Below are 238711 nucleotides of genomic sequence, written 5' to 3'. Positions count from 1 at the left end.
GGATCTGGCTTTCCTTCCATGCCAAAGGTAAGCCACGCACATTGCAAACATTTGACAACCCAGAATGCACTCCCCCGACCCCCCCCCCAAAAAAAAAGGAACTGAAAAATCCCGTGACTGCTGCTGTTTTTAGCAGTTTGGAGTGTATTCACCCAGACTTTCACGAATGTGGTGTTTGTGTTTGGGAATGAACATGCTGGTGCACAATGTTCAACAAGATTTAGTTCCACTAAATCGAGCCATGTGTATGGTCTACATTACTCTGCAAAGGTTTTTTTTTTGGTGAGGAAGATTGGCCCCGAGCTACCATCTGTGCCAATCTTCCTCTATTTTATGTGGGATGCTGCCACAGCGTGGCTGATGAGTGGAGTAGGTCCACGCCCAGGATCTGAACCTATGAACCCCAGGCTGCTGAAGCAGGGGCATACCAACTTAACCACTACGCCACCAGGCTGGCCCCTCAGCAAGGATCTTTGAAGGTGGATTTGTGAGGACTTGATGCTGGTGGGAATGCGATGTTATTATTCTGACCCTGACCTCAAGGGGGCACTTGAGCCAGGGAGACGCAGGTGGCCAAGCCACACCCTCTTAACATTCTAGGGTTTGGGACCAAAGTTGCATATTGCCTTAAATCGTGCGTTCTTAACATTTTCTAAGCCCTGGACCCTTGGTGAAGTGATGACTTCTTCTCGGAATAATTGTTTTTGGCAACTCTTTATTTTGATATTATTTCACACCACAAGGGAAGTGGCAAGAAGAGTAAAAGCAACTCCTGCAGACCCTTCACCCAGGTTCACTGTTTGGTGCGTTTGCCTGCGTGCATTCGTATGCTCCTGCTGTATGCATGTGTGCGTGGTGGGGGCTACCAATCAGAGCTTTCCAGAGAAACAGAAGCAACCCGACAGAGAGTTGTTTCAAAGAATTGGGGTGGGGAGGTCAGGAAGTTAACGCGGGAGGTCCGTGTCTATATCTAGATCTGTAGATCTATTTACATTTTTCCCGGAATCGTTTGAGAGCACAGCGGAACCACCACCCCTGTTTGCCCTGAAATCCTTCAGCACGTATCTCTCAAGGACGAGGGTGCCCTCTGTCACAACCGCAGTGCAGGTATTGAAATAGGAAGTGTAACACTGACACAACACCGTTATGTAATCTGCAGGCTTGGCTCAGATTTTGTTCCAAAATGTGCTTTATCACTATTTTCTTTTCAGAATAAAGTTTTTATAAACACATGGAAAAACACCTTGTTTCCTTTTAACAGCCTCATGAATCCCTGGTTAGCGTGACACCTGTGGTCACTTCCCCACTGGTGGAATTTTCGGTGGTTTCCAATTTTTTTTTTTTTTTTTTGGAGGAAGATTAGCCCCAAGCTAACATCGGCTGCCAATCCTCCTCTTTTTGCTGAGGAAGACTGGCCCTGAGCTAACATCTGTGCCCATCTTCCTCCACTTATATGTGGGACGCCTGCCGCAGCATGGCTTGCCAAGCGGCGCCATGTCCGCACCCAGGATGTGAACCGGCGAACCCTGGGCCGCCGAGAATCGGAACATGCGCACTTAACCGCTGTGCCACGGGCCCAGCCCCGGATATTTTTATTCACACCACAGTGAACAGACTCCTCTGTACCTCCTGGTGTGTGTGTCCAAGCGTTTATTGAAGATAACGCTCTAGAATGGACTTGCGTGCTAGAGGGGTGGACACCATTCTCAATGTCTGTAACCTTTATGCTGGTGTCTCTTCGTCCTCTTTCTCAAGACTCAGACCTGCGCTGTCCAGGACAGCAGCCACCGGCGCATGTGGCTGCTGAGCAATGGAAATGTGGGGAGTCCAAACTGAGATGGGCCGTGAGTGTAACACACACCGTATTTCAAAGACTTTCGGCAAAAAAAAAAAAATCGTTGGAGCCAGGCTGGTGGCGCAGCGGTTAAGTGCGCACGTTCCAATTCGGCGGCCCAGGGTTGGCCGGTTCGGATCCCGGGTGTGGACATGGCACCGCTTGGCAAGCCATGCTGTGGTAGGCGTCCTACATATAAAGTAGAGGAAGATGAGCACGATGTTAGCTCAGGGCCAGTCTTCCTCAGCAAAAAGAGGAGGATTGGCAGCAGATGTTAGCTCAGGGCTAATCTTCCTCAAAAAAAAAAAGTGTAAAAGATATCAATAACTTTTTTATTGTATTATAGGTGAAAATAATATTTTGGATAAATTGGCTTAAACAAAATATATTATTAATTATATTATTGTTATCATTACATATCAAAGATCATTATATGTAACAATATAATACACATATCATTATTATGACTATAATATATTGGTATACATTGATATTCATCTAACATATAATAATTATATTATTAAGTATGTTACTAATATCATTTCATCTGTTTCTTTTTACTTTTTTTTTTTTCTGAAGAAGATTGGCCCTGAGCTAACATCTGTGCCCATCTTCTTCCTCCCCATATGTGGGACGCCTGCCACAGCATGGCTTGATGAGCGGTGTGTAGGTCCACACCCAGCATCCAAACCAGCGAACCCCAGGCCGCCAGAGAGGAGCGCATGAACCCCACCACTGCACCACCGGGCTGGCCCCTGTTTCTTTTTACTTTTGTAACGCAGCTACTAGAAAATTTAAAATTACCTCTCAGGCTTGTGTTTGTGGCTCACATTAGATTTTCACGGGACAGCACTGCTCTGGAGCCCCCTCAGCCCAGGCAGAGCCCGTGCGTGCGTTACAAAGAGGTGCCCTGTCCAGGCAGTGAGAGCCCCGTGCCAGGGCACACGCACGATTTGACAAGGACAGCCATTTCTGATTGTGACCCTTCGGTTTGTTTTTCTCTCTCACACCACGTGCAACTCACGGCTTCCACTTTGGGCTCTAAGGCGGCTGGTTGAGCTCTCACCACGTCCCAACGGGAAGGGAAAAAGGAGTCAGGCGGGCAGATGCCCATCCTTTGAAGGGTGGGACTCTGAAGTGGCACCCTTGGCTTCCCGCTCGCAGCCCACGGCTGGGACGGAGTCACTGGCCTCACCTGCCTGCAGGGGAGGCTGAGAAATCTAGTCCCGAGCTGCGTGTTCCGGTGTCCCATTAAACCTCTATTCCAGTGGACAGATGGGGAAATACGTATAGAGGGTGATCAGAAGCCAGTCACAAACAGCATGGGGAAGGACGGTTTTAATCTAAATGAGGCCATCTTCTGTATTATCGCTTACGTAAGAAATCGAGCAGAGAAGAATGTGCGAGAGAAGAAGGATGGACTAACGATTTTCTCTGGTTTACTAAAGGAAATTCACTCATATTTACAGGTTCCGGGGAAGAGAGATGTCAATTCCAATAATCCTACAAGGGCTGTACGTGATGAAGTCAGACAACTGTGAGATGTAGGAACAGCCCACACGGCAGCCCTCACTTCTGGAACCAACTGCAGAATTTGGGGGGCACCAAGACCACCCTGGATCTGACACCGAGTGCAAGTTTGAGGGTCCCCAACCCTCCTCAGGTTTGAGCATTTGCTAGAAGGACTTTCAGCACTCTCTGAAAGCTGTTGTGCTCACGGTTACACTTTATCATATCGAAGGATGGAGATTAAAGTCGGCCAAGGGGGCCGGCCCCGTGGCCGAGTGGTTAAGTTCCCGCACTCCGATTCAGCGGCCCAGGGTTTCATCGGTTCGGATCCTGGGTGCGGATGTGGCGCCGCTCATCAAGCCACACTGAGGTGGCGTCCCACATGCCACAGCTAGAAGGACCCACAACTAAAATATATACAACTATGTACTGGGGGGCTTTGGGGAGAAGACAAAGGACTTAAAAAAAAAGATTGGCAACAGTTATTAGCTCAGGTGCCAATCTTAAAAAAAAAAAAAAAGCTATTTACATAGGATGTAATAACCTAACAACAAAATCTAAAGTTTGGATGTCTTATAAGATTTCTTTGTTAGAAATAATATTTACAGGGGCTTTTTTTTTTTTTTTTTGTGAGGAAGATGAGCCCTGAGCTAACATCTGCTGCCAATCCTCCTCTTTTTGCTGAGGAAGACTGGCCCTGAGCTAACGTCCGTGCCCATCTTCCTCTACTTTATCTGTGGGATGCCTACCACAGCATGGCTTGCCAAGTGGTGCCATGTCCGCGCTCGGGATCCGAACCGGCAAACTCCGGGCCGCCGAGAAGTGGACTGTGCACGCTTAACTGCTCCGCCACCGGGCCGGCCTGCAGAGGCATTTTTATGATGCGGAGTCATGCCTGCTTTTCCAAAATTATGGAGGAAGAAGGAAAAGCTTGTCTTCTTATCTTGCAAAGATTTGTTTTCACCGGTAGTTAGAAAGACCTACAGTTCCCAAAGCTCTGGGATTCTTTCCATTAGCACTGAGAGAAAAACGGTGGGTAGGCCTGAAAACCCACAGGGTGGGAGGAGCTGCATTACATCCTCCAGCAGAGGACCTGGACCTAGACTCTGAAAAATTCTTAAAATTATTAGAGAAAGACAACAGAAAAATGGGCTAAAGTCTCGGTGAGGCATTTCATGAACAAGGATATCGAAATAGCCAATAAACACGTGGAAAGGCATTGGTGACCTTCTTGGTCCACAGGGAAACACAAATTAACCATAATGTGGTTCTGCTACACGTCAGCCAGAAAGGCTAAGATGAAAAAGAGAGAAGGGGCCGGCCGGGTGGTGCAGCAGTTAAGTTCACACGTTCCGCTTCTCAGCGGCCCGGGCTTTGCTGGTTCAGATCCTGGGTGCAGACATGGCACCACTTGGCAAGCCATGCTGTGGCAGGCATCCCACATATAAAGTAGAGGAAGATGGTTATGGATGTTAGGTCAGGGCCAGTCTTCCTCAGCAAAAAGAGGAGGACTGGCAGTAGTTAGCTCAGGGCTAATCTCCCTGAAAAAAAAAAAAAAAGAGAGAGAGAGAGAGAAAATATCAAGTGCTGATGACGACGTGGAGGAACCAGAACTGTCATACACGGGTGGAGGAAATGCAAGATGGCGTGACCACTTTAGGGCACTGGTGGTTGGTGTCTACTAAATGCACAGCTAACCTATGACTCAGCAATCCCCCTCCTTTTGCATTCAGCGGAAGAATGTGCTAGAATGTTCATAGCTTTATTCATAATACAGGGACACCTTGGAGATATTGCAGGCTTGGCTCCAGAGCACTTGTAATAAAGCAAATATCACAATAAAGCAAATTGCACCAATTTTCTGGCTCCCCAGAGCATATAAAAGTTACATTTGTAATATATAATAGATAATATTGTAGTCCGTTGAGGGTGCAATAGGATTATGTCTAACAAAAAAAACAACGGACATACCTTAATTCAAAAATACCTTGTTGCTAAAAAATGCTGACCATCCTCTGAGCCTCCAGGAGTGGTCATCTTTTTGCTGGGGGAGGGGCTGGCCTCCACGTCGACGGCTGCGGACTGAGCAGGTGGTGGCTGCTGCAGGCTGGGGTGGCTGTGGCAGTTTCCTAAAATAAGACAACCATGAAGTTTGCTGCCTTGACCGACTCTTCCTTTCATGAACGATTTCTCTATCGCACGCGATGCTGTTTGACAGCATTTCACCCACAGGAGAACTTTCAAAATTGCCGTCGGTCCTCTCAAACCCTGCCGCTGCTTTATCAACTGAGTTTATGTCGTGTTCCAAATCCTCTGCTGTCATTTCAACCATCTTCACAGCATCGTCACCAGCAGCAGATTCCAGCTCAAGAAGCCACGTTGTTTGCTCAACCACAAGAAGCAACTCCTAATCCACTAGAGTTTGATCCGGAGATGGCAGCCATTCAGTCACCTCTTCAGCCTCCACTTTGATTCCAGTTCTCTCACTGTTTCCACATCTGCAGTGACTTCCTCCGCTGAAGTCTTGAACCCCTCAAAGTCATCCAGGAGGGCCGGAATCAACTTCTTCCAAATTCCTGTTAATGCTGATATTTTGGCCTCTTCCCGTGAATCACGAATGTTCTCAATGGCTTAAAATGTTCAGTAAGCCATCTTGTGAACAGTTGTGCTGGCGTCCAGGCTTTGTTCTCCCATTTATAGAGCTCACGCAAAGTGGATTTAGCAGCATTCTTCAGGGCCCTGGGACTGTGGGATGGCACTGGCTCCTCACCACCAACTGTCCGTCCACAGCTGCATTAGCCCCTAACAAGAACCAGCCTGTCCTTTGAAGCTTCGAAGCCAGGCGCTGACTTCTCCTCTTCAGCTATGAGAATCCTAGGTGGCACCTTCTGATAGAAGGCTGTCTCATCCCCACCGAGAATCTGTTGTTCCGTGCAGCCCCTTCATTATGATCTCAGCTGGATCTAGAGAGCTCGCTGCGTCCCCTGCACTTTCACATTATGGAGACAGCTTCTTTCCTTAAACCTCGCGGATCAACCTCTGCCGGCTTCAAATTTCTCTGCAGCTTCCTCCCTACTCTCAGCCTTCACAGACTGGAAGAGAGTGAGGGCCTTGCTGTGGATCAGGCTTTGGCTAAGGGAGTGTTGAGGCTGGCGTGATCTTCCATCCAGACCACTACAACTTTCTCCGTATCGGCAACAGGCTGTTTCTCTTTCTTCTCGTTCCCGTGTTCACGGAGGAGCACCTTTATTCCTTCAGGAACTTCTCCTTTGCGTGCACAACTTGGCTCACCGTCGGGCACAAGAGGCCCAGCTTTCAGCCTATCTCAGCTTTCGACGTGCCTTCCTCACTGAGCTTAATCATTTCCAGCTTTTGATTGAAAGTGAGAGATGTGCGACTCTTCCATTCACTTGAACACTCAGAGGCCACTGGAGGGTTATTAACTGGCCCAATTTCAATCTTACTGGGTCTCAGGGAGGAGAGAGAGAGATGGGGGAACAGGCCGGTCGGTGGGGCAGTCAAGACACACACAACATTCATGGATTAAGTTTGCCGTCTTACATAGGCCCGGTTCATGGTCCTCAAAACAATTACAATAGTAGCATCAGATTGCTGGTCACAGATCACCATAGCAAATACAATAGCAATGAAAAAGTTTGAAATATTGCGAGAATTACCAAACTGTGACACAGTAACGTGAAGTAAGAGATGGTGTTGGAAAAATGCCACCGATAGACTTGCTCGATGCTGGGTGGCCACAAACCTTCAAGTTGTAAAAAAACACAAAATCCGTGAAGTGCAATAAAATGATGCACAATAAATTGAGGTATGCCTGCAACCAACCAAAAGTCCATCAGTAGAATGAGTAAATAAAGTGTACATCCATACAATGGAATACTATATAGCAGTAAAGAAGGATGCAAAAAATAATAGTAAAAAATCTAATACATGCTACAAACAACATGGCTGAATCTCAAAGCCAGTCTAAGGACGAAGGCAGACCCCAAAGCATATTTACTGTATAATTCTGTTTTTGTGACATTCAAGAGCAGACAAAACCAGGCTTTGGTGTTACAAACCTGGATAGAGGTTATTTTTGAGGAATAGAAACTGTCAGGGGCTCTGGGACAGACAGGAGTCTAGGAACCAGAAACATTCTTTTTCCTGATCTGGTTGTCAGTTACAAAGGGACGTTCAGCTGTGAAAATTCCTTAAGCTGTCCCTTTATGATCTGTGAACTTTTCTGTCTGTATCTTGTACTTCCATAAACGTGTTTCTTTTAAATAGGCCCCAGAGGCTTAAAGTTTCCACAGTGGAAAGGAAAGGAGCAGAAACGGATTATGATCTAGCGGCCTACGGGCTCGTGTTGTTTGGTTTCCACACTCCCCAGCATCACGCAAAGCCTGACCCCATCTCAAGGAGCGGGTGTGGCCAGCAGCCACCGGAAGCCCAGAGCCAGACAGACAATTGGCCATCTCTGCTGAGGCTCCCAGCTGTGGGCGCAGTGGCTTCTGAGGCAGTATGTGGTGGGCCCATCAGTAACAGCACTAGGACCCACACAATCTTCCAACCCCGGCCAACTGGCTTACCAGAACTTCCGGCCCCAGCTGAACCCAAGAACCTGGAGGTGGTGGTCAGCACCAGAGCACACGGGGAGGTAGAAGCTGGAGGACGCATCAGGCAGAGACCCTCTTGAAGGCTGATGGCAAACAACAACCCCGGCAATAATAATAACAGCTGACGCACGCTGAGTGATTGCCCGATGCTGGGCGCTGTTGCACGCACTTCACAACCACCAAAGCGAGTCAAGATGAGAAGTGCTGACCCTGACGGAATTCAGAATGGGAGCTTCTATTCTCATCGCTCTGAAAATCCTACAAGTTTCCACTTCTGAAGAGTATGAGGAGTATGAGCCTCTCTGATTCGAAAACGTCGGCTCTAAGATTCTCTCATTTTCCAAAAATGTTTATTAATTTGCTTTTAACTTACATGCAACAAGATCCACTCTTGGCTGTACAGCTCTAGGAGCCTCGACAGAGGCATCGAGTGGTGTAACCACCACCCCCGACATGCAGAAATTTCCATCGCTGCAGAAAATTCCCCGGCTGCCTCCTTGTCCTCAGCCCCTCCCCCACCGTAACCCGGGGCAACCACGGATCTTTCCCCATCACCTGGTGGTGTCTTTTCCTGAACGTCCTATAAATGGAATCATACCATGTGCAGCTTTCACATCTGACTTCTCCCACTTAGCATAATACGTTTCAAATTAAAGCGTGTGGTTGTCTACACTACAAGCTCCTTGTAGTGGCTCAGTAGGGTTCAACTGCCCGGATGTATCACGGCCTGTTTATCCATCCATCAGCTGAAGAACATTCGATTCGGTTTTCGTTGTCCAGGGTAAACACCCAGGGGTAGGATGGCTGGGTCATAGGTGTGTGTTTAGTTTTATAAGAAACCGACTGCGTTCATTTCCTGTAGCTGACGTAAAAAATGACCGCAAGCTGAGGGGCTTGAAACAAGGGTGATCTATTCTCTCCCAGGTCTGGAGGCCAGAAGGCTGAAATCGAAGGGTGGGCAGGGCTGTGCTCCCGCTGCGAGCTGTGGGAGGGGATCCATCCTGGCCTCTTCCAGCTTCTGGGGGCTCCAGGCGCTCTTTGTGGCTGCATCGCTCTGTCTTCACATGATCTTCTCTTCTGTGTCTGTGTCTCGTGTTCTCTTATAATAACACTTGTCATTGGGTCGAGGGCCCATCTGGATAAATCAGGATGATCTCATCTTGAGATCCGTAACTTAATTACATCGGCAAAGACCATTTTTCCAAATGAGGTCACATTCACAGGTTTCGGGGGGGACACCACTCAACTTTTACGGTGACAAACAGTTTTCCAAAGTGCCTTCACCATTTTGCATTCCCACCAGCAGATTCTTTTATTTTAAAGATCTTAAACTGAGCTGGGGTTGGGGGGGAGGGGCGTGGGGGAACCGGGGAATGGCTCAGTTAGGGCAGAGGGGTAGCTCCTCCAGTTATCTATCTTTAAGGCCACCTGTAAGCCCCTCACGCCTCAAAGTGCATCTTCAGTCCCCAGGATCAATGTTTCCTGGGTGGGTTAGCCCAACCCCCACCCTGCTGAATTAGAACCTGCATTTTTTTTTTTTAAGATTTTTTTTTTATTTTTTCCTTTTTCTCCCCAAAGCCCCCCAGTACATAGTTGTATATTCTTCGTTGTGGGTCCTTCTAGTTGTAGCATGTGGGATGCTGCCTCAGCGTGGTTTGATGAGCAGTGCCATGTCCGCGCCCAGGATTCGAACCAACGAAACACTGGGCCGCCTGCAGCGGAGTGCACGGACTTAACCACTCGGCCACGGGGCCAGCCCCCTAGAACCTGCATTTTAACAAGTGGCCCTGGTGGTTCCTGGGCACCTTGATGGCTCAGAAGCACTGGACTGGAGCATCACTGGGAGAAACTGGTCAAGTTTCCCGTCCTGCCCTCGCTACGTAGATGCTGTCCCCCTGTGTGATGGTTTAAACCCTCTCCTTTCTAGCACCGGTCTCTCTCTATTGCTGTTCTTGGCCGTGGATGCATACATTTGCCATCAGCTGGGAACCTGACGTGAAGGCAGAGATGTTTTCTTGGAAATAAGCAATTAATATTATTCTCTAATTTTAAACTGTTCGATACGCCCCCCCCCAAGAAAAGACGAAATCCAAAAAGAATGCGAGAAAAATGGAACAGAATGAGATCTAGAGAGGAGCGGCAGTTTTGCTAGAGTTTCCTCAAAAGCTGACTCTGTGACAATGACTCAGGTGACGGTATTTTATTTGGGAAAGACGAAATCCAAAAAGAATGCGAGAAAAATGGAACAGAATGAGATCTAGAGAGGAGCGGCAGTTTTGCTAGAGTTTCCTCAAAAGCTGACTCTGTGACAATGACTCAGGTGACGGTATTTTATTTGGGAGGTGATCTCACGAAGCAGGAGCAAAGACGTAGAGAAGTGAGTCAGAGAAGGGAGAGAAGCCAGTGAAGGGTGTGCTAACCCGGGGGGCACAGCTGTGGGCCACGGGGCTCAATCCTGATGGGACCTGCCAGCTTAAAAAGCAAATTCACTCATTATTTTATCCTCAGAATGAGTTTATTCAGGAATAGCCAAAAGAATTGCAATTTGGGACTGCATAATATGGCAAACCACAGGCAAATCCAGCAAACAAAGGCACGAAGCTGCTTTTATAGAGAAAAATGGGTCTGGAGGGGCTGCTCGAAAGGAAAGTCCATTGCAGGAAAGTATCAGTTCAGGGAGGCAATGGCTTCTCATTGGCTGAGCTGCAGCGTTTCTCATTGGCTGAGCTGTGGCGTTTCTCATTGGCTGAGCTGTGGTGTTTCTCATTGGCTGAGCTGTGGCGTTTCTCATTGGCTGAGCTGCAGTGCTTCTCATTGGCTGAGCTGTGGCGTTTCTCATTGGCTGAGCTGCAGTGCTTCTCATTGGCTGAGCTGTGGTGTTTCTCATTGGCTGAACTGTTGCTGGGTGGGGAGAGAAATCTTCCTTCAGTAGTAAAGTAGTTGAACTTCTTGTTCGAGGTACAAGCTCTGTGTCTTCCTGTTTGGTGTAACTGACCATGTGTGCTAGGGCTTGAGAGCTCCCCCTACAGGACTTCCTGACTCCAATTTAGTTAGGGTTTCCTATATTAATTTCCGCAGGACCCTTGGAGGAACCAGGCAGAACATGCCTCAGGATCTTTGCACTGAAGGCTGGGGAGGCTGGAGCATTGATGGAGTCACTCTATCCCCCTTTGGGTACTGGTTGCCCCAGGGGACATTAAATTCCCCCCCACTTTTTGGATTGTGCCTGGAGTCCAATCAGTTGAGTGATGCCAAAGAAAACCATGCCGAGTGACAGGGGTGCTGAGTTGAGAGGCTGTCCATGTGCTGGAAACCCCCAGCTGCAGGTGACCTTAGGTGGGTCAAAGGGAGGTGGAGAGGAGCACCCACAGCGTCTGCTACACATAGATGACCCTTGACAATTTTTTTTTTACCATAAAATTATTTCTTGTCTGGCCAGAGACAGTAATTCTCTTTCTGCCCATATTTTTTTGATGAATAGAAATCAGTTGCTCTACTTCATCTCTGAATCAATGCTCAAAGAAAAATAATGTAAAACTATCAGGTTTAGGGAGCACTGAATTGTTACCTTTTCTGAAGGGTAAAATTGTCAGCAGGCCCAGGAGGCTCAGATATCTCAGTGAGGCTGGGAAGAAACTATACTCAATGAGGTGGAGCGAATAAGGTGCGTAAAACAAGCATAATAAATATCCTTAGAGAAATAAGGGAGGATATTGAAACTCTGGAGCAAGAAGAGGATGTCATGAAGTAGAGCTTAACTGGACATAAGGGGTATGAGTGATGTAATTATTGAAATAAAGAATTCAATTGGTGTGTTAAATGGCAGAATAGATACAGCTAAAGAATAAATGAATGAGATGGAAATATTATCCCAAAAGGTACTCGTAAGGGACGGAGAAAGAGAGAGAAACTCTAAGAAAAAATGGAGATATGTGGATGGTATAAATAAAAGTTCTAACTTCTATCATATAGAATCTCTCCAAAGAAGAGAAAAAAAAGAGTGGCTAGGACACACCATGAGAAAAAATATTAACTAGGAATATTATAGCTAATATTGTTATTAGAAATAATAACTAAGACCATTAGCCAAGAGCTAAAGACACACTAGTTCCTGCTGAAATGTTTACTGCATGACGAGCAAGATCGATGCAAGGGGGAAAATAACAAACCCGATAAATATTAGCGAAATATTAAAATATCAAAGAGCTGGAGAAAATCACAAAAGTCTCCACAAGGAAAAAAAAAAGAGATTACTTATAAAAGACTAAGAACCAAATTGGCGCCCAACTTCTCCCCAGCAAATCGGGAGGCAGAGATCACGGAATGACATCGTGCTGATGAACCGCACGTCTGCACGTAGAATGTTGTAACCAGATGAAGGGTTATTTAACTGGAGGGGGATATTCAAAACCTCAGGACATTTGCCTCCTCTAGACGCTCTTTGGAAGAACTCAGGACAAAGAAGAAGAGGAATTAGTGCAAGAGGAAGGGACGAGTTGTTAGAAAGAAGGTGAGAAAAAGAAATAAGTAGTGACCACAAAGAGACATGCTTGTCCATACAAGTTTGGGTATAAAACTCAAGGGGATGTCAAAATGGGAGTTGCAGGATGTAGGCAGAGGGTGGGAGACGGACGAGGAAGCCGGGCTTGGGTTCTGGTCCAGTTTGGAGGGAGGATGTACATATTGACGTGACTCAAACCCAGATAGGAAAAAACTAAGTGTTAGCATTGCCCTTTGATAAGTTAAGAGAATCACCAAAAGGACTATATGGAAACTTTGAAAGCAGTAGCAGAACGATAGCTTATATACTCAGTGGAGGTGAGCGTAAAGAATTAAAAGAAAACAGTGAAAGAGCGTGGTATTGACGTCACAAGCAAAGGCAACAAAAGCAAAAGTAAACAAGTGGGACGACATCAAACTTGAGGCTTCCGCACAGAAGAGAAAACCATCAACCAAATGAAGAGGCGACCTACTGCCTGGGAGAAAATATTTGCAAGTCATATATCTCAGAAGGGGCTAATATTCAAAATTCGTAAAGAACTCATACAACTGAATCCAAAGCAACAATCTGATTTACAAACAGGCAGAGGATCTGAATAGACATTTTTCCAAAGAAGATACACAGATCGCCAACAGGGACATGAAAAGGTGTCAACATCACTGATCATCGGGGAAATGCAAGTCAAAACCACAGTGAGCTATCCCCTCATGCCTGTTAGAATGGCCGTTATCAAAAAGATGAGAAATAACAAGTGTTGGAGAGGATGTGGAGAAAAGGGAGCCCTTGTGCACTGTTGGTGGGAGTGTAAATTGGTGCGGCCACTGTGAAGAACAGTATGGAGGGTCCTCAAAAAGTAAAAATAGAACTACCATATGACCCAGCTATTCCACTTCTGAGTATTTATCTGAAGAAAACAAAAACACTAATTCAAAAAGATGTCTGCGCCCCCACCTTCATTGCAGCGTTATTCACAATAGCCAAGACATGGAAGCAACCTGTGCCCACCGATGCATGACTGGATGGAGAAAATGTGGTATATGTATGCAGTGGAATATTATTTAGCCATAAAAAAGGAGGAAATCTTGCCATTTGTGACAACATGGATGGACCATGAGGGCATTGTGCTAAGTGAAAGAAGTCAGACAAAGAGAGACAAATACTGTATAATCTCACTTACACGTGGAATCTAAAAAAAACAAAAAACAAAAAAGCCAAGCTCATAGATCCAGAGAACAGAGTGGTGGTTGCCAGAGGCAAGGGGTGGGGGTGGACAAAATGGGTGGAGGGGGTTGAAAGATACAGACTGCCACTTATAAAATGAATAAGTCCTGGGGCTGTAACCCACAGCACGGTGACTATAGTTAATAATACTGTACTGCATATTTGAAAGTCGTTAGAAGAGTAAATCTTCAAAGTCCTCGTCACAAGAAAAAAAATTTGTAACCATGTGTGGTGATCGACATTACACTTACTGTGGTGATCATTTCACAATATATACAAGTGTCAAATCATTATGTTGTACAGCTGAAACTAACATAACGTTATATGTCAATGATATCTCAATATTTTAAAAAATTGAGAGGGGGCTGGCCCAGTGGCGTAGTGGTTGAGTTCGCACGCTCCACTTCGGCGGCCCCGGGTTCGCCGGTTCGGATCCTGGACATGGACCTAGCACCGCTCATCAAGCCATGCTGAGGTGGCATCCCACATATAAAGTAGAGGAAGATGGGCAGAGATGTGAGCTCAGGGCCAGTCTTCCTCAGCAAAAAAGAGGAGGATTGGCAGCAGATGTTGGCTCAGAGCTAATCTTCCTGAAAAAAAAAAAAAGAAAGAGACCCCAGGGAGCTCTCTCGCTCTTTCCACCACGTGACGACACAGCAAGAAGATGGCCGTCTGTGAACCAGGAAGCAGGTCCTCACCAGACATGGAACGTGCCGACATCTTGGTCTTGGACTTCCCAGCTTCCAGAGCTAGGAGAAATGAATATTTGTTGTTTAAGCTGCCTGCTCTGTGGTAATTTGTTACAGCAGCCTGAATGGACTCAGACAGCCATGTAACAAACGTCCCCGAACATTAACGACTTGTTGCTCATGAGTCTCCAGGTTGCCTGGATGCACGCTCTCACCCTCCAGCACGTCAGCCCAGGCGAGTCCCACGGCAGCGGACGCTTTGCAAGCGAGCCAGCAGGAGACACAAGGGCGCTGGACACCCAGACTCAGAACCGAGCCGTCGCTTCTGCCACATGCCACTGGTCAAGGCCGGCCCGGCTCAAGGGGTGGGGAAGCTGACTCCACTCCTCGCGAGGAGGAACGAGAGAGTCACACCACGAAGGGCAGAGGTGGGGGGGCTCGTGGAAACATTTGTTTTACTCGTGTCACTAATGGACAGCTAGGATCCTGTCCTCTTGTATAAACGTAAAGAGAAAGCAAGCCCGATTTCTGGTGGAAAAGGATGTCTTTCACAAGAGATCTGCAGAGTGTGTGGCTCGTGCTTCAGAGCAAGAAACAACCCATTTGGGATGGTCAGAGGGATGTTCTCAAACGGCCTTCCGGGCTCGTGGGAGGGTCACACGCCCTGGCCTAGCTGAAGTTTGGTGGGGCTGTGTGCCTTGCCCCACAAAACGTGAGAAGAAGATTATGGGTCCCTTCAGCTGGAAATTTTAAAGAGCTAGTACACGCTTGACCATATTTTGAATTTCCCCTTGGCCACGGTGACGAGGCAGTAGCTGCTTCATCAGCCTGGGTCCCAGAGTGAAGACAACGTGCAAAACGTGGCGTCGAGCTCCCAGCTGACCCGTGTTGGACGTGGTCCAGGAGTGAGAAACAAACCCTTATTTCAAGCGGCTGAGAACGGGGGGTGTGGGGCTACTGCAGCCTGACCCAGCTTATATTGACTCGTACGCCACTCTAGGTATTTTAAGCATAAAGAGACCTAAAACAGGGAATTCAGTGACTTGGAAAGTCATTGGGCACAGCCACTATGGAAAATGGCTGGCGGTTCCTCAAAAAGTCAAGCATAGAATTACCACATGACCCAGCAATTCCAGTCCTACATATGTACCCCCAAAATTGAAAACAGGGACTCAAACAGATACCCGCGTGCCAGTGTTCATTGCAGCATTATTCGCAACAGCCAAAAGGTGGGAAGAACCCATGTGCCCTTCTACAGATGAATGAAGAAACGAGACAAGTCTATGCATACAGTAGAATATTATTTGGCCATAAAAAAGGAATGGAGTTCTGATACTTGCTACGACATAGATGAACCTTGAAGACATTATGCTAAGTGAAATGAGCCAGACACAAGAGGACAAATACCAGATGATTCTACTTATATGAATTATCCAGAATAGGCAAATTCAAGGATGGAAAGTAGATTAAAGATGACCAGGATCTGGGAGGAGGGGAAATGGGTAATTACTGCTTAACTGGTACAGAGTTTCTGTATGGGGTGAATCCATTTATGAGGGTTCCACCCTCATGACCTCCCAAAGGCCCCACCTCCTCCTACACACCACCTTGGAGGTTAGGTTCCAATAGATGATTTGGGGGCAGGATACAAACATTCAGTCTATAGCAATCACCATGACCATGACATCATCACCATCGTGTTCATCACCATTATCCACATTACTATCCCCATCATCAACATCCTCATCTTCCTCTTCATCCTCATCATCATCGTGGCTGTCTTGGCTTGAGTTTCCTCAGAAGCAGACTCTGAGCCAAGAACTTGAATCCAGGTAGTTTATTTAGGAGGTGATTCCAGAAACCACAAGAGAGAAAGGTGAAGTAGGAAAGGGAAGAAATCTAATAAAGGGTGTGTTCATGAGTAGATCGCTGTTGGGGTCAAACAGGGTTGAATCCCACAGGGACCACCCAGGAACCCAAGAGGAATATGCCTCAGAATTGTGTCCTCGTAGGATGGAGAAGCTGAGCATTTGTCCGTCCACACCCACCATCCACAGGCGGAGGATTCCCCCCGGGAACATGGCTTCACTTACATGTTGCTGCAGAACCAGCCTCAACCAAAGTAGATTTAAAAACATTTGTATTCCCACTCATGGTTCTGTGGATGGACTGCTGGGCGGTTCTCATTCGGTCACACTCAGACGTTGGCTGGGCTACACTCATTCAAAGGCTCGACCAGGCTGGATGGCCCAGGTGGCTGGCTCCCAGGCCCGGCCGTTGATTCCGGCTGCCAAGTGGGAGCAGAGCTGGGATTGTCAACCGGAGGCCTCCACGTGGCCTCGCCACATGGTTTGGGCTGAGAAGCAAGATGAGCAGTGAAATGGGAACAGCTGAGAGTCCGACTGCCTGGGTTTTCATCCCCCCACCCACTCAGGTTTGAGCACAATGTCCAGGTCCTCCCATCCCCACCCCTTTTGGTGGCTTAGGCTGGGACACAACCCCCCCGTGGCAGATTAGATTACTCTTCAGAAGTCTTCACTCCATCTGCCGTATCTCCTTGGTGGAACGTGCTTTCTGCCCCTTTATACTGGGCTTGGCCATGCGATTTGCTTGGCCAATAGAATGATGGCACAGAGAACACAAATAGAGGCTTGAAATGTACCTGTGCAGCTGAGCTCACACCTCACCATCACCATTGGAAGAACATTCCTGAGATAGCCCGCTGGTCCCAAGTGTTGGGCGCACCTGCCAAGGCAGCCAAAATCGGCAAGCCACTCAGCCACGCCCAGCCCCAGTCAGTCAAGTCGGAGATGACCTCAGACATACGGGACAGCCCAGCCAAGATCAGGAGAGTCGTCCAGCCACAATCAGCCCACCCTCAGCCAAACCCCAGATGCATGTGCTAAATAAATGCCCATACGTGTGTGTCACACACAGACTTTGGTTGTTTGTTGCCTAATGACGGTTAACCGATGCATTACCAGCGGTATATCCACAAACTCATCATCGTTACACACTTGCAACGTGACTGTATGACCGCCAGATTATTTTTCCTTTGCTTATGATCCATGGACCACATAGCAAGATGGTGCTGGCCAAAATGGCCAGAAATTGTACTCAGAACCAGATGTTAAAAGCAGGTGACTGGAAAGCTAAAGGCGATTTTGCTACATAAGTTTCAGGGCGATGTGGTTGGTGGGTCAACAGGCCTGAAAAGCTTGTGCTCAGGACTTCCCATGAGTCGGCTGGACTTCACCGAGATTTTTCCAAAGACGACTTGTGATATTGCAACAGATTAAATGCAGAAGTAGCTGTGAGAATCTGGTTGTCTTCCACAAAGCCGGACATTAAATATTCTCAAAAATGTAAAATAATGCCACTCTTCTCATTAAATTTTTTATTTTGGAAAATACAGGACTTCTCATTTAAGAGGTTATTTATGCTCAAACGCAATGAGTTTCCAAGTGGCCATCGACAGATGCATGGATAAACCAAATGTGATGTCTGTGTGCAATGGAACATGACTCAGCCTGGAAAAGGAATGAAATTCTGATCCTCGTTAGAACAGGGATGGGGGCTGGCCCTGTGGCCGAGTGGTTGAGTTTGCACGCTCTGCTTCTGCGGCCGAAGGTTTCACTGGTTGGGATCCTGGGCGCGGACATGGCACCGCTCATCAAGCCGTGCTGTGGCAGCATCCCACATGCCACAACTAGAAGGACCCACAACTAAAATACACAACTGTGTACTGGGGGGATTGGGAGAGAAAAGGCAGGAAAAAAAAAAGAGGAAGAAGATTGTCAAGAGTTGTGTGCTCAGGTGCCAATCTTTGGCAAAAAAAAAAAAAAGAATATGGATGAACCTTGAAAATATTATGCTGAGTGAAATGAGCCAGACGTAAAAGGACAAATACGGGATGATTCCAGGCACGTGGACTAGGCAAGTTCATAGAGACAGAAAGTAGAATAGGCCTTACTGAGTTAGGCAGGCAGGGGGAATGGGGAGTCTGTTTAATGAGGACAGAGTTTCAGTTTGGGAAGATGGAAAAGTTTTGAAGACGAATGGTGGTGATGGTTGCACCACAATGTGAATTTACATAATGCCCTTAAAACTAGTTAAAATGGTAAATTTCATGTTATGTGTATTTTACCACAATAAAATAATTTCCCAAAATGCGATCGATTTATAATGATTATTTTTAAGTGAATTAATATTTTTTTTAACTCAGTCAATTTTATTACTTAATATTGATGGATATAAGCCACAGAAACAAACTCTTTGGGGTGCTCAGTGGTTTTTAAGAGTGTGAAAAAATCCTGCGATCAACAAGTGTGAGAACGTCTGCTCAATGCACACCCTGGGTGCTTCTCTGCAAGGACCTGAAACTCCCGGGAATTAAAAGCAAAAATGTACATAGTTGCATTTTCTTCGGGCCAAAGTGGGGAGGCGACCTCTAGTGGAAGGACAAGGAATTGCTTGACAGCGCAAAATTTCTCTGCTGAGCGATTTCGCAAGAGTCCGCTGAAATTCGAAAAACGAGGCAGAGACGGCGGCCTGCAATGAGGCGCAGACACGATCAAAGACACGCTCACGCTTACCCACAGTCTCTCACACAAACCCACCTAGGAACACACACAGAGATTCTGACACACGCACCCAGAGAGACACAGCTTCCCACGTGGACACACGCTCATACAGTCAACACTCACACGGGCACACTTCCACAAACACAGACACACACACAACATGAACGATACGGTATTATTCACAAAGAAAACTTCGTGAATGAACGTCATTCTCTATTTTTTAAAAAAAAAATCAGCATGGAAAATGAGTTTCTTCCCAGAGCCATTAAATAAATGTTGAACAAATAATTAAGAAGGATCTAGGTTTGGCAGCGTGCCCAACTAGAGGTCCACAGTCCCTTAGCTGAAGTCTTTGGGGACAGTGGCGTTTCCGAACTCAGAATTGTTCCAATTTTAGAAGGGTAATTCTGAGCCGATGCCACATATTATGTAACACTCCTGGGGGGGGGGGCGAAGTAGTCCCCTGCCCATCAGACATATTCATATATTTGCAGTCAAATGTGTGAAAATTCACACCAAAGGAAATAAATGAAGAGTGTAAATAACTGATATTACTTGATTTGCCACCACGTGAGAGCGGGCCAAAATCATCCCCCAAAGAAACACCTTTTGCCTGTCAGAGCTTTCTGGAATTGGGAATGTCGGATGGGGGATACAGGATTCTGGGAGCAGGCCCCTCGCACGTGCCTCTGCATATATTCCCGCCCTGATGGTAAATCTTCCATCCCGGGGTGGGCGTGCGGGGGGGGCGGCGGGATCCAGAAGGACGGCGGCTCTTCGGCGCCCCCTCCTGGCGGGCCCGGCCCTTGCAGGTGGGCTGCAGGGTTGGGATGGCTACCTGCTTTCCACTCGCACGGGCATTGGGTCCCGGGCTGTCACGTGACCGCGTCACTGATCCAATTAGATTGAAGGACAGCTCTGGCTCACCCGGAGGGACCAGGCCTCCCCATCGCCCAGGGATGGGGATGCGGAGCTCACGGGCGCCCGGTCCGTGCGCCGCTTGGGGATGAGGCCGACCCTGGGCACAGAAAGAACTAGAAATGGCTTGGGTCCCTCTGGTGGCCACCGAAGGGGGCTGCTGATCTCCCTTTAAGAGACCCTGCTGCTGAGGGCACAGCTGTCTGACAGATGCACCGCGTTGGTGCCAAGGCTGTGCCTCCCTTGGGCAGCTCCCAATGACAGACACAGCGGGTATTAGTGCCAGCCTATCGCCCCTGGCCCAGGACTCCTCTGATGGGCGACCTTTGCTCCAGGGCCCCCATAACACCCGCCCCCGCCTTTCTCAGAGCTGTGTTCCAGCCTGAGGCTCCTCTGAGCCCGTGCCCCCTTTCCCCTCCCCTTTCCCAGTTCTCGGACCCCCGGATGCCTCAGGGCCTTTGCACTTGCTGTTCCTGCTTCCTGGAGCACTATCCCCCTAGATCTGTATGCCCTGCCCTCACTCCTTTCAGCTTCTATCCAGGAACCAGCAACTCCCTCACTCCCCGTCACCTTTACTCTGATTATTTTCCTCCTTTGTGCTTATTATCACCTGAAATAACACATATTTAAGTTTTTCTCATCCTATTTCTCTTCTGTCTCCCCTAACATGTCAGCTCCATTGAGAGCAGGAATTGTTGCCTCCTTTGTTCACTGCTGTGTCCCCAGTGCTTAAAATAAGGCCTGGCACATAGTAAATGCCCCAAAAATATTTGTTTTAATGAAAGGTTGAGAGCGTGCGACCAAAACAGAGACTGAGAGGAACAGGAAGAGAGACAAAGAAAGGATAGGAGACAAGGGAGCCGGGGAGGCTGAACTAGGGGAGGAGGGGGGAAGGGGGGGCAGGAGGGGAGCCAGTGGGGGGTGTCTGGGCAAGATGCGGGGGGAGAGGTGGAGAAGGGAGATGGAAGAGAGAGCGAGCTGGGCCGGCGAGCGACAGAGCTGAGAGCGAGTCAGAGAGAGGAGAGGGAGGGACAGGGACAATGCTGAGAGACAGAGACACAAACACAGAGAGACGGAGACCCAGAGAGCAGAAGAGCAACCAGGAGGTCAGGACAACCGGGGCTGGGAGAGGAGAGGAGGAAACTGGAGAGAGGGGGGCCCCGCGGGAACGGAGATGGACTCCCTCCCCCCGTCTCACCACGCGCCGCTGTCCGGGGCTCCAGGCTCACTTGACATCTAGCCCTCGGGATCCCAGCTGTGGTTTTTAAAGCCCCGAGAGATAGAGGAGATATGCGACGCTGCTCTAAGGATGTTAGGTCCCTAGTTGCTTAAATCCTCAGAGAAATTCCGAGATAAATACTATTATGTTCATTTTATAGGACCAGTGAGGTTGAATAACCGGCCCAGAGTCACAGAGCTACTGAGAGGAAGAGCTGAGATTTGAATCTGAGCATCCTGGCCCTGAAATCAGCGCCCCTAACCACCACTGATGCTATCTGTGAAGGGGGGCTGGCTTCCTGAGTTCCCCTTCGGTCTGGGGTCACCCTCTGGGAAGTGGTGCTAGAGGAGTAGAGAGGAAGAGGGCCGACAAAGAGAGGGACGGACATTCCCAGCCCAGTCCATACCCGCAGATGCCCGAAGGCGGAGGCTCAGCTTCCCCTCCTGGGAAACTCCAGTTCAAGGGAGGAGGCTGGGCAGGACAACAGCTTCCTGCCTGTAAGGTCCAGCCAGGCCTCAGTATTCAGGGCGGGAAAACGGACTCCACGACCTCTACCTCCTTCAGCAGGACCTGAGTTCCTCTGCCTCAGTTTACCAGCAGCATTGCAGCCTTCAAAGGCAGCGCAGAGCCTTGATAACTTCCTCTGTGATTTCCAGGGAGGCAGAGAAACCGCCCCCCCAAACCCCAGGAAGGAGGCCTCGTTCCCCTCCCCGCAGCATCCTGACATCTCAGCCGCACAGCCTCCCCCCCACACTGTGATCCAGCTAATCACAATTCCCAGAAGCCCCGTTCCTGCCCCAAATCGCCCCACCTCTGCTCTCGGCTCCTGTGCTGTGACAAGACACTGAACCCTGTTCCTCTCCAGAGACACTTGTCCTCTGCCCCACGCATGCAAAAAACTGGGAAGTCCTTCACAGTCTGACCACCTACCTCAGCTACAAATAGAAATCCCCCCTCCCCAATCTACAGAACGTCCATAGAAAAACGAAAAAGAGCCACCTAGGGAAGCGGAGAACTCACACAGACCACCCAGAGGAAGACAAAGATCAGACGCCAGGAAGGACGTCCCCTCACAATCTCGAGGGGGCCCCTCTGCAGACAACACGACAGACACAACGCGAGGCAGCTGGAGCCGGAGTTTATTGCAGGTGGACATACGGATACAGAGATTCCGAGGAGGGCGGGCTGCGGGCTCCTGCTCAGAATCCTACGGAGGGAGGGTCAGGAGGCAGATGTCGGACGAGGTCTGCCAGGTGGTGGAGGACCCGGCCTGACGGCGGCGGAGCTGCGAAGGGCGAGGCCCCCAGCCGGCTCCCCATCGACCCCATTCTTCAGGATGACGGCTCCGGAGGATGCTGGGCGATGTCACGAAGCAGCAGCCCGGGCCCAGCGGGAGCGGCGCATCCGCGGTGGGGGCGCCGGGCTCCCCAGGGCCGGCGGTCCAGCTTGAGTGGGAGAGAGGATTACCCGGGTCCTCGCCCCCCCGCGGCCTCCGGCGTCTCTCCCGGCATCCGGCGGCTCGGGCGGCGGCTGGGGTCGCTGCGGCGGCGGCGGCGGCTGCGCGGCAGCTCGAGCTGGGGTCGGGGCCCGCCGGGGGCGCCCAAGAGGCAGGAGACCGAGGCGGCGGCGGGCGGCGGGGCGGGCGGCGCGCCCGGGCGGGCGGCGCACGGAGGCAAGGGCGCGCTAGGCGGCGGGCCGGCGGGGGCGGCGGCGGCGGGCCGCGCGGGAACCCAGATGAGGCCGTAGTAGACGGCGAGCAGCACGGCGGCCAACGAGACGCAGAGGAAGTAGGCGCAGACCGGGGCCAGGCGCAGCCAGCGGCCCCGCGGGGCCTCGCTCAGCCCCGCGCCGCCCGGGCTCTCGCCGCCGCCGCCCACGCAGCTCGGGCCCCGCATCCCCTCAGCCCACTCGCCCCGCGCTGCGGCCCGCGCAGGCCCCGCCCCAGCGCCCTGGGCCCGCCCCTCCAAGGCCACGCCCCCGCGCCCTAAGTCTCCCTGCCCAGCCCCGCCCCCTCCGGCAGGGCCACGCCCCCGAGCCCTGGGCCCGCCCCCTCGAGGGCCGCCTCCGCGCTCTAAACCACCCTCGCCCAGCCACGCCCCCGCCAGGGTGGCCACGCTCCCGCCCAGGCCCGCCCCCTCGGAGCACCACTCCCCGCTCTAAATCTCCCCGCCCAGCCCAGCCCCGCCCCCGCCAGCATGGCCACGCCCCCGCGCCCCAAGCCCGCCCCCTCCTCAGCATCCGGCCAACCACAATCAAGCTAAGGCTTAACCACACCCCCCCGACCCCGGCCCAACTGGGCTCCGGCCCCGCCCCCGGGCTGCAACACTTGGCTTTTCCTCAAGCGCAGGTCTCGGCCCAGCCGCCTCCTGCCAGGCCACGCCTCTTAAATGCAAGCCCGCCCCAGCGTGAAGCCCCACGATCCTCTTTTTCTGGTCTTCTTCCCGCGCCCTAACCCCATCCCTTTCGGGACTCAGATTTCCTCCAGGCATCTAGCCCCACCTCCTAGCCCCGCCCCTCGCTAGGCTCAGGCCTCGAAAGCCCCGCCCCCAGCCGCAGCCCCGCCCCATCCTAATTTGCCTCTCTACTCCAGACTCTACTCCAGCTCTCGATCCCGCCCTCCTCTCCCTCTGGCCTCACCCCTCTCTAGTCTAGGACCCACCCGTCTCCTCCTCCTCACCCCAGAAGTTCCAGCACCGCATCCTAGCCACGCCCTCTGCCGGTGGCTGTGCGCCACACCAGCCTTAGGAACGCCCCTCTAAACCGGTCCCGTGGCCCCACCCGCATCCTAACGCTGTCCCGTCCTAACTCCGCCCACCAGGGTGCTGGCTCCGCCCAGGCACTGACCACGCCCCTCGCGGGACCTGCCTCCTCCTCTATGCTGGCTGTCCCAAGGTCCAAACTCAAGCCCCGGAGCACCAGCTCCGCCCCACACCGCAATCACGCCCCTCCCCCAGCCCCCTCAATTTCTGCGTCTCCCTAGAGCCATGGGGGTCCGGAGTGGGCTCCTGGGAGAAGAGAGCACAGCCTGGAGCTGCAGACTAACCCCCTCCTGCCGCCCCCTCCCCAGCAAGGCGGGGAGGCTTCAGTCCCCTCCCGGCAGCGTCTTCAGGAATTCGGAGAGGCCTGCGGGAGGGGGGAGGGAAGACGGATCAGCGGGGCGGAGGAGGGCAGACCCCTTCCTCCCGCCTCTTCCGCCACCGACAAGCCCGCCAAGCGCAGCAGTCCGGCCTGGCCCCGCGGAATCACAGTTCAAGGGGTAGCGGAAGCGCCGCGTTTAATAGAGGCGGGCCGGTGGCTGACTAACGCGAGTCCTTCGGGAGAGTCACCCGCTATCTGCCATGGCCCAGGTGTAAGCTCCTGGAGGCGGGAAACTCGGCCCGGGGGCTGGCACCGGGCCAGGCACTCGGGGGCGTCTCACCCATCCCGGGGCCACGGCGCCCCCCACTTGCGAAACTGGGCTATTGCCCTGGCCCCACCCCGGTCCCTGTCCCTGGCTCCTCCCCCCTTACATGTAACCCTCTCCCGGCTGGAGTGTGGCGGAAGCGGAGGACAGAGGAGTGAGGCGGCGCGAGTTAGTGCAGAGCGCGGAGGCCGCGGGCGGCGGGCGCGGTCAGCGGGCGGCCCCCGGTGGCGGAGCGGCCGCCACCACCTTGCAGAAACGCACCCTCTGGAAGTCGGTGATCTCCGCCGTCTCCTGGCCCTCGGGGCCCGCCTCTGGGGAAAGAAGGGGCGGTCAGTGGAGGGCAACCAGGCCCCCTTTCCCCCCAGCACCCGGGACAGCCCTGTCCAGCCCGGCCCCTCATCCCAGTGAGCCTGGCTACAGCCGGCCCGCGCTCAGTGGCTTCGGGGTCTCGGAGTCCTTTCCTCCCCGCAGCAGACCAAAGGAGCATGCACCCCAGCAGAACCCTGTTCACACTCGAGGAAACAATCTGGGACAGCGAGATCCCGGTCACTTGACCAACACGCGGCCCAAAGACAACGCGCCTGGGCGCCCCGGCCTCGCCCACCATCCCCCCACTGCCCTCCCCGCCCCCACCTCACGGGCCCTAAAGCAAACCTCCCTCATGCCCTCCTAGGCCCCCCCGAGTTCTAACCAGACCTTCCTCTGCCCCCGAATCCTAACCCCACTCCTCGGCGGAGGTCCCTGGTACACAAGCGGGCTCCCACCGGTGGGCCGGAGAGAGATGGGGCTTGGGCCTCTCGCTCCTGAGTCTGCTAGCCCGACATTCTAACTGGGTCTGCATTTTTATTCTTATTTACCGCACTGGGTTACACCCCAAAACTCTAATCCCGCCCACAGCTAAAGCCACTACTGCCCCCCACTCCCCGTTCTTACTTTTGATTCCTTTAAATCTCATCCTGCCCTTGGCCCCACCCCTTGAACCAACCCCTTGATTTTACAGGACTTTCCAAATCCCCTGGCCCCGCCCCCTCACCCTCAGGCCCGGGCCACGCTCAGCTCCCAGCCACGCCCCCCGCCAAGTCCGCACCTTGGCCCCACCCCCTCGGCCTGCGCTCCGTTCCCACGGACTCCCGGCATTCTCACCTGGCCCCAGGTCCACTCCAGCCCACACCCCCAGGCGGAGCCCCAGCTCCACCCCATCCTACTGCCCCCAAGCCCTCCTCCCCTCAGCCCCAGAGGAAGAGGGCGAGGAAGGAAGCAAGCCCCGCCCGCCGGCCTGTCCACTCCCCCACCTGGAGCTGCCTCAGACCCCTCCTCTTCAGCTTGCTGGGTTCCTGGGAGGCTGGGCCCGCTCTCCAGGCAGGCAGGGGCTGGCTGGTCACCTCCTGGGGAAGGGGGAGGCCCAGTCAAGCCCCTCCCCCTCCAAACATCCCCCCACCCCAAGACAGAAGGCCCTGGGGAGGGAGGGGGGCTCAAGGACACACTTGGGGAATGTCATTTGAGGATGTGAACTCTTTATTGGGGAGGGGCTCTGAATGGCCCAGCGCAGGGGCAGGATCTGGGGCTGGGCATTCCCTAGCCCGCGGGGCGGTGGGGCACACGGGGTCCCGGGGCCCAGCCCCCAGGGGCCCGCCTGCCCGTGCTCCCCTCCAGCACACACACAAGCAGCCAGCTTCATGCATTTCCGAAAGGCCAGGCCTCACCCGGAGAGAGGGCGTCAGCCGGGTGGGCGGTCCGGGGAGAATTCAGCTCCATCTCTTCGCCCCAGTCGGACACGGGCTGGTGGCCTCCGGGGGGCGAGAAGGGGCTGGAAGGCGTGGCGGGGGCCGGGGGAGGAGGCAGGGGTTCCTCGGGCCCAGACGGCTCTTGGTGGGCCTGCTCCCTGGTGGGGCTCCTGGGGGCCTCCGCCTCGGGGGGGCGGTGGTCGGGGGCTGGTTCCTCTTCCTCCTCGTCAGCCTCCTCTTCCTCCTCGATCTCCTCCTCGTCCTCACTCACGTCTTCCCATTCCTCGTCCTCCCCCTCATCCTCCTCCCCCGCATGCTCCTCCCCCTCGTCCTCCGGAGGCCGGTGGGCAGGGGCTGGGGTCTCAGGCGGCTGTGGGGGACACCAGGCAGGTCAGGGAGAGGGTGTGGGCCCTGGGCACCCCCACGCCCCCTGCACGGAGACCACAGCCCGCCTTACCTGCACAGGCGTCTCCTCGAGGGAAGTGGGCTGTGGGGCCTCAGGGGCGGGGCACTCAGCCTCCTTCGTCTCCCAGCGGTCATCGTGGTCACTGGCGGGGACAGAGGAGAGGGTTGAGCTCGGCAGGACAGGAGGAAGGGGGTGCCCACCTCCAGCTCCTCCCCCAAGAAGAGGTGTCAAATTCAGCTTTGGGGGAGAGAGTGCCTGCGGGGTTTCCAGGTGAGGATCCGGTGGGCTGGGGCACAGAGGACACGGCGGGCTGTGTCCCCAGGTGTCAGGGACAGAGATGGAAGGGGGGCAAGTGGCAGAAGAGATGCGTGGAAGGAGAGGAGGGGACAGATGAGGATAAAGCGGAGCCAGGCCCCACCCCTCAACCAAGTGCCTGACCCACAGAGACAAGGGCCAAAGCCGAGACAGGACAGACAGACGTCCCACGCATACACAGTCCGAGAGCCACCAGGGAGAGAGCCACACGGCCCCGCTGGTGCGGTGCACACGCCAGGGGCAGGGGCGCCCCCACCTGTAGGCACGGGGGGCTGCCTTGGCCTGGGGTCGGCTGCTCTTCCTCTTCCTGCGGCTGACCTCGGCTTTGTGCTGAGACAGGAACTCCCTGAACGTGGGGGGCTTGGGAGGCCGGGCCCAGGCCTGGTCATCTGCGAGAGAACCCAGGAGGAATTTGGGCCCGGGTGCAGCCAAACCACTGGCCACACCTGCCCCAGCCAGCTGCCTCTCCCCACCGGAGGCCGCCCACTCACCGTAGCGGTGGGGTGGGTCCGCGGCAGCGGCTGGGCCATCCTTGAACCTGGGAAAGAGAAGGGAGAAGGGGTGAGCCGCGAGAGCAGCGGGAGCGAGAGTGGGAAGAGGAGGGGGAGGCGGGGGCCCGGGAGAGATGAAGATGACAGAAGGAGAGGTGGCCCACCAGAGGGGGTCCCTGATCCGAGGGGGACGGGACCAGGTGATGGACAGGGGGCAAATCTGACAGCGCTGTGACAAATTCAGAAAGAAAAGATGAGTGTGGGACCCTCCAGAACAAACATTCGGAAAGTACGTGATCCCCAGTGATGAAAAGAAGTTTCCGCATATTGAGGTATGTGGGGAAGCCGTTCTGGTTTAAATCTGATTCGCCTCAAAGTCGTTTTTCCCAGAGCAGCCTGACCCACGGCCCGCCACACAGGCACTGTCCGTCTGCTTCACACACGTCCCCATGCAAAGCACGCGCTCAGGACAGGGATGACTGCCTCCCTCTCTCCGACGGTAAGCTTTTCTTCCCAGACAACCTGTGGACCTGCTAAATGGGAGCAAAACATCCCCTTGTGACTTTGGGGAAAAAAGTTGTATTCCCGTCATGCTTGATGTGTGTTCTTTGTTCTGAAATGGGATATAACCACACTGTAAACCACGCTTCTCCAGAGGGCTTTCTCCCCTGGGAAGAAAACACTTCCAGGCTAGTCCTCACGTTAGGCTCAATAAATAACACTCTATCTTTTTCTCTACAGATTGGTTATTGATTATTTGCATCAACACCAGCTTCCTGTCTGGCCTCATTTCCTATTACTCTTTCTCACCTCCCCAGCTAAGAAGGTTCTCCTACCACACAGAGCTTCTGCCTCAGGGCCTTGGCACCTGCTGTTCCTGGGACATTCTTCCCCAGATCTTTCAGTGGCCGGCTCCCTCATCTCCTTCAGACCTCAGCTCAGAGGTCTTCCTGAACCCTCATCTAACATAATCATATATTCTTAGATATATTACCTAAGTCTAAAACAATAGCCTCATCTCTCTCCATACTCTGCTTTGTTATTCTTTGTGACCTGATGTCAGATCTATTCATTGCCTATCTTTCCCACTAGACTCAAAGTTCCGTAAAGGCAGAAGTATTTTCTTCACTGCTGTATCCTCACCACCTAGAACCTTCCATGACACACAGGAAGGACTCAATAAATATTTGCTGATGAAATCAGTGCACACGTGCATTAATGAGACTGACTGCTGACTGCTTTGGGGACACGAGAAAACAATTACTTTCTCACTTTTAACCCTGAGAACATCTCCCCAAAAGCCTGGCCGCAGACACCTTAGAAAGATCAGCTACGCTATATGCACGAAATCTCTCTCATGCTTGCACAAGCTTAGCTCACAATCCAAAAATAAATGCTCGACCACCGGGCACACAGACAAGATCCTCTGTCTTTGGCAGGCGCCAACAACAAAAGCTAGAGGCGTGAAAACTTCCAACGCAGAAAAGGATAGAGGGTGGTGGGAAAAAACCAACGCTGCCAATTTAAGACTGTGGTTTGTCGGCATCTCTGGTGTGGAAATTGGTCCTTCTGTCAAGGACGCAACAATGCCTTCGCTTTAAGTTTGACTGACTGGCTGTTTCCTGGGACCCAGAAGGGGACAGAGTCAGACTCGAGGACAACAACGCCACTAGGATAAGGTGTTTGGGTGGGCGGGGGACGGGCTGGAGGGATGAAGGGAAGAGGCAGACGTCTGATCACTGTGAGCAATTCTTCATGCCCTCCCGCCATCAGAATTCACATCCTCGCCCTTCGCGATGCAGCCACGACACAGTATCATCCATTAGCGTGGGCAGAGTCGCAGTGCCCGCCCCGGCGAGGCTGGGTCTGTCGGCCAAGACGATGGCAAAGTGTGTCCACTCTCCCTCTCGCACATCTGCCAATGCTATGACCAGCGCTTCCCCAGGCAGCTGCCCCCGCAGCCCGCACCCCAGAACCAACACAAGCGGCACAGAATGCACGGCCAGAACCTGTGTCGAGGAGCCACGCCCGGCTGGACCCACAGCTTCCCATCCAGCCTGGATCAGCCGAACCCAGCTGACCCGTGAACACACGAGAAGGCAACGCTTTCATACGCCACAGAGACTTGGCAGCGGTTACGCAGCATTACCGTGGCCACCGCTAACGGATACGCAGGACAAGAAACGAGAGAGTGAAGGGAGCGAGAAGTCGCGGCCACGGCTGGAGGAGACTCACATGCCATCGGTCTTCTCGGCATCCCACTCGCGCCGCCACTGGCCGGTGGGCTTGCGGTGTCTCTGCAGCCGCTCCTGGTCGATCTTCTCCCGCTCCTGCTTCCAGCGCAGGTACTCCGACCGCTCCCGGCCCGTCATGGAGAGCGTCATGTCCCCAGCACCGCCCAGGCCGGCCCGGCGGCCCTGCCCCCAGCGGACAGGCAGTCAGGCCCTGTTCCACCACCCGCCCCTCCCGTCCCCCAGGCCCTCTCAGATGACACACGGTCACACACAGAGAGGGAGACAGGGCGGACATGAGAACCGGGTCTGCTCGCGTGCACCTGCTCGGAGAGGCCACCCCAGATCTCTCTGTCCTCCACCCCCTCACCCAGCTGGAATTTTCTTCACAGCATTTGGCACTAGCTGACATCTTATTACATACTCGTTTATTTAGTTCCCACCAGAATAAACCACGTTAGGGAGGGGCTTTGCCTTGTTAACGACTCAGCCAGCACCTAACACAGCGCCTGGGTGCTGGCAGGTGCCTGGTAAACATCACTCACGTTAGGGACGAGAGGACATCACCAAAATGACAAGTAATTTAGGGGTCAAAGGCTAAGCCCAGGGATGCCACGCTGTCCCCTGCTCCGCCTCGCTCCCCGCTGTGCCCGGCCCACACCCGGTGATCAGATGCCACCGAGGCGAGAGGCCGGCTGCAGGACGGGACAGGCCAGGGTGCACCCACCTGCCGCTCCTGCTCGAGGCCACAGCGCACCCGCTCGAAGTCAGGGCCCCCCCAGTTGCGCCCGTGCCGGCGGCTGCCCTCCCGCCGGTCCCGCTCCGGCTCCTCCAGGGGCCCGTTGCGGCGCCGCGGGTCATCCAGAAAGTTCCGCACGGGGTTGGGCTCCAGCACGCCTTCCTGCGGGCACGGGGAGTGGGGCGTTGGTGGGCTCCCCGGGGCCCGGGCGGCTCGGCCCCACCGTGGGGACGCCCGCGGCACTGACCCGCTGGTTCCGCTCGTACTCCGCGATCTTCTCCATCTCCTCATTCATCTTCTCAATGTTCTGCCGGCGCCGCTCCTCCCACTCCTGGGGCACAGAGACAGGGACATGGGTGTCAGGAACAACCCCTCACCCCGAGCGTGTGGCCCCATCTGCGCAGGAGAGTCAGCACCGCCGGCCTGGGCCCCTCTCCTGAGACAGGCCAGCTTCCAAGGCCGGCCCTTGGCTGGCGCCTGAGCATGTGGCTTTCCGTCTGTTCCCGTCAACAGGTAAAGGATACGGGGGGAGCCAGCCCTGATGGCCCGGCAGTTAAAGTGGGGGGGCGCTCCACTTTGGGAGCCCAGGTTCGGTTCCCGGTCATGGAACCACACCACCCTTCTGTCAGGTGCCATGCTGTGGGGGCAGCTCACATAAAAGAACCAGAACGACTTGCAGCTAGGATATACAACCACGCCCTGGGGCCTCGGGAAGGAAAAGTGAAAAATCAAGGATAAGGGGGGCTCACTGTGCTTTGCTTGTGTAAGCAATACGGCGTCTGCTGGATGCCCACTTTCCTCATGGGCTCTGGCATTGGGGTAGTACTAGGCAGAGGGGACCCACGTGCTCAGCCCCCAATAAACACCCTGAGTGCTAGGTCCCTAAGGAGGCCCTGGTAGACAATCCTTCACACGTTAGCGTGATTGAGTGCCAGAGGAATTAAGCACAGCCTGTGGGAGTCCACTGGGTGAAATTCCTCCAGACCTCAGCCCACGCACCTTTTCCCTTTGCTGAATTGGCTTTCTGTCTTTCCCTGTAACACGTCTTTGCTGTGAATCTTTCCAGCAAAACAAGGAACCGGGGAGAGGAGTTGGGGACCCCCACACAGCACGGCTGCCACAGTAATGATGACAGTAATGACTAGGCAGATGGCTCGGTGGCCCGCCATTCTCCCTTCCTCCACGGTAACAGAATTTTAGGCGAGCTCACGGCCAAGCAGCTGAGGACGGTTCCATTCCCAGGGTTCAGCACACGAGAGAGAAGGAAACTTCCACTTGATTTAAACCACGGTATTTTGGGGTCTTTGTGATAGCAACTTAGCATGGGCAAATAATCAATATCTATAAGTAACACTGGTGCTGACTCCGAGGGCTTCAATGCCTGATGTCGCAGAATGCGCGTAACACCCTCTAAATCTGATTATTATTCCGGTTTAAGAGTGAGAAGCCAGAAGCTCCCAGATGGGAGGCGAGCTGCCCGAGGACAGGGAACTGACAGAGCCAGGGTGACCCCAGGCCACGGCGGGCTCTAAGCCACAGGGCCAGGTAGCCACCCACCCTGCCGACCTGCGGGGCGGTGGGAGCGGCTACAACAGGAATCTCACCGCTCCCCGCAAATATATCCAGGGTGGGAGACCGACAGAGCGAGCGGGCACGTGCACTGGACAGAGTCCGCCAGACAGACAGACAGACAGACAGCGCGAGAGAGAGAGGAGCAAGAACTGGACGAGCAGGGAGGGCGGGCCAGCACACAGCAGACGGAGCGACAAAAGGGGAGACAGAGAGAGAACACACAGCGCTGGTCCAGGGAGGAGGGAGGGGAGAGGGGAAGAGGATGGAGGGGCTGAAAGAGAGACAGAGATGCAAACAGACGGATGAACGGGAAGACAGTCCACTGAGAGGAGGAACAGAGAGGGACAAGACAGCGCAGAGCCGCAGGCAGAGGACGCCAGCCCCTCCCCGGCCCCTACCTTGGATTTGCGGTCAGCAGCTGAGGCATCTCCGGCTCCGGAGAGATGAGAGGACCCCCTGCCCCGGCCCCTCCGGCCACGGCCCCCAGCTCCTCCTCGAGGCTGCTCCCCTGGACTGTCCTCCCAGCTGCGGGAGGCCCGGCCCATGCCTGCCCGGCCCCCCTGCTGGGGAGGCGTCCGGCCTCCCTTGCTGGCCCCTGGGGGCCGCGGGGTCCCAGGAGACCTCCGGGAGGGCCCCAGGTTCTTCTCCTGGAAGTGGGGAGAGAGGAAATGTAGGGTCACTGGGACAAGGAGACTGGGACACCCCAGGCCCAGAGGGCAGTGCCAGGATGGAGGCCCACAGGTCTGGGGCCACTGGGATGGTTCTCAGGCCTTGGGTCTCAAGTCTCCCGCCACTGGTCCCCACCCCAGTGTGGAGCTCACCACCTCAACTGCCACATTCTCCTTCTCCACTGAGCGGCCCTTCCGGGGGGCTGTCACCGCGACGCCCTCGAGTTCAGCTTTCTTACGGTCCTCCTCAATCTCCTAGGGGCAAACAATAGACATACGGGAGTGTCAGGGGTCCCGTGTGCCAGCTGGATTCCCACAGCCTCCTGAACTCTCCCAAGTCTGCCCCCAGCTCAGGCCTCGCCCCTGAGCTCTCAACAAGAAAGCTGGTCCCTTCAGCATCTTCCCCGAGACCACACCATGCTGTTCACCTGCTCAGCACCCTCCTGTGGTGCCCATCTCTGAGCAAAAGCCGAAGGCTTCCCATAGCCTGTGGGGCCCTACAGGGCCTGGCCTCATTACCACCCTGACCTCAACCCCCACTCTATACCCCTCACTCACTCTGCCCTCCTCACTGTTCCTAGAACACACCAGGCTCAGACCTGCCTCAGGGCCTTTGCACCTGCTGCTCCCTCTGCCAGGAACACTCTTGCCCCAGAGATCCTTCAGTCCTTCACCTCCTTCAGGGGTGTCCTTGAACGTGTCCCCTTCTCAGGGAGGCCTTCCCTGACCAGCTTACAGAAACCAGCTTCCTTGCCATTCTCTCCCCCACCCCTCATCCCCTCCCTGGCATTATGTGTATTTTGCTTATTGTCTGCCTTCCCTCTGCAGCAGAACCTGCCCGAGGACAGGAGAGCGGTCTGCTCTGTTCACTGACGTATACCCTGGGCCGCCAAGGCCGCCTGGCACACAACAGAAACTAGATATGCTTTTTTTTTAATGAATGAATGCATGAAGAATGAAGAAATGAAACCCACTCCTTGCCCCATCTCAGGGACAGCCCCACACCTACTCTGTCACCTGTGACAGAGACCTGGCCCTCGTCCTGGAGCCTCCCTCGTTCTCCCCACCTCCCACCCCTGCCTGTCAGTCCTGGAGGTCCTCCCGACAGCCCTGCCCGAGGCCAGGCACCCCCTCCCCCGACGAGGTCCCTGCCTCGGCCTCGTCCTTGGTCTGCGGTCTCCAGTATCGCCTCCTCCCATCCACCACCAGCCAGCAGCCAGGGAAGCCCTCCTAAAAACCTCTATTGACCTGTCCCACTCCTGGTCAAAGCCCTCCATGGCTTCCCAGTGCCCTCAAGAGACAGTCCCAACTCTCAGCCTAGCCCCTGCTGACCCCTCTAGGTCAACCTCCCACAACTGATCCTCCTACTTTAAGCTCCAAGTTTTTACACAAACTGTTTCCTCTGCTGGAAACATCTTCCGCTCTCCTCTACAACCGGCTAAGGTCGACTCACCCTTCAAGCCTCAGAATCAATCCCTTCCTCCAGGAAGCCCTCCCGAACAACCCACAGGCTGGGTGAAGAGCCCCCTCGGGGCTCCCACAGACCCCTGAGCACCCCCATCCCAGCCTTGCCCACTCTGGGTCATCACTGTGTGAAGACAGATCTGTGGCTCCACTGGACTGTGAGTCCCAAAAGGGCAGGCCCGGGGCTGTCATGGTCACAGCTGCATCCCCAGCACCACTGAGCACATGCCCAGCTACAGGGAAGACCCTGATGAATGTGTGAAAATGAATGAATGAACAATGGAATGAAGGAAGGCAGGCCAGGCTAAGGCCTTCCGCTTTTATCCAGAAAGCGATGGGGAGCCATGAAAACGTTTGAAGGAAGGGAGAGGTGAGAAAAACTCACTGCGGGGAAGAGGGGATGGGGTCTCCCAGGGCGGGGCTAGGGCACCTGGTAGCGCCGGATGAGGGCCTCGTTCTTTCTCCGAAGAGCCTCGATCCTCTTGTCCAGCTCAGCATCCTTCTCCTCCTTTGACTTCAGATCCAGCGTGGCTGACTGAGAGCGGGAGACAGTTGAGAGAGGGTAGGAAAAACCTACACCCACCCCTGGGCCCTTCAATCCAGGGTCTGAGTCTGGCCCCGGGGGCAGTTCCTCCCAAGCCCCTTGCCCCACAGCTCAGATCCCAGAGACCCCAGTTTTCATCTCACCATTCTGCTGGCTGGATGGGGCCGGGGACCCACCAAACCTCTCCTGCAGAATCTGGACACAGCACTGGGGGTTCCTGAGGGCAGAGGGAAGAGGAGGACTAAGGCCAATGCCTCCCTAGTCTGCTTCCTCGGGCGAAAGTTGTGGCCCAGGCCCTGCTTAGGGAAACGTCCAGCATTGCTCCCTTCCAAACGAAGATTCTAGTCCAGCCTCCACAGCCCTGTGCTGAGAGCTTTAACTCCGACCTCTGTCAAGAGAGCTTCAGATATAGCCGCTCCCCCTAACCTGTACCAGAAAGTTCTAGGCCCACCTCCCCGTGCCCATTCTGGTGCCGCTCACATCCCCGTGCACAGCCTAGGTCCGCTTCTTTCCCAGGAAAGTTTCAGAAACGTCCTATAACCCCACATTCAAAAACAGCTCGAACTCCACGCCTATTGGCTGCCCAGATCCCCAGAGAACATTCTAAGCCAGGCCTCCCTCGGGGGTTTCCAAGACCCGCTTCCAGCATCCTGAGAAAAGTGATGCTGCCGCCCCGAACCCTTGCAAAAATTTCGAAAATGGGCCGGTACCCACTGGCTAGACCTCCCTAATGGATACTCTCCCCGGCCTGCCCGCGGCTTTCCGGGAAAGAGCTCCGGCCTCGACCCGGTCGGGAACGCCCCGGGCTGCGGGGCCGGGACAAACTCTCCGGCCCCGCCTTTCCCGCCAGATTCCCCGGCCCCGCCCACACGCCGGCGTGATTAATCGGGCCCCGCTGCCGACTTTCCCAGCCAGCGCTCTGGCCCCGCCCCCTGGATCCCCGGGCAACAGTCTGAGCCCGCCCCCTCCGTCTCGCGTTATTACAACGGCCACGCCCCCAGCTAGCCAGCCCACGCTCTGGCCCCGCCCCGATCTGCCCAGCCAAGCTTCTGGTCACGCCCCCTGGCTCCCGCCCCAGGCGCCCCCTCGGTTCTGGATCTGCTGCCGGCTGCCCCGCCAACGCTCTGGACGTGCCCCTGGCGCCCACAAAACTTTCTGGCTCCACCCCCAGCACGCCCCGCCAGCCCCTGGCCCCGCCTCCTGGGTCCCCTGCAACCTCTTGGCCCCGCCCCTGAATTCCCGGCCAACGATCTGGACCCACTTCCAACTCCGGCAAAACTTTCTGGCCCCGGCCCCACCGCCCAGCTCTCGGGGCGACACTCTGGCCCTGCCCCCAGCCCGGGCACAACTTTTGGCCCCGCCCCCAGCGATGTCCGCCAGCCCCGGCCCCGCCCCCTGGCTCTCAGGGCGACACTCTGGCCGCGACCCCAGCGTTGTCCGCCGGCCCCGGCCCCCGCCCCGCCGCCCAGCTCTCGGGACGACCGACACTCTGGCCCCGCCCCCAGGGTGGTCGGCCACCACCCAAGCCCCGCCCCCTGGCTCTCCGGCCCACACTCTGGCCCCGCCCCCAGCCCGGGCACAACTTTTTGCCCCGCCCCCAGCGTTGTCCGCCAGCCCCGGCCCCGCCCCCTGGCTCTCCGGCCCACACTCTGGCCCCGCCCCCAGCCCGGGCACAACTTTCGGCCCCGCCCCAGAGGAATCCGCCAGCCCCGGCCCCGCCCCCTAGATCAGGGCAACACTCTGGCCCCGCCCCCAGCCCGGGCACAACTTTCGGCCCCGCCCCCAGCTGCCCACCCACGCTGGGGCCGGCACGCCCGGCGCCCGCCCCCCGCCCCGCCAGCGCCCCCGAGCTCCCCAAGTGGGCGTCCCGTCCCCGCCCCCCGCGGGGCGCTCCGACCCCGCCCCCGCGGGGGCTCGCTCCCTCGCCCGCGCCCGCCCCCACGTAGGGCGCCAGGCCCCGCCCGTGCGGGCGCGCTCCCGGTCCCCTCCCCCGGTCACCTGTCCCGGAGACCCCGCGGCGTCCGCGACTCCGGCTCCGTCGGCCTCGGCGTCCGCAGCTCCCGGGCCGCGCGCGTCACTTCCCGCCCGCACCACGTGAAGAGGGGAAATAAAGAGGGTCACTTCCGCTCCTGCCGGCCCGCTTCCGGGAGCCTTAAAGGCGCCGCGTCCCCGCGGGTGGAGGGGCCCCGGAGGCCCGTCCCGCTTCCTTCGGCCTGGGTTACCTCCCTCCGGGAAGGCGACAGCGTCCTCTGTGGCCTCTGCCTGCTTCCTCTCTTATCCTGGGTCCAATACATAGGTGCCAGGCATGGGGCGCTGCCTCCCGGAAGCCTACCGGTGGGGCTGGTGCCGGGACGGGGGTCGCCCACCCTCCTGCCAGTGCAGTGTTCGAGTCTGTGTAGAAGCTTAACGTTTTCAGCCCAGAGACGCGCTCCTTCAGTCTCGAAGTCAGTATGGCGCGCCAGGCTCTGTGCCAGGGGAGATGGGGTAGGAGGGAGGCCAAGGGGATGGACCAGGCAGACCCCTCATGAGGGAAGGGGCAAGGAAAGGAGAAATAACAGCAAACAGAAATGTGGGAGATGCCTTGCCAGAGAGGGAGGAGGAGAGGCCTGAGGGTGAGAGGGGTTGGCTGTCCAGGCAGAGGACTCACAGCATGTGCAAAGGCCCTGTGGTGAGTGAGCTTGGTGCATTCGGGGAGCTGGAAGAAGCTCAGAGAAGAGTTCAGCAGGATTTGACTACAGAGTCCAGGAGGCTATATGCATCAACCAGAAGTGAGATGTAGTGAACCTATTATTGCAACTGATGATAAATGCTATGGGGTACTCTTACCGGAGGCGATGACAGTTATAAGTGGGCGGAGCAGATTCCCTTGGCCTTTCAGAGGCCTTCTCTGCACATACAGCTTAGTGCTCTCGTATGTAATTCCCCAGGCGCCTGCCAAGCTCTCGGCATCATTTGCTCCAGCTCTTTATTCAAATGTCACCTCCTTTTAGGGGACTTCTTGTAACCACTCATTTGAAAATTGCAAAACCTCCCATCCCTTTTCCTCTTCCAACTTTATTTTTCCATTTTCTTGCTCACCCTCTAAACTAATGTATGTTTTACCTACTTATCTTGTCCACTGTCTGTCCCCTCCACTACATTGTCTGTTTTCTTTTTTTGTTTTTTGCTGGGAAAGATTGGCCCTGAGCTAACATCTGTTGTCAGTCTTCCTCCATTTTGTATGTGGGACACCTCCACAGCGTGGCCTGATGAGCAGTGTGTAGGTCTGCACCCGGGATCTGAACCTGCGAACTCTGGGCCACCAAAGCAGAGTGCATGAACTTAACCACTGGCCACCGGGCCGGCCCCTATGTTGTCTGTTTTCTACCCGGCTATGTCCCAGTGCTTCCAACGGTGTCTCGTACCCAGCAGGCTCTCAAAAGATATTTGTTTAATAAAGGAGTGAATCTTTAGTACTACTATTTTCTTTCCTTTTTATAAGACAAATAGTATATCTACTGCGCTGAAATTCTGTACCTTTAACTTAGCAACAGATGGTTGACGACCTTTTAAGCTGCTGTGTGATCTTCCGTCCTAGAGATGGGCCGTAACCTGCCCCCAGTCTCACGGCTGTTTGAGTTGTTTCCGATTTGGGGAGACTGCCAACAGTGATGCATTGAGCGCTCTAGGCCCACATATTGCGAGTCCGTGATCTGTGACCTTGCTTTAAAAAGACTCATACGGGCCGGCCCGGTGGCTCAGCGGTTAAGTTCGCGCACTCTGCTTTGGCACCCCGGGATTCGCCAGTTCGGATCCTGGGTGCAGACGTAGTACTGCTCGTCAAGCCATGCTGTGGCAGCGTCCCCCATACAGGAACTAGAAGGAGGTACACTAGGATATGCAACTATGTACGGGGCTTTGGGAAGAGAAACAAAAGAGGGGAAGATTGACAACAGAGGTTAGCTCAGGGCCAATCTTCTTCACCAAAAAAAAAAAAAAAAAAAAAAGGACTCATAATGTCACAGTTAAGACCGTGGACTCTGACGCCAGAAGGCCTGGGTTGGAATCCTGGCACTGTCACTTACCAACCGTGTGACCTTGGGCAACATAAGAAACTTCGGGTTTCAGCTCTTCATCTGTAAAATACGTCTCGTAACACCTCCCTAGTAGGTACGTTGTGCAGAATTCAACGGGCTCATGAATTAATACACATAACATGCTTGACAAGGCCAGAAATATTTTGCGTTCTCGATACATGGAGACCATTATTATGGCTTCTCAGGAGACAAACTGAGGGGTCAGAGGTTAATTCATGTTTTTACTTTCCAGGGAAAATGAACAGAGAAGGTGGTACAAAGTTGGAAGCGCTCTGGAAGAAAGAGAGCGAATACGGGAGCCCGAGGCTGCCAGGACGGCTCCCACCATGCCGGACAGACCGGTGGAGACGAGGGACCCGGGGCTACGTGGCAACCGCCTCACGGGAGAGCCAGCTCGGAGGGTGGCAGCTCAGCCCGGACACTGTGCCCGCGTCCGCTGCCCGCACGGGACAGGAGCGGCTCAGCCACCGCCTTGCCCCGCCACGCTTCACCACTGTCTCATTTTCGCGCATCTGACGCCCAAAGGGCGGTGTCTCAATCTGGTTGGAGTTGCCTCTCCCTGATGTAAAAGTGAGACTGAGCGCTTCTCTGCGTGTCTGTTGGGGACCAGGAGAGAAGTTCGAGAGTGAGCTGGACCCTGAGGCCCCGCCTTGGGGCAGCGTGTCCACCAGGACTTGCTGAGCAACAAGGCAGCATCGTCGCGATCCCCGCTTCGCAGACGAGGACACGGACGCCCAGCGGGAAGAATCCGAAGGTCAGCCGAGCTCGCACGCACTGTCCGTCTGCCTGGAGCGAGGCCACCAGCACAAGCCCCGGAGTCCTGATCTTGCCCCTCCCTGTCGCCCAATGACTCAGCGGCCGATGTGGAATTTGAACCCAGGGCCTCCTGACCCTGCAGAGACAGTGGGAAGAGCAGGTGAGATTGTGGACTGGGAGGCCAGGCTGCCTGGGTTCAAATCCCAGCTCTGCCTCCAGAGCTGTGGGACCCTGGGGAACTTCCTTAACTTCTCTGAGCCTTAGTGTCCTTGTCTGTAAAATGTTGGTAAGGATAGTGCCCACTCCACTGGGCTGTTGGGGGAGGCGGGGAGGATGAATAATGGCTCCCAAAGATGTCCATGCCCTGGTCCCTGGAAACTGCGAATGTCAATTTATACGGCAAAAGGGACTTTGCCGATGTGGGTAAGAATCTTGCGATGGGGAGGTGCTCCTGGACTGTCCAGGGGGCCCGTGCAATCGTCTTGATAAGAGGGAAGCAGAGGGAGCCTTGACACAGAAGAAGGCTGTGTGACACAGGAGCAAGATGCTACACTGCTGGCCCTGAGGATGGAGGAAGGGCCCACCAGCCGAGGAATGCAAAGACCACAGCTGGAAAAGCAGCTGGAAAAGGTTAGTACGGGGCCGGCCCCACGGCCGAGTGGTTAAGTTCACTCACTCTGCTTCGGCGGCCCGGGATTTGTCAGTTTGGCTCCTGGGCATGGACCTAGCACAGCTCATCAAGCCATGCTGAGGTGACATCCCATATAAAATAGAGGAAGATGGACACAGATGTTTGCTCAGGGCCAATCTTCCTCACCAAAAAAAAAGAGCAACAAAAACAAAACAAACAGCCCAAGTTTATTCTCTCGCAGTCCTGGAGCCCCAAAGTCTGAAATCAAGTTGTGTGCAGGGTCGGTTCCTTCCGGAGGCTCTGATAAGGGAGCTGTTGCAGGCCGCTCTCCTCGCTTCCGGCGGCTTCCGGGGTACTCCGCATTCCTTGGCTTGGAGACGCCTCACTGCAGGCTCCGCCTCGGTCGTCCCGGGGCCTTCGTCTCCGTGTCTCTGTGTCTGCTCCTTTTCTGTCTCTTGCAAGGACACCTGCCGTGGGGTTGAGGGCCCGCCCTAACCCACGATGACCTCCTCTCCAGACCCCTTACTTTGACTACATCCACAGAGACCCCAATTCCAAATCAGGTCGTGTTCTGAGGTGCCGGGGGGACACACCTTGGGGGCCATAATTCCCCACTACGGTGGCAGGGCCAGAATGGGAGCCGCGTGCCCGGGACTCCAGCCTCCTGTGGCCGGTGCCCCGTGGAGCCCTTCAGACAGGCGGAGGCCGCCCCAGGCGCCCTGGGTGCGGCTGACTCGGTCCAGCCAGCCCTCCGCAGACCCTCCCGGCCACGTCCTTCCCTTTCTCGGGTCCTCGCGCTCCGTATTCTCACCCAGCGGTTCTCAACAGTGGCAGTTTCGCCCCCCGGGGGACATTGGCCATGTCTGGAGACGTTTTTGATTGTCACAGCTGAGGAGAGGGTCCTACTGGCATCTCGTGGGGCGAGGCCGGGGAGCTGCTAAAGCTCCTACTGTGCACAGAACGGCCCTCACAGCAGAGATTTATCCAGCCCAATGTCGATGGGGCCGAGGCCGGGAGCCTACTCCAGCCGCACTGAACAGCGTTCTCAGTTCCTTGAAAACAGCATGTCTGGGCTGTGGCAGAGGCTGTTCCTCCTGCTTGGAACACCCTTCCTGGCGTCTTCTTCTCGTTAAGTTCTCCTCATCCTCCATGGCTCAGCTTGGGTGTCACCTCCTCCAGGAAGCCCTCCTTGACCCCAGGCAAGACCAGATGCCTCCGAGGCTGTCCGGTCCCCCTGGATTCCCACATTCCAGCCCTGCCCATTCAGGGTCCTCCCTGTCCACGGGTGGGTCTGTGTCCCCCACTGGACGCTGAGCCCTGTGGGGGCAGGGCCGGGATTGTCTGTCACTGCTGTGTCCCCAGCACTGTCCACCACAGGGCCATGCACACAGTAGGTCTCAACACGTATTGAACGACTAAAGCAACCCAGTTCTCATGGAGCCTTCAGTCTCCCCAACCCACTGGACCAGCAGGTCCCAATGCATCGCATCCCAAACGCCCTTTACGACAGAACTATTTTCGTAACACCCCTTGTCCCGTCCTGGGAGGAAACACATAGATCACACATCCTGCCTACATCCATTGTTTGTAAAAATCAGTATAATAACCTAACTGTAACAGAAAGGAGAAAGGAAAGGAATTTGTATGAAAGCAACAAATGTAAAAATGCATTAGTACATTTTCAGTGGGAAACATAAAGAATGAGTCGGACACTTTCGCCTACTTACATCAAATGTGACTGAGCAGGAGAGAATCTGAACGCTCGCCAGTGGAATGTTGTCAACAGCCTTTGGTTAGATTTTGAGATTTTGAGAAAGGGCTAAGAGTGTGTGTGTGTACCTGTGTGCATAGGTAGGTAGGTAGGTAGATAGATAGATAGATAGATAAAGGATGGATGGATATAAATATAGATATAGATATATGATAGCTGGATGGATAGACAGATGGGTGGAAGATGGATAGAGAGATGAAGAGAGAGATGATGGATGGATGGATGGATAGATGGGTGGGTGGATAGATAGATTATGGATGATGGATGGATAAATGATGATAAAAGATAAATGAAGAGATAAATGATGGATAGTTAGCTTGGTGGACAGATGGATAGATAGATGAAGAGAGATGATGGATGGATAGAGAGAGAGATTATGGATGGGTAGATGGATAGATAGGTGACGGATGGATAGATAGATTGGTGGACAGATGGATAGATAGATGAAGAGACAGATGATGGATGGATGGATAGATTATGGATGGGTAGATGGATAGATAGATGACAGATGGATAGAAGGATGGATGGATAGCTGATGGATGGATAGACGGATGGATGGATAGATGGATAGGTGATGGATGGATAGAAGGATGAGTGGATGGATAGATAGGTAGACAGCTGGATAGATAGATGAAGAGATAGATGTTGGATGGACAGATAGATAGACAGATTCAGCTTGAACGCAGCAGCTGGGACAGCCGACTACACAGGACGTTGTGGGGAGACACTTTGATGTGACTTTGATTCCAGAAGCGGGGTTGCGGTGGTGACGTGATTATCAGAAACGGTGCCTGGCCCTGGTCAATTTCTGAACAGAGCACAGTACAATTTCAGATTCAGGCTGTACTGAAACCATGCAACTAATCCTCTGTGTTTCCCAACCACAGAGTGGCTCAAATTCAAGGGCCCGACAATATCAAGTGCTGACGAGGACGTGGAGCAGCCGGGACTGTCACGCACTGCTGGGGGGATGTCAGATGCTCCGACTGCTGTGCGGCGAGTCCTACGTACGTGCCCCACGAGCCAGCAAGTCCACACGGACGGCTTTACCCAACGGTAAAATTCGTGTATTGAAGTCCTAACGCCCATGACCTCAGAACGTGACCTTGTTTAGACATAGGCCCTTTACAGAGGCAATTAAGGTTAAGTGAGGTCATTAGGGTCAGGGCCCTAACCCGATGTGACTGGTGTCCTTATGAGAAGAGGAGATTAGCACACGGACATGCACAGCAGGAAGACCATGCGAGGACAAACGGAGAAGGCAGCCACCTACAAGCCAGGAGAGGGGCCTCAGAAGAAGCCAGCCCCACCGACACCTTGATCCCAGACTTGCAGCCTCCAGAAGTGTGAGGAAATGGATTTCTGTTGTTTAAGCTCGTGGGGGTGGAGCGCTATAGAAATCCCATGGAAGGGACACTATACAAAACCGCAAATGGACAGTCTGCCCCGTGCGCCGCAACGCGGAGTGACAAAAGCCAGACGGACGCCAAGGAGGGCAGACTGCGTGGCTCTATCTACACGGAGTTCTAGGACAGGCGAAACCCACATCTACTGTTCGAACTCAAGAGGGGGATCATCCAGGGGGCTATGACTGGAATGGGGCGTGAGGGAAGGTCCCAGGGGCTTGCAATGTTCTGTTTCTTCCCCCCGGGGGCTGATTACATGGAACTTTACACTTGGGATTTGTGGGGTTTACAGAAACATCTCAGTTATGGCTCAGTTTGAAGGATTTCATGAGGCTGGCTGGGTAGCATAGTGGTTAAGTTCGTGCACTCTGCTTGGGCAGCCCAGGGTTCGCAGGTTCAGATCCTGGACACGGACACACTCCCCCGCTCATCAGGCCGTGCTGTCGCCGGGTCCCACATACAAAATAGAGGAAGATGGGTACAGATGTTAGCTCAGGGCCAATCTTCCTCACCCAAAAAAATAATAATAATAAAATGTTTTAAAGAATTTTGGAAATAAAATGTGCAAGTTCAAAAAACAATCATCAAAAATACTTTGCGTTTATAGGTGGAAGGGATCTCAGTTCTAGCGTTGGTACAGCACCATCAGGCTGCGTGACGATCTGCGGGGAAACGCGATGGTCATCCGGGCTGACTTTTGCCGTGCGAGTCTCCCGCTCGCCACCAGGGGGCGGTGTGGCGCGCTCCCTGCCGCTTTAGAAGCCCGACAAGCATTCATTCAACAAACAGTCCTGGAACCGTGAAAACCTATTTTGTGCGGGGCCTCGTTCTCGTTTTTCGATCTGTAAGATAGGGATTCGAATGTACAGCGGTGCTGGAGGCATGTCTTCCGCCGCCATGGAGCTCACTTTCTCCAAAAGGAGACAGATAATAAATAGCTAAACAAATGAATAAGGAATAGGAGCGCTCTGGAGCAAAAAAAGGCAGGGTGAGGGGCCAGAGATGGTCTTGGAAGGCTTCTCTGAGGAGGTGACATTTGAGCAGAGACCAGAGTGCAACGCGGGCCAAGCTAAGTGAATATGGGGGCGTCCCGGGTGGAGGAAGGGAATACGGTGGCTTCATTCACCAGCTGTAAGGTGGAAAGGGAGACTGAGGCTGGCCCAGCCCGGCCTGATGGGAGGCAAAGGGTGTCACATTCTCTGGCACACGCAGCACAGGCCGAGGGACAGACAAGCTAAGCTTCTGCAGAGCCTGGGAAGAGGCAGGGAGGCAATCAGGGGGGCCTGCCTGGAGGAGGCTGCGCACGACTCAAAGCGTGCAGGCCCCTTGAAGGGATGTTTGTTTTCTCCTGATTGCTTTAAGGCCCTCCTTGGCTTGTCTAGCGCTGGGTCCCCAGCCCTTAGAGAGTCTGCACTCACACCGAGAGAGCATTTTCTGCATCTCGGGCGCCCTTAGTTACGGCAGGGCGTCACCTCATCCACTCGTCCCAGAAGCCCCGAGCCGCCGGTACTCTCATCCTCTCCATTTGATGGAGCCCAACAGCGAAGCCCAGAGATGTTGTGAGCTGCCCGAGGTCACATGCCCCGCCGGGGATTTGAACCCAGAGGGCTCTTCCTGACTGCCGGAGCCGATAGCACGTCTATAATAAACTGATATATGATTTTCAGTGGTATCGTGCGGAGGCCAGCTACGCAAGCTTTCTGTGCCTCAGTTTCCCCCCGTGTAAAATGGGGCCACTGATAGCGTGTCGTGAGGATTAAAAAAGATAATATGATCGAGGTGCCGGGAACAGTGGCAGCCACACACTATGTGTGTTTGCTATCGAGGCTGTCAGCCGGGGAACCCACAGCCAGCCACGGAGCCCGTCATGCGGACCCTGCTTTCTAAATAAATCCAGAACCCTCTCCGTCTCCCACCTCCGCCCCCCACCCTCAGGATGGCCATGAGGATTTAACGAGGCCGGGCGCAGGGTAGGTGCACAGAATGTGAGAACTATTTATTTATTTATTATTATTATTCTCTCGGCTTCTTCATCCCTCCAGCTGTTCAGGCCAAAACCTCCCTCTTTCCTCACATCCTCACCAATCCCGTCGGCTCCACCTTCCATCTGACCCCGCAGCCTCCTCTCTGGGCCCGTGGTCCTGTCCCCTTATCCCCGTCGCCTCCTCGCTGGGCTCCCTGGTCCCACTTGGCCACCAGAGGGCGCCCGTTAGAACGAAGTCCGCTCACGTGCCTCTCCGCTCACACCCGCCCGGGGCCCCCTCCTCACTCAGTCAAAGCTCTCAAGTCCTCACCGCCGTCTAACCCGCTCCGGGACCTCACCTCCCAGCCCTGTCCGCTGGCTCACCCCCTTCCAGCCCTTCCAAACGCACAGTAGCTCCTCACGCTCCGGGACACGCCCGCTCGGGCCTCAGGACCTTTGCACCTGCTTCTCCCTCTGTCTGGGGCTCTCTTTGCTCCCTCGCATCCTTTGGGCCTTTTCTCAACTATCCGTTCCTCAGGAAGACCTTCCCTGGTCACGCTAGCGAATAAGACCACCGTGCACACTCTCGAGCCCCCTTCCCTGCTTCCTTTTCCTACTTCCACACCCACTTCCTGTTGTGACGCATGTCCTTCCTTGTCCGTCTCCCCCAGACCAGGGTATCGGCCCCACGAGGGCAGGGATTCGGGGGCGTTGGAGTCACTCCTGCATCCCCAGTACCTCCAGCTGCGCCTGGCCCGGAGGAGGCCCTCGGGACATCTTTGCTGAATGAATGAATCAATGAATGAATGAATGCAAGAATCAGTGACCCCAGACATCACAGTCTGCGGCCGAGCATCCCGAAGGGCTGCGTGACCTCAGGCGGCCGACTCAATTCTCTGCCCTCAGTTTCCCCGTCGTGCACGGGATTTACAACAGCCTCCACCTCGAGGATTAAGTGGGCTCGTCTTTGCGGCCTTGGGGACCCGGTGACATCGCGAGCGGCGAAGAGGCCTTTCTCGGGGCGCCCGCGCTTCCGGCCTTCGCCGCTCGGGGGCAGCAGGCGCCCGGCGATCGGCCCTCCGCGCGCGGGATGCGGCCGGGGCGAGCCCGGCGCGGGCGGCTGATGAAACCCGAGCCAACGCGCGCTGAGCTCATCCCGCCCGGGCGCCTCCGGAAGCCGCGGGGCCGCCCGGCCTCCGCCTGGCCCCCGGCGATAAAGCGGGGGCGCTGGACCCGGGTGGGAAGTCCTTCCTGAAGTCTGCCCTGCGTGGGGCCCGCGGCCAGAAGCCCGGGCCTGCGGGGAGGGGGGCGAAGAGGAAGTCGCCAAGGGTCCCCTGGCTGTCCGCGCAGAGTGGAAAGTGAATTCTGAGCAGGGTCGTGGGAGTAAGGGGAGGGAGAGAGAGACAGAGATAAGAGGGAGGGGAGACAAAGATGGGGAAACTGAGGCAGGGGAGGGGGAGATGGAGACAGAGAGAAGAGGAAAGTCAGAGGGAGGGAGAGAGATGGAGACAGGAGAGAGAGATGGAGGAGACAGAGATGGGGAGAGACGCAGGTGGCATGTAGGGCACAGAGACAAAAATGGAGACACAGGGGGAGAGAGACCTGGGAGCGGCGGAGATGGGGAAGTAGAGGCAGAGATGGGGAAGCACAGCGGAGGGGGCCGAGCGGTGGGGAGGCGGGGAGGGGCCGCCGGGGTCGCGGGCGGGGCGGGGCTGCGGGCCGAGGGCGGGGCGGGCGGCGGCCGGGCCCCCGAGTTACCGAGTTACCGCAGGATTCGGGCGCTGCTCACTGGCGAGGCCGCAGCCAATCAGAGCGCGGCGCCGCTGTTCTCGGGCAGGAGGGCTGCAGACGCGCGCCTCCTCCCCCGGCCCCCAGCGAGGCCGGCGACACCCAGTCACCGCGGCTCACGCACACCCACCGTCCCAGGGACGCGCGGCGTCGCCCCCCCTCCAAGCCCACACACACCCCACCCCCCAGCACAGTGACCTCCGCACACAGCATCCCACACACACACACACCATCTCAGGGACACAGACACAGACACAGTCCCAGGACACACGGCACGGCCCAGACCCGCAATCACAATGACACACAGCGTGACCCTAACACACAACCACACTGACACCCAGCATCGCCCAGGCGCATGCAGTCTCCACGACTTAGTCCCTAGAACCCACAATATCAGTGACACACACGATCACAGTGACACCCTCATAATCCCACAACCAGTTGGTCCTGACATCCACACTGTCACAGGGACACACACAATCACAGTGACACATATTGCACAGAGACACAACCTCATGAACATATATACAATGTCATGAACACACAACATCACGCTGACAAACGCACCACAGTGATACACACTTACAATGACACACAGCATGGCACGGAGGCACCTACGCTCAATAACACACAGTCCCACAGACACACAACATTTCAGACACAATGACAGTGTTACACACACAATTCCACTATACACTGCCTTGTCCAGACACACACAATAACAGTGACATGCATGCGCATCTTCCCCCTGACACCCAGCCAAGCACATGCGCACACACTCTCACAGTGACACACAACACACCCATTACACACAATACAACACAATTCCACTGACATACACAGCAGCACATACAACCCCATGGACATGCAGCAGTGTGCACACACTCACAACCATCACGGCATACACACATAATCCCACTGACACACAGATTGCACCGACACCATCATAGTGACACAGCCAGCTTGACACACAGCATTACACTGATACATACAACCACATGAACACAACAGCACAATGACACAGCACGTTCACAAGTTTCTGCTAACACGCATCATCCCAACACCGTGTCACAGAAACACACTCACATGGACACACCATCCCACCCACGCATACCACATTGCACAACCGACACAAACAACACATAGATACACCATCACACTCACAGCGGCACACCCGAACATCATACAGTAGCACACTGACACACACACACACACACACAGCACACCACCACCCTCATATGCCACCCCCTGACACACGGCACACTGCCGGGGCAGACGGACAGAGCACCCCACACCCCCCCATCCCTGCCCTGGCCCCAATAACTTGTAGGCATGTGGGATGCTGGGGGAGGGGGGTGCTGAGTGCGTTTGTGTATCTGTGTGTTGTGTGTGTGTGTGTGTGTGTGTGTGCTTATGCCTCCCCCTCCTGGCCCTTCCCGGGGGGCGGGGCTGTGCAGCCGCGCTGTTACCGGGTAAACTTCCCCGCCCCCCCCAGCGCGGCCATTAGTCAGCCCCCCCCAGGATGATGTCATCCTCTCATTCTGGAGGCTGAGTAATCCTCGACTCCGCCCCCCCCACCCCCGCCCAGGTACCGGGGTTAGGGCAGCGGCACCTGGGCTCACCAGGGTCTGGAGCTGGGGGCTGCGCTGCCTGGGTCCCCCTGGGGTGGGGACTGAGGAATCTGAGCGTCTCTGGAGTGGCCTGGGGCTCACATCACGGTCCCTGGAGACTGGAGGCTCCCGGTCCTGGATCTTTGGTGGCCGACCAAAGGCACTGAGAGGCTAGATGTTCCAGAACTGCGGTCCTGGGCATTCCCGGGGCCCCGGGACAGGGAAGGGGCCCCGTGCACCCCTGACAGGGGCTGGGTCACTTCGCCAGGGGTCTGGAGGGCGGGGTCTGAGAGACTTGGGGCTTAGACTCCGGGATCCTTGGCACTGTGAGGCCTGGGACCCTGGTGGGGGGGGGGGAGGGGGTGGGTGCCAAAGAGTAGAGGGAGCGACCCAGGTCAAGTGCCTGAGTCCTGGGAGATCCACAAGCGGGACCCTGGGGAGAAAGGCTCAGAGGGGAGGGGAGCCAGCAGGTCTGCACCCTGGGCCTGGGCAGGTGGTCATCTGGATGGATTAGACACCTGAGGGTCTGGTGACTGTTGCGGGGGAGGCATCTCAGGGTCTGGGGGTCCAAAGGCCTGAGTCCCCATTTCCTGGGGGGGGGGGGTGGTAATGCTCAATACTAACTTTCACAGGATCCCACGTGGCTGGGTCCCCTTCTGGGGGCACCCTCAGCCCTTGTTTCCTGGAGCTGGGAAACTAGCGTCCCTTGGGGGGAGGGGGCACATATCCTCCTTGTCACAGGACGGGGCATGCCCGGGTCCTTTGGGGAGGGGCAGGGGCACCCCTATTTTTATGGGGTCAGGACGCCTGGGTCTTTTTCGGGGGGGGTGGACTCTCAGCCCCTATTTTCAAGAGCCACGATGCCCGAATCCCATTTGGGGAGAACAACCAGCCCCTGTCTTCATGGGGTCAGGACGCCCAGGTCTCCTTCTGGGAGGGGAACGCTTAGTCCCCGTTTTCACACGGCCAACTCCAGCGTGCCTTCCTGGGGGGAGGGCCGGCCCGCGCAGCCCCGGTTTCCAGCCCATCTCAAGTGCCCATCCTCTTCCGAGAGCGCGGGGCGGGGCGCACGGGGGGTGGGGGGGGGACGGTGGCCAGCCCCGGACCTCACCCCAGCCGGCCGCAGGCTTGCAGGCCGTGCGCCCGGCAGCTCCCCGGGGCCCGACTCCCCGCCCCCCGCGCCGAGGGCTCCCCCAGATCCGGGCGGGCGGGCGCGGCGGCGGCCAATGAGCGCGCTCGCCGTCTCCGGGAGCCGGGCCGGCTCTGCCCGCCTGGCATTGGGCACGCGGTGGGCAGTGGCGGGCGGGGCCTGGGGGTCCTCGCGCCTGGTTGGGCCAGGCTTGTTGCTGGGTAACGGGGCGGCGAGTTTCCCCTGGCAACGGCGGCGGGTACCGCTCACTGGCTGGCCGGGAAGGAGGGGGGGCGCGGGCGCAGGCAGGCCCCGCAGACCCCAGCAACAGCGCGCGGCCCCCGCCCCGCCGGGGAGCGGTAACCTTCACACGCGCCGGCCGCTCGGACCCCGCGGACGCCCGCGCCCCCGCCCAGCCCCCACCCGGCTCCGGTCCAGCCCCCCCCCCCCCCCCCCGGGGCCTGCGGGCCGGCCGCACCGAGGGGACCCGGGAGGCCCCCCTCCCCTTCCCGGACTCGGGGCCTGCGGTGAAAAGTTAATAACTCCCTCTCCTCGTGCTGAGAACCCGACTTCCCCAGAACGGCACACACACGTTGGCGAAGGCTGTGCATCTGCGGGAAACGAGCTGGGACGTTTCTGTTCTCTAAGCAGCGCTTCCCAGGGAGGCCCCCCTCCTGCCTGCCGGGCCCTGTTCGAAGTGCGTTACCAATAGGAACTCGTTTCATCTTCACAAGAGTTTGGGTCCTAGGGTGATGTCCTTCGAACAGAGGAGGAAACTGAGGCACGGAGAGGGGAAGCCGCTCGCTCAAGGTCATCATTTGAACCCAGGTGGCCTGGCTCCCGAGTCTGAGAGCTTCACTGTGCTGAGTGTCCCTTTGGGAAGAATTAATATTCAAAAGGAGAAGGAAAGCACATCGGTGGCTGGTCCACGGGCCGCCAGTTTGAGACCCCCTGCTTCCACCTGAGGGTCTTAGCTTGAAGTCCTTGTCTGGATTCTGGGAGAGTCCACAGATGCCCACACTGGGGGTCGTAAGGATGGTAACCCCCACGAGGCCCCAGAGCTTTGTTTTACTGACTTTCTTACTCTGCACAATTCTATGAGGAAGGGACCTGCGCTGTCCCAACTCGCAGAGGAAGAAACCGAGGCTCAGAGACATCATGACTTGCCCAAGGTCACACAGCCAGTAAGCGGCAGAGCTGGGGATTCTAACTCAGGCCATCTAGACCCAGAGCCCATGCTCTTCAGTGAGCTCGGCACGCAGGCTTTGGGGACACGGGCCGCAGCTGTGGGGACCCGGACTGATTTCTCGCAGCTGGTGTCCTCAACTGGAGGTGACTTTGCCTCCCCCAGGGCAATGTCTGGAGACATTTTTGATTGTGACCAAGGGAGGGGGTGCTCCTGGCACCCTACAAAACACAAGACAGCCCCCACAACAAGGAGTCGTCCGGCCCCAAATGCCAACAGAGAGGAGGTTAGGAAACCCTGGACTCTCCCCGTCTGGTCTGTCCCTGGTCTCTTTCTGACTCGCTCCACTCCCCTGTCTGAGTCATCTCGTCTCTCTCTGTCTCTATCTCAGTTTACCTCCATCTCTCACCCTCTCTCAGAGATGTCTGTGACCCGCAAAGCTTCAGGGCCCCTAGTGCCCTCTCCAGGGGAGCAGGGACCAGAGGCAGGGTCCGAGGGAGGCCCAGATGCTCCTCCAGGAACTTAGAGGAGGGAGTCCCTCGGTCCCTCAGGAGACCGGCTGTGTGTGGAGGGGGGAGACGGAGTCTGGAAGATGGAGGTTGGGCCTTCTCCCTCCACGTGCCCCTGGGCGGGGGCCTCAAAAAGGCAGCCCTTGAGGGGCTGGCCCTGTGGCCAAGTGGTTAAGTTCGTGCACTCCTCTTCAGTGGCCCAAGGTTCGCCAGTTCGGATCCAGGGAGTGGACCTACATGCCGTTGGTCAAGCCTTGCTGAGGCAGCATCCCACATAAGAGAACTAGAAGGACTTACAACTAAGATATGCAATGATGTACTGGGGCTTTGTGGAGGGGGGAAAAAAAAAAGGCAGCCATTGAGTCAGCCACAAACTTTCTTTTTCTTTGCCCACAGTTTTTAACTTTTACTTGTATGCCTCTAGAAGGAACATGCTTTCTCCAGTTAGCCACAGTCCCCACCACTCCCTGTTGTCTTACACTGGACTCCTTTCTCTCATTTATTTACTGATGGTTCTTGAGTTTGGAGACCCCTGGTCTGGAGCAATAGGATGCGAGAATCTGGAACAGGATCTGAACTAGCTTGTGGGGAGGATCGTGACTGGTGACAACACTCATGGCCTGGTAGACTCTTGGCCCTCTCCCCCTCTCTCCCAACCCTACCCACCAACCCAGATTCCTACTGTCCCTCATCACACTCATATTCTTCTCAGAAGAACATTCCAGCACATCTGGCCTCCTGGGGTCCAGTCGTAGATTGGGCAGCTTGAGGGCATGGACTGGTGAGTAAGGGTGGACCATGAGCTAGCCCAGGGCCGGGGCCTGCCTCTCTCCCACTTCATCTCTGTCGGACACTGAGCACCCAGTGACAATAATTAGTTATACTAGTGACAATAACTAACATCTACTTGGTGCTTACACACTGTCACACACAGCTCTCAGTGACTTCCATGCATGCTGTCATTTAATAAATGTCCAAAGTGGCATTTCTCAAACGCCTTTACATTCCATACAGCCAGAAATACACTTTGTGGCCTGATACGTCCTCGCCATAAACAAAATTTTCACAAAACCGTATTTTCCTTTGACTTTGTCATTTTTTTAAAGGATATCCTATTTTGTATTTTTTTAAAAGTCTGGTCAGGAGCCCCTAAAGTTGCAGGTAGAAGGGACTGACTATAAAGAGACACAGGGGAGGTATTTGGGGCAATAGGAATGTTCTGGATCTTGACTGTGCTGGTGTGCCATAAGGTACCTTTGTCACAGCTCACCAAACTATCCACCTAAAAAGAGAGCATTCTATTGCATACAAATATATCTCAATAAACTAGAATAAAAACAATAAGATCCACAAGGGCCCTTTCACAATGCGTGGTTGGCTCCTGACCGGCAGTTTGAAAAACACTGGAAGGAAGAAAGGAAGGAAGGAAGGGGGAATGAAGGAAGGAAGGAAGGGAAGGAGGGAGGGAGTCTGAATTAGTTCCCGATATTTAAAATCAAGATCTCACGTGAGATCTGCGTTTCCTGATTCTCTCGGGAAACTGAAGGATCTGGCCCCTGAGGGAGCTGAGTGTGAGAACCCGGACAAGCCCACCTCTGCTCGGGTCTGGCGGCCCTTCTCTGCCAGCCCAGCGCTGGGCACTCAGAGGCCACTCACACTCTGGTGACATGGTTTGGTTTGAGGTTTGACAACAGAGGAAATGGAAGGTGCTGGGTAGACAGAGCCCCAGGGCCCTGGGGGAGAAAAGGACACCAGGCCACCACATGAGAGAGGGGGAGTGACAATGGGAAACCGAGAAAGGAAAGGGAACTGAGAGCCAGCGAGGGGGTGAGAGTCAGCGCAGGGGCTGCCCGGGCATGTCTGTGCCAGGCGCCTGGGGCTTCCTTCTCGCCCTGGGTCCCCCAGCAGACTCGTGGCAAGTGTGGCCAGGTGTGCACGCTCCGGAGTGTGTCCCGTCAGTGGGCCAGTTAGCAGGAACCTGTCACAGGTCTGACTTTGTGACTGTGTCAAGGGTCAGTTTCTTCTGTGTCTGACTTGATCTATGTCTGTGAGGGTCAATTTCTGACAGTTGTCGTGTGTCAGCTGTGAGCTGGCGTGGGTGTGTTTGTGTGTCCCCGTGGGGTGTCATCTATATCAGGCTGTGTGTCCAGGTGTCCCTGTGACAGGCGTCTGTGTTTGTGTCTGCACCTCTCAGGAAGTTCGTATTTCCAGAGATGCCGTCCGCCTGTGTAGGTGTGAGTCCATCACCATGTGTGTTGTGGCTGCCTGCTCAGTGGCAATGTTGGCGACCACTTTGGGGGTCCAAGTGTGATCATCGCGGTGGGGGTTTGAGCACCCCCGTGTGTCCCTGTCCGAGTGTCAGCGACCCTGCCAGCGAGCCCGTCTCTGCATTTGTGTCCGCGCGTGTGAGTTTGTGTGTCCACGCCCCTGTCCAGGGCGCGCGTGTGTGCGGCCGCGGCCGTGCGTCCCCGTGGCCTCGGCAGCACTTGATTTTGTGTACCCTGGAGCGCCAGTCGGGCAGTGTGCGCTCGCGTCGCCGGGGGCGTGTGCCTGCGGGGCCCAGTCAGTGTGTCAGTGTGTCAGCGCGCGTGTCCGCCTGTCCCGCCGTCCGGGCGCCCCCCGCCCCCCGCGGCCCGCCGGGCCCGCCCCGCCCCGGCTGCAGGGAAAGCCCCCGCGCGGAGGTAGGGGGCGCGGCGCGAGCCTGCAAGTCCCGACTTGTCCGCGGCGGGCGGGCGGCGGGCGGGGCGGCGGCGTCACGGGGGCGGGGCGTGGGACCGCCGGGCGGGGGCGGGGGCGGGGGCGGGGCGGCGGGCCGGGGCGGGGCGGCCGCCGAGCGGGCCCGGGATCCGCCGGGCGGCCTGAGACGCGGCGCGAGCCACATGCGAGCGGGCGCCTGGCGGCGGCGGCAGCGAGATCGGCAGCGGCGGCGGCCACGACGCGGACGCGCCTGCGGCCCGAGCGGCGGCGGCGACAGCGACAGCGACAGCAGTAGCCACTGCAGTTAGAGCGGCAGCAGCAGCAGCAGCAAGCAGCAGCAGCAGCAGCCGCCGCCGCAGCGAGCGGCGCTCGGCGGGCGCGCCCTCCCGAAGGAAGCCGCCCGCCCCGCATCACCGCCCCCTCCGGCGTGTTCATGCCCCCGGGGTGAGTGCGCGCACCCCGAGGCCCCGCCGGCCGCGGGCGGCCAGGCCCGGTGGGCTCCCTGGAGGAGGTGGCGGGAGTGCACTCTGAGCGCGCCGGGCGCGCGCTGCATCCCCGCACCGTGCCTCCCCCGCTCCCCGCCCTCCACCCCTCCGAGGGCCCCCTGGGCTGGGGTCTCCGGGCTGGAGGCACCCAGGGTCCGGGAGCGCAGGTGCCTCCGCGGTCCGGCGGGTTTGTTTACAAACAATGGGGTGCGGGCTCGGCAGCGCCCCCTGGCGGCCCGTGCGGCCCCGGGGAAGTGAGGCGACCCCGACGGCCCCGGCCCCCGCAGTCCGGGAGGGGCGCGCGCGGGGGGGGGGTCGGCGTGGCGGGGCGGCCACACCCCGGGCGCGCGCCCGCTGGGGGCGGTGACAGGGGGCGGCTCGCGGGCCGTGGAGTCTGCGGCTCCGGCGGGCGGGGGCTGCGCCCCAGCAACAGCCGGTTATTGGCCCCGCGCTCGCCTGGCGGGCGGGGCGGGCGCACGTGGCGGCGGCGGGGTGGGGGGGCTGTGACAGCGCGGGGGGCGTCTGGGCCCGCCGTGGGAGCGCGCGTGTGCGGGGCTGTGGATCTGCAGGTGTCTCGCCTGGGTGTGTGCGTGCGTCTGGCTCCGAGTTTGCGCTGGGGTCTGCGGGGAGTGGCTGTGTCCGGGCAGGGGCATGTAGGGGCTGTGGCCCGGCGGGGTGTGCGCGTGAGTCCCCCATGTGTGTTTGTGTGGGATTCTGGCCGTGTCTGCCGTGCCCGAGGGGTGGGTGGTCTGTTTACATGCGTGTACCTGTGTGTGTGTGTGTGTTCCCGGTGAGAGTTGTCTGTGTGCGCTGCCCCGGGGGTGATTCTGTGGGTCTGTGTAGCCTGCGGGGGCTGTAGCGTGTGGTTGTGGTGTGTTGGTGGGTTGCTTGAGTGAGCTGTCTGTTTATGTGTGTGTGTGTGTCTTGCCCGATGTGCTGTCTGTGTGCTCGGGCGGCTTGTCTCTGTGAACTGTGTGTGTGTTATCTCCGGGGCATGTGTCTCCGCCGCGTTGGTGACGGTGTGCCTGCTGAATGCCGATGCCTGTTTTCTCTCCAGGTGCCTGTGTGAGTTCTGTGTGTGGGGTGTGTGTGTGCTGGAGGGTTGTCTCGGTCTGTGTTGGGCTTGTGTGTCTGGCATCGCGTCTGAGGATCAAGGACCGCGGCTGTTGGGGTCTGTGCAGTGAGGTCGGTGGGGCTTGCTGGCAGCCTCTTGCACGGGGCTGTGTATGAGCCCCGGTATGTGTGTGTGTGTGCCCTAGGTCTGAGGGTCTTGTCCCTGTGATCGGCTGGCTCGTGTGTCATGTGGGCTGCGTGTGTGTAGTGTTTATGTCAGTCACGTGAGACCAGTGTTTTCGGAGGGTGCCTTAGGTGTGCGCGCTGCCAGGGCTGTGTGGATGAGTTCGCTGAGCTGTGTGTGTGTGTGTGTGTGTGTGTCCGGGGCGGACAGTTGGTGATGTTTTGAGGTTGGGGGAGGAGGGCGGGTGGATGTTTGCTGTTGGGTCCCTGTGTTGTTGCCGGGATGTGTGGTGATGGATCTGGGTCTGATGACATGTGTCTGTGTCTGCCTGATTCACATGTGTCCTGGGGGCTGAGAGTTGGTGACAAGAGGGTGCGTTTCCGTTGTGTTGGTGTGTGGATGTCCGTGGATGTCTGGTTTGTGTTGATCTCTGTGTGAGTCCTGAGGTGCGTAGGTCTTATCTCTTGGGTGTGTATGTGTGTGGGGAGGGGCCTGTGTGTTTGAGAAGTGTGGCAGTGCCTAGTTAGTTTCTGTCTGTGCTGGTGATGGCTGCATTGTGTGTGTGTGTGTGTGTGTTTGTGTCCCTGGGCATATCAACAGTAGGTCAGTGTGTGAGATTCTGAAAGATTGTATATGTGTGTGTACACGGATGGTGATGGGTTGTGCCAGCCAGTATGCATTGTGGGTATAGCTCTTCTGATGGTCTGTGTGTGTGTGCCCAGTTTTGGTCAGTGTGTGTGTGTGTGTGTGTCCTGTGTGCTGAGTAGCAATATCCGAGATGGAGACCATCTCGATGTTTCTGTGCAAAGGGGAGATGAGGTGGGAGGTCAGGCGGGCCAGTCCTGCGTGAGTCCTTGTGTGTTTGTGTCGTGTACCCTCATACACACCCCAACAGTCTTCTCCATGTGGGTCCTGTGTGAGTCCCTGTGTGTGTTGTGGGAGCATCCCAGTGCCTGGCTGCCCTCTGTGTGTGCCCATCACTGTGTCCTGGAAGTTAACCCCACCGCTCATGCCCTGTGTGAATCCCAGGGTGGGTGAGTTTGTGTTGTGGGGCTGACAACCCTCATACACACACACACCTGACAGATCCCTCCATCTGGGTCCCCTGTGAGCCCTTGTACTTGCTGTGACAGCCATCCTGTGCCTCCTTGTCCCTCGTGTGTCACCATCACCATGTGCATGGGAGGCTGTCCCCCCCCAGCCATGCCCTGGGTCAGCCCCTGGGGTGGGGGTGGGGGGGTGTCTTGTGGTGCCATCACGCACACCTACAGTCCCTGCCATCTGGGCCATGTGCGTGTGTTGCGGGTGCCACCCCGGGCTTCCCTGCCGCCCATGTGTGCTCATCACTGTGGGCAGGAGCCGGGGTGCCCTGGCACCCAGGGAAGTTGTGTGCACCGTGGGGCCCCTGTGCCCTGGCACTTCCCGGCTGACCGCCCCCTCTCCCTGTCCCGCAGGCCCCAGGGAGCGCCATGGCCCGAGCACGCCAGGAGGGCAGCTCCCCGGAGCCGGTAGAGGGCCTGGCCCGCGACGGCCCGCGCCCCTTCCCGCTCAGCCGCCTGGTGCCCTCGGCCGTGTCCTGCGGCCTCTGCGAGCCCGGCCTGCCCGCCGCGCCCGCCGCGCCCGCCCTGCTGCCCGCTGCCTACCTCTGCGCCCCCGCCGCCCCGCCCGCCGTCACCGCCGCCCTGGGGGGCCCCCGCTGGCCTGGGGGCCCCCGCAGCCGTCCCCGAGCCCCGCGCCCCGACGGTGAGTGCCCGGCCGCCGCAGGGGTGATGGGAGCCGGGACAGAGCCCCCGAGGCTCTGCAGCAGCGGGAGCGAGGGGGGAGGCGGCGAGCCGGCCGGGCCCCGGGGAGGGTGTGGCCAGTGTGGTCTTTGTGTTGCAAGAAGCAGGAAGACGGAGTGGGAGGCTGGGGGTGGGGGGAGGCCGCGTGGGAAGTCCCTCCTGGAATCTGACTGCAGTCAGTCCCCGAGTTGCAGCCCACGGCCTTTTCCGGGCCTGGGGCAACAGCTTCTTCCCAGCCCCCTCCCCTAGTCTGGGTCCCCTTAACCCCCCCTGAGGATTGTAGTTGGAGGGAGTGTGGGCAGCGCGGGGAGGACTGTCACCTTAGGACTTCGGGGAGGGCCCGAGGGTGGCCTTATGCCTTTATCTGCATCTCTTTGGCCAGGACCGTCCTCTCCGCAGTCCGGGAGGAGGAAGGAGAGGGGGAGGGGCCATTATGCTGAGAAAGTGGGGAGGGGTGAGTCTTGGGGAGGGAAGGGTTAAAGGTCCCCTGCCTGATGGGCTGTTAACCCTGTGGTGCCCGGCTGGCCCCATCCCAGCCGGCACTCTGGGGTCAGGGGAAGGATGGTCCTGGTTTCCCTCTCCACGCCCCCCACCCCCACCCTCCCGCCCGCCCTTCCTCCCTGGAGCCCAGGGAGGTAAAGAGAGAGAAAACTTCCCTGGCTCAGTTCCCTGGCTCGGGGGGCCAGAGGGGACCCGATTGCAATGACGAGAGTCACAGGTGTGGAAACTGAGGCCCTGACTTGGGGCCTTAGGGATCCCTCCTGCCAGGACGTGGTGTGACAGGAGGGAGGAAGAGACGTCAGAGGCGCTCAGAAGGGGGTGGGGCAGGAAGGCATCTCCTGCATCCCAGCCCCCCAGGCCCGTGCTCAGAGGCTGCCACCGTCTGGCCTTCTGGTCTCCAGGCCCCTGCCACATCCGGGGGTGTGGCTTCACTGTGGTTGGACACGAGAGGGCAGGAGACCTGAGGCTTGTGACTCTGGGTGTAGTCAGTCACTGTATCCCTGTGTGACCTTGGGCCATTTCTTACGGTGGGCCTCAGTTTCCCCATCTGTTAAATGAAGCAGGCAAAATTTGACCCCGTTTTGGCACAGCGGTACTTAGGTCGGATAAGAGGAAGGACTTCCAGACTAACACAGTTAGTGGGGTGGTAGCTGGCTAGACAGGTGACCCCAGAGAAGGCCCCCGCCAAGACCTCGTCTTGCTTTCTGGTGCCTGAGGAGTAGGAGCTGAGAAATCTGGATTTAAGAGGGGAAAACCGAATCGCTAGAAATAAGGCGGGGAGCGGAAGAGAAATCGGGCTGGAGGAAAAGGGAGAAGCCGGCCCTGGCGAACTGGTCCCTCGGGACACTTTCGGGCCTAGAGGGGTGGTGGGCGCTGACCACGCCCCTCGGCTTTTCCCAGGTCCACAGCCCTCACTCTTGCCGGCCGAGCAGCACCTGGAGTCGCCGGTGCCCAGCGCCCCGGGGGCCCTGGAGGGCGGCCCCACCCAGGCAGCCCCGGGAGTCCGGGGGGAGGAGGAGCAGTGGGCCCGGGAGATCGGGGCCCAGCTGCGGCGGATGGCGGACGACCTGAACGCGCTGTACGAGCGGCGGGTGAGTGCGGGGGGAGGGGTAGACGGCAGGTGGGACTTCCCGCCGGGGAGGGGGCTGCGGGCGGCCCGCCAGATGTGCGGCAGCTGCTGCCCTGCGCGGCGGGGTCGCGCCGGGGACAGGCCGACGGGAGGGGCGGCGCGCCCGCGGAGCCGCCGCGGGGCCCGCCCGGCGCTGGCACGGCTCGGGCGAGGGCTGGGGGCCGGGTCGGCCTGGAGCGCTGCGGCGCACCCGTGCCCGCGGCCGCGGCGACTGAGGGCGGCGCGCGCCGGAGCGGCTCCTATATCGCGGGCTATTTATAGCCGGTGAGTCAGCAGCGGCGGCGAGGCCGCCCCGCCCCGCCCCCCGCCCGCGGCGCACCGCCCTGCCTCCCGAGAGCTCCGCCCCTCCCCGCGGAGGCCCCGCCCCCTTCCCGGGAGCCCCGCCCCTCCCCGCGGAGGCCCCGCCCCCGGCTCCCCGCCCCTCCCCATGGAGGCCCTGCCTGCGGCCCGCGGCGGCCCCGCCCCCTTCCCGGGAGCCCCGCCCCCCCGCGGAGGCCCCGCCCCGCGCCCGCATCCCGGCCTCTTATTAGAACAGAATCTGAGCCTCCAGCGGAGAACAGAGGCTAACAAGCCTCAGGGCGCCCGCCCCCGGCCCTGTCCCAGCTGAACGCGACACCCGCATCGGTTGCTTGTTCAGAGGAAAACAAACACCGGATGTTGTGAAGCCCCCAGTTCCCTCCCGTCCCCTCCCCTCCTCCAAGGGCAGCCCCTCGAGGTGGCTTGTCCCGGCCTCTGCAGGTGCTGATCCTTTTACTATGGATTTATCAGGACGCACCCAATGCTTAGGATGGGGGGCGTTTAGGGCTTAACATACACGATATGGTGTGTTCCTCTCCAAACTTGCCCCTCAGTATTATGCTTGAGATCCATTCACTCGGGCAAAGGAGCTTTCCTTCTTTCTTTTTTCCTGCTATGTAGCATCCTGTTGGATCAGCGCGTAGTATCCGTGCTCATTTTCTCATTGATGGCTATTTCAGATTTTTTAAAAGTTTCAAATTTTATCTATTGGCTTTTTTCACCCCTCTTCCAAACAATGTCCATCACCAGGTGCACTTGTGTGTCTCCAGTGGACATCCCTGGTGGTCTGCCCGCCCTCAGCCTTACTAGATGATTGCTAGTTTGGGTTAGTTTGGCATTAGTTAAAAAGCTTGCCAATGCCACCCTGCTGTGAGGTGCCACCCTCGAGGTGACCACACTGGCTCAGGTGGGCGGAGGAACTGGGATTAACAATGAGGGTACAGCTCACTCTTGGGACCCTTCCTTGCTCCTCACTGCCCGGGGGCCTCAGCACGCACACGTCCCAAGCCCACTCTGACTTCCTCGTCTCTTTCCCTAGAGACAAGAGGAGCAGCAGCGACACCGCCCCTCGCCCTGGAGGGTCCTGTACAATCTCATCATGGGACTCCTGCCCCTACCCAGGGGCCGAGCGGCCCCGGAGATGGAGCCCAACTAGGTGCCTGCACCCGCCCGGGGGACGTCGGGGACTTGGGGGGCAGGACCCTCCCACCTCCTGACGCCCTGGCCAGTGCGGGGGGCTCTTTCTGCACCATGTAGCATACTGGACTACCAGCCCTGCCTGTCCCAGGGGCGGGCCAGGGCAGCCACTGCAGACCCAGCCCCGGCCTAGCCTGGGTGCACTGACGGAGATGTGGACTCCTGGGCCCCTGGCTGAGGAGCCAGGGCAGAGAGGGCTGACGGACTCAGCGTCTGAAGGCGGCGGTGACCGAGGTGGTGGGGACCGAGCCGCCCGCCTGTGCCGCCCACCACCATCTCAGGAAAGGCTGCTGGTGCTGGCTGCCCGTTCCAGCTGCAGGGGTGACACTGGGGGACTCTCCCTCCCAGTGCTCCTTCACTCTGGGCCTGGCCTCGGGCCCCTGGTGCTTCCCCCCCTCCTCCTGGGGAGGGGGCCCGTGAAGAGCAAATGAGCCAAACGTGACCACTAGCCTCCTGGAGCCAGAGGATGGGGTGCGTGTGTCGGCTGCCCCAGCCCGGCGCCCAGCCATCTTCCCTGAGCCAGCCGGCGGGTGGTGGGCATGCCTGCCCCACCTTCATCTGGGGGTGGCCAGGAGGGGCCCAGACTGTGAATCCTGTGCTCTGCCGTGACCACCCCCCGCCCCCATCAATCCCATTGCATAGGTTTAGAGAGAGCACGTGTGACCACTGGCATTCATTTGGGGGGTGGGAGATTTCGGAGGAAACCGCCCCAGCCTTAGTCCCCAGGGCGAAGCGCTGGGGGGAAGACGGGGAGTCAGGGAGGGGGGAATCTCAGAAGAGGGAGGAGTCTGGGAGCGGGGAGGGATGGCCCAGCCTGTAAAATACTGTATATGCGCTGCTGTAGATACCGGAATGAATTTTCTGTACATGTTTGGTTAATTTTTTTTGTACATGATTTTTGTATGTTTCCTTTTCAATAAAATCAGATTGGAACAGTGGATGCTGTGTGCACTCCTTCCCCTCCGTGTGGTCTGTCGGAGCCTGAGACCCCTGTCTGGGGGGGAGGGGTAGGCGGTCCACGGGGCACGCGGGCGTCTGTAGCTGTATCTGGAGGAAGGCTGAGGAGCGTGGGCGCGACACCTGCACCCAGCCTTCACGCGTCCCTATTGGTCTCCCGCTGAAAGCAAAGCCTGGGGGAGACAGGCTTATTGGCGCTTTATCCCCACTGGATCAAGTATGTCATGGGGGTCTGACATTTACTGAATGAACGAATGATCTAAAACTTAGTCAGAAGCATCACCATGAGGAGTCCTGGGGACCGTGTCAGCAATGAAGGCAGAGGGTGACATCGGGGAGGGCACCCTGAGTTGAGCCCCAAGTGAAGCTTCTCCGGGGCGGCTGCCGGGTGCTAAGGCCCAGCCAGAAAAGCCTGTGTGGAATCGCTCTAGGAAGGGGGCACCTACTGTTCTCTCCCTTAACACAGGCCGCCGGCCAACTGCTCTCCTCGTGCCCTCTCCCCCACTCACTGGCACAGACGCAGGCTCAGGCCCCGGCTCTCCCCTTCCTGGCTGTCCTCACGGGTAAAGGGGAAGCCCAAGGCAAACGGCCCTTCTCCTCCTCAAAGGCCAGGGCGAGGGAAACAGGAACCATCACTTTCGAGAGCAGTTTGGCAAAACCTTGTCAAGCTGAGGACACGCATACCTATGCCAGCAATGCCTTCCTGGGTGTCTCGCGGAAAAGTGGATGTGTGCGAGTGTCCGTGTGTTGGCAACACACAAACCCAGCCATCTAGGTGTCCAACGGCAGTCGACAGGGTAAATCAAATCAGCTCTCGTCACAGCACAGATAACAGACAGCAGTTAACTGGAATGAGCTAGAACAGTATCAATATGAATAAACAACGGTGAGCGAACAAAGCAGGCGGCAAAATGATGGGGGGTACCTGGGGGATTATTATACTTTTCTCTGCATTTTTCTTCCTGCTTAAACACTCTGCACAGGCCCTAGGCCCATGGGGGCGTTCACAGCGGCTGGCTGGCAGCAGAGCTCTCCTGGGTCACGCCACCTGGCGCCTCCCCATGCCAGGACCAGTTCGCGGAATCAGTCACTTGGCTGGATTAGGTCTATCGATTCATTATTTGTTTTCCATTTGTCCTGTTTTGGTTCCTGTTTCTTCTCCTGGCTTCTCGTGGATTATTTGAATCCTTTTCAGAATCCTTTCACCTTTATCTTTTGGTGTGTCAGCAATTTTTTAGCACTGCCCTAGGGATCACAAACACGTCCTCACCTCTTCGCCATCTTAGAATTGAACCACTTTGCTTACGACGTAGAAACTCGGCCACCGTGCAGGTCCAATGACCCTCCCTCCTCCTTGTTTTACGCTACAGTTGTCATGTGGATTACATCCACACACATTTTAAGTTCCACAAGACAGTATCATAACTTTTACTTTAAATAATCATATCTATTTCAAAGGAATTAAGAGGAAAAAATAGCCTTTGAAAAAGAATTTCCTCCTAGGGGCTGGCTCCGTGGCCAAGTGGTTAACTTCGTGCACTCCGCTTCAGCAGCCCAGGGTTTGGATCCTGGTTGCAGACATGGCACCGCTCATTAGGCCACGCTGAGGCGGCGTCCCACATGCCACAACTACAAGGACCCACAACTAAAAATACAACTATGTACTGGGGGGGGATTTGGGGAGAAAAAGCAGGGAAAAAAAAAAAATTCCTCCCCATCCAGTGCTCTTCGATGCGTCCTGAAGTCCGAAGTCCGGGGTAACTTCTTTAAGCCCGGACAATATCCATTAGCATTTCTTATAGTGCATTTCTGCTGGTGACCAATTCTCTTAGTTTTCTTTTATCTGAAAATACCTATATGCACTGGTTACAGAATTCCGGGGCTGCCAGTCTTCTCTCGGCGTTTTAGAAATGTTGTTTCGCTGTCTTCTGGCCTCCATCACTTCTGATGATGCATCCGGGACCATCTGAATCATAGTTCCCTGTTTGTAATGCGCTGGTTTCGCCAGGCTGCTTTCAAGATTTCCTCGTTTTTGGTCTTCATATTGACTACGATATGTCTACACACAGATCTTTTCGTATTTCTCCTGTTTGGGATACACAGAGCTTTTCTTTTTTTTTCTCTTCTTCTCCCCAAACCCCCCCCGGTACATAGTTGTGTATTTTTAGTTGTGGGTCCTTCTGGTTGTGGCATGTGGGATACCGCCTCAGCGTGGCCTGATGAGCGGTACCATGTCTGTGCCCAGGATCCAAACTGGCGAAATCCTGGGACGCCAAAGCAGAGCGTGCAAACTTAACCACTCGGCCACAGGGCTGGCCCCATCACTGAGCTTTTCAAGTCCGTAAATTTCTTTCACCCAATTGCAGAAGTTTGCGCCATTATTTACTCAAATATTTTTTCTTCCCCATTCTCTCTCTCCTCTCCTTCTAGGACTCCAATGACATGTACATTAGACCTTTCGATAGTGTCCCACAAGTCCCTGAAGCTCTTGTTATTTCAGTGTTTCCGAGGTCAGCCCCGTGGCCGAGTGCTTGGGTTTGCAGGCTCCACTTTGGTGGCCTGGGGTTTCGCCGGTTCGGATCCTGGGCGCGGACATGGCACCGCTCATCAGGCCACGCTGAGGCGGCATCCCACATACCACAGCTAGAAGGACCCACAACTAGAAATGTGCAACTATGTACTGGGGAGCTTGGGGGAGAAAAAGGAAAAATAAAATCTTAAAAAAAAAAGAAGTTTTTCCTCTTTTTTTAGACTGGATAATTTCTATTAATCTGTCTCCAGTTCATAGAATCTTTTCTCTCTCATCTCCATTCTATTAGGTCTACCAGTGAATTTCTAAGATTGCAGATACCGTATTCTTCCGTCCTAGAACATGCATTTGGTTCTTTAACCCTTGCTACTTCTCTGCCGAGACCTCACCTGTATTTCCCTTTACCTCAGTGGCAGAGTTGTAGTAACTGCCTTAAAGTCCTTGTCTGCTAATCTCAACACCTGGATTCTCTCGGCCATCTTGTCTCCCCTGGAGAATGGGGCACATGTCCCTGATTCTGTGTATACCAGGTAGTTTGGGATTACATGCTGGACATTCTGGATTCTGTTACATTCCTCCAGAGGATGTGACTGTTTTTTTTGAGGGGATGTGTGCAGCTGTGACGCTCACACCGCTGCCGCGGGCGGAGCTCAGAGTCAGTTCTCCTCAGCCCTGCTTTGAGCCTGCTCCATCCACTCACCGTCCGGTGGTCAGCAAGGGGCTCAGCTGAATTGATGCGCGTACCCAGCGTTCCCGCCGCCCCAGCTCTCCTTTCTGTAGCTGTGGTTACTCTCAGCTCCGTCCTTTGGTTCCTCCGTCCAGTAAGAGCTGTTTTCCCCGAGTTTTAGCTGCCCGGTGCAGTGCTAGGGGCGCAGTCTGCCCTCAGGCTAAAGCTGTGGGACACACACACACACACACACACACACACACACGAGAACACTCACCCTGTGGTGGGCTCTTCTTGCAACTTTCAACTCCCCTCCAAAGTCCACCTGCTTCAGCGCCTGCCAATAGTTTCATTTATTTATTTTTGTTGCTGGTTTTCCTTTTTTTGTATTTTGTCCAGAAGTTATAGTTATTTGCAGGGAGTGGTTTGTCTGTTAGAAATTTAATGGAACTTCTGTATCTTCTTTTTTTTTGTAACAGAACCAAACCTGTCATCTTTTAGGACTGACAGTGGGGAACCCCACTCCACCATTCAAGTTAGATGGGAAGAGGCACAGACCGGGGTCAGTCAGGCCAGGGAAGGTAGCAAAGTCCAAAGGGCTCCTAGGAAAACGAAAGAGGCATCCATCATTCCGTAGGGAAGGCAGACACCTAAGTCATCCCTGTGGCCCTCTCTCCTGGGACCAAGGCGCCAAGCAGTCCTGCAGGTGGCGGAGCGGAGGCTCCAAGGCCCTCAGCTCAACCGCTGCCCCTTGCAAACTGCGCAGCCTCTAGCGAGCCAATCCCGGCCCTGAACCGGCCCCCCTCCGCCACCTGCAAAGAAGCCCACCGTGCAACGGCTGCTTCTGGAAAAGGAAGATTTACTTCTCATTGTTTATACAGCTTTTTCCTTCCTTACGAAATATGACCGTGCGTCTTTATAAACCTTTCAGTTCTGTACCACATGCAGGTATGATCTAGCCAATCAACAAAAGAAAGGTAAAATGCGACCCCCACACAGCCTTCTGGAAGGGATCGACATCTCAGATGCACTGACGCACTCTGTAACTGGCGTCCGGCTTTGGGGAGTCTTTCCTAAGTGCACACCAGGGAAACCAGCTCCAAGTCACTCAACAGCAGACTGACTAAATGGCTCATGGTTCATCTGTGGTTCTGGAATTCTATGCACTGGCAGGGATCAACAAGCCAGTGAGAAAAAGCAAGTTGCAGAAAAACAGTTATTTATGACTGCATAATAGCAGCTACATTGAACAATGTCTACCGAAGGAATGTATTCATTCATTGAATTCCCAAGTCAGAGGAACGCACTCCTACTACCCCATTGTACCGATGGGGCAACTGGGGACCAAAGGTCACGTAGCTCAGTGGTGGAGCCTGGGCTTGAAGCTGCTAGTCTGAAACGCCTCACTCTCAACGGCTGCCACAGGGGACCCCTGGGAGGCGGATATGAAAGTGGATACAGCTAAATATACAAAAAACATCTCGCATTTCTCTCCAAAAGCCTGAGTGTAGCTGTGAAGTCAGCGGCTGCTGCAATGTGGCCAACACGGGGTCGACAGGCCGCACGACGCGGTGGGAGGAGTCTTTTCACTCTTACTGCCCTTCTGGGCCCAGCTGAAGGGCCTCCCTCAGAACCCGGGCCGGACTGATGGCTCTCAGTGGTGACCCCTGGGTCTCAGGACCTTGTGAGGCCCCTTGTCCACACAAGAAGCGGTGACACCAAATGAGTGTCCCCACAGCAGCCTCCCTGGCCCCCCGTTCCACCCCTCACTTGCTGGGTGAGGCTCTTTCCCCTGACGTGGGCACGACAACAGTGTCGAGCCCCTGGGGCTGCTGCTGTGAGGACCCCACCCCTTTATTCTGACCAGCACCGGGCAGCGAGCGGGAGCATACGCTTGCTCTTAGCATTTTTAAACTCTCCTGACTCGTCAACTACAACCGAAGGCTCCGTTTCCGCACCTGCAAAGGGGCACGTGAGGCAAACCTCAGTAGATATACACGTATCTACATCCACCAAATAAAGGCAAGAAACTGACACAACCGGCCTGCACGGCAAAGGGAATCACGGCATGTGGGGCCGTGACGGGACCAAGGGCTTTTGACTGTGTTGTAATTTCTTACCTTTGCATGTGTTACTTTTTTATTTTCTGAGTAGCACCTGTTTCACTAGAATGTTCTACCTGAGGTTTCAACACATTGAGCACTTCACAGAGTTTGGCTACTACACAAACCAGAGACAACAGCGGTGGAGAATGGGGTGGAGAAAGCCGGCAGCCCCAAAGAAGACAGCCCACTTCCTTTCACGCGGTAACTCCCGCATCCCGACAGTATTTGTTCCCGTCACAGGTCAGGGCCTCCTCTCCAGTGGGCTACCTGCCTCCTGGAGGCACCAGACACCGCAGGATCATCACTGTGCACCTCCTGGAGACGCAGGGAAATCCATTTTTATGATAATACCAACATGCATACAGGAGACTGTGAAACGCAAGGAAACGAGAATAAAGACATTTCTTGCCCGGGGCTGGCAGCTTCCAGCGCCGCCCCCAGATCCCGAGAGGGTCTCTCTGGCTGACTCACTCTCTGCCATTCGAGGCACAGGGGCAGAAAAGTTTGAGACGCTGCCGAGAAGACTGTAACGACAATTTTGCTTTGATCCATTGAGACCCACCTGCTCCCCCTTGTGACCACAGCCCCACATTGCAAAGGAAAGGGTGTAATTAGCTCAAAACTTCAAAGACGCGTGAGATTCCTGCATCGAGAAAACCACTGACCTTGGTGCCCCTGACTGACACTGACGGAGCCCAGAGAGGGGCACCTCCACACACAGCGCCCTCGCCACACCCCGGAGGAGTGGAGGCGGCTTTGAGGGCTGGGGAATTGAGTTCCTCCTCCCAGTGGAGACCAGCGTTGTTCACTGACAGCAGCAGCACTGAAAGAGGAAAGGAGTGGATTTCTTCATTCAGACTGACCAGACCCAAACCTCACATAATTTTACATCAAGGAGAAAGCCAAGCGAGGGGGAGGAAACACGGCTGCCGGGCTGCCAAGTCCAGACCCACCGGGTGTTCCAGCGAAAGCTGGCCCATACCAGCCGTGGGACTCGGGGCAAATGGCTTAAGCATCACTTCGCCTTAAAGGAGGTCATCGCCCACTCTGACTCTCCACAGTGCCTAGGACACAGGGCGTGGCAGCAGCAGTATCATCTGTTTTACTCCTTTTCCATTATTATATAATTCCTGTCAGAGACCAGCCACTATTTAACTGCATTATTCAACAGACAATTGGAACCAGCAGCTTCCACGCAATCGAGAATTCGAGCCATCTAAGTCCCGCTGCATTCCCAGGGAGCCGGCAGCAGGAACGGCGGCGGGCAGGCGCGCCCTGAGCCACGTTACAGCAGTCAGCGCTATTTCTTCAGGTTTAAAAAGGCACCTGGAAGGATCACTCCCTAACGGGGTAGAAGTTTCTCATGTGGAAGAAAAACAAACAAATTCTAAAGCAAATAACTTTATTTCTATCATTCCTTTTCAAAGAGCCAAGAAAATATAGACAATATAAAAAACACCAACAGCTGTGATGCAGGGGGTAAACGAAGGAGTGACGCAGCCCTAAGGCCGCGCCCTGCAGAGCGGTGGGCGCCGCATCAGTGCCGGGGGTCAATCAAACGCAGGCTCCCCGGCCTAGCTCAGCCCCAACAAACCAGAATCCTTTTTCAAACAAAGTTTTCCCACTAATACTCAATTTGCAAGGTCTTGCCTTAATACCCAAGAGGACTTGGTAACATTTCCTCTGTTCCAAAATCCAGGCTGGAACTCAACTAAGCCTAAACCAACACCCCAGACCAGCACAGCAGATGCCAGCTGTTGTTTTCCAGGATCTCAGACTCTGGAGGAGATGCATTCCGCCTGCCGCGCTTTTCCCTCTAGGGCCCCGTCTGTGCTGGGAACTGGGGTGCCACCAGCGCTCCCTCGGCCCTGGGCCTTAGTCCCCACCTGAAGTCATGCTCCTCGCTGTATGACATCATGCGGGGACTAAGTCTGAGAAGGCGGCAGGGGCTCCTAAGCAACAAGGTGCGCTGGTTCCTGGCAGGCTTCCCCAACAGTACCCCAGAGGGTGGCGACCCCACGGCGGCACCAGGACAGAGAGGCATCCATGGGGCGTTCAGGGGCTCGCCACTCAGGGGCCGGCAGTCCTGACAGAGCTGGGATGGAGACAGCCAGGCCCTGCGCCCCTTGGTCAGCAGCTGCTGGTACTGGCAAGAGGCACATCGCACGGCCGCCCTGCTTGCAGGACACGGTCTGTACTGGTCCCATGACTTCCTCTCTCCCTTGCCTGGAGATGCCTTCGAGGGGAAGGGGCCGGGGCACAAGTGGGCATGCTGCAGGTCGGCGTCTCCGGGCTGCCAAGTCTCGGGTTCACTTGGGGCCAAGGCACTCCACAATCCCGTTCCCCTTCATGCCATCAAAAAAGAAGAAGTTGTTGTGAGGAGGGTCCCTCTGAGACAGGGCCTGGGGAGAAAAACAAGAGAGGGTTCAGCTCAAGTGCTCTAAAAGGGATAAAATGGAGAAAAAAGAAAAAAAACTTCAAAAACCAGATCTCAAAGCAGGCTGGGCAGCGGTTCTCAGGAGAGGTCAATGTTGCTCCCCAGAGCTGATCTGGCTACGTCTGGAGACATTACTGATTATGACCGTCACATCTGCTTCCTCTGTCCCTCACGAGCTGTGTGTCTCTGACAGACCATCACGCCTCTCTGAACCTTACTTTCCGCATGAGAAATAAAAATAACACACGTATTATACCCTAGGCATTAAAAGAGATGATGCACCTCAACTATCGAAAGCGACGGCTAACCCTGAGAGGCAGGGCTCGGCAAACAGCGTGGTAATCAGCTACGACTCTCCCACTGAGAACGGCGGTGCCTCGTCCCAGCACATCTCAGGCGGCAGCACCCGCCCCCCAAGGGGACACACCCGGGCACGGAAGTGGCTCGTCCAGGCAGCACCAATGCTGCCTGCCTTCCCCAAGACAGCCAGGGCTGGGGTCCAGAGGGCCCAGGAGCTGCTGCTCAGCCATGGAAACGGTACTATCTTGTGGGGTTAACAGAAGGAACCAGCACTTTTAAAGATGGGGTCGCACTTCCTGAAATTACATGCTGAATCGTGTGTGCACACGTGTGTCCTGGGGAGAGGGTTCAAAAGTGTCAATGAGTTTTCTAAGAGGTTCTTAACCCCAAATGGGTTATCCTGTCAAGAGGATGCATCAGCTAAGCAAGCTGCCGGGTGGGCGCACAGCTTCCCGGGAGGGCCGGGCTTGCCACTCACAGGCAGGAACCCCCGCGCAAGGCCGGGAGTGGGCTCCAAAGCCCCGACTCCCGAACGCAGCGGCAGCCCCAGCCCAGGCCCTCATCTGTAAGGGGCCGCGCACGCCCGTTCCAAGTGGTTATTCAGCCGCTCGTCCAAGGAGAGCATCCCGAGCCTGTGCTGGGCCAGGTCTGTGCTAGATGGTCCCGCTTCCCAGGCTTGGAGAAGACAGAGGCTGGCCTCTCTGGGCCCCCACATGAAATGGCAAATAGCACATCCCTGCTAGAGTTGCTGGTGAGAATGAAACGCGATCAAGCTTGTAACGTGCCTGGCACATGGTGAATTCTCAGAAAGTACGAGCTGCTCTCGCTAATGGGGGCCAGGGGTCCTTCACCAGTGTCTGGGGGTCCCAAGCACAGGGGTTCCACAGCTGGAACTCCCAGACCAGAACCCTTGTCACAGGAGATGAGCCTGGTATGGGTGCTGCTGTCACAGTCAGCTCTACCTACCATGGACAGCGTGAACAGAAAGGAAGGGTGAGTGAAACCTAAGGAAGCACGACCCGACAGGGGACGCCCATGGCACACGTGGTGTCTGGAATGGCACAAGGAAGGAAGCAGAGAAAGGCGATTCCCAGGGGGCAGACTCTGACATGTGCCCTCCATCTCCTGGCGTTGACTTGTCGTGGGCGGACAGACGGCCCCTCAGGAGAGGAGCGGGAGGCCTGCGGCCCTCGGACTCGGGGCCATACTGCCAGCTAGCTGAAGGGCGGAACCGTGTTAAGTAACGGGGAGTGGAGGGGAAAAGACAGCAGGGCACGGGGTGAACACGGGGCAAAAGGTAAAGTGCTTCCCAAGCAAGAGGGGGGCAGGAGGAGATTCCAAACACACCCAGCAACCAAGAATGCCGAGTGCTCTGGCCGTCTGGGATAAACAGAAACGGGATGCTGGGCAGCAGCTGTCCCCAGCAGGCGGGAAGGAGGGGCTGCCTTCGAGGCTAGCACTGGGACACAGAGATCACGGCGCACGACGGCCTCAAGGCCACCTGCCCTGACCCCGTCTCCCTCCCGCAGGAAAGAGCCAGGGAGCAGCTTCTCAATGGGCTGCAGAAGCGAGGCCGAGGGCGCGACGACATGGATGCTGCTCAGGCACAGCGCCTGAGGCACGATGGCCACACGGTGAAGAGCACAGGCCCAGAAACCAGACCGCCTGGGCTCGAAACCTGGCTCTGCCACTTCTCTGCACTCAGCCCCCCTGTAGACAGCAGGGATCACAACAGCTCCCGCGCGTCAATCATGTGAGGAACACGGCCTTGGTGCGGCACGCGGTGGTCTGAGTAAATGTTATCCATTGTTGTCGTCATTACGGGCGAAGAAAATATGTGCGTTCCCATTCCTCCCTTGTGATTCCTCCTTGTCCCTCACTGCACTCCTGCCTGCTGAGTCTGTCTCCAGGCAGCCTCAGGATCCTTCTCAACATGGTCCTCTGGGCAACCACCCCAGCTCCTCAGACTGGCACAGAAGCTCAACAGTTCCTGTCAGTCTGGGCTAAGCAGAAGGCGTGAGCAGGGCACAGGCACGGCCACCACATACTTCTCCTTCTCTCCCCATATCTCCTCAGTGCCCACCCCACTGCCTGTGACACACAAGGTTAGATTCAGACAAAGAATTTGGTCCTGGGGCCGGCCCCGTGGATGAGGGTTTGGTTAAGTTCGTGCGCTCCGCTTCGGCAGCCCAGGGTTTTGCGGGTTGGGATCCTGGGCGCGGACATGGCACTGCTCATCAGGCCATGCTGAGGTGGTGTCCCACATGCCACAACTAGAAGGACCCACAACTGAAAATATATGCGTATGTGCTGGGGAGTTTTGAGGAGAAGAAAAAAAAAGATTGGCAAAAGATGTTAGCTCAGGTGACAATCTTTAAAAAAAAAGTTTGGTCCAGAGAGAAGGATCAGGAAAGAAGAGAGAAAAAAAGAGCCTTAAGAACACAGTGGGACTATCCAACTGAGCCAAATGTCTCCAGAGCAAATTTACAGACCCCAAGGCAAAGCAGTGGAACTCTGCATCCCCAAAGCACCCTCCTAAGCTTGGACTTGGCATATATGTGGACGTGGGAGATCATTTCGCCAGGCACGACTCCGCTCCGTGAGAGCAAAGGACACGCCATCACTGTAAGTCCACTAAAGCTGCCGAAAGGCAGACAACGTCTCCAGGCAAATACCAGAGTCCCCAAAGAAAGTAAAATATATTTGGCCATATACTATAGTTTTGTCAACTGAAACCTTCCAGAATACACTCAAAGGCTGTGCTAGTTACTGGTTACGAGAGCCCAGGTGAAACACCTCCCTTCTGAGGGGAGGTCACAGGCACCCTGTACGGAGCCTCGTGGGGCTCCTGGCATAGGGCACACACTCCACTCCTCTGTAAATGCCTGTGGCGTGGGCTTTAACGAGAGGGAGCTCTGACGCCAGGGTCACAGATGGAGAGAAGCCATACAGTCGAGGTTAAGAGCCCAGGTTTTTGGCGTCCCCTCTCTGGAGCTCAGTGTCCTCCCCTTAAATGGGGATCATGACAGTACCCATCTCACGGAGCCATGAGGAACAATATAGCTGGCAAACATCATCAGCACCAGATACTAATCTGTATAGTGAGGGGACGGCAGATGGCGTCTGAAGGGCACAGTGTCAGCTCTGGGACAGAGTAGGTCCTCAATTTCATTTGCTGAATGCCCACCTGCATGGGCTGGAGAGAATGGGATAGCGAGGGAAAGGGGAGCGCACGAAACCAGGAGGATCGGGGCCAGAGAAACCTGGCAGCTCTCTGAGCCGGTTCTGAGCAATCCATGTTGGCGCCCCCATGAGGTCATGGTGCCGAGGGTCAATTATCGTCTGCTTTGCAGTGACTTTTTACCTTCACAATTTCCTGGGCCAGGATCCCTCCGACCACTGCACACACGGGGGCCATCTCGGAGAAGCAATACCTGAGAGAGAAGACAGCGAAATGGGGTCGTGAGCAACAGCAGGGCTGACAGGACACCTGGCCAGGTCAGGAGTGGGCTGGCCTGCATAAAAACACCTCCCACCAGAGGAGTCAATTCAGACAGCAATGCCAACGTTGGCATCTAGACGTGACAATTAAATCTGATCCAGGGGGTTAGGAGGTGGCTGGGAAAGACCTTTGAACCTCGCCAGGCAGGAACGGTTTCACAACATTTTTTTTTTAAGTTAAAGGAAAGACTATATCTGTGCCTCCTAAAAATAAGGCACTACAAATATCAGATGTTTCAGTGCCCCGGTCACATTCTCGCAATTCCCTCCTGACCCGCAGTGGGCAGTGGGTTCTATATGCTATTCCCAGACAACGTCCGGGCAAAGGCCTGTGTTGACATGCAGGAGGCATGGGAAATCTGCGGCCTGAAATTACAGCACGGGGGCAGAAAAAAGTCTCACTACCCACAGAGATATCAGCCCTTCTGGGCCAGGATGGGGCACCCAGAGGACAAATTTTAGCTAATACTGTCACCTGCCCCCCTCCAAATCACCCATCTTGGGCAGGAAACACTTTCTTCCACCACTCCCCAGAGAAGGGGTGCCCTGCCAGTTCCCAGCCCTGAACACAACGGCGTTTTTTAACTAATAAGCAAACTGGAACAAAGACGAGTGCGGGGAAAGCTTGCCCAAGGAGCCCTACCACCAGGAGACCACCTCCAAGCTTCCTAGTGTGGCGCACATCCTTCTAGACATTTTAAAAAGTGCACAAATCTAGGGGCTGGCCCCGTGGCCGAGCGGTTAAGTTCGCGCGCTCTGCTGTAGGCGGCCCAGTGTTTCGTTGGTTCGAATCCTGGGCGCGGACATGACACTGCTCATCAAACCACGCTGAGGCAGCGTCCCACATGCCACAACTAGAAGGACCCACAACGAAGAATATATAACTATGTACCGGGGGGCTTTGGGGAGAAAAAGGAAAAAAATAAAATCTAGAAAAAAAAAAAAAAAGTGCACAAATCTAAACATAAATAATTTAAAACCCAAGTAATACCAACTGTTATTCATCCCACTCTATAACCCACTGATGGATTCCTGAGTCATTCGACATTGCGATCACACATCTTGGCATACATAGGCGTCCAAGTAACTCCTCTGGCAAGTCCCTAACTACGGAATCGCTGGGTCCCGAGACACTGGGCCACACCGCCCTCCAGGAAGGCCACATCCGTTTCAGCTCCCACCAACTGTGTGAGGGTACCGTCTCCTCGCCTCTGGCCGGGACCAGCACTGCCACCTGTTCAAGCCCAGAGGGAACTCTTCCTCCTGCTGAAAGGTCCACTGTGGAACTATAAATCACACAGAGAACGCCACCAAAGAAAACTGGTCACCCACAACTCCACTACTCAAAGATAATCAAATGAGGGAAGATTCTCCCTTTTTTAAAAAAATACACCTACATTCTGTGTGATCATACTATACGATTTAACATGCTGCTTTTTTCCTCTTATAAGTATATTATCTCAACAAAATGCTAGCAAACCAAACCAACGTATAGAAAAAATTATCCACCATGACTAAGTAGGATTTATGCCAGGAATGACAGGATGGTTTAACATCTGAAAAAAATCAATCAATGTAGGATGCCATATTAAGTGAATAAAGGACAATAAACACACGATCATCTCAACAGACACAGCAAAAGCATGTGACAAAATCCAGCACCTTTTCCTGATAAAAACATTCAACAAACTGGGAATAGAAGGAAATTTCTTAAAGGGCAACTGTGAGAACTCCACAGTTAACATCGTACTTTATGGTGGAAGACCGCCAGCTTTCCCGCTAAGATCAGGAGCAGGACAAAGACGGGTGCTCTCACCGCCTCCAGCCAACACTGCACTGGGGCTCTAGCCAGGGCCATCAAAGAAGGAAAACAAATCAGAGAGATCCACGTTAGAAAAGAAGTAATATATATTCACAGATGACGTGATCAAGTATATAGAAAACACTAAGGAATCTACAGAAAAATTATATGAACTACTAAATTAATTCAGCAAAGCTTAGGATACAAGATTGATAGACAAAAGTCAACTGTATTTCTATACATTATCAAGGAATATTTTGAAAAAGGAAATTAAGAATTCCACTTACAATATCGTCCAAAAGAATAAAGTATTTAGGAATAAATTTAGAAATAGATGTCTAAAACTTACACTCTGAAAACTACAAAACACTGTTGAAAGAAATAAAAGACCTAAAAAAATGGAAAGCTAGCTCATGTTCACAGATCAGAAGATTTAATATTAAGATAGCAATACTCCCTAAATCAATCTATATATTTGACACAATCCCTACCAAAATTCCAGATGCCATTTTTGTAGAAACGGAAAAACCCACCCTAAAATTCATATGGGAATGTAAGAGACCCAAAATAGCCAAAACAATCCTTTTCTTCAATTTCTTTTTTTTTGCTGGGAAAGATTCACCCTCAGCTAACATCTGTTGCCAACCTTCCTTTCTTTTTTTCTTTCCCTCCCCAAAGGCCCAGTGCACTCTTGTATATTCTAGCTGTAAGCCCTTCTACTTATTCTATGTGAGCCACCACCACAGCATGGCTATTGACAGACAACTGGTGTGGTTCCACACCCGGCAATGAAACCCAGGCTGCTGAGGCAGAGCACATCAAACTTTAACCACTAGGCCTTCAGGGCTGTCTCTAGCCAAAACCATCTTGAAAACGAAGAACAAAGTTGGAGAACTCATATGGCCCAATTTCAAAACTTACTACTAGAAAGCAACAGTAATCAAGACAGTGTGGTACTGGCATAAAAACAGACATACAGATCAATGAAACAGAACCGAGAGTCCAGAAATAACACATACACAGTCGACTTTTTTTTTTCCTGAGGAAGATTAGCCCTGAGCTAACATCTGCTGCCAACTCTCCCCTTTTTGTTGAGGAAGACTGGCCCTGAGCTAACAGCCATGCCCATTTTCCTCTATTTTATATGTGGGACGCCTGCCACAGCATAGCTGATGAGCGGTGCCATGTCCGCACCTGGGATCCGAACTGGCGAACTCCAGGCCACTGAAGCAGAATGTGTGCACTTAACCACTGCATCTCAGGGCTGGCTCCTCGACTGAGTTTTGACTAAGGTGCCAAGACTACTCAATGGGAAAATAAATAGTCTTTTTAACAAATGGTATTGGAACAACTGGGTTTCTACATGCAAAAGAAATAACCTGGACCCCTACCTCACACCATGTATGAGTTAACTCAAAAATGGATCACAGACCTAAATGCACAAGCTGAAACTACAAAACTCTTAGAAGAAAACACAGAGGAATAAATCTTCATGACTTTAGATTGGGCAATGTTTTCTTAGATACCAAAAGCCTATGTGAAAAAAGAAAAACAGACATATTATATTTCCTAAATATTAAAAACCTGTACTTCAAAGGATACCCTCAAGAAAGTGAGGGGCCAGTCCTGGTGGCCTAGTGCTTAAAGTCCAGCATGCTCCACTTCAGTGGCCCAGGTTCGGTTCTCAGGCACAGACCTACACTGCTCTGTTAGTGGCCATGCTGTGCTAGCAGCCCACATACTAAAAAATAGAGGAAGGTTGCCACAGATATTAGCTCTGGGCAAATCTTCCTCAGCAAAGAAAAAAAGAAAGAAAGAAAGTGTGGGGCCACCCCTGTGGCCGAGTGGTTAAGTTCACGCGCTCCACTTCAGCTGCCCAGGGTTTTCTCAGTTCAAATCCTGGGCATGGACATGGCACTGTTCATCAGACCATGCTGCGGCGGCATCCTGCATGCCACAACTAGAAGGACTCACAACTAAAAATACACAACTATGTACCAAGGGGCTTTGGGGAGAAAAAGGAAAAATAAAATCTTAAAAAAAAAAAAGAAAGTGAAAAGATAACCCACAGAATGGGAGAAAAGTTTTGCAAATCATGTATCTGATAAAGGACTTACATGCAGAATATACGGAGAACTCTTATGATTTAACAATAAAAAACAACCCAATTAAAAAAATGGGCAAATGATCCGAGTACACATTTCTCTACAGAACATACACAAATGGCCAGTGAGCACATGAAAAGATGCTCTACATCGTTAGTCATTTGGGAAATACAAATAAAAACCATAATGAGATACAACTCATTACCCACTAAGGCCTAAAACAGACAGACGGTAACACCTGTTGGCAAGGACGTGGAGAAAGTGGACCCCACACAGAGTGCGGTCAGGATGGTAAAGCAGCGTGTCCGCTGTGGAAGACAGTTTCGCAGTTCCTCAAAATGCTAAACACAGAGTTACCATTCGAGCCATCAACTCCACTCTTGGGTATACACATTCGGAGAAATGAACACTTACATTCACACAAAAACACGTGAATGTTTACAGCGGCTTCAGTCAGAACTGCCAAAAACTGAGGACAGCCCAGCGTCCTCATCGGGTGAACACAGGTGGTAATCCATACAGTGGAACACTACTCAGCAAGAACAAGGAAGAGCCATCCGTTCACACCACGTGGATGAACGTCAGCGCAGTAAGCTAACTGAAGGACACCAGGCCCAAAAGACTACGCCTGCTCCATGATTCCACTCACGCTACAGTATGGAAAAGGCAGGACCGCGGGACAGGGCACAGGTGGGCGGGGGCAGGTGGGAAGGGCTGACCACAACAAGGCATCAGGAGGGGGTCTGTGGGGCGATGAAACTTTCCTGTATCTGGATCGTGGTGGTGGTTACACAGCCCTACACCTTTGTAAAACTACAGAGAACTCGCAAACAAAAGTCATATAAAGACACATAAGTCACAGAGCTGTGTAACAAAAAAAAAAAATACATTTTATTGTATGTAAATTTTTAAAAACACACTATGAGGAAACAGGAGTGAATTTTGCTATATATGTCTAAATAATAAAAATTAAATAAGAAAACAAGCACTACCTCAAGAAACAGACAAAACCAGAACATGGGATAGTCTACAATACAACTGGAAAAAAGAGAAAAAGGTGGTAAACTGTTCTGGAGCAGGAGTCGGGAAACTTCCTAACAAACCAGACAGTAAATTTCTTTTGGCTTTATGGGCCATATGGTCTCTGTTTCAACTCTTCAAGTCTGCTGTTGGAGAGCTGCAAAAACTCTACGAAAGCTGTCACAGATAATATACGAATGAGTAGGTGTGGAATAAAACTTTATTTACAAAAACAGGTGGCAAGCCAGAGTTTGCCAACTCCTAGATTAAAAGAGACACAGGAGCATATGCAACAGATGAACTCTGAGGCATCCTTAAGCAACAATCACGTCATCGTTATGCCCCTCCCCAAAGACAAAAGGCAAAAGATTTACAATTGCACCCAGCTGAGTAGTATTCAGGTGTTCACTACTCTATTACGCTTTCCATTTTTCTATATGTTTGACATTTTTCATAATAAACATCATTTGTAATCTGTGCATAACATTGCACTGTCCTATGTGATTAACTCTTTAATGCCTTTCCAACTTGTCTTTCTTATAAAGGTTGCATCTTTTTCCATCACCCTTGCTAGCAATGAATATTATGAGTATTTTTTAAAAACCTACAAAGGATTTTGCAGATTTTACATATGCTATTGTAGAAAATGTGTAAGAAGATATAATACCAAATGGTCAGTGGTTTTCTCTGGGTAATGGATTTATGAGTGGTTTTCATTTTCATCTTTGAATTTATTCTGCATTATCTGATTTTTCCACAACATACGTACCTTTCTGTAATTTAAAAGCCAGCTAAGTTCACAAAAGGACAAATACTGCATGATTCCACTTATGTGCGATACCTCGAATAATCAAATTCAGAGACAGAAAGTAGAATGGAACTCATCAGGGGCTGGGGAAAGGCAGCACAGAAGCCAGTGTCTAATGGGTACAGATTCTGAGTTTAGACGAAGATGCAGAGTAGTGAGGGCTGCACAACAACGTGAAGGTACTTAGTGCCACGGAACTGTATGTTTAAGAATGGTTAAAATAGGGGCCAATGCTGTGGCCAAGTGGTTAAGTTCACTGCTCCGCTTTGGCGGCCCAGGGTTTCGCCGGTTCGGATCCTGGGCGCAGACATGGCACCGCTCATCAAGCCATGCTGAGGCGGTGTCCTACATAGCACAACTAGAAGGACCCACAACTAAAAATACACAACTATGTACTAGGGGGCTTTGGGGAGAAAAAGGAAGAATAAAATCTTAAAAAAAAAAAAACCCCAAAACACCCCCCCCAAGAATGGTTAAAATAGTATATTTTATGTTGTGTATATTTTACCATAAAAAAATTTAACAGTAAAAGTTATATTACATATACAAATTATGAATGTTCACCATACATGTTTATAATAATGAAAAACCATAAACAACTTAAATACCCACCGATAAGGAAATGGTTAATTAAGTAACCATATATCAGACAGTGAAACATTACAAAGTACACGTGAGAATATGGATCTGTATTTTTGACACAAACAGGCCCATGATATGCAGAAAAAAGAAGGTTCTCGTGGGCAGTATGATCTCATTTTGATATTTAAAAAGAGGAAAGAGGAGAAGTGACTAGATACACAGAGAAGCCCGAGAGGCTGCACCCGAAAGGCCAGCAGCACTGCCTCTCAGTGAGGGACTGCGCGGACCGTCTTCTGCCTCCATGCTCCCTGGCGACAGGCAGGTTACTTCCATCACCAGAACAGCAGTAGCGCTCTCCGCAAAGAGATGAAGGAACATAGCGAACAGGAGGGCGCGAGCGGAGCCCAGACAGATGAGGGAAAGGGAGACTTGTGCACAGCTGTCCCCACTCAAGTGAGCACACCCTGTGCCAGGCTGGCGGTGGGCAATTTGGGAGGGCAGCTCAGCTGCCAGGCGGCGGCTCATTTCCTTGCTGGCGGCCCCGTCCCATCTCAGGCCTCATCTCCACTATCCACAGACAGGCTTCAAGAGGCCCCAAACCCCTCTCACTTAAAAGGCGATAGTGTGGGAGCAGCTGAGCCCCTGAGGCCCTCGGCACGGGAGAGCGCTTTGCGCAGAGAAACCGGGCGGCAATGAGTCAGGCTGTTAGCAGTCAGGCTGCGGCTTTCTCCTCCTGGGAAGTGGGGCCTCTGCCACTGGCTGGCGACGCAGAGGCAGGCCGTTCATCACTCTAAATGCCCAAATTAGTCACTTGGCTGCATAGCCACGGTCCGGCACTGGCTACGCTTGGCGGCCCGGCCCACCTGGCCGGGTCTGCTGAAACTGGAGCCCCGCGTGAGCCAGCCCCCTCCTGCCGTGAAGCACAGAGCAGGCACCACTGGCTTCTCGCACGCTGTCCTTCCTCTACCGAGAGACGTGTGCCTGGCTGTTAGCCCGGGACAGGGACCCTATCCCAGCCTGCAGCGTCATGAGGTCCTGACCCATGGTGCCAGCTGCCTCGTTTTGACCGAGGGCTCGGCAGGTGATTCAAAGCGCACTGCTGCTCCTAAATCAGGGGGTTGGTGGTTGCCAGTAGCTGAACGAGCTTCCCAGCCACAAGTGAAGAAAGATGGCACTGGAGAAGAGAGTCTGATCCACTTTACTGCTGAAAAGCAGCCAGGGCCGTGTGCTGCGCCCGGAGACTGGCATTGGGGCGAGACCTGGGGGAGATCCTGGGTGGCTACCTGCTAAAACCTCACACAAGGGCCTGTATCCTTCGGGGCCTGCTTCTTCATTTCACTGATGGGAAAACAACCACACACACGTCAAGGAGAACTGTGACAATTAAATGGGGCTGTGTAGGTAAAGCAGAGAAAGTCTCTAACACACCATGCTACTGTTATTAGCTACATAACCTTGGACTAGGCACTTAACTTCTCTGCGCTCCAACTTAACTCCTACTCACCTATCAAATGGGTTTTATAGGACCGTGTACATAAAGCAGCCGCCACAGCGCCCAGTACTAATAGCTGCTCCATAAATCACAGCTGTCGTTAGTACTGCCACACGCTGGCAGTGCAGCAGCAGGCCAGGGTGTCCCCCGAAGACACTGAGAGAACGAGCGTGAGTAGGGATCCCAGAACTGCTGGCAAGGGGTTCGTGACCTCCTGAGCATTTGGACTCGCCAATCAAACCCTATACCTGACTGCGGAAAAGAGCAGAAGCCTGGTGGGCTAAGGTGAAAGCATCCAGTGCCCAAGGGCGAAGACGCTGCAACATGGATGCCTTTGCTGCCGACGGGACAGAGTGATAAGCCATCAACGGAGGGGCATGGGGCACTAACTAGGAACGGGAAACCAGTCTTCTGACCCAGCCTCTCCCTTTCCAGAATTTATCCTGCCACTATATCTCTACACATATGAAATGACACACACAAGGTCACACACTACAGCATGATGAGATCATAAAAGCTGGGCCACAACTCGAGGCAGCAGGGGACCACTTCAATAAACTACGCTAGGGGCCGGCCCCGTGGCCGAGTGGTTAGTCCGTGTGCTCTGCCTCAGCGGCCCAGCTTGGCCAGTTCGGGTCCTGGACACAGACCTAGCACTGCTCATCAGGCCACGCTGAGGCGGCGTCCCACATGGCACAAGCAGAGGGCCTACAACTAGAATACACAACTATGCACTGGGGGCTTTGGGAGAAGAAGAAAAAAGCAAGATTGGCAACAGATGTTAGCTCAGGTGCCAATCTTTAAAAAATAAAAAAAAATAAAAAATAATAACCTACACTGCTTCTGTGCTGGAGCACTAGAGAGCCGCAGAAACGAGGGAGGACACTACTACATACCGATCTGGAAACATCCCCCAAAACAACGTTAAGTAAAGTGAAAAAGAAAGGTACAGAAGGTATTTCGATTTTACAGTGCCTGGAATTGCCCACGATGCGAATGTCAAACACTGTGATGAAGAACGGGGCCTTCAGCGCCCGGTCCACTCAGACGGCGGCCACAGCGGCAGACAGGCAGCGGCTGCGGAGCGGCAGGATGCGGGCGGCGGGCTCTCAGGGCTCCTGGGCTGAGCACAGCATCTCCCCAAATTAAGGCAAACACTGGAAGCAGACGTGGATCCATCCAGGCTAAAGCGCGACAAAAACCGAGACCAACCTGACAAAGTCTTCGGGAAGCAGGTCAGGGTTAACGCCCAGGGAGTCGAGCACATCGTTTCGGATCTGCAGCAACAGCTCAGAATCTTCCCCAAAGGTGTCAGAACTAGGATCTCTGCCCTTATCCGTGCGGAACTTCAGGAGCACTGGGAAAGGAAGGAGGAGGCAGGTTAAAAAGCAGGTCTTTCCACAATAAATGCTTCCAGCTGTGGATAATTCAAGTGTTTTCCATTCTATAGAAAGTAGCACCTTAATTAAAACGTGGGCCAAGTGAAAGGTAATACACTTTTCATTTATTCAACAAATACAGTCAGAAAGGCAGTAAGTAATTACAAAAATGACCAAAACTACTGGGATGAGTGGCACGAGAGTACAACAGAGGCTCTGACGTCAGCAGTAGGCTGGTGGCAGGTAAGGCTTCCCCGAGGAAGCAACAGCTGAGCGTGGTGTGTGCGAGTTTGCGGGGCACGCAGGGGAGCAGCTTCCAGCAGAGGGAAAAGGCCGTATGGTGACCCAGCGGAGAGGTCAGGAGTGGGAAGCATGCATTCTAGGCATCAGTTCAAAGGGCCGCTCCAGCCAGAAAGGCCAGCCAAATGCCCAGACTCATCAGACAGGCAGGTCATTACAAACAAAACCGCCCTTACTACAGCAATTATGTCAACCTCCAGAAATGGACGTTGAATTTTGGTCGTGGACCAGAGGAAAGGTTCCGATGACGCCAGAGAATCAGAGCTGCTGTGTCACGAGATCCTAACGAGGCTTCAATTTTCAGTCCAAACAAAAGACACAGGCAGGAGCAGGATAAGATCAGCCAAAATACCAGCACCTTCTACCGCCACTACACCCTGTCCACAACGTTCACTGTGAACTGGGTGGGTGGCATTCTTGTGCCCCACCTGCTCCCCGAGGCAGCCGAGCGCACAGCCAGCTTCGGGCCTAGTCTGTGGGCAGGACTCTGCCCCCCCACATCACACAAGCTGTCCCAGAGCAGAAGCAGAGACACACGGACCCCCGGGCACTCGGGGGTAGCTGGCGCCTCACACCCGGAGGGTGCTTTACACTTTACAGACTGCTTCCGTTTCTGCTGGCTGAGAAAGGGAACTCGTTCAGCAAATTATACCCTCTATCAGTACAAGTGGCTCTCTGCAAAAGTTAAGGTGGACTGAAACTCAGGCAACTGCCGTGAGGCTCCTCACACACCCGAGTCTTTGGAACCCACCTCGACTAAGGAGTCAGTGTGATGCTCTTGCTGCCTTTTTTCCCCAGACAATTCTGCTTTTTTTTAGGCTGGCCCTGAGCTAACTTGTGTTGCCAGTCTTCTTTTTTTCCTTCTTCTTCTCCCCAAAGCCCCCCAGTACACAGCTGTATGTTCTAGTTCTGGGCCCCTCTGGTTGTGCTCTGTGGGACGGTGCCTCAGCGTGGCCTGATGAGCGGTGCCATGTCCCCGCCCAGGATCCGAACTGGCGAAACCCTGGGCCGCCGAAGCAGAGCGTGCGGACTTAACCACTCGGCCACAGGGCCAGCCCCTCTTGCCTTCTTAAGACTCACAGTTTTGGTGACGAGTAGCCCAGGCTGAGACCCACTCTCCAAGAAGTAGCACGAATTCATTCGTTCGCGAGCATGCCTGAGCACTTCCTGTGTGCCCAGCAGACCTAGGTGCTAAAGGTGCAATGGTGAGCGAGTGGGTCCTGGTCTCTGCAAGTAGGAAGGTGACAGAGGGAGGAGAAGAATTTAGGAGCCACAACAGATGGTCCCACTGAAGGCCAAGAGAAGTTCATAAACGGCTTATAAAGCATCTCAAGAAGATCCCAAACTGCGGAGGCCCAAGTAAAAGATGACAGAAGCTGCTGTGGGCTATGCTTTTCTCAGCGCCAGTGTCAGAGAAGGGCCCCTGGTCTGTATTTCTCTGGCAACATTCACACGCCCAGTATAGGGCTCTGCACATCAGAGATTTAAAAGACTCCAGAACACCTGTTCTGAATACTGTTTGCTGTCTGGGAACGTTACTCTCCTCGCTTTTTCAAGAACACAGCTCCTGGAACCCTCAATTCTACCTGACCACCTGGCAGCCAACTCAAAGCTGATGACAATCCGGATGCTGCCTGGCACTGATCTGCCATCACCTAAGCTTACCCTCCAACTTCGGAGACGCGGTGCTGCAATCACAGTGTGGAGTAAATGAATGCAATCCAGTAGGCAACCGGGGCAGGGTGGAGAAAAGCCTGCGGAAGTGGCAGTTAATCCCTGTTTAGCCCACGCCTTCCTCAACAATGTCCTGGGAAGACAAAGGAATCTGGAACCTGCTAGTCCAGCCAAGACAGCGGCTACTCCAAGCAGACTGTATCGAATGCCAGCGCTATTCCTGCCAATCACCCCTGACAGGACACGAGGAGAGACCAGAACGAGTAGCAGTGTTGCCTGAGCAGATGGAGGCCACGCCAAGCACAGGCTGCTCACGCTGCACAATCCGAGCGGCCGTGGCAACCACGTGGATGCGGAGGCCACCTGGTTTCCCGCCACGCTGGACAGCAGCAGGAGCCGCACGCTGGCAGCCTGCTGTGTGATCTTCTCATTTCTGTGTCACTGGGAAAGAAGCTCTGACTGTCACAGGGACGGAGAAGAGAGGATACTTTTTTCAGCCCTCACCACAAAGCTTTTCATCTTTTGGTTAGAAAATATAGCTCTAGAAGCAAAGCTCAGACCCTTATGATAATTGCAAAGCAAACAGGGCCTCCTACATGCCCAGCCTATATTCTAAACTCGTTGTTTTTTGAGGAAGATTAGCCCTGAGCTAACGTCCGCCGCCAACACTCGTCCTTTTGCCGGGGACTAAACATTTGATGTGCACTGACACTCACCCACAGTCACCTGGTGAGGGGAGGGAGGTGGGTCCCACTAGTCTTCCCACTTCAGGGGTGAGGAAACTGAAGCCAGAGAGATTAAGCGGCTTATTTGATCTAACTGCCAAAAAGCAGTGGAGCAGAAATGCCAGCTCTCGCACTCAGAGTCTGTGCTCCTTAAGCCTATTCGAACCCAGGAGAAGGCAGGACCGTGAGGAAGGCAGGACCACGAGGAATGCAGCCCCAAGGGCTCCCAGTGGTCTGGCTCTCTGCCCCGCGCCTCGGGGGACTCGCATTGGACCAGATTTTTGTGAGACACATTGCCAGATGGGCCCTGCCCTCCCAAGTGGTCTGTTGATCTTAAGTCACTAGTCCAGTGGGTGAGAAATGTTGGCGGAGGCCATATGAAAGCTTGTCCATCAATCTTGAGAGGAAGACCAGTTTTGTCTCGGAAAGAGAGGACGGCACTAAGAGGAGGAGCGAAGCCGCCAGCAGCTGGCCCGCGGTGTCTCTGGGCCCCCTGCCTGCTCCTGGGGCAGCCCGCCTGGACAAGGGCCGGCAGGCTGGCACCGTCCAGATACCTCGCTGACCACATCTGAAGTCCTCCCGGGGCCTCTGGGAAGGGGGCCAGTCAGTTCGGCCACTTATTTGCAGCAAAGCAAACAGAAGCGGTATTTTTCACTCTTCTTCTAATGTCAGCACTCCAGTTAGCAGGGGTGGAGGGGGCGGGAAGAAGCCCGTGTTCTAGACAGGCAGCAGCCTCAGAACTGACCCCAGCCCCTGACGAGCTCTTGCTTATTAAATTCCACTCTTTGTTCTGCCTTCTGCTCCTCCCAAATAGCCAGACACACACACACATCATTGTTGACTCTGCATTTCTGAGGAGCACCTCCCCGCCAGCTTCCAGATTATAAACTGCTCCGTCAGGATCAAGTACTGTCAGGGACGGAGAGCTGCTCTGCCAAAAGATGACTCACCGAATCGTGGCCACACACTGCACGAAATTAGAGTTCCAAACTGGATTAACTTCAACTGAACCTTTTAATTAACTCAGGTTGCTGAGTCCAGGGGGCTGACATTCATCGCTAGAGATGGCAGGCTAGTACCTCTGCTTAAGTTCAGGACCTGCCCATCTAACAGAAAAGGCAAACTTCGAAAAGGAGAAACCAAGCACCTTTCCATGGATTAGAGGAAAAACTGTGTACATGTGAATATACTACTACCTTTGCAAAAAAAAAAATTTTCAAATTCAAGCGTAATCTGAATCAGAACATTCGATTAGCATTATAACAGTAATTTGGAAAGCAATATTATTAATCACTGTATTTCTTTCTACAAACTTCTTATTGCATTTAAATTGTGTGATTTTATTTGGCATAATCACTAAGGCCACTGAAAAAAACCCAATATTTTTATAGAAAAATAATAAAGTCGATGTTGCAAATTAGCCCCGACTCAATTGCAGTCTCTAAAAATAGCTCAATTGAGGGAGGAAAAAAGCCAAATGTATATAAAAACCTCTTCTGCCTGACTGGCGCCTCACACTTTTCTGTGCCAGACACCCCTGCCCCCCAGTCTCCCCAGTCTCCCCAGCCTGCCCACTCAGCGAAGACTCCTCATCTCCGGGAATGGCCTGGAATCGGCTCCGATCCTGGGGCACATACACCTCAGATGAAAAGCACAGTGATCCTCTGAGCCCAGAGCCCATCTCCTCAGACCATCGCTAGGTGTGTCGTTCAGTCAAGTGTTCATTCAACAAACGTGCCAGGCCCTGAGCCAGGCAGGGGAGAGCAAAAGGGACACATGGACGCTCTGCCCTCTGAGAGCGTTCAGTGAGGGTGACAGACAAAAATGACACGAGAACAAAAGGTGGGCAGTAGAGAAGGCACTCGAGACAGCACTACGGGGGCGGAATGGGGTCCCCTCACGCAGCCAGGCTCCTCCCCAGCAGATGAGCCACGGCCTCTTCACCAGGCTCCAGCCCTGAACGCCTGACCTCTGACCCTCGCTGCCCTCTCACCCTCGCCCGGTGGCCAGGCTGCTCTTCAGGGCCTGTGGCGTCCTCCCTGTGCAAAGCCCCTCTAGGCCCGGGAGCTCTGGCACCGGCAGGCAGCAGAGTGCAGCAGTGCGGAGCCCTTTTTCCCACTTACTGTGACCTTGGGCAAGTGACCACATCCCTGAGCCTCCCCTGTACAATGGGAATCCTCAGAGCACGTACCGTCCAGGGTTTCAGGACTGAAACGACTCATACATGTAAAGCACCCAAGACAGTGCCAGGAACAGCGTCAGAACTTGGTAAACGACAGGAATAGGAGTATTCCAGAACTGCCGCTACTCTTCCACAATCCCCAGAAACGCAGCTCACACGCCCCTAGAGAAGGCGACAGACTCACTCCGTGTCCCACAGCTGCTCAAGCTGAAAGCCTGCATGTAACCACCAGCAGGGGATCGGCTGTGAGCTCTGGGGCCTCCGCCGAGGCGGCTCCCTGAGACGCTCTGCACGCTGCTCGTCCCCTCCGGGGCTCGAGAGCTCAGTGTATGATTTTACACTCATCTGTGAAAATTCACTTGTTCAAGGGCTGGCTTGTCTACTCGGCTAGATTTTTGTGCTCCGTGGAGCAGACAGCCTATCTGTCTTGGTCACTACTGTCTACTTAATGCCTAGCACAGGGCTTGCCCCATAGCAGGCACTGAGAAAATATCTGTTCCACAGGAAGCCTCAGGGTTTGGGGAAGGAAGGACAACAGTCACCTGTGAGAGGAGAGGGCTCACAACAAAGTGACGAGGTCCTCACAGATCCTAACCAGACTTTCTCTTGCGCTAATCAAATTAAATATAGTTTTCAAGATACCTAGGATGGATGTGTTTCTTATCAAGTATTTACAATATGCTAGACATGGAATGTCCAGCAAGAAACAAGAAAAGATACCCAGTGCCCCGCGTGTGCCCTCAAGAGGGAAACAAGGTAGAAGTCTGGCTTTCAAGGCCCTATCTGCGGGCTAGCGGTGCAGAACGACTGCCCATGGGTGTGAAGCTCAAAGGAGGGACAGAGCTGGACCGAGGAAGGGAGACATTTCAGGGAAGCTGCCACGATTCCGGCTCCTGCAGCCTCTTACCTTTCGTGGCATGTGCTCATCTGTCAGCTCAGCTCCACGTTACTCCCCTCCTCATTTACCTCACTCTTGGTTTGTCTCTTTAACCCAGAAACTTACAAGCAAGTGTGAGCATGTATTCATCCATTCATTTTTTCATCCACAAACACTTCCTGACCACCTGCTCTCCACCCCGACCCTGTGCTGAGCTGTGCTGGGGACCCAGAAGTGACTCAGGCAGCCCCAGGCCCTGCCGTCGAACGCAGAGCTTACAATCCACAGAGGGCACTCATCGGCCCACGGCCACTCAGTGCTTTGATCTTTCCCCAGAGGACCTCACCTCCAGAGCAGCCTCCCCTGAAGACTCACTCTGAAATGCCCCTTCTGAGCTCCGAGGCCTGGCCACCCTTTCGCCTCTCCAATGAAACCTTAGTCTATGACCTCATCACATGTCAGCTCAAAACAGGGAAACCAAGCTGTCTCTTGTTATTTACATCTCACTCTCTTCTGAAAAGAATCTGTGGCAAGCAAATGAAAGTTGATGGGGAAAGGACAGTACTGTTTCTCAGAAATGACCTGAAAACGAGATGCCATTTTTTGCCTACCAAATTAAAGACCAAGATTACTCAACCTAAGCAAGAAGGCAGAGGGACTGGCACTGTCATCCAGAGCTGGTGGGAGTGCAAACGCTCGATGGGCCATGTGAAGATGTGGCATCGAGGATCTTTATAAAAGGGCAACCCTCCTTGACCTCTGATTGAATTATGTATAAACAGTCATTGCCGTGTTATTTATACCACAGAAAATCTGGAAATAATCTCACATCCAATAATAGGATGGCTACATAAGGTATATGTATTGAGAGAATGCAGCATTATTCAGCTATTAAAATTATATTTAAGCAGTTTTTAGTCACTTTTTTTCAAGATTTAGGTTAAAAAAAGGCATACAATATCCTATATTCAGAATGAGCTCTACTACGGGAAAATAGAACAAAGTGAGGTAGGTACACTTGTTATCATCCCCATTGTAGGGGGGAAACTGAGGCTGAGGAGAGAGAGGCTCAGGGTCCCAATGGACTCAAAACTCACCACACTCGTAGCCTCTCTGTTATACTGCCTTCCTAGGAGCAGAGATAAGAAGAAGACATGCTCATTTGAAAAAAAAAAAATCACTTAAAATGGATTTGGCTCCCCACCCCCGAGCTCAGGAGCATGAATGAAGCAAACCACCCATTCAGACTCTAGACCGGCCAAATATTCCATTTCTCCTCTAAAAAATGTCAAGTGATTCCTGAGCTTGACTCTCACCTTTTAAGTGGAACATTCTGACTAGCATTAAAAGACTGAAATTTACAAAAAGCAAGGGACAAAGCAAGCTCTGGAATGCAGAGGTAATCTGTGGAGGCGGCGGATGGAGACCCCCGGATGCCCACGCACGGCCCCTGGGATCCAGCTCTGCCCCCGCACCCGCCACCCACAGGGCGGCTCTGCCAGAGCCTCTCCACTCACACCGCCCTGCCTGGTCACACGCGGCAGGGAGAGAGGGTCTTTTCTCCAGGCCAGCACTTGAGTGGCACATGACCTTGACTCTGGGCATCTGCTGCTCTCTCCAAGCGCTCCTACCGAGGGAAGACGGCACAGGACATCCCCGTGACTGCTGTCTGCCAGGCGGAGGAAAGATGTGAGGCTTTAAACAAGCACTGCAGCTGGGCCTGGGCCCGAGAGCCCGCAAACACTGTCTAACGCCAGGGGTGGGGGGGATGTGGGTCTGCAGAGAAAAGACAAGGCAGGTTGCTGACAATGTTGTCCACTGTTGCAGTCTGGTCTCGGTGGGCCGACTTCCCATCTGCAGAAGCGAAATAAGAAAATGCTACAGGGCTCTTGTGAAGTTCAGATTTTAAAAATGGACACAATGCTAGTGGTAGTAACACTAATAAGTGAAGTCTGGCTGAGCACTTCGAGCAGACGCAGTGCTGGGCGATGCTCAAACACTGCCTAGGTTTGGCGACCCAGACAAATGACCTAGCCTCTCCAAGCTCGATTTCCTCATGTGAAGACGGGAGGGTCACAGTAAAACCTGCCCTCAGGAGGGTGTAGTGAAGAGTTAAGGTGATCGAAATGCGTGTGAAGTGTTTAATCACCAAGTGCTGGGGCCAGCCTGGTGGCGTAGCGGTTAAGCTCCTGCACTCTGCTCCGGGGGCCCAGGGTTCGCCAGTCTGGATCCTATGCACCGCTCCTCGAGCCATGCTGTGGCAGCACCCCCGTAGAAGAACTAGAAGGACTTTCAACTAGGATATACAACTGTGTACTGGGGCTTTGGGGGTAGCTGAAGAAATTAAAACAAAATTACTGATGCACAACGTGGGCTGGGCCTTCATTGAATTCTTGTGACCCTATGAGGAAGACTCTTTATAACGGAGGGGAGCAGGTCCCTAACCAGAGACTCCATCTGCTGACAGCTGTAAAGCCTGAACTGCACGCATGGGTCACCTCTGCCCTTCCCCTCACCTCTCTGCTCTCTGCACTGGCAGTGCCTTCTTCCTTTCTGAATGACTGTGGTCTGCATTCTCCACCACTGATAAGGCAGTGACACCAAAAAAAAACCCAAATAAAAAAAACAAAACCCCCATGTTTTTCTTTCTCCCTCCCTACAAATTATTTTTAAACATTTGTGGTCATGACAGCAGCAAATCAACAAGTACTCAGCTGCGGCCCCATTATCGGAACCCATTTCCTTGTGGCTGTCTCCTCCTCGCTAATTCTTGTCATTGCTGGACACCAGAACACCCATTGGGAACCCAGGCCCAAATAGCGATGGCTGCTCTCGCCTGGTTTGCAAAGGCTACAAGTTCTAAACTGAGAAGTTCCTTCTGAAGAGAACGGATCCCCAAACCAAGCTGAGGTTGAGAGGCAAAATCAATTAAAAATCATAAAAACAGGGAGGTTGGGAGCGTGGTGGGGGCAGGAAGAATTGAGGAGGGAGGAATCAAAGAAAGTTTTTTAAAGTCTTTCTCTAACGGTAAAAAAAAATTACCAAGTGTCCATCATTAAGAAACTTTGCAAAAGAATCCATGCAGTGATGAGGAAGAATGAAGTATAAAATACTAGAAAGTTCTGGAAGAATACACAGGAACTAGCAGTTTCCTCTGAGGTTTCTGAGGATTTTACTTACTAAGAAATGTCTTATTTTTACAATTAAAAAAAGGAGAAAATAAAACTACTTCTAAGGCTCTCCTATACATGATCACTGGGAGGTGAAGATTATCAACATCTCCTCCTTTTCTATATGTGAAAACAGAGGCCACTAAGTGAAGGGCTTGCTCAAGGCCAGGAAGCACATGGCAGCGCTGGGACCTAAACTTCTTTCTTCCAAATCCAGATCGGAAACCTCAAGGGCTTAGGTGACTCAGAAGGTTTTAGTGGCAGGAGAAAGTAGATAGGAATTCCAAACTTGTTTGGCTAGATTTATGACCCAGGAATAATCAGCCACCTTAGAAAAGACATGGAAGACCCGAGGTCTGTCCTTGCCAGCTCTTAGCAGAGATGTGAACTGTTGGTTATTAACGACCCCTTGGTTCCTGGCCGTGCTGAGCTAAAGGACAATGGAAGTTCCCTATTTGATGGGTTTAGGCACAGTCCTACAGACAAGTCGGGGGCTTAGAGGTACTTCTCCTCTTGTGGCACAGCGGGGAAAGGCCAAAGGCCACCTATGCAAATTAGAAGCATGTCGGGGCTGGCCCGGTGGCGCAGCGGTTAAGTGTGCATGTTCCACTTGGGCAGCTCGGGGTTCGCCGGTCTGGATCCCGGGTGTGGACATAGCACCACTTGTCAAGCCCTGCTGTGGCAGGCGTCCCATGTATAAAGTAGAGGAAGATGGGCATGGATGTTAGCTCAGGGCCAGTCTTTCTCAGCAAAAACAGGAGGATTGGCAGCAGATGTTAGCTCAGGGATAATCTTTCTCAAAAAAAGAAAGAAAGAAAGAAAAGAAATTTATAAAAAAATAAAAAAGAACCATCTAGATGGGTGTACACGGGCCTAAAATAAATTTAACGAAGCCACAGGTTAAGAAATGACAAGATTCTCCAAACTTGGTACCAAGCCCCTGCTCTGCGGCAGGCCCGTGCCGGACAGTCGGGGGATGAGGGAGCTGTGGCCCCTGGCCTCCAGCCAGCTCTGTGGTCCAGAGCCCAGTCCGGGATCACAGAGGAAGGAAACCCAACTCAGATAAGGAACGTTAGGTTCCCGGAGGTAACGCCGGAGGTGAGCAGTGAGGATAAGTGGGAAGGGCCGAAGCAGGATATTCCAGGCAGAAGAGATAGAAACACGTATAGAAACGAGGGGATGACAGAAGTGTAGGGGAGAGCAAGTAGTTCATACAAGTGTAGGTTTCAAGAAGGGCAGAAGGGAGTGGAAAGGAGAAAAGAGGTCAGCAGGCCGCAGGTCTGAGATGCCAACCCAGGAAGTCTAAACTGTATCCTGAAGGCAAAAGAGAATCATGGGAGGACTTTAGTTTTCAGATAGACCCGTCGGGTGACTGAAAAGGGCCTAGAAGGCAGAGACCAGCTGGGAGTCTGGTAAAGGGCCTGAGCCACAGATGACGGCTGCCGGTGGGAGGCACTCCCGTGGGAGACCTGGCAGTCATGAGCAGGAGGGAGGCAGGCGAACAGGAGGTGTCTAGGCTGAGCTCCACTCCCACAGAGCCCCACGCAGAGGCCTGTCTGGGGCTGTAGGGGAGAGGCGCTGCCAGCAAGTTCTTGAACTGTAAGGCTCTGTGGAAGAGAAAAGGCAATAGGGTGGAACGAAACGAACAGCTCCGCTTGGAGCCTTGGTTTCCATTAGACTCTTTCAGGCTCCGGGTGTATACTGGCAGCTAGTTAGGACGCCTCACAGCTCATCCTCAATCCGCCACACAGCAACAGTGAAGCTCGGCAGGGGCAAGTGACACGCCAGAGGCCATCACACATGCACTTTGCCCCTCAAGTACCTGCCTCCAAGCCACCCTGCGTACTCCTCATAGCATCCTGCCCAGCTCCAGACAAGGCTGAAGGCTGTCTGCAGTCAGTTAACTGCTTATATGCAAATGCACCCCCCCAGTCTGCCTGACGCTGCTGCTGGCCGGAAGAAAGCCTTCGAGCAGAGCAGGGCCCAAAGCGGAGTTGGCCCAGCCTCGCTCGGCAGCGGCGCGGTACTTACATCTCCTGCCTGACTCAGCCAGGCTCCGCCGCCTCGCTCAGGAGATGTGCTACTTCTCCCACAGCAGAGGTCTCCAGGGGCTCCTGAAAATCTCGGGGAGCTAAATGACTCCTTCCCAAAGGGCGTGCACACAGAGTAACAGATGAAGACCTCCCCGACGTGCAAGGGGCTGAGCACGTCCTGTCAAATGCGCCCTTCCTACGGACCCAGCACAGACCACAAAGCCCTCTGCAGGTACCACTCACCCAGCCTTCAAACAGCAGGATTTTTCCAGGTGCTGAGGTCTGGGTCTTTTGGAGGTTTGTTTTGGTTTTAGTTTTCATTATTTTAATTTTTTTTTTGAGATCATTTTAGACTTACAGAAACACAGAATTCCTGCATAATTCACCTAGACTCCCCAAATGTTAACACTCTATCACATTTGTCATTATTTCTTTATATTCATATCTATACACACACGATCTTTTCTGGATGATTTGAAATTTGCCTCTAGAAACATCAGGGTGTATTTCCTAAAAACAAGCACATTCTCTTACATAACCACAAAACAATTATCGAAACTGTGAAAATAACATTGATAAGAGTATTATTATCTTATCTACAGACCTTTTCCAAACTTTATCAACTGTCCCACACACGTCCTTGAGAGTCAAAGAAAAAAAAATCCTCGCCTTCTCTGGGGTTCTACCCTCCGTTTGGTTGCCATGTCTCTTTATTCTCCTTTAATCTGGAATGCGGTTCCTCAGCCCTTCCTGACTCTTTGCAAGGCCACAGGCCATTTATTTGACAGAATACTCTTCAATTGAAGTTAGTCTAATGTTTCCTCATAACCACTCAGATCACCCACTGTGGACAGCAAGTCCAGAGCGATGCTGTGTCCTCGGTGCCTTTCCCAGGGGTCACGAGACCTACTTGTCCCACTCCTGGAATGCTAACTGTGATCTCTTGCCTGAGTACAGTCCGCCAGGGTTCTCTAAGGTCCTTCTTCGTAATGAATTAAAAAGGATCTCGGGAGGAGACACCTATCCTGTTGGACAGCAAACTTTCCCATTAGTTTTAACATCCATCAATGATTCCTGACTGAAACAATTTTGATTACTATGATAACGACCAAAACAGAATTTCTATCTTCATCATTCCTGCTTTATTGATTGTTATTCTACTGTAAAAAAGAACTTGTCCCCTCTTCCATTTATTTACTTATTTACCTATCGGTATAGACTCATGGGTTCTTATTTTATTCTACAGGCTATAATCTATTACAATTATTATTTATTTTGATCCTCAGATTGTCCCAGATTTGACCAGTAGGAGCCCCTTCGAGTTGGCTCCTGTGTCCTTTTGACATGACCCATCATTCTTTGAGCACTTCCTTACTTTCCGGCCTAGCAGGATAGTTCAAGCTCTCCGGTAATTTTCCTGCCCCAGCCTTGGAATCAACCACTTCTCCAGGGAGGTCTGGTTCCTTGGACATTAACAATCATGGTCTGGGCAGGAGGTATGTGCACCGCTACCAGGGTGCCTCTGATTCTAAGCCCTCTCAGCAAACAGAACTAGGAAATACAGATGTATAAACGTGAAGACACACACACACACACACGTCTATTTCTGTACCCACACACAAAAAACCATGAGTTCATCCAGATGACTCCAATTCCAAGCCAATCACATAGGGCTCCTTTCCCACCTTCCATAGTTACAGGCAACTGCCTTTTGTGGTAATTAAAGAAAACAACTGATTCTCATTATCTACAATATATTTACCTATTTGCTCAATCCTAGAATAAACAGTAAGTAATTTCAGAATTGCTAACCCATAGCACTGTAAAAAACAAACCTACTAACTGGAGTTCAATATTTGTTTATAGTTCTTTTTTCTTTCGTCTCAGGGCATATAGTCAAAATACTGTACTGAAGAGCAACACAGCTTAGTTCCTTTATTTCCCTGCCTCGGTGAAGTCACGTCCTCAATTTGAAATACAGAATTCAATACACTTTAAAATACAAACACGAATGAGCGAATCAGGGCTTTGATGCAAGACATGAGTGCCCTTCTCCTCCGGCAGTGGTTTCCCTCTAACTGCCTGATCCTTCAGACACCTGGGAGCTTTAAAAACTGGAGAGACGCCAGCCACCCCTGGGTATTTTGATTCAAAACTCTGAGCTGGACCCAGGGAATCTGTATTTCTCAAATGTGCCCTGCATGACACTAACATCCTATCAAGTGGGGCCTGCACAGAGGCCCTGATGCTCTCGCCTCTGGGCTCCAGGCTCGCTGGGACCTGGCCTCTGTGCTGCCGGCGCCTGCAGGTCCTGCTTCTCTGCCTGCAGCCTCCTCACCTCTCTTCACCACTGAGCAAACACCTGTTCGCTAAAATCCAGCTCAGGCGTCTTCTCCTCTGTGAAGATTTCCCAACTCCCCAAGGATGGCCAGCCCGTCCGTTCCCTGAGTTCCTGGACAGTCTGGTTTTGATTACTACGGAATAATTCACACACATTACCACACAGACCAGCTCGGCATGCCGGCCAGCCCAGTGGCCCCTGGCTGCAGCCCTCCTGCAGGGGAGGAGGAGGATTTGTGCCACCTTCGCGCCGGGCAGGGAGACTGCCTCCCGATGACCATCCAGGCCCAGGACCCGGCACGCAGCAGGTGCTCGAAGACTCGCTTCAGCTCTCACTCTGCGGCCCAAGGAGGGCCTCTGTACTTTTCCACGACTCATCAGAACAGGGACTGAGACAAGTTAGATTGCCCAGCACTCTCTGCTAAGTAACTCGCTTCTTCTGATGAAGTCCACTCCTTCCTGCCCTGGGCTAAACCTGCGTATTATTGTTCTTATGCGAAGTGAATGCTGTTTCCATATGAGACGTGGTATTTTTAGCAGTCCTGTTATGATAAACTCACGGTAACCTCAAAAAGAACAAATCAAAGTCAACTTTTTGTCACAGGAAATCAGCTCACGCTTAATGTTTTCTAACATGCCATGGGAGAATAATAAAAAGATGAGACCTGCTGCTCACAGACGGTGTGGCCAACTCTCAAGATAGTGGAAAAATGCAGCAGGAAGCCTTCAGTCTGGCCACTATCTCAGTAAGTAAACTGGAAAAACACTCAACACCCAAACCAGGCAAAGACACACACCCGGCCGGCGAGGCAGCTGCGTCCTGAGGCTGAACTGTGAATGATGCAGTGAGAACCTTCTATGTGTGAGGGGCCGGCCGGCACAACGGTGGAATCAAAAGCCCGAGGGGTGCCCGGGGGAGCAGGCGGGTAAGAGGGCCCTGTGGGGACCCCAGTGAGCAGGCCGCTCTCCCTCTAGAGTGGAGCAGATGACCAGACAAGCAATAACCAATCTCTCACACAAAAAATATTCCTCAAGTACCTACTATGTACTCCAGCAGGCAATGACAAAACAAAGCCAGTTTCTCCACCAGGTACTCTACGAGTGACTGCAGGCAGCGCTGCCGAAAGGATGCCGAGGCTACAGGACAAGGGCCCCAGCAGCCACGTCTGCCACAGGTGAGGGCTGAGGGAAGAGGAGGAAGCATGTATCTGCCATCCTTGGCCTGGATGATATGTGGGGTCGCGTGCTTTCAAAATTCTATGACTATTATAGAACTCTACATGCAAAAACGGCTAAGATGGTAAAATTGAACTTGAAACTGAAAAGATAACTAGTACAATTTAGAAGAAAGAAGTAAACATGTGGGATGTATTATCCAACAAGTGTCACAGGCAGAAAATTTAAAACCCAACACAATTCCTGCTATGATAATACCTACTCAAGTATGGAATTAAGGGTAAACTGAGTCAGTTCCAAAACTTCTACCACACAGCTGCAAAACCCCATGCCAACACAAGCGCACAGAACTCCACGAATAGCACAGGTCTCCAGGTCTTGCTCTGTGCTAAGCCTTATGCATGGCTATCACCTAGCCCCGCAAATGCCCTCTGAGGCAAGCGATCAGGATGCCCCCAGGGTCAGAGGGAATCTGAGTGAGCCCCGGGGAAGTCCGGGGCTCAACATCAGTCACCTAAAAAAATGGGAGAGCCAGGACTGAAAGCCAAGTTTGCTCTGATCCCAAAGCTCGTTCTGAACCGGGCCCCGCTGCCAGCCTATGGGTCATAACATGAAGGCTACTGCCCCTTCCTCATGACCTGCCTACTCCCCCGGCCCCTGGTACTTCTGACACTGACGGCCAGCAGCATCTGGATTAAATACACTGTCCCCACACTGTTTCCAAGGTATTGGCTATGCCTCCCCATCTCAGCAATGGGCTCTGAGAGCAGGGATGGCCATGGCCTGGGCCGTCAGCAGTCTGGGGCTTTTAAAACACCTATAGGGGCCCGCTCCGTGGCCGAGTGGTTAAGTTTGGGTGCTCCGCTGCGGCGGCCCAGGGTTCGGATCCTGGGGGGGGGGCATGGCACCGCTCGTCAGGCCACGTTGAGGCAGCATCCCACATCCCACATCCCACAGCTAGAAGGACCTGGAACTAAGATATACAACTGTGTACACGGGGGGTTTGGGGAGATAAAGCAGGAAAAAAAAAAAAAAAGATTGGCAACAGTTGTTAGCCCAGGTGCCAATCTGTAAAAAAAAAACAACAAAAGAAAACCTATAAATGGGGGTACAGCAGCTACCGCATATGAACGTCACGAGGATCCAATGGGCGCTGAGAACAGGGCCGACGTGCTATCGTTACCTGGTGTCTTACACAGTATTAACCAAACAGACTTCAAAGACCTGGGCTGTTCAGATCCCACCTCCTCTGCCATCTACAATCTGTGTCCTCCTGGGCAGAACAGTGAGCCTCTCTGGGTCTGTCTCCTCATCTCAAGAAACCAAACCGGGAACAATTCTTACCCTGTCTACCTCATAAGGGTGCTGTGACGACGAGCTAGAGGAGGAAACCCTCCGGACACTGTGAAGGGTGAGATCAGGGTCTCCCAGCCTTGGCACTGTTGACGCTAGAGGCTGTGGAACTCCTTGTCGTGGGAGCTGTGCTGTACCACGTGTCATGGGGTTTAGCAACAGCTTGCCCTCTCCCCACTAGACGCCAGTTAACTCCTCCCCCCATCCCACCACCAGTTGTAACAACCAAAAGTGTCTCCAGACACTGCCAGTGGCCCCTGATGGGCAAAGTCAGCCTTGGTTGAGAATTATCAGATTACAATAAACAAACACCAGTCGACTCCTTTTACAAGCAGCAGTTAGAAATGCTCCTGCTATACCCCCAACCTCCGCAAATTCATGGCTACTGCATCCTGAGGGCTATGTGCGGGGCACTGAGCCATTAGCTTCTCCCAAAGGACCAGGCTCCCATGCTCACTCTGAATCCAGACTGGGGAGGGCACTGATCTGACTCCAGCTGGCACTCTCTAGCCACACCATCCCAGTCCTTAAAAGCAGGTAATCTCTGAGTCCTACCACACTCACATGCACAAGACTCATTCCTACCAAACCCATTCAATTATTTCTACACAAATGGCTTTTTTTTTTTTTTTTTGAGGAAGATTAGCCCTGAGCTAACATCTGCCGCCAATCCTCCTCTTTTTGCTGAGGAAGCCTGGCCCTGAGCTAACATCCGTGCCCATCTTCCTCTACTTTATATGTGGGACGTCTACCACAGCATGGCGTACCAAGTGGTGCCATGTCCACACCCGGGATCCAAACCAGCAAGAAGCGGAATGTGCGAACTTAACCACTGTGCCACCAGGCTGGCCCCACAAATGGCTATAAAGTGCTTTAAAATAGTTCATCCCGGACCTTGAGAGAATTATGTTAAGTGAAATAAGCCAGCGAGAGAAGGATAATCTGTGTATGACTCCACTCATATGAGGAATTTAAAACTATGGACCAAGAACAGTTTAGTGGATACCAGGGGAAAGGTGGGGTGGGGGGTGGGCACAAAGGGTGAAGTGGTGCACCTACAACACGAATGACAAACATTAATGTACAATTGAAATTTCACAAGATTGTAACCTATCAATAACTCAATTAAAAAAAAAAAAAATAGTTCATCCTCCACCTCTCCCACATTCCCATCTGGTCAACACCATTAATTAGTATGGGAAAAGCTTCATTCATAATGTAAAGATAAACGTTAGCCTCGTCTGATCGTCTTACTAGTTGACTGAGGAAGTTTTATATGATTTTACGTGTTTCCCTTTGAATGAGTACACACAGTGCTTGAGCAGGGAGGCACCTGTCTGACTATGGTACACAGCCACCGCCTGTCCTGACTTGGGGTGGGGGTGCTCCTGGGGTCTGCACAGACAAAGGGAAGGAGCGGTGGGGAGGCAGCTCTCCACGCAGCCCTGAGGAAAGAAAGGCTGAAGCCTGTGCAAACGCAACCTAACACTGCTTTGCTGACGGTGTACAGAAGAACTCCGTCTCTACCTCCATCTCCCTGAGAATGGGTCTTGGCTGTGCACACACTGACTCTCTCTGGCCTTGGAACAGACATGTGGCTCATGGGAGGAGTGGCTAAGGGACTCCAGTATCCTGTGCAAAGCTTGTGCTACATAAACTATGACATGTAAAACAGAGTTGGGAAGCACGTCCCCTAAAGCACAAAAATGCCACGGTGATTTTTTTCTTGGTGCTTTTTTGCTATTGTCTACAATAAACACGGTTATTTTTACACTAATCCACAAACCGATATTATTTACACACTTCCTTCCTGTGTAACTTTGGGAACCGAGTAACCTTAATCTCTCTGTGCCTCAGTTTCCTTGTTTGTAAAACAGGAATAGTATCTATCCCCAATGGCTCTTGCCAAGCACTCAATGTTCATCATTATTATTTTTTAAATATTCTACACATTTAAAAAGCGCCAGGCAGAGGAACACTGAGAAGCCAACCAATACTTCGCAACAGCCCCCTGAGCACGCGAAGGGCTGGTGAGGGACAGAGCCTCAGGAGAGCCAGGCCGGCTGGGAGGCCAGGGAAGAGCTCTGCGGAGGGGAAGCGGTGGCGAGCAGTTGCTTCATCGATGACCCCGTTGTCTCAGGCTCAACTTGAGGGGGCGGTTCACGTCAACAGATGATGAAACAAGCAAACCCCCCGAGATGTCAGAGCTTGCTGGCGGGCCTCAAGCGGCCTCCAGAGCCAGTGAGGGAGGAAGGCGCCCGGGCCTGCAGACACGTGGGAGGCCGCCGCAGCCCTCACCTTGGAGGAGGAAGTAGTCGGAGGCAGTGCGCTTCAGAGCCGCCTTCGCCTTGTCGCTGCTCCAGTCCACTTCCAGGGCTTCTTTAACGGAGCAGAAGGCCGCCTTCTGTGGGGAAAGGCAAGACGGCTTAGCGTAAAGAACTTGGCTGCAAATCACGAGGCAGCAGCTCCTCACCACATACAAGTGCCATTATTTCAGGGTTACCGGTCAGCGCAAGAAGCTGAGGCCCTCGAATCCAACAACCTTTCCTGAGCATTCACTGTGGGCTCCCTGGGCACTGGGGACACAACGACGAACGACAGGCGCCCCGTGCACTGAAGGGAGAGGAGCAGAGCCCCTATTGACCGAGTTCCATCTGGTGCTCTCTTTCACCCCGGCTGTGTCCACAGTGCAGAAACGCCAGCACGAGTGAGCAAGAACGTGTGTCTAAAGACAGTCAATAAAACATTCTTTGTGATAGTGACCAAAAACAAACAAAAATCAAATGTTTCTCAGTGGAGGAATGGTTTGACGATGACGCGGGATGACAATACTAATAAACAACAGCACGACAAACAAGCAGCAGGATGGGCCGCAGGCTCCAGGCTGTGGAAATGGAGAAGGCGCGTGCAAAAGCCCTGCGGCAGGAGGAAGAAGAGCCGGAACCTGCTAAGCTAAATCAAATTATCTTGAGAAATGCATGACACATTCATATACGAAACATAAACAATTAAATATGAATGAGAAAATGGTTCTCCTTTCCCTTTCCTGAACAATTCAGTCTAAAAGCCATTTGTTGGGGGGCTGGCCCCGTGGCCGAGTGGTTAAGTTCATGCGCTCCGCTGCAGGCGGCCCAGTGTTTCGTTGGTTCGAATCCTGCGTGCGGACATGGCACTGCTCATCAGACCACGCTGAGGCAGCGTCCCACATGCCACAACTAGAAGGACCCACAACGAAGAATATACAACTATGTACCGGGGGGCTTTGGGGAGAAAAAGGAAAAAATAAAATCTTTAAAAAAAAAAAAAAAAAAGGCATTTGTTGGGACTTGGGAAAGTGTGTGTGCGTGGAGAGCTGGGTGGCCGGGCTGGAGGGGGCAGAGCAGAGTGGGGTAAGGAGGGCATCCCCAAGGGGCAGCAAGTGGGGACTGATTACATCCCAGGGCTTGATGCAACAAGTAAATATACTGAGAATGTGGGTGGTGAGGTTTCGCACTGTCGGAGAAGAAGAGAATCAGAGATACGGAAAGGGGCCAACCAGCGCATGAGTGGGTAAAGCGCGGTGCACATTCACGCGCACGCAATGGAGTACTACTAAACCATAAAAAAGGTGAGACCTTGCCATGTGCGACGACATGGATGGACCTTGAGGGGATTATGCTGAGAGAAATAAGGCAGAGAAAGAAGACAGCCAAATAGCCAAATACCATATGATTTCACTTATCTGTGGAAGATAAAAACAACAACAAATACACACATACGGAGACTAGACCGGTGGTTACCAGGGGGAAGTGGGGAGGAGGAGGGCGAAAGGGGTGACAGGGCACATCTGTACAGTGATGCATGGTAACGAGCCTCTGGGTGGTAACACGATGAAGTCTATGTTATAAACCAATGTTACCACAATAAAGAAAAAAAAAGAAATATGGAAAGAGAGAAAACTAGAATGAAACCTGTGGCGAGTTACTGGTGTGAACTCATTTTCAATATATACAGACAAAGAAAGAAACGTAGATCAAGTGTGTGTTTGTACACACAAAAATATTAACTAGCTATGTCCACTGACAGGGTCTAAAATATTTTAAAAGGCAGAAGCACACCAAACATCCAGATCACGGTTTCTAATAACCATTCCCTATGCAGAGAAACCTTTCTCCTTGGAGAAATGACTGATTTCAAAGCTGGGGCAGGGAGAGTACACGAGCAGCCTGGAACATCTTACTGTGCCTGAAACAAGGAAGTGCTCAAAGAATGATGGGGACATGTCATGAGGACACAGGAGTCAACTTAAAGGACCTCCCCCTGGTCAAATGTGGAACAATTTAAGGGTAAAAATAAATAATCATCGATTACAGTACTTTAAATAAACCAGAATCCATTAGTCCATAGACCTAAAATTAACTAATTAATAAGATTTGATGAGGAATGGGATGTTTACATATTTTCAAAGTACCTCTCCACAAAATACATATTAGTCACAGAGGGAAAAGAGGAATTGCTCTTAAAGGCGAAGTCTAGCAGACATAATCTCACCCAAATGATCAAAGTCAACATTACCAGTAAAGGGGAGACGGAAACCATGTATCAGATCACAGGATGAGATGAGAAGCACCCATGCCATAATATTTTTGCCGAAGATGTGTAGCTGGAATCTAATCACAAGGGAACATCAGACGGACCCAAATTAAGGGATGTTTTACAAAATAGTTGCTTTGTTATCTTCAAAAGTGTCACGAAAATCTAGACGCAGGCATGATGCTGAACCGGATCCTTTTGCCATTTACAGACATGACTGGAACAAGTGGTCAAACCTGAATGGGGTCTGAGGCTTCGACGGCAGTGATGCATCCATGTGAATTTCCTGACTGACGGTTGGTTTGTGATTAGAGAGAATGTCTTGTTGGAGAAAATGCAGCCTGACATATTTGGGAGTGATGGATGGGGCTTCATGTTGGCACCTTATTCTCAAATGCTTCTCAGTTCTAGCTACTTTGACTAAGTTTAAGATGGTGTGTGTGAGTGTATCAGTGATTTCAAACTTATAAAGGTGTGTCTCTCTTCCTTTCTTCTCTCCAAATACACACACACAGACACACCGCCTCCCCCCCCCCCGGATACTTAAAGAAGAAAAGAGAAAGAAGACAACAATGGTATAATGGAGGAGGCTAGGTGAACCAAGACCTACCAGCTCCCAGGCACTTTACACAGCTTGCTAAGGACCACAATGGTTTGACAGGTCAAAGTTCCAATTGCTAGTGAAGATAAAACACTCATGGTTTTTAAGGTAGCGTTCTGCCTCCCCATAATCACTCCTTTGAGGTTTGCAGCCATTTGTAAAAGCTAGTATACAAGATGTTGATACTGCCCTCAAATCTTTTGGTCAAGGGGTTTGTTTGACCTCAAAAGCTAAGTCACATAGTCAGCCTGGTGACATTTAGTGCCTGGTACAGACTGCCAAACTCTTCTCAACAAGTCTTACAACACAGATCAAACCATCTACACCATGGTCTGAGAATGCCACCAGAATGAGGAAACAAAGTCTCATCAGGTTTCAAAACCTACCCAGATCCTAATTGAGAACTTCTGTAGTTTGCCTGGCTAGGAGCAGCGCCAAGAATCTACTGATTTGTTAGGCCACTATACGGCAAATGAGGAAAAAAAAAGTTGTGTTTTAGAGTCTCAGTTGCAGGCAGGCCCACCTCTAACACTTTCAGGGCCTAGGGCGAGAGTACAAATGAAAACCCATACTGCATGTCTACATACTTAGTTATAAATCCCACTAACAAGCTATTAAATAAAACGTACTGTATTCTTCTGCCTGGAGAAATACACCTTATCATAATCAGCTAGAAGACCAGATTCAAATCTGGGATTCTCACCCTCCTTGGGAGTTCTGTGCCTGAACGAGCTGCACTGGGAAGGCTGCCCCCAGCCTTTCCCCCATCTCTTCCCCCTCCGGATCTGGGCCACAGTGCCGGGGGCTTTGCACTGGAGGGTGGCCACCTGCCCCTCAGGCCTAGGCACGCAGACATGGTGGCGAGGTCTGCACTCTGCAGGCAGATTAGGGAAGCAGCCCGCAAACGCCTGGGAAGGAAGCCCAGGGTGGTCCGGGCAGGAGATTCTGAGGGTCCCCAGTATCCAGAACATGGTCTAGAACAGCGGGAACCACAGACTCCAGGTGGACACATCTTGATCCCACAGAATCCTCACCCTGAGGGAAACAGCTGGAAGGCGGCCACGGTGGGAGCTTCTGCAGCACTGGGGCCGAGGACAGAGGCCCCTTCTCCTCCCCAGTCTACGGGCAGAACTATGCCCACTTCTCCCACTTGTGACTTTCGGTAATTAATCTGTCTCTCTCGGGCCTGTCTGGGGCAGACAACTTTTAGGGATGTTTCCTGGTGTCTGGGGAGGAGGCCCCTAGTGGCCTTGTCTGTCATATGTACTAGCCCTGCAGCCACAGAGGACAGAACCAGAGGTGGGCAGGCAGCCCAAGCCAGACCAGTCAGACCCTTTCCCCTGGGAATCGAGGCTTTAAAAGTTTGGACACAGAGACACTGATGGCAGGGCTCTAAAGAGAAAGGCCAAATTCCTGCTGCCCTGGTCTTTATCCTCCTCAGATGGCAGCAGTTACACAATGCTTCCTGTGCCACTCCAACCTGCCTCCAATTAATGCCCCTTTTTTGTTCAAACTACCCAAAGTCTACTATCGTGGCTCATCACCACCACAGATAAGACTTCACCGAGTCGCTCAGCTGTAGTAGGACACATGCAGAAGGTGGACCTGCCTCACCCACCTCACTGGCATTGGACTGACGAAGAGAAAGCACACCCGACAGTGCTCTCAGGGAATGAAGGGTCGGTCAGCCGGCAGGGCCTGCCAGGAGCGGTGTCCACCATGCACTGAGCGGACCCACTAGAACCGGGTGCTCTCACGGCCCGTGCACTCTCCCACTTCTCCACGCCCTCGGCTCACGGACCCCTCCGCCTAGAAGGCCCAACCACTCCCCTCCACTGGCCATTTCCTTCCCTGCCCATTCTGGGCCTGAAGAATCACACTCTGATAGGCTAGTCAAGACGACTAACAAGCCCCCTGACACTGTCAGTGGACCGCCTCCTCAAACGGGCATCAGCTTCCTGCGGCAGGGACTACAGCGAAAGGCACAGCGCTGAAAAGACCAGATTTTCAACAAATAATACCCACGAGCTGACAGGATCCAACCTGATTTTCATTTGCCAAAAAGCCCAACAATAAATATAAAAGATGAACTCTGCACAGTCTAGCAGCCACCGAATTACAGGGCCATGCCGAGCCCTTTAAAATAGTGGGAAACTGCAATCCCGTCAGTCCAGCAGGGGCCTGGTTCAACGGACGACAGCAGGGCAAAACGAGGGAGCCCTAGAGAACCACTCAGTCACGCCCCTCAAGGTCGACACAAGATCTGGGCCGTGCTTATGAAGCACACGGAGCAAAAAAAGCCAAAGACAATACACAAACACATCACATACGTCTGGTCACCATATATGTCTTCCATGCTTTCAAATATACTAATTAGTACTCCAATTTTATCACGTGTGTGCCTAGAAAAGATACTGACAGCAGCATTAGAGTCATTCCTGCCTAGCAGGGTTCACGTTTTCTCAGCTGGTTCTGTATTTTCCAGAGCTGGGACCGTGGACCTATCTTACCCTTCAAACCAGGCTCAACACCTCTAACGAGTGACACAGCTCTGGGCGTAAAGCGGCACCCACATCACAAGTGAAGCCACCCCCAGAACCACTGATTCCTGAGTCCACCTTCCACACATACTCGGGGAGGCTCGCGTTTTCAAAGCACTCTAACAAATGACAGCCACAGCCCGGGACAGTTTTCACACCCAGCACTGGGGCAAGAGCCTGAAGGCACCAAATGTCACCGGTACACACCGCTGGTTTGGGAATGCAAATTGATATAACTACTTGAGAGATTTTAGCAGGGCCCGGTCAGGTTGTCGACAGATGCTCACTGCCCAGTGTTCCTCCTAAGTACACACCCTGGGGAGGTCACACTGTACCCAAGGAGGCCATCCACACACACCCCACCGCCTGCAGCACAGTCTCTAACAGCAGAGACTTACAGACCTAAACGCCCATCGACAGAGCAACAGACAAATATTCTACAGCCAAAAAAAAAGACTGCCCAGCAGTGCTGTCCAAGAGAAGCTGCTGTGAGGATGGAAACGTTCTCCATCTATGCTCTGCAACACGAGTGCCAAGAGCCACATGTGGTTAGTAACATCTGAAACGTCACGAGACTGAAGAACTGAATTTTCTGTTTTATTTCGTTTTAATTAATCTTACTTTAAATAGCCACACGTGGCTAGTGGCGACCATAATGGACAGCGAAGCCCTAGAACCAGATACGAACACAAGGCTGCTCTTAGACAGCCGCGGCTGCACACACACAACATGAAACCCATGTTTAAGAAGTGCAAAAGCACACCAAACAGCTCTATAATGCTCGGAAATACACACACGCATAGTAAGAAGAAATGGACAGGAACGAGAACCACCACTGAGGGTGTGGTTACTGAAGCTGCGGAGGGACAGCCAGGGGGCCTCGACCACACCGGGCATCATGTTTTATGCTCCAAACTGGTTGGTGGGCACATGGTGGCTAGCTATATTTTTCTTTTTCTTCCTTTTTTGAAGATCGGCACCTAAGCTAACCTCTGTTGCCAATCTTTTTCTTTCTCCTCCCCAAAGTCCCCCCAAGTACACAGTTGTATATTCTCGTTGTGGGTCCTTCTGGTTGTGCTATGTAGGACACCACCTCAGCACGGCTTGATGAACGGTGTCATGTCCGCCCCCAGGATCCGAACCAGCAAAAGCCTGGGCCGCCGAAGCAGAGGGCGCAAACCCAACCACTTGCCACGGGACCAGCCCCGCAGCTGTAATTTTCTTCATGGATACCTGTAACATCACACAGTAAGTTTTATTCCACTGTTGAGATTTACAAACAAGTGATAAGACACCACGCCCAGCAGGGCTTTACCCGCCCCTCCCAGGGTACCTTACTAAATCCACACAAACGTACCAGCAGCCCTGGAGAGAAGACAGAGAAGGAACACACAGATAGGTACAACAGTACTAGAAATGGTGGGTTTTAAGTTGGATAGTGTTTGCTTTACGGTTATGTTCTGTAACTTGCATTGATGTCACACCATTTTTGTCTATCAAATATCACAATAGAAAGAAACAGAGTGGATTGTGCTGTGATGCTGGGAGGGACCCTGTTCCCTCATCCCTAGAGCCTAGAAACATTTCCCCTGTGGGACAAGGCACCACCGGCACCCACCCCACACTCCACAACTGTCTGCCTGGAAAACCTGCTGCCAGCAGGCCCCCAAACTCCACAATCTGCACCCTGCATCTCCCCCTCTCTCCCCCCACCAAGGGAGTCTGAGAACCAGAAGGGTTTTTTGGTTTTTTTTTTTTTTTGAGGAAGATTAGCCCTGAGCTAACATCTGCTCCCAATCCTCCTCTTTTTGCTGAGGAAGACTGGCCCTGAGCTAACATCCGTGCCCATCTTCCTCTACTTTATATGTGGGATGCCTACCACAGCATGGCGTGCCAAGCGGTGCCATGTCCCCACCCGGGATCCGAACCGGTGAACCCTGGGCCGCCGAGAAGCGGAACATGCACACTTAACCACTACGCCACCAGGCCAGCCCCCCAGCAGGGTTTTGAACCTCTCTGGCTTGAAAGTCGTGGTCTAGGCAAGCCAACGACTGACTTCTAAATATTCCAGGCCAAGTCCTTGTCCTCTTTGGAATTCTGTTCTCTCAGCTCAGCCTAAATAACCTAAACTATGAGACCTAATGTACTACAAGGTTAATCCGTTTAGTTGGTCACAAAGGAAGTTAACTTGAGAATTCTTTCTTAAACCGACAGTAATCTCCTCCGGAGTTGTCACACTATGGTGCAGGCACAGCCACAACTACACTGCCCGGATGTTTCCTGATGGGACTGGGAACAAAAGCGACCTGCCCTTAGGGAACTGAACTCCCACAGGAGAGGCTCGACAAGCAGTCTGAAGTGCACTGAGCACTACAAGCCAGGCCGACCCACACGCGAGGGGGGGACTGCGCCGGTCAGTCATCAGGAATGTCTCATTAAGGATGGTGTGAGAGGAGGATGAGACAGTTGTCAACAAACTGCTCAGAAAGGGGGAATCAAAACAATGAATCACTACTCAACTGTGGAATTTCACAACTAATTCATGAAAAGCGTATTAAGAGTGCCCAAATTAGTCACCTACTATTTCAGAAGCGGAGGTAAAATTAAGCCTGTATTTCTCCGCATGCCATGAACAAATCCTACTTGATGTTTAATTTTTAAGACCTATTCCAGAGAGTAACCACCATCAGGCATCATGTCTGGCAGCCCCTAACAATAAAGAACGTGAGCGGCAACATGGGAGTGTGACAGTGGCCTTTTGTCCTAAAAGTTTTTCTGGAATGATCCCAATTTTCACATATTTTATCCTGCCATCCTCATAAAACTTCAAACTAGCCTAGAAACTTCAAGGGGATTCAGCTGGTAAGTCCAGGGCGAGCCCGCGCCCTTAGCCCCTCTCTGTGCTCCCCCATCCATTCCTGCTCACATAGCCGTGGGATCTCGGGCAGGTCATTTAACTTCTCTTAGCTGCGGCGTCAGGTGCAAACGAGACGACAGGACTGGGTGTGCTTCCCTGCACCCAATACAGTGCCTTGCACACAGTAGGCACTTTAAATTCCTACAGAAAGAGGTGGCTGTTTTGGAGTGAGGGATGCCAGAGTCCCTCTGTCCCACATCATGCTGTCGGTGGGTCCTACTCCCCGTGACTGAGCGCTGGTCCAGGCTGCGGGGCTTGGCAAACTGTTCTTCACATGCCAACTCTAACCCTTCTACTATGAACCTTCTGGACACTGCCCCACCACAAAACCATAGCTCTCTCCTTTATCTACTGGGCATTCGGTTTGTGCCCAAGACCCGATCCGATCAAATGTCTCATGACTTCTACTGGACGCCAAATGAAGCAAACAAACGAGTGAGCACTATCCGTGGCCTAGGCATTTTCCCACTGCCTTATTTACCGCACACGTGCTAGAAAGGCTCAGCGTCTTCCTAGACGGTGTGAAAACCACAAGCTCTGTTTTCCTCTTTGTTTGTAAAGTTTCTAATTTAGGAGCACAATGTGTACCTTGAAGCAAAAGCGGCTTTACAACATTTGGTTGAACCTAAGGAAAGGGGGGAGGGGAAGGGAACCCTGACCAGAAACCTTTCACAGGAAACAGGAAGTGGCTGCTTCCCCACCCCCATCCTGCGCTCTGAGCATAACCCAACCAGTTATTCTGGACAATTTAGGCGAAAGGGCAGAATCTGAACCAAGAAACTGAGCTGGAAGAAAACCCCGCAATCAGGGAGGAGTCTGCCAAAATGGAGGCCACCTGCTACTGCAAGGTGGCAAAGCCATGGCCCGATCCCAAGTCAGCCTAGCCCTTGCCCAGCGCTCTTGGCGAAGCCACACAAAGACAAGGTTTGGAATCCCAGGGACTGTCATCAGGAATGCACTAAATGCCTCGCAACCTCAAGGGCTCGGGGTTGGAATCCGAGCCTGAATTGTCCCAGCGAAACAGCTGACTAACAATGTCAGCTGGGGAATATTTTGATACCTTCGAACTGGGCCCCACGTAGGAAGAGGCCGCACAGCGCGCTCTGTGAGTGCAGAGCCCCAGGAATGGTACGCGAGGCCGCCGAGAGCCTGCCCGGGCTGCCCACATTCTCCTCATAGCTAGCTAAAGTGGCTCCCGAAGAGGCTTCCAGATCCGCCCCAGCGGGTACCACGGAATTGACTCCCGGGGGCCTTCCAGCTGGGAAGGGCCCACAAAGCTAGGGCTCTCCCCATTTGAATGTGAAAGACCCGCCTCCATCCAGAAGCCCTTAAGCCATAAACCCTTCACACCAAGGCCAAGTGTCACACTTGTAAGAGGGTGTGATTTATAAATTGACAGCACCCACAAAGCTGCTTTTGTACTCCTCCGTTAGTTAACAATTTATCTCCCCCTCCAAACTCATGGGACTATTCAGATAAAGCCTGACTGGGCCTCAGAAAGAAAGAAAGAACCGAAGAAAGAAAGAAAGGGCCCAAGTTTTGGCCAAAACACCAATGCTCACTCTGGATAATTATAGTCCTGTGAATAGACACTAAAATTAGGGCTTAATAATTCCTCTGTATCACACTCACAGCATCAAACTATTCCAATACAAACATAAAGAGCAAGAAAAAGAAAATCCCCAAGGCAGCCTCGCTGGAAACTGGGAGAGTTCCACTTCGGCGGTTTTCTGCAGCCTCTTTTGTGGTTTCTGCACTCTCAGAATCCCCCCTCAGAGCAATCTAACTCGGCGCTCTGACCAGCTGTTTTTCTTTCTCGACATTTAAATCTACAAAGCGAAGAGTAAATACGGGCTTGGTCATGTCTTTCCTCTCAGTTCAACAAAACCAACTCTGGCCACTTCATCTTGTTTTCGCCATCGCCTGATTCCCTTCTCAGATTCCAACCAGCCACGGAAGCACGGTTGCTCATTCCCACCCCACTCCTCTTCCTACAAAATGAACTGAAATGACTGCACCGAGTCCAGGAGAGTCTAAGCCCCTAACATAAACTATGGTGAAAAAAAAATATATATATATACACCTGGTAACACTCGTCAACACTGAGGCCTTTCTTTCTTAAAAGGTTATTTGGTGGAAAAAGAACCCCAAAAACTTTACTTTAAAGGAGCAAAACAAAAGCAAGTCAAGTTTAAACTGTCTCTCGTCCCACTTAGGACCGTACTCAATTAAACTGTCTATCAATCTGAAAAAGAGTTGTTTTGTACAGAGTCAAGGCCTTGGCCCAAAAGCCGTCTCCCACCGGAGGTCCACATCAGAGGCCCGCAGAGCCAAGAAGCCCTGCAGGCACGTCCTCTTCAGCCACCAGAGGGCTGACGGGAACAAGCGCTCAGAGCAAGCTGAGTAGGTTGCCAAAATGAAAAAGTTTGGGGGACCCAGCCCGGTGGCATAGTGGTAAAGTTCACACACTTCGCTTCAGTGGCCTGGGGTTTGCGGGTTCAGATCCTGGACATGGACGTCTTCCTCACTTAAAACAAATGAATTAAAAAAAAATAAGGGGCCTGCCCAATGGCGCAGCAGTTAAGTTCGCACGTTCTGCTTCGGCAGCCTGGGGTTTGCCAGTTTGGATCCTGGGTGCAGACCTACACAGCACTTGTCAAGCCATGCTGTGGCAGGTGTCCCACGTAGAAAGTAGAGGAAGGTGGGCACGGATGTTAGCTCAGGGCCAGTCTTCCTCAACAAAAAAGAGGAGGATTGGCAGCAAATGTTAGCTCAGGGCTAATCTTCCTCAAAAAAAAAAAAAAGGGATAAGAAAGAAAAAGTTTGGGATACAGCATGTTAAAAATATCTACATTTCTGACTCTCTTGACACATCTGGCATCACTGGGTCCACACTCCCTTGTGACAACAGCTGGCTGGCACTAAGCAGCAGCCGCCCCCCTTTAAATGGGACAAGCACTGGCCCCGTCTGTCCAGAGCCCTCCCTTTAAGACTATATGCTTGCTTCCCTTGCTTGCACCCGTAACTGCCTGTCCCCTACAAGGTCCCGGGGTTCCTGACGCTCGATGCCCCCACACACAGGACACATACCTTTTTGACCATAGTTGTCTCCGACGAGTCCAGTTTTGCTCTCTTGGTATCAGGTCCATCTTCTACTCCTTGGCTAACCTTGGCAACCTTCGTTTTCTCCCTAGAGGGTGACAAGGGGACGGAATCGAGTTCTACCCTCTGAATCAGGCCATTAGAACAAAAAGTGCATCCCCAGCCACAGAATAGGATGGTGGTTACGAGCAAAAGCTTTGGAGTCAGAGAGATCTGGGTTGAAATCCCAGCTCGGCCGTGGACTATCTGGTAAATCAGCTATCCACTGTGCGGGAGTAAGAGTCTCTGACGGGATTTTCATAAGGAGAGAAGGAACAAATTGCTGAGCACACTGCCCAGAACACAGGGAGCTCTCACCAAACCCCGTACATTTCACTCGAACCACGAAACAGAGCCAACTTACTTCCTCCCCCTGCCACAGGGAGCTCACCGTGCAACAACCCGGCCTGCTTTTCTCTACCATGACTTCTTTATCCATTTCTAATGTGCCCAAAGAACTAGATTTTCTTAAAGCCAGAAAGCACTGAAATTATGAGCGATCTTAACCATGTTTGTCCTTTCCCCATCTTGATTTTACAGTCAAGAAACCTGCAGACTGGAGAAATTTCAGTGACTTGCCTGAGAAGCTGAAGAGAAGAAAGCAGTTCTTGTCTCTTGGTAGGAAGCTTGCCCTACTACACAGGGTCTCTACCTCTCATTAACAACGGGGGTGTTCAGAAATCACAGCCAAACGCCAACTCAGATAATTTACAATATTGGTATCATCTGCCATCTCTCATCTAGAAGCTCTAAGTTCAAAACACCGCAGGTCCCATCGTGTGCGAACTGACACGGTCTGCAACCTCAGCGTTCAAGAGGCGAGGGTAAGGTCTGTCTGTTCTAGCAGAGCGGTCTCTGGACCTTGGAGCTTCTCCGAGGTAGACGTGGGCTGAGCATGCCTCCGGAGTTGCCCGGCTAACGATTTGTACTCATTTTACTCTCTCTCAGCCTGGAGACACGCAAGCCCAAGCTCAGGAACAAGTTCACAGTCCAACCAAGCCCTCCCTAACTCGAGAGTGTGGCTTCGCCCCTGATCAGATACCCACGTGCTGGACTTCGATGGCCTTAAGAACTCTGCTTTCTTTTTTTAAATATTATTTTATCGGGGTCATATTGGCTTATATCATTGTGTACATTTCAGGTGTAGCTTCGTATATTGCAGTTGCTGTGTAGACTGCATTGTGCTCACCACCAGCAGTCCAGTTTCACCCGTCACCACACACAGATGCCCCTTTACCCGTCTTGCACCCCAGACCCGCTTCCCCTCCGGTAACCAATGATCTGTTCTCCTCATCCATGTGTGTGTTTGCTGATTCTTCATATGAGAACTCTGCTTTCTTTATGCTTTTGACTAGACTATCACTTTGGAAGGCCAGGGCCACATCTCCTGCAATTCTAAACACACTCCATACTCAGTAAGCTGTTAAGGAATTGGTTTCCGAGTGTTCCAAGCCTTACAATAAACACTTTCCATAAGTGCTTCACTTCCTCCCAGTGCCCATGCCTACATTTTGTAAATGTCATGCTCTCCCCTTCTCTCCCCAACTCACTCTACGAATTCATGCTCTCCGAGATTGGCAAACGTGTATCCGTGGTAGCCGAAAACATCTCCTGTAAAGAACTTGATGCTATTTTTGTGACAGATCTGGTCAACTTTCACTATGACATCCCTGGAGCAGCAAGTCAGACACACCTGCAGAAAGAAAGAAGTCGGCTGGGTGTGAGTTCTGTGAACTGTGACTCGCGGCCCTGCTGTGTCAGTAAGTCTTAACGGACAGACTCCCTGGGCCTGCCTAAAGCCGCTTTCAAACCGGCACAACAGGTTCTTTGGATCTCTGGTTAGAAGACAGAAGAAAAGTTGCAGGTTTCAGTGTGTAGAAAACGTAAATTATGACACTGTCACTTTCTGCAACCAAAACGAAACGTATTTAGTTAGAAAGTAAAAGCCATTCAAATTAGGGGAATTTGTTTCCCCTGATCCATAAACATATATAAACCACATTTCACAGTTTTCATGAAAAGGAAAACACAATAATAACTTAGCGTTATTTCTAAATTATTAAATCTATTACAATCTGAATAAGCTACAGCAAAAAGCAAAACCAGTTTTTTAAATTGACCCAAAGGTCACGTTTAAATACGAGGGCATTTTTCCCCCTTCTTTTGACTGATATGTAAAGATAAAGAAGATAAACAAGTCCTGTCGAGATTATTTTTCCACAGTTTTCGATGTGAAACTTTATCTGAATTTAAGGACAAAAGACAAGGTTACGGACCAGTGACCTTCCATTCAGACCCAGACAATGCCCCAGTGATGCACGCCGGGGAACTATCAACGCTGCTCCCAGGCCTCTGGGTCGTGTTCCAATAAGCTGAGGTATTGGAAATGGCTGTTTTACTGCATAAGACACCATCTTTTTGGGAGAAGCTTTGTGATCAGGGCCAAGGAGACAAATTCTAAATTGCACGCATTTTCTTCTGGACATAGAAAGTTGGAGAAGATATTAAAGGATGTTTTCATTTGATAGAATCTCTCTACTGTTGTCTGGCAGCCAGAATACTGAAATAACACTCAGAGGAATGTGCGTCTCTGGGGTCATTCAAAGGATGCAGTCACCTAGGAAAAATCAAATCTCAAAGGTAGGACAGCCACCACAGCAGAACATGCAATCAACTGACCTAACAGATCCCTGTGGGGTCAAAAGTGACAGTAAAACCTGCGCGGACCAGGCCAGCACAGCCCACGAGGCAGTTATGCTTGCCCTGTGCACCAGCGTCGTGTAAGCAACTGGCCCCACGCTCCAGTTCTAACAAAGCCTCTAATTGCTACAAGTTCAAGAGACACCTAAATAAACCAAACGTGGGTACTGTGGATAAAGAAATGAAGTGAAGACTTACGTCCAAACAGAAAATATTCTAATACCTGGAGTTACAAAATAGAATGAGTTCTTTTCAAAAAAGAGACGAAATGCACAGATGAGCCATCATCCCAAGCCCATATCTGAACAGATGCACATGTGAAACGTAACAGTGTCAAAAACAAACTACCCGCCCCAAATTCTAACCTCTCACGGAATGGGCCTCTCCTTTAAAAAAACAAGCAGATCATCTGTGACTATTTCATGGTTATCCAACATTTGGCAAGCTTCTCCAGGGTACAGGGAACCGTGTCTGAAAGGTCACGGACACCGAAACAGAATTTAACTTATCCTTTCACCTTTGCATAGACGTGGCAGTGAAACCAAATGAGGCTGGCTCTGCCTCATTTGGCTTATGACTATAGTGATTTTGTCTCGTTATCCATGGCAACACGGTCAAAGTGGCTGTGTGAAAGAGACAGGCACAGACAGACCAAGATCAGGTGTGCTCTTTTTTTAAGACAAAACACAAGCTGTAGTTTGCTATTTCTAACAGAAAAATGATTCTGCTACAGAAATTAATCAGCAACTTGTTAAGTTTTCAGGAGAAAACTTTTGCAATAAAATGTATCACCCTATGTGCAAAGATTCTGGAAGGAAGACAAAACATCAATGATGAAACCTGGTCTAAGGAAACATATGCGCAAAGAAGAAACCAACAGACAGCAACTCCCAGACAGCCACAGCCGATCCAACGACGTCTTCTACCCACCACCACACTCTCTCCCCCAGCACGGCAGTGCGCGCACACGGCACGGACGCCACGGCTACGGAAGGCTTCAGCCTGCGAGGCTACACACTAAACCTAAGGAACACAACGGCGTCTAAACAGACTGGGAAAAAGCTCAGAATCTGAGAGTCTAACGCTCCAGTGTACCTTGTATACAGCCAGTGTTTTAATTTGCTTAATTCCCACGGCAGATTTTTACACACTCTATGAAACTTACAGCATCAAATTGAGTGAAAAACGCCTCGGGTTTGTTTTCTATATTCTCAGTGTCCACCTTCACATCCACCATGGGGTTGAGATTCTGGGCTCGCTCCAAAGAGGCTTCGGCCCTGTTTCGGCCCACAGACCCAGTACGGATCAGGAACTGTGCTCCGGGGTCTTCTGGAGAAACCTGGGAATAATGTTTTGTTTTTAATACTTGAATTTGGGGAGAAAACAAATCTCAAAGGCAATGCATCTTTCAATTTAAAGGATAATTAAAATACCTACCATCTAATTGTATTACTGTGCTTGCACGTATCTGACTAATGCAGACTCCCTACATTCCCCTAAGGCTTTCAAATAGAGAAATTAACTTTTTTTTTTACTGGGCATTGATGGGTAAAGAGCACCCCCTTGTGTTGATAGAGGAAATTCACTCTGACCAGAAAAGTCCATGCTCTCTTCTTCTACAGCACTTCAATTTGTAACTGCTAACAAAACGACCTAATTACCAGAGGTAAGAATTTTCCAAACACCTACCATGTGTCCGACTCCAAGCATTCAGAGAGAAACATAGTAGCTTAAAGGATGAAGTCCCCGCCTCCAAGTGGCTAAAAGTCAGACATAATTAAGAATGCTTGAAATGAACTCTTAAATTTAATTAAAACTCAGAAAGGAGGAGAGATGAGTGGGGGCTGGCACAGAGATGATGGCACCGGTAAGGCTGGATGTCAGCAGAGGAGAGCCTCAAAGACTGATAATATAACCACTCGACAGCCCCCAGTAGGATTACAGATTCCATAAGGTTCTCAAAGCATTTCTTCACAACCAAACATCTAACTCCACTGTTAACCTCTACGAAAGACCTCGCCACTTGCACCAAGACTGGGAGCAAGAGAAGTCCTCGCCCCTCCTCTCCTCCCGCCAACTCTCCAGCACACACTCTCCCTCACTGCCTTCCCCCCGGAAACTGAGCCGGTCCTCCTCCCACCCAAGGCCGATGCTCTCAGGGTATCCTTGAGGCATCCTGTCCTGCTTCTTCAGGGAGTCCGGTACACACCGAGATGCTGTATACCAGAGTGTGGAAGAGCAAGGCTCTGGGATAACTCAGGCAGGATTCAAATCCTGGCTCAACCACTCACTGAGTGACGTTGAGTACGAGGGAATCACGTGAAAACCGAGGATGTTAATACAAACAATGCACTTACTAATCCCTCTGTCAATATTGGTTATTATCTGTTCTCTGCTCCCTTGGCCTCTCAGATCCTAGCTCTTTTCCTTGCTTGCTAGACATTCCAGTCTCTTTATGGGCTCTCTTAGGTGTGTCTGTCCCCAAGATTCCATTCTAGAATCACTCATCTTTTCACTCTGGCTCCATAAACCAACTCAAGGCCTCTTTTAGTTTCTACCAAAATCTACTGATATTTCTCAAATTGCTCTTCCTGATCTTTTTTTTTTTTTAAAAGATTTTATTTTTCCTTTTTCTCCCCAAATCCCCCGGGGACATGGTTGTGAATTTTTTTAGTTGTGGGTCCTTCCAGTTGTGGCACACGGGATGCCGCCCCAGCACAGTCTGATGAGCAGTGCCATGTCTGCGCCCAGGATTTGAACCAGCGAAACCCTGGGCCACCAAAGCGGAGTGCGTGAACTTAACTCAGCCACGGGGCCAGCCCCCATTGATCTGAGTCATATTAAACTAACTGCCCACCCAACATTTCCTCCTGGATATCCCATAGGCCTTTCATATTTGACCTCTCTGATGATGAGTCCACCAACCACCCATGCGGTCACCCGAACCAGAAATCTGGTCTTCACATTCTGGCTATTTCCTTGACGGCAGCCACCTGGTGAGTGGTTAAGCACAAGGGTTCTGCCAGGAGCCAGCCGGCCTGGGTCCTGGTTGTACCACTAACTGCTGGGATCTTGGGTGGACCTGTACTTCACTTCCTTTTCCTCAGTTTTCTTATCTGTAAAATAGGGATGATAATCCCTACCTCTCAACGTCGCTGTGAGGACCAGATGAGAGAATACGACTACCGCTCTTCGAACAGTGTCCAGCCCCTTCAGAAGCATCAGCTGCAAATTCCACGCCCACATACAGCCCTGTCACTTCTACGCCCTCAGTTCTCCCCGGCGTGCTTCTGGCCCTCTTTATCACCAGTGCCATCACCCAGGCCCTCTTCACCTCACGGAACCGACTAGAGCAGTCTTCTGAGGGGCCTTCTACCCTGTATCTTGTGCCACCACTTTACACAGCAGTTAGTGAGCTACAGAAAGCCCAGAGGCGACCAGGTCACCCCTCCCCCATTTGAAACTCTTCCATGAATCCTCACCACCTAACACTAAGTAAAAGCTGACGGTAGGGCTTACTAGCAGGTTCTTCATGACTGGGACCTTACCTGCAACCTGTCCCCGCCCTCCACCACTTTTGCTTTATACTCTAAAAACACGAAATTGCCTGTTATATTCTATTGCTACCACACTGTTCTGCGCCACTGCTAATGTCCCCTGCCTAAAACACAGCCCCTCAACTTGACAAATGTCTACTGATTCTTTAAGACTCGGCTCAGATCAAAATTCCAGAAAACCTTTCGTGTCCCCTATCAGAACCTGAGTCAGGTAGCCTGCTCTGGTTTGAGAAAGACTTGAGAATGGGAACCAAATTCTGTGCATCCCCACTACCCTGCAGACTTCAGGGCAGAGAAGGTGCTCTCAGATGCCTGTTGATGTAAACTATGTGAAAACCTCTAAGGTGGAGGCAGGAACACCTTCATTTATAGATAAGCATTTTAGAGATACAGGAGAGGTTAGGGGCCCTCCCCAGACTGAACAGATGGGACTGAGCCCAAGGTGCAGGATTCCAAAGCCTGTGCACCACACAGCACTGTCTCCCCGGGATGTTCCCAGTCAGGGAAAAAGCACGAGCCCACCGCAAGGGAGAACCACCCGAGTGTTCACGAACTAGTAAATGTATGAGGTGGGAGTCAGGCCGGAAGGGGGCTGGGACCTGGTTATGTGAAGTCAGTGGTTTTCAACCCTCCCTGACTGCTAGGCTCCCTGAGGAACTATCATTGTTAAGTAACTCCCCAAGCATTCTCCAGTGCAGTCGAGACCAAGAACCACCACGCTAAGCCTTGAAAACCAGTCCAAGGAGATGGGCCTTGCAGTGGCAGGCGGGTGGAAGGCCCCGTCAGTCCTCAAGGTGAGGAACAAGGAATGCCCACGAGCCCATTCACTCCAACTCCGGGTGGCCTTCATCCCCGCACTGGGACGGTCACAGAAGCGTACCACACACCCCTCAGTGCCATATGACCGTTCCCCATTCTCAATTCCCCCAACCACGTGAGGAAGCCACCATCCCGTGTGGCTTCATTTTTCCACGCCAGGGGCCTGCAAGCTGAGGAACCATCCATCTCGGGTCTCTGCTCTTACCCTCTCCCTGCAAACACAGCCTTCCTCCAGAAGGGGCACTCCTGCCTCTAGGGGCACTGTGGCCACTGCGACGTCAAAGCAGCCAGCTCTCTGACCTCAACAGCCTGGCAGCGGGCCTACAGGAATTTTCTTTCCTTAGGAGGTTTTGAATTCAAGTCAAAAATCAATTTGTGACTGTGATATTAAGTGAGCCAAACCACCTTTCTCTTCATGTTGCAGAATTTCCAAAAAATAATTCCAGCTGTTTCTTTTCTTCTGAAACCCCAAACAGGTGAGCTTTTAAAAATTTCATAAACATTTACTTTTGCCCACAGAGCCTACACCACACACTGTGTGCTAGTCACTTAGCATGAGACAGGACCCCTGTTCACTGCCTCACAGGAAAGAAAGACAAACAATATCACATGACGACACCACCTTTGAAGCATTTTACCTAAAAAGACACGATTTCTGGAATTTGCTTTAAAATACTGTTAAAAAAAAATAGAGGAGAAGATAAATTAAAAAAAAAAAAAAAAGATCGACAAAATATAGGTATCTGCAGAAGCCAGGGAGTTGGGGAATCAAATACTGTTCTCTCCATTTTTCTATATATTTGCATTTTTCTATTAAAAAAGAGTAAAATGTCATTGAGGCATGAGAATGTAGAGAAAAAAGCAGTTATTTTCACCTTGGAGAAAAGAGGTCAGAGAAAGCTACATGAGTCGAGCACTATTATTATATTACCAATGAAACAACATTATATCATATAACTTACTAATTATTGGATGCTTATTACACTAAGCCAATGAGGTCCACACACATTCTTTCTGATCCAGTTTTCCAAAGTAATGTCTGTCAGCCATCGACATCAAGATCTCCTGGGGTGTCTTTTTTTTTTAATTAAATTTGTCTTTTAAATGCATGTATTCCTGAGCCTCATCTTAGAACTTCTAAAGCAGCATCGGTGGGGGTGGGGGTGAAGGCCACACCCTAACACAGCCCCGCGGCAATTTTGCTTTTTGACTTAGTTATTCAAGTGACTTACAGGCAGAGTGGGGAAGCCACTCCTCTACTTCCCACGGTCACCCTCTCAGTGGGATGTTTGTTAACTCCATTTTCCAGACAAGCGAGCTCAACGAGGAGACGGAGATCCCCGCTGGTCACCCAGCTCGATGTGGTGGGGCTGAATTCCAAGCTGGTGCCAGCGCCGTCAGTGTCCAACGGCTGTGGCTGCGGTTCCATCCGCGCCAGCCCTCCTTTCCCAGCCCTGAAGGGCAAGGAGGAACTCACCAAACGTCGTAGCGTGACACTGAAGAGGGGCGGTCAGCAAGGAGAGCGAGGAGGGGCTGCACATCTCACCTGTTCGTGGTCCAGCATGGTCAGTCCCTTCACTCCTGCCAGGATGAGGTTCTTGGCAATTTCAGCCCCGAGTCCCTTCATGCCGACAAGAAGCACCCGGGAGGCCCGCAGCCTAGAAGGGAGACATTGTTAACCGGGTAACGGAGAACAGAAGACGCTCGACGAATCACCGAAGACAAAAGACAAAGTAACAGGGAAATAATTCTGGTTTTTACTAAATGCACTGAAGCATCATGGCCTCAAACCTAGGAAAGAGACAGGCTCCACTCCATCCTGCAGAGAATTCATTCCACAAGTATTTACGGAGCCCCTCCGACGCCAGGCACCTCTCTAAGGGGTGGAAATCCAGCAGTGAATAAGGCAGACATAATCCCTGCCCTCCCGGAGCTTACACTTCGTGAAGGAGGCAAATGAGAGCATGTAAAATGTCAAAAAGTGAAGAAAAATCCAACTTGATATGGATCAAGAATGATAGAGGATACCATCTTAGACAGGCTGAGCATGATGGCCTTTCTGAGGAGGAGCCGAGCAAAAATCAAAATGGAACGCAGGACAGACATACAGATATCTGGAGAAGAGCACACCAGGGGGAGAAAGCATCAAGCGCAGAAGCTGCAGGAGCGCCTGCGGGTCCCGGGGCAGGAAGGACAGAGCGGCTGCAGAGCAGCGAGCGCAGGGGAGAGCGGTGCGACAGGGGCTGCAGACAGACCAGGGCCACATCACGAAGGCTCCTCCAGGCACTGGAAGGACTCTGCATTTAAGCCAAGCCTGATGGCAAGCCATCAGGGGGAAGACTGTCGCCGTTAAGGTGAGAGGATGGCGGCTTGGACCAGCAGGACAGCAGGAGAGGTGGTGAGAAGGGGCACTCTGTAGGCTGTGATACAGAAGCTAAAACGTGGCCCCACCGAAGACAGTGTATCCGGGAAGTGTTTGGACCATTCTAATTCTAAAGTGACAGAAGACGAGGCTAAAAAAAGCTGCTCCTGGGCTATCCCAGGAAGTCCGGATTTAACTCTGAGGTCAGTGGGAGGCAGCAGACGCCCATATCATCTTATTTGAAATCCCCTGAACCGGAAGTGTTTCAGAATCAGAATTTTTCAGATTTGAAAAAGGAAATAAAGAGTTTCATCATATATTCTGAAACAACCCCATGAGGATCTTCGGGAGCACCCTGTGATTAAACTCATTAATAATTCTGCAGCAAATGTACACTTATGTACACTGACAAGGACTAGTAAGAACTACCAACAGTCTCAGATAAATGCAAGTTCCGCTGCCGGCCAGGGAGTTTGCTCTTAACTTACAAAGTGAGTTGATTCTCAACAAGTACCAGTGTGAGGGAGAACTGCCGACACTCTCTTCCAAAAACGGTCCTCATAATCGTGGACACTTGCAGGCATGAGACTAGAAGTCTTTAACGAGAACGGTGCTGATGAGATAGGGTCCTGCACTGGCCCTTGATGCCAGCAGACTCTGGATTTCCTTCGCTGATGTGACCACGGGGTAAAATGGAGGGAGGGGAGAATACTGACAATATTTCCCTCGAAGAGAGGTCTGGGTCTCAGCTTCTCCATGACTGCCTTTTTCCTGTGGGGACCTTGCACTGCCAACCACAGGCTAGCAGACACTAGCCTTTCAAGCGACAATTCCACTTCACTAGAATTGGAAGCAATCGGGAAGAGGGCAGAGAATGCACGAGCAAGGTGAAGAACAGAGGTGCTAGTGCTGAGCAGGTCTCAGCACAGATTTACCACCAGGGGGTGGAAGGATAAGCAATGTTTCCAAAGAGAATACGGTGCACATAGCAAACCAGTGACATCGGGAAGGCTGAGCACCGTGCATGTTGCTGTGCGTTCCGGGTCTCTGCGGGCACCGTTAGTCTACGAGTCCTCCCTTCCCCTGGCCCTGACCCTGCCGCAGCTGGAACGCCAGCATCTAAGTTCCCTCTCAGTCTGAGGGACTGGGGACTTCCTTGCGCGGCTGCTCCAGGACCTCGAGGATCCAACTAGAACAGCCTGGCTCTCCTTCAGGAATCTGGATCTTCAAACATTACCAATGGCCTCCTCAAATCTCCAAACCCACTAACTTCTTCGCAGGCTCTGCTCTCCTTTATGTTCTCCAGCAATGGGCACTGCCCACCACTAATGCCCTCCAGGTCTGAAAACTCGGTTTGAATTCAGGCTCTGCCTCTTCCTAACTGGGTGACCTGGACAGGCTACAGTCTCTCTGAACTGCCGCTGGTTTATCTGTAAAATGGGGATACCAATTCTGACTTCCTATCATTTAATCCCCTCAACAAGCTGACAAAATGTGTGTGTAAAGACACCCAGCATAATCCCTGGCATATAACAGATGCCCGATACATGTTACTTGAACTTACTGAATTTCTCAATCCCCACTGCCTTAATCATAAAAGGGCTCAGGGATGGGCTTGATTATGATTTTTAAAAAATCTGACAGAGGAAAAAAAAATCTAAAGCTGGCATCTAAAGCCACTCAGGATTGGCTCCCTCTCGCCCTCCCAGCCTCATCTCCTACTACGAGCGGACTACTCGCTCGCCAACACACTTGCGGCTTCCCACCCGCGGACTTTCCGGCACAGCAGCCCGCTCACCTGAAATGCGCTCCCTTCCTCTCCGTGTCTGGTCAAGCCTTTCCCCAGACTTCACACCCCAACTCGAAGGCCAGGGCCTCAGAAAGTCCCACCCTATGGCGGCAGACTCAGGCGAGCACTCCGTCCTCAGAACTCGCAGAGCAGCGTGGCATCTCCAGGCCTCTGACATAAGTCACAGGCAGCCGCGTGGCCTCTCCACGACCCTGCACCCCACAGAGCTCTGCACGCTGACTGCCCGGGAGCTTCTCACGGATCTGCCATCAACACTGAGTGTGCTTACGTGTGTTCAACCCTCAACCAGGCTGGGGGCCCTGAGACTACTGCTCATTCATGGCTCCATTACAGGAAAAGCACTTAAAATAGGCCCCAGCACACGGTCAGCACTTGGAGAATGTCGGCTGGTATCACTCATTCTCCGACGCAGCAATCCCCCTCCTAGGAACCAACCCCACAGAAGTATTCAAGCTGGCACAAAACCACGTGCGAATACATTCACAGTGGCAGCGTCCATCCACTTCCCGCCACCTGCACGGCCACCCCTGCTCTGGGCTCCATCGCTTCCCACCTAAAATACCGCAGCAGCCTTCCAGCCGGCCTCCCCGCTTCCGCTCTTGCCCCCCAATCCACTGGCCCTACCTCAGGCAGAGACGTTTGAAACCAGATTATGCCGCTCTCCTGCTCCAATCTGTCACAGGTTCCCTGTGCAGCCTCCTGAGCACAAGCCTGCGCGCCGCTCGACTCACCCTGCTCACTCCCTTGGTAACCTGCCAGCAGCCACGCAGGCCTTCCTGGATCCTAGAAAACACATTTGCTCCCGCCATAACACTTCGGCATGAGTTGTTCTTTCTGCTTCTTCCCCCAACTTTTCACATGACCCATCTTTAGGTCTCAGCTCAAGTGCCACCTCCTTAGAGAAATCCACACTGGCCACCTTACTCCAAAATGAGTCCACACCCTCTTCTATCTGGCATTAGGCTACTTGTTCATACACTCACTGTCCGCTCCTCCTAGAATGTACGCTCCAGAAACCATTGTATCCCTAGCATCTGACTGTGCTTGGCACCTATGACACTGCTCCTCACACAGCTGTTGAACTGATAGGCACACCAAGAGAAACCCAAGTGTCCATCAGCAGAATGACATAAGTCTGGCACGTGATAAAATAATAATAGCTGGGGCCGGCCCGGTGGCACAGTGGTTAACTTCGCTGGTTCCACTTTGGTGGCCTGGGGTTCGCCGGTTTGGATGCCGGGTGTGGACCTACACACTCCTTGGCACGCCATGCTGTGGCAGGCATCCCACATATAAAGTGGAGGAAGATGGGCACGGATGTTAGCGCAGGGCCAGTCACCAAGGGGAGGATTGGCAGCAGATGTTAGCTCAGGGCTAATCTTCCTCAAAAAAATAAATGAATAAACAGCTAATAGATAAAGCACCGTTCCAAAGTCTTTACATGTATTATGTCATTTAAACCTCATGACCACCTTATAAGCTGGTACCTTGTTACCCCTATTTTGCAAGTGAGGAAACAGGCACAAAGAGTTTAACTAGCTTAACCAAAGTTACAGGGCTAGAAAATGGCTACTATAATCAGCTAATAGATAAAGGTGACAATAAGGTAGAGCGATTTATGGTGGACTCTGAGGCCCACCCTGCCCTGGGTAGGCAGCCACTAAAAAGACAAAAGCAAAGGTAACACTTAGTAAGAGTTCCTGTATGCCAAGCACTGTTCTAAGCAATTTATCCTATACCTGCAAGGTAGTCACCATCATTATTCGCAGCTTACAGATAAGAAAGCTGAGTGGGTAGACAGATACTGCCCCCTCCCACAAGGTCCACACCCTAGTCCCTGGGACCTGCAATAAACTACTTTACAGGACTTCTACATCATGAAAGGAATGTTGTGGATGTGATTAAATTAAGGGTTTTGAGATGGGGAGATAATCCCGGACTATCTGGGTGGGTCCAGGAAATCACAAGGGTCCTTAAAAGTACAGGCAAAAGGGTCAGCTCAGAAGAGATGAATGACAAAAGCAGGGTCCATGGTCAGAGAGAGATTTGAAGATGCTCCACTGCTGGCTTTGGAGAGCAAGGAAGGGGCCACGAGACAAGAAATGCAGGTGGCTTCTAGATGCTGGAGAAGTCAGCACATTCTCCCCCGGAGCCTCCACAGGGAGCAGGGCCCTGGCAACAGCTTGATTTCAGCCCAGTGAGACTGACGGCAGGCTTCTCATCTCCAGAATTGTAAGAGAAGAACGGCGTGTTGTTTCAAGTCACTGAAACTGTGGTAATTGTTACAGCAGCAACAGGAAACTCATACAGGGAGGCACAGAGTCGTTAAGAAACTTGCCGCAGATCACACAGCTACCAAACAGCCAAAGAGTATCAACTCAGGCAATACTGCTCCAAAGCCTGGGCTCTTCAAGTCACACTGCCTCTCAAAACCACAAATAAATGCAAACTGACACTGTGACACACTGTGCCCACAGCCCACCAGCAACAACGATGGTGGTCATTACCCTCCACAGAGGGCGCACTAAGCACCAGGCACTGAGCCAGGTACATTACACAGTCCTGCACTGAAACCTTCATCATGGCTCCTCACCACTTTTTCTCTCTCAGAAAAAAATCATACGCGCCCTCAACGTCGCATAAATTTTCTCTCCCCAGGGGCCAGCCCCATTGCGTAGTAGTAAAGCTCACTGTGCTCTGCTTTGGTGGCCCGGTTCGCAAGTTTGGATCCCGAGTGCAGACCCACACCACTCGTCAGTCATGCTGTGGCAGCAACTCACATATAATACATAGTAAGACTGGCACAGATGTTTGTTCGGGGCCAATCTTCCTCACACCCCCCAAAAAAAAAAAACTCCCTAGAAGTCCAGGGGGCTCCAGACCCCAAGGCAGACCAGAGGAAAGGATCCACGTCTGCTTTGAGAAAGGAAAAAACCAGGACTCAGAAAACGTGTACAAACTCTCCCGGCTAATGGGTGCCCAGAGCTGGGATCCAAATTGAGTTCTGACCATGATCTATGCTTTTTCCTCTCTTAACATCTCCCCCACGCTGCCTTGTATACAGTAGGCCCTAAGTAAATATTTGCTGATTTACTCTCCTCTCTTTTGACTTCTGCTGCCACAGGAATACCTTCTAAATTTCTGAGGAGGAAGGAACCAGAGCCATTACACCACAATCTTCGAATTCACAGTACACACTGCAAGTGAGGTCAAGCCAATGAATTCCACTCCCAGTTAAGAATTCTTAAGACTCCCAAATTCATATTCAAATCACATGTATTTAGAGTCTAATGTGTGAGAGTGAGTCATGCAAAAATCCAGCATGAGACTATTTCAAGTAGGGTGAGCACAAAGTCCCGAGGCCAGAGAGAGCTTGAGCACATTCGAAGAACACAAGGATTCAAGTGGCTTGAGGGGAGGAGCCAGGGAGAGGGAGGCAAGGTCAGACAAGGCAGGGCGTGAAAGGCAATGGATCTGAAAAGCCTTGGATTTTATTCTGAGTATAACAGCAAACCACTGGAAGCAGGGCTTTTGTGATCTGATTTTTTAATTTAAATCCGTTTGGCTGCTATGTGGAGGATGGATTATAGAGTCAAGAGTGGAACAGGGGAGAGCAGCGAGGAAATTGCTGAGGTGAAGAGATGATGGGTGTGGCTGGGACTAAGAAACGAAGATGAAGAGACACAGTTTGAAGCAGAGCCCGCAGGGCTCCCCAACAGACTGGACGTGAGCAGAAGGAACAGGGATGAATAAAGGACCCCTGGGTTTCCGGTCTGCACAACCAGACAAATGGCGGGGCCATCAGCATTTGACAGATTTGACCATCTTCTCCTTCCAGAAATACTCTTCTTCACTTAACAGTAGACAACTTTTCACTTAAATCTATAATCCTGCTCCCTGGGACTACCCATTCATTACATTCACTTAAGAGTCTCGTCAAAATCCAAAACCGAACTGCAGACTGCTCCCCACTGGGACGTGCCGAGGCAAACCTGCTCCTGCCACAGCCTTCCTGGTCCTTCTGGAGTCTCCACTCACCCCACCGCCTCGCGTCTTACACGTGCCTTATTATCTCACCCTATTTCCTATGTAGTTTCCCCTCTTTTGTTGCTGGTGATTCATACTTGTCAAATAATTGCAGCCATAACTCACTGAGTGCTTTCTGCGTGTAGACACTGTTCACGCACTATCTCATTCAGTTCTCAGCAAGCTTACAAAGCAGACTCTATTCCCTCCACTTGATGAATGAGAAACTGAAGCACCGAGACAGGCTGTGCATCCAGGAGAACAGAACCAAGAAGTTCCGGAGTGGAGATCCAAACTCAACCGTTAACCACTATCAACCAGTGCCATACGCTGGTCCTTCCATGAAACAACTGGGACGGGCCTCCAGCACACAGGACGTGCTCAGTCACTCCTACGGCTCACGTGCGCCTCCAGAAGTCCCTTTGAACAGCAGCAGTGTTGGGTAACGTGTTTGAAAACAGGGCAGTTTTTGTCATCCTTTCTTTGTAAAGTCAGAATTTCCGAGTTGAAAGAGTCCTGCGAGATTTAGTCACACCCAGCCCTCCTTTTTGCAGACGGGGAACCTAAGGCCGAGAAACTCTCTCTTTCAAGGTCAGACGGCGTGCTAGCAGAGCTGGGAACTAACCCCAGGTGTCCCGACTTTCTAGGTCTTGGCAACGTACAATCGTTTCATTCACTCAACAAATATCTAAAGTCTACCAACCCGCAAGCACTGGAAATGTAAGAGGCCAGTCAAACCCTTGTCTTAATCAGGGAGCAGTCATAAAGTGCCTGCCCTCACAGAGCTTATAACCTACTTCCTCTTTCCAGTCACCCTGCCTTCCTCACTCCTAGATCCGGGACAAGCTACTGTGGCGTGCAAGAGGCAAAACTCCACACGCCTTTGCTGTGAGAGGCAGCGCAGAAGCCACCGAAGCACACATTCTGAGGACACGCAAGCTGCCGGCTCCAGCACTCGCCTCTCTGTGGATCTGACAGAGAACGAGCCCCTAGTGAGGAAGACGGGCTGTCACGCGAACAGCAGCGCCCCTGCAGTCGCTCACTCAGAGTCAAGTCCTCCGTCTATCTACTTGGTGTGGGGCCTTGGGAGTCGGCGCCCCTCCCCGAACCTCATCCATAACACGGGCTGTGCACCAGAGCAAGAGATGCAAACGCACACGCTTGCGGGACCAGGCAATCACGTCCAAGAGTGAAGCTGAACCGACGGAGACGTGGCAAAGGAAGACGCAAAAGGAAAAGGCAGCCTCCACTTAGCTCCAACCAGTGTGGACATGTCTCACTTTCCCACTTTTCAAAAGACAAAACCCAGAAATTATATGCGAAATCTCCAGATTAGGAGTGGAACAACACATTTCCCCCCCAACTTCTCATTATAAAAAATTCAAACATACAGAAAAGTAGAAAGAATAGTTCACATCTCGCCCTACTGGCTTTACCCATATACCTGCATCACGGCGTTACACACCTCAGCACGCATTTCCAAAAATACCACACTCTCCTTTATAACCACAATACTATCCTATCTAGAAATAATCCCCAAATATCATCTAATAGGGCTGAATATTCAAATTTCCCCCACTGTCTAAAAGATTTTTTTTTTTAAGATTTTATATTTTTTCCTTTTTGTCCCCAAGGCTCCCCGGTACATAGTTGTATATTCTAGTTGAGGGTCCTTCTAGTTGTGGCATGTGGGATGCCACCTCAGCATGGCTTGCTGAGCGGTGCCATGTCTGCACCCAGGATCCGAACCCACAAAACCCTGGGCTGCCACAGCAGAGAGCACAAACTTAACCACTCGGCCACAGGGCCGGCCCCTCTAAAAGATTTTTTAGTAGAAGTTTTCTTTTTGAACCAGGATCCAGCCAGGGTTCACACCTTGCGCCTGGCTCCGCCTCTTTACTCTCTTCTAATCTACAACAGTGCCTTCACTTGTTTTTCCATGACAGTGGGCAGTCGTCTGGTAAAATACTTCACTTTCTGGAATCTTACCGTTGCCTCAATGGTGTCCTTCAATTCGTTCCTCTGTTTTCTAAAAGCATGATTAGGCCCAAACATATCTGGCAGGACAACTTCACTGATAATACACTGAGGTTTTACTTCACCCCATCGGAAGGCACATTATTAATAATCACCTCCAACCTAGACAACGGAGTTTTTAATTTCTCTCATGTTTAATATTATCTTGGCCTTAATGGATTTTAAGTTATTAAATATTCTTAAATGAACTCAATTTTATTCTTTCTGATGCTCAAATTCTCCCAAATTTACCCAATTCTCTAGATTTTTAATGCTGACAACTAATTTCAAAAACTCTCAACCACTGTGTGAGAAGGAGACCCCACTGTTAACCACTCCACTGTACGAGTCCCCGGGAAGGCCCCTTTCATTAGTGTTACCCTCCCTTCCAGTTCTCTGACAACCTTGGCCCAACATCACACAGTCAGAGGCGGAACTGCAGCCGGGACGCAGTCTGCCGACTCCCGGGCCGCCTTCCATTCCACCAAGGAAGCCCAGGCCCCGGAGCTCTCCTGTCCCACCTGGAGCTTCCTAAAGGCAAGTCAATTTGCTTTGGAGAGCTCCTTCCTGTCTGTCCAGGGGAGGGAATCACTGCCCTTCCGACTCCACAGAGCCGCTGCGAGACTCAGTTGAAAAATGGACAAGACAGCACTTTAATGAACTCTAAGACTGTCTACAAATAGAGACCCCAAATTATAGATAACCCCTTCCTTCCCGCCCAGGTTCTCCGCTCCCTCAGAATAACTCCCACCTCCCAAGAACCCCACATCCTGACTCGGATCTGCCCCTGAGGTCCTCTCCTCCTCAGGAGCCCTCATGCATTACTCAGTGCTCCTGAGAGAAATCAATCCTCCCTCACTGCATTCCAGTTTAACCCTCACCATCTTTACCCGGCTTCAAACCAAACTGCCTGCTGCCCCCACCCCCAGGATGAACCCTTCTAGTATACTTAGGGTGCCCTCCCCCATCCTTTAGGGCCTCCTCACACTCCAGCCCTTCAAACAGTAGTCCCTGAAATCAATCAACCCCACCTATGTCTTCAGGCTTCAGGGCTATTCTTATCATTTAATTCTTCACCTTCTTCTTTTTCTTCCTTTTGGAAGATTAGCCCTGAGCTAACATCTGCTGCCAATCCTCCTCTTTTTGCTGAGGAAGACTGGCCCTGAGCTAACATCCACGCCCATCTTCCTCTACTTTCTATGTGGGACGCCTATCACAGCATGGCTTGCCAAGCGGTGCCACGTCCGCACCCGGGATCTGAACCTGCAAACCCCGGGCCACCGAAGTGAAACATGCGCACTTAATCGCTGTGCCACCGTGCCGGCCCTAATTCCTCACCTTCTATTTCAGGTGCTGTCCTCGGATGAACGCTTGCTAATGCCTCATGACGACAACACCCCCTCCATCACAGAAGCCCCCACACATCTGAAATGAGTCTGTAGTAACCCCCACCTCACCACACCCACTCTCTCTCTCTCTCACCAAAAGATCTGAGAAGCTCCCACCCTCAAACTAAATTCTCGCAACCTGCCTGCCTCCCCAACCCTTACACCTATTAATTCTATACTCTGTCCTCCTCCCCATCAAACACCCTCCCCATCACCCAGATTTCAGCGCTGACCTCGCTCACCTGTTTCTACTTAGACGTATAATAAACATCTGAAACAAAAGTCCAAGAGAACTCCTGCTTCTTCCCTACAGCTTTTCCCATCTCAGTAAATGGCAACTCCGTCCTTCCAAGTCGCTCAGGCCAAAATCCTTGGAGCCATCCTTGAGTCCTGCCCCTCCTACACCACACCCCGAATCCCTCAGCAAATCCTGCCCCTCCACCTTCAAAATAACATCCAGAATATAGATCTGACCGCTTCTCCAGAGTTCCAAGGCCCCCTCTTTAGGCCTCAAGTGGATTCCTGCAGCAGTCTCCGGAATGGTAAATCCTCATTTCCACTCTGCCTACTTCAATCCATTCTCCAAACAGTGAGCCTCTTACAACACAAATCAGATCATGTTACTTCTCCGCCCAAAACTCTCCCACGGGTTTCCCAGCACACTCAGAAAAGCAAAGCACTCCCCGGCTCTGCCACCCTGTTTCTCTAACTTGCCGCGCGTGCGCTGGCCTCCAGGATCTCACACTGGCCGTTCTCTATGCTAGGAAGGTTCTTCCAGACGGCACCTGGCTCTCTCTCTCACCCAGGTCTGAGGCTCCACGTCACCGCTCTGAAAGGCCACCCTGTCAAAACTGCTCTCCTACTTCGCCATCCTTCATTGGTCCTCTGACCCTGCTTTATTTTTCTCCCTAGCACTCGTGTTACCTAATATGACATGATTTCCGTTTGTCTCCAACACCAGAATGTAAGCTCCATGTGGGTAAGCAGTCTGCTTAGCTCACTGACACAAGCTCCGTGCCTAGAACAGTGCTCGCGGCAGGTGCTCCATAAACATCTGATCGAAAGCATCACCTCTTTCAAAGACACGCCCTCCGATAACTACTCCTCAATGCCCGAGGTAGTGCCCAACCTTAGTGCCCCGGGACGCGCCCCCGAATCCAGACACAGGCAACCTCTTCAGGTACCTCCAGACTCCCACTTGAAAGAACTTCCTCCAAAACTCCTCCGAAACCCTCCTTCCTCCAGATCGACCCAGCCCTCGGGAGCTACAAGAAGGGGAGCTCGCGTCTGTCCGGTCCGCCGGGCTGCCCAGCGCCCAGCAGGGCATGGGAGCCCACGACCTACCAATGAATGAACTACGCCCCCCGCCTTCATCCTTTCCCTGCATCCCCGGCCCCTCCCATTCTCTAAGGCCCCATCCCCGACCCAAAGCCCGCCATCCGCCCCTTCGGGGGTCCGAGTCCCCGAGTCTGCATCCTCCTGATCCCTCAGGACTCCCCCACGCCCCTTCCGGAGACCCCCAATCACGCGGAGCGGCCCCCTCCCCACCCCGGGGCGCCCCCGCTTCCCACACCGTCCACAGCATCCCAAATCAGGGGATCGCCAGCATCCCCGGGGACACACTCCCGCCTCCCCTCTTCCCATCCGACCCTCCCGCGCCCGGAGGGCCGCGAACGCCTCAGGCCGGACGCCCCCTGCAGCCCCTCCGCCCCACCAGCCGGCCCGGCCCTGACCGTTTCTGGGCCTCCAACCCCCACAGTCGGATCTGCCGGTCATACTGCGCCGCCTCCTCCTCGCTGATGCCGCCGCCGGCCTCCTCCTTCTCCACCATGGCGCCGGCGCTCGCCGCCCGCGCCCGAGTCCTCCTCACAGCAACCGCCCGCCGGCCCCACGCGCCGCCAACCGCCGCCGGCCGCGCGCCCGCGCTGCGTCTGCGCCTGCGCCCGGGGCCGCGCCTGCGCAATACGGCCGCCGCCGCCCGGCCCCGCCCCCGGAGTCTGCGACCACGTGGGCCTCCTCGGCCTCAAAGGCGGGCCCGGGCCTGCCAGTCACGTGACGGAGGCTCCAGCCAATCCTGGCTAAGAAACGGCTGGGCTGTGGCTCGACAAGGATCCCCAGGTGGTTATTTATGAAGCTATTAATTTAGCAAATATTTATAGAGCGCCTGCTGGAATCCTGGCATTCGGGGTGGTGTAAAATAGGGTGGCGCATGAAGTAGACAAAGTCCTGCCCTCATGGAGTTTACATTTCTGTTGAAGAGGGCCAAAGAAAAGTAAATATAGGGGTGACCTGGTGGCATAGTGCTTAAGTTTGAGCTGCTCTGCTTCAGCGGCCTGGGCTCCCCAGGCCCACAGGCGCGGATCCCAGGTGCAGAGCTACACACAGCTCATCAGGCCGTGCTGGGGAAGATTGGCACAGACGTTAGCTCAGGGCCAATCTTCCTCACCAAAAAAAAGAAAAAAGAGGACAATATTAAATCAGGCCATGATAAATGCTTTGGAGAAAAACAAAGCAGGATATGCGACTACAGGGTGACAAAAGTGGCCAGGGAACATCTCTCAGAGAAGGTGACATTGTGCACCTCAGAGGTCTGAAGACACTGAGGAAACAGGCTACGTGGATAACCGGGAGATGGGGCATTTCTGGTGTTAACTTGAAAAGCCTCCGAAGGAGTTTATTTAGGAATAGCCAAAAGAATCACAATTCTAGAGTGCATCCTATGGCAAACCATAGGCAAATCCAACAAAGAAGGAGAGCTGCTTTTATAGAGAAAAGAGGGAGTAGGGAGGGGGCAGGGCTGTTCTAAAGGAAAGTCCATTGGGGGAAAGTAACAGTTGGGGGGGGGCAACTGATTCTTATTGGCTGAGCTGTGGCATTTCTCATTGGCTGAGCTGTGGCATTTCTCATTGGCTGGGCTGTGGCGTTTCTCATTGGCTGAGCTGTGGCATTTCTCATTGGCTGAGCTGCGGCATTTCTCATTGGCTGAGCTGTGGCATTTCTCATTGGCTGGAATGTGGCGTTTCTCATTGGCTGAGCTGCGGCGTTTCTCATTGGCTGATCTGTGGCATTTCTCATTGGCTGAGCTGTGGCATTACACATTGGCTGGGCTGTTGCCAAGGTCAGGAGAGAAATCTTCCTTCAGTAGTAAAGTAGTTTTAGTTCCTCTTCAAGATGCGAGCCTGTGTCTTCCTGTTTGGTGTAACTGACCATGTGTGATAGGGCGTGAGAGCTCCCCCTACAGGCCTTCCCGACTCCAATTTAATTAGGGTTTCTTTTATTAGTTTCCACACTGGGTAGGGGGGAACAGCAGGTGCAAAGGCCCTGAAGCTGGAGTGTGCTGGCACTGGTAAGGAACTGTGGAGAGGGCATGGTTTCTGGAGCAAAGTGAGAGGGGGGCAAGTGGTAAGAGATTAAATCATAAAGGAAGCAGGTGGGGCTGGCCCCATGGCCGAGTGGTTAAGTTCGCACGCTCTGCTTTGGCAGCCCAGGGTTTTGCCAGTTCGAATCCTGGGCACCGACATGGCACTGCTCAACAAGCCATGCTGAGGTGGCGTCCCACATGCCACAACTAGAAGGACCCGCAACTAAAAATACACAATTATGTACCCGGGGGGGGGGCTTTGGGAGGAAAAATTTTTTAAAAATTCTTAAAAATAAAATAAAATAAAATAAATGAAGCAGGTGGGGGATCATGCAGGGCCTCGTGATAGCTAATATGTATTTTCTTTAGGCAAGGTGCCTTTTTATTATTCATTCAACATACTTATTGACACTTGCTATGCATCAACCATTGACATCTGTGCTAGGAATAGAGCAGTGAAAAAGAAAGAAAATAGCTGCCCTCTCATGGAGTTTAAATGGGCTTTACATGGATTCTTCCTTTTTTTGTTGTTGTTCTTCTCCCCAAATCCCCCCAGTACATAGTTGTAGATTCTAGTTGTGAGTACCTCTGGTTGTGCTATGTGAGACGCCGCCTCAGCATGGCCTGATGAGTGGCACCATGTCCACGCCCCGGATCAAACCAGCAAAACCCTGGGCTGCTGAAGCGGAGCGCGAACTTAGCCACTTGGACCTGGGGCCGGCCCCTACATGGATTATTTCTCTAATCCTTATAAGATCAGATAAATTCTTTAATATTCCCATTTCACAGCCAAGGAATCTGAGGTCCAGCAAAGTTAAATATTAGTAGCCTGAACAAAGTCTTCTATCTTAGAAATAGTGAAGTTAGGATTCAAACCCAGGCTGTGTGGCCACCTGCTTCCTCTGAGGTTATACTGCTGGTGACATATGAAGCTCCTACTATGTGCTCTGATCTTGCTGCATGAGGTACACACTCTGTGAACCTCAGTGGTGGATATTTCATCCCCTTTTACAGATTACAACTCTGGGACTCAGAAAGGAGTAGCAATTCATCCAAGATCACAATGTCATTCAAAAAAATTGGCCAATGCCTACTCTGTTGCTTATTGATATGCAATAAATTATGTAAAAACTTAGGGACTTAAGGGGCTGGCCCTGTGGCCTAGTGGTTAAGTTTGGCACACTCCGCTTCAGTGACCTGGGTTTGGTTGCCGGGCACAGACCTACACCACTCATCAGTGGCCATGTTGTGGTGGTGACCCACATACAAAATAGAGGAAGAGGGGCAGCGGATGTTAGTTCAGGGCAAATATTCCTCAGGAAAAACAATTAGGGACTTAAAATGACAATAAACATTTTTATGTCTTATAGGGTCTGTGGGTCAGGAATTCAAGAGCAGTTTGGCTGGGCAGTTCTGGCTCATGGTTTCTCAGGAGGGGGCAGTCAGATGTCAGCTGGGGCTGCAGTCATCAGAGGCCTGGGGTGGAAGATTGTGTGGCAAGGTGGCTCATCTACATGGCTGGCAGGCTGATTGGCTGATGGCTGAGACCCTCGGTTTCTCTCCACATGGGCCTATCCACCTGGCTGCTGGAGTGCCCTCATGACCCGGCAACTGGCATCCTCCAGACGGAGTGGTCCACAAGAGCAAGTTGAAAGCAGCAATGCCTTTTAGGACTCAGCCCGGGAAGTCACTCACTGTCACGTCTGCAGTATCCCATGGGTCACCACTGGTCAGCTCTATTCATTGTGGGAGGGACGATGCAAGGGCCTGAGTCCTAGGGGCCGAGGATGACTTGGGGACCATCTTAGAGGCTGGTTACCACATCCACTAAGCACTATGCCCTGTGAAAATAAGGTGAATAAAGAAAGATGGAGGGGCCGGCCTGGCGACGCAGCAGTTAAGTGCACACGTTCTGCTTTGGCAGCCCGAGCTTCACCGGTTCGGATCCCGGGTGCGGACATGCCACCGCCTGGCACGCCATGCTGTGGCAGGCGTCCCACACATAAAGTAGAGGAAGATGGGCACAGATGTTAGCTCAGGGCCAATCTTCCTCAGCAAAAAGAGGAGGATTGGCAGCAGATGTTAGCTCAGGGCTAATCTTCCTCAAAAAAAAAGAAAAAGAAACATGGGCCTGCCCTGCGTGGGGCTGACAGTCTAGTAGGGGAGACAGACAGTACTTCATCAGTCAAAGAATTATTCACAAGTTCAACTACTCGGCAGATCCCTACCACATCCCTACTAGGTGTCTGGCTTTGTGCCAGGCCCTGGGAATACAATAGTGATGAAAATGGCCAAGCTCCTGCTTTAGACGCAGTTACAGTCCACTGGGAGAGAGAAAATAGCGGCATAAATACAAATAGATAGGAACTTTGGGAAGTGCTGTGAAGGAAAAGAAGAGAGAGCTAAGACAGCGTCTGAGTCAGGAAAGGATATTCTGAGAATGTAAATGTTCGGCTTCGCAGAGTAAATAGAGGTTAAAACTAACAAGCAGGGGAAGAACCCCCCGGCAGAGAGGATGGCTGCCCCTGCCAAGACCCAGAGTTGAAGCTCGTTCTCTCTGTCTGATTCTGCCTCCCAGAGGGTCTCTCCTTGGCCCGCACTCCCCTCACCCCAGGTACTCTGTGGGAGGTTTAAAATACGTCCATAAATCCTTTGATATTCTTCACTGATTTGGGGGGAGGGGATTTCTGTCCCCTGATCTTGAATCTGTGCTCTGTGGCTGCTCGATCAAAAGAACACGATAGAAGTGAGTGCTGAGCCAATTTCCAGGTCCAGGCCTTGATAAATGGGGAGCCTCCCTTCAAAAAAGCTAAACACAGAAATACCATATCAGCCAGCAATTCCACTCTTTTTTTTTTTTTTTTGTGAGGAAGATTAGCGCTGAGCTAACTACTGCCAATTCTCCTCTTTTTGCTGAGGAAGCCTGGCCCTGAGCTAACATCCATGCCCATCTTCCTCTACTTTATATGTGGGACGCCTGCCACAGCATGGCTTGACAAGTGGTGCCATGTCCACACCCGGGATCCAAAACGGCAAACCCCAGGCCACCGAGAAGCAGAACATGTGCACTTAACCACTGCACCACCAGGCCAGCCCCCCAGCAATTCCACTCTTAGGCGTATACCCAGAGGAATTGAAAGCAGGAACTCAAACAGATAGCTGTATGCCAGTCTTCATTGTAGCACTATTCACAATTGCCAAAGGTGGAACGATCCAAGTGTCCATCAACTGATGAATGGATAAACAAAATGTGGCATATCCATTCAGTGGAATATTATTCAGCCATGAAAAAGAATGAAATGCTGATACACACTACATGAATGAACCCTGAAAATTTTATGCTAAGTGAAAGAACCCAGACACAAAAGGTGATGAAAAAAGAAATAAGTAGTGGTGATGGCTGCATCACATTGTGAATGTTCTTTTTTTTTCTTTTTTTTTTGACGATGATTAGCCCTGAGCTAGCATCTGCTGCCAATCCTCCTCTTTTTGCTGAGGAAGACTGCCCCTGAGCTAACATCCGTGCCCATCTGCCTCTACTTTATATGTGGGATGCCTGCCACAGCATGGCACCAATCAGTGCCATGTCTACACCCAGAATTTGAACCAGCAAACCCTGGGCCACCGAAGCAGAACGTGCACACTTAACTGCTGTGCCTCGGGCTGGCCCCTTGTGAATGTTCTTAATGCCACTGGACTGTACATTTACAAATGGCTAAAATGGTGGATTTTCTTATACATTTTTTACTGAAATTTTAAAAAATTAATAATGTAATATACCAAAACCCACTGGATTGTACAGTCTAAATGGGTGAAGTGCATAGTATGTGAATAGCACAGTAAAGCAGTTAAAAAAAGAAAACGAGAGGCCGGCCTGGTGGCATAGCAGTTCAGTTCACACACTCTGCTTCAGCAGCCCAGGGTTCACCGGTTTGGATCCCAGGCGCAGACATACACACTGCTCATCAAGCCATGCTATGGAGGCATCTCACATATAAAATAGAGGAAGATTGGCATAGATGTTACATCAGTGACAATCTTCCTCAAGCAAAAAGAGGAAGATTGGTGACAGATGTTAGCTCAAGGCCAATCTTCCTCACCAAAAAAAATAAATAAATAAGGAAATGGGCAGCTTCCACTTTCTATCTCTTGGGACACTTGCTCTTGACCCCAGCCTCCACGCTAGCAGAAGCCTAAACAGCCCAGGGAGAGGTCCACCTGGAGAGAAACCAAAGCTCCTGACCCTCAGCCAGGTCAACAGCTGCAGCCGACAGCCAGCACCGACTTGCTGGCCACGTGAGTGAGCCATCTTGGAAGGGGATCCTCTGGCCGACAGTCAGGCCACCCCAGACGGAGCAGAGATGAGCCACTCTTGCCAAGCCCTGCCCAGAGTGCTGATCCATAAGCAAAGGAAATGATTGATGTTGATTTACACCAGCAAGTTTTGGGATAGCTTGTTACATAGTGTTGGATGACCTGAATATTCTCCCCCCCACCTCTCTCTTCACACATTCCCCTCTCTCTCTCCCTCTTTGCCTGACCCCACTTCCCTTTCTCTCCTTGACTCTCTGTCCCTTTCTCTGCGGACACTCCTCATCTTTGTGGATTCGATCTCTCTGACATGCTCATTCATTCAAATTTCCCTCAGGACCTCCTCTGTGCCCAGGCCCATGCTAGGGGACACATGGAGGGGAGTATTTTGTATTGTGCGGTCAGGGAAGATCTCTCAGGGGAAGTCATGAGCAAGTAGAGACCTGGGGAATGAAGAGAAGCCGGATGACTGAGCCATGGTGACTGAAGGGGACAAAGGCATCAATCAAGAAACTGGGTCATGAAATTTTTTTTCCTGAGGAAGATTGGCCCTGAGCTAACATCTGTGCCAACCTTCCTTCACTCTATATGTGAGATGCCGCCACAGCATGGCTGACGAGTGGTGTAGGTCTGTGCCTGGGATCCAAACTCACAAAACCCTGTGAATGTTTTTATTTTATTGAGATATAATTGACATATACCACTGTATTAGTTTTAGATGTATGCTCTTTTTTTTAAGCCTGGAAATTTATTTGTTAATTACACTATGTGACCATTGAGCTTTGAGTCATACAGAATATAAAAATACAGAATATAAAAAATTCAGGATCCTGGCGCCAGCCCCATGGCCGAGTGGTTAACTTTGTGTGCTCCGCTTCAGTGGCCCAGGATTCACACATTCGGATCCTGGGTGTGGACCTACACACACTCATCAAGCCGTGCTGTGGCAGCATCCCACATAGAAGAACTAGAATGACCTGCAACTAGGGTATACAACTATGCAGTGGGGCTTTGGGGAGAAGGAAAAAAGAGGAAGATTGGCAACAGATGTTAGCTCAGGGCCAATCTTCCTCACCAAAAAAAACAAAAAACAAAAAACAGGATCCTGACCGCTAAAGATGCAAGCCAACCCTTCCAGAATAAGCACCACTTTACTTAGAATGATTTGAGGCTCTCTTTGAAATGACCATGTGTGGGAAGCATGTGCCTCTTCAAATTTGTAATGTTTCTTCCAAATATTGCTTGGCCCCTAGGAAATGCCCCTTCCTAGCTGCTTTCCTGACTCCAATCCAGCCTACAGTCATGACCTTACCCCTTACTCCAGAGGATGAGGTGAGAGTCCAGATGGATTCAAGTTTAGGGACAGAACGAGTATAACTGACACTATTTGGTAATTTTTATTTTATTTTATTATGTCAAGATTTTTTTTTTAAAGATTTTATTTTTTTCCTTTTTCTCCCCAAAGCCCCCCGGTACATAGTTGTATATTCTTCATTGTGGGTCCTTCTAGTTGTGGCATGTGGGACGCTGCCTCAGCGTGGTCTGATGAGCAGTGCCATGTCCGCACCCAGGATTCGAACCAATGAAACACTGGGTCACCTGCAGCGGAGCGCACGAACTTAACCACTCGGCCACGGGGCCAGCCCCAAGATTTTTTTATTTTAACGGTTTTCAAGCCTACAGAAAGAAACAGTCCAATTAATATTCATATAGCCTTTATCTAGATTCATTAATTTGAAGTTTGGGCACATTTAATTCTTTCTCTCACACACACACACACACACACACACACACACACACATCTTTTTTGGCTAAACCATTTTAGAGTTAGTCATTAGTCCTTAAATCAATACAGGAAAAAGTTTCGAGAACTTTTTTTGAGAACCACATATCTCACCAGGAAACTCAGCAGGCCAGATCCTCTTAAACATCTCCAGCATGTGAAAAAGCCAAATATGCGTAAATTTCTTGAACTGAAACATTAATTCCAGAAGTCTGAGTCACTGGAACATTTCTATATTTAACTCCAAATAGTTCCAGGGTTCGATGATGCCAACTAAGGAAATAATCGTGGCAACAAGCAGATTCACTAAGTTTTGTTTAATATTCTTACTTTTTTTTTTTTTAAAGCTTGGCACCTGAGCTATCATCTGTTGCTAATCTTCTTCCCCCCCTTTTTTTTTCTTCTTCTTCTTCTCCTCAAATCCCCCCAGTGCATAGTTGTATATTCTAGTTGTAGGTCCTTCTGGCTGCTATGCCGGATGCCGCCTCAGTATGGCCTGATGAGCGGTGCCGTGTCGGTGCCCAGGATCCGAACCAGTGAAACGCTGGGCCGCCGAGATGGAACACATGGACTTAATCAATCACTCAGCCACGGGGGCCAGCTCCTCACTAAGTGCTCTTAATCATTGCCTGCCGTGGCCAATTGCATTTTGCAAAGATGGCTACGACAATACCTCCCATCCTACACACTCTTCTTGCAACATCCCTTTGACACTACTCCCATGGATGGGGTGGGGGGATCCATGTTCCCTTCCCGAAACTGGACTGGCTTTGGTGACTGACTGATAGAATGTGGTAGAAGAGACACTGCTTAACTTCTCAGCTAAGTCAGGGCAGGGCAGGCTGCTTCCACCCTCTTCATGGGAAGCCTCAAGTTGGAGCCTCGAGCTACCGGATAAGCTGTCCTACTGCCCTGAGGCCGCCATGATGAGAGGAAGCCCAAGAGCCGATGAGGAGAAACCACGTGCAGAAACTACAGGAAGCCAGAGAGGTGGCTGCCCAGCCCCAGCCCACCAGCCACCCACCATTCCAGTTCTAGCCTTGTGATCTGCAACCACACGAGAAGTCCCAGGCCAGGACCAGCCAGCCAAGCCTTCCTGAATTCCTGACCCACAGATACTGTGAAAGATGATAAAATGATTGTTACTGCTCCAAGCTACCAAATTTCAGGGCACTTTTTTTTTTTTAATTGTGGTAAAATACACATAACATAAAATGTACCACCATAGCCATTTCTAAGTGTGTTGTTAATGGTAATGTTAGGTATATTTACATTGTTGTGCAACCAATCTCCAGAACTTTTCATCTTGCAAAACTGAAACTCTATACCCATTAAACAAATCTCCATTCCCTCCCCCCGGCCCCAACCCCCTGGCAACCACTATTCTACTTGTGTTTCTATGAGTTTGACTATTCTAGATACTTCATATAAATGAAATACGGAATTTGGTTTTTTGTGACTGGCTTATTTCACTTAGCATAATGTCTGCAAGGTTCATCCATGTGTAACGTGTGTCAGAATGTCCTTCCTTTTTTTTTTCTTTTTGAGGAAGATTGGCCCTGAGCTAACATCTGTTGCTAATCTTCCTCTTTTTGCTTGAGGAAGACTGTTGCTGAGCTAACATCTGTACCACACTTCTTCTCTTTTATGTGGGATGCCGGCTTCGTGAGCGGTGCTAGGTCGGTGCCTAGGATCCGAACTTGTGAACCCCTGGCTGCCGAAGCCAAGCATGCGAACTTAACCAATACATCACTGGGTCTGTCCCCAGAATTTCCTTCCTTTTTAAGGCTGAATATATTCCATTGTACGTATACACCACATTTTGTTTATCCATTCATCCATCAATAGACATTTGGGTCACTCCTACCTTTTGACTATTGTGAATAATGCTGTTATGAATACAAGTGTGCAAATGTCTCTTTGAGACCCTGTATTCAATTTTCTTGGATATATACCCATGGCGCAGCTAGTTTTTCAACAACAACTATTCAGAACAGCTGCCAAAAGTGAGACTTTGTAACATAAAAGGGGTGGAGAGCAGCTATGGCGCAGATCAGGCTCCTGGGTTTAAGGATTCCGTAATTACAGAATTACCAGGCGGCTGCTCACCGTTAACCAGGCAGCCTTTCACTCCCACCTGCACATTAGAATTATCCTGGGAGCCTTTCAGCAAATCTAAGGCCAGTCCCCGCCTTCAGAGACTCCGATTAATTGGTCCGGGGTGGAGCCGCGACATTGGGATTTGTACAAAACGCTCCCCAGTTGATTCTAAAATGCAGTCAGTGTGGGGAACCACGGAACAGAGATCTGTGTATTGCTTCATTCTAGTCTCAATTTTTCTCCTGTTCTCCCTGTTAGAACCATGTAACTCTCAGGGCTGTTTAAAGATGTCGGGTTGAGCTCTGGATCTCTCTCCTGGCCCTGGACAACTTTTAATCACACTTTTTATTTTATTTATTTTTTTGAGGAAGATTAGCCCTGAGCTAACATCTGCTGCCAATCCTCCTCTTTTTTGCTGAGGAAGACTGGCCCTGAGCTAACATCCATGCCCATCTTCCTCTACTTTATACGTGGGACGCCTGCCACAGCATGGCTTGCCAAGCGGTGCCATGTCCGCACCCGGGACCTGAACTGGCGAACCCTGGGCCGCCAAGAAGGGGAATGTGGGCACTTAACCGCTGCGCCACCGGGCCGGCTCCTATTTCCCCAAATTTTAAGCATTTCCTTGCAATAGGTTAATTCAAAAGCCCATGCACTATGTGAACGATAATGGGAGCCAGGTTGTCTCAGTGTCAGAGGGGGTACAAGTATAGAAAAGGCGAGGGCTGGAATGAGTCCTATGGGATTGGACTGGAGTTACAGGTATCTGTTAGTTTCCCGTGGCCGCCATACCCCAGTTCCACAAGCCACGTGGCTCAAAACAACAGAAAGGTATCGTCTCACAGTCGTGGAGGCTAGAAGTTTGACATGAACGTCTGAGCTCTCTCTGAAGGCCTGGGGGAACGAACCCTTCCTTGCCTCTTCCGGCTTCTGACAGTTGCCAACAATCCTCGGCATTCCTTGGCTCTTAGATGCATCACTTCTGTCTCCGCCTCTATTGTCACATGCTGTTTTCCCTGTGTGTCTCTCTCTGTCCCTTCTCTTCTTATAAGGATACCCATCATATTGGATTAAGGGCCCACCCCACGCCAGTGTGAATTCATCTTAATTTAATTAGTTACAGCTTCAGTGACCCTTCCAAATAAGATCACATCTTGAGGTTCCAGGGGGAACACGAATTCGAGGCGAGGGAAAGACCAACCCGGTACAGGTATGAGTGCATGTTTTAAATATATAACGACGCACATAGAAATAACTATATATGTTTATGTGTGGAGCTAGCTAGCTAGCTGGATCGAATAAGTCTGGGATGTGGTCAAAAATAATCTAGTGGAGTTGGGGGTGGTCAGTGGGTGGGAGTCAGGAAGCGAGCTTGGCTCTGAGCTTCTAATCGTTGAAGATGGATGATGGGTAGATGAGGGTTCAGTTGACTCTCCCTTCTGTTTTTGTATATGTTTGAATTTTTCCATAATACAAAGGTTTTTTAAAGCCTCATTTTCAAGTTCTGAATCCACAGCTATCAGACTACGCTGTGCTGCTTCTGGACCTCAGGGAAAGATGCCAATGACAGGATCAAATGACCTCTGCACAGGAAAGACGTTTAGAAGTCACGGAATGACTGGGCAGCAGAGGGTTATATCAAGTATCTTTTTGACGAACCTTTGGAAATAAACACATGCTGAGTTGCCTTATACTATCGACCTGAAATGTACACGGACCTGAAAAACAAAGGGAGTGGAACTATTTTCTTTTTTTTTAAAGATTTTATTTTTTTATTTTTTCCTTTTTCTCCCCAAAGCCCCCCGGTACATAGCTGTGTATTCTTCGTTGTGGGTCCTTCTAGTTGTGGCATGTGGGACGCTGCCTCAGCGTGGTTTGATGAGCAGTGCCAGTCCACGCCCAGGATTCGAACCAACAAAACACTGGGCCGCCTGCAGCGGAGCGCGCGAACTTAACCACTCAGCCATGGGGCCAGCCCCAGGAGTGGAACTATTTTGAAGAGCTAAAAGGGATCCTTAGCATTAAATGATTTCTTAGTTAATATATTGACCTTGAATGTGACCCCTAAGACCCATGGCTTGTAGTCATTTGTAATTGGTTAGGGAGTGACCAGAGCTATTACCTGTGGGTACAGAATAACTCTTGAAAAATGATCACTTTGCGAAAAAAAAGCCATGAAAATGAAGCTAAGTGCTCCAGAAATTCTTTTCTTTCTTTCTTTTGAGGAAGATTAGTCCTGAGCTAACATCTGCTGCCAATCTTCCTCTTTTTTGCTGAGGAAGACTGGCCCTGAGCTAACATCCATGTTCATCTTCCTCTACTTTATACATGGGATGCCTACCACAGCATGGCTTGCCAAGCGGTGCCATGTCCACACCTGGGATCCGAACCAGGGAACCCCGGGCCGCCAAAGCGGAACGTGCACACTTAACCGCTGTGCCACTGGGCCAGCCCAACACAAATTATTTTCTCCTGCATTTCTACACTCAGTAAATGTCTAAAAGGGCCGCTTTTCCCACTACCTCCTTATACTTTTCTAAAGCTTATAGGGAAAATTTAATGTATTTTCCAACGTATATCCTCAAATGTGGGGGAATATGTTTTTAAACTTTTCTTCTTGAAGTGAAATTCACATAACAGAAAATTAACCACTTGAGAGTGAACAATGCAGTGGCACGCACGCTCACCATGTTGTCCAACCACCACCTCTATCTAGTTCCAAAACCTTTTCATCACCCAAAAAGTGATGATTTATATCTTATAAATCCCCCAGAGTCTACCATGACTTTGCTAGGCACACAGTTCCAAAAGAACTGGAAAAGTTTAGCTTTACAGCTTAATATAACTTAGTATAAACAATTCTTTCCATCATTTAAGAACTATCATAAACTTCGTTCATTAGGTGATCATTCATTACCAACATCACGTTGCAGGACATCCTTTCATTCCTGGTGCCTGTCCTCTTGTGCCAGTAATAACTCCCTCATTATTGGGATGCCTAAAAAAGCTCCCACAAATTTCCAAAGCGCCCCTCAAAGGAGCAATACTCTCTCCTTGAGAACCAGTGGACAGCCAAAAAAACTCATTAATTTCCCACATATCCTCAAGGGGGCGACATCGTCTCCTTGAGAACCAGGTGGACCAATGATCATCTCCCGGCCTGCACTTCACTGCGTCCCATCTCTCCAAGAAATCCAGAGTTGGGTTAGCAAGGAAGAAAGAGGAAACAGCTATTGGGTTGGCGGTCAGCAAGATCCCACACATCATAACGCCTCCCTTTGGCCAATGGTCTCCTCGCTTCTTCCCCAGGTGTTTCCAGAGGCTGGAGCCAGGAGCTGATGGTTCTTTCACACTGTGTAATGTCTTCTCTGGAAAGGCCTCTTCATCCATCGTGCAAAGAACCCGCCCTAGAGCCACCCCAGGAACTAGAGAAATAGAATCCTTTGCTAGAACAATGATGTCCTACGAGAAGAAAGAAACAGGGACCCTGGAAGCATGGGTCGGACTTAGGGGCGTTACAGAAAGTTCCATCTCAGAAAAATACACGGACCTGCCAGCTCAATGACATTTTAGAGGTCCAGAGGAAGAATTGTGGAATTTGGGGAGTTTCTTTTTTCAGAATAAAAGGGCAAGTTGCTAAGTCTTGCGCCTCCCCCTGCCCCCCCCCCCCAACACACACACAGAGTGGGAAAAAGCCACAATGTTTGGTGGCTCTCTTGGAATTTTGGACGCAACTTGTATCATGGTTGGGAGATTTGCTCTCACTCATCAGCAAAGAAAGGTCTAAGGCTGCTGGGGCCCTGTGCAAAAGAAAGTTCTCCAGCAGGTCCAAGATGTATTGCCAAGGACTCCGCCAATTGGGTCTTCTAACCTAGCAATCCAGGCATTCTCAAGAGGGGTGAACACACTACAATTCCCTTGTCTGTTCTCCTATTGGTGGGCATTCAGGTGGTTCCCAATTAGAGACCATTTCAAATGGTGCTGCTGTGAATATCCTTGTTCATGCCTTTTGGTATGCACTTGTTGCTCGTATGCTTTTGGGTGGAATTGTTGAGTTGTAGTGCAGGCAAAAGTTCAGCTGAGGGGCTGGTCCCGTGGCCGAGTGGTTAAGTTCGCACACTCTGCTGCAGGCGGCTCAGTGTTTCGTTGGTTCGAATCCTGGGTGCGGACATGTCACTGCTCATCAAACCACGCTGAGGCGGCGTCCCACATGCACAACTAGAAGGACCCACAACGAAAGAATATACAACTATGTACTGGGGGGCTTTGGGGAGAAAAAGGAAAAAAATAAAATCTTTTTAAAAAAAAAAAAGTTCAGCTGAAGTCAATACTGCCAAGCCATTTTCCAAAATGTTCTAAGAGAATTCCTGCGTTTCTCCCGCGCTCTATTATAACTCTCTATACTTGTGTGCTCTGGTCACCAAATGCACGGAGGTTTTCCCACACCAAACAATTCTCCACCTGGGGGACACCAGCTGAGGCCCTACACTTTAGTTCAGTTCTGACACAATCTAGCTGGAATTAGCATGAGATCCCACAGGTTAAGGACTCAGTCCCACAAGACTGCCCACCCCAACTTCAGACTCGCATTGCAAGTGCTTCTGGTTGGCTATAAATTGGAGGTTCCCACAATCCCTCTGTTTCCTTTAATTTGCTAGAGGGGCTCACAGAACTTAGGAAAACTGTTTACTTTCTAGATAATCGTTTTATTATAAAGGATACTAAAGGATATGAATGAACAGCTAGATGAAGAGATGCACAGCATGAGGTCCAGAAGGGTCTCAAGCAGAGGAACTTCTGTCCCCGTGGAGTTTGGGGCGGGCCACCCTCCTGGCACATGGATATTTTCTTGTTCATCAACTTGGAGGTTCTCTGAACCCCACAGTCAGGGATCTTTATGGAAGCTTCATTATGCAGGCATGATGGACTAACTCATTGACCATTGGTGATTAAGTTAAGCTCCAGCCACCCCCCCCATCTCCCCCCACACCCTAGAGTTTCCCTCTCCAGAGGTGCAGGTGAAGGTTCCAACCCTCTGATCACTTAGTTGGTTCCCCTGGCAACCAGCTTCTATCTTCAGTGGCTTTCCAAAAGTCACCTCATTAACATCAACTCTGGAGTCGTTGAAAGGGGCTTGTATGAATAAGAAAATACATCTTTATCTATAGCTCTTACCACTTAGGAAATTCCTAGGGTTTTAGGAGCTCTGTGCCCAATACTGGAATAAAGACCAAATATATATATATTTCTTCATATATATCACAATACAGGGGCCGGCCCGGTGGCGCAGCGGTTAAGTTCGCGCGGTCTGCTTCGGTGGCCCGGGGTTCGCTGGTTCGGATCCCAGGTGTGGACATGGCACCACAGGGCAAGCCATGCTGTGGCAGGCGTCCCACACATAAAGTAGAGGAAGATGGGCACAGATGTTAGCTCAGGGCCAATCTTCCTCAGCAAAAAGAGGAGGATTGGCAGCAGATGTTAGCTCAGGGCTAATCTTCCTCAAAAAAAAAAAATCACAGTACACGTTATACCAATTTATAGTCCCTCCAGCAGTAATAGGAGAGTTCCAGTTGCTTCACCTCATTACAAACACTTGGCTTAGTCACACAATGGAATACTCCACAGACATGACAATGAGTGAACAACCACATGCCACAAATCTAACGCTGAGTGAAAGACGCCAGACACATGAGTACATAGTGCAGATTTCATTTGGAGGACAACCTTAAGGCAAATTAAGACAAAATTACTCTACACAGTTAGAAGTCAGCAGGATGATTACCCTGGAGTGGGTGAAGGAGGGTACCTGACGGTTACTGTATATATTCGATCAGAACATAATTACCCTTCCATCTCATTCCCAACACAGGCACAGACGAAGAGCAGTTACTCTGGTTAATTTGCTGGTTTCTTGTCTAACCTGAGCAGTGACTCAAGGGTCACAAGGATTGATAAGCTTGTTGTGCAGAAGAAAAAGAATGCTTTCAAGGAAGATACAACCCCCAGCTGCCACAAGTCTGATTGCCTAAGGGCTGAGCTGGAGTGAAAGAAACACGGGTTCCGCCTTTGTTTCTCCCCAGACTCCCCTTCTCAAGCCCCTTAGCTCTATAAAACCCTCTGCTTTCTTCTCTTGTTAAGGTGGATTTGAGAGAACCTATCCTCCTGCCTTCTTATGGCCAATTTGAACAACCCTTTCTCCATCTCCAAGCACTGATGTCTCAGCCGTGTGAGCTTATTGCACATCAGGTATATGAACTCAAGATTAAGAGGTCTGGGTCAGGGGTAGTGACTGGAGGGGAACCCCAGATGGTTTCTAATTTTCTCTTTCTTGATCTAGGTGACTACATGCTGTATTCACTTTGTGTAAATGTATCAAGCTAGATACCTATGATTACAAGTTTTTCAGTATGTATGGTATTCTTCAATAAAAAGGAATGAAAGAAAAAAAAGATAGGGCTAGTCCATGGACCTCTGTAAGCCTGGGAGGCATCAACCCTGGGGAATTATAAAAAGTCATTACCGCTTTGATAATTGATTCCTCTTGTTCTGAGAATTAGCTCTTGGCATATTTGTGGGTTCTATGAAGACCAAACGACTGGCCGCAAAGATCTCAGGTAACCGTGCATTATCTGATGCACCAAGTGACGAAGTGGGCAGACCCGGCAACACCTCATCATCACGTGGAAATAGTATGTTGGGGACTGAACTCCAGCGGGTCCTCAAGGCTCAAGTAGTTGTGTGAATAAGGTCTCACATGTCCAGTGTCCCACTTTCCAGCCACTGCAGGCAGATCGATTACCGTGGATCCTTTCCAATGGGAAGGTGGCCAATTTGCTTTCACTGGAATAATCATTTGCTGGGGAATTAGGGTTATTTCGCGCCGCCCCCCCCTCCGCCCCCGCTTTGGCCTATTTCTGCCAGCGTTACCATCCATGGACTTTACTTTTGTTTTCATAGTGTAATTTTTAAAAATTTAAACACGACCCTCATACAAAACACTGTGAGCGTGTGTCAAAGATGTTATTTAGCGCAATGATGGAACCAGAGGAAAAATAAAGATGGTTCAAGGAGGACCTGAGAAACTCACACGTGTAGACAGTGGAAAAACGAATGCTGGAATTGGGTTGGAAAATTTGATACAAAACTGGTCAACGTCTTTCAGGGTTGTGTTTTCCTTTTTAAAAAAAATTTTTTAATTGTTTATTTTTTTTTTCAGGAAGATTAACCCTGAGTTAATATCTGCCGCCAATCCTCCTCTTTTTGCTGAGGAAGACTGGCCCTGAGTTCACATCTATGCCCACTTCTTCTATTTTATATGTGGGACGCCTGCCACAGCATGGCTTGATAAGCAGTGTGTAGGTCCACACCTGGGATCCGAGCCGGTGAACCCCGGGCCACCGAAGTGGAATGTGGGAACTTAAAACCCCTGTGCCACTGGGCCGGCCCCTCAGGGTTGTGTTTTCTACCAGAGGAAAATCATTGTAAACTTGAGAATGTTCCATAACTTTATCGAGTCTGGACCCTAGTTGACAATTAAATGGTAAGCCAGACAGAGTAAAATCTAGAATGCCAGAGGGGTTTGGTAGATAACGTTCCAGTATAACACTGAAAAAGCATGGAGAAATCTTGCCCGATGGGATTCACTGGTCTTTCCATTTTTCTCATGACTTAAAGCAGATGGCCCCCTAGAATTGTGGAACGGCCTGTTGAAGCTTCAGAGATGGTGCCAGCTGGAGACCACAGCTTGAAAGGACAGGGTGCTGTCCTCTAGATGTGGTCTATATTCTCAGCTAGAGTTGTTTCGTCCATAACTAGAACACATAAGGTTCAGAAATCAAAGCACAGAAGTAGAATGGCATCTTTCACAATTACACATAATGACACACAGTATTTTTCCTTTCCATTCTCACAACCCTGCCCTACTAGCTTTTTTTTTTTTTTGAGGAAGATTAGCCCTGAGCTAACTACTGCCAATCCTCCTCTTTTTGCTGAGGAAGGCTGGCCCTGAGCTAACATCCATGCCCATCTTCCTCTACTTTATATGTGGGACACCTACCACAGCATGGCTTGCCAAGTGGTGCCATGGCTGCACCCGGGATCCGAACCGGCAAACCCCGGGCCGCTGAGACGCAGAATGTGGGCACTTAACCGCTGCACCACCGGGCCGGCCCCTCTACTAGCTCTTGGTGTGTTAAAGAAACCTTTTTTGAACAATTGAGTTATGAGCACGTGCCAACATTTTATTACAATCACGCCTGCAAGGAATAATGGTCTCTTGTAAGCCAAAGACTTGCTCTTGGTAGGGACATTTTACAGAAAAGAATGGTTAAATAACCATCATTAGACTAGAGACTAGATCCAGAAAGAAAAGATGATCTAGTTCAACATCAGGAGATTCTTGACTAGCAGTTGACTGACAGCTGTCAACTGGCTGGGCCACTAGTTTCCCAGAACGAGTTTCATCCCATCAAAATTCATTAGAAAACGTCTTAAGTATTTTATTAGGAACGCTAATTTCTTCCCTGAAGGACACTGTAAAAGCGTGTGTTCCAGACCAGGTTTGAGACACTTTTTTCTTTTACAGTAGGGTTAATCAATATATCAGGAGGTGATCCGGCGCCTCCGCCTCCAGATTCCTCTCTCACGAGAAAAAACTCACACGGGCTTCTTCTTAGTTCCTGGAATCTAAGTCTTCCTTGCCTTTGTCGGGGCCTGAAATAAGCTATTTCCTCTGCCTGGAACTTTCTCTTCTTCTTCATGTTTCAACTTAAACAACCCTCCCCCCCAATATAACAGGAGCCCCTCTTTCTTCTAATTTCCAGTTTCTTTCCCCTGCGGCATTATCGGTTTTTAAGTTCTATCTAGAAACTACGTTCCGACTGCCCATCACAGGGCTTGGCAACATACAAGGATCTCATAAAAGCCTGGAACGAAGATCCTCGGACATAGATAGGACTGGATAAATTTTTTGCAGGAGGCAATGGAAGGCCAGCTCTGATTAAAAAAATCTTACGGTGCTCCTTACTGCTAATCCTATGACCTTGACCCAATTAAACCCCGAGATTCAGTCTGCATCCATTAAAAGGGAATAACAGTAGCTCCCCTTAGCATAGCCGTGCGGGTTAAAAGGTTTTACGTTTGTATATTGTTTGAACCAGGTCAACGCTTCCGAGCCGAGCATTTATTGACAGCCTTCCACGGACCACGCTCCAGGTACTCAAAGTGCCCCCAAAGCGCCACCAAGGCCCGCCCCTCTCGCACCGCCCAGGGATGACGTCATCGACCGAGGTCTCTAATGACGTCATCTCCGGACCGCCTTGGCTCCATCCTCCCCTTCTCCGGAAACCTCCGACTCACGGCACCCGGCCTCCGGCTTTCGGTTATTTTTTTTCTCTCCATAGCCCGAATTCCTTCCCTCTCGTTCTCCCACTTAAACCTTCCGGCTCTTCCCGCCTTCCTTCAAACTAGCAATTTCCAGCTTTTCCCGCTTGCTCTAGGGTGAATTCCTCAAAGTCTCTTACTCAATTAATCGCCTCCCTAGGCCCGCCCTTCAGCTCCTTCTGTCTAAATCCCGTCACCCAGCCCGGCCTCATGCCACTGTATCCCCTCCTGCCACCCACCTGACGCCGCCTTCCGTTCTTTCCCGATCATCTCGATCCCTACTTTTTGCCCCCGTCCCGATCCGCTTCGGCTATTTCCGGCTCCCGAGGGCTTCCCACTCTTTCTCTGGCCACACCCCCATTGCCACCTTCGGCTCTTTCCGCCTCTCCCCGTCTCCCGCTCAGCTCTCTTCGGCTCTTTCCGCCTCCCCTCGGCCTCAGTCTCCGCCTTCGGCTCTTTCCGCCACCCTTCGGGCGCGCGGCCCGGGCCCCCCTCCTCCACGTGACGCGGCCCGGGCCTCCGCCTCCCGGTTCCCCCTCCCACCTCGCCCTTCCTCCCGCCGCAGCCTCTCGGCTCGTTCAGGCCGGGCCGCCATTTTGTGTGAATTTCTGACTGCGGCGGGGGCCGGGCAGCCGGGGCACCCAGGGCGGCCAGACAGACAGACAGTCGGCCCATCTCCGCGGCCCGTTTCGTCTCTCCCTCAAATCCTTTTTTTTTGTTTTTTTTTTTTTACCCTCCTCGCTCGCTCTCCTCCTCTCCCCTTCCCCCTCGCTTGCTCCACTGCGCGCGGCCCGCGCTCATTACACCCAACCACCCACCAGTGTCCGTGTCCCCCGGGTCTCCCGCCCCCGGGCCCGCGAGGGGTGGGGCGGGTGTCGGGGGGGCTCTCTCGCCCCGATGAGGGCCCCGCGCCCGTGAGCGTGTGACCCCGGGGGCGGGCTGCGGAGAAAGCAGGCGGCGAGCGGCCCGCCGAGGCCTAGGCCGCGCGCCCTACGCGGAGGTCGGCGCCGAGGTGATTCCGAAACCGATACAAAACAGCCCCCCGCCTGTCAGGGGCCCTCAGAGCCGAAGTGTGCCCCTCCCGCCACGCCCAAGCAGTCCTTTTTCGTGCATTAACATCCCCTCCCCCCCAAGGAACGATGGAGGCCGCGCCCGGGACCCCCCCGCCGCCGCCATCAGCGTCGCCGCCGCCGCCATCGCCTCCGCCGCCATCAGCGCCTTCGCCTCCTCCGTGTTCCCCCGACGCCTGCCCGGCCGCCCCGCACCTCCTCCACCACCGCCTCCCGCTCCCTGACGACAGGTCAGGCCCCCGGCCCGGCCGGGGCAGCGTCCCCGGGGGGAGGAGGAGGAGGAGGAGGAGGAGGAAGGGGGCCGCCGCCATGTTGGGCCGGGCCGCGGCGGCGGCGGAGGAGGAGGAGGAAGGGCGGGGTCGGTGGGTGTCTCTCGCTCGCTCGCTCTTTCTCGCTCGCTTTCTCTCCCGGCCTCATGCGTCTCCCCCCCCTCGCGGCGCTCGCCCGCTCTCCCTCGCTCTCGCTCTGTCTTTTTTGGGCGCCATGCTGAGGGGAAGGTGAGGAGGCGCCCCCCGGACCCCCCGCGCCCGCCCGCCCGCCCTGGGGAGGGGGCGCCGGGGGGCGCTGCGGAGGCCCGCGGGGGTCCTGGTGGCCCCTGCGCCCGGAGCCGGCCGCCACGGGCCCGCCCGCCCGTGTCCTGGCTTCGGGGAAGGGGATGGGGGAGGGGCTCCCGGACCCTTTTGGGGGGATATCGAGCCACCAGCCGCTCTTAGGGGTTTGGCGTTGGGGGGTCTCCCAGCCCCCGGCAGTATCCTTTCTCCTGGGGGAGGTGCGCCCTGCCCTACTTGGAGAGGCACCCTGGTTTTCTTAGGCAGAAAGTGGGGGTTCGTCCAGTCCTTTCTCCATCCTTCCCCGGGGAGGGGGTCCTTAGGGTGGGGGCTCTCGCACTTTTTTTTGGCGGGAGGTGTTTTCTAGTTATTCCCTAGCGGGCAAAATGGGTGGGTGGGGGGATCTTGAGCCCCTGTGATGGAAGCCCCTGCCTGATTTGGGGGGAGAAGACCCTTCCCCATGTTTTTTCCTTAAAGGGAGGGGTCCTCGCTTTTCGTAGGTAGGTGATGCGTTTTTTGGGGGGGGCGCGGGGGAGGTTTGGTTTCCCTGCCTTGGAGAGGAGAGGAAGTTGGTCCTGTTTCTCATGGGGTTCCCTCCTCTTTGGGGCTAAAATGGGGCGCCATCCCTTCCGGGCGAGTAAACGAGGTTGTCTCGTGCTTCGGCAGGGACTGAACGGGAGCCCCCCACCCCCACCCCGTATTAAGTGCGGAAGGGGCTCGCCCCACGCCCTTCTCTAGAGGGTGATAAAGGGGCCTGCCCGGCGCGTTTCAGGGCGAGGTCAGGGGCCCCCGCTTCCCCTGCTCCAGCACGAGGCTGGGGTGCTCCGTTCGCCCCCCGATCCTGGTGGGGCAGGGGAAGAGGCGGCTCGAGCGGGGATCTGGACAGGGAAGGAGGGTTGCAGCCGGCAGGAAAGCGAGTCTAGGAGGTCGTGGGGGTGGGGAGGGGAAGAGAACGCGCTGGACAGATGGCTGCCGGGTCGCCGCCCGGGCTGGGGAGTCGCTGAGGACCCTCCCCGAGACGGGGCTCTGAGCTAGGGCTTCCCCGCCAGGCCCCTCGGCCCCTCGGCCCCTTCTCCCCGCTCCCACCTCCCCTTTTCCCTTTCTCCTTCACAGACCATACTTTGCCTTTTAAAAGAAATGCCACCCACATTCAGAGACACAAGTGCAGCAGTTTGGTGAGCTTTTACAAAAAATTTTTTTTTTTTTTGTTTTGTTCTGTTTTGTTCTAATTAAATGTATCGTCCTGGGAATCGCAGCCCATCGCAGCCTGACTCCAGTTCAAGGAAATAAACAGATTAGCAAAGGTCTGTTCGCTCAGCCCACGTTGGGCTTCCGGGCCCCTCTGGGGCAGGTGCATTACTCAGAGGTGCTTACACGCTTTATTCGACCTCTAAGGAGTTCTCTTATGTCAGAAGTGTATGTCTTACAATGGGTTGGGATGGTAAGTAGCCTCTTTTATTGAGTAATTCAATTATCTCCCTCTTTTTGTCCCTTTCCTGCCTGCCTTCCTCGCCTGTAGACCAAAGTGATGCTTGAGACAGTGAATTGATATGTTCGAATCAGGATTCTAACCCTGTTGAGCCCTTTTAGACTTGCACATCCTTTCGATGTTTAATTTTTTTTAATTTGACGTACACAGTTTTCTCAAAAAAAAAAAAAGTGTGTTACTGTAACATGACAAAAACCTATGTAAAAGGCCCGACTATTTTCAAGCCTCTTTCCATTTCAGTCCATTGTTTTGTCTCCAGCCTTCGTCTTTGAAGAAAGTGGATGCTTCAAGTCCATTTGCAGGAGACAAGGTTACTGAATTTGGTTTATGATACTGGCATTCGAGTTAATGTTCTCCCTCCCCCCCTGCCCCCACTCCCCCCCCAAAAGGACTGTGGTTCAAGTAGATTGGATTTTCCCATTTGACTCCAATGTCTCGTATGGTGATGGACGTTTAAATTAAGCAAGTCATTTGTAAAGTACTGTTTAAGCACCAAATCTGTAACGTGTCAAGCCCCAGTCTCCTCTCCCTGTCTCCACTGTTCTTTGTTCGAAAGCACATGCCTGACCGTGAAAAGTTGATGCAAACGTGTTACACGCCCAGTCATGGTGGAGGAGCACTCCCTCCAGCCCCCAGCGCCCCCTCCTACACCGACAAGGAGAAAACAGCCACAGAAATGACTTGCAGAACCAAACACTGTACTTCTGATGTGTTTTACAAGCATAAGTGCCGTTTAAAAGACGAAACACGTTGCAGTTCATTTTTCCCTCTTGCCCACTTTTGGTCCCTGACATACTTTGTTCAGAGAGAACTTTTTAACACACAGCCCTCTTTCCCTCCAAAAGCTCCTGTTTCCTTTTTTTCCACTCTTAAGGGGGGGAAAAAAACGTTCACTCACATTTTGATGAGGATACATGTAAACGGCAGTTCAGGGGGCCACGTTTTGTTCTTCCTCTCGATATGTTCACAACTTAAGTCCGTGAAGTGATCGTAGGTGTGTGAAATACAGTTGTGGGAGGAAGAAGTCCACGCAGGACAGTATCCTGCAAAAATGTCTGAAGCACCAACTGACACATTATCCAGTGCGCAGGGCCAACCGAAAATGAACTGCATTTATTTGAAGTTTCCCATCCTTTGTGAAATTCCTCCTCCAGGAGCCAAGTGCAAAAACTGAATGCTAACAGATGGCCCTTCCAAGTTTCAAGGGCTCCTAGGTTGCAGAAGGATGGTTATTTAACTTTACTTTTAACATGAGAGGTTGAGGAAATGGGATTTCTCTTGTAGATGAAAATTTTAGCTGTCGTCCCTTGAATTTAAAAATATTTCCCCAAACATTTAAAAAAAGTGCTCAGGCATATCAACACAAGGGTTTATTGTTTTTTGGTTCTCAAAGCAATGTCATCCATGAAATCCAAGAAGCCTCAGTAATTATGTCAAACTGTACTTTAGGAGTCTTTGTTTTTGAAATGTCACAGTACTGCCTTTTTTTTCCCCCAAACTGATGTACCATTATTAGGTAAAATTGAAATTAATGGATGTTGCAAAAAAAAAAAAAAAAAAAAAGGGTGTCACTCAGAATCCCTGATTTAACAGCAACTCTCACACACTTGTAATCTTTAAAATTTTTATATTCTCTGGGGAGAGCTTTAATCTGAAAGCGAATAAAAATCTCCCAGTAGACACAGAATCAGATGTGACCAGGAAAACATGGATATTCTGGAAATAAAACCCCTTTATTTTTCACTCCCCTCAAATTTGCTCTTCAAAAGAAAGCACAAAAAATGGTTCCCCGAAAGGGCTTTCTAATTCGTAGTCTGTCCTGCCTCCCAGATAGGGTTTCACTTTGCTCTGAAAGTTTAACTTTTTGCCTCTTGACAAGCTACAGTTTTTTTTAAGTAGAGCTGGCTCTTTTAGAAAGCCACTTCTATGGCTTTTCCTTAGCCAGGAGGTCTGATCCCAAGGGGAAATTGTTCTGCACCTGTGCAAGTGAAGGCTTTCCCGGCTGTTGACTACCTGGCAAGTTAGAGGTGAATAATTGAATTTGTATGTTCCATCCGCTTCAATGTAGACAATTTCATATTAGGCTGATTCAGTCATTTATCATTTAATAATACCTCCACCTCCGCTCGTTTCTCTTAGATCTTTTTGCTTCCCTGGTAGGGGAGAAAGGGATGTCTCAGCATTGCCTTATTTGTTGCTCACTTTTGTTACGTTTTTGTAGCTCGAGTTCCTAGAACCATCTCGTTGTGTAGGCCAGATCCAGTTACAGTAAATACCTGTGGTGGAAATTGCTAGTGAAACCATTTCCAATCCTCCGTGGATAGCTTTAGGTCAAACCATATTCCGGAGAACCTAATTTTGGTCCCCACGGACAATTAATTATCTTCTAGTCGCAGAGCGACTGGTTCTCACTCAGGTTAGCAGCTTGAGTGACAGAAGACAATAATTCAGAACAAATAGACGTGTAATGGCTGAGTTTCTAAATTAGCAAGGCGCTCGCCTCTACCTTGGCAACATGACTACTGACAATAGGAGAAAAAAAGATGGTTTCTGAGATTTCTGGCAGTTGGTATTTAATAAGCTGATTCAAGGAACCGGAGGAGCAGTGTGCTCATTGGTGGAGGGAATCTTGTCAGAATAAACGGTTTGAGGCTGGTTTCATAATTAAAACCTAATGGAAAGAGTAGAAAAGCTGCCCGTTTGGGTGGCATGTAAAGTTCATTTGGGTAAGTTAAAGTCGAACTCATTGTTTGAGGGGAGTGAGACCTGGAGGATTTCACTTTCCAGTCTCTGCCGTAGGCCTCTGCTTTTGGTCGCCCATGAAGATGCTGTCTTGAAGACATGGTGCGAGGCTTTCTGGGTCAATTTAGTAACGATAGGCGATTACGTGGGCGGTTTGTAAGATTTCTGACCGTTAATCAGTTGATGACAAAAATGAAGACTTGGCCTCTTGGTTGCTGTGGACGTAGTTGCCTCCTGCTGTTAGAATCATTTTTTTTTTAGCAGAACATAGGATATTTGCTCAAAGCATAGTTGGCTTCTCCTGGCCGAATTGCTCTGGCTAGAGGATCTTTCTCGTGTGTATTTTCTTGTCATTTCGTATCTGTGTGAATTGGTGACTCAGCTCCCTGTTTGTGAGGCAAGTGGTGACATCTTTTGAACGTCGGAGGTGGCAACAGGATATGAAGGAACACTGTGGGCTTCGGGGGGCAGATAAGATGGTGCCAGGCCCGGCTGGCCTTCCCCGCCGTGTGCAGTGGGCCCTGAGGATAGCTGCCAGTCCTCAGGGTCATTGCGGTCAAAGGGGCATGTGTAGGACTCCCACACAGTGCCCGGCGCTCAGGGAATCTTTGGCATCTGTTGCCCCTGCCAGAGAAAAATTCCAAATAGGACAGACAGTCTGGTGTGTAAACACAAGTAAGAGTGATGACTGTGTTTTTGGAGGAAGTCGATCTATCTTTCATTTTTTAGGTTTCTGGTCAGCCTATTTAATTGCAAGGAGCCAGCTGGGGTTGAAACTAAATGGAAGCCATCTGAAGGCATTTCTTGCTGGCTCGATGTCCTCGTTATAGCTGCTGGAACGGTCCTACAGTCTTGAGCTCAGGCTGCCTGCTTTCCCGTGTTCGTCTTTTGCAGTTGGGATCTGAGTCGGCGCTCCGGTCTTGGTAGGCCTCCCGAGAACTGGGAAAGCGGGGCCTCAGCTCCTCGCCCGCTGCGAACTAGTCACAGCACCTCAGCCAAGTCCTTTACCCTCACTGGAGCCTCTGAGAGGAGTGAGCAAGGTCTGTCCCAGCTCCAGGCTTCGCCCCCGGTCGGAGACTGGGCAAGTCTGTTCAGGCTTTGTTCGTCCAGCCACCAGGCTTGTCTCGTGCTTTTCTCGGAGCAGAAAGGTTTGCAGGGTGTGCAAGGAGCCCTTCTCTCCTGAGGCCTTTATTTAGAGTCGGGCAAGGGTTGGTCCCCCCTCTCTGGGCCTTGTGTTTCCTGCGGTGCCTCACCCGCCTTCTGCAGCTTCAGGGGGCTGTGGCTGCTGCTGCAGCTCCCGAGACCTGGTTGCAGAGAGGCCTTCAGTGGATTGTAGGGTTAGGCTGAGTGGCTGGAGTGCAGGCAGCTCCATCAGAAACCTCGGCTCCGCAGCCAGCTGAGCACTGGGCCCTGGTCCCACTCGCCCTTGTCGAGTGGTCCCAGAAACTGTGAGCTCCAGAGCCGTCGAGCTGAATATAGCATGGATGCTGCCTGTTGCCTCCACACCGGGCTTGGCCTTCCTCTGGTGGAGCAATGATAGCGGCTGGGGACATGGGAGTCAGGCTGACCGGGCGTGACTCAGGAATGATTCAGCTCCTGAGGCAGTCTCCTGGCCTTCCCAAAGGTGTGACAGTGCCTCTTGTGCACTGTCATGTGAAGGTCACAGATGACCTTGGGGGAGGGGTCCTTCAGAGTGATTCTCACACAGTGGCTCACCTCAGCCCTATGTGCTGGGAAACTAAGGCAGGTGAGCTCACTGGTCTGAGGTCAGCTAGTGGGTGTAGAGGCCGAGACAGAACCAGGCAGGCTGTGGCCCCGCCCCAGCTCTCCACCCCTCTGCTGTCCTGGCTCTGGTGCCCTACTTGTCAGCCCGCAGCCTGCAGCCCTTAGTGGGCTGCGAAGTCCATTGATTGATTTGTCTCCTGCATTTGAAAAACCAAGGCATGGAAGAGGATAGAAAAAGCAGAGTACAGCAAAGGTTAAATGTGGCTTCGGGAAACTTCTGTTTGGGAGATATGTAAAGGAGGAGGTATGGGGTCAAGGTCCAGGTTTGAAAGCCACCGCACGTGGGACAGAGGTGGGCAGACTGGCTGTTGGGCCAAAGCCAGCCCCTCCAGCCTGTGTTTCTAAGTAAGCTTTTGTTGGAACATGGCCACACCCATTCGTTTATGTAGTCTGTGGCTACTTTTGTGCTGAAGAGCCAAGTTGAGTAGTTGAGATAGTGACTGTGTGGCTTGCAAAACCTAGAATGTTTACTCTTTGGCCTTTTAAAGAAAAAGTTTGCGGCCCCTGTGCCAGTATGTGCCCACTGTCTGGTGTGCCTGCCCGGCAGCTGTGGTCTTCTTTGTTGTGTGGGCGGAAGTGGTGGGAGAGAACAGAAGGGCATACAGCAGGGGTGTGCTCCTGCCCCTCAGTGAACGGCCGGGCTCTGTCTTCCCCGTGGTCCTCTCCTTCCAGTGGGTGTAGAGGCCCAAGCCCAGGCTTTGGAACCTTTCAATCAAAGGGATTTTCATTCATTAGTAACCAGAGACTTCTTCAAGCCCAGTGCGGAAGTGGATTGCAGCTAACACGTCCCCGCTATGGCCTGACCCTAGGGAGCCGGGCCCAGGCACGAGTGTCACTTTGGCTAAATGTCCGTTGCAGGTGGCTTGGATTATTGCCCTCCTCATTTTCCTAACAGACACCGGGGCTTAGATTTCCTCGGGATTCCAGGCCCTGCCGTTGCACGGGGCACCAGAACAGTCCTGGGAACCACAGCCTCTTGGCGACAGAGGCGGGCCGCATCCCTGGGGAGGTGGGCTGGCGCCGTGTCCATCTGCTTGCTGGATGCCCTGATCCCATATGGGCTCTTGTGACTCGCCCTTTGGCCTATCAGGAAGTCCTCAATAAACACTCCCTGAAGGAGTTTTCAGCGAAAGAGAACCCCTCAGTAACCTCGTTAGAGTCTTAAGCGATCTAGGTTACTGCCTGGGAAATGGTCCAATGGCTGTGTTGGTGAAATTGACAGGGAGGGTGTGGGGAGCTGAGATTGATGCTGTGTTTATGTAGAATGCATCCCAAGCACCCATCTGGTCCGTTCTGGCCCTGTGCTGGGCCCTTGGAAACTCAGGCTTGGCTGCCAGCCTCTTTCCTCTCCACCCTCCGGGAGCCCACATTTGACGGGAAGTTAACAAATGGTCGTAAACAGATAATTGCAGTTCTTCTCAAGGAATTCTGCAGTGGTATATGAACAAGAAATCTGAGGGTCCTAGGCTCAGGTCTCTTTTAAGAGGGAAGTATTAATACTTTGTCTTGGTTGAATGTGCATTGAATAGAACCAGATTGATTCCTCTGAAAAAATTATAAACAAAGAAAAGTCTTAGTTCACAAGTTAAGTGATTAGATTCTCTTTCTGGAATAATAGAAATCGGCCCTCCTTGGATGAAAACCAGCATCTTTCCAGCTTTAGGCAATCCAAAGCATCGTTGGCGTGAGAAGGTGGTTAGGAAGCTCTCTGTTGCTGAGAAGCAGATTTCAGAGTTCATCTGACAGGAGAAACTTGGACCAGAGAGGGACCTTTATTAAGAACATGAGCCGTTTTCAGAGCGAGTGGCAGTGGAAGAGTGGCTGCTGGGGTGAAGAAAACGACACTTCTGACTCAGGGAGCTGCTTCTCGCAGGCCAGGTTTTTCTTGGTCGGCTTGTTTGAAGCCCTGTAGAAATGTTCTGCCTGAGAGATTTGCGTGCTTGCACGGGCCGCAGTGTGGACACTGCGCACGCGGGCTGAGGCAGTCCTTCAGCTGTTAGCTGCCCTGGATTTCCTTCCCTTGGGTTGGCGTTGCTCTCTGCCCATCTTGGGCTAAGTCCTGTTTGGTTTTTCGCTAGGATTCCTTGGACCTTTCTGTGCACCTCCTAATTCCCTTAACCATCCAGACGTCTTTGGTCAGATCTTTGAATGTCCCAATTCCCTTTGGTCGATGTCAGAAGGACCGAACTGGCCTCGTGTCTTTGCACAGCGAAAGCTTTCACTCCTGAGCGTCTGTTCTGGGCCAGGTTGGTGCTAAACACTTGATTGAAATGGTCTCAGGAAATTCTTCCCGTGAGAACTCCGTCCATCCGAGTTCCATCTCTGCCTTCACTTCACAGTTGAAACTGGGGCGCACGGTGTTCAGGGAGCTCGCCCAGTGTCTTAGGATCTCCCTGTGTCGTCTCTCGAAGAACTGTTTCATTTAATCTGTTTTCTGTACGTATGTCTTATTTTTTTCAACTTGATTATAAATTTCAGGGCAGGAGTTGTTTTTATCAGTTGGACTGTTTAGTAAGTTCTTCTTGTTCAGGTAATTTCTCGTTGTTTCAAGGGTAGAGGTTAAGAGCCGGGCCTGGAATCAGAAAGTCCTGGGCTTGCGTTCGGGTTCTGCTTCTTCCTGCTGTGACCCTACAGGCAGATTTCTTCCTGTTGCTCAGCCTCAGTTTGTCTGTAAAATGGGGCTGCTCATGGGTCACTGCCGCATGGGTTTTGGTGGAGAGCCTAGCAGCCTGGTGCCTGGCATGGAATATTAGTAATGAGTACTTCCTGCCGCTCTCGGACTTGCTGAGACCCTGAGGTACCCAGGCAGGTTTTGCAGTGGAGGAAACCAGGGCTGGAGAGGTGAGGGGTCGGGGAGGGCCCCCGCCTCAGACCCCAGCACTCTGCTGGGGAGATGAACTTCTTGAAGACCTTGACAGCACGTCCTCACCTTGCTGGGGTGGTCCCCACTTGGGGCATCTTTTTGCTTTTTTACTTTTTAGTGTGGGAATTTTCTAACATTCAGGAGAAGAGAAAATAGTATCATGGGCCTCGATATACCCATCACCCGGTTTCAACACTTAGGTACATTTTGCCAATTTTGGTCCATCTCACTACCTCCTCCATCTCCCTTGTGTATTTTATGTATTTATTTTTTGAGGAAGATTAGCCCTGAGCTAACATCCACCACCAATCTTCCTCTTTTTTCCTGAGGAAGATTGGCCGTGGGCTCACATCTGTGCCCATCCTTGTCTATTTTATATGTGGGATGCCTGCCACAGCGTGGCTGGATAAGCCGTGCGTAGGTCTGCACCAGGGATCCGAACTGGTGAACCCCAGGCCGCCGCATTTAACTGCTACGCCACCAGGCCGCCCCCTCCCTTGTGTATTTTAAAGCAGATCCCAGATCTCATCTCGTTTGACCTGTAAATTCTTCCCTGTGAACTTAAAGGTTCTTTTAAACAAAACCACAAAACCATAATCATGCCTAACAAATTTAACAATAATTACTTAGTGTCTCGAGTATCCCGTCCGAGTTTGGGGTTCTCCAGTGTCCCCTGTGTTGACTTCTGCCGGTGGGGTGTTTGTAGCCGGGTTCCGGCCCCAGGCAGCTGTCCTGCTCGCACTGAAGAGGGTCTGGGGGCGCTGGTGTCAGGCTTGGCTTCTCCCATGGTCGGTTTGTGTTTGCTCTTCCGTGATGTGGGCACGTTACCGTGGAAGTGTGTGATGTCACAGAGCCGATTGTGACCACCCCTGAGAATGTTGAGGGGAAGGGAGCCACAGAGCCCATTTGCTCTTGATTTCTGGTCGATGAACCTAGGTAGTAAGGACACTGAAAAACACGTGTGAGACCCAGAGGTTTATTTCAAGAATTTCCTGCCTCTGAAAACCTCTCAGTGAGGTCCCCTCCCCTGCCCCCCGTGGCTGCTTCCCCCCGTCCTAAGTCGAGGGAAGATGTCGGGGGGCCTTCCTCAGGCGCAGGCCCCGAGCCGATTTTCTTGAGGAAAGGTCCTGGGCCTTAGCTCCCAGTGAACGGCAGTCTGCAGGGTCGGCTTTGGGGATCCTGGACTTCTGCGTTTAGACCTGTCGTTGAACATTTGAAGAGGCGGGGCCTCCTTGTAATTTTTGTAATTTTGTCCCTAGTTAATGGGTCATTCAGAGCCTACCCAGGCCATTTGTTGAGAGTTTGGGCAGTTAATGATCATAACCCTGACCTTCACATTAATCTAGCCGCCTCTTGTCAAGGGCTCCCATGATCTTCAGGTAATAGCCACTGCTCCCATCAGTTTCCATCTTTTTTGTTATTCGTTTTACCTCTTTCTCTCTCTCTTTTTTTTTTTTGTATGTGTGACCAGGTATATCCTTAAACCCAGGCCCTTGTCAACTTCCATCCAACTCCCTTGTCTAGAGAATTCCCGTGTTGCCAAGCTTTTCTTTGGTAAGGGGCCTCTGTCCCTTCTTCCCGGGGCTCGGCTCTGCCTGTGCCTGTCCGTCCTGGTCAGCCGCTTGGCAGCTTTCTGTTCCCGTCTAGGTGAGGGCTGAGGAAGGGGAGACGTCGGTGTGTCGCTCTCGTCAGCGGCATTTGTTGGCAGAGGACAGCGCGTGCACGGTTGGGCTGAGAGAAGCAGGCGCTGGTGGGCCACAGTTAGCAGTGGCCCCCACGGGAACGTGGCGGTAGCTGCTCCATAAAGAAATCGCTTCCCAGGGAGCCTTCCAGCCAGTTCAGGGTTTCCACGGAGAGGCGGGCTCATGCCAGCTGGTTCTTAAAACCAGAAACCACTATTCGTCTGGTACTTACTTCCTGCCTGCGCCCCACGTCAGAGGCCTTATCCATCTCTCTCCTTTATCTGTCTCCTCCCAACCCCTCAAGGCAGGTGCTGACAGCCATCCCGCTCTGCAGATGAGAAAACCAAGGCTTCGGGTGCGCCTCCCGAGAGCACTGGCGAGGGCGAGGCGGAGTACTTGGTCTGCAGAAGGAAGCCCGGTGCCCAAGCCTCTAGGCTGGTGGTGGGGCCGGCCGACTTTGAAAGATGGGGTTTCTTGACTAAGTTCTGTTTTTGCCAAGCCCATGGTCTGTGGTGAACTCAGTACGCGTCTGTGCCCTGTGGAGTTGGCCCGGTGGGCATTCCTCAGGACGGGCACCTAGATCTGAGAGGAGCTGGCCCTCCCCAGCTCTGCAATTGGATACTTAAGTGCCCTGAAAGCTCTGTCCAGGAGGCACAGGGCGGGTCCGAGCCTCCGCAAGATGTTGGCTTCTCCCATTTCCTCCCAGGCGCCAGTTCCGAGCCCGTCTCCCAGCGGGTTGGTTTCCTGTCCCTGATGACTGGCGCAGCCATCTCAGGGCGCTGCCAGGCTGGGCTCCGTGAGGACGGCGGTCTCTGCCCAGGCCGATGTGCACGGCGTCTCCTGCGTGCTTGTCTCAAGAGGCTTTGGCAGGCCTTGATTGAAATGATTAGCGCCGTGGGGCTTCCCCCACTTTTCTTGGGGGATTATGTCACAGTCTATTAGGCATGCTCCCTCGGTGTTTAATCCCACTCTGACACGGATTTTGCCGGCGGTCTGTGAAGTGGCACCGCTTATCCCTGGTTCCTTTTTGTGGAGAGTGCCTGTGTGCAGGTCGATCTGTGGCCCACAGGATTTCTACCTCTGTCCCCACTGCTTTGATCTTCTTGCTTGTTTTTTCTGTTGAGGAGAGTGTGACGGAAATAGACCCTGTATGCGTGCAGGACCTTTAGCTGCGAATCGCCGGTGCTAGCAGAGGGGACCCCCTCAGGAGACCGGAGGTTAGCCCAGGGCCCCGAGGGGTTTGAGAGCACGTGGCCAGAGGGCACGGGGAGTGCACTGGTCAGTCCAACGTCACTGTCCTATTGTCCCCTCCAGTATCCCATTAGTCACCAGCAGGTTTTTGTTGTTTTTTTTTCCTTTTTCTCCCCAAAGCCCCCAACTACATGGTTGTACATTCTTAGCTGTGGGTCCTTCTAGTTGTGGCATGTGGGACGCTGCCTCAGTGTGGTTTGATGAGCAGCCTCATGTCCATGCCCAGGATTTGAACCAATGAAACCCTGGGCTGCCTGCAGCGGAGGGTGCGAACCTAACCACTAGGCCACAGGGCCAGCCCCACCAGCAGGTTTTTTTATCCTGTTTATTTTTCAGCTTTTCCCAACTCTAGGGAAAGAAAGTTTCAAGTATTCGCTCTGTTTGTTTTGTAAAAAGTCCTACACTAGGTTCTCACTGAGCCAGGTTTGCCTGGGGCTGTGAATAAGGTAATGCAGAGAATGCCTCTTGGGCTAGAAGTCTCTAGAGTGGATTTGAATGCTGGACTTGGCTGCCTTGGATAAGTCCTTTGGAATGAAAACGCTTTCTTCTAGAATCATCCTTGGTAATAGTTAAAGCCCTGGGAGTTTCTCAGATGCTCCTTTGTGCCCCTGCCCCGGAGTGTGAGATGTGGAGTGGCCACCTTCGTCCAGGCCTGCGTGTGGCCGCAGGACGGGGATGGAGGGGAGGCCTCAGCTGACCCTGGGCGAGACCTCTGCCTCCTGTGCCATGGCGAATTTGCCCTTTGAGTGGGCGGAGGTGAGGGAGTGTCTGGGGATGCCAGCCGGCTCTGGCTCAGCCACCCGGCCCTGTGTCCCAGGGCTTGTCTTGTGATCTGTATCTTTCTACGAGGACAATGCAGAACAGAAGATGCTCAGACATGTCTGTGACGTCAAGGAGGCGGTCGATGAGGGGTCGCCCCATCCCTTCCCGTCCCCACCAGTCAGGAAGAGGGTTGGGCTGAGAGTCAGGGCAAGGAGTCAGCTTCTGGCTTTTTCTCTGTCACCTTCAGCTACTCTCCCTTTAAATTCCTCTTGTCTGAAATGAGAGGGCTCATGTTGCCCACTGTCCCTTTGGCTCTGACAGGCTTCTCCTGGGTCCAGGAGGGTCTGTGGCTATTGGGCTTTGTTCTTTTCCGTCTGGGCTTCTGGGAGCCCAGGCGGTTCTTGTCTCCCCGCCTTCCCTCCCTCCCCGCCTGGACTCCGGGTCCTTTACGCCATGTCCTTCTCAGCTTTTTCCTTTCCAGGCTAAAGTGTGCAGAGTGGTGCTGTTTTTAGCTTTTCTTCAGGGGGTACCAGCCTCCACCTCTCCCGTCTGTCTGTGCGCCTTCCCCAGCTCCCTTGTGTCTGTCTGTCTTGTCTGTCTGTGTCTCCTGAGGTGTGGCGGCCTCGCTGCCCACAGTGTTCCCATCAGGGAGGCCCTTGTGTTGATCCAGGAGCCACCCTCCCGGCGTCTCACATGAAGGCAGGCAGCAGCTGAGTGACAGCCCCTCCCTGGGGTTGGCAAGCTCGCCAGAACCAGTTTCCCCAGTCAGGTGGCGCTTTTCCTGTGGGTGAGGCCATCCCTGGGCTGGTTCTGTGGGCCGCACCCAAGCCCCAGGGTGCCCCCCTTGCCAGGAAAGCTGCCGCCTCTGAAGTGTGCTGGGTGTTCCCGTGGCCGGCCTAGGACAGCCTGGCGCTTTACGAGGAAACAGCCCGAGGTGCATGTGGGCCACCTCCGTGTTGTTCCCTTGGAAACGCCACAAAGAGTTTTGTGTCCTGCCTTCTGTGTGTGAGAGCCGCCCTTGACCTCTGCCGGGGTGTCCGCGGGACTGGCCCACTTGGGTTTGAAGCCTGCCTGACCCCTTTGAATCCAGAACGAGAGTTAAGAGAAAGGGTCGTCTGGAAGGTCTGCTTGACCTTGGGGAGCAGCCTTGGGGGACAAAGGGAGTAAGCGAGTGAAAGGGCTGGGCAGCATCCTCGGAGAAGTCATCAGTTTGCTGTTTCTCCACAAAGCCCGGGAGAACCTTTGGGGCTCCAGGCCGGGCGCCCGATGGCTTGTGCCGCGCGACCCCAGGCCCAGCCCAGCCGCTGAGGCCGTTCCCGTGTCAAGCGCTTCCCTCTGCGGTCGGCCCTTTGGGTCCTGGGATCCTTGTGTTGCTCTCCGCATTACCTTCGTTCTGGTTTTGGGTCCTCGTTAATCGAGAAGGAAAGGATTTTTTATGCTCTCACACATACTTTCCCCTGGTCATTCCTGAGGAACTTGGGGAGCTTTTTTAAAGCTTAAAATTTTTATTGATTTTTTAAACCAGCTCCTGTGCTCGTGAGAACTGTGTCTGTGGGTTCGGCTCAAAAACTGGATGCTTTTTCCACCTGCTCCCTTCCTAACCCTTTTTATCCCCTCACCCCCACCCCATCCTGTAGATATTTAGCTGTTTAGAATGTCCTCTTGGCAGCATCTGTCACATTTGGCGAGTGCTTTTATTTTTAAAGTACTGGGAACTGTGTGACATGTGGGGGAGTTGACAAGTTCAGGAAATCTGTAGGATGGGGAGCCAGAAGGGCCACCTGGAGGTGAGGGAGTCAGGTAGGAAACAAGGGGTCAGTGGCAGGTGGCGGGGTGACCCCGCCTGTGGGCCCTCTGACAGCCATCACGTGAGGACCTCAGGAGTGTCTGGGTTGGATCCTGGGGACCGGAGCCTCTTCACAGGTGGTTCTCACAGGGCTTTTGTGAAATACATGCGGCATCCTCGGGCCACAGTCCAGGCCTGCCTGTGAGTCGGGCCCCGGAATCCGCCGGCTGCCCTGGTTCGGAACCACGGCCCTCTCTCCACCGTCCACAGCCAGCCCCTCAGCTCACAGAGCACATCCACAGGGCTGGGGCTTAGCGGGTGACCCCAGGCCACTGTGCGCCACCGTGCTGTGGGAGGGATGCTGGTCCGTTCCCTGAGAGAGGAAGCTTCCGGGGTCCTGTACATTTCAGCAATGCTCTCAAGCAGAGCTCTGCAGGCTTCCTGACTGCAACTTCAGGGAACTTCTGTTCCGGCGTCAGGCCTTGTGAATCCCCAGGATGGGGGTTTCCTCAGCGCATCTCACCACAGAGCCTCGTCGCTCTGCTTCTCAGAACTCTAGGCCTGTGGAACACGTGGGAAGTACTGGCTTAGGTTTGGCCCAGTATCTGTGGCGGTGCCTTTAGAATGCCGCCGGGTTAGATGAGAGCAGATGCGGGCCGTCTGCGGGAGGCTGAGGGCTGTCCTCCCAGGGCCTCCCGCAGGGGCTCCGGCTCTCGCCCGCTGCACTGGGCCCTCTCCTGCCGTCAGCCCCGGGCAGCGCAGAGCCCCAGAGGTGGCCTCTGAACCCCGTGTTGATGCTGGCTGTGGGGTTGGTTTGTAGGGAGGATGGTGAGTTGGAAGAAGGTGAACTGGAAGATGACGGAGCTGAGGAGACCCAGGACACGTCCGGAGGGCCCGAGAGGAGCCGGAAAGAAAAGGGAGACAAGCACCATAGCGATTCCGACGAGGAGAAGTCGCACCGGAGGCTGAAGCGGAAGCGGAAGAAAGAGCGAGAGAAGGAGAAGAGGAGGTCGAAGAAGAGGAGGAAGTCCAAGCACAAGGTAGGGCCGCGAGGGCTTGCTGGCCGTGTGGCCTGGCCAGGAGCCTGTCTCCTCAGGCCAGAGGGCACTCTTAGTGTTTCTTCCTCCTCCAAATCGGATAAAGACTTTTTTTTAATGAGTTGTTAGCTCATGCTCCATTGCCACTAAATGCCCCTAGGAGAGGTGTTTCACCGAGAGCACAGAGCCCTTCTGGCACGTTCCGGCAGTCTTTGTCCCTTTGTACTGGGGCTGACTGCCACGGTGGCCTGCCTGCAGCAGAGTCGCTCACTCCACACCCCCTGTCGTTGCAGCGCCACGCTTCCTCCAGCGATGACTTCTCCGACTTCTCCGACGACTCGGACTTCAGCCCCAGTGAGAAAGGGCACCGCAAGTACCGAGAGTACAGCCCCCCATACGCGCCGGTGAGGACCTGCTGTCAGGGCGGGGTGTCCACGGGGCTAGGGACGGGCCGGGCCTGGCACAGCTGCCTGTGTTTACAGAGCACGTGCTCTGTGCTGGGCCCTTCTGCGTGGCACTGTACGTGGATTTCAGTGCTGCACAATTAGGTATCGTTTTTATCCCCATTTGACAGGGGAGGAAACTCAGTCTTTGAAAGCTTAAACCAACTCTGAAGTGCAGGAGCTGGGGTTCGAACCCAGTTAGTGGCTCATCTCCATAAGCTGTGCTCTTTTTTTTAATTTTTAAACTTTTTTTGCTGAGGAAGATTGGCCTTGCGCTAACATCTGTGTCAGTCTTCCTCTATTCTCTACGTGGGATGGCGCCACATCATGGCTTGATGAATGATGTGTAGGTCAGCACCCAGGATCCGAACCTGCGAACCCTGGGCCGCTGAAGCAGAGCACACAAATTTAACCACTGTGCCCCCAGGCCAGCCCATAAGCTGTGCTCTTAAGACCTCTTCTCATGTCCTTGGCAGGACTCAGCATGTGTCTTGTCCCCAAGAAAGATGCTGAGTTGTCCCTGTCGTAGCTGACTGTTTTCCACTGTTGAGAAATGACCTTTTGTGGAAAATTGGCAAGAGAATGAAATGGTTAAGGGAGTAACCTATCTCGACATTATCTCAAATGTCATGGAGTTGGAAGTTAAATATTTATCCTATTATGTGACTGAGCTTAAACATAAATTTAAATTATTTGTTCAGTTGGTATATGGTTTTTTTCCCCAGCAAAACCAATAAGAAGAAAAAATCAACATGTATTTTCGAGTTTGGATTAAAAATGCTTTTAAAACTAGTAGCTCTTAGAGATGTCCCAGGTGTCCTGGACTCAGCATCACCCATCATAACAGATAACTTATTGTAAAATCCTGTGGTTGACATTGATCTGCTAACGTAGATTCAGGCTTTAAACCCGAGATTGGGAGCTGGGGGTTGAGGCATTTCAAAATCTGCTAAAGTAGTTGTGTGCGTCTGTGTATCTATCTCTGTTTTGTATTTTCTCATCGTTTTAATAATGAGGATTTTTAAAATTAATTTTATTTTTTTAACGCAGTTTTAGGTTTATAGAAAATGAACCAGGAGTACAGTCCCTACCCAGCTTCCCCCCCGCCCCCCCCAGTTTCCCTTATTAGTAACATCTTGCGTTCGTGTGGTACATTTGTTGTAATTGATGAGGCAATATCAATACGTTATTATTAACTGCGATCTGTAGTTTACGTTACGGTCCTGCCTTTCTGTTTTATAGTTCTCTGGGTTTTGATAATGTGTAACGTCTTGTAGTCCCCATGCACTGTCACAGAATAGTTTCATTTCCCTGAGATCTCCAGCGCTTTGCCGACTCATCTCTCCTTCCCCCTGAGCCCCTTGCAACCACCAGTCTTTTTACTGTCCCTATAGTTTTGCCTTTTCCAGAATGTCATACATTGGACTCATGCAGTATGTGGCTTTTTCACATGGGCTTCTTTCACTGAGCACTATGCATTTGTGGTTACCCCGTGTCTTTTCATAGCTATCGAGCCCATTTCTTTTTTTTTTATTTGTTTTTGAGGAAGATTAGCTCTGAGCTATCTGCTGCCAATCCTCTTCTTTTTGCTGAGGAAGACTGGCCCTGAGCTAACATCCATGCCCATCTTCCTCTACTTTATATGTGGGACGCCTACCACAGCATGGCTTGCCAGGCGGTGCCATGTCCGTACCGGGGATCCGAATTGGTGAACCCTGGGCCTCTGAAGCGGAACGTGCACACTTAACTGCTGCGCCACCGGGCCGGCCTCATGGAGGTCATTTCTTTAATTACTGAATGGTACTCTGTTGTCTGGGTGTACCACAGTCTGTTTATCCATTCACCTACTGAGGGACATCTTGGTGGCTTCCATTTATATGTATGTTTATTTAACTTCATTCAGTATTCCTTGGCACTAACATACTTTGGAAGGCATCATGTAAAATGGCTTTCTAGTGTGGTTGCTAAGCAGGGCGTTAATTGAATTCCAAGGCCCCAGGGAAATCTTGACCAAGGAGCTGCTGCCTCCCCGGCTGCCTGCCCGCGGGAGACTGCTCTGTATCCCGGGAAGTGGCCCCTTCTCTCCCCTCCCTGGTTCTTTAGAGATCCTGAGCTCTGCGTTTCTCCACTTTCTTTCAAGCCGTGGCCCTTTCTGAAGAATAGAAACATCTGGGCCCTCTGCCTGTGTCTCACTCAGGTGGGAACCAGGCCCAGGGCCTGCAGGGACCCCCAGACAGATGTGTCAGTTTAGGGAGCACTGGGGATTTGGTGGTCTGGACCCAAGGCTGGGCTGGCTCACCCTCCTCCCACCGTCAGTCCCACCAGCAGTACCCTCCGTCGCACACCACGTCGCTGCCCAAGAAGGGCTACTCCAAGATGGACAGCAAAGGCTACAGCATGTACGAAGACTACGAGAACGAGCAGTACGGGGAGTACGAGGGCGACGAGGAGGAGGACCTGGGCAAGGAGGACTACGACGACTTCACCAAAGAGCTGAACCAGTACCGGCGCGCCAAGGAGGGCAGCAGCCGGGCCCGAGGTGAGGCCCGCAGCAGCTCCTCCAGGGCATCGGAGCCAGGGGCGCGGTGCAGAGCCAGACAGACCTGGTCGGCCACTGCTCACGGGGCCTCAGGTCCGGGAGAAGAGACGGGCCTCCGTTAGGACTGAGCTCAGTATGGTGGAGAAGGGCTGGGGAGCGCAGGAGGGCCCCGGGACTGGAGTTAGCCACGTGAGAAGAGGGCGCCGTCTGAGGCCGCGGCTGGGATGGAGGCAGGCTGGCACGAGGCAGGGAGAAGGCCGGCATGGCTGGAGGGTGGTTTGTAAATTCCTGGTCAGCCGGGAGGAGAAAGAAAGGACAGCTTCTCTCCCATCTGGGTCAGGGTAACTGATAGCCGCTGCCCCAGCCCTCGGTAGCCGCCTCCCCCTCCTCCCAGCTCCTGTTACCTGATGGTGTGACCGTGGCCTCTGGGACTGCCACACCTCTGAACCTTGAACCTGTGGCAGTTAGGAGGATGGCGAGGGAGGGCGGAACGCCAGAGACCCGCCTGGCCTCTTAGAACCATGCCCTGCCAGCGAGATTTCCCAGCCCAGGAGGGCGTCCAGAATCTTCCAGCTCAGCAGTTCTTAGCCCTGCCTGAGGCCCGCTTCTTGCTTGAGTGGCCGTTCACGCGTTCGTGCTTTCAGCCGTCTGTCTTGGACACCTGCCTGGACAGGCCCTACTCTTTGGGGAGATTCTGGCCTAGGGCTCTCCAGTCGAAATATAACATAAGCCCTCATGTCATTTAGAATGTCGGGTAGTCACAGAGAGTAGAAGGAAGTAGATGAGATTAAGTTTAACAATATATTTTATCACCCTAATACATTCAAAATCTTATTTCAACATGTGATCAAAATAGACAGATGTGATATTTTATATTCTGTCTCTCTTTTGTTTTTACTAAGTCTCTGAAATCCAGTGTGGGCTTTGCACTCACAGCGTCTTTTAGTTGGTTGGCCATGTCTCAGGTGCTCAGTAGCCACGTGTGGCTGGTGGCCACTGTGTTGGACAGCGCGGCCTACAGTGTAGTGAGCGCCATAGAGGGTGTGTTCAGAATTTTGAGGCTCCCCCATCGTGGGGACCGGGGGACCCTAGGTCTGCCTGGGACAGCTGGGAAGGCTCCTCGGAAGAGGAGGAGGATGGAAACGGTGCTCGGGGCACAGGAGGGCTTCACTTCGTCTTGCTGGTGGGTTCCTCTCCCGCTCGGTGCTCACCATCCGAATCCCTGTGCAGGCAGCCGAGGCCGCGGCAGGGGCTACCGGGGCCGAGGAAGTCGCGGCGGCTCTCGAGGCCGAGGCATGGGCAGGGGCGGCCGAGGCAGGGGCAGAGGCTCCGTGGGAGGAGACCACCCGGAGGACGAAGACGACTTCTACGAGGAGGAGATGGAAGTAAGGTTTCCTCCCGCCGGGAGAGGGGGCGTGTGGCTGCTGGGCTGCAGGTGCCGTGGGGGGCGGCCTGAAAGACCTAGGTGCACAGAGCGGCAGCTGGCAGCCCTCTGTGTTTGCAAGTGCTCACTTCTTATTTCGGAATAGAGGAAACCTTCCTGTGGTTCAAAATTGAGAAAGTCCCAAAGGGTGAGCTGCGGAAAACACGTTCCTCCCACCGCCGTCCCGACGGCTTAGCTCCCGTGCCTGGAGACGGGTCCTGGGCGCGCTATAGAAATGCTTTCTACCCTTGCAGTCAGGTGTTTCCGCACCCCTGCACACGCGTGCACGCACACGGAGGAGAGCTCGCACGCTCCCTGTTCTCTCCCTGCCTGAGACCTTTCCATGCCTGTCTTTGTCACAGCCACGCAGCTGCCCGTGGTGTACAGAGACGCCCTAATGGATTTGCCCCGTGGACCAGAGTTTTCAGAGTAGAGGCTGCCAGGGAAAGGATTAGGACCACCCACTGCTCGGTGCGGCGTGCAGAGGTGGGGCTCAGGGCTGAGACCCTGGGTCGCTCACTCACCCGTCTGAGTCTCCTGTCCTGATTGGAGGGAAAAGGGGGCAGCGTGTGTGGTTAGGGGCAGTGTCCCTTGTTCCCCGAGTAACACGCGCCCGCTCTCTGTCCCTTTGGGATTCCAGTATGGAGAAGGTGAGGAGCCCATGGGCGACGAGGACTACGACGACTACTCCAAGGAGCTGAACCAGTACCGCCGCTCCAAGGACGGCCGAGGGCGAGGTGGGAAGGGACCCGGGAGGGCTGAGGCGGCGGGCTCCTCCTGGCGGCTCCTGGCCCCGGGGCCTGGGGACGGGCAGCGGGTGAACACTGTTTCTCTTCTCGGCAGGGTTAAGTCGAGGCCGGGGCCGGGGGTCCCGAGGTCGCGGGAAAGGGATGGGCCGGGGCCGCGGTCGAGGTGGAAGCCGAGGAGGGCTGACCAAGGGCGGCATGAACGACGATGAGGACTTCTACGACGACGACATGGGCGTGAGTCAGCTCTCCGCTCTGATCGGATCCTTTTGCTCAGGGCCCCTTGCTGAGAATTTTCTTTCTGTAATGAGCTGCCCCCTGAGGCTGACCCTGCCCCCTGCTCCCCTTGGCCGCTCCCCCGGGGCCAGTCAGCGCTAATCGTGTCTCGTGGGGGTGCACTGCTGGTGAGACCCTCTGTTGCTGACACCACGGCTGTGTAGCACCTGCAGTCGCCCGTAACGAGTCTCTGAGGGTCAGAAGGTTCTAGGTGACCCATCCAGTTAGCTCTGGAGAGTTTTGCAGGAAGGCACATGCTGCCTCCCCTGGGAGTGGACGTGTCCCTGCACAGGTGTGTGGTGCTCGAGTCTTCAGCTGCCACAGCTCAGAGTACCAGAAGCTTTCCCATCCAACACTGTGGAGGGTGCACGCTCACACCCACACAGCCTCGGCGTTGCACGTGACCTGCCGGGCAGTGCTCTCATCACACCAAGACACTTCTGTTGAACAAATGCCCGTCTCACCCCACAGACCGTCTCTCATTGCTCTCATCCCTCGGAGCCTGCCTCCTGCTGGCCCACACAGGCCCTCCCCGCCTTTCCTTTTCATTCCACCTTACATTCACACTCTGTGTTCCTAACAGGACAGCGGCGGAAGCTACAGGAGGAGTGACCATGACAAGTTCCACCAGCAGTCTGACAAGAAAGGCAAAGCCATCTGCAAATACTTTGTGGAAGGGCGGTGCACATGGGTAAGGGGCCAGTTACGGTACCTGGGAGCCTTGAGCCGGGCAGCAACCCCACAGAAGACACACGGGCCTTTGGGAGTGTTCTGGAAGCCACCCTAGGTGGGGGCAGTGCCTGGAAGCCTCAGTTCCCTCTGCAGAGTGAGGAGCCAGAACAAGATGACACGTCTGGGTTTTTTTGGTTTGGGGGGGATTTTTGGCCAAACTTTTCAACTAGTCCATATGGCCTCAAGCGTATTACTAGGATTGGGGCTAATGCAGAGACGTAGCCTATCCGGTTCAGTTACTGCGCTTGAGTGTTGGAGAGGGCATTACTAAGGCGTCCACAGAGAAGAGACGGGGGGACTTGGGCCAGCCGTGAACTGCACAGCGGATGCACTGCCCGAGCAGGGCCAGTGCCCACAGAGTTCTGAAGGAAGCGAGTGTAGCCAGCGCTGTGAGCCAGCCAGCTCTTTATTCAGATACGAAGGCAGCGGCAGATCCCGGCGGACACGTGCCCGGGGAACGCTGTGCCTTGTATCTGTCTTAGAAAAAAACATCGCTCTGTTTCAAACAGATGTGCGTGTGCGCATAAAATATTCCTTAGTATAGTCACAGTTCGTGTTTTTAGAAACTTGTGAATACGTATAAACAACAAAAACAATGAGTAGCCGTTCCTAAGAGTTCGAGGAAACGGGTATGGAGCCGTTTCTGTCTTCAGTTCACCTGAGTGTTGTTTGCTTTGGATTGTATTTGACTGCAGATAATGGAAAACTCGTATAAATATATGATATTTGTCTCAGAACAAGGAGTCTGGGGCCGGGGGGCAGTGGCGCCCTGGGGGCCCCTGCTCCTTCCTGCTTTTTATTCTGCTATCCTTAAGCCTGTGGCTTTTGTCCTCAGGGTTGCTCAGTGACTGCTGTGCCTCCGGGCGTCACATCTAAGGGCTAGGAGGAAGAAAAATGGGTAGGGGGATTTTTTTAAAAATTGAAGCAGTGTTGTCCCCCCTGGAGACTTGTGTGTGTGTCTCGTTGTCCAGAACTGCAAGGGAGGCTGGGAAATGGAGTGTTTTTAGCTGGGCACATTCTTCCCCAACAAAATTGGGCTTGTGTTAGGGAGGAAGAAGCCTGGGCCTGGGGACCGGCTGTCCCGCAGCAAACAGTGAGGAACAATGAGTAGATAAGAGAGAGGAGAGGAGGGAGCCTAGAAAGCAGCTGTGGAAGGCAGTGGAGGGGGCCGCGGGGGCCCGGGAGAGAGGAGCTCGCTGTGTGGCAAGTGCAAAATGGATGGGAAGGCGTCCTTATGAGCCTGCCCTTTCCCGGGGGAGGGGATTCATTTTGTCGTTGGCCCCCCTGTGCTTGGGTGGCAGAGCAGAACCTCCCTTTGGCGGTGGGAGTCAGGTTAGGGCGCCACCACTGTACCCTGTGTTCCTTCTCTTCCAGGGGGACCACTGCAATTTCAGCCATGACATCGAGCTACCGAAGAAGCGAGAGCTGTGCAAATTCTACATCACCGGCTTCTGCGCCAGAGCGGAGAACTGCCCCTACATGCACGATATCCTTTGGCGCCCGCGTCTCCCCTGGCTGAGGGTGCACACCTCTTCTCGTGGGTCATGACCGCCGCCCTGCGCTCGCTCGCTCGCTCGCTCGCCTTCCGTGCAGCGCCGTGCCGAGAGCCGCCTGTGCGTCTCCATCTCCTCCTTCACATCTGCTCTATGACGAGTCTGTTGTTCCCCTTCTGCAGATGGGTAAACTGAGGCACACACGCTCTAGGTTCTCTTCACATGTACTCTCGAGACTGGGCTATGCCATTGCCTGTTATCTTTCTGAGACTTTTCCAAATGGCTCTGTAACCTTGGGCGAGTCACTGAACATCCCTGCTCCCATTGAGTGAGGATCTGCAGACACAGCCCCAGCGGCAGCATGGTGGGGTGGGGGACACTCTGGAGCACGAGTCTCGAGATCCAGGGTCTCATCTTGGGTCTGCTGCCAACTTGCTGTGCAACCCTGAGCAAGTCATCTCCGTCTCTGGGCTTTAGTTTTCTCATCCCCAAAACAAAGGGTGTTGGACTCTGGCCCCGGGTGGGTTGCACGAGCTGAAGCATTTGCCTTAACCTGCCGTGAACGTGATTTCCCGTGTAAGTTGTACCACACCACCGGGAACTGCATCAACGGCGACGACTGCATGTTCTCCCACGACCCTCTGACCGAGGAGACGAGAGAGCTCTTGGACAAGGTAGTGTCCGTGGCTCGCGGTGGGGCCGTGGCTGCCGGGCACGGGAGCTGCGCCGTCCCGTCTGGCCTCTGTGCAGGACCAGAATTCCCGGTTTATTGATCTGGAGCTGGGCCATTTTAAGGAGGAAGTGGGGACCATGTTCTTTTCTGCAGGGAGAATCGAGGTGGCCACACATGTGTGTTGTCTCTGGCCAGCGCAGTTTTCACTGGGGGGCGGCCACATGAAAGGATTGTTGCCTGCTGTGCGTCCGAACATATATTGTGATTTCTTAGCTGTCCATTTTTTTTTTTTTAAGATTTTGTTTTTTTCCTTTTTCTCCCCAAAGCCCCCCAGTACATAGTTGTATGTTCTTCGTTGTGGGTCCTTCTAGTTGTGGCATGTGGGACGCTGCCTCAGCGTGGTTTGATGAGCAATGCCATGTCCGCGCCCAGGATTCGAACCAATGAAACACTGGGCTGCCTGCAGCGGAGCACGCGAACTTAACTACTCGGCCACCGGGCCAGCCCCGTCCTTTTTTTTTTTTAACTTTAATTCCAGTTATTCCACTTCTTCTTCTTCTTCTTTTTTATTTTGGTGAAGAAGATTGGCCCTGAGCTAACAGCTGTGGCCAATCTTCCTCAAGCACAAAGAGGCCCTGAGCTAACATCCATGCCAGTCTTCCTCTATTTTGTATGGGACACTGCCTCAGCATGGCTTGATGCGCAGTGTCTGGGTCTGTGCCTAGAATCTGAACCTGTGACCTCCGGGCTGCCAAAGCAGAGTGTGCAAACTTAACCACTCTGCCACTGGGCCGGCCCCTTAGCTATCCTTTAGAGAGAGCCCATGATATGCAAGGAGAGGACGAGACTTGGGGTGGGTCATCTTTTGCTGGAGATGTTAAATGTTTCCTTCCACATCTTCAGGATCCTGCTATGCAGTAGGAAAAGGACGGGGAAGTGGAGGTTCTTGTGAGGGGAGCCTCCTCGGGTGAGGTGTCAGGGCTTCCTCACCGGCCAGGTGACGTTTGAAACTCCTCTTGGTGTCTGTTCTCCCTGAGGAGTCATGAGCACTCTAGGGGCCCCGGTTCCTGTCCTTGGTCCCCTCACAGCCAAGGGAGTGGGTGCGGGAACAGCTGTCCTCTCAGGGGAGGGCTTTCCTGCTGTCTAGTTCGCAAGAAGTTTGAGGCATGGCAGTGTTTGGAGAATGAAAGGATCCAGTCCGTCAGTGCGTCGGCCAGTTTCAGGAGTCCCTGCGCCAGTGACTGCCCTATTTAAGCAGTGGCCTGGCTACCCAAGGGAGTGGGGAGCCCTCACAAGCCAAGCAGGGGAACATCCGCTCTCCTTGGCAGAGTGCGCGTGGACATAGCTCTCTCTCATCGGGCCCTTTGGGGCGCCTGCTGCCCTAGGAACAGAGTTATGTACTCAATAGATGCCTGGAGTCTGGCTGTCTCACAGGGTCTGCCATGGGAACAGGAAAGGCGGCCTCGGTCCCCTTTGAAGGACTGGACAGTCTCTGGCTCAGGGCTGCCCCCTGCTGGGGGCTCAGAGTTTGCGCCCTGGACCAGCGCTGTCCAGCACGGAGCCAAATAGTTAACTTTTCCGGGAGCCACAGTAGCCAAGCAAAAAGAAACAGATGAAATTGATTTTAGCAGTATCTCTTACTTAACCCACTGAATCCATGTCCAAAACATCATTTTGGCAAGTTATATAAATAATGAAAAAATTGAGATTTTTATTTTCTTGGTGCTATGTCTTTGGAATCTGGTGCTTATTTTCTCCTTCCAGCCCATCTTAATTTGGACTGGCTGCGTTTCAGGTCTCTGTTGCCAGACATGGCCAGGGACTACCATGTGGGACAGCACAGCGTTAGGCGCCCTGATGACAGCCCGGAGCAAAGCAAGGTGGTACATTTCAGCTTCTGGTCGCAGACATTAAAGTCAAGTGTCAGTAGGTTACAGATGAGCGTCGGATCTGGAAAAACTCTTCCAAAATTGAATTTGGGTGGTCGGAAAGTAAAATCTACAGGAGTGCTTGTCCTAGCTGGCAGAGACGCCATGAAGGGACGCACAGGAGGTCTGTGAACAGGCAGGCCCTTTGAGGCGGCACTTGGCCTGGACCGGGAGACACTGGGTGACGAGATGAGCGCAGGGCACTGCTCTGTCCTGAGGTGCAGGCCTCGTCAGGACATTGTGGGGTCCGAGTGAGGCTGCGGGAGGCTGCATCCTGGGGAGGAGGAGGTGTTCTCCGGGCCAGGCTCTGAGCTCAGGCTGCTATCCGGCACCCGGTGGAGGTGGAGGCCCTGACGGGGGCGGGCTGGGAAGCGGCAGCGCCACGTGCAGGAGGGACCTGCGGAGGTGGGGGCTCAGGAGGCGGCGGCCCGCTTCCCGGGACCAGCATGCCTTCCCTGAGGGGCTCCTGTAGGTGAGAGCCTCAGTTCACTCGGTTCCTCGTGAATTTGTCAGGTGCCCGCTGGTCGCTGGCGGCTGGCAGGGATGGGGTCCTGCAGCTCGGTCCCTGAGCCCATGGTCTGGTGGAGGAGGGGCGTTGGCGGGTCCCCATGCATGCTGAGTGCTGCAGAGATGTGCAGCGTGTCCACAACGGGCAGACCTTGTCGGGGGCCTGGGGGTGGCAGGAAGCTGGTGTCGCAGGAGACCTGAAAGAAGGGCAGGGGTCTGGCGGGGCAGGTGGCGCTGAGAGCAGGGAGCGAGGGGGCACTGTGGGTGGGAGCCTGGGAGGCTGAGGGAGTGTGGCACCTTCCGCGGCCGGACCGTGGCTCCTCGTCCATGGGAGGGAAGTTGCGGTCACATTTGTTTCTGTGTAATGAGGTGTGACTTTGTTACATGTGCCTTTGCCTTTTACCTGCGGGCACCGAGTTAGCGCTGAAAGGATCTAGCAGTGCGGGGGCGTGGCCGTCTCTGCTCTGCTGGTGTGCCACTGGTGGTGGCAAGACTAGACAGGTGGCCGGGCAGAGACAGTGGAGGGCAAGGAGGGCCCTTGAGTCGCTCTGCAGGGCCAGGCAGCAGCTCCAGGTCAGCGTTTGGGTGTGGGGATAAGTGAAGGGGGAGTCGGGGATGACACCCCCCATCCTGGCTTAGGGGTGGGGACAGGGGTGGGTCCCTCGTTCACAGAGCCATGCTTGTGGCCTGTGGAGGAGAAGGTACGTGGAAGGAGGTATGACCAGGTGGAGATGGGGCCTGTGGCTCTGGCCAGAGAGATGAGTGTGGGAGCCCCAGCCCAGGGCTAGCTGTAACCGAAGGTGTGGGGGTGGACAGGGCCTGGGGCTTTGGGGCCCAGAGAAGGGCGAGGTGGTGTCCAGGGGAGACCCACTGGAGAGGGGCACCAAGTGGCACAGTGGGCCAGTCAAAGCCTTACCTCCTTTAGTGCCCATCCCCGCCCCCGCCCCCGCTGTCCTGACGTTAGCCAGCCGTTCCTTAGAGCCTGGGGGTGCAGGGGGAGATGCACTTGTTTGTTTTCCTTGTTCATTTATCCACAAACCTGTGCTCGTGCCTCGTTTGTGTCGGACGCTGTCCTGGGTCCTGGGCCACAGTGATAAAAAGGCAGGTCCAGTTATCAGGCAGATCCTGAGTACACGCCCGGATCGGGCACTGAGAGAGCGTGTGGGGAGCCCAGAGGCTCTCCAACAGGCTGACACCCAGGGGGGCTTCAAAGAGGAGGTGACACTGCGCCAGCCCTTAGGTGAGTGACCAGCAGGAAGTGAAGAGTGAGGGAGGTATGTGCTGGGGAGGGGACACAGCCGGAATGGGGCCGGAAGGTGAGCGGACCGTGGGGGCAGTGAAGCAGACGGCCTGTGGGCTGTGGCTGCAGCCTGCCCGCGGCCCGCCTCCCACTGAGAACACTGCTGAAGGACACCAGGTTCTGGGCACCCCTGCTGAGCCCGGCTGCTGTCTGGCAGTGTTTCCCAAAGGGCAGCGGGCACGTGTTAACGTGTAGTTCCCATTCAGCTGGTCCCCTGTGCTGCTGGTCCGCACGGAGAACACACCGTGCGTGGCAGGGCTCTCAGGGAGAAATGGTTTCCACTCATCAGTTTCCAAGTTTCCCATTCCCCTCAAAGCCAGAGTCTTCTTAGACCCCACTGTCCCGGGTCCAGATCTCGTTACTCATGGTAAGGAGACAGAAAAGCCGAGAACTGCCTGGCACCCGCCAGGAGGTCCTGCCCCCGCCGCCCTGCCGTCCCTGGGCAGAGGAGTTGTCCTGAGCAGTGCTGAGGCCCAGACGCCGGGGACCGGGCCGCTCAGAGCCCACGTTAGGATTCACTGAAGCATCCGTGCCGCGGTCCCCACAGTGACCAGGCCCGGCCTCGACCATTCGCTGGGGGCTCCCAGGAGCAGGCATGTAGTTCCACTCAGGGCCAAGCTTTCACTGCAGTGAGAGGACACAGGGCAGAGTGAGCAGTGGGCAAAGACGCGGGGCGGAGGCTGGAGAGACCGGGCGCCAGCTTCCAGGAGTCCTCGCCCGTGGAGGCACATGGGACGTGCTGAGCTCCTCCAGTTGTGACAGCACATGCGGAATGTCCTCTCCCAGGGACGTGCGTTAGAGACTCAGTCTGCGCCCAGGGTTCTTACTGGGGGCAGCCTCTGCCTGGCACGTGCCACAGTTCCAGACTCCCAGGAGGAAGGGGTGTCCAGCAGGAAGCACGTTGTTTGTGCAGACAGTTTAGGCCCAGGGAGCCCCACTTGTCAGGGCATGGGGGGCACTCTCCTGGGATCCAGTGTCCCGGACACCAGCCAGGGCCAGCGTGCAAGCAGGCCTCCAGGGGAAGCAGTCAGGCCTGCCGCATTACCTTCTCTGTATGCATCCTCACTGGTGAGACCTTCTGCTCGAACCCAGGCTTTGAAGTTGTCCGTCTACCGTGTGTCAGGCCCTAGGCTGGACCTGGGGGTTCCTCATGGCATGACACTGTCCTGGCCTCATGGACCTGACAGGTGTCGGGTGAGCCAGGAGTAGACAAGGATATGATGAAATACACAATCTTACAAAGCTTGGGTGGGCAGTGCTTTGAAGGGAGCTAATGGTGTTCCAGTAATGACTGTAGGAGACCAGGACAGTCACTCTGAGTTGACCTTTAATAAGAGACCCCAACAGTTGGGGACACGGAGCCACACAGTTGGTAACAGAGGGAAAAGCAGATGCTGGGGAGAAGCCTGGGTCAGGCCAGGCCCTGCAGGAGACAGAGCATGGTTGTCCACAGACTGCAGCGGGGCTGGGTGCTTCGGGCCAAGCAGTCTGGGGCCCTGTGGAAGGAGATGAAGCCACCAGGTGCCCACAGGCCTCCCCAGACGCCCAGGCTGCTGTCAGGTCCTGTGGGTCATGGGAAGGAGTTCGGTTTGGTTGCAAGTACGACGAGAGCCCCTTACAATCGAAGCAGGACAGTGGACTATTAGCTGTGAAGATAGATGATCCAGGCCGCAACAAGGGTGAACCTTGAGAACATTGTGCCGAGCAAAAGAAGCCAGACACAGAAGGCCACATGTTGTAGGATTCTGTTTATATGAAATGTGCAGAATAGACAGATGCTGTAGAGACAGGAAGTGGATGAGTGGTTGCCAGGGGCTGGAGGGAGGGGCAGTGGGGAGTGATGCTTAATGGGCATGGGATCCTCTTTTGGGGTGACTGCAAACTTCTAGAACTAGATACAGGTTGTATAACATTGTGCACACTTAAAGCCATTGAGTTGTACACTTTAAAATGGTGAAGTAGTGCGTTTTATGTGAGATACGTTTTGCTGCAACATAGGAATGGCTCCCCGCTGCCAGCTGGTCACAGAGTGGATATGACTGTGCCATGAGACAATGATTTTTGTGCCAAAGAATCTTTGTGGCCATTGGCCTTATACTGTGAGGGCTCAGGGGCCTTCTGCTTTAGAGTTTCCCTCAGAAAATTTAGCTTTCAATCCCGGGGGGATCCGTGACAACGTACATCCTGTCCTGCCCTGATCACCACTCCCCTTTGTTCTCGCCCACAGATGTTGGCCGATGATGCGGAAGCGGGCGCTGAGGACGAGAAGGAAGTTGAGGAACTGAAGAAGCAGGGCATCAACCCCCTGCCCAAGCCGCCCCCCGGTGTGGGCCTCCTGCCCACCCCGCCTCGGCCCCCCGGCCCCCCGGCCCCCACCTCTCCAAACGGCAGGCCCATGCAGGGCGGGCCCCCACCCCCACCCCCGCCCCCTCCTCCGCCCCCCGGGCCCCCGCAGATGCCCATGCCGGTGCACGAGCCGCTGTCCCCACAGCAGCTGCAGCAGCAGCAGGACATGTACAACAAGAAGATCCCCTCCTTGTTCGAGATTGTGGTGCGGCCCACAGGACAGCTGGCGGAGAAGCTGGGCGTCAGGTAAGCTCCCTGGACCCCAGAGCCAGGCTCCTCTGAGCCAGCGGCCCGTCACTGTGAGCCTGGCCAGGGCAGCGTCCTGCGTCTCTCCAGAGCGCTTGGGATCCCAGTCTGGTGCCTCCATTGCTCGATCGCGTGGCAGCCTCCCTGTCTCCTCAGGGGTGTGGCCGCCCCCCTTCCTCTGCAGCCCTCTCACTGGCCCCATTTCCTCTTCCTAGGTTTCCTGGACCCGGAGGACCCCCAGGGCCAATGGGCCCTGGGCCGAACATGGGCCCCCCAGGGCCAATGGGGGGCCCGATGCACCCCGACATGCACCCTGACATGCACCCAGACATGCACCCCGACATGCACCCGGACATGCACCCCGACATGCCGATGGGCCCTGGCATGAACCCTGGCCCGCCCATGGGACCTGGCGGCCCCCCAATGATGCCCTATGGTCCCGGAGATTCCCCACACTCTGGAATGATGCCCCCCATCCCGCCAGCCCAGAACTTCTATGAAAACTTCTACCAGCAGCAGGAGGGCATGGAAATGGAGCCGGGACTCATCGGGGACACAGGTATACAGGGCTCCATCTGGGGGCAGCTGGGCCGCTGGGTCTCGCACAGTGGAATCTGGTTGGGAGGTGGTGATTTTTCTTCTTTGGTCCGAGTCTTTGAAAGCATGAATCCACCTCCATCTCTGTCGTGTGAGTGGTCACGCATTTCCAGTGACATGAGATTCACCACCCTGTTCAGTCTGAAAGGGGCTTGTGGTTATTCTCACTGTAGTCAGTTTTCTTGTAGGTTTCGCTTGGCGTCCCTGTAATCAGGAGGCTGGGGAGTTAGAGGGGCAGTGGGAAGGGGTCGGGCTGTGAGGCTGAAGTGCTCTTGCCAGTGTGGCCTCCTTGCAGACGGTTCTTGGCTTGGAGTTGCCCCTGTCAGCCTTGTGACTCTGCTTGTTCTGTCCCCACAGCTGACCATCTTCCTTCCTCCTTTCCTTCCTTCCTTATTAAAGCAAGAACGTGTATTGGTAACAACCTGAATCTCAGACACTTGGGTGTTTAGATGACGACGCTGCAGCCATAGGGGATACTGGGCCACTCTCAGAAAGGATGAGCTGTGCCCACTGCTACCAAGTGCCGGGCGTGGGGCCAGGCCCCGGGCCAGAGCAAACAAAGCAGCCCCCTACCTTGCCTTAGCTGCCTTTTAGTGGAGGCAGACAGACAGGAAATGTGTGGATAAGTGCGCAAGCTCAGTCCAGCGTTGATTGTTGCTAGAAGTGCAGTGGAGTACCATGGGAGGGTGACGGGGCGGAGGCGGGCAGGGAGGGTCTGTACCGTGGTGGGGACAGTCAGCAGAGAGGTCTCAGGAGCGAGTGTGAGTCGGGATGTGAAGGGGAGGAGGCCCAGGTAGGAGGCACAGCAACTGCGGGAGGCCCCCCGTCTGCTTGTTTGAGAAAAGCACAGGGGGCTATGTAGGTCGGAAATGGAAAGGGACGGCAGGACGTCCCAGCACACAAGACTGCCTGCCACGGGGAGGTGGCCTCCTTGGAAGAGCGATGGAGGATGAGCGGAGGAATACATAGGCAGTGGACGTGGGGCCGGGGTGGAGGCGGGGACCCCTGGGCTGCTGTGGGGTTGTCCTGTCCTGGGCAGAGGCCAGCAGGGTGCAGACAGGAGGTGGCAGGCGTGGCAGGGCTCGGGCTCCGTGGTCTGGAGGTGGAGCCATGGGGTCAGTGTGAGGCTTCAGGGGCGGATAGGGGGCCGGCCGAGGGGCGGAGTCTCTCTTCCCTGATGGCAGGAGTCCTGCTGGCGAGAGAGAGTTGGGGTGGGGGCAGCACTTCCTCTTGGCCATGTGAAGTGTCAGATGCCCCTTTGACAGCCATGCAGAAACGCTGAGGGTGTCAGGGGGTGACCAGGCTGGAGGTCAGTGTGAGTCCTTGGCGTGTAGATGGCATTCGAGGCCGTTGAGAGCAGGCGTTTGGGGTGAGGATCAGGGCCTGTGGAAGGATGAGTGGCATGTTCTCGAGTGAGGGAGAGCAGGCTGCAGGAGAGGGCACCTGCCTCCCACGGTCCCCTCCCCCGGGAAAAGATATATGTGAAATATACATGGAAAACGGTCTGGGTGGGAAGAAAACCAACAGTCGTTCAAGCTCTTAACAGTAGGTATCTCTAGGGTAATTGGATTTTTTTTTTAATTGAGGCTTAATTCCCCTGTCATGAAATCTGCCCTTTTAAAGGGTGCCGTTCAGGGGTTTGTAGTGTGTTCACAATGCACTGCCATCGAGGAATTCACCCTGATGGTACGTTCCTTGCACGGGGACCGGCACTGTTGCTCTCGGCGTGTCCCCAGCTCTGAGCCATGGTGTGGCATAGAGCAGGCTGGCCCATCACGCTCGCGTTTTACGAAGGTCAGGGGATGGAGGAGGCCACCTTTCACTCTTTGCTTTGTACACTTTGCCTGTGAAGCATTGACAGATGGAGTCATTTTACCCTGTCAGTTTGAGTTACAGGTTCGCTGTCTTGGTGGCATTGGCCGAGTTTCAGTTGCTCAGTAGCCCCGTGAGGGTAGTGGCAGTGGTATTTCTCGGTGCCGACGGGCAACGCTTCATCATCGCAGAATGTTCTCTGGGGCAGCACTCACACACACGCGCGCACACACACACCCCCACACACACACTCGCTCCCACCCCCCTAGGTGCGTCGTCCCACACCACCCACGTGCTCCTGGTCCTTGGCCCTCGCGTGGGTGGAGTTTGTGGAGGCGGGTGGCTGCTGCCGGGCGCCCGTCAGGAGTGAAGGCAGACCCTCCCTTCAGCCTTGTGCTTCCTGTTGCTGTGGGGCAGAAACCCCCCACGACCGCCCCCTGAAAGGCAGCAGGTGCTCATCAACGTGTGAGGAGACAGGGCCCCATGGCGGGGAGGAGGGGTCACCCGTGAGCCTGTGGGCTGACGCGTGGCCATGGCGACATTTTGGTGTGTTTCCTTCTCTTCTTTACTCGTCTGTTCACCCTGGTGGAGCTCGTCTTGTGAGCTCACTACGAGATACAGTGTTTTTCTTTATTGATTGTTACAAAGAAATCATGAAATTAATGTTCATCGCACAGAATTAAAACAGATCAGGAGCATGTGCAGTAAAAAGGGAAAGATCCCTTGGCCTCTTCCTCCCAAATCTCCTTCCCAGGGGCACTGTTTGTGTCTGTCTCTTCCAAGGCTTCTTGTGTCGTATCAGTATCCATAGTGTCCTGTCGTCATGTCATGAGCCTGCCCATGTCACTCAGCCTTGCTGTGAGCCCCATTCTCAGTGGCCGCATCCTGGGTGGGGGCGCCCCAGTTGGCTGCTGCGTTCCATCCTGTTGGGCTTTCCGTGGGGTCCCTCGGCGGGGGACAGCAAGGGCGGGCATCCCTTGCCATCGCCATGGGGGGCGGTTTTGCAGTACAGGGCACGGTTGGGGTGGAGTGGTGCCGCGAGGCCCTTGCCCACATGAACCCTCGGTTCTTCCCTGCCGCAGAGGACTACGGGCACTACGAAGAGCTGCCAGGGGAGCCTGGGGAGCACCTCTTCCCCGAGCACCCTCTGGAGCCCGACAGCTTCTCTGAGGGAGGGCCCCCAGGCCGGCCGAAGCCGGGCGCCGGTGTCCCTGACTTCCTGCCCTCGGCCCAGAGGGCCCTGTACCTGAGGATCCAGCAGAAGCAGCAGGAGGAGGAGGAGAGAGCAAGGAGGCTGGCTGAGAGCAGCAAGCAGGACCGGGAGAATGAGGAAGGCACGTGTCCCCCCGGGAGGGGCTTTCCCTGAAGGGCGCAGCCCCAGCCACTGTGCAGGGGAGAGGCGGGGACTGCCTAGGCTGGGTTTCGTGTTGGACAGGAGCCTGTGGCCAGAGAGCATCCCTGCCCAGGGCCGTGAAGCCAGGCTGGGGCTGTTGCATGTCCCTGAGAAAACTGGAAGTCAAGTTGGCCCTTCTGTGTCTTGGGGGTCGGAAGAGACCCTGATCCCATCGAGGAGGGCGGTGGGCTGGTCCCTGAAGGAGATAGCGGCCAGCAGGGTCTCACCCTCTGTGTCCTTACGGAGGAGGCTGTGGGGAGTCGCTCAAGCCCCCCTTCCCCCAGACCGTGTTCTCAGGAAGCCGAGGAGAACTAGTCGTTGACGTAAACCAGCCATACGCACTGCCATGTCGCGTCAGGCCGCGCGGGGGACCTAGTGGCATCTGCCCAGGGTGAGGGGGGGCGGACAGATGGTGTCTAGAACCTGGAGCCAGAGGCCACGGGTGGCCCTGACAGGAGACTGGGAGCAAGTGGGGACAGTGGGACGAGGTGGCAGCCGTCTCCCCTGTGGCTCCAGTTTCACCTGCCGAGAAGGTTGGACTGGAGCCAGTTTCTGAGTCTGCCCATCCGGCCCCGCCTCTTATCAGCCCGTGACTGCTGGGCAACGTCGGGAGGGGCCCCGGGCAGGTGTCCCTGAGCCCCAGGCACAGAGAGGGCTGAGTCTGTGGTCTCCACTCACCGGCACCCAGAGCCAGGCCTGCCCTGGGTGGGGCACGTCGGAGCCCTGGGCTGGGAGTCTGAGCTCAGCGCCGGCTTGGCCTCCAATCTCACCGCCCTGTCCCTGCCTCCGTTTCCCACCCATCAAATGGGCGTGATGATAACACGACCTCCCGGGTGGTGGTGGGCGTTAACGAGACAGCGCTTCCAGCAGTGCGCACACGGAGTCGCTCCGTGAAGGTCAGCAGCCACCTGCCAGGCTCGGCGCTGGGTGCCCGAGCTCACTGGCTCTTTGCAGCAGCCCACGGGGGAGGGGTTCCTGAGAGGAGAAACTGAGGTGCAGAGAGGAGAGAGGCGGAGATGTCCCCAGCAGGCAGTGTGGGCCCAGGAGGGCTGGTGGCGGATGTGGTGGCCACTCACCCCTCCCTGCTCCTCTCTGCTCTTTCTCAGGTGACACTGGGAACTGGTACTCGAGTGACGAGGACGAAGGTGGGAGCAGCGTCACCTCCATCCTTAAGACCCTGAGGCAGCAGACGTCTAGCCGCCCCCAGGCGTCGGTGGGAGAGCTGAGCAGCAGCGGGCTGGGGGACCCCCGCCTTCAGAAGGGACACCCCCCAGGAGGCCGGCTGGCTGACCCCCGCCTCAGCCGGGACCCGAGACTCACCCGCCACGCCGAGGCTTCCAGTGGTTCGGGCCCAGGCGACACAGGGCCCTCCGACCCTCGGCTGGCACGCTCCCTGCCCACCTCCAAGCCTGAAGGCGGCCTTCATTCCAGCCCTGTAGGCCCCAGCAGCTGCAAGGGGTCTGGACCACCCCCTGCAGACGAGGAGGAAGGGGAGCGGGCCTTGAGGGAGAAGGCCGTGAACATTCCCCTGGACCCCCTCCCCGGACACCCGCTCCGGGACCCGAGGTCGCAGCTGCAGCAGTTCAGCCACATCAAGAAGGATGTGACCCTGAGCAAGCCGAGCTTTGCCCGCACTGTGCTCTGGAACCCTGAGGACCTCATCCCCCTGCCCATCCCCAAGCAGGACTCGGTGCCCCCCGTCCCCGCCGCCCTGCAGTCCATGCCTGCCCTGGATCCCAGGCTGCACCGCGCCGCCGCCCCGGGACCCCCCAACCCCCGGCAGCGCCCGGGCGCCTCCACGGACCCCGGCACATCCGGCTCCAACCTGCCTGACTTTGAGCTCCTCTCTCGAATTCTCAAGACTGTCAACGCCACCGGCCCCTCAGCGGCCCCCTGCCCCAGCGACAAGCCCAGTGACCCCCGGGTGCGGAAGGCCCCCGCCGACCCTCGGCTGCAGAAACCAGCAGACTCTGCTGCCTCCTCCCGGGCTGCCAAGCCTGGTCCCACCGAAGCGCCCTCTCCTTCTGGCAGCCCCAGCGGGGAGTCCTCGCCCCCGGCCACCGCGCCCTATGACCCCCGTGTGCTGGCAGCCGGCGGGCTGGGCCAGGGCAGTGGGAGCGGGCAGAGCAGCGTGCTGAGTGGCATCAGCCTCTACGACCCCAGGACTCCCAACGCAGGGGGCAAAGCCTCGGAGCCGGCCGCCGACTCGGGCGCCCAGCCCAAGGGCACTGAGGGCAATGGCAAGAGCTCGGCCGCCAAGGCCAAGGAGCCGCCGTTCGTCCGCAAGTCGGCCCTGGAACAGCCCGAATTGGGGAAGGCCAGCGCAGACGGGGGGGCGGCCACGGCCACGGACAGATACAACAGCTACAACCGGCCCCGGCCCAAGGCCGCCGCGGCCCCCGCCGCCACGGGCACCCCGCCGCCCGAGGGCGCCCCACCGCAGCCCGGCGTGCACAACCTGCCCGTGCCCACGCTCTTCGGGACCGTGAAGCAGGCGCCCAAGACAGGCTCCGGGAGCCCGTTTGCTGGCAACAGCCCAGCGCGGGAGGGCGAGCAGGATGCAGGGTCCCTGAAAGATGTTTTTAAAGGCTTCGACCCCACTGCCTCGCCCTTCTGCCAGTAGTGTTCAGCGGGAGTCAGCACTCCTGGCACCGCCCTTCCCAGGGGTATAGTAAGGGCAGCCGCCAGAGCTGGGGGCTTGGGGGGAGGGGAGGGGTCTGGGCGTTCTTTCTTTTATTTTTACCGGTTTTTCTTTCTCTCTCTCTCTTTTTTTTCCTTTTTCTTTTTTTTTCCCCCCCACGTAGTCCTTTCGTTGACACATATAAATTGTATATAACCATCCTCGGTTCTGGTCAGTGCGCGGGGCTCCGGGCTGCCGCCAAGATCGCCTCCTCGTGCATGTGAACAGTCGTGAGGCCCTGGGCCTCGGCCCCAGCTGGCACTCCGCCTGGCCGGCCGATTTTCAGGGACTCCCTGAAAGCTGGGGCCCCGGTCTGGCAGCTGGGGGTCTGGTGGGCTTTCTGGGCAAGGCTTGGCCCCTCCTCCTTCCCCCGCCCCCCAAGGACAAAGGGAACCGTTGAGAAAGCCTGCTGAACACTGCTGGGCCGTGTTGCACGAGTGCGGGGAGATGGAACCAAGACAGTGGGCAGGACTCGCACGGAGCGGGTCCAGACGCTTCTCGAAGCCCATCGCCTGCAGTGCGCAGGCCGTGATGAGCAGCTTCGGGGGCTGGTGGAGGCAGGAGAGTAGCAGAGAAAGAGGAAGAGAGCCCTGGGGAGCTGCCCGGCTGGAAGACGCGGAGCCCTTTCCCACTGCTGCCTTGTCTGGATTCGCACATGGGCCTCCCGCCTCCTCCGTCCAGAGTTCATGTTGAAACCCACACCCTCTGGCCGCAGCGGAAGGCTCCAGGGCCACACGGACCGGGCGGCGGCCTCCAGACCACGTGTTCTCTGTCAGTATTAGCTCCTGTCCTGTCGCGGCCACGCCCTCCTCCCCTAGGGCCGGGGTCTGTCCTGGCCCTCAGACATCAGGGTGCCCAGTGTGCCGGCCCCGGCCGCTGTGGGGACAGCTCAAGGATCCGCCGTGTGGCCGCTCTGCCAGGCTCCCTCTGTCAGGAGCCCTGGGTGGGTCTTCGCAAAGTGTTTCTGCTCTCTTTGCACCTCCTTGGCCATATCTTTAGGGCCTGTGGTTTTGGTGTGTGGGTTTTTTTCTCACAAGCCGACAGGGGCACGGGTTCAGAGGTGTGTCACAGTGTAGGGGATGTGGACACTTCCAGAAAGAGGGCCTGAGGAAAAGGTGGCGACTAGCTGGGGCAGGGTCGGGGGCTGCTGGGCCCTCTCCAGGAAAGGGACCGGGACCCCCGCTGCAGGTGAGGGGTGCGGAGCTGGAAGTCTGCATCCTGCTCCCCTTATTCTGCTGAGCTGGGGAGAGAGGAGAGACATCTGGGCTCCCCCCGCCGCCCCCAGGACCCTGTGAGGTCCGGCCTGTCCACAGAGCTCCAGAGGAGGCCCACCCCAAGTGTGTGGCTGTACCAGGCTCCCTGCTGGCCACCGTCTGCCTTTTTCTGGTCCCAGCGCCTTGCTTAAGGCCCCGTCTCTTCCTTGCGGCTCAGCCAAGGGTTCCCCACTCACCTCCTCGGGGTGAGGGCTGAACGAGATTCCTGTTGCAAACACCTCGCCTGGAAAAAAGATAGTTGTCGAGTTTGGGGCCGTAGCGGGTGCGGGGGAGGCAACCCAGCAGCCACAGACAGGCTCCGCGCCCACAATCAGGTGGGTTTGGTTTGTCCTTGCGTCTTTGCATCTTTTTTGTTTCGTTTTTATGAACAATCATTAGCGAGATTTTCCTTCAGCCGCCAGTGTCGGCCTTGAAGCAGGGGCCGCAGCCCTTGGTGTTTGTAAAGTGAGTTAGACGAACACAGTGTGGCTGTGTTTTCCTCCCCCCCCCGAACCCCTTGAGAATTTTCTTTTGTAAAAGCAAAATTAAATACTTTTTTTAAACCGAAATCTGTGGATGAAATAGAAGCTGGAACCCTCCTCTTGGAATACTCAGCCTAAGAACCTCATGGGACTGTGAACTCACCCGAAATTTTCATTTTGCCATCAGGCCGAGCTTTTAAAGAAAAATTGTTCTCTAACCAGGATTGTAACAAAAGTGTAAATACTATTTCAGAGTTGAAAGTTGACGGTGCAAATATGTATATAACGTATGTATTTTTACAATGATCGTCGCATGACTGTCCCGCCCCCTTTTTGTACTCCATATCTGTCTTCCAGAAACGTCACCTGACCTTTCTCCTGTGGTCTCTTAATCCAATAATTGTATTACTGCCATTAAAGGATGCAGTTATTTTAAAAAGCCTGCAGGTCTCGTCCCTCCGTGCTGACCCCACCACCCCTTGCCCCAGGAATAACAAGGAGGGTGGGAGGTGGCCCGGTGAAGTGGGGGTGATACCTGGATCTGTCCTCTCGGTGGCCGGCCCCAGGGTGACATTCATGACGCTGCTCTGGGACTGCCTGCCCGCAGCCTCAGCCTGCCTTGGCTGTTGGCATCCCCCGGTTCCTGTATCGGCGATGACAGGCTGGCCCACGTGGGCACCGTCCTGCCCCCACACGGCTCAAGGACGAGGCCAGTGACGAACACAGGACGCCTAGGCTGGCTTCTGGGGATGAGAAGGAACGGGGGCCCAGACAAGCATAGACTGGACGTTCGTGTCCCCTCAGAGTCCCTGTGTGGAACCCATTCCCACAGGGCGACAGTGTTAGGAGGCGGGGCCTCTGGGCGGCAATTCGGTCAGGAGGATGGAGCCCTCCTGAATGTGATTAGTGCTATTATAAGGGAGGCCTTCCCCTCAGAGTCCCCCTGCCCCTCCACACGAGAGGACACAGCTGGAAGACGGCAGCCTGTGATCCAGGAGTCAGACCCTCCGCAGCCTCCATCTGCTGCTGCCGCGATCTTGGACTCGTAGCCTCCAGAACTGTGGCCTTTGGTTAGAGCTGCCCAGATGGACGGACTCCGCCGCCGCCCGCTTGTCTTCTCTGAGGAAGCCACACTCGGTGAGGGGGCGAAGGTCGAGCAGGACTTGGCCGGAGTGTAGCCATGTCCCCTGTGGACTTACTTTGCCTTCTGTGTTTCAGCGGGCCTCTATTAGCGTTCCGTGGCCGCCTTATAATGATACCAATTTAATGGCTTAAATTTATCTTGCAGTTCTGGAGGTCCGAAGTGTGACATGGGTCTCCCTGGGCTAAAAGCACGTGTCGCCAGGGCTGCGTTCCTTTCTGGAAGAACAGGAAGATCCTGTTTCCTTTCCTCCTCCAGCTTCTAGAGGCCACCCACATTCGTTGGCTTGTGGCCCCTTCCTCCATCTTCAAAGCCAGCAATGTCATCTCTCTGGGAAAGACTCTGCCTTAAATGCCAGTGGGATTGGATGGGTCATCCGGGATCACCTCCCCATCTCGAGATCTGCAGTCACATGCGCAGAGTCCCTCTGGCCAGGTAAACTATGCTTTCACAGGTTCTGGGCATTAAAACACGGGCAGCTTTGGGGGGCCACTCTGCTCTTTAATTGGGATCCCCGAATATTTCTCAGAGAAGGCCTCTCAATGCCTGTACGTCGGTAGCTGGCCTCAGCAGGTAAGTTGTAGGTTTATGTCAAAAATGCAAAGTGCGATCTTGGAATTTCTTCGAATTCATCCACGGTGAATAAGAATGATTTCACCTGTAACTCAGAACTCCTGCTCAGCTGGCGTAGGCAGCCAGGAGCCCGTCGTCTGGGGGAAGAATGTCAGCAGGGCAGTAGTCCCAGGGTCGGTAAAGCCGGAGGGAGCTGCAGCCTCGCCCAGGCCCAGGCCGGCTCCACTCTGCCGGTCCAGGCCGGCTCCACTCTGCCGGTCCAGGCACCTGGGAGCTCCCCTCACCATTGCAAGATGGCCGGAGCGGCTTCCAGCCTTCGCCTCCTTGCCCAGCCAAGGGCAGAAGCAGAAGGGAAACTGTTCTGTATCTCCTCATGAGCAAGGAGACACTTCCAGAAGCCCCTCAGCAGACTTCCTTTCAGGTCTCGCCATGTGGCCCTCCCTACCCTGGTCCCCAGCAAGAGGGGAACAGAAGTCTCATGCTTAGTTCTAGGACTAATCAGAGATCCAGCATCCTGGGGCCGATCACGAGGCCACTTGGAGGGTGAACACGCAAACCCCCGTGGGGCTCGGCCAGGGGAGGAGGGTGCAGGGGTGGGTAGCCATGGCAATGGGGCAGCCATCATGCAGGCCGGCGGGCGGGGCAGGCACCGCATTCTGTGGTTGCCGTCTGGAGCCAGCAGAGATGAGCTGCCGGCTGGGGCGAGGCCTGTTCGGGGAAAGAACACGGCACCTGGAGCTGGGGAGGCTGGCAGGTCCTGGAGAGCCGTGTCACAGATCCAGGCAGGGAAGAGCTTGAAGAGTTTGTGTTCAAGTCGGGGAGTGACCAGGTCATCAGACTGCGGAGCCTTCCCTCTGGAGGGGGGCATGTAGAAGATGGATTGACCAGGGCAAGACGGGGGCAGGGAGCTGGTGAGATGACGAAGCAAGAGGAGCAGATGGATGGGGGCTTAGGGCATAGAGCAGATGGGACCTGGTAACCTGGTTAGATGCCGCCGTGACAGAGGCAAAGGGTCAGGATGTCTGAGGCAGCCGGGAGGGTAGCTGAGACAGCACATGGGTGCGGGAGATGGGGTCCAGGAAAGGGCTGAGTGCAGCTTTGGACCTGGAGCCCTGGGTGGCAGGCTGAGGGGGACCCCGATAGAGCTGGTCCTTAAAGCTGCGGGAAGGGGTGACGTCACTCAGGAAGCCCATGGAGCCCCGAGGAGCATCACTGTTAGAGGAAGGAATGGAGGCTGAGACAGGACTGCAGTGGTCGGCGGGCAGCAGCGGGTGAGTGAGGCCGAGAGCCGTGTCCAAGATTTCCGGGAGGTTGGCACTGGCCGCCACTGCCGGGTGTTCCTCAGGCGCCTGCCCTGACCCCCCACCTCGTTCTGGGTGTGCACAGCTCTCCCTATTGCTTCATCATACCTTCAGCCACCTGCCTATCCTCCTATCCACCCACCCATCATGTTTTTGGATGCATTTCAAAGTAAGTTCCAGACATCGTAACACATCCCCCGAATCCTGCAGCATGTGTATCATTCACCAGAGTTCAGTATTTATTTACATTCCTTTTTTTTTTTTGATGGACCTTCCATATCGTGAAATGCACAAATCTTACACAGACACTCACTGAGTTTTGAGAACCGCGTCCATCTATGTAACCCAAACCCCGGTCAACATAGAGAACAGAAGGTTCCCGGGTGTCCCCCTTCCTGGTCAGTCCCTGCCCTCGCCCACCCCTGGCAACCACTCCTGATCGTTTCCTTCTCAAATGACTTCTGCACGCATGCCGGCGCAGGTACCAGCAGTTCACGCCTCTCACCGCGTGTGGCGCTCCAGCGGCTGGATGAACCACAGACGTCGTTCACGTGCCTGCTGAGGGACGTTTGTGCCATCTCCACTTCAGGGTATTATGAATAAAGCTGCTATACATATTTGTGTGTAGGTGGCAGTGTGAACACAGATGTTCTCTGGGGTAAGTACCGGGGAGTGAAATTGCTAGGTCATAGGGCAGAGGAGTGTTAGCTTATAAGAAACTGCCAGGGCTGGCCCGGTGGTGCAGTGGTTAGCTCTGCACGTTCTGCTTCGGTGGCCCAGGGTTTGCCGGTTTGGATCCCGGGTGCGGACATGGTACCCCTTGGCAAGCCATGCTGTGGTAGGCGTCCCATGTATAAAGTAGAGGAAGATGGGCATGGATGTTAGCTCAGGGCCAGTCTTCCTCAGCAAAAAAGGAGGAGGATTGGCAGCAGTTAGCTCAGGGCTAATCTTCCTCAAAAAGAAAAAAAGAAAAAACAACTGCCAAATGGTCTTCCACATTGGTTGTATCATTTTACATCCCCTTACATTCCCACCAGCTGTGCCGGAGAGTTCCATTTGCTCTACATCTTTGCCAGCCCTTTATTTTAGCATATCTGTTTAGAATATATTTAATATTAATATATTTAATTGAGGTGAAACTCACAACATAAAATTAACCATTTTAAAACGAACGGTTCCGTACCATGTAGTCCATTCACAATGTTGTGCAACCATCATCTCTGTCTAGTTCCGAAAGGTTTTCATCACCCCAAAAAGAACCCCAACCCATTCATTATTAAGCATGACAGTTGAAAAGACCCCTTTTCCAAATATGACCATAGTCACAGCTTGGGGGGTTAGGACGTGCACAAATACATTTGGGGACCACCATTCACCCCCCTACCCTGCTCTTTCAGTGGATTCCGGGGATGGGGACAGAGAAGGCTGCAATGACTTCCTCGGAAGGTGGTCCTCGAATGTGTGTGCCACAATTGTTACTAATAAGATATTTCTCACCTAGCAATCGAATCTTCTGGAAGTCTCTTAGAAGTCATTTTCCTGAGAATCAGTGGGTCATCCCTTACCCATAAGAGAGCTTCCACGCCAAGCTCAGACACGACCCTTAAATAATACCCCTGGGAACACTTCCTGGATGTTTGCAAAAGACCCGCCCAGGCGGCCATGAGCTGCTTTCCCTCAAAACAGCATTCGCCACGCCTTGAGCCTGGCGAGGATCTCTTAACAATACTATGAAACAGCTAAGATTTGGAGACTGTCAATTGTGTCAGCAAGGATGGGCGAGGTGATGCTGCAGAGAAACACGCTCCCAAATCTCAGTGGCTCGTTCACGGGTCCGCGGGGGGTTCTGCCCATCCGTCACTGAGGGACCCAGGCTGACTGAGGCCCCGTCCCTGGACCGACTTAGCAGCGGTGAGGGCAGGTGGAGAAGAGCCCACTAGCTCTCCTAAATGCTTCCTTCCGAAAGCCACGGACTTCACTTGGGCTGTGTTTGCTTAGCTAAAGCGAGTCACAGGGCCGGCGGAGCTCGAAGGGGTGGGGAGGTGCAATTCTACCGCGTGGCCAGGAGGCGGCGAGCTGGCGCTGCTTGCAGACCAGCGCTAACGTCTCCCCATCGGCCCTCGCCAGCTCTCCCGGGCATCCCTCACTGTTGGAGAGGCCTCGCCGGGGGCCGTGTTGCCAGCTGAGGAAGCCTGGCGGCCTGGAGAGGGTGTCCCTGGTAGACCTCCCACTGCGGGGAGCATCATCCGCCCGAGGCCTCCGCGTCTGCGCCCTGAAATCCACCGCCGGGTGGGCGCGGAGGCCACGCCCCCCAGGCTGCTCCAGCCAATGAGTGAGCGCGGCGGGGGGAGGACCAGGGATGGAGGGGAGAGAGCCACCTGGTGTCTCTTCTGAAAACGCTAATCCTATGGGATCCGGGCCCCACCCTATGACCTCCTTTAATGTTGATTACCTCTTTAAAGGCCCCTCTCCGGATACACTGAGGATTGGGGCTTCGATGTAGGAATCCGGGGGACACAACTCAGTCATAGCGCCCACCCTGCCCCATCGCGCTGGCTCCCCCATAGTCTATTTGAAAAGCAAAAGGCTTCTACACATTCTTTCTTTTTTTTTTAGATTTGTTTTCATTGAGGTTGTGATAGTTTGCAACCTTGTGAAATTTCAGGTGTACATTATTACTTGTCAGTCGTGTCGTAGGTGCCCCCCTTCACCCTTTGTGCCCACCCCGGCTTTCCCCTGGTAACCACTAATCTGTTCTCTTTGTCCATGTGTTTAACTTCCATGTATGAGTGGAGTCATACAGAGTTTGTCCTTCTCTATCTGGCTTATTTCACTTAACATGATACCCTCGAGGTCCATCCATGTTGTTGCAAATGGGATGATTTTATCCTTTTTTATGGCTGAGTAGTATTCCATTGTGTATATATACCTCATCTTCTTTATCCATTCATCTGTTGATGGGCACTTGGGTTGCTTCCACGCCTTGGCTATTGTAAATAATGCTGCAATGAACATAGGGGAGCATGGGTCTCTTTGAATTGCTTACTTCAAGCTCTCTGGATAGATATCCAGTAGCGGGACAGCTGGGTCATACGGTATTTCTATTTTTAATATTTTGAGGAATCTCCATACTGGTTTCCACAGTGGCTGTACCAGTTTGCATTCCCACCAGCAGTGGATGAGGGTTCCCTTTTCTCCACAACCTCTCCAACGTTTGTTATTTTTTTTACACATTCTTTCTTATTTCTTCTGGTAGTTACACTATGTCTCTTGAAATATGTCAACTTGAGGTGTTTCTCGTCGGCTTCCTGCTCCCTTCCCTCTCCCTTGCTTTCAGGCTGTTCTTGTGACGTTAAGTTCTGTGACACCTCAGTCTCTGTGTCTTATTCTCTCAACTGGCGCCACCCATTAGAATATTCCAAGCAGCCAGCCAGGTGGCATAGCATTTAAGTTCATGCACTCTGCTTCAGTGGCCCAGGGTCTGCAGGTTTAGATCCTGGGTGTGGACCTACACACTGCTCATCAAGCCATGCTGTGGTGGCCTCCCGCATACAAAACAGAGGAAGACTGGCACAGATGTTAGCTCAGCAATAATCTTCCTCAAGCAAAAAATAAAGAAGAGGAAGATTGGCAACGAATATTAGCTCAGGGGCAATCTTCCTCACCAAAAAAAAAATAAATAAATAAGTAAAAATCCGAGATTCTAGAAATGTTCTCTCTTGGAGCCGTCCAATATGGCAGCCACTAGCCACATGTGGCCACTGAGCCCTTGAAGTGTGCTGAGTGCAACTGAGGCACTGATTTTAATTTTTGGTTCATGTAAGTTTAAATTTAAGTAGTGCCAGGTGCCCAGTGGCTGCCATATTGGACAGCACATCTCTAAGCCCTAGACGCAGCTCTGGGCCACCCACCTGTTAAAATAGTAACAGTTACAAATCACTTCATTGTCTTCTCTCTCCAGATGCCCACCTCCTGGCAACTATATTCATTGTCCAGCTTGATAACTGCATCCGTTTCCTGTTGCTACTGTAACAAATTACCACAAATTTAGTGTCTTAAAAACCAAGCAGGAGTGGCCCGGTGGCGCAGTGGTTAAGTGCCCACATTCCGCTTCTCGGCGGCCCAGGATTCGCCAGTTCGGATCCCGGGTGCGGACATGGCACTGCTTGGCAAGCCATGCTGTGGTAGGCGTCCCACATATAAAGTAGAGGAAGATGGGCACAGATGTTAGCTTAGGGCCAGTCTTCCTCAGCAAAAAGAGGAGGATTGGCAGCAGATGTTAGCTCAGGGCTAATCTTCCTCAAAAAAAAAAAAAAAAAACCCAAGCAAATTTATTCTCTTATAGTTTTGAATATCAGAAGCCTAAAATCAAGCTGTTGGAAGGGCTGTGTTCTTTCTAGAGGGTTCAGGAGAGAAATACTTTCTTTGCCTTTTCCAGCTTCTAGAGTCCGCCGGCAACGCTTGGCTTGTGGCGCCTTCCCCACGTCCCTCTGTCTCTTGCTTCTGTCGCCGCATCTCCAGCTATTCACTGGTCCTCCCGCCTCCCTTTTCTAAGAATCCTTACATCCACATCCCAATTCCCAGAACCTGCGAGCGCCCCATTATATGGCAAACAGGGCTTTGCAGATGTGATGCAGTGGAGCATCTGGAGACGGGGAGAGGACCCGGCTTCCTCCGAGGGGGCCCCGTGTAACCCCAGGGTCCTCGGAAGAGGGAGGCAGGAGACCCAGTGGCAGGAGTGATGCCAGAAGCAGAGGCTGGAGTGATGCGAGGAAGGGGCGATGAGCTGAGGAGGGCAGGCGGCCTCTAGCAGCTGCAAGAAGCAAGAAACCAGCTTCTCCCCTCAAGACTCCAGAAGCAGAGCAGCCGGGCTGACCCCTTTTTTAGACTTCCAATCCTAGAACTGTAAGGAAACTGATGTGCGTTGTTTTAAGCCACGAGCTTGGTGGTAACTTATTACAACGACAACAGGAAACCAATCCACAGACTGGACTGCCCCGTGGGGTTGGAGGTCGGGGAGAGGCTTACTGTGGGTAATGGCTGGGGAGGGGGCTCCAGGGGTCCCCTGGGGACTGCTCGTGTTTGCTTCTCAACCTGGGGGCTGGTGACGTGGGGTGTGATGAAACCTTCATTGAGCTGAATACTGTGTACTTCTCTGGATGTGTGTGACTCTTTAATAAAAAGTTAAAGAAGAGGGGCCAGCCCGGTGGCTTAGTGGTTAGGTTTGCGAGCTCTGCTTCGGCAGCCTGGGGTTCACGGATATGGATGCCAGGTGTGGACATAGCCCTGTTTATCAAGCCACGCTGTGGTGGCATCTCACATACAAAATAGAGGAAGATTGACACAGATGTTAGCTCAGGGCCAATCTTCCTCACCAAAAAAAGAAAAAAAGAAAAAGAAATCCTAGCCCTAATGGAGCCTCCTGGGAAGCCACAGGGCTGGCCCCATCTCTAAAATTTCCCATCTGGTCAGGACCAAGGGTTCAGGCTTGGGATGTCCTGAGCAGAGAGTGGAGGTGGACATCCTAGGTCCCTCTGGCCCAGCTTCACTCTGAGGAAGGAAGGCCATTGAATGGGGGTGACCAGTCCCCCAGGGGAATCATCCTCAGGCACATGATCCTCTGTGAAGGAAGGAATTTAGCCCTTCCCAAAGGGAGGGCGGCCGTTGCCCCCGGCTCCTGGGACGTAACTGAGCCCGTGGCATGTCCAGCCTGATAAGAGCGTCTTGGTTCCCCTGGAGGCCTTGGGCCAGCCGGAGAGTAACAATGTGACTTGGAGTGGGGGCTTGGGGTCACATGACATCCACTGACCTCTGGAAGGGCTGGAGACTGAGGTCACCCACGTAGACAGCCAATCAAGTTGATGTGACTGACCCCCCAGTAAAGACTCTGGGCCCCGGGGCTGGGGGAGCGCCCCTGGTCGGCTGCACTCCGTGCATGTTGTCACACATCGTTGCTGGGAGATGTCAGCTCTGCCCACGGCCCCGCAGGGAGAGGACGGCTGGAACCTCGAGGTCTGCAAGGCCCCTGGCCCCCCGCCTGAGCACCTCTCGCCTTGCCGATGGTAATCTGGCCCCCGTCCTTGTAACAAAGAGCGACCGGGAGGGCAATGGCTTTGAGCGAATTCCGTGAGTCCTTCTAGCAAATTATCAAAACTCACGGTGGGGGGCCGGCCCGGTGGCGCAGTGGTTAAGGTCGCATGTTCTGCTTTGGCAGCCCGGGGTTCACTGGTTCGGATCCTGGATGCGGACATGGCACCCCTTGGCACGCCATGCTGTGGTAGGCGTCCCACATATAAAGTAGAGGAAGATGGGCACGGACATCAGCTCAGGGCTAGTCTTCCACAACAAACAAAATAAAAAGAAGAAGAAGAAGAGAGGATGCTTGGCAACAGGTGTTAGCTCAGGGCTAATCTTCCTCACCAAAAAACAAAAAAAAGAAAAAAGGAATCTCAGAACCAGAGTCACAAGAGGAAGATGGGGTCGCCCAGAGATTGCTGTGCCGCTGAAGTAGGAACCAGGCTCCTGAGCAGGCGACCCTCCCTCAGGGTGCCACCAGAAGCCGGTGGGGAAAGTCGTCTTGCTCCCACTGCCTACCGACTGCCGGAAACTCGGAGGAAACCAGCTGGCGAGGGGACGGAGAAGCGCAGTTTGCAGGCCTCGAGCCCGAGGAGGTCGGGAGGGCGGCGAGGGTGGGCCTGAGACGCCCGGCCTGTGCCTTTCGAGCCCCAGGCGGCTGCTGGCTGCGAGCGGCTCTAGGAAGCTTCTGCTCGTGGCTTCTCACACTCGGAGGGGCCCCAGCCCTGCCCCGTGGTGTCCTCAGAGTCACAGCCCGACTGTCAAGGGGCGTCTGCGAGGAGGACGTGGGATGAGCTGAGAGAGGAGAAGGCGGGGGAGCAGACCCCTTCCTGGCAAGCTCTGCCTCTGCCTGGGCCCCCCCCTCGCGTCCCCAGGGAGCCCCGGGAATCTGAAGAGCGGGCTCTGAGCCTTTCCCTGGAGGGGGCTCCGAATCCCCCTTTCCTTTCCCACAAACTCACTTTATCCAGACTGTTGCTTCTCCCGCACCCCAAGGATGATCCGATGTGTCTTCATGAAAGACCATGCTAAGACCAATAGCCAGCTCCAAGCCAGCCGTCATGTAAATGCTAAGCCCACCCACCACATCTTGTGGGAGAGGCACCCAAGAGAGCCTGGAGAGGGGAGTGGATGGATGAGTGTCCAGGAAAGACCCTGCTCTCCGGGCTCCTGCCAGGTGTATAGGACACAGGGTTGCCCTGTATGGTTGTGCAGGTTTCACACTGCACAAGGACATCACGCCTAAAGGGGTGCCATTCACATCGTAATCATTGTAGCTTTATGGACTGATGATGACGATTTTCTAGCAGGTGGCAGAAAATTGTCTTGTTCTAACCAAATCAGTAGAGTAGGATAATTTTCAGATATGTGGAGACACTAAAGGATAGTCTTGATCCTTGTGTGGTCTGGGGGCCAGGGAAGAGGGAGGGAAAGGAGGAGACTATGTGAGGGGACCCCCAAGAGTCACAGAGGGAGGGAGGGGCTGGCGGCCTGAGAGGGTAGATGTGAGGTCTGAGAAGGGGGAGGTGAGGGGTAGGTGGGGGTCAGAGGGGCAGGGGAAACAGGGCCCCATCTAGAGCCTTTTGCGCCTGTCCATTTCATCTCCTTGTGCCCCTTACTCCACGGCTTGGTCACCAAAAGTGGGCAGAAGGTCTGTAAGTCATAAGATGAAGAAGTTCTGGCATCGAACGCACGGGGACTCGAGTCAACAACACTCTATCGTGGACCTGGGAGCTGCTTCCAGAGTGGATCTTAAATGTTTTCACCGCACACACACCAAAAACAGCGACCACGTGAGGCGGCGGGTGGTAACCGAGGTTGCCACCGTCATCGAGTCACAATATGGACCGACATGGAGTCCCCGCAGTGTCCGTCTCTGTCTCCACCTTCCACAATGTTCTATGTCAAGGACGTCTCAGTAAGGCTGGGGGAAAAAACCCAAATGACGTTTCTTTTCTCCGCCCCCCCCCCCCCCCCCCCCGGTTATGAAAGCAATCTTCATGGTAAAATCTCTTGGAAATCTCCCATTCCCTGAAAAAGCAGGAGGCAGAAAATAGTACCCAGCATGCCCCGAGCCAAGATATTCAGATTATTGTCCCAGGAGACCCTGTTCTCATCCATGAGCCCTCCTCTTCCCCGGCTTCTCCCCTTCACTTTCTGGAGCGCGTCCTTGAAGTCGTTTCTACAAGGAGAGACTGCGTGGACGTGGGAGGATGTAAGGCTGACTGGCGCTCAGACGGCTCCTATTCAAGGTTGACGAAATTCCAGAGCCTGGTCCGAGAAGGCCCCGTCTCCAGAAGTAGCACGAAGGATATCGGAACCGGAGGAAGCCACTGCCTCCCTCCTCGCCACAGAGACGGAAGCCGGATGTCCGTGTGGGTCGCAAACTCGTTCCAAGGATCTGATGGGATAAAATGTTCATCTGAGAAGCCTCGTCGAGCTTTCCATCTTGTCTCTTGTGCCGTGTGTAGTCACGTGTCAATAGTCAGAAAAGTTGTCAACTTGTCCTATTTCCTTCCTTTTTTCTTTCTTTCTTTCTTTTTTTTTTTTTGCTGAGGAAGATTTGCCCTGAGCTAACATCTGCTGCCAATCTTCCTCTTTTTGTATGCAGGTCGCTGCCACAACATGGCTGCTGACAGATGAGTGGGGTAGGTGTGTGCCTGAGAGCCAAACCCAGGCTGCCGAAGTGGAGCTCACTGAACTTAACCACTAGGCCACCAGGACTGGCCCATTGTCTGGTTTCTTAATAGAACTCTGTCCTTGGAAGCATAATCTGAATGAAGTGGCCTTGTCAAACTCCCAACATTTTAGGAATTGTTGCCACACCCTTTGAAAATATCCTCCAAAATAAATGTGTGATTTTTCTTTTTTTGGTGAGGAAGATTGGCCCTGAGCTAACATCTGTTGCCAATCTTCCTCTTTTTTTTTTCTCCCCAAAGCCCCAGCATATAGTTGTATATCCTAGCTGTAGGTCCTTCTAGTTCTTCTGCGTGGGATGCCGCCACAGCTCGGCTTGATGAACGGTGCTAGATCCACACCCAGGATACAAACTGGCAAACTCCGGGCTGCCAAAGTGGAGTGCGCAAACTTAACCGCTATGCCACGGGGGTGGCCCCTGTCACTTTGATTACCATAACAACCTGGTGCCCCGGGCAGGATGCTGGAATCGGATGAGTTCAGGTGTCTCCATCAAACCCCAAGACGGTGCTGGCCCACAACTCCTCCTCAAGTTCAGCAAAAAAAATACCAGGCAAGTGTTCGGCTAGATTTACTATTGAACCGACAAATCGAGCGTCGTCTCGTTTAATCCAGGACATCCTGAAGCCTCCCCACGTTTAGGGGAATTCCTCGTCTGGGCAGCCTTGGCCCTGAAGGAGACTTGGCTCCCACTTCAAACACTGACAACCACATCTTTACTTTCCCACGCCCCTGGCATGTGAGCTGGGCTTGGCCAATCAGATGCTTCCCTGCGGGAATTTGATGGCGGCGCTGAGAAGCAGGAACAGAGAGAGGGGAGTCTGTCTGGGTGGTGCTGGGTCAGACATACAGCTTAGTGGTGGAGTGGTTAGCTCCGGAAAGGGGATTTGAGCTGTGGTCTTCCTTGATTCTCCAGCCTTCCTGCGACTCTGAAGACTTCCCAATATCTTTCCAGTAAGCTAATTTTCTGTTTGAATTAGTCAGCATTAACAGGGATGCCATGTACAGTTGGAAAGGTTGTAGACTGCTCAAAAGCAATTGCGTGGGCAAGTGTGGATAGAAATCCGGCTTCTGTTAGGCTCAGCAAGCCCTGTGCCCTCACATGGGGCTGTGTCTACCTGGAGGGACCCTGCTCCTCTGGGTCCTCAGGAAGGTGAGGAAGAATATACTGTGGGCAGGGCCTGGAGAGAATGTGTCGTCTCCTCCTCCTGATGGCTCCTCCTGATGGTCCCACCTTCTCACTGCAGACCCTCCCCAGGGTCAGGCGACCTGTTACAAGAGAAGAAGCCTGGAAACAAACAATAGACTCTAATTCTGGCTCAGAAATTTGAGGGGGAGCCTGGAGAACAAGGTTTAGAAAATGGGCCGGCCCCACGGGGACCAGGGGGCAGGAGCCCTTGTCAGGGGGCCTCAGGGAAGGCCACATCCAGGTTGGGGAGGCGGAGGTGCCCGTCTGGCCTGGGTGCCGGGGTGACGGGGTGAGCAGACCTCTGACCTCTGACCCTCCCGCTTCCCACCAGGACTCATGCAGCCGAGTGCAGGCCGGACACAGCCAGCGGCTCAGAAACTGGGCGCCTCCGCAGAGCTCACCCAGGGTGCTCGGGGCGGCTGGCCCTGCCATGGCCCCCGACTCTTTCCCTCTTTCTCTGGCCTCATGGTTCTCACCTCCCAACGACCACGCTTTCTCGCTCCTATAATCCGCCCACTTCCAGCCCGGCCTGTCAGAATTGCCTTGGGAATTTTTACCACGTGCCATTGCTGTGCTCGCTTTAGAGTCGATTATCGGGCTGTGCCTTCTTGTTTATGTAGGTGCCAGATCTCAGGACACACACAGAGTGAAAAATGTCTATCCACGTAATTCCCCACATTAATGTACCGAAGGAGTAAAAATACATCACTGTGCTCTGCACCCAGGATTCGAACTGGCAAACCCTGGGCCACGAAAGCGCAACATGCGCACTTAACTGCTGTGCCACCGGGCCAGCTCTGGAAGTTTCTTTCTTTCTTTTTATTTTTGAGGAAGATTAGCCCTGAGCTAACATCTGCTGCCAATCCTCCTCTTTTTGCTGAGGAAGACTGGCCCTGAGCTAACATCCGTGCTCATCTTCCTCTACTTTATATGTGGGACGCCTACCACAGCATGGCTTGCCAAGTGGTGCCATGTCTGCACCCAGGATGTGAACCGGTGAACCCCGGGCCGCTGAAGCAGAACGTGTGCACTTAACCGCTGCGCCACCAGGCCAGCCCTGGAAGTTTCTTCTTTAAAACATAAAATTAGGGGCTGCCACATGGTGGAGTGGTTAAGTTCGCGTGCTCCACTTCGGTGGCCCAGGGTTTGCAGGTTCAGATCCTAGGCGCGGACATGGCACCGCTCATCAGGCCATGCTGAGGCAGCGTCCCACATGCCACAACTAGAAGGACCCACAACTAAAATATACAACTATGTACTGGGGGGATTTGGGGAGAAAAAGCAAAAAGATAAAAGAAGAAGATTGGCAACAGTTGTTGGCTCAGGTGCCAATCTTTAAATAAATAAATAAAATGGAAAATTTGAAATACGATTATGGCCTGAGGTAGGGGTGGGGGGAACAGGAAGATCAGCACAGATGTTAGCAGAGGGTGAATCTTCCTCAGCAAAAAAATTTTAAAAAGTTCTGACACAAAAGCCAATCATTTATTTCTCTGGTTCATTGTTGGGTCTGAAGTTGCTGGAATAGTCAGTGACATCTGGTCAACTCCTGATAAAAATATATTTTTTCAGGGACTGGCCCAGTGGTGTAGTGGTTAAAGTTCACTCTTTCCACTTTGACGGCCTGGGTTTCACTGGTTTGGATCCTGGGTGTGGGTCTACACACTGCTGTGTACAAGCCATGCTGTGGTGGCATCCCACATACAAAATAGAGGAAGATGGGCACGGATATTAGTTCAGCAACAATCTTCCTCAGCAAAAAAAAAAAAAAGTATTCAAAAAATTTTTTTGATTGAGATATACTTGACGTATAACATTGTGTAAGTTTAAGGTGTACAACATGAAGATTTGATACACATTGATATCTCTATGTATATGTACACAATTATATATTGCAATATGATTACCACCGAAACACTGGCTGACACCTCCATCACGTCACATTAATTATTGCCTCTTTTTTGTGGTGAATGAAAATATATTGATTGTCAAAGAATGTCAATGCCGGGTTCCTCCCTCCCGTCCCCAGACACTGACTGCGCTGGTCTGGGGTGGGGGCTGGAGCATTAACATTTTTTTAAAGCTCCCAGACATTCGTATTAGAGCCCCTGATCTAATCACGTGCAGACACAACCGGTTGGTGTTAAGATCTGCCTCTTTAAGAGGGGTTTGTTTTCTCTGCCCTGACCCTTTCTGGCATTCGGGTTCTTTTTCCCTCCTCTCTCAGCAGCCTAAACCATTTGACCAGCCAGGAATGCAAAAAATGTGTCTCGAATGTTTTCAGTTCCCGTTTAATCCCATTTAATGCTCAGCATTCGTTGCCAGCAGGCAGGCTGTCTGGTACGTCCGTTCGAATTCCCTCCCCACGTTTAACCCCCTCCAACCCACCTCCACCTCCCGCTCCACAAAGTCCGAGCTCTTCCCAGCAGGAGATGAAGGAGCGGACATCAAGGGGGGCCCGGGCCAGGGAAGGGGTTCGGCGGGGGGGGCCGTCACTAGACGCTGGTTGACAACATCCTCTGGCTGCTAAGTCCGTTTTCCACCGAGGAGTCAGCACCGTATTTTAAAGACATATGTCAGACCATGCTGCTCTCCCACCGGCTCCCATCACACTTACAGTGGGTGTGGGTCCATCACTGCGGCCCACAAGACCCCAAACACGCCCCCGCCTCTCCCCTCCTGGGGGCCTTCCTCTCCTCTCACTCTCCCCATCGCTCGCTCTGCTCCAACCACGCTGGCCTCCTGGCGGTTCCTCCAGTGTGTCAAGCACACTCCAGTCTCAGGGCCTTTGTACCTGCTACCCCCTCTTCCCGAAGCCCTCCCCCCCTCCCCTCACGGCTGACTGCCTCTTGTCACTCAGATTGCTATTCACACATTCTCAAAACCTAGCGGCTTGAGACAATAAATACGTGTTATCGCACGTAGTTTCTCTGGGTTAAGAATCCCATGGGAGCAGTTTAGCTGGTGGTTCTGGGTGGTTCTGGCTCGGGATCTCTCCTGAGGTCTGGGCGGGGGCTGCAGTCATCTGAAGACCTGACAGGGGCCAGAGGGCCCACATCCAAGGACCTTCATTCGTGTGGCCGGGAAAGGCGCTGGCTGTTGGCGGGGGGCCTCAGTTCCTCTCCGGGTGGACCTCTCCACAAGGCCGCTTGAGTGTCCTGCCAACGTGGCAGCCGGCTTCCCACAGAGAAGGAGATCCAAGAGACCAAGGCGGAAGTCCTAATGTCTCTTATGACCCAGGCTTGGAAGTCACCCTCTGCCACTTCCACAATATTCTGTTGGTCACACAGACCAGTCATGACGGGATGTGGGAGGAGCCCTTGCAAAGTGTGAAGACCGCTGGGGTCACCTTAGAGGTTGGCTGCCACACTCTCTTATCCTTCCACCTCATCGCCTTGATTGAATCTCTTCATGGGATTTTATGCTGCCTGAAATTACATTAATTATTCCTTTGTCCCCCTCCTCCAATAGTGTCATGTCCACAGGCACTGGAATACATCATTTTCTTTGTTTTGTTCACTGCTGTATCCTTAGTGTCTCAGAGTTTGGTCCACTGTAGATATTCAATAAATATTTACTGAATTAATAAAGGGAGAACCGATGTTAGGGGGTCAGGAGGCCAATCTGCGGGCTTGTTTCAGCTGTCCAGCTGAAAAGATAACCAGGGTTTGGATTAGGGGAGGAATGGAGAGAAATAGAGAGCTGTTGACGGGGTCACCCATCCTTTTGCAAGTTTCCTGTCTCTCCCTGATATAACCCATCCTCCAGAGGGAGGCAGAGTGACCTTCTTAACAGAGAAGTTGAACATTGCCTACCCCTCATAAACCCTCCATAGCTCCCTAGTGCACAGGATCAACAGTTCAAAGTGACCCAGGGACTAAACACACTGATCCTGGAGAGTCAAGATTATCAGTGCCTGGCTCTGGTTGGGGTTAGAGTGGGCAGAGAGATGCTTTTCTGGATTCAAAAGATCTCTACACACTCTAGGGCATCTCAGAAAATATGATTGTCACAGCTGCTTACAGGTAAGCAAGGAAAGCAGCCCATGACGGTAAATAATTGGCATTTATTTTATTGTTTATATTCAGTCTCCTACACTCAAGATTTCTTGGGCCCCAGATTCTTTTTGTGGGGCTCTGAATCCTCTTTACCTGACTCACCCCTACTCATAGTTCAGGTTTCATCTCAGACACCCCCTTGCTGACCCCACATCCTGGCTGGGTGAGGTGTCCTCTCTGGGCTCCTCTAGTCCCCTGGACGTTCCCTAGAATTTACTTATTTTGCATATTTCTTGCTTATTTTCTGCCTGTCCCTCTAGAATGTAAGCTCCAAGGGAGCAATGTGTTTTCCAATCCATGAACATGGTATACATTTCCATTTATGGAGATCTTCTTTAATGTGCTTCAGCAGTATTTTGTCATTTTTAGTAAAGAAATCTTGCACGTCTTTTGTAAAATTTATTCCTAAGTATTTTTGTTTTTGATGCTATTGTAAAGGGAATTATTTTAAATCTCATTTCACAATTGTTTCCTCCTAGGATATAACCATAAAATTGGTCTTTGTATATCCATCTGGTATCCTGCCTCCTTGCTAAATTTATTTATTAGTTTTAGTAGTTATTTTGATTGCTTAGAATTTTCTACTGGAACAATCACATTCCGTGCAAATATGGACAGTTTTCCTTCTTCTATCTGATCTTGATGACTTTTATTTCTTTTTCTTGCTTTATTGTGCTAGCTAGGACCTCTGAGACAATACTGGTTAGAAGTGGTGAGAGTGGAAATCCTTGCTTTGCTTCCAGTCTTAGGGGGAAAGCGGTCAATACTTCACCACTAAGAATGAGGCTAGCTGTAGGTTTTTTGAGGATGCCCTTTATTGAAATGAGGAAGTTCAGGGCAGAGAATTTTGTCTGTTTTCTGTACTGATTTGTACCAAATATGTAGCATAGTGCAGTCAGAGAGCAAGCGGTCAGTAAATACTTGTTGAATGAATGAGTTTAAGCTGCATGGCACGGTGGCTAGTAACATGGCATTGGACTTGTCTAATTAGCTCTGTGATTTAGAGGAACTAATTTAACGTCTCTTTTCTTTCTCCTTTGTAAAACTGGGGATAATGATGACACATATCACATAGGCGTATTTTGGATTTAATGACCATCCGTGTAAAGTAAGAGTACAGTGTCTGACCCATGGTTAGGGCTCAATAAACATTAGCTTTTACTGCCTTGATTCTCTGAGCCTCATTTATTTCCTCTGTAAAAGAGGGCATATTCTAATCCTCAACTGCTAGGCTTACAACAAGGAATACATGACAGTATGCACATAATATGCCTAGCACAATTCCTGGCACAGAGAAAGCCATCGGTAAATACTATTATTATTTACCAAGTCTTCTGCCTATACTGGGTGTGTGTGTGTGTGTGGGGGGACATAGAGATGTGTCAATGAATGACCCAGTCCTTTGGAAGCTGATGGCATGATGGCATAGACAGATAAGCAGAGAGATCATCATGACACAGTGTGGTAAGGGGATGTGTATAAAGCCGTGTGTGGACCCAGAGGCAGAAGCCGGCTACTGAAGTTTGCTAGTGGGATCAGGTCCCACCCGACTCGGACATCAGCTTAGACCCAAAAGGAAACTACAATTGTTTATAGCAGGGAAAATTGGAAACAACCAAGGGGCTGGGATCACTTTCGGGACGTCCTTACTGTGCATCATTATGAGCCGTCAAACTTGACCCTGTGGAACGGGGGACTGGAACTGGCCGGCTGGGGGAAGGGATGGGAATTACTTTTCATTAGACCCTTTTGTATCTGGTACTATGTTCAAAATAAATAAAATAAATAAAAAATTATACAGTCAGTGTCCATGATTTATTGTTATATGAAAAAATTTAGTTTGTCAAACGGCATCTTATTTTATCTGCATAGAAAAAAGATGGGACTATAACAAAATATTAGCAGTAACGGCTCACTGGTGGGATCAATCGTGAGTTTTTCTTCCCCCTCTGAGCTCTTTGAGATTTTGCAAAGGTTGTATATTAAGCACCCTGAGTTTTGTTTTGGTTTTGATTTTTGATCATTGGAATTAAAGTTATTAAGAAAAACTACAGGGGCCGACTCCATGGCCGAGTGGTTAAGTTCGCGCGCTCCGCTGCGCCGGCCCAGGGTTCAGATCTTGGGCGCGGACATGGCACCGCTCGTCAGGCCACATTGAGGCGGTGTCCGACATCCTACAACTAGAAGGACCTGCAACTAAGATATACAACTATGTACAGGGCGGGTTTGGGGAGATAAAGCAGAAAAAAAAAAAAAAAAAAAAAAAAGAAGATTGGCAACAGTTAGCCCAGATGCCAATCTTTAAAAAAAAAAAAGAAAAGAAAAAGAAAAACTACAAGTTCCAGCAGACATCGCGCCTCCAGCTTCTGAAGACCGGCCTTCCCCTGGCGCAATGAGCGCTGGGATTCGTAGTCCAGCGGCAGAAGCAAGGGGGGACGCTCAGTACCGGCACAAATAACAGAGGAGGGAATTACTGTTATTCTGACCAATGGACAGTACGCACTGGGCTTGAGTGGCGCGCACCCAACCAATGGGTGAACCGCTACGCCTGAGTGACGTGTGCTTCAGCCTACGGGCGGCCCGTGGGGCGGGGCGGGGCGCGGCGGCCGTAGTGCGAACCATGGGAGGAGGCTGGTGGTGGGCTCGGGCCGCCCGCCTGGCCCGACTCCGCTTCCGGGGGGCGCTGCTGCCGCCTCCGCGGCCTCGGAGCGGGGGCGCCCGGGGGTCCTTCGCCCCCGGCCACGGCCCCCGTGCAGCGGCCTCGCCGCCCGCCGTATCCGAGCTGGACCGCGCGGACGCCTGGCTCCTCCGGAAGGCGCACGAGACAGGTCTGGGGCCGGGGCTGGGGTCGGCGCGCGTGGGCGAGGGCCCGGGAGAGCCGAGCTGCCCGCGCCGCGGGGGGCGGGGGTGGGGCTTGTGCTGGCGCAGGGCCCGGGCTCAGGGGGAGAAGGGCTTCCGTGTGAGCGCGGGGAGCGCTGGCTGCAGGAGCGCAGTGCGTCCGCAGAGAAGGGCTTGCGGCTGGGACTGGGGGCCGGCTTGGCGGGGCGCTGTGGGGATCGGAGAGGTTGGTCGGGCCGGGACAGGCAGCCTTAGACGGTCGCGTCGCCTGCAGGAGGGAGGCTGCCAAAGAGGGCTCAGGGCCAGGGAGTGGCTTCCAAGGGGGGTCCGCTTTGGAGGGGCCAGTTCGTATTAAAGGGGAGACCACTCTGCATGAGGCGGGAGTGTGGATCCGCACAGAAGAGGGGCAAGTTCCCCATTGGAGGAAGAACAACCAATAGAAGGAAAGCTCGGGGCTGATTGGACGGCGAGGAGATCCAGGCTGCAGGGGGCGGGGGCTCACGTGGGGCGGGTTCTGGATGGGAGAGGACGGGTCTCTAGAGAGAGGATGGGGATGGGGTAGGGGTCGGGGTGGGGGGCTTGTAACCCGCCTAGACCGTTAGCGCCACACCGGGGACTTGAATGGATGTGAATGACATCAAGGAGGGACATACCCAGTAGCAGACGGTGGCGTTTGAGGACACCTGAAGGGGGAGTCTGGAGAGAGGCCTGGGGTAGGGGAACAGTGCTTCCCCGGGTCTGAGGGGAGGTGCGGCGGCGGCCGTGGGGCTGCACGTGTAGGGGGTGCTGAGGATGATGACCTCTTGGGGTCTTAGGTTCTGCAAGTTTGGTCCTAGATTCTCCTCCCCATTCCAGAGAGTCTGGAGTCTTTGCTGTTGCAGAGTTTCGGGAGAGGGCCTCAGAGGTGGAGGCGAGAGAGGGTTTGCGGGCCTAGGGTTATGTGGGGGGCCGCCAGGAAGAGGTGGGGATTTGGGGTGGGATGGGGCGGTGGCAGGAGGAGAAGCCCCCAGTTCACCGTCTGGGGAGGGGGTTGTGGACAGGGTTTGAGCTGATGGTGACTTCTGCCCCCCCATCTCACCCCCTCTCTCCAGCCTTCCTCTCCTGGTTCCGCAATGGCCTCCTGGCCTCGGGCATCGGGGTCATCTCCTTCATGCAGAGTGACATGGGTCGGGAAGCCGCCTATGGTGAGTGCAGACCCCCCACCCTCCCCCACGGGGGAAAGTAGAACCCCCACCCTCACTTATGTCGACCTTCCACCCCCCACCCCCACCCCTACCTCAGGGGCACTGGCCCCACCTGAGTGGGTGGCCCAGGGCATGGCTGTGGGTTTTCACCCCCTCTAATCAGACTTCTCAACAAAGATGAGGGTCCTAGTCCCGGCCCCTCATGGTGGCCCACCCCCAGCCGGGCCCTGCCTCTGCTCCTCCAACCGTGTCTGTGCTCTCAGACCCGCCCCCACCCCTCCTCTGATCCTGGACCCCACCTCCAAGTCTAGACACCCCTGATTCCTTCTCATGACTCCCAACCTCGGTTCTGTCCTACCCCTGACTCCGCTGAGCCCCCTCGGTCCCTGCGATCTGGCTCCCTGACCCTTTCCCCCACCGCCCCCAGCCTGGGCCCCAGGCCCTCCCGTCCTGTCCCTTCCGCCCATTGACATGGCCCCTGTCCTCTCCCCCAGGCTTCTTCCTGCTGGGCGGCCTGTGCGTGGTGTGGGGCGGCGCCTCCTACGTGGTGGGCCTGGCGGCGCTGCGGGGGCCCATGCAGCTGTCGCTGGGCGGCGCAGCGGCGGGCGTGGGGGCCGTGCTGGCGGCCGGCCTGCTCTGGGCTTGTGCTGTTGGCCTCTACATGGGCCAGTTGGAGCTGGACGTGGAGCTGGTGCCCGAGGACGACGGGACGGCCGCTGCTGAGGGTCCGGATGAGGCGGGCCGGCCCCCGCCGGAATGAGCAGCTGCAGGGCCCTGGGGACCGGCCCGGCGCTGGGTGGCCTGGGGCCCAGGACCGGGACATTAAAACCTGACCCTTGCCTCACTCCGGATTCCAAGTGGTGGTTCCTGTTGCCTGGGGAAGGCTGGGTCTGGAGGGGGATGGAGCTAGGGAGGAGGGAGGGGACAGACGGCTGGGAGGTGGCAGGCAGGTGGAGTCACCAAGGAGAGAGGAGCTCCCTCGCCCCCAGAGACCGAGCCACAGACGGGGACCAGATGTTTAATTCTCAGCATCGGCCGCTGGGGCTGAGAGCCCTGTCTCCTGTCCCCTGGAGGCCCCCACCCATCCCCCTGGGGGCCAGCTCTGCAGGTGGCTGTCCAGTCCTCAGTCCCCTTTCCGTTGCACCCTGGTGCCTGGGGGCCCCGGGTAGGGCAGGCCCAGGGAGGGGTAGAAGGCCTCCGGGAAGCCGGGCCCGGGGCCCAGCCTCTGCAGGTGTGGGTACACAAAGCCCAGCTCGGCGGGGCCGTAGCGGATGGTGCCCGGCGTGCACAGGCCGCGGACGACGGGGGGCAGGAAGCCGGCGTGGAGGAGGGCGGCCGGGGGCTCCCCGGGGGACGCCAGGCCCCACGGCCGCACCAGGTCTTCCTTTAGGGCCCCTGCCCGGATGACAGAGGTGAACTCAGGCCGCAGCGGGGCTGGGTGGCTGGCCGGTGCCTCGTCCCCACTGTCCTCCGCATCTTTATTCTCCCCGGGGCCGGGCTCCACTTTGATGCTCTTGCCCCGGGTCTGGGGAGCCTCTTCATCCTTGTCCAGGGGGTCAGCCTGCTTCCTTCCCACTGGAGGCTCCGGCTCTGGAAGAGAAAGATTGCAAAGGGTGCTGTGTGTGCGCATGCCCAGCCCTCAGTCTTCCCATGTGGGGAGTGGAGCTGTGCTCTGCCATCTGGACCTGGGGGTCTCAGCTGGGGTGGTTTTGATGGAAATGTTCCATATCTGTGCGGTCTGACACATTAGCCACTGGCCACAGATGGCGACTGAGCCCTTGAAATGTGGTGAGGACGACTGAGGAACTGAGGTTTTTTTTTTTTTTTTTCTTGGTGAGGAAGATTGGCTCTGAGCTAATATCTATGCCAGTCTTCCTCTATTTTATGTGGGATGCCACCACAGCGTGGCTTTACGAGTGGTGCTAGGTCTGTGCCCAGGATCCAAACCCACAAACCCCCGGCCGCTAAAGCAGAGCACACAGTCTTAACCGCCACACCACAGGGCCAGCCCCAGAACTGAGTTTTTAATTGTAACGTAAATAGCCACATGTGGCTAGTGGCTTCCAGATGGGACAGCGCAGGCCCCAGAGGCCGCTCGGGGCCCCCCGGGGGTTGGGGTGGGAGGTAGGGCTCACCCGTGGGCTCTGGCTCCGGGCTGGGTGTGTCCTCACAGGCCACACTGGCTGGAAGCTGGAAGGCATCTAGAGGTGTCTGGCCACCCTCGGCTTGGCTGGGACAGGACAGATGGCGTTGGGAGTTAGGGGTCCCGGGCCACCCAGCCTCTGGTGAGGGTCGACTCCCTCCTGCCCCCAGTCTTGTGGGTGTAGACCCCTCCCCTGCCAGTGAATGTAGAGCCCCCACCCTGAGGTCTTAGGCCTGCTCCCTGGACCCCCAAACTGCACGCTGGCTTCTAGCCCAGCGTGGCCCTCTCTCCCAAGGCCAGGCCTGTGCAGCCTGTGGCCCCTGGATGTCACCACCTCCGTGTCCCCCTGGGCACCTCCTGCTCATCTGACCTCAGCATCTTCTCCCAGACCTGCTGTCCTCTCAGAGGCTCAGATCCTGGCCCAGCAAAGCTGGAGACCTGGGCGGCTCGCCTCCTCCCCTGTATTGCTGGGCATTCCCAGGACGGGCCCGTCCTCGCTGGTCCCCCAGCCCCTGCCTTGTCCCTTAGATGTCCCTCTTCGTGGCGGCTGGAGGAGGTCTCTCCAAAAAGCAGATCTGACTGTGACTCTTGCAGCCTGAAACCCTCCATGGCTCCCCAGTGCCGCTGCCATCATCCTCAGCGTCGTCTCTCACTGCTCCTGCAGCCTCAAGTGCTCCCTTTACTTCCTCAGACCAGTTGGTGGTTGCTCTGAGCCTTTGCCTAGGCTGTGCCCTCAGCCTGGAATGCCCTTCCCACCTCTAGCTTCTTTCCATCCGTTGCTCTGCTCTGCGGCCCTCCCCTGGTAGGAGCCTGCCATGGCTCCCAAGTGCCCCACATCAAATGCAGCCCCTCAGTGTAGACCTGAGGCCGCTTTGGATCTGCCTCCCCAGGAGAGACTGTCACTCCCTCCACGTTCCTCTCTGCCACCTGCAAGCCAGCGCGTCCTACCTCCAGGCACTTCCTCTCTGTCCCCCTTTCCCCTTCATGTTTCAAACCCCTCTGGGCTTGTCCTCTTCTAGAAGCCCTCGCTGAAGAGCCCCCACCCTGAGGAGGGGAGAGCCGACAGAATCTTCTGGAGGGGGTTCCGAGTCCACTGTGGGGTGGGTGGGGCGCAGTCCTCACCTGAGCACGTAGCTGACCCAGAGCACGTGGCGCTCCCCAGGGCTCTTCCCGCTCACAGCCACGGTGGCCACGGACTGCAGCCACACGAAGCCGCCGGCGCGCTGCAGCCAACGGTAGTAACCGGTCATCACCTGCCCCTTGTCCAGCACTGCGCCCGGCCCAGGGCCAGGGAGACCGGAGGGACGGGGTGGGGGCGAGATGGTCAGAGAAAGAGAGACAGGTGAATAGAGGAGACAGGCGGGGAGAGGGCGGTGGACAGGGGATGGGCAGAGAGGATGGGCAGACACGGGGAGACAGGTGCAGAGAGACGGGGACACAGGCAGAGAGACGGGGAGACAGGTGCAGAGAGACGGGGACACAGGCAGAGAGACGGGGAGACAGGTGCAGAGAGATGGGGAGACAGGTGCAGAGAGACGGGGAGACAGGTGCAGAGAGACGGGGAGACAGGTGCAGAGAGAGATGGGGAGACAGGTGCAGAGAGAGATGGGGAGACAGGTGCAGAGAGAGATGGGGAGACAGGTGCAGAGAGAGATGGGGAGACAGGTGCAGAGAGACGGGGAGACAGGTGCAGAGAGAGATGGGGAGACAGGTGCAGAGAGAGATGGGGAGACAGGTGCAGAGAGACGGGGAGACAGGTGCAGAGAGATGGGGAGACAGGTGCAGAGAGACGGGGAGACAGGTGCAGAGAGATGGGGAGACAGGTGCAGAGAGAGATGGGGAGACAGGTGCAGAGAGACGGGGAGACAGGTGCAGAGAGACGGGGAGACAGGTGCAGAGAGAGATGGGGAGACAGGTGCAGAGAGAGACGGGGAGACAGGTGCAGAGAGAGATGGGGAGACAGGTGCAGAGAGAGATGGGGAGACAGGTGCAGAGAGAGACGGGGAGACAGGTGCAGAGAGAGATGGGGAGACAGGTGCAGAGAGACGGGGAGACAGGTGCAGAGAGACGGGGAGACGGGAACAGACAGGGGAGACCGTGGGGAGAAGAGAGAAAGGCAAAAGGAGGGACAGAGACAGAGGCCGAGTCAGAAAGGCAGAGGTGGGTGGCTCAAGGCCCCTGCGTTTGTGAGGGTGGTCCGGGTCCCGTAAATCCCCCTGATCCCACCCACATCCCGAGCTGCTGCTTGCTCTCCTCGCTGCCCTTCCTGTGCTGAGTTGAGCCTGGGAGTCGGCAGCAGGAGGGGCTGTGGTCAGCCCCGAAGAAGGACTTCCAGGGAGTGGGGCAGTGGGCGTCCTCAGGTCTGGGGTGAGGGGTTCTCACGGTCCAGGTGGCTTTGGCGGATCCTGGCTGCATCCTGTCCGTGGACGAACTGGTAGCAGCTGCGGCCCACCAGCTCCGAGGGCCCCAGGTCCATGTGGTCGCTGACTCTGAGGGCAGGGGGGCGACAGAGAGAGGCGGGGAGGAGGGGTCCGAAACCAGGGGGTCGGGGAGAGAGACAGAGTTGGCTCCAGCAACACCCAGGGTCCAGACCCTTGCCCTGGAGTGCTCTGGGCCTCAGTTTCCCCTCTGTAAAAGGGGCGCGAGAATATTTACAATAAGAGGGTGGCTATGGGCGTTCAAGCACATGGCACTCCTGGGCGTGGGGTGGCCCAGCACCCCGGGGGGGCTCAGAGCGTGGGCACCATCTCACTAGGTAATTTTCCCCACCGCGTGGTGCCGGAGAGAGACGATGAGAGATGGAGACTGGAGAGGCCCAGAGAGCAAGGGGCTCTGCGGAAGGGAGGGCCCGGTCCCTCCTCCATCCCCAAAAGCCCCGCCCCCGCCCCCTCTCCCGGTCACCCCCGGTCCTCCGCTGCTCTGCCGCCTCCCGTGGCTCCCCAGTGCCCCAGCCCACAGACCGGGGCTCCCCCGTCCGCCCGCCTCGGCCCCCAACCCCGGTACCTGCTCTCACAGGCAAGGATGGTGAGCCCCAGGCTGAGACGGAAGACGATCGTGTGTCCGTGGAGGGGCAGCTCAGCCAGTGGCGCCGGGGGCAGCGTGTGCCCGAGGGCCACCAGCCCCAGCGCGCGGGCCCGGAGGCGGCCGGTCACGTGGATGACCTGCGGGCGGGGGGCGTGGCCAGGGGCCGGAGGACCACAGTCTGGCCGGGCCGGGCTCTGGCTGTCCCCCTCAGGTGCTGGGGCCCCGGGACAGAGCTGGCAGGAATGCAGGACTCTCCTGGGCGGGGAGGGGACGTGAGGGTCCGAGGCCGCGGCCACGAGCTCGCACCCACCTTGTACCCCGAGGCCTTGACGTGCAGCCCCCTCTTGGTGAGGGTTGATTTCATGCGGATGAAGAACGAGCGCTCCTGGACCCCGGAGGAGGGGGACCCCTCGGCGGGGCTGGCCTCTGGGGGGAGAGCAAGGGCGGTTGTGGGGTCCCCAAGAGGGAGCACACAGGCCGCCCTGCCCCCCCCGCAGAGCCAGCCAGAAACGGGGTCACGGCCTCAGCTGCTCAGCGACAAAGTCACTCACCTTGTCCACTACCCCCGCTCCCAGCAGCAGCCGGCCGGCCAGCCGCGTCTTTCTAAAGCTCGGGCCTGACCTTGTCCCTCCGCTGCTCTGAACCTGCCATGGCTCCCTAGGACTTCTGGGAGAAAGCCTAGCTACTCAGGGTGGCCCAAAAATTTGGTCTCCTGCAACCTCCAGGTCTCAGGTCAGACGTCCCTCCTTCTTGGAGGAGTCCAAGAAGCCCTCCTTAACGCCAGGCTGGGTCGGCCGCTCCCGCTGGGGTCTCCCATCCCAGCCCTGCCGCTCTGGGTCGCTACGGTCTGGAGACGGGTCAGTCTCCGCCACTGGACTGTGAGCCCTGGGGGCGGGGGGCAGCTGGGCTCTTGTCACGACTGTGTCCCCAGCTGGGCACAGATCAAGGGCTCAGGGTATAGCGACAAATAACACTCACGAATACAGATTAGTCCATAAACGCATCATACCGTCTTAGAAACACGCTCACACGCAGATGACCCTGGGCCTCAAACTGAGGCGCAAACACAGCTGCCCTCCCTGACAGTCCTGCACGCGCCACAAACATCTCCCAGGCTTGCCAGCACTGCTGATAGCCCAGGTGTTTCTGGAATTTTCCAGGGGAAAGGAGGGTTAGACGCACAGACCCTGGAGCCAGACAGACCTGGGCTGGAGTCCAACTCAACCACTTATAGCTGTGTGGCCTGGGGCAATTAACTTAACCTCTCTGTGCTGTGCCTCAGTTTCCTCCTCTGAAAAATGGAGATAGTAATACTTCCTGGTTTGTGGGGCTGGGGTTAGGATTCATGAAATTATGTATTAAAGGCACAGCACATGTAAATGCCCCGTAAGCGTTGTTATTGTTCTTTACCAAAGTCTGGTTCCATCTGTCACGCACAGGCACCCTCCTCTCAGCAGCCAGAGGGGTTTTTCTTTTTCTTTTCTTTTCTTTTTTTTTTTGAGGAAGATTAGCCCTGAGCTAACATCTGCCGCCAATCCTCCTCTTTTTGCTGAGGAAGACTGGCCCTGAGCTAACATCCGTGCCCATCTTCCTCTACTTTCTATGTGGGACGCCTGCCACAGCATGGCTTGATGAGCGGTGCCATGTCCGCCCCCGGGATCCGAACCCGCGAACCCTGGGCAGCCAAAGCGGAATGTGGTACTTAACCGCTGTGCCACCGGGCTGGCCCCCAGAGGGGTCTTTCTAAAGCTCAGATCTTGGGTGGGCAATCTTAGGGAGCTTCGGCAATTGTAGGGAGCCAAATCTTCCTGCCTCAGTTTAGACTTTGACTCATTTTATGAAAATTCGCTTTGCACAACTCTAACGAGAGCAGTCTTTGTCTAAATGAAACAGCTGGATACAGCGGACCCGGTGTCCCCTCAGACCTCATTCTTTGGGGGCCCCTGGAATTACCGATCTCGGGGGTATCCGTAAGCGAGGAAGACGAGGAGGACGAGGAGGAAGAGGAGGGGACGGAAGGCGGGGTGGGGGGCCCGGGGGTGGGGGCCCGCAGCCCCAGTTGCTCCAGCACCTCGGAGTGGTCCCCCGGATGGATGTAGTCAAAGACGCTGCTGCCCGTCAGCTCCACCTGCCGGCCACCGCGGGGAATGCAAGGGGCGGGTGAGGTGCGCGCGCAGTCACTCGCCCGCCGGTTCCGCCTCAGACTTACTCGCCTACGCGCAGGCGCGCTTCATGCCGGGCTTGTGTTTTTCTTAGGGTTTTTTTTTTTTTTCACCTTTTTAATGGAGGATACAAACTTAGGCTCGTCTCATGCCCTCCCGCTTTGAACTCAGTGATTATTAAGTATTTCCTGCCCCTACTCTATTAAGAAGGAGCCGTGCAGGGCTTGGGATGGGGGAGGTCAGAGCCTCCATTCACCCAACTCCTGCTTACTCGCTCCCACCTCCCTAAAGCAAACAAGCGTGCCCTGAAATGAATCACAGGGCGTCTCAGCAGGAATGGCACTCAGGACACAGCAGTGGAATGGTTCTCGAACTCGTTAAAGAGTTAGAACCTTTTAATCAGACAGACTTTTCCATTCAGTTTCACTCCCCAGGTCTCCTGCAGCAGTCCCCTTCTCTCCACGCCTCCCCCAGTCCAGGCCCCCATCTTCTCCCCGCTGCGTTCCTGCCCCAGCATCCTCACTGGTCTTCTGTCTTCAGTCCCTACTCAATATATCTTCACAAGTTACTCATCTGAACACAGCCCTCCTTCCAGATGCCTCGCATGTCTTCACTGCCCCTGGGCTTGGGGTCACAGGCTTCCCTCTATCCCTCACCCCTCTGAACTCCTCCCCTCACTAAACCCTTTCCTCCACTCTTCCTCCCTCCCTTCCTCTTGTCCATATGTCCCTTCCTTCAGAGTCTTCCTCCTCCAGGAATCTCTCATGACTCACTGAAAAGCTGCTCACAAAGGCCAAATACCAACACATCAAATTTTCTAAATTTACCATTTGCCAAAATCTTTGTAAAAACGATAAGAACTGATAGCAATTTGCGTTGAATAGATTGGCAAGGCCTAAGATGTCACAGGGAGCCAGGACTCCAGGGATGGGGCTTTTGGTCTCTCCCTGCCCTCCTTTTTTTTTTTTTTTTTTTTTGCTGAGGAAGATTAGCCCTGAGCTAACATCTGCCACCAATCCTCCTCTTTTTGCTGAGGAAGACTGGCCCTGAGCTAACATCCATGCCCATCTTCCTCCACTTATATGTGGGACGCCTGCCACAGCATGGCTTGCCAAGCGGTGCCATATCCGCACCCGGGATCCGAACCGGTGAACCGTGGGCCACCGAGAAGCGGAACGTGCAAACTTAACCGCTGCACCACCGGGCTGGCCCCTCCCTGCCCTCCTTTTGTCATTGGGCCACCAGCTGCAGGAGCTGGGGCAGAAACAAAGATAAAACAAAAGCCAGTCAACCAAAATGCCACAGAAAATCTTCCAAAGCTGGCCAAACCCAAACCCTTCCAATACTAATCGCTGTAAACCTTTAAAATTGTCAGAAGAATCAAAATTTTGGTGAATGTGGTACATTTGGCAACCATTCCCTGCCACACTGGTCTTTCTGCTCATTCGCTTTCTCCAAATTGACCCGTTACTTTAATAACCCTCCTCTGCCTGTGGGGAGGACCCAGATATTCGGTGCCATGTGGGGTTCCAGGGAACACACTTTGGGAGCCACAGATCTAGTCCGTTTTCATGCTGGGATGGCAAGGTCGGGAGAGAGAAAGGGCAAACACGGGCCGGCAGGGGAGTTGGTGGCCGAGCCAGTCCGGGCAGCCTGCTGCGGGCCCCTTACCTGTGAGAGACCCAGATAAATGGAGACGGTCTCCGAGATGTAGAGGAACTTCCCCTCCTGGTTCAAGGCAAACACGAAGCCGTCCAGGGACTAGAGCGGGGAGAGACAGGGAGGGAGGGGAGGGCCTGGCATCCGTCTGTCCAGCCGGCAAGTGGCAAGAGGTTCTGAAACCAGGATCTCCGCCTAGGAGGGATTACTCTGGGGGTGGGGGAAAGGGTCTTTGGTGGTCCTCGGCTGGGTCAGGTAGGAGGGGGAGCCCCAGTATTCGGCTCCTCAGTCCCGGGGCTCCCTGTGGGATGGATGCTGGAGAAAGGGGTGCTGTTCCCGGACGCGGCCACCAGGTGGCAGCAAGGAGCAGCAGGCAGGGAGGGGACCCACCTGCAGGATGTGTCCTCCCAGGTGTTGCTCGAAGATTTCGGAGACCAGCGCGGCGGGACCCCTGCGGCCGGGGGCTGCGGGCAGAGGGAGGGGTGGGGTGAGGCGGCCGGTCGGTCTGGCTGACCCCACCCCCCCCCTTCTGCGCAGGCCCCCAGGGAGCCAGGCTCCAAATCTCCTTTTTCTCACCCGGGTCCTGCAGCCAGCTTGAGACACTGGGGGCCCTGGGCAGGGAGAGGCCAGGGGTGTGGGGAAGGATGGAAGGGGCAGGCTGGGCCGGACAGACAGACCGACAGACTGAGACACACAGAGACACCAGGAGGTGCAGAAAGGGATTCATTCATTCACTCATCATTCATTCATCCTGCAAACTCTCTCCAAGCACCGACCGTGCGCCAGGCCCTGTGCTGAGTGGTGCTGGGGACAGAGGTGGCCGGGACAGCCGGGTTCTGTCCTCACAGGGCACCCAGGCCAGGGGCAGGTAAACAACAAGCACCGAACAAAGAGAGAATTCTCAGCGGTGGCCGGTGCCGCAGAGAAGTGAGTAGGTGGCGTGAGATAAAGAAGGATGGCCGAAGGCTTGTGGAAGGAGGGAGCGGTTGAGCTCAGACCTGGAGGATGAGAAGCAGACAGAGAGGAGACCCAATGGAGAGACAGACAGACAGAGAGGGAGGGAGAGAGACATTGAGAGACCAAGACAGAGACAGACAGATGGACAGAGAGACGCACAGAGAGATATAAAGGACTAGAGAAAGAGAGAAGGACGTCACAACTCGACAACAGAAAGCAAAACAACCCAATTCAAAAATGGGCAAAGGACTTGAATCGACATTTCTCCAAAGAAGACAGACACATGGCCAAGAAGCACCTGAAAAGATGCCCGACGTCACCAGTCATTAGCAAGATGTAAATCCAAACCACGAGAGACCGGTTCACACCCACCAGGAGACCAGGAAAAAGAAATAGAAGAGTGTTGCCGAGGAGGGGGAGAAATGGGAAACCCCACGCGTCAGCGGCGGAAAGGGACAGTGGGGCAGCTGCCCTGGAAAACAGTTTGGCGGCTCCTCAGTAAGTTAAACATAGACTTATCCTATGACTCGGCGATTCCACTCCTAGGTATAGACACAAAGGATTGAAAACAGATGCTCTAACAGGCACGTGAACATGTGTCCACGGCAGCATTATTCCTCTTAGTTGAAAGGTGGAAACAACCCGAATGTCCATCAACTGACAACCGGATAAACAAAATGTGGTCCATCCACACAATGGAATATTATGCAGCCACGAAAAGCAATGAAGCCATGACCCGTGTGATAACATGGATGAACCTTGAAAACGCTGTGCTGAGTGACAAGCCGGACACAAAAGGCCACATGGTGTGTGACACCGTTTATATGAAATGTCCAGAATAGGGAAATCCATGGAGAAAAACACGGATTAGTGGTTGCCAGGGGCTGGGGTAGAGGTAGGGGGTCTGGGGAGTGACTACGAATGGCTCCGAGGTTTTACTGGGGGTGGTGGAAATGTTCTGGAACTAGAGAGAAGCGATGCTTGCACAACATTGTGACTGTATGAGATGCCACTGAAGTGAGCGCTTTAAAATGGTGAATTTCATGCCACATAAATTTTACCTCAGTAATTTTTTTAAAGAGATAGGGGCGGAGACATACATAGACACAGAGAAACCGAGACGGGGTAGAGAGACAGAAAGAGCCAGAGAGACATAACGAGATGGAGAGACAGAGGAAGAGAGACACACAGAGAGAGATACAGAGAAAGACAGATGGGGAAACTGAGGCAGAGAGAGACCCAGCCCCCCCTCAGTTGGGAGCAGAGGGCTCCAGACATTGGAGCTGGAGCTGGGTGGAAGCCCAGGTTGTCCTGGACCCTGTTCCCACCCAGGACCCCCCAAGGGGTCCTGTGCCCAGACCGGGGAGCCAGGGGGAGGTCTCCATGACCTGGAGGGTCCCCAGGTGCCTGGCTCCTGCAGGGCTAAGGGTCCAGGTTTGTTGTGCAGCCCCAGCGCTGTCCCTCCCCAGCTGTGTGCCCTGGGACCAGTCCCTTGGCCTCTCTGTGCCTCAGTTTCCTCCTCTGTCAAGCGGGTTTGCTAAGGGCGCTGACCTCCCTGGCGGGATGAGCGTTCAGGCAGCTTAAGGAACAGAAGAGCGAGGGCCGCCTGGCACCCAGCAGGCGCTGCTGGGATCAGTATTAATAGCGTGATGACTATTGTTATTTCCGGGCCATCAAAACACCGGGCGGGCTGCGAACCCCCGGCCCCGCCCCCTGTGGTCCAGGCCCCGCCTCCTCCTCTCCGGAGCCGCCCGCCCCCCACATCCTCCCGGCTGTGCGCACCCTTTTTCCACCCCCGCCGGAGCTCCAGGAACAATAACCCGCGGTGTGGGGTGGTGGGGGTGGATGGGGACCCTCCCCCGAGATGCAGCGCGAACCAGCCGGGTGACAGTCGGGAACAATGCCGCCCGCTAATTGTCGCAATTTTCCCCTGTCATTTTTGCTAATTCCTTCATTTTCCCTCCCGCAGGATCAGCCCAGGTCAGGCTGAACAGGCTGCAATTAACGGCGCTAATGGGCACGTCGGGTGGGGGCGCAGGGGAGGCTCAGCCCCTGCTGGTCCCCCTCCGCGGGGGCCCGGGCGCGTCCCCACCCCTGACTGATGCCCCTTCTTACTCCAGCCTCCCACCTCCTCTGGCCCCCAAATCCAGCCGGTGGCTCTTCACGGCTCCCCGATCTGCCCCCTCCTCACGTCCAGACCCCAACCCTCGCTCACTCATTCAACAAACACTGGCTGAGTTTCTCATCCAGCCCGACTCCGCTGGAGAAGAGAAGCTGTCCCAGTGTCACCGTCCCTTACACACGGCGGGGGCCGAGGGGCAGAGGGGGGAACCCGAGCCTCTCCCGGGCCTCAGGGGGCTCCTCTTCTCCTCTCCTTCTCCATGGCCCCGAGCGACATGCTGACGGGCATCGTGGGGATGAAGGGCTGGGACGCTGTCACCCTTCGGGAGTCTGAGAGGGGACCAGCCAAGTGATCAGAGTGCCTCGCTCCCGGGGAGCAGGTCTGCGGGCCGCAGGGGGCATTTCGGCCTCCACTTTCCTGAGCCTCATCCGTACAATGGGTCTAGCGACAGAGCAGACCGGGTTCCCCCGTAAGTGGAGGACAGTAGGTCCCTGATTCCTGAGTCCTCACTCTCTGCTTACCGGTGTTCTGTGGGCGACCTCGGAGCGCCTCTACCCTTCCAGATAGCTCCCTGCTGTCCCCCTGGGCCCCGCTCTTTCTCTGCACCCACGTCCATTTTCCTGAGTTCCACGGGCTCTGCCCTCCCTGCATCGCCAGACTCCAGCCACCTCTCACCGCACGGCTGGTCCCCACCCGGGTCTAGCTGCCTCCTCACTGGGCTCCCTGCTTCCACCCGCACCCCCAGCCCCTCCGTTCCCGTTTTTCTTGGGGTGACAGCCAAGGCCTCACCATGGCCGGTGAGGCCCTGCAGGACCAGCCCCGGCGACCACTGCCCGCCTCACTTACTCCTCTGCAGACCCCTGGCCTCGAGCCTGTGTCCTGCTCCCAGCAAGCTGATTCCTGCCTGCCTCAGGGCCTTTGTGCTTGCTGTTCCCTCTGCCTGTACAGCTCTTCCAGCTTTTCTCAGAGCTGGCTCCCTACTTCCTTCCAGTCTTGGCTCCAAGGTCGCTTCCTCAGAGAGCCAGTGCCTGACCTGTGAATTAAGATGTCACCCCCCCACACACACACTCCATTCCAGTCACTCAGCTGGCGAACTGAGTCCTCACTGTGCCCAGGCAGGATTCTAGGCTCAGAGACAAGGTGCTGAGGGAGACACACAATAAACAAGAGAGAGAAGAATTATATAGTGTCTGGTGTCCGATGCCGGTCAGTGCTATGGAAAGATGGTGGGAAAGGAAGACAGGGGGTGTTGGGGGGGGGGGGTCGTTGTCATTTTTCACAGAGTGGTCAGGGAAGGCCTCACTGGAGAGCTGACATTCAGAAGGAAGGGAGTTCCTGGCAGAGGCACAGCACGTGCAAAGGCCCTGGGGTAGAGAACGCACACGTTTCTCTGGGGAAATGCAAGGTGGCCAGCATGTGTGGGGGGTTGGAAGAGGTGAGAGGTGGAACAGATGACAGCAGGGAGGTGGGGGCAGGGGACCTGCCATGCAGGGTTTGTAGGCCCACCCTCGAGGGCAGGGCTTTGCGCTGTTCCCTGCTCTGTCCCCAGGACAGCGCCTGGCACAGGGAAGGTGTTCAATGGGCGTTTGTTGAATGAATAACCAACGCTGATATGAGACCAAGGCTGTCTCCTCCCCTGACTCAGAGGCCCAGGGCTAGCCTCTCACATCTGTTGTGCTGTTTTACAGATGGCAGACTGAGGCCCCGAGAGAGGCCCAGACCTGCCAGGTAGGACCCATCCCTGGAGACCTATGAACGTGCCAGGTATGATCGTTGAGAAGGTAGACCCTGGAGCCAGGCCGTCTGAGTTGAAAGCTCAGCGGGCCCGTTCCTGGCCTTGTGATCTTGGGCAAACAGCTTCACCTCTCTGGGTCTCAGTTTTCCACTTCAATAAAATGGGAATCCTAACGTTGCCTCCCTCCGAAGAGTTTTGAGCGGATTAAGTGAGTCAGTTTGTCTACAGGGCTCAGCCGTGGCTGCCATGCGTGTTATCGAGGAGGATATGGGGATCCCTCCTCTGCTATCTGACTTCAGGGAGCCACTGTCCTCAGTTTCCCCATCTGAACTATGGAATCAGGCGCTGGGCCTCTTGTTGGGGGCCCTGTAGAGCAGCAGAACCCCACGATTTCCTAATCGGGCAGGGGCGGGCGGGCGTCCACACAGGACCTGCCCCTGAGTCCGGGGCACGGGCAGGGAGTCCATGAAGTCGGTGGCCGTGGCCTCAGCGCTGGGCCTTGAGCCTCTGCCCCCCAGTTACCCATCCAGGCAATGGGGGGGCCTCCCCGGGGCTCTCCCACCCCCTCCCCCGGCTCAGGGACAATAGACAAGCTGTTTGTCCCCCCGCCGGCACACATGTTGTTCGCGGTAATGACAGTAATCAGCGACTAATGCCGCATTCTCTCGGCGCCAGTCAATTCGCCTAATTACCGCCTGGGAAGCCGGATTATTTAAATTTAAATGGTGATTTATTGCGAGCTTAATCAATGCTATTTTCTCTCCCTCTCCCCTCTGGGACCGGGGCAGAGGGAATTGGAGCCCCTCCAACCCCACCCTAAGGACACCCCTTCTTCTGGGGCGGGGGCGGGGAGAGGCCTGGGGTACCTGGTCCCTGTCACCTGCGACCTCAGCTTAACACTATTCACTGTCTTCTAGAAATAAGAATGAAGCAGTAATACATGAACTCGACTGACAATATCACACTTGCATGTATCTATCAATAAGAACGTCTGAATAATAATAAAAGGGGAAGTCTCTATATATATCTGTGTTTTACATATTCTATAGTTTTTACGGATGACAAATTGTATTTCTTTGTTTATTTCGTTGCTGTGTCTTGGGCCCTAGGATGGCGGCCTGTCCGGGGCCGGCACATTCCTCTAGTTCGCTTCCTGCCGGGGCCCCAGGGCTCAGCACGGACGCCGGCACAGAGCAGATGCCCATAAACCGCAGCCCCACGACTCCACAAGGTGACCATCGATCCCCGGGGTCCCGCACATCCATCGCCTGCCCTGCACCAGGCACGTCCAGGGGCTTTACGCCCATCACCCGGGGGAGCCGCTTCTCAGCCCCCGGAGCGGAGCTTTCGTCACCATTCCCATGTCACAAATGAGCCCCAGAGAAGGGAGGCGTCCTGCCCGGGGTCACCACTCGGCCTCTGACCCCGGCTTTCCCGAACGGGGCGCGCAGACTCGAGTCCTTGGGTTCCCTCTGCGCCCCTCCGGGCTGAGTGCGCGGGAGGCCTCAGCCGGTCCCCTCCGGCCCGCCCAGGGCGCCGCGGGGCTCCTTTGGGATAATAATAATTCATCTCCTCTGATAAAAATAAGAGTATTTCCTAGTGGCGGGATCTCGGCCGTGGCCAGGCCCTCGCTCAGGCCAGAATTCCTGGAATCTTCCCTACCCGTTTTGCAGATGGATAAACTGAGGCTTGGAGACCAGAAGCGACCCGATAGGGACCCGCGAAAGGTCTGACTCGCTCGAAACCCGGTGGTCCCCCTGGATCAAGGAGCTGAGCGAGGGATGGCGCGGGGACCCCCCCCACCGGCCTCCCCCGCGCGCGCACGCGCACTCACCCAGGCCGGCCGGCGGCCCCGCGGCCCGCAGCCCCCAGGGCGGCGCCCCGAGCGCAGCGAAGCGGCGCAGGCGGAGGTAGGTGACGCTGAGGCGCACGATGGACGCCTTGTCCAGTTGGCTCGAGATGGCCCCGGGCAGCGGGAGCAGCTTGGCCAGCTCGAAGAACTCCAGGTTCTCCTTCCCGCGCCGCGAGCGCGCCGCGTTCCGGGACTTCTCCTTGCGCTGCGCCTGCAGGCTGGGCGGGCGGCGCGGAGGGGGCGTCAGCCGGGCCCGGGATGGGGGGTCCGGGTCCTGGGGGCGAGCCCCGCCTCCTGGGGCCTCGGGGACGGGACGGGACGTTGGCAGTGGATTCAATACTCTGGAGGTGGGGGCAGAAGCTGAGTGGGGACTCTACACCGGGCCGTGGGGACAGAACCTTGGGTGTCAATTCTGGGGGACAGGAGGCAGAGGGGGAGATTGAGTGTTGGGTGTGAATTCCCAGGAAGGGGGGGTTACAGGACATCGGGTGAGAACTCAGGGTAAGAAATTCCAGCCCCTGGGGACGGGGACAGAAAGGGGTGTAGTCTCCGGAGGGGCGGGGCAGAAAGTGAGTGGGAATTCTCCCAGGACACCTCCTGGGGGGCGAGGCCAAGATCGAGGGGCGGGGCCATGACCCAGGGGCGGGGCTTTGCTCACCAGGGTCCCGGGGGTGCCTTGACCATGAGCCCTGGCAGAAAGTCCCAGGCGATGCTGCCGCCACGACCTCCCCCGCATTTGACCTCGCCGCCGCCGCCCCTGCCGCCGTAGGGCGCCGCCATCGCCGCGGGGACCGCTCAGACGGGCCCGGAGCAGCCTGCGGGCCTCGAGATCCGCGTCTCCTGCAGCGGGAAGGAGCCAGACGCGCTCATGGCCCGAGGGGCCCTCCGGGAGACCTGTGGGGAAACTGAGGCCCGTGCGCAGCTCAGGGTAGCAGCAAGGAGCTGGGGGTGGGGGGGGGGGGCTGGAGAGTGCCTCAGTTTCCCCTCCCTGCAGGCCCGGGTCCAGAGCCTGCAGCTCACTCCAGCTGGGCCTCGGGCGCAGCGCGGGGCGAGGACGTGCCCCGCCGCCGCCTCCCCCGCGCCGCCCGCCAGCGCGCCCGCCTCACGCCCGCGCCGGGCCGGCTCCCGCATACCAATAGGCGCACGCGGCGCGCATACGGATCCGGGCGGCCCGCGCGCTGCGTGCCAAGCATGCCCAAGCCGGGCGGGGGGCGGGCGCCTCGCCGGGCCCGGGCGCGCCCCGCGCCAGCCCGCAGAGCCCTCTGCCCCGGGGGTCCGCCCCGCAAGCCCATCCTGAGAGCCCGGTGCCCCGCATCTGCGGTGCGCCTATTTTCCAGGCTGGGCGAGGGAGGAGGTCGGAGGGCAGAGGGCAGGGACCCCACCCCAGGCTCTGCCCAAGGGCCACCCCCAGCTCCTCGGGGGTGGCGCCACGTGTCCCGGCCGCCAAATCTCCGCAACCACAACTTCCACCATGAAGACCCGGGCGTGGGAGCCACAGCCCCGACGCAGCGGCCACAGCCTCCGCCCGAGGACGCCCCCAGATGGACCCGACACTCCGGACCCAGGTGTCCTGGTGTCCAGATGCCCCAGAACCAGGAACGTGCTCAGTTAGGCTTCATTTCTCCAGGCCTGGGCATTCAGGACGCCCTCTCCCCCACCCACCGCCCCCAGGATCCAGGCTGCCCCCAAGCCTCCCCAACCAGGTGTTCAGATGCCCTAGACCTTGGCGTCCAAGTGCCCTGCCCTCTATTTCTCCAGGATCCCCCAAACCTCCGAGTACCCCATCGTCCGGCCTCAGGATGCAGGCGTTCTGATATCCTGGCCCCCAGGACGCTGGAGTTCCAGCCCCTGCTGCTGTAGGACCCAGGAGTTCCCCGTCCCCTCCTGCCAGCCTCCAGGCAGCGCCCCCCACCGCGGGACCCTCAGCCTCGTTACCTGGTCGCGGGGCGGGCTCCGGGCGCGGCGTGGGGCCGGCCAGGCGGCGCAGAGGGGCGACCCCATAGACCCCGGGGCCGGCGGTGCTCGGCGGGGCGCGCGGGCCGTGGCGCTCCGGTCCCCGCGCGCACGGCGGCCTCGCGGACTTGGAGACGCGCGGACAGCGCGGGCAGGGGCGTGGCCTGAAGGAGCCCCGCCCCCCGAGCCTCCGCCCCTCGGCCCCGCCCCGCCCCCCGAGCCTCCGCCCCGCCAGCCTGGTCTGGGGGTTCCCGGCCCGGGAGTCCCCAGCTGCCTGGGGTCCGAGTCCCGTAAACCCCCGGCAGCATCGGGGGCCCAGCCCCCTCCCCCCAGGAAGAGAACCTCGGAGTCGGAGCCTGCCCACCCCGAGAGGGTGACCCGGCGTCCGGGCACTAACTGCACCCTATCGGGAGGAACGGGCGCCCCAGCTGCCCCAAGGGAAGCCGGTGACCCCGCGGGGGCCAGGCAGGCACCCGCCCCGAGCGCCCCCCAGGGGCGGAGGCCCAGACGGCAGTGCCCCCTGCAGGACGCGAGTCCAGGCGTGCGAGACCCTTCTCTAACTTCGGGGTGTCAGCACGCCCCCCCCCCCCCGCCCCGGGCAAGGAGCGGAGCCCGCACCCAAGCCCACCCTCCTGTACAAGGCCAGGATTTGGCATCCGGGCCTCTCAGGGACCGGGACACAGACATGCGAGGAGGAACTGCAGAGATCAGGGTCCTGGGGTCGTATCTTCAACCCCCTCACCGCCCCCTACACACACCGCAGGGACCGGAAGCCTGACATCCGAGCTCCGCATTAACTCATCAATAGGAACTCGGGGGTTGGAGCGCCTCCCACCCAGAAGGGGGACCCAGGCGTCCGAGCCAGGCCCTCCCCACTCTGATGGGAGGTCCCCCCATCCCCCTCCAAAGCCCCTTCAGCCCTGGCGTGGGGGTCTCCAAGCGCTTAAACGCTCCCGGGAGACCCCATTGCAACGGCTGTCTTCAGAGAGGCGGGTAGGCGGGGGCTCCGCCTCGGGTTGCACAGATGGAGAAACTGAGGCATACACCTCTGAACAGCCGTGTGCCCCAGCTGATAGGAACACGCTTAACCCCGCGCCCGATAACCGCGCTTCACAAGTAGGGATCGCTGTGTTCCGTGAATCCTCTCCGGCTCTGAGCTGGCCTCCATTACTAAACCTATTTTACAGTTAGGGAAACTGAGGCACGCAGCGACTAGATAGCTGGGTCATGATGGTCTCTTGGCCAATAATATTTCCCTCTTTATCCCCAGAGAGACTTGGGAAGGCGTCAGAGTAGGGATTCAAGCTCAGACCACACTGATGTGTCCTGACACTGCTTCCTGGCTGTGTGGCCCAGGCAGGCGCCAGGCTGGGCCTTGAGATGTGCACTCATCCTGTGCAATTTCTTTAGGATTGCACACACTCTGATCTTGTCCAGGTTAAGAGCCTGATTGCTGGGGTTCAAATCGCAACTCTGCCACTCACTGCTGTGTGACTCTGGGCAAGTGACTTCACCTCTCTGGGCCTCAGGTTTCTCTCCGGTAACGTGAGGATAATTTGATCCCAGCGCACACCTCATAGCACTGTTGTCAGCGCTGAATAAGGGCAGCCAGCAGTTCTCAAAGTGCAACCCTGAGACCCTCTCGGGGGTCTGCTAGGTCAAATTTCCATACCGAAATGTTTTCTGCTTTTTTCCTTTCATTCACCCGTGACTGCCCAGCGGAGCTTTCCAGAGGCTGCACGGCATTCGATGTCGCAACACGCTGCACACAGAAGCAGCCAGGGCACCCAGCTGGCTTCCGTCGCGCCGGACTTTCCGGAGATGTGCCAAAGTGTAAAGTAATGGCCCTCTTCTCACTCGGATGTTTTGTGTTGGAAAATATATTTTTCATAAATTACATTATTTATGTTAACCTGTACTGGGTTTATTATTGCTACTTAAAAATAACATTATCTTAAAAAATTCTCAGTTTTAGTTTCTGATGTGGCTTATAAAACCAGAATCAAAGCTCTTCAGTCTTCCCTGGGAATGGAAAGAAGTCGTGAGACCAAAAAGCTCAAAAACCGCTGAGTTACGCCATCTCAAGCTGAGAGCGAGCCTGGCATTAAATATGCTGGATACGATCGTCAACATCCTGGACGCAGACACCCTCCTGGACCCAGATGCACATGCTCTGACCACCACTCGTGGAGTCGCTGAGACTCACCCAGACACTGTTTGGGGGTCTTAGTTTCCCATCTGTGAAATGGGTGGGCTGCCCTGGATTTCCGCACCCCCAGAGGAGGGAGCTGGGGTGCTGCAGTGGGTAACCGAGGAGCGTTTGGTAAAGGCTTTTAACAAAGGTTTGGGGGGACCCACGAGGGTGGGTGCAGCACCCCAGGTCAGGCAAAGCAGGGAGCAGTTGCCATTTGGGGCTGGAAGCGGGAGGGGAGGGAGCCGGTAGGGGATCCTGGGGCTGTGGATGCTGAGACCTTTGTGGTCAAATCTCCCATCCCCCCTGCCTGGCCTGGCCACCTCTCAGCTGCATCCGGCTCTCCTTGGCCTTCCTCTGCTCTGAAGAGGCTCCCCAGTCAAAGCCCTGAGGCCCCAGTGCTCCCAGAGCAGCCTGGGTGGAAGAGATGAAGGACAGTGTGTGCCTTTTGGAGGTGGTGAGCTCCCTGTCGCTAGGGGAAATCAAGGAGAGGGGTAAGATTTTGGTGGGTTCTGAGAGCATGGGGGTGGTACGTGTAAGAGTGTGTGTGTTTGGGGGGATTCCAGTGACTTCCTAAACATTTTCATTCTTCTCTCTTGGCAGGTGGAGGGCATGTGACGCAAGGGCTCAAGTTCTAAATGTGGCTCCACTTGTGTGAGCTTGGGCCGCTTCCTTCATCTCCCAGTGCCTCGCCATCCCTGTCTGTAAAATGGGGGTATTCCAAGAGTACTCCCCAAATAAATGAACCCCTGCTCCCCACATCCACAGGAATCTCAAAAATAGAATATTGGTGAAAGAAAGAAATAGTGGAAGAATTCCTCCAGAATGAGTTCATTTTGATAAGGTCCAAACGCAGGCACCATCAAGGATTTCTTCCTTAGGGATGTGCCCCCGGGTGCTAGAAGAATAATGGATAGTAAACCAAAAGAATGAGTAATGGGGGAGTTTGCAGCGTGCCTGAGTCCGGGGTAAGGGGAGGAGGATGCAGTGGGGGGGGAGGGGGGGAGGCGGGGGCCGTAGCAGGGGTCTTGAGGGGCCGGTGCGGCCCCAGATGGCCATTTAGTTATTATTATTACTTAATCCAGGCGGATGTATTTGTGCAATCTTTCGCCGGCACGACCTAGTTCGCAATGACAATAGGAAATGGGGAAGGGAGGGGTTTGGGGTTGAACTGTGTCCCCCACAAGGATATGTTGCAATCTAACCCCTGGTACATCAGAACGTGACCTTATTTGGAGACGGGGTCTTTACAGAGATAATTTAGTTAAAGCAAGGTCAGTGGGGTGGGCCCTGATCCCATAAATATGACTGATGTCCTTCTAGAAAGGGGCCATCTGGACACAGACACACGGGGAGAATGCCGTGTGAAGATGGAGGCAGAGACAGGGGTGACATTTCCCAAAGATGCTGGCAAACCAGCAGAAGCTGGAGAGAGGCCGGGAACAGAGTGTCCCCCGCCAGCCTCAGAGGGAACCAGCCCAGCCGACACCTTGATCTTGATGCCTTCTGGCCCCCAGGACGGAGACAATCAAGGTCTGCGGTGTCCGTCCCCCGGTTGGTGGCCCTTTGTGATGGCGGCTCCAGAAGGAAGGCGGGGGGCGGGGAGTCACTGCTCATGGGCAGCGGGCTTCTTTTTGGGAGATGAAAATATTCTAAAGTTGACCGTGGTGATGGGTCTGCAACTCTGGATACCCTAACGACCGCTTTAAAAGAGTACAATGTATGCTGTGTGAAACAGCTCGATAAAGCTGCTATTAAAAAACGAATAGGAAAAAAACAAGAGGACATTCCTTCTAGAGTTGCTGCCGTCATTCAATAACTAATTCAACAAATGTTTATTGTGCTGAGCTCTGTGAAGCAGACAGACAGAAATCTTAGACCTCCCGGGGCTGACTTGTATGCGTGTGACAAGCTCAGCGCTGCGTCTGGCATGTGACAAGTGAGTGATACATTTTAGCATTCATCGCTGAGTGGGGCTGGTCCATCCTTCTTTCCTGAGGTGGCAGAAAGGGGATTCTGTCAATCTTGGCATTCTCCATCCTCATTTCTCCAAAGGCACTCAGTCACTTACTCATTCAACAAACACATCTGAAACAAACATGTATAAAAAACATGTGCGAAGGGCTGGCCCCGTGGCCGAGTGGTTGGGTTCGCGCGCTCCGCTGCAGGCGGCCGGTGTTTCGTTGGTTCGAGTCCTGGGCGCGGACATGGCACTGCTCATCGAACCACGCTGAGGCGGCGTCCCACGTGCCACAACTAGAAGGATCCACAACTAAAATATACAACTATGTACTGGGGGGCTTTGGGGGAAAAAAAAGAAAAAATAAAATCTTTAAAAAAAAAAAATGTGTGAAAAAAGGCAAAATAAACAACCCTTGACTGCCAAAGAGACTGTAAACAACGTGAAAAGATTAGCACCAGGATGGAAAAAACATACACAAACTATATAAGAGACAATGGATTAGTATACATCATAAATAAAGAACTCCTATCAATCAATAAGAAAAAGGGCAGACAACCCAATACAGTGAACTCCATGGGAAAAATGGTCAGTCCACACAGAGCCAATCGCAGAAGCAGTGTCATTGACAAATAAACCAATGAGAAGGGGCTAGACCATAACAGTAATCAGGGAACTTGAAATCAATAAGGCCACAAGTCATCTTTGGACCATAAAGTCCATATAGATGGACTTTATTTTTATTTATTTATTTTTGATTAAAGATTGGCCCTGAGATAACATCTGTTGCCAATCTTCTTTTTTTAAATTCTTCTCCCCAAAGCCCCCCAGTACGTAGCTGCATATTCTAGTTGTGGGTCCTTCTAGTTGTGGCATGTAGGACGCTGCCTCAGCGTGGCCTGATGAGCGGTGCCATGTCCACACCCAGGATCTGAACCAGTGAAACCCTGGGCTGCTGAAGAGGAGTGAGTGAACTTAATCATTCGGCCATGGGGCCAGCCTCAGACAAGGTGTTTATGTGTGTATGGGAGCAAACACAAACAAACAAATGAACAAATAAGAGGATTTTGGTTAACACAGAGTGCCAAGAAGGAGATAAAACAGGGGAAGGTGAGGGAATGACTGGAGGTGGTGACGGAGGCAGGGAAGGCTTCCCAGGGGAGGTGACATTTGCTGGGGAACTTGAGGTATGAGAAGAATCCATGCACCAGGCAGGAGGAATGGCAGGTGCAAAGGCCCTGAGGCGGGATGGAGGAACTAGGGGGCGGAGGGAGGATGCCTGCGTGTGTCCGGCAGGGAGAGAGCACAGAAGAGAGTGGAAGGAGGCAGGTGGGGATGTGCGGGGAGGGGTTTGGCTTTGGCTGGACCAAGACAAGACCGGAGGGTGCTAGGTTGGGAGGGGCCTTATCTGATTCCCGATTCTAAAGACAACTTTGGCTGCTGGGCCAAGAAAGGACGAAGAGGTGACAGTTGAAGCCGGGAGCCCCTTTGAGGAGGTGACTGGAGGAGTCCAGACAGGAGCTGAGTCTCCTTCCCCTCGGGACCTCCTGGGACATTCCTGAAGCCCCCGAGTCCCCAGCAGACCCCAGCCTTTCACTTCCCGGGAAGTCCTACCTCGTGTCTGATCCTCATCCCTGCTGCTTTCGCTCAGGGACTTTGTAAACCTGAACTGAGCATGCCTGGAGCCAGGCCTTGCTCAAGGCCAAGGTTCGGGTGCCGGGTTGCCAAGGAGAACCGAGAGGGAGACGTTTCCATTTAAAGCACAGTCAATGGATGACGAGGGCTCGTTTGAGACTGGGAGGCCTGGTTTGGCCCCAGAGTTGCCCTGTTTTTGTTTTTGCTCCAGCAAACATTTATTGAGCACCTACTGTGTGCCAGATGCTGAGCACCTACTGTGTGCCAGATGCTCTAGGGATCCAGCAGGGAAGAGATTCCTGTCACTAGAGCTCACAGCCTGGTGGGGCGTCAGACAACAGACAAACCAAGAAAAAATATAAGGCAGATGGAGTAAGTGCTGGAAAAATGAAGCGTGTGCATGTGTGTGTGATGCGTGCATTTTTGGTCGGCTGGTCAAGCACTGATAGCTACTGGGAAGATACACAGGAGTCGGGAAATGAGAGAAAAACACCACTGACCAACTCAGCAAATGGCCCCACAGCTAAGCGTCACTCGGCCTGACACTGGGTGTCGTCCCCGTGCCTGCGTCTGCCTTACCTCTGCTTCCTGCCCACTGGGCCTCCCAACTCTGGGCCCCAGTCTTGTCCCCTTCAGGCCACCCGAGGTGTCAGTGGAGAACTCCAACCTCATAGAGGACGGCAGGGGCTAACCTGTCACCTGTCCACAGGTGTCCAAGAAGACAATGAGCCTCAGGGGAACAGAGGGTCGTGTTAGCATCAGCACAGCGCACAGCAGGAGCGGCAGCATCGTTGGGCTGCTGCCCTGGCCCCAGGGGACGCGGGGCGAGGCCGAGCGAGCGGATCCCAGGTGGATGCCGCAGCGCTGATTTCGGCAGCCAGCCGTAAAGAAGCCAGTTTGTCCCGGGGGAGCGAGCAGCGCCTGGTGGTCCACTCTGTCGTCGCCTCGATCTGCTCGCCTAGGGGACCGGGTACAGACACAGCTCGGGGTCTGGGGACAGTCAGGCCTCGTGGTCCTGTACACTCAGGAGAGACAGGCAGGGACACTTGGGGCACTGGGCCGACTGCCTCTCCCAACCAAGGGCCGCTCCCCCAGAGAGACAGGGCCTCTCTCTCTCCAGGACCCTGCGGAGTGCCCCCCCGGGGAAGGGATGAGACTGAGCGCCAGCTGGCAGGCAGCAGAGGAGGCAGAAGAATGATGCGACGCGCTCTGCGTCTATTAAGCACCTACTCCTTGCTGTCCCTCCCTTCTGGACGGCCCTCTCCAGGCTGCAGACTTTCCCTCCTTGGGCATCTCTCATGTCCTTCCAGCCCCGAGCTGCCCCTCAAGGTAACAGCACCAAGGACAGCGATGCTCCTGATAGCAGCAGGGGAAGAGTTGTAGGGTCCCCAGGAGATATGTCCTGGGCCCAACCCTGGGACGTGGGAATGTGGCCTTATTTGGCAAAAGCATCTTTGCAGATGTATTGCAATGAAGGACCTCGAGATGAGGTCACCCTGGATGATCGGGGTGGGCCCCAACTCCAGCGACAAGTGTCTTTCTAAGAGCCAGAAGAGGAGCAATACCCCAGGAGAAAGGAGAAGGCCGTGTGAAGACAGAGGCCGAGACTGGAGAGACGTGGCTCCAAGCCAAGGAGCGCCTGGGGCCACTCGAGGCCGGAAAAGGCGAGGAAGAATTCTCTAGAGCCTTCGGAGGGAGCGCCGCCCTGCCCACTCGTTGGTTTTGGGCTTCTGGCCTCCACGTCCAGGAGAGACTGCACTGGTGTTGTTGAAGGCCAGCCAGCGGTGGGCATGTGTAACGGCAGCCGCAGGAAGGGCCGTGCGCTCTGGAGGCAGATGAGCAGGGTTCGAATCCTGGCCCCCACGTCCCAGCTTGTGATGTTGGACAAATCACTTGGCCTTTTTGTGCCTCAGTTTCCTGATCTGGAAAATGGAGACAATGAGAAGCCCTTCGTCATAGAGTTTGTGTGAAAATTATGTGAGTTGATACATGAAAAATGATTAAAACAGGGCCTGATACTTCTCACGTGTCCATCAATTGCTAGCTTTGATTCCTATCACTTGTCTGGCTAGCATTTATGTCAACTGCATGCTCTGCGATCCCCACCTGGGAGGCAGGGTTCCCTGGAGCCTGTACCTGTCCATCCCCACTTTCTTCTCCCTCCTCTCCACTTCTGCAAATCTGACCCAGTCTCTCCCCTGCTCAAACGGCGTCCATGGCTCCCACGTGCACTCAGGACAAACTCTGAGCTTATCATCTGGCCCTACGAGGCCCTGTGTGGCCTGGTTCCTGACCTCCTTTGACTGGATAACCGAATAATGGATGGAGGCATGGATGGATGGACAGATGCATGGATGGATGGATGCACGGATGGATAGATGCATGAATGCATGGATGGATGAATGGATACATGGATGCATGGATGGGTGGATGAACAGATGCATGGATGTATGGATGCATGGATGGAGGGATGGATAGATGCATGGATGGTTGGATGGATACATGGAAGCATGGATGGATGGACAGATGCATGGATGGATGGATGCACGGATGGATGGATGCATGGATACATGGATGCATGGATGGGTGGATGAATAGATGCATGGATGGATGGATGGATGCATACATGGACGGATGGACGGAGGCATAGATGGATGAAATGACAGGAACACTAGCTTGTCCTCTT

At 53.8% G+C, this 238711-nt stretch overlaps 7 protein-coding genes and 2 long non-coding RNA genes across 16 annotated transcripts; 4 read left to right on the top strand and 5 right to left on the bottom strand.

Annotated features, from left to right (window-relative positions):
• Nucleotides 1–22211: 22211 nt before the first annotated feature.
• Nucleotides 22212–23225, bottom strand: INAFM1 (InaF motif containing 1). The gene has a single exon (XM_070498468.1). The coding sequence runs from the start codon at nt 22983–22985 to the stop codon at nt 22554–22556; it is 432 nt and encodes a 143-aa protein (XP_070354569.1). The 5' UTR covers nt 22986–23225; the 3' UTR covers nt 22212–22553.
• A 92-nt stretch (nt 23226–23317) lies between these two features.
• CCDC9 (coiled-coil domain containing 9) lies at nt 23318–36784 on the bottom strand. Of its 3 annotated transcripts, none has more exons than XM_070498465.1 (15): nt 35362–35510; nt 34791–34864; nt 34534–34638; nt 32793–32894; nt 32370–32618; nt 30647–30730; nt 30388–30561; nt 29665–29846; nt 27430–27476; nt 27195–27327; nt 26675–26765; nt 26197–26587; nt 25786–25878; nt 24755–24804; nt 23318–24213 (listed from the first exon to the last, which is right to left on the bottom strand). In XM_070498465.1, exons 2-15 carry the CDS (start codon nt 34791–34793, stop codon nt 24196–24198), a joined length of 1722 nt encoding a protein of 573 aa, XP_070354566.1. In that variant the 5' UTR covers nt 34794–34864; nt 35362–35510; the 3' UTR covers nt 23318–24195. The 3 variants fall into 3 exon arrangements, with proteins under 3 accessions (XP_070354566.1, XP_070354567.1, XP_070354568.1); XM_070498466.1 differs by lacking the exon at nt 35362–35510 and adding an exon at nt 35128–35327; XM_070498467.1 differs by lacking the exons at nt 23318–24213; nt 24755–24804; nt 25786–25878; nt 35362–35510 and adding an exon at nt 36646–36784 and having other exon boundaries at nt 25888–26587.
• A 1-nt stretch (nt 36785) lies between these two features.
• LOC106845161 (uncharacterized) lies at nt 36786–43879 on the top strand. The gene is made up of 3 exons (XR_006520379.2): nt 36786–37091; nt 38956–40109; nt 42769–43879. It is a non-coding gene; the product is annotated as an uncharacterized lncRNA (long non-coding RNA).
• Nucleotides 43880–53331: 9452 nt separating this feature from the next.
• Nucleotides 53332–61737, top strand: BBC3 (BCL2 binding component 3). 4 transcript variants are annotated; one of them, XM_044759887.2, is made up of 4 exons: nt 53332–53459; nt 57346–57634; nt 59074–59264; nt 60639–61737. In XM_044759887.2, exons 2-4 carry the CDS (start codon nt 57361–57363, stop codon nt 60753–60755), a joined length of 582 nt encoding a protein of 193 aa, XP_044615822.2. In that variant the 5' UTR covers nt 53332–53459; nt 57346–57360; the 3' UTR covers nt 60756–61737. The 4 variants fall into 4 exon arrangements, with proteins under 4 accessions (XP_044615822.2, XP_070354883.1, XP_070354884.1 ...); XM_070498782.1 differs by lacking the exon at nt 53332–53459 and adding an exon at nt 53461–53484; XM_070498783.1 differs by lacking the exon at nt 53332–53459 and adding an exon at nt 54291–54613 and having other exon boundaries at nt 60639–61736.
• Nucleotides 61738–68440: 6703 nt separating this feature from the next.
• On the bottom strand, nt 68441–132700 carry SAE1 (SUMO1 activating enzyme subunit 1). The gene is made up of 9 exons (XM_044759079.2): nt 132493–132700; nt 120704–120815; nt 115947–116120; nt 113632–113774; nt 112031–112130; nt 100609–100714; nt 82314–82458; nt 73157–73226; nt 68441–69457 (listed from the first exon to the last, which is right to left on the bottom strand). Exons 1-9 carry the CDS (start codon nt 132588–132590, stop codon nt 69365–69367), a joined length of 1041 nt encoding a protein of 346 aa, XP_044615014.1. The 5' UTR covers nt 132591–132700; the 3' UTR covers nt 68441–69364.
• Nucleotides 132701–149806: 17106 nt separating this feature from the next.
• On the bottom strand, nt 149807–152835 carry LOC123281057 (uncharacterized). Its single transcript, XR_011498388.1, has 2 exons — nt 151935–152835; nt 149807–150125 (listed from the first exon to the last, which is right to left on the bottom strand). It is a non-coding gene; the product is annotated as an uncharacterized lncRNA (long non-coding RNA).
• Nucleotides 150502–191858, top strand: ZC3H4 (zinc finger CCCH-type containing 4). The gene is made up of 15 exons (XM_070498287.1): nt 150502–151693; nt 152830–152995; nt 168494–168713; nt 169004–169114; nt 171470–171692; nt 172923–173077; nt 173756–173852; nt 173959–174098; nt 174721–174828; nt 176244–176355; nt 176927–177036; nt 182998–183362; nt 183578–183921; nt 186854–187105; nt 188271–191858. The coding sequence occupies exons 1-15, from the start codon at nt 151585–151587 to the stop codon at nt 189785–189787; spliced, it is 4029 nt and encodes a 1342-aa protein (XP_070354388.1). The 5' UTR covers nt 150502–151584; the 3' UTR covers nt 189788–191858.
• Nucleotides 191859–211193: 19335 nt separating this feature from the next.
• Nucleotides 211194–213476, top strand: TMEM160 (transmembrane protein 160). The gene is made up of 3 exons (XM_044759937.2): nt 211194–211438; nt 212540–212632; nt 213127–213476. The coding sequence occupies exons 1-3, from the start codon at nt 211231–211233 to the stop codon at nt 213390–213392; spliced, it is 567 nt and encodes a 188-aa protein (XP_044615872.2). The 5' UTR covers nt 211194–211230; the 3' UTR covers nt 213393–213476.
• A 141-nt stretch (nt 213477–213617) lies between these two features.
• NPAS1 (neuronal PAS domain protein 1) lies at nt 213618–230402 on the bottom strand. 3 transcript variants are annotated; one of them, XM_070498587.1, is made up of 12 exons: nt 230222–230402; nt 228945–229191; nt 228269–228504; nt 222011–222084; nt 221633–221722; nt 219753–219927; nt 218110–218225; nt 217779–217936; nt 217158–217264; nt 215898–215998; nt 214768–214862; nt 213618–214222 (listed from the first exon to the last, which is right to left on the bottom strand). In XM_070498587.1, the coding sequence occupies exons 2-11, from the start codon at nt 229064–229066 to the stop codon at nt 214800–214802; spliced, it is 1242 nt and encodes a 413-aa protein (XP_070354688.1). In that variant the 5' UTR covers nt 229067–229191; nt 230222–230402; the 3' UTR covers nt 213618–214222; nt 214768–214799. The 3 variants fall into 3 exon arrangements, with proteins under 3 accessions (XP_070354688.1, XP_044615871.2, XP_070354687.1); XM_044759936.2 differs by having other exon boundaries at nt 215898–216045; nt 230222–230400; XM_070498586.1 differs by having other exon boundaries at nt 215898–216045; nt 228945–229126; nt 230222–230400.
• Nucleotides 230403–238711: the final 8309 nt, after the last annotated feature.

This window comes from Equus asinus, chromosome 26 (assembly GCF_041296235.1).
Source record: "Equus asinus isolate D_3611 breed Donkey chromosome 26, EquAss-T2T_v2, whole genome shotgun sequence".
NCBI classification, from domain to species: Eukaryota; Metazoa; Chordata; class Mammalia; order Perissodactyla; family Equidae; genus Equus; species Equus asinus.
Note: the sequence above shows the minus strand (reverse complement) of the source record. Positions and strands in the feature narration are given on the sequence as shown.

Bases quoted from the DNA above. Each gene is read 5' to 3' on its own strand.
- BBC3 (XM_044759887.2), top strand. From the start codon at position 57,361: ATGGCCCGAGCACGCCAGGAGGGCAGCTCCCCGGAGCCGGTAGAGGGC. The intron at 57,635-59,073 runs GTGAGTGCCCGG...GGCTTTTCCCAG, and splicing joins CCGAGCCCCGCGCCCCGACG to GTCCACAGCCCTCACTCTTG. The intron at 59,265-60,638 runs GTGAGTGCGGGG...CTCTTTCCCTAG, and splicing joins ACGCGCTGTACGAGCGGCGG to AGACAAGAGGAGCAGCAGCG.
- NPAS1 (XM_044759936.2), bottom strand. From the start codon at position 229,066: ATGGCGGCGCCCTACGGCGGCAGGGGCGGCGGCGGCGAGGTCAAATGC. The intron at 217,265-217,778 runs GTACCGGGGTTG...CCCTGCCCTCAG, and splicing joins ATCCTTGCCTGTGAGAGCAG to AGTCAGCGACCACATGGACC. The intron at 214,223-214,767 runs GTGAGCCCTACC...TTTCTCTTCCAG, and splicing joins CCCGGAGCCAGAGCCCACGG to AGCCGGAGCCTCCAGTGGGA.
- INAFM1 (XM_070498468.1), bottom strand. From the start codon at position 22,985: ATGCGGGGCCCGAGCTGCGTGGGCGGCGGCGGCGAGAGCCCGGGCGGC.
- TMEM160 (XM_044759937.2), top strand. From the start codon at position 211,231: ATGGGAGGAGGCTGGTGGTGGGCTCGGGCCGCCCGCCTGGCCCGACTC. The intron at 211,439-212,539 runs GTCTGGGGCCGG...CCCTCTCTCCAG, and splicing joins CCGGAAGGCGCACGAGACAG to CCTTCCTCTCCTGGTTCCGC. The intron at 212,633-213,126 runs GTGAGTGCAGAC...CCTCTCCCCCAG, and splicing joins GGGTCGGGAAGCCGCCTATG to GCTTCTTCCTGCTGGGCGGC.
- ZC3H4 (XM_070498287.1), top strand. From the start codon at position 151,585: ATGACGTCATCGACCGAGGTCTCTAATGACGTCATCTCCGGACCGCCT. The intron at 173,853-173,958 runs GTGGGAAGGGAC...TCTTCTCGGCAG, and splicing joins CAAGGACGGCCGAGGGCGAG to GGTTAAGTCGAGGCCGGGGC. The intron at 187,106-188,270 runs GCACGTGTCCCC...GCTCTTTCTCAG, and splicing joins GGACCGGGAGAATGAGGAAG to GTGACACTGGGAACTGGTAC.
- CCDC9 (XM_070498465.1), bottom strand. The intron at 29,847-30,387 runs GTGGGTGCACCC...CGCTGGGGGCAG, and splicing joins GCCTCGAGCAGGAGCGGCAG to GGCCGCCGGGCCGGCCTGGG. The intron at 26,766-27,194 runs GTGGGGGCGCCC...TGTCCCCGCCAG, and splicing joins GCAGCCCCCCGTGCCTACAG to TGACCACGATGACCGCTGGG.
- SAE1 (XM_044759079.2), bottom strand. From the start codon at position 132,590: ATGGTGGAGAAGGAGGAGGCCGGCGGCGGCATCAGCGAGGAGGAGGCG. The intron at 82,459-100,608 runs GTGAGGGCTGCG...TTCCTTTCCCAG, and splicing joins CGACTACTTCCTCCTCCAAG to TGCTCCTGAAGTTCCGCACG. The intron at 73,227-82,313 runs GTTGGTCTCGGT...CTTCTCTCTCAG, and splicing joins CTTCCCGAAGACTTTGTCAG to GTATTGCTTCTCCGAGATGG.